Below are 229,900 nucleotides of genomic sequence, written 5' to 3'. Positions count from 1 at the left end.
CAGTGCTAGAATGCATCCCAAATTCTGAGGTTGAAACATGTGCATCTTAGAATTGATAAAATATAACATGGTAGTTTCACTTTAAAATAATAAATACAAAATTCCACACAGCTGGTCAACCCTGATATGATTCACTGGCCGGCTCGTTTTTCCATGATCCTGGATGACTAATTACATTCATTGGCTCTCCTCAAACGGTTGATGCAACTCTTCCCCAGCCTCACCTAATATTTTACAGAGAAAATCAAAGCCACCAGATGAGGATTTTATCTTCTTCTCGCCCCTAAACCCACGTTCCATCTGCATGTGCTCCAGCCTTCTCCTCCTTCTTTCCTGTCATGTGAGAGGGAGTCTCTGTCGTCCTGTCAAAATTAGTCCCTTCAGAGGAGCTCTGTCCCTATCTCCTCAGACATTCTTAAGGGCTGCATTTCTTTAGATTTTCTTCCTGTTTCCTGCACCATCAATCTCTCCCTCTACTATGGATAATGCTATTGATGTTTAAATATGCTCAAGTATCTTCCTTCCTCAGACAAAACAAAGCAAAACAAAAGTCTCCTTCGTTTTTTTGTCCTCTCACTGAGTCTGCCTCAAGTCTCTCTTCCTGGCTAAACCTTCTGAAAACTGTCCGCACAAGCTGTCTCCACTTCTATCCTTGCTGTTCTCATGCTCTTCATGCCATTGAAACCAATTGTATAAAGGTCACCAATGTTCTCCATCTTAACAGTTCTATAATTAACTCTGCCCTCATTTTGCTTGACATCTCGGCAGCACTCAATTCAGTTAACCATTTCTCTCTTTTTTGAAATATTTCCTTCTTTAATTTTTATTTTTTAAATTGTGGTTTAAAAATAATGCAAAATTTACCCTGTTAATTAAGTGTACAGTTCAGTAGCATTAAGTATATTCATATTGTTTTGTAACAGGTCTCTAGAACTTTTTCAGGCAATACTGAACAACTCCCCACTTCCTCCTCCTCCCAACCTCTGGCAACCACCTTTCTACTTTCTGTTTCTGTGAATTTGACTACTTTAAATAACTCATATTTGTGGAATCATACAGTAGTTATCCTTTTGTGACTGGCTCATTTCACTTAGCATAATGTCCTCAATACTAATTCATATTGTGACATATGACAGGGTTCCCTTCTTTTTATGGCTGAATAACATTCCATTTATATATCTGTCACCCTTTCCTTATCTACTTATCTGTCAACAGACATTTGGGTTGAGGAAACACCACTCTTCTTAAATTTGTATGTACCTCATTTTACTATTTCCTGTATGATCTCTTCTCTACCAGAATTCTAAGTGTTGGAGCTTCTTAGACCTTCTCCTCATCCCTCCTCCCCTCCATACCCCATTCCTCCCTTCTCTCCTCTCTCCCTTTCCCTGGAGGAGCTCACCCACTTCCACAGCTTGGATGTCCAGGCCACACTTCTCTTCTAAACTCCACATTCACACGTCAGCAAGTCCTGTGGTTTCTACCTCAAAATATATCTCACATCTGTCCATTTCTTTATACAGTCATGAGCCACAAAACGATGTTTCAGTCAATAGACTACATATATACTGGTGGTCCCATAAGATTATAACACCTTATTTTTACTGTACGTTTTCTATGTTTGGATTTGTTTAGATATACAAATGGTTATCATTGTGTTACAGTTGCCTACAGTATTCAGTACAGTAACATGTCGTACAGGTTTGTAGCCTAGGAGCATAGGCTATATCATACAACCTGAGTGTGTAGTAGGCTATACCATCCAGGTTTGTGTAAGTGTACTCTGTGATGTTTGCATGATGACAAAATCTCCAATGACACATTTCTCAGAAAGTATCCTCATTGTTAAGTGACACATAACTACATCTCCATCCAGTCCCAACCATCTTCCTCTCTGGCCTGTACTAACACAAACACTTTCTAATTGTTCTCTCTGCTTTCACCCTTACCCCCTTTCAATCTGTTTTTCAGAAATCTTGTAAATATATATTCAGTCACATGGCGTCACAGATTAAAAACTATTCTCATTACACTTAGGATAAGATCTGTGTGCCTCATGTGGCCTGCAAGGCCCGCCTGACGCAAGACCTGCCTGCCTCTTCACCCTCCTCCTGGGCCTTTTCTACCTCTGTCCATGCTCAACCAAGTATAAGGGCTTCCAATCAGCTCCTGAAACTTACCAAATGCCTTTCTACCTCAGGGCCCGTGTATAGCCTGTTTATTCTGCCTGGGATCACTGTGCATATCTCGTTCTCCCCAGCCCCTCACCTTACTGCTTTCTTCCACACACACACCCCACATTCTTTGTGCGACTGGCTATTTCTCCTCTCCAGGGTGCAATAAAAACTAACATGAGGAAAGAGAGCCTTAGGAAAGTGTGGATCTTGCCTCGTGTGACCCTGAGACTGAGGGCTTCCTTCAATGCTGTGTCATAGGCCCCACCTGCCTCACCCTAATCCAGCCTTGCTTCTCTCTCGGGTCTTAGCTTCAGTACCTCCCATGGAGGCCTTCACTGCCCATTCTCTCTAAGAGGTCTCCCCATCCTTCCAACCCACCAACTCCATAATCCTAAATTACTGTGCCCTGTTTGACTCCCTTAGTTCATGTATCTCTATTTATAATTATTTACACAGTTGACTCTTGAACAACATGGGGGTTAGGGGTGCCGGCCCCCACATGCAGTCAAAAATTTGTATATAACTTTTGACTCTCTCCAAAACTTAACTACTTATAGCCTGCTGTAGACCAGAAGCGTTACCAACAACGTAACAGTCAATTAACACATATTTTCTATGCTGTATATATATATTATATACTGTATTATTACAATAAAGTAAGCTAGAAAAAAGAAAATGTTATTAAGAAAATTAAAAGGAAGAGAAAATATATTTCTATTCACTAAGTGGAAGTGGATCATCATAAAGGTCTTCATCTTTGTTATCTTCACACTGAGTAGGCTGAGGAGGAGGAAGAGGAGGGGTTGGCCTTCCTATCTCAGGGGTGGCAGAGGCAGAAGAAAACCCAAGTATAAATGGGCCTGCACAGTTCACACTTGTGTTTTTCATGGCTTAACATTTTGGGATTGTCTCTTTAGCCTCCCTCTCCCAGGAAAATAAGAGCTGTACACACACAATAGTGTTTGTTTGGTTTTGAATGAATTTAATAGTTACAATTACTTTAACCATCCATCCATCCATGAGTGAACATGGCTTCAAACTCTCATCAATCTTCTGTTCATCTTCTTCTGCCTTCTGAATGGAGGAGGGGAAAAGGGAGGAAGGAAAAGGGTTACCACAGGACTCATATGGAAAATAAGACTTCTGTGGGTTTCTTTAATTTCCAAGGGTAAAGGATAATGCAAGGTCTACTAGACCCAAGATTCTTGAAAGGATCCAGAGAAATTTTAACATTTAAGCCAATATTCAAGATGCAAAGGTAATTTGATATGACATACATAATGTTGCTCTTCATACATAAGAAAAACATCTCACTTTTAACATGTCAACTGCCCAGAAGACCACCAGAAAAATCCATTGATCAAGCAAAGTTAAGGCTGTTAGATGTATTGTACATAGTAAGAGATGCCACTACCTGGGCAGTCTTAGTAAGTTTCAGAAGTAGGAAGTCGAGGGAGGATATTCACAGGGTTTTCAAGTCTTAAAAACTAGGAAACTAGTTGGGGTTGGGCAGAGTTCATGACATAATGGCTTGGATCAGTGTGCACTGCATGGACAAAGGCTTGAGCAAGTTGTGATAAGCAAGCTGTTACTCTTGATCATAATGTAGCAGGGCAAGCTGCAGACAAAACCCCTCAAACACCGAGTTAAAGAAGGAAGGGCTTTATTCAGCCAGGAGCTTTGGCAAGACTCACATCTCCAAAAACTGAGCTGCCTGAGTGAGCAATTCCTGTCCCTTTTAAGGGCTTACAACTCTAAGGGGGTCCACATGAAAGGGTTGTGATCAATTGAGCAAGCAGAGGGTATGTGACTGGGGGCTGCATGCACTGGTAATCAGAACAGAACAGAACAAGACGGGATTTCTACAATGCTTTTCCATACAATGTCTAGAATCTATAGATAACATAACCGGTTAGGTCAGGGGTCAATTTTTAACCAGGCCCAGGGTGTGGCGCCGGGCTGTCAGCCTGTGGATTTCATTTCTGCCTTTTAGTTTTTACTTCTTCTTTCTTTGGAGGCAGAAATTGGGCATAAGACAATATGAGGTGTAGTCTCCATTATTCCCCCACCTTTGAGAACCTCACTCATTAGTGGGAGTTCTCACTTTCATCCTCACTACCCATGTCTTCTTACAAGACAGATCGATAGTGATTCATGTAGTACACTTGTGCTGAAGTATTTTGATGGACTAAGGTAGTAACAAAACTTTTTATTACTTGAAGGAGTAAACGCAGCACACAGGGAAGCAACAAGCAGGTTCCTATTACTATTATAATTTTTATTATAGGAGTTTTAAATCCTCCTACTGCTGGAAACCATTTTCCAAACATGGACCTAGGATTAAACCTATGCCACTCCTGCATGGGCACATGTGCCAGCTTTGTTATATGTTTAACTACATCTTTAACTACTTGCCCTTGGTCATCTATGTGCAGACAGCAATTGGTCAGGTTAAACTTTCCATAGACCTCTCTTTCAGCTGTTAGCAAGTAGTCTAGGGCTAGTCTATTTTTATAGATAGCATTTCTCATCTGAGTTTCTTGCCAGGCTAAAACAGTTAAAGCTCTGCCAGTTTTATTAGTGATTATTTCTAAGACAGCTTGTAACTGTATGATTCGGTTGAGCATATAAATGGGGGTTCAGTATCCTTATGAACCATCTTGTGCTCAAGTGGCAGACCCATAGTACTATATGATTCTTTCAGGGGGCCGCTCGTCATCTTTCCAGTCACCTATAACTATGCTTCTCTTTTCTCAGGAAGCATAGACAGGGAAGCCTAGGAGCTCACCTGTTTTTATGGGCAGTAGGAAAAAGGATGGTTTAATGGTGCCAATAATACAACTACCTGCCTATTGGTCAAGTAACTTGGCATAGGCTCTATGCCCACATATCCGGTATAATCCAGTGGAGGCTGTCTAGTCCCGATGGGACTCCAGGTGGGTCCACATTGTTTGCAACTTTGGAAATTTACTAAAGGATTTTTCTCAGTGTGGTTTGAACTCCACCAGGTGGCTGTTTTTGTAGTGCTATTATATGGTTTTTGCCCAAGGCAGCTGAGTCTTCCTACAGGAAGGGTGAAGTCCTTCCCCACTCATGCTATACGGTATTGTCTATGATTTAGGCTTTTTGAGCCGGGAATTCATCAGGAACTGGGTCTGTAGGTAATACTTCTTGGGCTTCCCATGGTCTTTGATCTCCCATTACAGTTCCTCCACATACATAACATGAAGTGACATTGAGAGACTGGGCTACATGCTTGGCTAATTGCAAAAACAAATTTCTTGTTTTTCCTGGAATTTCTGGTACTGGCACATTCAGTTCATCATAGAAGGTTTGAAATACCGGTTCAGGAGCGCATTTATAAACTTCTCCTCAAACCATGATATTTACTCGAGGATCCAGTCCAGCCCCATCGATTCCTAGGGTTACACGCTCCCCTTTTTTCTAGCGAGGATCAAGGGGGTTGGTTATTTAGTAATAACTCAGGGGTTACACTGACCACTGATACAGGAAGGGCCACTTTTCCCTTTTTGAAGGTGAACAGGATCCTTTTCATTTTTTATCCAAGTAGCCTAAATGACACAAGACCAGTACACATTCATTTTCACACAGTCCTAATTCAGGACAAATGTACTTATTTTCTGCCATATAGCCTCTTTCCTTATTAAGAGAACCACATCCTATTCCTAACTTATTATTATTAATGACAGTACAGGCATCAAATTTCAAGGTGACTTGTCTGGGCACCCCTTTTTCTTCTGTTTTGGCTAACACTTAACTCATATCATTTATGAGCCCCCACCAGTCCTCAGTCCTTAATCTTGTTTCAAAAACTGTGGTCATGGGAGGCTCAGATGGGTCATAACACACATCAGGTTGGTCATTTCCTGGGCTACATACCTTGTATAGAATAGCATTATACAAATGAGTTCTTTTTAGACTCCTGGTACACTTATAATAACCATAAAATAAGAGGACTGTAGCAACTTTTTGTCCTACCTCAGTGGCTTGATGTACACACTGGGAACAGTCCTCAGTCTGAGGAAGGTCAGTTGAAATCCTTAGTGTACAAGTCCAAATTTTAAGGAAAATGAGCCCACGATGAGTTTTCTCATGCTTCAGTCATACGTGGACTAGTCAGCTTATGGGTGTGACTGGAGCAGGGCTTGTCGTCTTCTTCAGAGTCATTTTGCAGAGGTTGGCGAAGCTGCTCCCGTCCACGTACAGCTCACAGTCTGCTGATGTTCAAGGATGGTCTCAGAGGTTGGACTCACTAGAATAAACTGAGTCCAATACCTCTACACAGTTATGTTTAACTGGGCTCTCTGATACCAGCAGCAAGGTGGCAGGGTTTAGGGTGCTGCAAACTTCAGTGGTTATGCGGGGATTTTCACATAGCAAGCTTTGGTACTTGGTTAATCTAACATTTGTTAGCCAATGATGTCATTTGGTATTCATCAAAGTTACCACAGCATGGGGGGCCTTTATATTCAGGTTTTGCCCAAGGGTTAGTTTATCTGCTTCTTGTGCTAACAGGGCTGTTGCTGCCAGCCTTAGACATGGGGGCCAGCCTTTGGAAACCCCGTCTAGTTGTTTTGAGAGATAGGCCCCTGGCCTTGGCCAGGGCCCCACAGTCTGGGTTAAAACTCCAACTGCCATTTCACACATAGAGTGTAAAGGGTTTTGTCAGGTCAGGTAGCCCCAGGGCTGGGGCCGACATTAGTTTTTCTTTTAACTCATGAAAAGCTCATTGCTATTGGTTGTAATAGATGTAGTTTATCCAATCTACATTTTTATTAACTGTCACCCACCAAAATATTGACTCAAATCCTGCAGCTATTTGATTTCAAGCTTTAAATTGATCTGGTATTCCCCATGGGACTCCAATTGCATCTAAATAGATATGAGAGTCGAAAGACCCATAAGGGGCTTCTCTCGCTTTATGATGTCTTATTTTCTCTCCCTCTGGTTGATGAAATGCCAGGGTGGAAGGGACGGCCAATTGGACTAAAGCAAAAGTGACACTCCAGTTATTCAGCAGAGTGCCCAGTAAAGGTTTACCACAATACCACCACACATCCGCTGGGGGATGAACAAGGGCTGACTGATTGATAAGCTCTTGAAAATTCTCAAGCTCACTGCATCCTTTCAGGTCTCCAAGGAATGCTAAGTTTCCTCCCTGTCGTGAGAGACACAAAGCAAACTTAGTGTTGGGAGACAGAAGCTGGATGGCCCTCGGGGACTGACCTGCAGGGTGCCAGACTTCGGGATATAGCAGAGAAAGCTTGGCATGACTTATTACTCCAGGCTGTACAATCCTGGAAAAGAACTAACATGCAGCCCACACCTGGTCAACAGGAGGACCACCTTAGTGGAAAGGGGAAAATCTGGGTCTCTGGCCTGCCATGTGCACAAGCATAACAATTGCTTTTGTTTAACATGTGGACAGAATATTTGATCCATTCCAACCAGGCATTTGTATCTTGGTATCCTGTCTTAATTACCAAAGTTTGTTTTAAGTCTTTAATTTCTATGATCCTCTATAAAATGAAGGTATGATATTAGGAAATGACAAAAACTGGTTGGGGCAGTCCATCCTTGCTCTTTAGTGGTCCACAGAACATTGGACCAACTATAGCATAAAAGCTCTACATTGTGGGGCAAGACTCCTCATTGTCACTGGGGTCTTTATTGAAATCTCCCTGGATTAAATGGTCCCAGTTTACTAATGCCCAGTCTGAGGAGAGTCAGGAGGGACAGAGGTACTTTTCTGAAGTAGAGAGCTGTCTTTGACTTGGCAAGTTCCCACAGAGTATAACAAGGCAAGCATTAAATGCAATAGTTTGAGGTGAAATTGACTTGGTTATGTTAATAACTAGTCAGCAATAGAGCGAGGAAAGAAGAAAGACTAATAGAATAGATGAAGGAGTTAAACTTTTCTTAGCTTTAGTTTGGTAGGGTTTTCCCCTAGGACTGTGGCCTACGACTCTGGAGGGAGTGGTGCTTTGACTCGGGTGTGATGAATCCATCACTTGTTCACTATACGAACAGCAGTCTCAGTGGTTAGCAGCACAAGGTAGGGTCCTTCCCAGGCTGGCTTGAGTTTTCCTTTTTTCCACCCTTTGATGAGAAGGTAATCTTCAGGCTGGTTTACTGGAAATTCTATTGGTGGTAACTGTGCTAAAAGACTTTTAGTTTTGAGGGAAAGGAAAGTGGAAGATAAACCAAGTATATAATTTCTAAGAAACTGACATTTTGTTTTAAATGTGGGGACATCAGCAGTGGACTTTATAGTCCTTGGTGCCTTCTTACTGATAAATTTCCTTTAGCACCTATTTTTATTAGTTTTTAGACCAAAGAAAGCCAAACATCATTTTATATTTAATAATGCTTCCTGTATGATTTTTATACCAGATAAGCTAAATTTCACGTTTGTATTAGTGTGTTATTAATGTTAAACTTAATTTTAATAAAACTTTGTAGACATATTTATTCAATTTTTAATGTCAGACCATAAGGTGAGATTTTTATAGACTCTTTTTAACCTTTTATAATCTTTGTTAGAGAGCAGGTCAGTGCTTTAAGAAAAACCCATTGTGTTTTTACTTTAATGTCCAGTTCACAGAAAAACTGGATGATACCCCTTTAACTTTAGCTAATATGTTTACACACAGAATTTTCTTTACAATTAACATTTTAAAACTTGCTTAAACCTTCAAAACAAATTGTTTTAACCTTTTAATATAGGTAAAAATTTATATTCTTATGCCTTCTTATCATCCTTTTACTAAAGGTATATTTTACTTTCCTTATACACCCTGCACATAAACTGTTTCCTCAATAGTTTTACATTCAGGAGGCCAAATTACTTTTAAATTATACAACATTTCTTGCATAAATTCTTTTTTTATAACAATTTTTTTCTCCTTCACAACTTCACAGACAATTCTTCGACATGCCTCAATTTTCTGACTTATTACTAACATTTCTTTCTTTAAACAACCAGTTAATTTATTTCAGGACAAGAATTTACCATATAACATTCTTTTTACATAAATTCTGACCCCCCATTCCCCCCCCCTTTTTTTTTTTTTGAAGATGATAACCATTTTTTTCCAAAGCAAACTTTCTTTATGTGTGTCTAAGGCCACAAGATTAGAAGTTACTGTAATGCATGTTACACCGTTAACTTTTAGCAAACTTTACTTTTATTGAAAACCTTGTAAGTTTGGGATTTCAATTATCTTTTGCTATTAATAAGACCTTGTTTAGTCTAAATTAACTTAGAATTTGTATAGATGCCTTTTTTTTTTTCCTTCAATTACCCGGGAGAAACCATCTATTGTCCTGTCCTGAAGGGAGTTCCTCCTAGGTCTGGTCTGACCTTTGCATGGTAATTAAGATTTAGATCCCCTGTTAGGAAACCTGCTGGGTTAAGGGAATTTTCAGTGGTTAATGTTAAATCATCTTTTTTTCTCTTTTTTTTTTTAACTAAGGATACTTCTGAACTAGTGAGGTGTGCTTATAATGACGTTTCCTCTAAAAGTTATTTTTCTACTTTCTTCTGTTAGCAAAGCAGTTGCCACTACAGATTGAATGCATTTGGGCCATCCACGGGTTACTGGGTTAAGGATTTTTTATTGGAAGGCTACAGGTTGCCAGCGGCCTCAGTGCTTTCAGGCTACGCCCTTGTTTACACTTACAACAAGGTGGTATTGGAGTGTTGTAGGGTCAATTATCAATTACAGTTTTAATTTACCCTGGCTTTTAAAGGAATCAGGTACACTGGGTTTTTTTTTTTGGTTTTTTTTGTTTGTTTGTTTTTTTCTCAACTACTTGTATATTTCTCTTTTTCTTTCTTTCTCTCTTTGACTTTGTCTCTCTCTTTTCCTTTTGCCTCTGTCTCTTCCTCTCTCTCTGCCTCTCTCTCTCTCTCCTTGACTCTGCTTTGTCTGTCTCTTCCTCTCTCTCTTTGCCTCTTTTCTTCTCTATCTCTATTCTCTCTCTCTCTCTCTCTCTGCTGGTCTTTCCTTGCCTCTGCCAGCCACTTATGCTGCTGTTCTCTCAACCACTGTGGGGGGCATCTAAAACCAGCTGTAACCAAGTGTCTATGTACGGGAACTGATCTGGGTGCCCTGGCTTACAGGTTACCTGTGCCATACCTTTGAAACAAGGGACCTGTACTGGCTTCCTTCTGATGGCCAACCCATGTCTAACGCTGGCCAGTCTATTTCACACAAAGTTCTAAGTTTTCCTGGTGTCATAGTAACACTGTAATCTCCCTTAAATCCTTTCTTGAAATTTTTCATCATAGTTCCTCGTGGGGTGGGCTTACTTCGTGCCTGACCCATGCTTCCTCAAGACAAAACACCATGCTCACACCACAAGCACACTACAAAAGAAAAAATGGGTAAAACGGGCACACACACACTTTTACAGTTTACACCAAACCAGAATCAAAACCAAAATCAGAGTATCAAGAAATCCAGGAGGTTCCAAGATGGCCGAATAGGAGCAGCTCCAGTCTACAGCTCTCAGTGTGAGCGACACAGAAGACGGGTGATTTCTGCATTTCCAACTGAGCTTTGAAGAGAATAGTGGTTCTCCCAGCATGGAGTTTGAGATCTGAGAACGGACAGACTGCCTCCTCAAGTGAGTCCCTGACCCCTGAGTAGCCTAACTGGGAGGTACCTCCCAGTAGGGGCCGACTGACACCTCACACAGCCGGGAGCCACTCTGAGACAAAGCTTCCAGAGGAACGATCAGGCAGCAACATTTGCCGTTCTGCAATATTTGCAGTTCTGCAGCCTCCTCTGGTGATACCCAGGCAAACAGGGTCTGGAGTGGACCTCCAGCAAACTCCAACAGACCTGCAGCTGAGGGTCCTGACTGTTAGAAGGAAAACTAACAAACAGAAAGGACATCCACAACACAACCCCATCTCTACGTCACCATCAACAAAGACCAAAGGTAGATAAAACCAGAAAGATGATGGGGAGAAACCAGAGCAGAAAAGCTGAAAATCCTAAAAATCAGAGCACCTCTTCTCCTCCAAAGGAACGCAGCTCCTTACCAGCAATGGAACAAAGCTGGATGGAGAATGACTTTGACAAGTTGAGATAAGAAGGCTTCAGAAGATCGGTAATAACAAACTTCTCTGAGCTAAAGGAGGATGCTTGAACCAATTGCAAAGAAGCTAAAAACCTTGAAAAAAGACTGGACGAATGGCTAACTAGAATAAACAGCATCGAGAAGAACTTGAATGACCTGATGGAGCTGAAAACCATGGCATGAGAACTACGTGATGCATGCACAAGCTTCAGTAGCCAATTCGATCAAGTGGAAGAGAGGGTATCAGTGACTGAAGATAAAATTAATGAAATGAAGTGAGAAGAGAAGTTTAGAGAAAAAAGAGTAAGAAGAAATGAATAAAGCCTCCAAGAAATATGGGACTATGTGAAAAGACCAGGTCTACATCTGATTGGTGTACCTGAAAGTGATGGGGAGAATGAAACCAAGTTGGAAAACACTCTTCAGGATATAATCCAGGAGAACTTCCCCAACCTAGCAAGGCAGGCCAACATTCAAATTCAGGAAATATGGAGAACACCACAAAGATACTCCTCGAGAAGAGCAACTCCAAGACACATAATTGTCAGATTCACCAAAGTTGAAATGAAGGAAAAAATGTTAAGGACAGCCAGAGAGAAAGGTCGGGTTACCCACAAAGGGAAGCCCATTAGACTAACAGCGGATCTCTCAGCAGAAACTCTACAAGCCAGAAGAGAGTGAGGGCCAATATTCAACATTCTTAAAGAAAAGAATTTTCAACCCAGAATTTCACATCCAGCCAAACTAAGCTTCATAAGTGAAGGAGAAATAAAATCCTTTACAGACAAGCAAATGCTGAGAGATTTTGTCACCACCAGGCCTGCCTTACAAGAGCTCCTGAAGGAAGCACTAAACATGGAAAGGAACAACCAGTACCAGCCACTGCAAAAACATGCCAAATTGTAAAGACCATCGAGACTAGGAAGAAACTGCATCAACTAATGAACAAAATAACCAGCTAACATCATAATGACAGGATCAAATTCACACATAACAATATTAACCTTAAATGTAAATGTGCTAAATACTCCAATTAAAAGACACAGACCAGCAAACTGGATAAAGAGTCAAGACCAATCAGTGTGCTGTATTCAGGAGACCCATCTCACGTGCAGAGACACACATAGGCTCAAAATAAAGGGATGGAGGAAGATCTACCAAGCAAATGGAAAACAAAAAAAAGCAGGGGTTGCAATGCTAGTCTCTGATAAAACAGACTTTAAACCAACAAAGATCAGAAGAGGCAAAGAAGGCCGTTACATAATGGTAAAGGGATCAATTCAACAAGAACAGCTAACTATCCTAAATATATATGCGCCCAATACAGGAGCACCCAGATTCATAAAGCAAGTCCTTAGAGACCTACAAGGAGACTTAGACTCCCACACAATAATAATGGGAGACTTTAACACCCCACTTTCAACATTAGACAGATCAATGAGACAGAAAGTTAACAAGGATATCCAGGAATTGAACTCAGTTCTGCACCAAGCAGGCCTAATAGACATCTACAGAACTCTCCACACCAAATCAACAGAATATACATTCTTCTCAGCACCACATTGCACTATTCCAAAATTGACCACATAGTTGGAAGTAAAGCACTCCTCACAAATGTAAAAGAACAGAAATTATAACAAACTGTTCCTCAGACCATGGTGCAATCACATTAGAACTCAGGATTAAGAAACTCACTCAAAACTGCTCAACTACACGGAAGCTGAAAAACCTGCTCCTGAATGTCTACTGGGTCCGTAACGAAATGAAGGCAGAAATAAAGATGTTCTTTGAAACCAATGAGAACAAAGACACAACATACCAGAATCTCTGGGACACATTTAAAGCAGGGAGTAGAGGGAAATTTATAGCACTAAATGCCCACAAGAGAAAGCAGGAAAGATCTAAAATTGACACCCTAACATCACAATTAAAAGAACTAGAGAAGCAAGAGCAAACACATTCAAAAGCTAGCAGAAGGCAAGAAATAACTAAGATCCAAGCAGAACTGAAGGACATAGAGACACAAAAAACCCTTCAAAAAATCAGTGAATCCAGGAGTTGGTTTTTTGAAAAGATCAACAAAATCGATAGACTGCTAGCAAGACTAATAAAGAAGAAAAGAGAGAAGAATCAAATAGACACAATAAAAAATGATAAAGGGGATATCACCACCGATCCCACAGAAATACAAACTACCATCAGAGAATACTATAAACACCTCTATGCAAATAAACTAGAAATTCGAGAAGAAATGGATGAATTCCTGGACACATACACCCTCCCAAGACTAAACCAGGAAGAAGCTGAATCCCTGAATAGATCAATAACAGGCTCTGAAATTGAGGCAATAATTAATAGCCTACCAACCAAAAAAAGTCAAGGACCAGACAGATTCACATCCGAATTCTACTAGAGGTACAAAGAGGAGCTGGCACCATTCCTTCTGAAACTATTCCAATCAATACAAAAAGAGAGAATCCTCCCTAACTCATTTTATGAGGCCAGCAGTATCCTGATACCAAAACCTGGCAGACACAACAAAAAAAGAGAATTTTAGACCAATATCCCTGATGAACATCGATGCAAAAATCCTCAATAAAATACTGGCAAACCAAATCCTGCAGCACATAAAAAAGTTTATCCACCATGATCAAGTGGGCTTCATCCCTGGGATGCAAGGCTGGTTCAACACACACAAATCAATAAATGTAATCCAGAGTATAAACAGAACCAAAGACACAAACCACATGATTATCTCAATAGATGCAGAAAAGACCTTTGACAAATTCAACTGCCCTTCATGCTAAAAACTCTAAATAAATTAGGTATTGATGGGACATATCTCAAAATAATAAGAGCTATTTATGACAAACCCACAGCCAATATCATGCTGAATGGGCAAAAACTGGAAGCATTCCCTTTGAAAACTGGTACGAGACAAGGATGCCCTCTCTCACCACTCCTATTCAACATAGTGTTGGAAGTTCTGGCCAGGGCAATCAGGCAGAAGAAAGAAATAAAGGGTATTCAATTAGGAAAGGAGGAAGTCAAATTGTCCTTGTTTGCAGATGACATGATTTTATATTTAGAAAACCCCATCATCTCAGCCCAAAATCTCCTTAAGCTGATAAGCAACTTCAGCAAAATCTCAGGATACAAAATCAATGTGTAAAAATCACAAGCATTCCTATACACCAATAACAGACAGAGAGCCAAATCATGAGTGAACTCCCATTCACAATTGCTTCAAAGAGAATAAAATACCTAGGAATCCAACTTACAATGGACATGTAGGACCTCTTCAAGGATAACTACAAACCACTGCTCAATGAAATAAAAGAGGACACAAACAAGGAAGAACATTCCATGCTCATGGATAGGAAGAATCAATATCATGAAAATGGCCATACTGCCCAAGGTAATTTATTGATTCGATGCCATCCCCATCAAGCTACCAAGGACTTTCTGCACAGAATTGGAAAAAACTACTTTAAAGTTCATATGGAACTAAAAAAGAGCCCACTTTGCCAAGACAATCCTAAGCAAAAAGAACAAAGCTGGAGGCATCACACTACCTGCCTTCAAACTATACTACAAGGCTACAGTAACCAAAACAGCATGGTACTGGTATCAAAACAGATACATAGACCAATGGAACAGAACAGAGCCCTCAGAAACAATACCACACATCTACAACCATCTGATCTTCGACAAACCTGACAAAAACAAGAAATGGGGAAAGGATTCCCTATTTAATAAATGGTGCTGGGAAAACTGGCTGGCCATATATAGAAAGCTGAAACTGGATCCTTTCCTTACACCTTATGCAAAAATTAATTAAAGATGGATTAAAGACTTAAATGTCAGACCTAAAACCATAAAAACCCTAGAAGAAAACCTAGGCAATACCATTCAGGACATAGGCATGGGCAAGGACTTCTTGTCTAAAACAGCAAAAGCAATGGCAACAAAAGCCAAAATTGACAAATGGGATCTAATTAAACTAAAGAGCTTCTGCACAGCAAAAGAAACTACCATCAGAGTGAACAGGCAACCTACAGAATGGGAGAAAATTTTTACAATCTACCTGTCTGACAAAGGGCTAATATCCAGAATCTACAAAGAACTTAAACAAATTTACAAGAAAAAAACAAACAACCCCATCAAAAAGTGGGCAAAGGATATGAACAGACACTTCTCAGAAGACACTTATGCAGCCAACAGACACATGAAAAAACGCTCATCATCACTGGCCATCAGAGAAATGCAAATCAAAACCACAATGAGATACCATCTCACACCAGTTAGAATGGAGATCATTAAAAAGTCAGGAAACAATGGGTGCTGAAGAGGATGTGGAGAAATCGGAACACTTTTGCACTGTTGGTGGGATTGTAAACTAGTTCAACCATTGTGGAAGACTGTGGCGATTCCTCAAAGATCTAGAACTAGAAATACCATTTGACCCAGCCATCCCATTACTGGGTATATATACAAAGGATTATAAATCATGCTGCTATAAAGACACATGCACACTTATGTTTATTGTGGCACTATTCACAATAGCAAAGACTTGGAACCAAGCCAAATGTCCATCAATGATAGACTGGATTAAGAAAATGTGGCACATATACACCATGGAATACTATGCAGCCATAAAAAGGATGAGTTCATGTCCTTTGTAGGGACATGGATGAAGCTGGAAACCATCATTCTGAGCAAACTATCACAAGGACAGAAAACCAAACACTGTATGTTGTCACTCATAGGTGGGAATTGAACAATGAGAACACTTGGACACAGGGTAGGGAACACCACACACCGGGCCTGTCATAGGGTCGGGGGAGGGGATAGCATTAGGAGATATACCTAATGTAAATGATGAGTTAATGGGTGCAGCACACCAACATGGCACATGTATACATATGTAAAAAACCTGCACGTTGTGTACATGTACCGTAGAACTTAAAGTATAATAAAAAAATAAAATAAAATAAAAAAAGAAATCCAAGCCAGGTCAAAACCAAAACCCAAGTATCAAGCAATCCAAGTCAAGTCAAAAACAAAAACCAAAGCGCAGGTACAGGCTGCCATGGGTGATCAGGCCACGCTTCCACTCAAATGGAGTGGGCGAGTTCCGAAGACCAGTCTTACCAAGTTTCAGATGTCCAGACTCCTAGTGCCAGTTCCTTCCCGGTGTTCAGCCACTGCGTTGATCCTCCACGGGGGCCTGCCAGGCACTGCTCTGGTGAGCTGTTCCACTAGGGCAATTGCCTACCCGCGAGCGCTCTCAGGATTCGTGTTGCTCAAGCTGGCTGGAGTCCCCCACAGGGATGTTCCACAGGGCAGACCTAAGCCTCCTAAGGGGCTGCCTCGAAGTCTGTTAATCACCTCGCTTCCCGGTCAGGGAACCAAGAAATGTAGCAGGACAAGCCACAGACAAAACCCCTCAGACACCAAGTTAAAGAAGGAAGGGCTTTATTAGGCCAGGAGCTTCGGCAAGACTCACGTCTCTAAAAACGGAGCTGCCCGAGTGAGCAATTCCTGTCCCTTTTAAGGGCTTACAACTCTAAGGGGGTTTGCGTGAGAGGGTCGTGATTGATTGAGCAAACAGGGGGTACGTGACTGGGGGCTGCATGCACTGGTAATCAGAATGGAACAGAACAGGACAGGGATTTTCACAGTGCTTTTCCATACAATGTCTGGAATCTATAGACAACATAACCAGTTAGGTCAGGGGTCAATCTTTAACCAGGCCCAGGGTGCGGCGCTGGGCTCTCTGCCTGTGGATTTCATTTCTGTCTTTTAGTTTTTACTTCTTCTTTCTTTGGAGGCAGAAATTGGGCATAAGACAATATGAGGGGTAGTCTTCTCCCTTAATAAGCTATTTTGTTTTATTCAGAATTTTATCTTCCAAGAGCAAATATTTCCTGGAGAGCAAGTACCTAATCTATTTTTGTTTGCTTTTGGTATTTCACTTGGGACAGGAAAGAATGTCCAGTACCAGTATTGTTTATCACAAGGACAGGAAAGTATGTTGGTTTGAATTCTCAGCCATCAGGAAAACTTACTTCTAAAGTTCTAAAATTCACCCTCAAATTTTTAATTTATATTTTCTCTTCTTTGTCCACCACCCAGTTTTCCTCAGCTTTGTTGTTTAAGTAGTCGATAACCTCATTTCTTATCTTAGTCACTAAATAGGCTTCAGGCTCAGATTTGATCAGCAGGGGATCTTATTATCTTCCTCTTTCCAGTGTCATTATCTACCATGAAATTAGTTGTCTAGCTAATTTTAAGAGTCTAGTTGTTGGAATGGTGAATTATTCCCAGGGTAAAGTGTTTCCTTTTCACTGTATTCATCAATGCCCCTCAAAACTCCCTGGGCAAGTCACTATTTATTCTGGGGATGATTTTTTAAAACACCCCCCACCTAAAAAGTACTTTCACTCACTGGTAAGCTGAATCCTTTGTCTGAAGCCTTCCTTTACTGCCATAAAGAAGGGAAGGGTGAATACCACAGCATAGGGAAAAGAAGGCTAGAATATAGGAACATTTCAATCTGACAGGAAGCAGAGAGCCTGTGGCTGGCAGAATAATCCCCACCACCACCACTGCCACCTAGATATATACACACATTCTAGTCCCAGGAATCTGTGAATACATTACCTTACACGGCAAAAGGGATTTTGCTAATGTGATTAAGAGCCTTCAGACAGGTGGGCCAAATGTAATCACAAGGGTTTTTAAGAGTGGAGAGGGAGACAGAATCAGGGAGAGGTGATTATGCATGAAGGATGGAGGACTGCAGTTTAAGAAGGGCTCAACCCTCTACAGGTGGCTTTGAAAATGGGGAAAGGGGGCCATGAGCTAAGAATTGCCAGCAGCCTAAAGAAGCTGGAAAAGGCAAGGAAAGGAATTTTCCCCCTAGAGCTTCCTTTGGAAGCCTTAATTTTAGCCCAGTGAGATTCATGTCAGACTTCTGACCTCCAGCATATAAAATAATACATGTCTATTGTTTTTGCACCACTAAATTTGTGTGATAATTACAGCGGCAATAGAAAGCTAATCCAGAGCCCTTCTGGTTCTGAACAAGAGAAGTTCCGACACAGAGAGCAAGAGCAAGGGCCAGGCAAGAGGTGAGATGTCTTCTCACATCAATACTCAACTAGGGAGGAAAGGGGCAGAGGAGAGCAAGAGGCTCAGAAACACGGAGTCTTGTCTCCTCCTGCTCCCTAGAGGATGTATCCACTTCTTGCACACACAGACACCACACTAAGAACAAAGGCAGATCCCTGAGTGAGGAGAAACAGCCCAAGGGAATTTTATGTTGATTGCTACTTATTTTGTATATGCAGTGATTTATAATTTAAACCAGATGACAGCTGGGCATGGTGGCTCATGCCTGTAATCCCAGCACTTTGGGAAGCCAATGCGGGCAGACCACTTGAGGTCAGGAGTTTTTGAGACCAGTCTGGCCAACATTGCAAAACCATGTCTCTACTAAAAATACAAAAATTAGCAGGGCATGGTGGCACATGCCTATAGTCTAGCTACTTGGGAGGCTGAGGCACAAGAAACACTTGAGCCGGGAGGCAGACGTAGTGAGCTGAGATCATGCCACTGCACTCCAGCCTGGGCAACAGAGTGAGACTCCATCTCATACACGTACAAAAAAAATAATCAATTAATTAATAAGCCAGATGAGAATGTAGCCTTTGAATGGCAATTTTTTTCTTGCCTCAGTAAGAACACAGGTTCAGATCAAGATAAACAAACATAAAGGCATTTTTGCATTACACATACATTCACAAATTCAATAGACTAAAACGAATATACATTATTTTATTTCATTCTCTACTTCTCCCTCTCTCTCCATGGAACTGGTGATAATCTTGGTGAGACTAAGGAAACGGTCCCTGAATACTTTTATGTATACTATGTTGTTTTTCTCATACTCCAGGATTTTTATCACTATTAAGAATCATAATCACTAGTTTTGTCACTTGTTCAAAATACTGTCTAAGCCCTGGGTCAAGACTTACTGATATCCATGAAAGGTTTTGCTTTTCCCTAAAGCATACTGCAGATGGCTGGCTATTTTGTCAGTGGAAAGATCTGTGTGATGTTGTCTTGCTCTGTCCTCCTATATAGCATGTTTCACTTCTGAAGTCTTTCAGGTGACCACGTTCCTTCTGGGGTAGGACTATTCTCTGCTTCTGTGACCCTACAGTCACATCATCACCACAATATGGACATTTTAACCCCATTTTGGAGAGAAAAGTCATTTCCTGCTTAGAATTTGGGCAGAAAATGGATTCACTTTTTCAGGCATGGTCGTGGCACCATAGACTCTCTCCACTGACCACTGGCTCTGGACTGTACTGGCAGACTCCAACTCTATATGAATTATACTAGACTTCACATAGGAAAAAGACAGAAGTGGCAAAACCAGAGATGCCCTACCAGAAACTCCTTAAGAAGCCTGGAGCACAAAGCTCACTACAAAACTATTATATGAGCTGGTTACATAAGCAACCATAAATGGGATTTGCTTTCTCTTTGGCCTGGTTGTGGTAGGAGCACATTGCAGGACAAAATGGAGGAACGGGAGGTGCCACCAGAGAATCAAGGACAGGAAGTGGCAAATAACACATGTGAGAAAAGGTTCAGGACTCACTGCAGCAACCTGGGGTCAAAGGAGCCCTCAAGGCGTCAACATCCAACAGAAATGACAAACAAGAGCAAGATGGTTTTGTTGCTGCTGTCTGACTTGTTCTCCCAGAACTCAGGGCCTCCTTTCTCCCTCTTCCCTGAGTAAACGGCAAGAAGGAAAGGGTTTAAATTCTGGCAAAACAAAGTTTTTATGTCTCTTTAGATAAGGAAAGGGATAAGACTTGAGTGATTTGCCAAGTTCACACAGCTACTCATTTTTAGAGCCAGTTTTCAGAGCGAGATCAGTTCGATTCCAAGGCCCCAACTCTTTTTACCCTATCATGTGGCACTTAGCTTGGGGAAGTAATCAGGCTAGGGAAGTAGGGTTGGTTGTGTCCCAGTTCTGGGTGAAGGTTGGAGCCCTCTCTGATTTTATTTGCAGCTGCTACCTGTTTATGGTTTCAAGACACATATAAGCTGAGCTTTATTTGACTGCCATCTAGTGGTCATTTAATTTTGTTTTTTTCCTTTTTTCTTTTTTTTTGAAAGACAGGGCCTCATTTTCTTGCCCAGGCTGGAGTGCAGTGGCGCGATCTGCAGCCTCAACCTCCTGGGCTCAAGCGATCCTCCCGCCTCAGCCTCCCAAGTAGCTGAGACTATAGATGCACACCAACACACCCAGTTAGTTTTTGTTTTTGTTTTGTTTTTAGTAGAAACAAGGTCTCCTTATATTGCCCAGACTGGGCTCTAAGCTCAAGCAATCCTCCCACCTCAGCCTCCCAAAGTACTGAGATTTCAGGCATGAGCCACCGTGCCTGGCCCATTTAATTTCTTTATGGAAGCTACGTAAGGTTGTTTATTGTGTTTTTGCTGAAAAGCCATGAAAACCATTTAAGTTTGCAAAGATGTACACTAAGAAATGAAGAACGTTTCCCAAAATCTTGTGTGACCACATCACAGAGAAATCTAAAAACTATGAGATCCCTGAAAATAGACTTTACATTTAGTCTCTTACTGGTGGAAAAATGTTGACAGACTTAATATAAAGGATCACAAAGAGTGAAAGAAGTAAGACTAGACTAGAAGAAATTAATATTCCCCAGGCAGGCTCCTTCTTTCCTATATATTATCTATGTAGAGAGGCAATAAAGCTTATGAGCAAAAGCACAGGCTTCAAAACTCGGTTTCTTGGGCTGAGTTCAGCTCCAGGCCTTATTAGCTCAGTGGCCTTGGCCAAGTTGCTTAACCTTCCTTAGCCTCTTTCCCGTGTGTGGAGTATAATACCTCCTAGCACGCAGGATTGTTGAGATGATTAGATAGGATAGACAGGTAAATTAGATAGCAATTACTTGGAATAGCACTTGGTATGTGGTAAGCACAATATAAACATTAGCTATGTTTGACGCGATGCCTACTTTTAAAGGTAAGTTTACTATAAAATGTAGGGTAAACTGACCATCTAAAGTCCAGTATATAAAATTTGTTAAATACATTTTAAGAGCCTAATGCAGTCCCTGGAAGAATGTCTGTTTTATAGCAATCGGCATGATAGTGGTTAGTCTTGAGGAGATATTATACTTGAATATTTGAGGAAGGAAGAAAAGGTAGGAGACGGTAAAGACAAGGGGTAGAGAGAATACCTCCCCTTTTGTCACTTATTCATCCACTAAACATTTACTGATTGTCTACTACATGCTAAAGACCATACTAGGTCATTTTAGGTCAGTGGTTCTCAAAGTGTGGTCCACAAGGTCAAAACAACTTTCATGATAATACGAAGATGCTAGTTGCTTTTCTCATTGTGTTGAGATTTGCACTGCTAGTGTAAACGCAGTGGTGACGGTGACTAGAACTGCTAGGCACGCATCAAGACAGTGGTACCATTTTGTTACTGTGTTCTTCACCACCATACCCAGTACAGGAAACCCCTTCCTTTTATCAAAGTGAACATTTTATTTTTCTCTTATAATTTCATATCATGCATTGAGATTGATAAATTTCCTGATATGAAATCTCTCCCTGTGAGATTTGGTTTATGATGATCAGGTTTAAAGTTATGCTGGATTCATAAAATAAATTGGGTGGCTTTCCATCTTTTTCTACAGTTTGAGTAGCTTAAAGACCAATTAAAACACAGCCATCATCTGGCCTTGCTGTCTTTCTCAGTTGTAGAGCCTTAAATACGTTTCAAATTCACTTACGGTGTGTTTAGTCAATTAAAAATTTCAACTTCTTCTTTGAGTCAGTATTCATTCTTTAAAGTTCCATAACTTAACAGATGTCTTGGTGTTACATATCATGCCATTTTTTTCCTCCTGGGACATAAAGGATTTTAATCAAGGTTTTCTTCTGGACAACTTTTTTTTTGTTATATAAAACACAGGTATCCATAAAGATACTTGTGTCTGATTACTCACGTTTCCATGGTGTCAGTTATTTGATGAATAGCACAGCAAGGAAGAAGAGCTATAAATTGTTAGCCAAAATATTCTCTCATTACATCTGTCTTCCCTAAGAGCATGTCTCCTTCTCCTTGGTTTTCAGACTTCCAATTATTAGGGCTTACAGTTAGTGAGGCTTCTCTTTCAGCTCCACATTCCCCAGCTATCCTTCTGTACAGGATTTGAGCCTACAATGATCAGATGAGCCTTTCAGAGAAATCTGCATCTGGCACAAAGTCTGGGAAAGTTTATATCAGATTTCAGGTTGCTCCCTCCAAAACATTTGGAAGGTATTTTTACTATTATAAATTGTAGCTTCCTTATTTCATCTGAAAAGCAATGTTTTTATCTTAAATCTGCTTTTTAATCTATTAATATCAAATCTTTTTCATTGTACTTACTGTTTTTAATGAGTCTCAAGGGAGGAAAAGACAGTAAAAATGTCATCACTCCGTCACATCGTTTACATTCTGTTCAGTTAATGTTTAGGAATATCTCTAAAAATCCACTCTACCATGAAAAGTTAACATGTGATTTTATTAAAGAATTGTTACTCATTGGGCATGGTGGCTAATGCCTGTAATCCAAGCACTCTGGGAGGCCGAGGGGAGCAGCGCGGATTGCTTTAACTCAGGAGTTCAAGACCAGCCCAGGCAACATGGTGAAACCCAGTATCAAAAACAAAACAAACAAAAAAAAATTAGGTGGGTGTGGTGGCATGCACCTGTAGTCCCAACTACTCAAGAGGCTGATGCAGGAGGATTGCTGGAGCCCAGGAGGCAGAGGTTGTAGTTAGCTGAGGTCGCACCACGGCACTCTAGCCAGGGTAATAGAGAAGGACCCTGACTGGAATAAAAAAAAAAAAAAGTTTCTCAATGCACTTAAAATGTAGTTTTACTTTCAATAACTTTATTCACACACTTTTAAAGGGAACTGAAATGTAGTCAGTAAGAAACACTTGGAACCTGATAGGAAATAATACCATCCAATAGTTGCAAAATAGCCACACCTTTCATGACAGAAAAAAACTATTGACTCTATACAAAAAATACTGATATCTATTTGTGAATTTATTTTCCTTACATGGAAGAGCAGATTCACAAAAATGGTGTCAGTGGTAAAATAAATGCAACAGGATTCAGAAAAAAAAATTTTAACACCCAGACCCAGTCTCTCTTGCATCTTGAGAATACAGCCTAATAAATCCAGGTGAGTTAAACTGCTACCTGCTTTTATTTCCTAGAACTGGGCTAAATTTGCAAATTGTATTTTCAGACAAAACCATCTGCACTCTTCAAACACAAATTCTATAGTCCAAAACTTTTACCATTATATGCCTCCAAAGTTTTTTGTCTAGTGCTTCTAAAAGCCAGTAAGAACTAGAAATTTTTTAAATAAGATTTTAAAAATCTTATGACACACTAATTTTCCACATTGCTTTATAGTGGTGTCCTATTCCTTCTGTTTCAAATCTTCCAGCACACTACTAGAATCTCTAAAGCTATATGTGATCTATGTTCAGCAAAAGTATGTGGACCTTAATGTTCTCCTGATTTCATCTTGTTTTCTGTTATTTATCAGGACTTTTTCGGTTGTGAGTTCAGAAACCCAACAAGCTTATGAGCAAGTCTGTGCTTATAGAACCAAGCAATAGACAGCTGAGACTCAGCAACAGCTACAATCAGTTTCAAAGTCCTTCCAGATTCTGTTTCCATCTATCTATGCTCTACTAAATTTTGTTTTTCAAATCAGCTTTTTCCAGATGACAGAAAAACAGAACTGTGGAGAGCTCCCATGCTGAGATTAGCTCTTTTTGTTTCCAATTTTAAAAATTTCATTCTTTGATTAACTCAGTAACTCAGTTTGAGCCAAGTACTCTCTCAAGGGATTTCCTGGGTGGGGTGATCAAGGAGGTAGAATCTGTAAGATGGTAGCAGCTCCCCTTTGAACAATATAATACAAATGAAAGGAGCATCTCCCCAAAGAAAAGGATACTATACCGTATTCAGGGGGAAAGGATACACAATGCCTCCTTTTTCTTAACCTTATCCATCTAATTTTTATCATATCCATCACTGTAAAATGCTTTTTAAAAAGGTAAAACAGCAGCCTCCATTTTTTTTTTAAAAAAAACCTACTCTATGCCAAGCACTCTACAAAGCCATTTAGATAAACTATTTCAAATTCTCCCCATAATCCTGTAAAGTAGAAATTACTGTCTCAGTTTCAGATGAAAAACCAGACTCAGAAAAGTTCAGTAAAAGTCATACGGGTCTAGAATTTTTAATGTTTTTGGTTTACTATTTATTCTTGTATTTGGAAATTGAAGTAATATAATTTTCATCATACTCTGAAATACACAAATGCTAAAGTTAACAAAAAATAACCAATAAAGACTGACACGACTGGCAATAAAATCCTTTAATTTTTCTTTTTGAGAGAGAAGCATGCTTTTAAATACAGCACCTGTAAACAAGTTAGTGAAGTATATACTATTTTGAGATTCCCCCTCTCAATTTTTTTTTTGGAATGTTAGGTTACAACATCAACTGCATTACGTAACAGTTATTGAAAGCAAGTCAGGGTAAAATTTTATAGCCAAAAATATTCATAGCAGCAACTTTTAAAATATGATTTTATTAAATCAAGTCATTGCACTTGGTCATTTTATTGCTACAGCAAAACAAGGCCTTTACATTATAATACTTCTCATTTCTGATTTAACTGATTGTCTCATTCTGCTCATACATTTCAAGTTTAAATGCAAGCATAAAATGTTTATCAACAAATCTAGAGAGCACTTGGATTTTTAATTTTTCTGTGATCACAGTAAGGAGCATAAAAAAGAGTATCTTCTGTTACACAAGGCCTGTTCTCTCTTTACATCTTCAGACTTAAATTCTGTAGAAGGTAACAGCTTTGTATTAAGACAGAAGCTTAGTGGTCACAAACAAAAAATAACACTGAAATACAATTCAGAAATTAATGATACTGTGTGTCTCAAAGAATACCTGAACTATACATTCACTAATAATTTGGCAATGAGATTCCATGCTGTTCAACTTTTGTCTTTTATACTCACACGTAGAAAAAAAATTCATGATTTACCCCAAGGTTATTATTAAATATCATTTTGTGATATGAACTTTAGTAATAGAAATTAATAACATTTCCCATACCAACAGAAAGTAAGTTGCTAGAATAAAGGAATCATTTTTCCCATCAGGCCTGGGTTTGTTTGGTTTTCTTTACTATTTTATCAAGGACAGAAAGGTAAAAGTATTTCAGTTACTTTTCTATTCTGACTGAGGAGGACACAAGCAAAAACTTTAAATACATTTCCATGCTCATAAGCATCTTGATTTCATGTACTATTGAGAAAATGACCAACAAAAACTTTAAGAACAGCCTGAAATCTGCTGGAAACTTCCCTCATCCCATTATTAGGATGACCAGGGATCACTTCAATAGATTTTCAGGTGAGAAAGCTGGAGGATAATTTCTAGGATTACAATATTTTTGTTTTACCTAAGGTTGGTCATTAAAAGAAAGTAAGATTTAATTTATTTAACAAGAAGAAAATAATTCATTTGACTAGTCATTTAAACCTATTCTATTTAACAGAAGAGGGAACAATTTTGTTCAGTAGTGACCTCATTAGAAGAGCCCATTTTGAAGAGTTCTAATGTATATTCTCAATATATAATTAGCATTCCCCCAAACCCCTAATGTAAGTTGTAAATTAAACATTATGTTGTTTACTGGCATTTCTATTTTCTACTTCAGTTCTCTTTATTTGAAACATGACAAAATTTCATTTACATAAGATTTCTATATTATAAGATTAAAATTTAAAGGAAAAATATTGGTTTGGTGGTTTAAAACTAAAAAAAATGGAAGCATGATCATTGGTACTCAAAAATCTGACACTCATTTGCGATATAATAAAGCATAAAACAATTTTTTGCAAATAAAAAATTTCAAATTTTAAAAATTTAAATAAACCCACTTGTGTTTTAGATGTTACCTACAGACAGAACATTTTAAAGCATTCAACTGTTCATAAGTAACTCTGAAGAAACAACTAATTCATCCATTCTGTGAAAATGTATTTTAAATATGTTCAACTATATTTGGTTTTAAATAAGCTGTAATGTTATATTTTATGACATACTAACATTCTTTATAAAGTTTGTACCTAAATAATAGTTCAAAATATCTCCATGAGTTAGTTTGGTCTATTAGGTAAATTATACATCGTAAAACCTGAGTATTTACAAGTTAACTTGTCAAAATAGGAAACCTCACACTGAAGTTCTGAAAAGCTTTGGGTTTTGTTTTCCTATTACCATTATTAAAAGTCAGAAGGAGAAACATGAAGAACTAAGTGACAAGATAATGAGAAATATTTGAGGCTGTAAAATAAGCAGAAAAGTACAGCAACAGGCTGGTGTTTACATATTTTATATGTGCTGTAGTTTCTAGGCACAAGTTAAGGGTTAAATTAACAGTTTTAGATTCTTCAGACCTAACAAATTTAAAATACAGTTCATATTTCCCCAAATGTTTAACAATCCAACATATTTTAACTAAGTTCCTTTTATGACTCCTATAGTGCAAGCAACATAAAATATTCTAAAAGTTGATGAAATTATTTTGATTATTCATTAGTTCTTACTATATGCATGGGTGAGTAATCTGGTTTATATAGCTAGGAAACTCCTATTTCATCACCCAAAATATAAACAGCATTGCAGACAAACAGGCACAACAGTGTAACCTTCGGTAAGAGGATAAAAGTAAAAATATATATATATATATACACACACACACACACACACACACACACACACACACACACACAGAGTTTATATCCCTTATGCATTATGGAAAAAGTAGTGACTATAGTTACTAAAAGGCTAATCTGTCCCTCTCAAATAGTATATCTTAACAGATTACTTGTAAATATATCACCATATTTATAGTATAGATCTCTTTAAAAATAATACAAGTTTCAATAAAAAAACTACTGTGCACATTCTTATTTATATTCAGTAGTATTTTCAAGCAAACAATTTTTTAAAAAGTGTTTGCAATCCCAGCACAGTTAAGAAATAAGGCCTCTTTTTCTTCATATTGGCAAAACAAAATATATATATAAATTCACCCTCACTCTACTTTTCTATAGATATTACACTTCATTTGCTCATATTTATCACAACAACAGAATTCACAATTTTTAAGTAACAAGTCAGCTGAAGTTCATAGCGTTGCTTCTGAATCCCTGGAACATTATGAACACCAGGTCCACACCACTCAAGAAGACAGGACAGCTTTTTTCAGCTTCTCTATTTCCATCTAAAACAAAAAACATAAATTGAGCAAACATAAAATATCCTTAGTTTAGTAGTTTATTTTACTCTATGTCATTAAGATGTGATCATACTTTCAAGCCTTCAGACTTTTTTTCCAGACCTAAAATCCAGTTTCCCATGCTATAATTTGGTTGAATAAAGTTTCAACAGTACAATGCAAGTTCCTAAATGGCAGTTACAATAAGAAAAAAGCAATTATAGCCCTTTCAGCCAGAACAAATGTTAAGTCATGTGAGCATTTAAAATTAAAGCTGTAAAAAAATCAGTCAGTCCTACAAAGAACAAAAGAATCCTTGAAACCAAATTAAGAAATGTACATGTATCTATAATTAAACAAAGGATACATAAACAACAGTAAAAAGAATAGAGACCTGTTTAGTTCCATGTTTTTCACTAATTATACTTAATTATAATTATAATTATTGTTAAATCACTTGACTTGGTTTCAATTTACTTATCTGTAACCAGTATATACTACATTAAATATCTTAAAGCCCAGGAATATATCTAAGATTCAGTCAAGGTGCTTGATATAGTTCCACCTTTAGGCAGAAGGAAATTCATAACTTAAGGAATTTATGAAGAAGGAGATCATTTCATTAAGTTTGCACAATAACTACACAGAGTTATTCAATACTGCCATATTCAAATGGCTAGGTTGAGGCTCAAAGACATTAAACAGGATGCCAATGTTCCACACTAACAAGTGACACAGGACTTGTCATGGTAAGATTTAGGGCTTTAAAGCCCATGGTTTTTATATTGATTTCTCTTCTCAATTCTATAACATTTTGATCATCTTTAACCTTTCCCTGCATGAGGAAATATATAGGCCTTGCCTTATCCTGATGGCATCACCTTCCTCAAGAGTGCACATAAACAATACATGCTTTGGCTAGCTTCGACAAACAGCACATTATTAAACGATTAGGACTTTGCCATAGTCAAAAAGTATAATTTTTATATGTTCACAATCTCCTAAAGGATTATAACTACTCAAGAACCGTTTATTAATTTCAGGATCTTCCTTGATATGATTCTGTAAATATTATGATGATTAGCTCAATGTTTTAGCAGCACTGGACTACAACAAGCCTGTCTTCAATTTGGATTGAGACGATAGCTTTCATTGTCAGCCCGATCTGTTATTAAAGTCTTTATTCCAAAGATACAGAAAGCGGTAAGAAAAACAAATTGGTAGAAGAGGGAGTAGGGAGTGTGAAGGCTACTACTGCATGCATAATCAGCAATACTTCTTGTAAACTGCTATTTGTGACATACATTTAGTTATCACTGGACAGGGATCATCATGGCGGACAGGAGGCAAGACTAGATTGCGGCTCCAGACAGAACAGCATGCGGAGACTCGCATTGTGTATTTTAACTCCAGACCGACTGCAAGAACAAACCAGCAATCCCGAGAGGACCGACAGACCCTCTGAAGAAAGCGGACTGCTCTTGCAGGACCTGGGAAACACCCCAAATAGTGTGTGTGTCCCAACTGCGGAAGTGAGAAAGGGAGACCCTCCTCTCCCGAACACACACCCCGCACTGGAGAAACTGAAGGTCTGTTTGCAGAAGTTTCCAACTTCACCTGGATCTGACTCAATTTAGAGAGCCAAGCAAAATACAAGGGGGGTAGAGGAAGCAGCTGAAAGGCCCTGGGAGCTTGCTGAGTCCCCAAGCAGGCCATTCCTGCCTGGCACCACAGGGATCCATAGGGAGGGCAGCCAGAGAAGCAGGGGGTAAAACTCCACAGGGAGAAGGAAATCTCTAGCTAAACTTTGTAACAATTTGAACGGGGCGAGAGACCTCCAGGCCACAACTCTGGGTAGGGCGGCAAATCTGGTTTGCAGACTCCACAGGCGAGGGAAGAACCAAGCCCTTTTCTTTCGCAGCTAGAAGGCAGGTAGCCTGGGGCAAGTTTTCAAGCCCATCTCGCCCACTGTCTGGAAACAGGGCTGTTGGGGGAGGCACGGTGGGATTAAGACTGCTCCTTCAGTTTGCGTGGGAGCTGGGTGAGGCCTGTGACTGCCAGCTTTCCCCTACTTCCCTGACAACCAGCATGATTCAGCATAGGCAGCCATATTCCTCCTAGCTACACAACTCCAGTGACCTGGCAATCTCACCTTCATCCCCAACAGCAGCCACAGCAAGACCCGCCCAAGAAGAGCGTGAGCTCAGACATGCCTAGCCCTGCCCCAACCTGATGGCCCTTCCCTACCCACCCTAGTAGTGGAAGACTAAGGGCATATAATCTTGGGAGTTCTACGGCCCCGCCCACTGCTGGTCCCTTGAATGACACAAAAGATCATTCAAGGGTACTATGAACATCATTATGCACATAAACTAGAAAACCTAGAAGAGATGGATGAATTTCTGGAAAAATACAACCCTCCTAGATTAAATCAGGAAGAATTAGAGATCCTGAACAGGCCAATAAGAAGCAGCAAATTTGAAATGATAATTAAAAAATTACCAACAAAAAAAAGCCCAGGACCAGATGGATTCACAGCAGAATTCTACCAGACATTCAAAGAAGAATGGGTACCAATCCTTTCGACACTATTCCACAAGATAGAGAAAGAAGGAACCCTCCCTAATTCATTCTATGAAGCCAGCATCACCCTGATACCAAAACCAGAAAAGATCGTAACCAAAAACGAAAACTACAGACCAGTATCTTTGATGAACACAGATGTTAAAATCCTTAACAAAATACTAGCTAACCAAATCTGACAACATATCAAAAAGATAATCCACCATGATCAAGTGGGTTTCATACCAGGGATGCAGGGATGGTTTAACATACACAAGTCAATAAATGTGATATACCACATAAACAGAATTAAAAACAAAAATCACATATCATCTCAATAGATGCAGAAAAAACATTCGACAACATCCAGCATCCCTTTATGATTAAAACTCTCAGCAAAACTGGCATACAAGGGATATACCTCAATGTAATAAAAGCTATCTATGACAAACCCACAGCCAACATAATACAGAATGGGGAAAAGTTGAAAGCATTCCCTCTGAGAACTGAAACAGGACAAGGATGTCTGCTCTCACCACTCCTCTTCAACATAGTACTGGAAGTCCTAGCCAGAGCAATTAGAGCAGAGAAATAAATAAAGGGCATCCAAATCAATAAAGAGGAAGTCAAACTGTCACTGTTTGCTGACGATACAATCATTTACCTTGAAAACCCTCAAGACTCCTTCAGAAAGCTCCTAGAACTGATAAAACAATTCAGCGAAGTTTCGGGTATAAGAGCTACACAAATCAGTAGCTCTTCTATACACCAACAACAACCAAGCAGAGAATCAAATCAAGAACTCAACCCCTTTTACAGTATCTGCAAAAAAATAAAATAAAATACTTAGGAATACACCTAACCAAGGAGTCAGAAGACCTCTACAAGGAAAACTACAAAACACTGCTGAAAGAAATCACAGACAGCACAAATGAAAACACATCCCACGCTCGTGGATGGGTAGAATCAATATTGTGAAAATGACCATACTGTCAAAAGCCATGTACAAATTCAAGGCAATTCCCATCAAAATACCACCATCATTCTTCACAGAATTGGAAAAAACAATTCTAAAATTCATTAGGAATCAAAAAAAGAGCCCGCATAGCCAAAGCAAGACTAAGGAAAAAGAACAAATCTGGAGGCATCACACTACCTGATTTCAAACTATACTATAAGGCCACAGTCACCAAAACAGCATGGTACTGGTATAAATATAGGCACATAGATCAATGGAACAGAGAACTCAGAAATAAACCCAAATACTTACAGCCAACTGATCCTCGACAAAGCAAACAAAAACATAAAGGACACCCCTTTCAACAAATGGTGCTGGGATAATTGGCTAGCCGCATGTAGGAGAATGAAACTGGATCCTCGTCTTTCACCTTATACCAAAATCAACTCAAGATGGATTAAGGACTTAAACCTAAGACCTGAAACTATAAAAATTCTTGAAGATAACAACAGAAAAACCCTTCTAGTTATTGGCACAGGCAAGGATTTCATGAACAAAAACCCAAAAGCAAATGCAATAAAAACAAAGATAAATAGCTGAGACCTAATTAAAGAGCTTTTGCATGGCAAATGGAACAGTCAACAGAGTAAACAGACAACCCACAGAGTGGGAAAAAATCTTCAGAATCTATACATCTGACAAAGGACTAATATCCAGAATCTACAACAAACCCTAACAAATCAGTAAGAAAAAACAATCGCATCAAAAAGTGGGCTAAGTTCATGAATAGACAATCCTCAAAAGAAGATGTGCAAATGGCCAACAGACATATGAAGAAATGCTCAACATCACTAATGATCGGGGAAATGTAAATCAAAACCACAATCCGATACCACCTTACTCCTGCAAGAATGGCCATAATCAAAAAATCAAAAAACAGTAGATGTTGGCATGGATGAGGTGATCAGGGAACACTTCTACACTGCTGGTGGGAACGTAAACTAGTACAGCCCACTACAGAAAACAGTGCAGAGATTCCTTTAAGAACTAAAAGTAGAACCACCATTTGATCCAGCAATCCCACTACTGGGTATCTACCCAGAGGAAAAGAAGTCATTATTCGAAAAAGATACTTGCACACACATGTTTACAGCAGCAAGACTCACAACAGCAAAATCATGGAACCAACCCAAGTGCCCATCAATCAACAACTGGATAAAGAAACTGTGATGTATATGATGGAATACTACTTAGCCATAAAAAGGAATGAATTAACAGCATCTGCAGTGACCTGCATGAAATTGGAGACTATTATTCTAATGAAGTAACTCAGGAATGGAAAATCAAACATTGTATGTTCTCATGGACATGTGGGAGCTAAGCTATGAGGAAGCAAAGGCATAAGAATGATAGAACAGACTTTGGGGACTTGAGTTGAAGAGTGGGAAGGGGGCGAGGGATGAAAGACTACGAACGTGGTGCAGTATATACTGCTCAGGTGATGGGTGCACTAAAATCTCACAAATCACCACTAAAGAACTTACTCATGTAACCAAATACCACCTCTACCCCAATAATGTATGGAAAAAAATTAGTTATCAGGCAAATACATTGCTAGAGTTTCTCTTTTAGCACTTGTATGTTCATTGTTCATTTTTAGTGAACATTATAATACTGTATAATGTTAACATTATAGTAAAGTACTACTTTTAATCTTTGGAGAAACATCTTTCTCCTTTAAATAAATTATTCTAAAACTTTAGTGCCTTAGGTGTGCTTTTACAAATACAGGGTAAAACTGTGCCCACAACAAAAGAAAAAATATATTTGTAATACAAGTCAGTGAGAGGCCAAGTAACAGCTCACTTTGCTAGAAAAATAAAATCATACTGAATTATCCAAAAGAGAAACAATTTGACTCTTGTCATAATTTTTATGGCAAATTAAGTCAGATATACAAATTTAACACTATTAAGTTCCTCTTATGTCTCATTATCTTATTTTCACATATGAATATAAACATGTATGTATAAAATGTAAGAAAAAAGTCAAAAAACGCTTAAAAATTTCTCAATTTCTACATTACATGCTGCGAATTTAAGATATATTTTTAACATGTACACTTTCATTAATTTGTCAATAATTTATTAGATATCTAATATGTATATAGCATTGTGTTAGGAGCTATGAGCAAAGATAAAAAAAAACATGGATCCTACCCAAACAACCTTACAGTCTCAAAGACAGGTAGAATAAGTACATACCCTAACAGTGAAAATATAGGAAGTTATTATATATACATCTCTTATAAAACTACAAGTCTTGCAAATTTGGAAGACTACTCGTTTTTTTTTGAGACAGTCTCGTTCTGTCACCCAGGCTGGAGTGCAGTGGCATGATATCGGCTCACAGCAACCTCTGCCTCCTGGGTTCAAGTGATTCTCATGCCCCAGCCTCTCTAGTAGCTGGGATTACAGGTGTGTACCACCATGCCCAGCTAATTTTTATATTTTTTAGTAGAGACAAGGTTTTGCCATGTTGGCCAGGCTGGTCTTGAACTCCTGACCTCAGGTGATCCACCCACCTTGACCTTCCAAAGTGCTGGGATTACAGGTGTGAGCCACCGTGCCCGGCCACTAAATTACTTTTAATCAGAGACAGACTAGTATCAATTTAATGAAGGTAATTGTTTGAGCAGGGCCTTGAGAATCTGTAGAACGTGGGCATTAGAAGATGAGGCAAAAGGACAATCCAAGAAAACACAGTAAGAATAAAAATTCGGACTTATCAATTGTAAGAGGCACAATGGAGAATCAGCAAGTAAAGAAAGATAGCTAGGACCAAATTATAAAAACACCTCATATAGTAAGTTGTTGGAACTTTATTCAGCATGTAATGGAAAGCTCTTGAAAGTACTCCATGAAGGAAAGGTTAATCTGAGATAAGAATTAGAGTACTCAAGAAAGCTAAGCAGAAGATAGTAAGCATCAGAACAAGACAGATACAGTGGGGATAAAGACATAAAGATTAGGAGGTAAAGCTAATAGGACTAGAAGTGAATGGAACTAGAAGAGAACTATGTACAAGGTACCATGTCTATATGACTATATGGGCAACAGAAATTATCAACAGCAACAGGAAATCAAAAGAACAGGAAAGGAAGATGATAAATTTAACTGGGGACATGCTAAATCTAAGTTCATGATGAAACATCCAAGGGGGACTAATAGCCAGAAACACAGGATACAAGCTGGGAAAATACGAATTTGATTTAGAGGGGAGAGGCACTAGAGCTAATCATTAGATTCATGAGTATAGATGAATTCAAAATGTGAATGCTCAAACAGAAAAGCCAAGGATACCAGTGAAGGAATATTTACATTTAGGTTACAAGGAAGGAAGAGGAAGGCCAGGCATGGTGGCTCATACCTTTAATCCTACCACTTTGGGAGGCCAAAGTGGGAGGATCACTTGAGGCCAGGAGTTCAAGATCAACCTGGGCAACATGGTGAGAACCAGTCCCTACAAAAAACTGAAAAATTAACCAGGCATGAAAGTGCATGCCTGTAGTCTCAGCTACTTGGGAGGCTGAGGCGGGATCACTTGATCCCAGGAGTTTGAGGTTGCAGTGAGCTATGATTGTGTCACTGTACTCTAGCCTGGGTGACAGAGTGACTCCCTGTCTCTAAAAACAAAATTAAAAAAGTAAAAAAAGAAGGAAGAGGAGATGGAGAAGTTAGAGACAATAGGATGTAGTATCATCTAAACCAAGACAAACCTTTGACAGGGTGGCAATGGTAAAAAATGTGATCTGTTGCAGGCACTGAAGAAGAGACCTTGAATTTGGCATCAGTAAACCTAACCTAAGATGCAAGGGGTTACAGACTGAATTGAAGGTGAAAAATCAGAGACCACAAAAGTAGACTTTTTTTAAGAGGATGGCAGTTGTTTTCATATTTCACAAATGAACCTCAAGTGAAAAGAGAAAGTAACTGCAGTACATCAAGAAGGCAGCTAGACCTAAATGGGGGCTATTCTTTGATTCTGAATAATGGAAAAAGTCAAGTATTTTCATGCAAAGTAGTGAAGTTGCCAATAGAGGATAATGTTGGAAACAAGGATAAAATAAAGTCTGATAATTTACAAAGTACTTTCACATAAATTATCTCAACTAAAGCTAAAGGAGGTTAAGTGACTTGCCTAAGTTCACACAGTATAATTTAGTACCGAAGTGCAAAGGTTCTGAAGATTGGTTGCTTCTGTTAAAAACATCTTTAAGGCCAGGTGCAGTGGCTCATGCCTGTAATCCCAGTACTCTGGAGGGTCATGGCAGGTGGATCACCTGAGGTCAGGAGTTTGAGACCAGCCTGGCCAACATGGCAAAACCCCATCTCTGTTAAAAATACAAAAAAATTAGCTGGGTATGGTGGCACGTGCCTACAGTCCTAGCTACCCGGGAGGCTGAGGCAGGAGAACTGCCTGAACCTGGAAGGTGGTGGTTACAGTGAGCCAAGATCGCACCATTGCACTCCAGCCTGGGTAACAGAGCAAGACTTCATCTCAAAAAAAAAAAAAAAAAAAAAAAAAAAGGCCAGGCGCAGTGGCTCATGCCTGCAATTCCAGCACTTTGGGAGGCTGAGGCGGGCGAATCACAAGGTCAGGAGTTCAAGACCACCCTGGCTAACACAGTGAAACCCCGTCTCTACTAAAAATACAAAAATAAAACTAGCCGGGTGTGGTGGCGGGCGCCTGTAGTCCTAGCTACTCTGGAGACCGAGGTGGGAGAACGGAGTGAACTCAGGAGGTGGAGCTTGCAGTCAGCCGAGTTCGTACCACTGCTAATAAATAAATAAATAAATAAATAAATAAATAAATAAATTAAATTAAATTAAAATTAAAATTAAAATTAAATTTCAGCTCCATTGCTGTTACTTAATCATTGATACGATTTGCATCTGTGTCCCCACCAAATCTCAGATTAAAAGTAATCCCCAGTGTTGGAGGTGGGGCCAGGTGAGAGGTATTTGGATCATGGGGTGTTTAGATGATCCATGTTTGGATCATCCCCTTCATGATGAGTAAGTTCACACAAGATCTGGTTGTTTAAAACTGCGTGGCCCCTCCCACTCTCTCTCTTACTCCCTCTCTCGCCACATGAACTGTGTGCTCCTACTTCCCCTTTCACCATGAGTAAAAGCTCCCTGAGGCCTCCCCAGAAGCTGAGCAGATGCAGGAACCATGCTTCCTCCTATACAGCCTGTAGAACCATGAGCCAATTAAATTTTTCTTTATAAATTATCCAGTCTCAGGTATTTCTTTATAGCAATGCAAGAGTAGCCTAATACTATCATTCCAAACCCTACTTTTTTCAATCTTATAATAGGAACAATAATCCTTACATGTTGTTATGTGTGTCTAATGAGATAATGTGCAAAAAATGCTAAGCCTAACTAATACACAGTTTAAAACAAAAAAGTTAGTTGATTCTCAGGATAAGAGCCAAGGTTTTCCAACTGCAAGTCCCCAATTCTCTCTTGTTCTACAAACTGCTGACAAAAGAAATAGGGTAAGTAATCAGGCAGAATAAAAAACAGAAGGGAGTATGAAATACTTAAACAATGGGAAGAGTCTCTAAAAAAGGTAGGATACAACTTTCTCTGAGATATGCAGAAAGAATAATGCAAATGAACATAAACATTAGTGAAGGAGAAAAAGAAAGCTAAGAAAGATAAAGGAAATAGTCGAAATTGCCAATCACCAGTGGAGAATTAAGATAAACTCTTAAGTTTAAATGGGAGGCAGTGAATCTACAGCCATATGTCACCACTACCAGTCCTGTCCCTGAGCAAAGAAAGAATGAAAATAGCTTAACTGCACAGAAGAGAGAACTACAGGGATACCTCTTTTTATTGTACTTCGTTTTGCTGTGCTTCACAGATACTGCATTGTCTACAATCAAAGGCTTGTGGTAATCCTGTGCTGAGCAACTCTATTGATGCCATTTTTCCAACAATATGTGATCACTTTGTATCACTGTGTCACATTTTGACAATTTTCACAATATTTCAAATGTTTTCACTGTAATTATATATGTTAATGGTGATTTGTGACCAGTGATCTTTGATGTTAATATTGTAATTGTTCTGGCACCCATATAAAACAGCAAACTTAATTGATAAATGTCATGTGTGTTCTAACTGCTACACTGATCAGCCTTTCTTCTGACTCTCTCCCCCTCTACTTGGCCTTCCTTATTATCTGAGATAGAACACGCCTAATAATAAAATTAGGCCAATTAATAACCCAAAAATGGTCTCTAAGTGTTCAAGTGAAAGAAATAATCACATCCCTCTCACATTAAATAAAAAGTTACAAATGACTAAGCTCAGAGAGGAAGGCAATGTTGAAAGCCACAGCAGGTCAAGAGATTGGCCTTTTGCCCCAAACAGCCAAGTTTTGATTGCAAAGGAAAAGTTCTTGAAGAAAATTAAAAGTGCTACTGCAGTGAACATATGAATAATAAGAAAACTTAACAGCCTTATTGTTGATATGAAGGAAAGTTTGAGTGGTCTAGATAGCAGATCTAACCAACTGTAACATTTCCTTAAGCCAAAGCCTAATCCAGAGTGAGGCCCTAACTCTCTTCAATTCTTTGAAGGCCCAACAGAGGTGACGAAGCAGCAGAGGAAAAGTATGAAGGTAGCAGAGGCTGGTTCATGTGGTTTAAGAAGCCATCTCCATGACATAAAAGTGGAAGGTAAAGCAAGTGCTAATGTAGAAGCTGCAGCAAGTTATCCAGAAGATCTAGCTAAGACGGGAGTTGGCTACAGGAAACAAATTTTCAAAGGAGGTAAAACAGCCTTCTATTGAAAGAAGATATCATCTAGGACTTCCATAACTAGAGAGAAGTCAATCCCTGGCTTCAAAGCTTCAAAGGACAGGCTGACTCTTGTTAGGTGAATGCAGCTGGTGGCTTTAATGGAAACCATCACTTATTTATCATTCTGAAAATCCTTGGCCCTTAAGAATTATGATAAATCTACTCTGCCTATGCTCTACAAATGGAACAACAAAGCCTGGATAACAGCACATCTGTTTACAGCATGATTTACTGAATATTTTAAGCCCACAGTGGAGACCTACTGCTCAGGAAAAAAAAAAAAGGATTATTTTTAAAATATGAACGCTCACTGACCATGCCCTTAGTCACCCAAGAACTCTGATGGAAATGAACAAGGAGATTAATGTTACTTTCAGGTCTGCTAACACAACATCCATTCTGTAGCCCATGAATCAAGGAGACATTTAGACTTTCAATTCTTATTATTTAAGATACACATTTTGGAAGGCTATAGCTGCCATAGATAGTGATTCCTCTGATAAATGTAGGCAAATAAACTGAAAACCATTTGGAAAAAATTCATCAGTTTAGATGCCATGAGGAACATTCACGATTCATAAGAGAAAGTCAAAATGTCAATATTTTGGAAGATGATTCCAACTCCCAGGGATGACTTTGAGGATTGAAGACTTCAGTGGAGAAAAGAACTGAAGATGTGGTAAAAACAGCAAGACAATGAGAATTAAAAGTGGATCGAACTTGAACAGATGAGGAGTTGCTTCTTTTGGATCAGCAAAGAAAGTAGCTTTGTGAGGTGGAATCTACTGTTGGTGAAGATCCTGTGAATATTGTGGAAATAACAAAGGATTTACAAAATATAAACTTAGTTGATAAAGCAGAGGCAGGGTTTAAGAGGACTGACTCCAATTTCAAAAGAATACCCTTGCCACTAATTAATTCCACTAATATCCGTCCCACCCTCTGGTATCCATCCTTCTGTTCTCTATCTCTATGAGTTCAATCGTTTCAATTTTTTTTAGCTCCCACAAATAAGTGGGAACATGCAGTTTCTCTTTCTGTGCCTGGCTTAACATAATGACCTCCAGTTCCATCCATGTTGTTGCAAATGACAGGATCTCATTCTTTTTTTGTGACTGAATAGTAGTCCATTGTGTGTATGTCCAACTGAAGTAGTATAGCATAATTTGTACAGGAACCGATTACCCAGTTGGGTTGGGAAAAACATGTCCAGTTTATGCTCACTAAACTCTCAATGCTGGAAGAAATTAATTACCTCTAGATTACTTCTCATTGTCTTCTCTTCTTCCAAATCTTTTCGCAGTTTTTCCAGTTCTTTCCTAAAAACAAAGTACTTATTACTGTTAAGTCTTTCGATTAAATAATTTATTTGACTAATGTTTACAGGCTTTTTGTTACCTAACCTACCAGTTCATGGGAAAAACTTTTTAAGGGCAATAGCAATGTTAATTAAGAAAAATGTAAGATTCTCTAGTTAGAATGGTTCAATATAACAGTTAAAAATTCAGCAAAACCAAGACAAATCTGAGATCAAGAAATCAAGCAAATTCAGAGCAGCTCACGAAGACAGAAATAATATCTAACCTTTAGAAGAAATTTTCTATATTCGGCTATCATACATTTTCCAGGTTGGAAAACTGAAAGCCCAAGCAATTTGGTAAAATGAATATCAACACATCACAATACAAGGCAAGTTAACAGTTTATCTGGTAACATAACCTAGACTTTGAATTTCTTTCTCTATTTTTAAAAATTAAATAACACATTAAAATCCAAAAACCAAACAAATTAAAAACTCTAGCCAATAGTCTCTCCTCAACTCATCTTTTCACCTTCCCGTGTTCCCTTCTAATCTTTCTATATAGTTGTCCTTTTTTCTATAGCTTTAAGTGAATATTCAATATTATGTCTTTTCACAAATTTTAAACCATTTTCATGCTGCTAAAATTTTCATATTTATAATTGTGATTTGGTATTCAAATATCGAGGTTTTTTGTTTGGCTGATTCATTATTCTGGGGACAGAAGGAGTGGAAGGAATCGAGGAATGAGACAGAAGGAATGGGAGGAATATGTTAGTATATCAAATTTCTAAATCAAAAGTATGGACATTTTCAGTCTCAACAAATACTTGAAAAATTCTTGAGAATACTGTAGAAATAACAGCTTGAAAAAGTAAAAAAGAAAAAATTCATGAAGAAAAAATACATAAGGAAGGAATTTTAAAATTATTTATATAATGTTTCAAAACTAACTTCTTGGCAATAATTTCTTAGTGATAACTAAGCTATAAAGATCTACTATTATAAGAGTAAAGCGAAAACCTCTGAACTCCAAGTAAAGAAATAAAATATTACCAGTACCTTGGATATCCCAAAAAGCGACCCTCTTTCCTTAATCCTATTCCCCCCCTCTTCCATAGAAAAAGTTTTATAGTATTTATTATTATTTATTTGTTGTTCTAATTTTGCCACACGCAAATACATTCTTAAAATAATATATTTTCTGGTTTGGTATGCTTTTCAACTTTATACAAATGAAATACACTGATTGCGTGTATGCTTCTGACCTGCTCCCTCCTCTCAATGTTTAGATTAATTCATATTGATGTTGAAACTTACTTTTATTGTTGTATGCTGTGTAGTATTTCTCTATTAATATATCAATAGTATTTATCCCTTCTCCTGCTGATGCAAGTTTTTTAGATATTAAAAAAAAAAAAACCTGCCATTCAGTTTCACTTTGCCAGAGAAACTCAAGATATTGAAAATACCCTTTGGAAAGACTTCCAAAATGTTTTATATTCAAAAAAAAAAAAAAATACATATATATATATATATATAAATCAGAAATATTTTATCCGTTCTAGAGCTAATTTAAGAGCACCTACAGGCAATATGCATATGAAAATCAGGACATGGTATAAAAAATGTAAAACAACAAAATCGAATCAGGAGAATTCTCTAACTGGTACATGGGTGGTGATTAATAAATATTTACTGGACAAGTAAACTTACAGCTTATAATGTGCATGTTGCAGAATCTACTAAAAGAATCTTTCAAAACAGATAAACTGAAGGATTCCAAGAAATACCATCATGTATTAAATTATAAACTCCTCTATATACATAATATATAAAACATATTTTTAAGTAGTCATTCAAGATACATTTTTTATTTCTAAGGAATACCTGTGAAAGTGTTCTGCAAACTCCAAATACCTTATACTGTTAATCTCAATATTATTTTTAATAAGATTCTTAGGCCAACTTAAAATTGGAAAAGAAATGATAAAATCAGGCTCAGAGGGAACATGGCCTCTGGCCATAACATTTATGTTTTATTTTTATTTTTTGTTCTTTTATACTTTTTATTTGGCCATAACTTTTGTACCATATTCCAAGAAATCTTTTTAGAAGGGAATTTGAAGACAAGGGATGAGCACCCTCACTCTCATTTCAATTAGATTAACTGCTTTTTTTAAAATATATTTTACCTACTGGGCTTTTGTAGAATTGTGCTTAAAATGTGAACAAGTTTTAAAATTCAAATACTAGTGGTTATAGAAAACATCTCTAAACCAACAGATAATATGGGTTTGAGTTCTAGCTCTGTCAATTTCTTCATTTAAAAAGCCAGAGGGGGAGCTCACCTATAATAGGTGATCTTGTAAATTTGTTTTAGCTCTAAAAAGTCCCTAACTTTCAACTAGGGTATCTCTCAACATATACCATATCAAAAAATTTTCAGAGTTAAGGGAAGAGTTTTAGAGATCACCTATCCCAACACATTCATTTTATAAATGTCCAACTCAACCTCACAGAAACAGTGATCAAATCCTCTGAAAACTAAGTTAACTATATGTATAGATACACAACCAGATCCAAAATACGATATTTTTCCTAGTAGTTTAAAAACTAATCATATCCGACCAGAAGATTTCTAGCCTAAAATTATGGTTATGTATGCACGTTTTCCACAATCCAGCTACTAGAATAACTTCACCAATTTAACTTTTTTGCCAAAAAGAGAAAAGGACTGTTAATGAAAATTTCTTTGAAAATATACTTGCTCATACCAGAGACTTTTTTTTGAGACAGGGTCTTGGTTTTGTTGCCCAGGCTGGAGCGCACTGGCATGTTCACGGCTCACTGCAGCCTTGACTTCCCAGGCTCAAGACATCCTCCCACCTCAGCCTCTTGAGTAGCTGGGACCACAGGGATGTGTCACCAAGCCTGGCTTTTTCTTTTCTTTTCTTTTCTTTTTTTTTTTTTTTTTTGCAAAGATGGGGTTTTGTCATGTCGTCCAGGCTGGTCTCGAACTCCTGGACTCAAGCAATCCTCCAAACTTGGTCTCCCAAAGTGCTGGGATTACAGGCGCGAACTACCACACCCAGCCACAGATTAGATTTTTACTTAATATGGTTTGAAAAAAATTCTTTATGCATGGGTTAAGTAGTACTCACAGGAGAAAAGAAGGGCTACTTACCCGTGATCCTTTTTCAGTGCTTCTACAATGCACAACAATTCAATAATCTGGGCTCTAAGTTCATCCAGGGAATTTTTTTTCACATCATCTGTTTCCACTTTAGCTTTGATTTCTAATGGAGTCAGGAAAGCAGTTGTATTTGCTTTAGAAGCACTGGAAGGTGTTGAAAGGTACACAGATGGCTGAAAACGTAAAAAAAAAATTTCTGATTTTATTTAATATTATATTTACGTTCGAAAGATTTTAACAGCAAGAAGAAAAACAATTAAGTACTTCAAGATAAGTGGCAAATTTGGAAATTCAAAAGCAATTTGATGTTCACAACTGGAAAAATCACCAGACAACTAAAGAATACATTTGTAATCATTAGTGGTTTTTGTAGAAAATGACAATTTTATTAACAGAAGAAAAAAGGAAGAAAGAAAAATCCATCAAATGTATATTATGGATGGTTTGCCTAGTGAAACAGGGGCAAGAATGTAACAGCATTATAAAGGTATTACTTTGATCTTTCATATTCAATACTTATTGTTTGGAATGTCCAAAGAGCTTCACTTAAAAGTAATTGTGAACAATTTAATAGGTCCAGGAAGAGTCACTAAAATGAGTCCATAGCCTGACACCCCTTAACTATTTCACTAAAAAAATAGAAAGTCACTTTAATAAAATTTCAATAGACTGCTGACAGCTGAGAGAATCAGATTAAGTGTATTTAATAAATTGGAAACGCTGACAAAAATGCCCTGAAATGAAATCAAGAAATAATTTGGGAGGAAACCTAAATGACCTTCTTAAATCTATGTCTCAGTTGTAGTGAAACTATGTTAAATAAAAATGGTAAAAATTTTGACAAGACACCTAACACATGTAACAGATGAAAGGATCCATGGACATACAGTATTCTGCCATTAATTCCAGTATATACTGAATGCTTAATTATTGTACTAAGCACCAAGCTAGGTAAGTACTATACAAGTGTTCATTCCTGACCTTAAGAATGTATGTTTAATGGAGAAACGAAATAGATGCAGAGATCTATGCCTTAAAAAATATGAAATATGTAATATTTATTTTATTCAATTAAAATGTAAGCTCTTTCAAAAACATTTGCAGAAAATAGTCTGATGAAGCTAAACAACTCAATTTTTTAGCAGCAATTATTTCATTTCTTGGCAGAAAAAATAATTCGTCCTAAAGAACACCTTAAATTCCCTATGTTTGATGTCCACAAAGAATCCCAGAAAGTCAACAAACCTTAGACCACAATGCACCTCACCTTTGGAGAGTAGCATGTATCTTTTTTTAATTCAGATGGCTTCAGGTTGGCACTGTCTTCTTCTTTTGGTAACTTCAAGATTTTTTCGGGGCTGTGAGTTGGCTAAATGATTTTTTAGAAGTCAAGAGACATAATAGACCAAAGAAAAGAAAAGGTAGTAAGTCTTTGGATAATAAAGCAAATAACTTTTATGGATTTTCAGCTGCTACTGTTGCTGATATCCCATTATTATTAATAGGATGCTATATACTTTCAAGCTGAATAACACATTTGCATATCTTGAGGGCAAAAACAGCTTGCCTCTTAGCAGTAAGGATTTTCTCCATTTAGGTAATTTTAAAAGTACTATAGTGTTTAAGAGCTAATACATTAACATTACAGTACCACCAGTACTCCAGGCAATGTAGAAAAAGCATACAAAGAAGTTAATACATTTAGACATGAGGACAAGTACTACAAAAACAATGAATATTTCACAACAATCATCAGAGAAATACAAATCAAAACTACGAGTTATTACCTCACCCCAATTAAAATGGTTTTTATCCAAAAGATAGGTAATAGCAAATACTGGCAAGGATATGGAGATAGGGAACCCTCGTACACTGTTGGGGGGAATGTAAATGAGTACAATCATTATGGAGAAAAATTTGGAAGTTCCTCAAAAAACTAAATATAGAGCTACCATCTGATCCAGCACTGCTAGGTATATACCAAAAAAAGGAAATCTGTATATCAAAGGGATATCTGCACTCCCATGTTTACTGTAGCACTATTCACAAGAATACAGCCAAGAATTGGAATCAACCTAAGTGTCCATCAACAGACAAATGGATAAAGAAAATGTGGTAACTATAGACAATGGACTACTATTCAGTCACAAAAAAGAATGAGATCCTGTCATTTGCAACATGGATGGAACTAGAGTTCATTATGTTAAGTGAACTAAACCTGGCACAGAAGAACAAACTTTGCATATTCTCACTATAAAAATTAAAACAACTGAACTAATGGAGATAGAGAACAGAAAGATGGTTATCAGAGGCTGGGAAGGGTGTTAGTGTGGTGGCGGTAGGGATGGGGGGATGGTTAATGAGTACAAAAAGTAGAAAGAATGAGTAAGACCTAGTATTTGGTAGCATCAGGGTAACTACTAGTCAAAAATAATTTAATTGTACACTTAAAAATAACTAAGAGTACAATTTAGATGGTTTGTAACACAAAAGATAAATTCATGACGTGATGGATACCGCATTTACCCTGATATAATTATTATGCATTTCATGCCTGTATCAAAATATCTCACATAACCCATAAATATACAAATCTATTATGTACCTGCTGAAGTTAATTTTAAAAATTTAGAAAAAAAGAAAAGAAAAAAAACACTGAATATTTCAGGGGAAAAAATTTTCTCAATCTTTCCTAAAGTGAGTATCTGCTGCTCAATTTTAATAACTGTTGTTGAAAGATAAATTAAACAGGTTCTTTCTTTGTCACCCTTTGACCCTGTGCTCTGTGGCTATAGCCTCATGATAATTTCCTTCTGATTCTGTAACCTTTCATTCCAGACCCTGTTGGAATGAACACACCTCTCTCCCTCTATCTCCTTAAATACCAGCATTTGCCACTTGAGTATAAGAGCTATCCTCCTGATTTTCAAACTTAGGTAGAGCTATAAGTCCTCTATCTTCCAATGGACTCTGCATTTGCTAAATATACTGTAGTTTACGACAATTAGATGAACTCACAGAATGTCCACCATTGAAACGGCCCGGCAACCTTCTTCCAGGCATCTTTGGTCTATTTGCAGTGAGATGAAGCAAGTTTTCTGAGGAAGCTATGTCATCAAAATTTACAACATCTAGAAAATAAAAATAAACATTATTTACTAAGAGAACTGTACCTTTTTAAAGGTAAAAAATAATGTTTCAGTTTTTGGACAAACTATAAATTAAAAAGAGTACCACTACTTTGAAGAACTCACAAATTGACCTGTGCTTTTCATATGCATTTGGAAAACAACACTCGCCCTTAAAAGAAAAAAAAAAATCCTCTTTACCTGATACATTTATATTAGTATATGACTTTATTAACACTATAAAGGTTGTTTCCAATAGAGACCTAGATCTCAACAAAAAGTACTTGGTGAAAAATAAATCTGTATCACAAACTGTAGTAGCATAAAAAACTCATCTTAAGTTCCTAACAAAGATCTACTTCTTAAACTCATAATAAATTAAAAGATCTCGGAAAATCAGCATGTAAAATTTGTTTTGAACTTCAAGAAGTAGAATATTCATATGTTAAGAATTAAACTTTATCTGGCACCCTGCCACTTTTGATTTGTGTTTCTCAATATAAAGCAAAAGCATGATTTAATGTACCTTTATGTGTATATATATGTGCACAGTATTAGGTGGGACTCAAACTGTTTATAGTTCACTGCACCTTTGTTTAGACATTATTGTGTTTAGTAATCATAAGACAGCTACAAATCTAAGGCAAATCAGATACCAAAAAAAAAAGAGAAAAAGCTACATGGATTACCAACTTACTTCCTCATCATCAAAGGCTGGCTGACCTCTGACCTGGTAACTTGGGTTTAAGGACAAATCTACTCTACAACAATGATATATAATACTTTGCCTTTTCCTAGATGATTCAGAAAGTCTTGCTAAAGGAAATTTCTTTAACTCTAAAGCCCAGATATCTATATATGAATCAAGAACCCAAAAGGTAAACTGCTACAGATACTTCCATTTTTAATATAACCTTCCTTTACCCCAGATTCCAAACTCAGAATATTAACCACAGCCAAAATGTTCTAACTAATAGCAGATTCCTTTGGTCTAATCGTCCAGATCTGTATTAATTCTTCACATTACCATCTGCCTAGATGTTTATAATACTTTCTGTCAGATATTTATATGTTCTAACTCAGTTATTTGTTTCTTTAAAAAGATCTAAAGATACTCATCATCACTGCCCACAAAACTTATTCATCAACTTATTTAGAAAATGCTTTTAAGGGATGGAGGACACAAAGGTAAGGCAGAAAAAAAGGCATCACTGTTCGGTAATATGCATTTTATAACAACTAGAATAATTTGCTGATAATTTTTTCTAGCAATTTCTTTGTGTGTTCTCACTTGTATCAACTAAGCTGATTCATTAAAACAGATACTCTAATATGCTTGATTTTTGTTTTGAGTCTTTTGATAATTGTAAATAATCATGAAATATAACAAACCATAATAATAAATGACAATGAAAAATGCATTATATAATCTGAAGGCGGTTGAATTTAAATATATGTTTAAATGTCATGTTATTTGTAAATATCACAAAGAAAGCAATCAGTATTTTTAAAAGATGTTAAAATATGTCGTAATTTGAAGGGTGAAAATTGCTTTTACACTGATGTGTGCATTAACAACCCACAAAGAAAAAACCTTAACAAGTACAATCCAATCATTTTAGCCTGTAGAGATTATTTTCAAATGCATATTTAAGCAACTTGCAGAAAGAAAAAGAAACAGAAAAACACAGGAAAAGACAAAGAAAAATGAAACTGAAAGGGTAAATAAAACATAGATTTACAAAATTATACACCATGCTCATGTAAAATGTCTTCTGTATGTCCAGTTTTGAACTATGACACCAAGACAAGTAACTTTACTATTCTAAAACTCTCTCAGGTTCTCCATTTAAGCCATTAGGTTAGTAAAATGGAACAGTGCACATTTTGGACTCATGACATATCTAAATGCTTTTAAATTTACCTAAGAGGGATAACAATGGATTTACACTGTACACGTGGCATAACAGGCACGACAATCATTTAGCTTTTGCAATCACATTGTCACTCTGCCAGCCACTTACAATCTGCACGTTGCTAGGAACACATAAAATTTTTAAAAAGCAAAATGAAATATCCAATTTGGAGAGAAAATAAACTGATTTTTATGGTTGCCAATTTTCTTAAAAAATATTATCAAAAGAATATTTTAAACGAATCAGGAAACTTTTCCAAAATGAATTTCATTGTATCTAAAAATGGAAAACCAAAAGGGTTAGAATAAATAGACAGACAGACATGTACACTTTCAGTAAAATTACAAAGAAAAATCAATGTGCACCACCTATTTATATTGAAAATACTATTTTGATTGCTTTATAAACTTTCATCTTACCAAAATGGAGAAGGGTAGAATAATTTCCTGACACGTAAGAAGGGAAACATGGCAAACAGGCTAGGAAACAAAATCTGGAAAGAAAAGTCAAGGATAGGAATGTCTAGAAAAAAGACTAAACCAAAATAATTATTTTACAAAACAGGAAAAAAGAACAGCTGTAGAATGAATAAAACCATTTCAATGTTTGGCATATAACTATTTGCAGGTTATCTAACTTACACAAGATGTATATTAGGTTTTAGGTTTATTCCTTTGTCTTTCAAAGGGAAAAATTAATATTAGTATTAATTTCAATATGCATTAAGCCAGAAAGTCCTGTTTTATTACTCACTGAACACCAAGACAGTTTCCAAAAGGATGGCTTGGTGCTTTAAGAGGCCAGAGTAATAAATCAGCATGTTGACATCTCATAATGTAGTTATAACTAAATCAACTTTTAGTCAAGTTTTAGTCTTTAGCCCATGATAGAAATTACAACGATGAAAAGCAATTTTAATTCTGTGGTATCAAAGAAGAAAAATATGTTAAATATTACTTTAAAATATCTCACTATAAAAATATGACTCAATACTATCTTTAAAATATTTCATACATAAATAAAAATTCACTAATGCCTTATATGGTACTTACAAGTCTTTAATATGGTATGATCAAGGAAACTATTAGAAACTAAATTTTTTTAAATTCTAGTTTAGATATAGGCTCACTTTTTATAGTATATGCTACTCAACAGGTACCTATTAGAAAAATTCCACCATAAATTATTTCTGGAAGAAATGAGAAATATTGGAAAAGTAATTTTTAAAAAATAGATCAACTACCAAATATCAAATAAACTTGAAGAAAAACAAATGTGTTTCCTTATTCAACAATGAATGCTTCCATCGAATAATGTGTTTCTTTAAAATTGCTTTTTTTTTGTTTATTTTTGAGACAGGGTCTCACTTTATCACCCAGGCTGGAGAGCAATGGCATGATCAAGGCTCACTACAACCTCCAACTCTCAGCTTTAAGAAACCCTCTCACCTCAGCCTCCCTCCCTAGTAGCTACACCATGGGACTACAGGTGCACACCATCATGCCCAGCTTTTTTTTTTTTTTCTGTAGAGACACGGTCTCACTATGTTACCCAGGCTAGTCTCACTATGCTGCCCAGGCTAGTCTCTAACTCCTGGATGCAAGCAATCTTCCTGCTTTGGCCTCCTAAAGTGCTGTGATCACAGGCATGAAATTGCCTTTTAATCATAGAAAATCTTATCACAGAAAAACAATACTACACTGTAAGGAAACTTCATCAGTTGGGCTTTCTTAATATAACAGCTATGTTACTATAAAATTTTCTATCTTACATTTTAAAACTAAGTTAAAGATAATTTTACTTTTCAGATAATGTATGATTTTAGAAATATGTGGACCACACAAGCTTTATTATTAATTAGTAGTGGCACTGAGATTTTCCTTAAACCAATTTTTGAGGAAGTGTTTGTAATAGAGAAAAAAAATTGTAAGCATGGTTCTTAACAGCTCTGATATTTATAAAACTACATTATATATGAGAATATATATGAAGAAGCTAAAAAGTTATGTCATGTCATTAAAAAAAGAAAATCTGAGTGTTCTGTATATGTCTTTCTTACATGTACAAAAGTCAGTCTGCATTTATATACATAGTTTATATATACACATAAACGTTTACATATGACTTTATAAATAAGAAAATCATATCTGTGAACAAAGTCAGGGATTTATATCCTTTATAGATTAGAACAAAAACAAAATGGGATGGGTTTAAAACAATGGAGGAGGGAGGAAAGAAGGAAAAATAACATTTGTAATAACTTCCATGTCAGGTATTCCAGCAGACATATACATGTACTAAATCATTCCATTGTTAGTTAAGGGAAAAAACATTAAGAAACTTACTATCAGCAATCAACTAGTAAATAAAACCCCTTTTATTAACAGCAAAGTCAGTGTACTTTCTATTATTTAACCTCAAATTATTACGTTGCCTAATAATGAAATTTTCAATAAGTTTTTCATGTATGTTTTCAACTTTCTAAAACATATTAAAAAGGCTAGTTTCACACATTATATTTGAGGCTGTATTTGAGCCAAAATACTTTTTTTGAAGTATTAACATCACAGAAGAGGTAGAACACTTTTATATTACTAATACTAGGAACATATGATCGTCTAATTTAAAAAGGTAGCAGGAATCTCTGAATTAATGCTTACGACATACACTACTGACTTCCATCAATTATGCCTTTTATCTTAGCATGCAACTGTGCCTAAAACACGACTGAGGATATAAAACCTGCTCAGTGAATAATCTGACAGTTAACATGAACTAAATTCCCAACATCTGTATTTTCTGAACTTTACAGGGCCTAAGTATAGTACACCAAAGGTAGTATAATTAAGTGGAAGGAATAAAGAACAGCAGCCTGAAAGTAGCTGTTAGTTTTCTGACTTGGCTAAGTCTCAGCATCTCTAGATTATTTCCTTATTTATTGAAAGAAAAGAACAAATCAGAAATAAGATGTTTTCACACCCTGTTCCACAAAGTCTCTGTTTACTATATAGGGAGTAAATAACAGCTATGTATAAAAGATAGAAATAGGGTCCCCCAAACCAAGTAAAAACAGAACTTTCCAATCATCAATAGTTTGAAATTATTACATATATTATTTTTACTAGAAATATGGCAGTGTGTTGTGACACTATATAGGAAAAGTTTCGAAAAAAAGAAAATGTTGTAATTTACCTAAATTTTAAAAAAAATTCCATTACTTTGACATAAACTAAGTAAAACATTCAAGATGAATACAAAGCAAGATGTGGATTCCAGATTTTACTCCTTCAATTCCCAAAGGGACTCCATCAACATTTAAAGACTTATGTGATAAAGATCCCCCAAATTTGTGAAAATTTAAAATATAGTTGCAATAACTTTTTTGTTTCCAGAGTTAAAATTGGGCAAATAATCTGCTTTTCTTCAACTATAACCTATGAAACACATTTCTAGCTATATTTTAAATCAAACAGAAAACAATATGAACTGATCAAATTCTATTTACTGATAAGCTCAATAAAAAAGAATGATTTTTTAAAACATGAGGATTCTTTTTCTGTTTATCAAACAATTAATAAGGATAATTTTCACCATATAAAACATACCGAATAAATTTCAATGAGTTTCTCTAAAATACAATCAACATTTCAATTCCCAGAAATTAGTAGTAAATATAGCTTCATCCATAACAAGGGGAATCCAACTCTGACAAAAGGATCTATAAGATGTTCAAATAAAAAGACTGAAAGGAGGCCACACTTTAAGTCAGAAACTTTGCATTCGCAAACTGAAAGAGGGAAGAATAAGGTCACCTGAAAAACCCTGAAATGTAATAGCATATTTTATAATAAGGTAATAAAAAACATCTAAGTGTAACTGCCCTTGAACTTTAAATGTAAACATGAAATGTGAACAATGAAGCTAGAAAAATTAGAATATTAAGATTTCTTAAAAGAATATCACAGTAAAAATGAAAATTTAGAGTTCTCCTTTGATTTATGTGATAGTGCTTATTTAATGTGTCTGTAGCTTACTTTGTTTAGACACCAAATAGGAAAAAAAAGCATCTGCTTCCTAGAGTTAAACTAAGAACATACATGAGAAAGTGCTTTGAAAAAGTCAAAAAAACTAAACACAAATGCAAAAAGCACTACACAAAATATTAACAATTACCAGAAAGTAATGAAGGCACAATGCCTTTAATAATGAAAACTATCAAGAGTTCTCCGTTTCAAGTTTTACATTTTACAAATAATAATAGGTATTAAAAAAAAAACAGGAAGTACAGATTAGACAAAGATATCAGTAAGCTGAAAAACCAGTCCTAAAGCTTAAAAAAAAATTAGCAAAAGGGTTAGAAAAAGCATATTTTCCTCCACTGGAAATAAAAGTATCTCTAGATTAAGAGGAGAAATTTAAAGTCCTATGAAATATAATCTAATGCTGGCACTGAAAGTCTATGTCATCTCATTTTTAAACTTTTAAAACTAAAGTGTATTCATATCTCCGTTGGGTAGTACAGTCATTCCACTATAAAGAGGGAGTAATAGATGGGTCATCTTTTAACATCTATTTCAGTCCTCTGATCAGTAAGAAACCATAAAGTCTGATCAGTAAGGACCATAAAAATTTTACTTATCTTCTTTTATTATTTCTACTTTGGCTGCTAAATTTTAAACAAATTTCAACTGTGTAATTTCAACTTTATCCAACTTTATCCACACACAAATTGCATAAATATATCTCTTAAAGAGTTTCTTTGACAATTTTTTTTTTTAAATGCACCACCGCTGTCCATGCTGACTTACCTGTTTCTTTGGAGGTCCTTACTGTAAGTGAATCAAAGTCTACTGATTTTGGTCTAAGGGGCAGCTGTTCAGAATCTAGCTTTAGTTTTGATACTGGCTCAGTTTCAAATTTTGATGAAATGCTAGAAACTTCCCCATTAATCCTGAAATAAGAAAAAAACACGCAAAAATCACTAGTATGAAACACGACTTTTTTTTAAATTGTGATTTAATGACATTAAAGATTGTATGGCCTAATACCGATTACTTTCTGTTCTGTAAAACCATTTCCATAAACGCAAAACTCTCTCCTAAGGCTGATCACAATAAAATAAAAAATGTGAGAACAGTTTAGTTAAGTGTAGAAAATTATTATAACATAAAATTAACATTCAACAGATATTAGTATACAGAAAATATTAAAAATAATACTTAAAAATTAAATTGCAACAATAGAAGGACAACTCTGGAAGGTAAGCAACAGTGAGAGCTAAATCAAAATGTACAGAATGCTCCTGTATTTTTTTTTAAATTTTTTTTATTATTTTAGATTATTTTTTATTTCAACAGGTTTTTGAGAAACAGGTGGCATTTGGTTACATGAATAAGCTCTTTAGTGGTGATTTCTAAGATTCTGGTGCACCCACCACCCGAGCAGTGCACACTGTACCCAATGTGCAGTCTTTTATCCTTCACTCCCCTCCCACCCTTTCCCCTCAAGTCTCCAAAGTCCACTGTATCATTCTCATGCTTTTGTGTCCTCACAGCTTAGCTCCCACATATTAGGGAGAACGTACAATGTTTGATTTTCCATTCCTAAGTTACTTCACTTGAATAAGAGTCTCCAATTCCATCCAGGTTGCTGTGAATGCCATTTTTTCCATCTTTTTTACGGCTGAGTAGTATTCCATGGTATATATATATACCACAATTTCTTTATTCACTCGTTGATTCATGGGCATCTGGGCTGGTTCCATACTTTGCAATTGCGAATTGTGCTGCTATAAACATGCATGTGCAAGTTATCTTTTTCATATAATAACTTATTTTCCTCTGGGTAGATACCCAGTAGTGGGATTGCTGGATCAAATGGTAGATCTGCTTTTAGTTCTTTAAGGAATCTCCACACTGCTTTCCATAGTGGTTCTACTAGTTTACATTCCCACCAGCAGTGTACAAGTGTTCCCTTTTCACTGCATCCATGCTAACATCTATTATTTTTTGATTTTTTGATTTATGGCCATTCTTGCAGAAGTGAGGTGGTATCACATTGCGGTTTTGATTTGTATTCCCTGGTAACTAGTGACTTTGAGCATTTTTCCATATGCTTGTTGGCCATTTGTATATCTTCTTTTGAGAACTGTCTATTCATGTACTTAGTCCAGTTTCTGATGGGATTGTTTCTTTCTTGCTTTTAAAGTTTATTGGTGATGTTTTAAAAAGGGCTGTGACTTAGGAAGGCTGTGGCAGGAGACTAAATGGGCTGCCATTCCTTGACTACTGCTGCATGTGGTAAGAAGAGACACCACTGGGTCCCTTCACTGTCCTGGGTGGGTGGGGCCCACTGCACCCTGGAGTCCTCCTTTGAAAGAGGAAATCTTTCCAGGATTATCACCCAGGCCAACTTTATTCCAGACAGCCATCTCTGCAGCCTCGACAGTCCCAAACTCCACGACACCAGTACCTGCCTTCTTACTCAAAAGCACCAGGTTGAGAATTCCACCATACTTTTGCAAAAGCCACAGGAGGACACCTTTGGAGTAACTGCCTTCTGACTCATCCTTCTTGTACTTCCATTTCAGTTTTAGTTTTGGGTTCCTTTGTCTTCAGTATTTTCTGACTTCTAATCTCAAGTCAAGTTCCTGGCACATCTGCTCCTGGATCATCATCTGCTGTTCCTCCAGCTGCCATGAACACTATTCACTAAGATGTTCAATCTCCTGCTCAAGTGTCCTGGTGCTCTAGCTTTCCTCCACCTTCTCACTCACCTGGGCCTGGGCCTCAGGTCATGATTAGCTTTTTTTATTCTCTCATCAAGCCTCTGGGTCCTCTATGCTGTCTGCTTCTTGGCTTTTCTAACATCATCATATGCAGCCCTGGCTGCAGCAAGGCCTGAGAAAGCTAGTGGAGGAGTTCAGCTGCTCTGTGATTATCCAACTTGTCTGGGTGGCAGGAGAGGGCCTTCTACCTATAAGCCTCCTTCACCTCTTCGTCTGCTGCTTTCTCCATGATGCCTAGCAGCACAAACAGGTCCATCTCTAAGAGCCCTTGGTTTGCCATGGTTCCAACCCTGACTGGATTTGTACTATAATTCCCCCAAGTGTTTTAAGCATGCATGAGGACTGTTGGCACAGCCAACAGAATAGTGCTTAGCACCCTGGGAATTTACTGATGCATTTTAATAACCAAAGCTCCAATAAAATTCCCAGAACCTGCCTGTGATCTTTGTTTACATATCCAGCTTTCAACATGTTTATATTCTTCTTGGATGTTATTTACAACATTAAAATAAACTTTAACTTTTCAAAAAGATAAAAGATAATAAGTGTTGGTGAGCATCTTAAGGAAAGGGAACCCTTGCACACTGCTGGTAGGAATGTAAATTCCCACAGCCATTATGGAAAACAGTACAAAGGTCCCTCGAGAAATTAAAAAGATAATTATCATATGATCTAGCAATTCCATTACTGGGTCCATATCCAAAGGAAATAAAATCAATATGTCAAAGAAATATATGCATTCCCATGTTTACTACAGCACTATTCACAACAGCCAAAATATGGAAGCAACCTAAAGTATCAATGGATGAATGAATAAAGAAAATGTGGCATATATACACAAAGAATACCATTCAGCCATAAAAAAAGAAAGCAAGCCTGCCATTTGCAACATCATCGACGAATCTGGAGGATGTTAAGTCAAATAAGCCAGGCACAGAAAGACAAATACCACATGTTCTCCACTCAAATGTGAAGTCTAAAAAAGTTGATCCCATAGAAATAGAGTAGAATGGTGATTACCAGAGCCTGAAGTGGTTGTGAGTTGGAGGGGAGTGGGAAGATGTGGTCAAGGAATACATACGGTTAGATAGAGGGAATAAGTTTTAAGAAATCCATTGTACATTTTAGTGACTGCAGTTAATGTGATGTACCGCATTCTTTAAAAATGCTAAGAGTGAATGTTAAGTGTTCTCATCATAAAAATGTTAACTATGTGAGGTTATCACAGTTACCGAAGCCATTCCACAATGAATTATATATACGCTTTAAAACATCATGTTGTATACAATAAATACACACAATTGTATATGTCAATTTTAAAAATAAATATAACTGAAAAATAAGAAAAAACATACCTGGAGATTTAGAAAGGCAATAGAGCCATTAAGGTCAAAGGTGAGTAAATCAGTAAGCTAATTTAAAATTAGGTAAAACTTACTTGGCTATAGGAGGTGGTGGAGGAACTGGTTTTTCAGGTCGCTTTGGGTACACTGTTCCAGAAGATCTCAGTAAATTACTGGCTTTGGTAGGTGGAGTAGGTTTCTTGGGTGGGACTTGTGGAGCTGCTGGTTTAGAAGGTTTCTGTTCCAGTGTTGATTTTTCATCTAAGATTTAAAATATTTCACAAGTTATTAACAATCAAAATTATTTAGGTTTTTCTATTTCCAAAAGTTTGTATCAGGCTGGAAAAGTGTGACAGAGGCAGACATGAACTTTCATTCTCTGTATTTGTATACATGTGCACTGTTTTACTTATTTTAAAGTTATATTTTAATTTAATAATCCTAAATAACTTTAAAAAATGTTTATTATGGTAGAGAGGAAAACCACTAATAAGCTTCCGATTAGTAGATAATGCCTGCTTTTTATTATGTTCCCAGGAAGCTTTGCTTTTAAGTGTAGTAGTCTATCTCAAATACAACCACACATGATTTTACTCTAACCAGAAAATTATCTAGACTTAAATCCAGACTATTTTCTGAAACTGAAATATAGAGAACTAAAAACAAGTAGAAACTCAAGTCCTATATAACATTCAAATTTAAAAAGCATGATGGTGAAGGAAAAAAAAATCAAATGTTAAGAGAAACTAGGGCAAGACTGCTTAGCCACAGACGAGAGAATTATAGGCTTATATTTGTAATTCTTAGTACTGCACTAAGAATTTTATTAATACCATTTCATTTAATAATGCAATGAAATGGGTATTTCCATTTGAAGTAGAAGAAAATAAGCTGGAAAAAAACAATTTTGACAATTTTATACTATGTCAATAAAGACAATTTTATCACCAAAAAGGCAACAAGTACTCTTTTATTACACATGACATACCTGCTTCCTGATCTTTCAGGTGCTCATAAATAGGTATTAAAATTGACACATGCATACATGAGATAGTCATAATACAGCAGTCAGCTAAAATGTGTCTTAAGACGTATATACAAAAATAAGAAGCTCCTAAGCACCATACTGAATAATTTTCAAAATTTATTTGGTCTTTGAAAAAAATGTCTATCACAAGACCACAAATAATTCTGTAAGATTTCATATCAACCAGAAACTGGTGATTATAAAACCTGAACATCGTAGCACATAGCTAAACCTCTTCCTTTTAAAAATTACAAGTCTTATTTCACAATGAATACAAAATACTATTTTCTCACTTTTACCACTTATTTAATACTTTGAATCATATGAAAATATAGCTTAGTCTATAAAATTCTGGTCATCATTTGGTACAAAAATCTATTTTTATATGGCCTCAAGATGTAACAATGTACTATATATAATTATACCACCAGGAATTTGTAAAAAACCAAACTCTCCAATTGAAATCAATAACGAAATAAAGCTATTTGTAGTTATAACAACCAGCCAAACTTAAATTTCTAGAAATTAAGAGATGTTTTATATAACATACCAAGAAAAATGGTCAAAGGATATAAATTAAAGAGAAGTTCACTGATTGAATATATTTATTTTAACAGAATACACAAATAACAGCTTGAAATTCTGTAGTGTTAGTCTAAAAAAAAGAATACATGGAAATCAAAAGGTAACAAAAATACGACTCATCATTCCTGGTTATGTCCATAACTAAATCAACTATAAGGTACTGACTTATTATATAACTACTATAAGATGGCAACATATTTATGTACTAGATTTTATTTTTTTAGTTGAGGTGACATTTACATAACACAAAATTAAAAATTCTAAAATGAACAATTCAGTGCCATTTAGTACATTCACGATGTTACGCAACCACCACCTTTATCTACTTCTAAAACACTTCCAACACCCCAGAAGATAACCCTTTCCTCATTAATTAGTTAACCCCTGGCAAACAGCAACCTGCCTTCTATCTTCTATGGATTTACCCATTTTGGATACTTCATACACATGGAATCATGCAATTATCTTTGTGTCTGGCTTCTTTCGCTTAGCCCAATGTTTTAGCAGTTTAGCCTCTTCATAACATATAGCAGTATTTCATTCCTTTTTGTGACTGAATAATATTCCATTAAACATACACACACACATATATAAAACACAATCTGTTTACCCATTGAGGATTCCTTCTACCTTTTGCCTACTGTAAATAGTGCTGCTATGAATATTTACATACAATACACGAGAGTCTGTTGTCAATTCTCTTGGACGTTTGGAACTGCTGGGTCATATGGTAATTCCATGTTTAACTTTCTGAAGAACCACCTAACTGCTTTTCATAGTAGCTAAAACATTTTCTATTTGCACCAGTAATGTATAAAAGTCCAATTTCTCCACATCCTTGCAAACATTTATTACTTATTTTCCTTTCTTAAAAAAATTTTTAACCATCTCAGTGGGTGTGAAGTGGTGCTCGCTGTGGTTTTGATTTGCATTTCCCTAAAGACTAATGATATTAAACATCTTGTCAAGTGCTTACTGACATGATTAATGATGTTAAACATCTTTTCAAGTGCTTATATAACAAGCATGCTTATAAACATGCTTGTTATAAAAAACAAAACTTATATATCTCCTTTAGATAAATACCTATTTCAGCCTGTGCTGCAGTTTTAAACAGGTTTGTCTTTTTGTTGTTAAGTTGTAACAGTCCTTTACATATTCCAGATACTTGCAAATCTCATAAGATTTCTCCCATTTTGTAAGTTGTCTTTTTACTTTCTTAATGTCCTTTAATGCATATAAGTTTTTAATTTTGATAAAGTACAATTATTTTTTCTTTGGTTAAATATGCTTTTTGTGACATAGTCTAAAAAGAACAAAATACTTTTCTCTAGATTCATAACACTCTGAGACACCAAATGTGTGGGGATTTATTCCCACAACAACCAATTATCTGGCACCAGCTGAGTGTCCTATAATTTAATTCAATTCTGACACTGTCTTTCTGGGGTTAGCATCAGATCCCACAAGTTAAAGGCTCAGACCCACAAGACTGCTCCCACTTCAGATTCCAATCTCAAGTCCTGTCCTCTCGTACTTCTGATCAATTGGCTATAAATTGGGGATTCCCATGATCACTCCTTGGGTTTGATAACTTGTTAGAAGAGCTCACAGAACTCAGGAAGGCACTTTACTCACTGTTAACAGTTTATTATAAAGGATACAGCTCAGAACAGCCAAATGGAACACATGCAAAAGGCAAGGTATGCAGGAAGAGATGCAGAGTTTCCGTAACTTCTCCAGGTGTACCACCTTCCTATCCCCTCAATGTGTTCACAAACCCATGAGCTCTCTAAACTCTGTTGTTTAGGGTTTTTAATGAAAGCTAAACATTTGGTTGGTTCCCCTGGCAACAAGGCCCCTCCCCATCCTTAGGGACTTTACAAAAGCCTCCTCATTAATATAAACTCAGACGTGGTTGAAAGATGCTTGTTATAAATAACAAAAGATGTTCCTCTCACCTTTATCACTCAGGAAATTTCAAGGGTTTTAGGAGCTATGGTGCCAGGAACCAGGGACAAATATTAAATGCACATTCCTTATTAGATCACAATATCACACGTATCTAAAAACCTATTGCCAAATCCAAGGCCATGAAGATTTACTCTTGTTTTCATCTAAGAGTTTTAACTCTTATATTTAAGGTCAATGATCCATTTTCAGTTACTTTTTGCTTACAGTGTGGGGTAGGGCTCCAACTTCATTCTTTTGAGAACATCCAGCTGTGAGTACTAGAATGTTAGTTCAGCTAAAAATTTGCCAAATCCAAGAGAAAATGTAGATTTAAGGAGAAAAAAAAAAGTTCTATGTTAGCTGCCTGAATGACCAAGGAAGAATTACATAAGGTACAGATATTATGATAATTTAAGACACAGGCTGGGTGCAGTGGCTCATGCCTTTAACCCAAACACTTTGGGAGGCTGAGATGGGGGCATCGCTTGAAGCCAGGAGTTCATGACAAGCCTGGGCAACAAATCAATACCCCCATATCTATAAAAGAAAAAAATAAATTAAAAAATTAGCCAGTTATGGTGACATGTACCTTTAGTCCCAGCTACTCTGGAGGCCGAGGTGAGAGAATCACCTGAGCCTAGGAGTTTGAGGTTGCAGTGGGCTATGACATCACTGCACTCCAGCCTGGGCAACAGAGTGAGACCCTGTCTCCAAGAAAGAAAATGAAATACAGAAAAGAGTTATCTCAGGTATATAATTTTTTTAACAAAAATGTCTAAAATGTATGCTAACAAAATACAACAAAATAACCAAAATATGTCCTTTTATTTGCTTCAGAATATAGCAATACATTACCAACACTGTACGTAATAAGTTAACCCATTTATTAATTCAGATGAGGGTCAATGTCCTACTGCATTAATTGAAATGGAAAAATAAGTGATAATATGGGCACCAAAACAGGAGTGATTCCAAGTGCATAAATTCTAATTTAAAAAAATCAAATATTCTATTCTTTGTGATCACTTGGAGATGCCTTAGAGAAAAAATGTACTACCTAAAAAGTAGTGAGTCTATTCTTAATTGAACCTATTTTCCTAACATTTTAGAAAATTTTAGGACAAAATATATTTATTCGTATTTATCTCACTGAAGTTTAAACTGCAGCATAACATTTTCAGAAATGGTAAGTATAAAGTTTGAGAAACTATTACCACATGAACATACCAGAGTAACCACCACATAGGCCAAGAACTGAACATGATCCACATCTCTGAAGTTACCCTTATCCTTCTTCCCAATCACTACCCCACCTGCTTCCACCCAAGCTGTCTTCTAACACCACAGATTATTTATGAATATTTTTAACTTTATGTCAACGAAATCCTAAGATTCATTTTGCTGTGTGTAGCTCTCGTTCATTTATTTGTTGCTACGTGGTAACATGGTATGTGAATATACCTCAACTCTTTTACCCATTCTTTTGCTGTTGAACATTTGTGCTGTTTCCAATGGCAACTTTGTTATAAATTTATAAACTTTGTTATAAATTGCACTGAATGTGCAGATTGCTTTGGGTAGTATGGAAGTTTTAACAATATTGATTCTTCCAATCCTTAAACATGGAATATTTTTCCATTTTTTTGTGTGTCTTCTTCAATTCCTTGCCTCAATGTTTTCTTTGCATATATCCAGGTTGGATTCCATAGTATTCTTGGTTTTGTGGCCTGATGCTTTTAATCACTTTTAGAAAATTGAAAAACATTGTATCTTCAAATACAGTTTCTGCTCCATTTTTTTCTCCCTCCTATCTGGTCCTCCAATTACATGTACATAAGACCTTCCCACTGTACAGTCATCCCTCTGTATATACAGAGGATTGGTGCTAAGATCCTCACGTATACCAAAAGCACACATACTCAAACCCGATGGTGAGCACTGTGGAACGTGCCTGCACAAAAGTTGGCTCTCCTCATATGCGGTTTTGTATTCTCACAAATACTGTATTTTTATTCCCCATTAGGCTGAAAAAAATCTGTGTATACGTGGACCCCATATAGTTCAAACTCATGTTGTTCAAGAGTCAACCATATTCTTTATGTCTCTTAAGGTCTTTTCCATATTTTCTATCTTTTTTGTCTCCTTATGTTTCAGTTCAGATATTTTCTTTTAAAAATATACACACATATATTAACATTTGTGTGTATATATTTATATATACTTATATATGTAAACAAATTCATTTAAGCTTAGACTGACTCATATTCATATATACTTACAAGGTTCTAGTTCTGTCAAAATTATCAACCCCATCTTTTATTACTTCTAACATTTATTAAGCACAGTTACTTTAAAGCTTATATCTAGTATCTCTAATATCTAGATCCCCTAAAGGCCAGGTTCCATTGTCTGTTGTTCTTGGTTTCTAGCCATGTGTCATATCTATCAGTATGCCTAATTATCTCTGAATGAGTACAAGACACAAAAGATTTACAGGAAAACATAGAGATAATTTAAAACTCTAGATGATGTCTTCTTCTCTAGACAATGAAGGTTTACTTTCATTCTTTCAGTAAGCTAAGGTAGGGATAGTAAAAATCCCAGGTCACCTTCCTCCCATCAAGAATTGAGATTATTAGAAGTTGAACTTCAGTGTTCCTCAGAGTTAGGTCTATTTCCATTTCATACTTCCTCCAACAGTAAATCCCTTTAGGAACTAAATCAAAACCTAGTTCACTAGGATACCTCCTCTTTCATGAGCTTTGAACTCTAATTTTTGTCTCCTTGAGCCCAAAAGTCTATCGAAAGTTCTTTTCATAGGCTAAGCTACCACTTTCAAGATTGGCAAATGCTCCAACAGGAAATATGAGCCCCAATGCCAGACTTTACTGGGCTCTCCTCTTCCCCTCTATCTTGATCTTATGATTCTTCATTTTATTTGTAGCTCTCCTACTTCTAGCAGATGACTCTGACAAATATATATATATATATGTGTGTGTGTGTGTATATATATGTGTACATATGTGTATATATGTGTGTACATACGTATGTGTATATATATGTGCACATACATATGTGTATATGTGTGTGTATATATGTATATATATTTGTGTGTGTGTATGTGTGTATATTTGTGTATATATATGTGTGTGTATATACATTTGTGTGTGTGTGTGTATATTCAAGAGTTCCTGGTCATCAAACAACTTCTTAAATGTATATATCCTGAGAAAGCTCTCTTCGCATTCTTACGCTAAGCAATCTTCTTGGACAATCTTACCCATACCTGTAAATTTAATACCTAACTTCCAGAATAGCACCTTCCAACTAAACACTTAATACAAACTCTTAGTAAAAGTTCAGCCAATATTTCGTATCAAATCCCATGTCAAAAGCTGAATTCACATGGTTTCCTCCAGAAACTGTCTCTATTCCATACTTCCTATCTCATTTCCCCATCGTCATAATCATTAGTATCTCATTAGTCAACAAGATGTCAAAGTAGAACCTAAATTGCATTCCTTATGATAGATCCTAAATATATCTCAAAGTCTTCAGCAGACAATGCAGTTGAGTCCTCCCAAATCAATCCTACTTTCATATGATTACACTGAGACAATCAGTAAATAGTATTCTTCTTATAAGTTTCATTGGTCTAGAGGTAAATGTGCTCAAAAGTGGTCCAAGAAACTGAAAGGACTTACATTCTATGGTTGGGGAGAGGTTTTCCTCTCTTTTCTGTCAAATGGACAAGAAATCATGTCGCCCTGATTGCCACTCTCAGCATTCTTGTGATCACAAGAGGAGACAGTCTGAAGATAAAGTGTACACTGAGGATGGCAGAATGGAAAGATATAATTCAGGTCCATAACAGAATCACTGAGTGGCAGGTCATATGACTCCTACTTCTAGACTTTCAATTATGTGAGATGTTTTCCCTATTGTTTAAGTCAGTTTCAATAAGGATTTTCTGTTCTTTGCTCTTGAAACACTTCAGCTTCCTTTTACCCATACCACCTTCCACTATCCACACCACCATTATCTAGCTAAATACCACTAGAAGGAAGTTTCAGAAAAACAAATGTAAACACGTCATAATCTGGAATCCTTCAGATTTTAAAGAATCCTTCATATTATATAATAAGTACTGCATTAAGTATTCCCTATGTATTATATACCTATTGTGTAACGCATTAGAGAACCAATGGCAAGTAAGGTACAGGTATCTATACACACACCTTTTCCCTCATGGAGTTTAACCAAGTGCAGGGTAAAGAATATCCCAAAACAAACATCTAAACTAATATGTAACAGACAATAATGAGAAATACCTACTTTTAAATAGTGTAGGTAAGGAAAATACTGTCAAGGAAGCAAAATTTTAAGCTGGAATCTAAAAGATGAGAAAAACCTGGCCATGAAAGATTCTGAGAGAAGTACAATTCCAGAGAAAGAAGGATGTCCCCTAAAAAAGTATGTATTTTAGACAGAAAGTATGAAATGCAAACAGATGGAACTGCAAACACACGGAAAGCAATAAATGTAAATAAATCCATCCACTGACTGGGAATCAGAAGTATACAAATGGTGGCTGAAGCCATGAGCCTACAATAATAGAATTCAGAAGGAAATGCTCCTAAAGCAAAAGTGAGCAGATTCACTGCTTCTACCAGTGAAAGTATAGAACCAGACTGGCCTTCAGCACCATTTTATGCTCTTTCTGTGGGTATGACTGTGTATGTGTGTATAGGAAGTGAGGAGGACATAAGATAAAAGTTACCATTTTAGTGATTTTATAAGAAACAGCACCTTTGTTACATTCTCTTCTACACATTTACATGCCTCCCTACTTGCATTCCAAAATAATTATGAGTTCCTCCCTTTGTATCATGAATTTCATACCAATGACATGATGAGTATCTTACTGAAAGATAAATACAAAAAAGGACATCTCAAAAAGCAGGATAACTTGTGCTTCAAAGTGGTAATATTATTACCATTCTGGGACACAGCTTGCCAGGATTTTAGGTACTTCTGGGAAAATGAAAACAACAGAGGGGCAGAGAACTGCTAAGCAGGTTTGAGAAAATCCACGTGGTGGCTTGGGACAGAAAGTAGAAAGTGAGAGTTTAATCACCTATCTAAACATTTGAGAAAATATCCCATGAAATAACGGGGAATCACTTAAGAGTCCAAAATAGAGGGGTGATCAGTTTCATGGTTTCTAAGTAGCTCTTTTCTGCGCCCCACATCTCTGACAGAACAGAGCTTTTCGAAGGATACCTTCCATGGAACCTAAGATCATGAGATAAAAACCATGAACACAAATACAAATGAAAAATGCTTTATTTCCTTGGTGGAAGGCTTAAGACGCTTCAAATTGGTCCTAGCCATGATTTGAAAATGCTCCCTCTCTCAACTATGGGAACAAGGGTAGAACTTTGATTTATGTTTACTGTTACTTAGTAAAAAATAATTTAACAATATTTAATATTCAACTGGCCCTCTCTGAATGCATGTGTCCAAAGGTCACTGGCAAAACACTGACATTTTTCTTATTCATGGTACCTGATCTATTAAAGGCATATCAGGTGTATGAGAACATTCTGAAAATACTTAGAATCATTTCCTTTGTTATGCCTTCTCTTGTTTAACCTATATACAAAAAAATTCTCATATCTACCCTAAAACTCCAAAACCAACACTTTATATTAAGTTTTCAAGTCATTCCAGTGAACAGTTCTTGTGAGATTTTTAAATGGAGGGAAAATGTCTTCTATATCTATTCACATATTTACTACTTCTGGCATTCTTCATTGCTTTGAGTAATACCAACTGCCAATCTAGTATCGTTTTCCTTCTACCAAAAGTAATTTTTTAACATTTTCTGTAATACAGTTCTACTGGCAATAAGTTCTCTGAGATTTTGTCTCAAAAGGTTTTAATTTTGACCCATTCCCAAAAGGTATTTTTGTTAGGTAGAAAACTATAGGTTGACAGTTATTTTCTTCCTGGCTTTAAGCTTTTTGTCATAAATTTGCATCAAATTAAAATTTTCAGCCATTATTTCTTTAAGTTTTTTCATGTCCCCATTCTCTCACCTTTCCATTAGGTACCCCAATTACAGGTAAGTAAAACCACTTGATATTGTCACTCAGGTAACCAATATTCTGTTCACTTTTTTTCTATACATTTTTAATGGTTCTATTTGCTATGTCTTCAAGTTCACTAACATTTTCTTCTGCAGTTTCCACTCTACTGGACATTCCATTCAGTGTTTCTCATTTCAGATACTGTATTATTCTTTTCTAAAGGTTCAATTTGGGTCTTTCTTATATTTTCCAGTTTTTGCACTGTAATGTTCACATTTTCTTCTACCTTTTTAAACACATGGGAAACGTTTATCATAGCTGTTTTAATGTACTTGCCTTCTATCTCCACCATCTCTGTCATTTCTTGCTCTTTTCTGCTGACTGATTTTTCTTCCCTGGTTGTGTATTGCTATTTTCTTGCTCTTTCTATGCCTGGCAATCTTTAATCAGACAATGGACGCCGTGATTTTTACTCTCTTGAATACAAAATTTCATTATATGCTTTTAAGTTGTACCAAATTTTATTCTGGAATTTGTTGGCCGTATTTCCAAGATAGAGGCAGAGAAACCTTTAGTCTAAGGTGATACACTGTTTTATGAACTCTATCCAATGTGCTATATATTATGAGATCTTTCTACTCTGGCTCATGGAAAAATGAACTGTTTGTGAGTTACAAAGAGTGCTTCACCTATTGCTTTCCAATGGTTATTTCTCCATTATGGAAATTTCTTTTCATGCATGTGTAGATCAATATTCAGGCAAAGCCTCACAGTAAGCTGTCTACAGATCTGAGTACTCGCTGTGCAGTTCCCACCACTCTGGCACTCTGCCCCACAAATTGTAGCTGCCCGGGCCTTCCTAAATACCTATCTCTGCATCCTCAACTCTGTAGGACATCGAGGTCTGTTTGGCTTCCTCCTTTCTGCTGCCTGTAAACTGCTTCTAGACAATAAGCTGTGGTAATTATAGGTCTCACTTCAGTGTCACAGTGACTTATACTGTCTGATGTCCGATATGTGAAAGCCACTGTTTCATACATTTTGTCCAATTTTCCAGTTGTTTAACTCAGGAGTGTAAATTCGGTCCCTGTCATTCCACCATGGGCAGGATTTTGCATAGATAAAAGTAACAAAAATGCATCACCTTCCTTTTTTTTTTTTTGAGACGGAGTCTTGCTCTGTCGCCCACGCTGGAGTGCAGTGGCGCAATATCGGCTCACTGCAAGCTCCGCCTCCCGAGTTCACGCCATTCTCCTGCCTCAGCCTCCTGAGTAGCTGGGACTACAGGCGCCCGCCGCTACACCCAGCTGGTTTTTTTTTTTTTATTTTATTTTTAGTAGAGACGGGGTTTCACCGTGTTAGCCAGGATGGTCTCAATGTCCTGACCTCATGATCCGCCCACCTCGGCCTCCCAAAGTGCTGGGATTACAGGCGTAAGACACCGCGCCCGGCCTCCAATTTATTTATAAGAACAACTGACTGATTTTAGGGAAAAGGGGAAGTCACTATCTGAATTTTAACAAAACTGCTGACTAACTGGTGACATGATTTTTTTTAATAGTAAAAAAATAGATAATAAAGCCAGCAATATACCTCTTACATGTGGTTCTACATATCTTGGTAAGCTGAGTTTTTCAGGTAGGACAGATATTATAAACAAGTACTAAAAACTGATCTAAGACTCCTACCTAACTAGTTCACAAAGAATTAATCTGAGACTAATATTTTTATTAAGCATAAATTGTTTGTGCAGCATATTTTTAAAATTCTTAAGTATAAAAAAAGAATATAAAAAAACTTCCATTTTGAAAGTAAAACGAAAGATAAAGCTAGGAAAGTACATGACATATTTAGGGACTAGAGAGTGAGTGCTACATTTAGTAAACAAAAAGGGTGGAAGATGATATCAAAAATGTAATCGGGGGGTCAGTTAGTTACTGGAGGGCCTTGAATTTGAACTTTTGATTTTTATCTGAAAACTGAAAGTCTTTTCAACAAACGGTGTTGGATCAACTAGACATTCACATGCCAAAAAAAAAAAAAAATGAATCTAGACAATGACCTTACAACTTTCACAAAAATTAACTCAAAATGAATCACAAACCTAAATGTAAAACACAAAACTATAAAATTCCTAGAAGATTACACAGGAGAAAATCCAGATGACCTTGGGTATGGCAATGACTTTTTAGATACAACACCAAAGCCATGATCCATAAAAGAAGTAATTGATAAGCTTCAATCAAATTTAAAACTTCTGCTCTGTGAAGAAAACAAGTCAGACTGGGAGAAAATATTTGCAAAAGACATCTACTAAAGGATTGCTATACAAAATATACAAAGAAAGAAACTGAAGGAAAAAAAACCTGAATAAAAAATGAACAAAAGACCAGAACACTTTACCAAAGATATACAAATGACAATTAAGCATATGAGAAGATATTCAACATCATATATCATTACGGAATTGCAACTGAAAACAAAAGTAAAATACCACTACACACCTATTAGAAAGGCCAAAATCCAAAACACTTAAAATACCAAATGCTGGCTAGAACGTAGAACAGAAATTCTCACTGATTACTAGGGGGAGTACAAAATGGTTCAGCCACATTGGAAGAAGTTTGGCAGTTGCGCCTACAAAACTCAATATACTCTTGCCATATTATCAGGTAATCCCTCTCCTTGGTATTTACCCAAATGAATAGAAAATATGTCCACACAAAGACCTACACACATTTATAGCAGCTCCCCTTATAAGTGCCAAAACTTAGAAGCAATCACGATGTCCCTCAGTGAGTGAGTGGATTAATAAACTGTGGAATATAAAGACATTGAAATATTATTTGATGCTAACAACATATGCCTCCCAAGCCATGAAAACATACGGAGAAATTTTAAAGGCATATAATTAAGTGAAAGACGCCAATTTGAAAAGGCTACGTGCTGTATGATTCTAACTATATGACACTCTGGAAAAGGCAAAACTATGGAGTCATTAAAAAAATTAATGGTTGACAAGGGTTGAAGGGAAGGACAGATGAATAGGTAGAATAAAGAAGGTTTTTAGAGTAGTAATGCTATTCTGTATGATACTACAATGGTGGATACAGGACATTATACATTTGTCAAAATCCATAATAGTTACAACACTAGGAGTGAACACTAAAGGAAACTATGGACTTTGAGTGATAAAGAAGTGTCAATGTAGGAAGGCTCACTGATTTTAACAAATATGCCACTCTGGTACAGAATGTTAACAGTGGGAAAAATTGTGCCTGTGTGAAGAAAGGAAGTATACAGGAACTCTGTACTTTTGGCTCAATTTTGCTGTGAACCTAAAACTGCTCTAAAAAACAGTCTCCTTAAAAAAATGATACTGGCCCAGGCACGGAGGCTCACACCTGTAATCCCAGCACTTTGGAAGGCAGAAGTGGGTGGATCACGAGGTCAGCAAATCGAGACCATCCTGGCTAACATGGTGAAACCCCGCCTCTACTAAAAAATACAAAAAATTAGCCGGGCGTGGTGGCGGGTGCCTGTAGTCCCAGCTACTCAGGAGGCTGAGGCAGGAGAATGGCATGAACCCAGGAGGCGGAGCTTGCAGTGAGCCGATATTGCGCCACTGCACTCCAGCCTGGGCCAGAGAGCGAGACAAAAAAAAAAAAACAAAACAAAAAAAAACAAAAAAAACATGATCCTGGCAACAACATGAAGTATGAGCCAGAAAAGGAGCTAAAGTGAGAGAAATCAAGTAAGAGGATACAATACTTTAGGCAAGAAACAAGGATGGATTAGACTACAACACTGGAGGAAGAAACAAAAAGCATTCTAAAATAGTATTCAAGTTTCTTGATGTATATAAACTAATCTACTAGTGACAATCATTGCAAATCTTTATGTGCAATGAGAAGGACTTATTTTCTCCAAATTCACAACAAACCAATAAGGTTTTTAGCAAAATACATGTGGTACCCTGGAATAACTTTCCAGGTTTACATTATGACAAACACATGCAGTGAGATTAAATAATATGTAATTAATTATTTTCATGCTTAAGTAGGAACTGGGTCTTCAACATTCTAAGGAATTTTTTAAAAACTGAAACACTATAAAAATAATAAAAGCATAGTTATTTAATGCTTAGTTTTCTTATACAGTCTGTGAAATAACTGAATAAAGACAACATCCTACTGAATAGTTTAATTTTTTAATGAATGTAAATTGTTATCTGTTTGAGAAATGAACTACTCCCTCCCAGAAAACTCCAAGCATTGTTAAATACATACTGAATACCTGTTAAAAATCAGTGTAAATAACTCAGTGTGGAGAAATAATTCTCTTTAAAATGACAATAAAAGAAATAATTGCTTTTTTGAAAGTTGAAAATTAGCCTCACCCTTTTCTTCAGGCTTTAAAGAAAAATATTTCTTCTCTGCAGCTATCAGTTCAGGCTTTGGAGCTATGGGAAAAAACATTAATACTTTTTTAAGAAGACAGTTTTAAAGCACAGAGACAATTACACTTCTAAAAAGTAAAGATGAGTTGAAAAATAACATCAGATGAAACCATGGTTTAATAGAAAGAACAATGTACCGGAATTACCAGGCTCAATTTCTAATCCTGGACCTGCCACTATTACCCTACTCTGTGGTCTCAGTTCCTTCTTTGTCAAATTTAGGTGTTAGAGATCATATCCTCTACCGTACTGCAGTATGGAAGAGCTGTGGTGATGAAAACATTCTATTTTTTCAGTATCCAACATGTGACTACTGAACACTTGAAATGGCACTCCTATGACTGAGAAACTGAATTTTTAAATTTTATTTAATCTTAAGTTTAAAAGCCACACATGGTTAGTGGCTACCACATTGAAGAGTAAAGCTATATAAAAAGCTTTCAACACCAACTTCTATAAAAATTACTTTTAACTTATGTTTTCTTTGCTCTAGGATTAGGTCAGCAAATATAAAGCTAAAACCAAGGGCGACAAAAAGACTTGAATTATTCTAAAAAAACAGCAAATCTTTTAGGAAATAGAAATTTTTATTACACTTGTAAAGATCAATTATTCGAAAATTATGGAAGCAAAGAGCCAGATTACAAAACTTTAACTCTTGAAGACACTTCTAGGTCTACCATAATTTATTCATCTGTTTAAAATCATCTACTTTGTTTAACCTTCAGCATATTCCCTGAAAAGAAGAGTACATAAATTATTATTTGAGACATTAACAAATGGATTTCATTTGAAACGGTAGAATAACTAGTTGGCCAGGTCAATATATTAAGTTTTCTAAAACAGTTTAAATTTGATTAATTTTATTAACTCAAAATTACATATAAAGTATCTACATTTTCAAGATCCCTATTTTATACCATTTGTACTTTAAGAAAAATGACAGATACTAATGCATGTGAACACTCAATTTTCATATATTTCTAAAAATGTTTACAGACATCATACTTGATAAAAATCAATAGTTTGCATTAGATCCAATTTTACCATTTTAGAATTTTAAAAAATGGAAAATAGCAAACTGAATAATATGCTTCTTACATACCTGGAGCCTTAGCAGGAGGTGGTGGTTTCTTTGGTTTCTGTTAAAATAATAATGGTGGAAACGGCTGACCAGTTTCATATCAAATATAGTTAAAATAAACTCTAATTAGTAATAATCTAAATTATACAAATGTCTCTCCTCTTCATTCAATCCTTGACAAAATATAAAATGCTAAGATCGTAAAAACTACCCAAAAAGTCAATGACAACAAATTATTTCATTAGAAAAAACAGCCTCATTGGTCAAAATTCAGTCAAATATCTCAATCCATATTTCAGTGGATTGAATAAACCTTAAAAATCTTAATGAGCAAAAATGTTCTGCTCTGCCTCCCCTAGGTTAAGATTCCTAAGTACCATTTTACCCCTCTTTTGCAGCTGGGGTTGTGGGGAGAGGAAGACTGGCAGAACAAGGGAGAGACCGTTTTTTTTTTTGTTTGTTTTGTTTTGGTTTTTAAAAACAGAGTAGCAACAAATAGACTTAGTTTTCACTCTTAACTCTTTGGAACTCTCAAAGGAACAGTTAAAGGCAAAGACATGTTTTTTCTCAATTTATAAACATTCGCTCATTTTTAAGACTTAATACCTTAAAATATTGATATACACTTCTAAGTTGGTGGACTTGGTTTTTACAAATTAAGAATAATTGATAAGCCGTAATGTACAAACATAATAAAAGCAGAAAAACGTATTCTTTAGTAAAACTATAAAATAAAGCATATGAAGGCTGAATCAATACTGAATGCAATCTAACAAAACAAAGGCCTCAGACAGCCTAAGCTTCCATAGAGTTGGAGAGTTATGCATTGGCTTAAACCTAACATGGTAGCCCATCCTGTTGTGTGCTTGTGTTGATGCTCTTTCCCTCTATTCTAAAAACTCTATTATATTCCTCATCCATGGGGAAAAGGGACCAAGTTGTAGGAAGGCAAAAGACCACTGATGAATGACTCAGCCTCACTTTTTCTCTGAGAAGTGACACAAAAATAACAAATTCTGTAAGGAGGCAGAGTGCTCTTGCCCTCCCAAAAAAATGCACCAACAGCATAACAGCAATATCCACAAGACCTTAAAATAAACTAGAGCTTTTCAACAACATTAAATAAAAATACAATTTCTTCCAGGAAAGTACTAATTTATGTTATTAGGATAGACAGCCCTTCTTAAATTATAAAATAAAGAAGTCTAAGGTTATTTTTCAGTACAGTCGAGAAAGAAACAAAGGAAGAATAAAGTACGGAACTGAAACATTATTTTGTTTTACTATAACTCAAATAACTCCTACCTGAATAGCTACATCTGAAACTCCTTCATAAAAATTATTCAATAATAATGCAAAAAAACTTGTTTGCAAAAGAATAGTGGCAAAATGTTCTTTCAAGTATTATCATCATTGAAAAACAAAAGCTTACTGGAAAGTCTTTATCAAGTTCATTTATCTGGACAGCAAAATTGTCTGGAAATACTCCTTCTTTACCATTAAGTTCGCCCCTCCACCAGCCAGCTTCTCCAGTCTCCTAAAAAGCAAAATAGAATAATTAAGACAATAGACCTTTTTTTTTTTTTTAAGATAAAGTGTTGCTCTGTTGGCCAGGCTGAAGTGCAGTGATGCGATCATGACTCACTGCAGCCTCAACCTCCTGGGCTCAAGTGATCCTCCCAACTCAGCCTCCCAAGTGGCTGGGACCACAGGAATGCAATCATAAACTTCTGGGCTCAAATGATCCTCTTGATTTGGTCTCCCAAAGTGCAGGAACTACAGGCATGAGCCACTGTGCCTGGCTGGAACTAAACAGATCACACTGTCCTAAAAGAAAATATTTCCCACGTATTACTTTTAGCAGCAGTTACAAAATTGCGTTTAGTTTTAAAAACTATATCAATTTTAAAATTCCATTTATAACGTTAAAATGTTCTCAGAGGAAAAAAGAGAAAGATAAAATGAGGCCGGGTACGGTGGCTCACACCTGTAATCCCAGCATTTTAGGAGGCTGAGGTGGGTGGAACACCTGAGGTCAGAAGTTTGAGACCAGCCTGACCAACAAGGTGAAACCCCGTCTCTACTAAAAATACAAACATTAGCCAGGCATCGTGACAGGCGCCTGTAGTCCCAGCTACTCAGGAGGCTGAGACAGGAGAATTGCTTGAACTCGGGAGGCAGAGGCTGCAGTGAGCCGAGATCACACCACCACTGCACTCCAGCCTGGGTGACAGAGCGAGACTGCATCTCAAAAAAAAAAAAAAGATATAATGAAAGGAAGTGGAAAAGAGAGGAAGGTGGAGAGGGAGAATATGAATTTCTAAACTGTATCCTTCTTAACACTTTTAACACTTTATATACTAAAAATTAATCACATTATTCAGCTGCTTTAAAAATTAACACGATTTGACCAGGCACAGTGGTTCATGCTTTGTAATCCCAGTAACTTCAGAGGCTGATGTGGGAAGATTGCCTGACGCCAGGAGTTTGCAACACCAGCCTGGGCAACATAGCAAGACCCTGTCTCTACAAAAAAATTTTGAAAAAAGAATTAATCAGGCGCAATGGGATGCAACTGTAGTAGTCTCAGCTACTTAGGAGGCTGAGGCAGGAGGATCACTTGTGCCCATGAGCTCAAGGCTGCATTGAGCTATGATCACACCACTGCACGCCAGCCTGGGCGACAAAGCTAGACCTTGTCTTTAATTTTTCTTTTTCTTTTTTTTTAATTAACAAGACCTTCTAAGTTTCTTCTAAATACCCACCACCCTTGCATGAAAAATTAGGTGTAATCAGTGCAAATTATATTAATATGAAAATTCACATACATTTATAAAATTCTTGCTAAATGATTTTAGCTGCTATTGCCACTAAAACAAAAAAGGTAACTATGTGAGATGACAGATGTCAATTTGCTTCACTATAATAACCTTTTTATTACTACGTATCCTATAACATCATTATACTTTACACAATAAAACTTATTTTTAAAAAAAATTATATACACTATGACATCTTATAACAAAGTCAGTGTAAAACAATGGGGCCAGGTGTGGTAGCTCACACCTGTAATCTCGGCACTTTGGGAGGCCAAAGCGAGAGGAATGCTTGAGCTCAAGAGTTTGAGACCAGCCTGGACAACATAGCAAGACTCCATTTCTACTTAAAAAAGGTTGGGGGTGGGGGGCAGAATTTCAAAAATTATTCTACAGGGTTATAGCAAAAACAAAATATTTGTAATTTTCCCATAATACTAGTTATTATAGGATTCTGCCCACACACAAGTAGTACTGGGTTTTCTCTTTATTTTGCATTAGGATTTATTCCAAGTTATAAAATCACTTCATTCTTTAAAATGGTGACATCATTTTCCAGAGTAAAAAGAGTTTCAGAACCATTTCCATACTCATGGATGTTTAGCTTGTTTCCCTATTTTTCTTCTGTTTACATTACAAACAACACTCCAAACGACAGACAGGAGAAAAAATAGAATGAGGTGGAAGAGAAGTAAGAATAAAAACCTGGGAAGTTGAGGTTAATTTTAAAAAAAAAGTACTTAAAAAAGAACAAATATGATGGTTAACAATAATTCCCAATATGTAAATTACAACAAATATAGTCAATAAAAGTTAGCTCAAAAAGAGAACGTTCTGAGCACTTATTACGTGCCAAGTTTTCAGGACTTAGAAACAAGACAAAGTCCCAGCTCTTCTAGATTCCAGGGTGAATATAAGAACACTCTAGGGTGAATGTATAACTTTTGAAAAATATTTCTATAAATAAATTAAGCAATTCACTGAAAAACAGAAACACCTTACCTTACTTATCAAATGGATTATCTCCCCCTCTTTAAAAGTAAGTTCATCTTCATTAGTACCTTCATAGGCAAATAATGTTCTACAATATTCTTTAGCTGAAATAAAGAATGTAAATAATGTGGCTCACACAAATGGATTCATTCAACAAATACTTATTTAGCCTCTATCTTGTGTAAAGTATACTAAAAGTTATTAGAGATGAACTTAATTATCTTTAAATTTTAAAATACTTATAGTCAATACCGTATGTTAAGTAACAATTTCATTAATCCATTCATTCAAATATTTACTGTTTGTGATGTTCCAGGCACAGATTCAACTACAAGGAGATACATCCATCAACCAACAAAGTATATCAAAATCCTTGACCTCATGGTGCTTACATCTAATAGAATTTGCTATTCTAATAAGACAGTGTAACAAATGCTTCCAACAAGTCTCTTAATACATTTGAGTATGTTTCTACTATTCCCAATATGAAAGCTTTATTCAAAAACATACCTTTAATTTTACCTTCGGTATCTGTTTTTGTTATCTCCACACTCTGAGTTTTGGGTCCCAGTGACTGTAGGATTAAGGGCTAGAATAGAAAAAAATGGCATAAACTATTTTAAGATAGAATAAAGATAATACTGTTAAACAAAGTTTCCATTTACAGTTACCCAGCTTTCCCTAATGGTACTTATAGCTAGGATAGTAATGTGACTGAAAACTTAGCAATGAAACAGGTAAAGGTCTCCAAAGTTCCTTAAATCATAGCTCAGAGCTACCAATTTAAAGATTCCTTGTCTCAAAGATAATATTCTCTGACGTCCATAGTATATTAATGAGATTTAATTTTAGAATCTCTAAAATAAATAAGAGGCTAGGAACCAGTGGTTCATGTCTGAATCCCAACACTTAGGGAGGCCAAGGCAGGAGAACTGCATGAAACCAGGAGTTCAAGGTTATAAGTGAGCTATGATTGTACCACTGCATTCCAGCCTGGATGACATGGTGAGACCCTATCTCTAAAAACTACAATAAAACAAATACAATAAATAAAAACAACAGCACTTGAGAACTTAAATCCCTGGGCTAAACACTTTATATAAATAGTGCAAATAGGACTAGTAGCCTCATAACTATCTGCATTAAGTGGGCACTATTCAAACAATAATACAAATTTGTATAAGTCATCTGTCCATAGTAAAAGGAATTTAGCAGCAAAGCCCAGATTTTAACCCAGAACTAAACCTTAAAATGAAAGAGGAGAAAAAAAAACTCTTTATACTTCATTGCTATCTGAATGTAAATGATTCAGGTAATCTTATGTTCCTTATAGCTACAGTCTACTAGACATTTTTCCATTGTAATCTGTAAAGGACTAACAGATTACAACAGTAATTTAACCTTATTATTTAACAGTAATTTAACCCAGAAACAACAGTACATTTAACCTTAGATGTCATTATTTAAAAATCTGAACACACTGCTAACTTACCTACCTACTACTGTGTCTTCTGTTATCTTCTAAAATACTTACTTTAGTTTTCCCCAACTCTAAACACCATATTGTGGTGCACCTACAAACACAGCAAATGTGCTCCCTATTTTATCAATTCCTGGATCAGTGATCAAAGCAAGCCTGACCAGACCATTATATAGGGTAACCCTGAGACTACAGTCACTAATAACAACTCTTGAGTAGTAGACATTATCAAGGATGATTAAAAGATAATATAATCATTAATCAACTAAAGTTATTCAATATAATCCTAAGCTTTAGAGTTAGAAGGGGCACAAGATCATCTAGTCTAATTTCTATCACAATGCCAAGAATTGCTTGTCCAACATTCCTAGCTGTTACATGGCTATAGAGCACCACCCCAAAAACCATGAGAATTCCAAACTTTACCTTTAAAACCAAGAATCAATTTGACCCCACAATCCTAATGCCAGATAGTCTCAGAGCTAGGAATATGTAGGATAGAAAGTGGAAGTTCTCTTTCCTGAACCCAACTCTTCACTGCTACATAAGAAAATACGTAGCAAGTTAGGAAAGGAATAAAAAAAGTTGAAACCACCTATCTTAGGAGGAAACTTAATAGTATCTCAATAACCAAAACACAGTCTTTAAATGAGATGTAGCTACACGAATCAAATAAATACTGAAATACTATAATTTCTTCAGAGTTAAAGAGATAGGACTGATAGAAGGAACTGTGAAAAAATGTTCTACAGACTGTAGCTATTTTACCACCAAATTAACAGCTTAAGGTTTTATTTTAAAGCCTCTTTTTAGTTCTTATAATTTATGGCTCACTTACTTGGTTTCATTTCACAATGCCAGCAAAATGCTAATGAAATAAAATACTCCACACATTCAAAGAAGTTTAGTAAATTTAATGAATGTTGACAATCTAGAGGAAATTTAAGTAGTGCCAAAATATCAAGTAATTTAATATTTTCTAAATCCATTTTAAAAACAGTCCATTTTAGGTCTAATTCAAATTAAATATATATTTATTATATTAATTATATATATAACTAAATTTATATATAATTTTAGCTTTAAAAGGCAAAAAACCCTCTAATTTTTATTTACACTGTGCTAACTAAAAACCCTAAAGCTTCTACTAAGTGTGTTAAATTTACCAAGAAATAAGCATTCTAATTTTATTAGATTCAAACATGAATATTAATCATTGTAAATTTGGAGACAAAATTTCTCACAGCCTCCTCATTCATAACCAAATTATTAGTGATCTGAAAAAAAGAAATCTAACAGAGTTACAAACTGACTTTTACATTTTAAAAAATGCTTAATGAGAGAATGAGTGGAGTTAATCTAACAAGTCCATCATTACCACCTTTTCTGGTTTTTTCTCTTCTGTTTCACTACTGGATGTTCTTGTCCGAAGTTTCACAGAGCCTTCTTTAAAAATGTCTCCAAATCCAATTCCTCGAATTTTCTTTGGCTGTGTAACTGATCCAGATGCAGTTTCACTCACATTTCCCAGAGAAGGTATAGGTGAAGTAGGCCCAGCCAAAACAGTTTCTGAAACAATAATTTGTTTTTGAAGAATGACACCTAGAATCACAAAACGCTTGACATCCTGTCATAATGTCTACATTCTATATGCCTTCTAATAAAACACAGTAGAAAAAAAATTAAACTATTCAGTACTGAAATATCCAGAAGAGCAAGATGCAATTTATGCAATTTACACAGACTTTTTTATTGTGCAAAACGATAATAATTTTAGGTAAATTTAATTAGTAAAATTAAGAAATCCTAATTAGGAAATCATGTCATACGAGGTCCTTAAAAACAGCATGTTGTGGTGGCTCACGTCTGTAATCCCAGCACTCTGGGAGGCTGAGACTGGCAGATCACGAGGTCAGGAGATCGAGACCATTCTGGCTAACACGGTGAAACCCCGTCTCCACTAAAAATATAAAAAAATTAGCCGGGCATGGTGGCAGGTGCCTGTAGTCCCAGCTACTCGGGAGGCTAAGGCAGGAGAATGGCGTGAACCTGGGAGGTGGAGCTTGCAGTGAGCCAAGATCACGCCACTGCACTCCAGCCTGGGCGACAGGGCAAGACTCCGTCTCAAAAAAAAAAAAAAAAAAAAAACACACAGCATGTCAATTTATAGCTTTTGGCCAAAGATGATATAATGTGAGACAAACAATAAAGACATAAGATTATTTTTTAAAGCTATATGATTCAATCCAATCAAAGTTAGCATGAGTTTCTCAATATAAAACTGGGAATGTTCAAAAATGTTTATTTTAAAAAGGTCAATAGTTCATAATCTGTTATTTTAGCTCAGAGATTAGGTAACAGGTCTAATTTCAAAGCAGTCAATGGAAACTCAATTACTATATAATAATAAAAAATTTTTAAGTTTAACATTATATGGGTAACAGCGTTTTTACATTCTTGCTCAGTAACAAGGGTTCTTATTTATAGGCTCAATGAGTCCACAAACAACCCTACGGAAAACTGTGTGGTTATTTTTATGTACTTTTTTCTGGATAAAACAGGTACAGCTTTCATCAGATCCTCAAAGAGCCTTATAATCTAAGTAAGAAACAAAGTTCTAGAGTAAAAATCCAGAAACATTTAAGACCGGGGGTACGGGGTAAGGAAAAATATGTGGTAACAGTTCACTGAACTAAGGTAGTCTGTTAAAAAATAACAGTAAGAACAATAGGGACAATAAAAATAGTAGTTACCATTTATTCAGAGCTAATTCTGTACCAGGCATTTGGCTAAGCACCGCATATGAATTATCTCATTTTTATAAGCCCACATGAGCTTCTTAACATTCAGCACTATTACTCCTCATTTTACAAATAAATAAACTTGGACAAAGGGATATTAATGACTTTCCCAGGGACCTACAGGTAGTCAGTAACAAAGTCAATTTTTGAAGTGAATTCTAGATGACCCCAAAACCACAGTCTTAAACAATTTAATATAATGGCTCAGACCAGAAAAGTCTCCAATCAAACGTGAGAATCTTTTTGCATCTATCGAAATGACCATTTTACAGGTGGCTTGCCAAAACAAGTTATTAACTTAAGAAATATAATGCTAACAAGTATAGTGATCTACCCTAACCATTTTCAATATTATCCTAAGTCACACAGAAGACTGAAGTGGAGAAGACAGTTTTGTAATATATTTTTAACATTCAACTTCATTGAGAGAATGTTTACAATGAATAAAATGAACCCGTTTTAAATATGCATTTCAGTAATGTTTGACAAATGTCGCACCATGTAAATACAACAAGATACAGAACAATTCGTCACCCAGCACTTGTACACCATCGCAGTGGATCCGGGCGCAGGCATGAGTCACTGCGCCCGGCCCCTGCTTCTTGATATACCTAGTACTTATTTAAAATTTTGATGTTGTTGAATGTTAAATTTTACAGTAATCCTTTACAACAGTTATTTCCAGTCAGGGTGGATTCTGCCTTCCAAGAGACATGAGGCAATAACTGAAGACATGTTTGGTTATTACAATGGGGGAGTGTTACTGACATCTAGTTAGCAGAAATCAGGAATGCTTCTTAACATCCTGTATGTGCCAGAGAGCCCCTGAAAACAAACAATTATCCAGCCCAAAACATCTTCAGTGACAAGGTTGAGAAGTTCTACTTTAACGAGTGCTGGCAAATTTTTAATTTTTTTTTCTGGCAAGCAGGTAAGTTATTTGCACATTAGTGTGAAGCTTTTTTAGGGTAGGATTAGAGCAACCTCCATTCTAAGGCTAATTTAGCCCCACTTCGCCTCTCTACTGAATTGCCCATGTAGTCAATAAAATCTCTGAAATCTAGAGAGAAAGAACTCAATTCTTGGCCTTGTATAAGCATACCAGAAATTGCTCATATTAACCCCTAGTAATTGCTCTTTCTTCACAAGCTGCTCATGTTCAGTCTCTGGGGTTTCACTGTATGCATTCACAGACTGGTGCTCAGCTAAACCCTCAAAACAACACCCAAGAACAGTTCTGGTGCGCTCTCTACATATAGTTCTCACTTCAGGTGTTCAGCAACACAAAATTCTAACTGCCTTTGTTTCCCTGAATTTTGATCAATCCTCAACAAAACCATAGCCTTCTGCTGTGGTTAGGTCCCCTTTCCTTATAATGCAGTTCAGAAATTAGCTCCTGGCAGAAACCTAGGACAATGGTAGAGCTCTCCTTTCCCCTTGTTCTTTCCCCTTTTCTCAGGAATACCAGTCCTGTGCAGTCTACTTTTTGGAAAAATTTGCTTCCTATATTTTCTCCAGTTCTCAAGTTTGTATGGTGGAAAAGTGAATTCCATACCATCTTGCTCCTGCATTGCCAGAAGTGTATTCTATATAGTTTTAATATATACCTCCAATAACCAGCCTGTTGGACAAAGCAATATTCTGATACAGATTAGTATATTAGGTGCATATCTAAAAGGCATTTTTAAAATGAAACTATCCATGGTATTAATAAATCATATATTGATAAAGACAACTTTAAGAGATTATTCTAAAGTACAATTTTCACAGTTTGAGTATTTGATTAAGGCCATAAAACAAAAAAAAAGGCAGGGAAGGGGGTTTGGATTTAGTGACTGTAACCTTTATTAGAGTCATTAAAATATATATCATTAAAATAGATGGCTAGATATCAAAAATGTCCAGTACTAATGGATAGGCTATTTTTGGCTAAATGAAAAATACCAAATTTTACTACCACGTTTGCTATTAAATCAATGGTTGCAAGGCAGCATGGTATAGCGGTAAAGTATATGAACTCTAGGGTCGAATTTTCTTGATTCATATCTTGCCCCCTCCATTATATTTGCCCAATCTCTTTGCCTGTAAAATGGGGAACTTCACAGGATTGCTATGAGAAGTAAACTAATTTATTCCTGTGAAGTGCTTTAAACAGTGCCTGGCTCAGTGTCTATTATTTTTTTAAAACTTTAAAAGATGTATCACTGAGAACCATTAAGTGACAGAGAGAGCACTGATCACAAAGAAGCAGTAAAGTATAAAAGGGAAAACAGCCACTGGAAAGAAGAAAAGAGGATAAGGAGCAAGGAGAAAGGAAAAAGGAGGAGGAAAAAGGGCATGCAGGAGGTGCCATAATGAGACAAAACAGTAACCTTATCTATATGGTACTTCTAACACTTTAATACCCATATACTTTACCCATCTGATTGTCCTTGAATTGCTATGCTTGAAGAAAAACATCTGCATTTTATGTATGTTGCTATCAGTCATAAAACAAACAGCAAATCTGTCTATCGAGCCTAAACCCTCCCTCCTCCTTCTTCATTAAATCTCTATAGCAAAAGCTACTTGATGGCTTGTATCTTCATATAAAGTGACTTAAAAGAACTGCAAAATGCAATTACTTGTTTGGAGAAAAACGGAAACAAGAAACCACATGTGAACTGCACTGAAAGCTTAAAAAAAAAAAAGAAATCTGATGAAAATAAAAAGCATTTAATAGAATCAATCCAAGTTCACCATTAAAGTCATCTTTCACCATTATTCTCAAGGATTTTGTAAGTCGATCATGCAGGTGTGGGTGCGGGTGTTTTAACTGGACTTAAAATCAATCAATATTGCATAGTTCCTAAAAAGTACACATAGAAAGAAGGTCTGGCTGTTAGCAATAACTTAGAAAGATCCACAACGTACTACCAGTAAGGGCATCAAAACTCCAGAAAAAGTTTCCTTGCAAAGCTGCTCACCAGGAGGAGTATAAGGTGAATACTAATATATGATTACAGACCCCAAGGTAAACTGTATAATACCTTGACTCCTGGTGACTAGCCTGCAGACTAACAAATTTCTATCTACTATCTTTGGCACACGAGGTATACAACCATTTCCCCAGGATCCTGTGTCTCATCAGCAATGAGCACTTTCTTCTATTCCAGAACCTGAATAATCAAATAAAACTTCAGCTGACTCCTCCTAAGAAAATGAACTTTTTCTACCTGTAAGAGACTAGAACTCTTGAAGAACAATCCATCAGGGTTTCTTAAATGTTTTGTGTGATGCATCCATCTAGTTGCCCGGTAAAGCCTAGAGGGATAAATGGCACAAACATTTAAGAATCCCTGCTGGAACCTCTTCATCTCCTCAAAATTCTGACCTCACCACTTTGCAACTTATTCGTAACATTACTCCTTTTCTATAGAAGATATCAAAAGTCAGAAATATCTTCCTCAGCTTCCTACCATTAAGCCTACTAACTCTGATCTATCTCCAATAAATTGAGACTAATCATAATAGCCATAATGTGAAACGCATTTCCTCCACCTTCTGGATAAATTCTATTGTGCTGATAACCACCATTCTTCTGAGTTTCCATCTTCAACTGCTCTCCTACTTGTCAGCCATTAGTATGTCAAGATGATCAACACTTTTCCTTTTTAAGAAAAAGAACAAAACAAATCTTGAATATATGTTGTCATCAAATGCTGCAACTGCCTTATACTTACTCTCTACACTGCCTAACCTCCTTTCTTCTTTAATTTGGCTTCTGCCCTAATCACCTCAAAACTGCTCTTGTCTAGGTCCTTAATGATCTCTTTTACTTAACCTCCCAAGTAATATCTGACACTATTGCCCTGCCTCCCTGAATAACTCTCCTCCCTTGACTGACTACCACACTCTCATAGGTTTCTTTCTGGCTCTCTCCTTCTGTGCTTTCTTGGTCTTCTTTTCAGTTAATCTTCCTCAGTCCATTCCTTAAATGTCACTACACAGGATTCCATCCCAGGGTCTTTAGTTTTTTTCTTCACTCTGTATATTCTCCCTAGGTCATCTAATCTAAATCCATCGTTTCCTTATTTATTTATTTATTTGAGACGGAGTCTCACTCTGTCACCCAGGCTGGAGTGCAATGGCACAATCTCAGCTCCCTGCAACCTCCGCCTCCCAGGTTCAAGCGAATCTCCTGCCTCAGCCTCCCAAGTAGCTGCGATTACAGGTGCACACCACCATGCCCAGCTAATTTTTTTTGTATTTTTTAGTAGAGACGGGGTTTCAACTTGTGGGCCAGGCTGGTCTCGAACTCCTGACCTTGTGATCCACCCACCTCAGCCTCCCAAAGGGCTGGGATTACAGGCATAAGCCACCGCGCCCAGCCTACTCATCGTTTCTTATACCACCTAAAGTACTATCAAGCCCCAGTTTTGCACAGACATCCGAATTTTTCTAAGGATTCAGACCCATAGACAACTGACTACCAAATATCTTCATTTGGATGCTCTCACATCCCTACAAGCCTCAAATTTAATATCTCCAAAAGTGAATAGCCAACATGGTAGTAAAAGTTGGTAATTTTCAATGATCCAAAAATAATTAACCTACCAATTAGTACTGCCTATTTTCAATATCTAGGCATCTATTTTAACGATACATCATCATCTCCCAATATCCTATCTCTGCAAATGACATCTCCATCTTACAAAGCCAAAAACCTGGTAGCAGTTGGCTCCTCTTTTTCGGTCATCCCCCAAATAACATTATCACTAGGTCCTGTTCTTTGTGCTATCACTTATATAGATCCTATTCTACACGTGTCTCTCCATCCCCATAGCACTCCTCTAGTTTAGGCTAATTCTACCTCATTATCAAAACATTCTCAACTGGCGTCAGCAGCTCAGTCTCTTCTCCAATCTACTCCCCACATTGCAATTCACTCTCCATACTGCCACCAATTTATCTGAAAAACAATCTCATGATTTTGCTCTATGGCTTCTCTGTGATTTGATTAACACTTTTGTAATGTTTTCTTATGTCTGACCCAATAATTTCTCCAGGCTCAACATTCACATCTAATTATATACTCTATAATGCCTCTGAATTAAATCTCTTTCAGGATCTTGCAGTGCTATGCTTTTCCTCACCCTCTGCCACAAACTTGCTTAGAAATTTCCTAGCCATTTTGGGATCTCAATCTATGACTTCTTCTAGGGCACATTCCTTCACAGCTTGCCAAGTCTGGATTAGCCCACTTATATACATTTATTGCACCCTTTCCTGTAACAAATATTTCTCCTGCTAAATTACAATCACTTTTTTAAATCATCTTTTCTTTCCCAATGGAAAAAAAAGCTTCAAACAAGGGGGGTAAATCATGCCTATGTTGCTGATCACTGTATTCCCAGGACTTTGTACAATACATTAACAAAAGGCACTCAATATATTGAATGAATAAATATATGAATGCTGAATTAACTAAACAATTGTATTTATATCTAGAATTTCCCTTTGCCGGCTTTGACTTTTAAATTTCAGATTTTGGAATACCCTGCCTTCATGAGAAATGCTAGTATACGCACATATTACTACTCACAACCCTCAAAGAGCTGAACGTACATGAAAAGATAGTTCTATAAGCATACCTAAAAGAAAATTAGATGAAGATAGCAGCAAACAAATGGACTACAATAGTGAAAAACCACCAAATTTCCATACCCCATATGTTAAACAGCATAGTAAAGTTAAAAAAAAAAAAACTGGGAAATCAGAAAAACAAAACTCTAATGATTTTACCACTCAGTAGTTAAATAATCTCAGGAGTTTCCACTTCTTGACCCTTAAAATGGGAGTGACATTAATCTTCTTAAAAGCTAAGAGGATTTATTCTACTATAAAGACACATGCATGCATATGTTTACAATATTTACAGCACTATTTACAATATCGCAGTCATGGAACCAACCTAAATGCCCATCAATGATAGACTGGATAAAGAAAATGTGGTACATATACACTATGGAATACTATGCAGCCATAAAAAGGAATGAGATCATATCCTCTGCAGGGACATGGATGACGCTGGAAGCCATCATCCTCAGCAAACTAACACAGGAACAGAAAACCAAACACTGCATGTTCTCACTCATTAGTGGGAGTTGAACAATGAGAATACATGGACACAGGTAGGGAAACACACACCAGGACCTGTTGAGGGGTGAGGAGCGGGGGAAGGGAGAATTGAGAGGATGGGTCGATAGGTGCAGGAACCACCATGGCACACTTATACCTATGTAACAAACCTGCATGTTCTGCATATGTATCCCAGAACTTAAAGCAAAAACCAAAACAACAACAACAACAAAAACTCAAGAGGATTTCACTTGACAAAAGTGTTTGAAAAGTTCTACATATACCACAAAAAACTATTCACTGTTTCACTGAGCATCAACATATCAGAGACCATTCTAGACAATGAGTAAACAAATACATACATACATATATATATATGTGTATGTGTATATATATATATATATATATATTCTAATGAGCAGGTAGACAGACAATAAGCTTAATAAGCAATAGCAACAAATTCTTCTTTGAAACGTTAAAAAAAAAAGAGAAGAGAATTAAAAAGTGGATAATGGGGACTTTCTGCTGTTTTACACAGAGCTGTCAGTAAGGGCCTCACTGATAAGGTGATTTCTGAGAGAATCCTGAATCAGACAAGTAGCCATCAGGACATCTTGAAGAAGAGGATTCCAGACAAAGGTATACAACAAGCACAAAGGCTGTGAGAGAGGAATGTTCCTAACATCCTTAAGAAACCTAAGGTGACCAATGTGAACAAAGGGGAAAGTTAAATAAGAGATGAGGTAAGAAAGGTGGAGGGAGGGATATGGGGATGCCAGATCATAGAGGGATTTGTAGCCATTTTAAAAGATTTTGGCTTTTAGTCTAAGTGAAATGCAAAGCTACTGGAGGGTGATCACTACTGGCTACCAGACTATTCAGTAAGTAGGTAATGGCATATAGGCTATGGTAATTATACAGCAAAAGATAACTTATACCAGGATAGCGGCAGTGAAGGTGGTAAAAAGAAAATAGATTCTAAACATTTTTTGACAAAATCTGTTAATGAATCATGGTAGGGTGCGAGGTTAAAAAGAAGAGTACAAGAGAAATCTAAGAATTTTGGCCTGAGTAAAAGAAGGATGAATTTCTCCTTAACTCAGATGGGGAAGATTACATGGAGCAGGAAAAAAAGGCAGAGGATCAATTTTGGGCATCTTAGGTTTAAGATGCCTATTAGACATCTAAATGGAGATTCTTAAAGAGGTTTAATGTGGAAGACTTTTAGAAAAGGGTGGAAAAGACAAGTATATACAGTCACTGGTTTCATAAAATAAGGGGAAAATTTGAAAACACATTCCTATTTAGCAAATAAGTGGAATCTGCATGTTAACAAAAAGACCCTCTAAATAAGAAGGGTTAAGTATATTTGACAAAATTAAAAAGGAGACATTACAAAACCGAAACATAACACTTTCCTAGCAAAGCAATGCTTTCCCTGAGACTGAATACTAAAAGAAATTTATCTTGGACTTTTATATAGAAACCACTCAGTAACAGAATAGATGATTAATTCACCACATTCCTACAGAAAACATAATGGTGGCATTCTTAAAACTTTTATCCTACAGTTCTTCAATGAAAACTGAGGATCTAAAAATAAATTATCTGTGAAGACTCAACATTGTCCATATATTATTAAGAGTCAGAATTATCTACTTAGCAAGTAATAGAGTTTAACTGGTCAAACCAAGAACATAATCCCATTACTACATAAGAGAGGATGGAGGAAAAAGGGAAAGGGAGGAGGAGGAGAACACTATTAAATTTAAAAGACTGTGAGGAGAAACTATATGATATAATCAAATATAGTGGATATGACATTCCAATAATGAAAGCAAAAAAGAAAACACTTATATAATGTACATTCTACTATAATTTTTCTAACAGCTACGAGGAACATAATTATTTTACTGACTGAAAAGATTGTCAAAACACCAATTATGGACAGAGGCTGTTACACTTTGTTAGGACACAGGAAAATTTTAAGTAGTTACTCCTTATATAATGCTCACTTCCTGGCATTCACAACAATATGCAGAAACTTGCCTAAAATTTAGAGTTGGGGAAAGAAAAAAAAATTATAGTGTACTTCAACCACTGACTTTCCACCCCATAATCACAAAGCTCCACATTTAGAATGAACAGTTATTGTAAAAGGGTTAAACAAAGAAGGAAGGGTATTTCTAACAGATAAAATTCTGCGCAGTTACTAAAATCCAAATCAAGCTGAATAGCATAAGAAAATGTGCAAAGTATTTTATAATTATAAAAGTAATGAACTAAATTCAAATATAAATTAGATCTCTTGTGCTGGTGGTCCCATACAAACTTTAAGTTGTAAATATTTTAAAGGCTCAGTTTTATATGGCATCACAAAGATCATTTCACTCATATGCTTTAATTTACACCAAATTTTAATGTTAAAAGTAGGTATCAAATGATCCAATACCTGTGAACCCTAAGAAATACTAATGTGCATCAAAAGTAACTCAGGAGACAGTTTGCTAAGAGATGAATGCCCCATTAAATTTAAGCCACGTGTTTTTGGTACTTATGTATGTTCTCTAATGGTTTTTACACACCCTTAAACATCAGTTCTGACTTCAGAATTGTTATCGAGTACTCTCAAATAAATGTAACATAAAATAGTGAAAGTACATCTAGTTGGTATGATTCCTTCTCCACTGATTCCTACCTCAATGATTTTTCTATCTTTCAATACAATCAGCATCTCCATTAAAGAAAACTGAAACTATTAAAACAATTGAAACTAAATTAAACAACTAGAACTATTTTTGTTAATATTTTTGTTTAATTCATTAAAGAGCCTTAGAAAAATTTAGAATTTTTACAAGTTTATTGCTAAGTTAAAGAGAAAAGAAATAGTGGAAGAACACTTAAAAATGAGAGGCAACTGGGCATCCCAAGTCACATTAAACAGCCAGGGAGCTCACGCTTTTTTCATTACTTTGTAGCACGTATAGTATGTAGCACTTACAGAGAGCTAAAAACTAATGTAAGAGTAAATTAACTCCTTTGAAAGGCTAATGAGCTTTAAAGAAAGGGATTCTTTAAAGGTAATCCACAACGAATATATGGTAGAGCATAATACTGTACACAAATGTTTGGTGCCCCTCCTTGTAAGAAAATTACATATCCCCACCCTGCTGCACTTACGCATGCATGACCATAACCACCAAATACAATGTTAGTGGAAATGACATGTCAATTTTGGACAGAAGCTTTAAAAGCCATCCTTCTTTTTCCCTGCCTCTTCAAGAATTAGAAAGTTGCAGATTATATTTTCTAATGTTTCCTGTGACATTTCTGAGATGAAAATTTGCATATTAAGCAAAATGTAGTGGCAAACAAAGTATTACATTTAGAAATATCTTCCTCCAACATTTTCTATACCTACCTAAAGTAACGCAAGTCATTTTATACTATTAGCATACTTACTTCACATTTGTCTTCCCCCTAGAGATGTGATACTTGCACCTCTGGACTACATAGGGATTACATACGCTCAGAAAATCAGAACTGAAAATCAGAACAAGGGTTAAGAAATGTTCACTTGTTAAAATAGCTTCCACTTCTTCCTTTGGTCACGTTTATTCTAAAAATTATAGCAGAGTTCAAACTATTCCTCAAACTAAATTTTTAAATGTGATACAAAGTTTTATTTGTTCATTTCTTGCATTTGAAGGACTCTTCGATGACATACTGGGCGTAAGATTCTTTGCCATAGTCCTTAACTACTACCCAACCACAACCAATTTCTTTATAGGGTTTTCTCTCTCTGTCAATTTTACAGAGGCCTACCCATTCCCCTACAGTTGCTTGTTGTCATCAACCTTCATTAGGTTGATTTGGTGTTCAGCACCAAGGGCCTCCACCAACTTGACATACAAAGGCTCATCACAGTTGGATGCAAGCACACAAACATGAGCTTGCCACTTGTCTAAGGCTTGGCCAGCTTCACAAATTTCACTGCTAGGCTACTGTGGATGAGGGTGGTCTTCTGAACCTCCCATAAAGCAGTGGCAGTATTAACATCCATTACATCTCCAGCAACAATACCCTCTTCTACCACAGCAGTGGGTTCAGGTGAAGCCAAATCTTCAACACATCCAAGCTTTTGCTTATGCAAGACTTGTTGGTGGAAGGCAAAGAGCCATCAAACTAATTTATGTCTTCACTTTATAACTTAAAAATTATTACTATAATTAACTGAAAACTCTGACCCAAAAGTCTGGTATTATACCAGCAATTTTTCCTCACAATCTCATTATTCCTAGCTCTCATCATTAGATCTGATATATACTGTCTACTTTGTAGAACAATTACTGGTATTTTATGACTATGTAAAGTAACATTTTTTCCTGTCACTTTCTAAAATTCCAAGAGGTGTCTTTTACATCAATCTTTTAGACACTAAATTCATGTTGGTTTTTCTATACTCATAGTTTATTGATAAACCACGAATTATAATATTGCTTTCTAAGCATTCATCCTTTCAAGCCTAATATTAGATGGCTTTTATACTAAAAAGCAAACGAACAAGGCAACACAATTGTAGCTTGCGATGTTTAGATAACTAAAACTTGGAAGAAAAATTAAATTTCCTTAAAAGTAAAGCAAACTCAGCCGGGTGCAGTGGCTCACGCCTGTAATCCCAGTACTTTAAGAGGCCGAGGTGGGCGGATCACGAGGTCATTGAGACCATCTTGGCTAACACGGTGAAACCCTGTAACTACTAAAAATACAAAAAAATTAGCTGGGTGTGGTGGTGGGCGCCTACTTGGGAGGTTGACGCAGGAGAATGACGTGAACCCGGGAGGCGGAGGTTGCAGTGAGCCAAGATCGCGCCACTGCACTCCAGCCTGTGTGACAGAGCGAGACTCCGTCTCAATAAATACATAAATAAATAAATAAATGTAAAGCAAACTCAATTACTCATTTCACACATTTCTATGGTCAATGGGCTTAGAAATAAAATCATTAGAGATGAAAATATACCTTCTGGTATTAAATTGGAATTAGAGGTACTAGTAAAGATGGATAAATAGATGAATGATCAAGACATATGGGTAGAGGTATGGGATTGTATGTGCATGTAAGCATTTCCCAGCTTAATCCACTAAGCAGGCTCAGAAGCATTACCCCAGTAGCAATGACCACACCTCTACCCAGATCTTGATGCCCAAACACTATTCCTCTCTTAAAAAAAAAAAAAGTTTGCCTTGATAGGTAGCTGATTCCAAGACTAGGGTAGGGAAGGTTCAAAATGAGCTTGGAATATCTTATATCACAGAGTAAGGAAGTTCACAGAAAATAATGGAGACATGTCAAAATGACATAATACTGCAAACTAATCCATAATGACAAACCAGATCTATGATTGCCTAGGACTAAGGGCAGAAAAAGAAATGGACTGCAAAAAGCATGAGCAATATTTTGGGGGTGATGGAAATGTTCTGTACATGTTTTCATGGATTTATACATCTGTCAAACTCATCAGATTGTATATTTTAAAGGGACACAATTACTGTATGTAAATTGTACCTCCAATAAAGTTGACTTTTTTAAAAAGTCACAGAAGTTACCTTGAAGGAACTCTCACTAGCAAAATCATACAGTTATCAAAATAAATAATACTGGTAATAGACTGATACCTGATGAATAAAACAGAACCCTCTGATGAGCCCACACTGATAAATACATAAACCGGAGAAAGACAAAAGTTTGTCTTTAGAGTAAAATATTAAGTAATACACATAGAAGGGATGATGGTATTAGAAAATCACCATTTTTGGTAACCATCATAGTAACAACTATTTGAGTAAAATTTATCCATGATGCTAAAACTGTTGAGTGAAAGTCTGATGAGGAATAGCATATTTACATAGTCTCAAAGTATCTCTCCATGAAACACTTATTGTAAGAAGAAAAACAGTAAAAGTACAGTGGCAGCACAGCTGTAACTAAATTTATGATTAAATTTTAATCAAATTTAACATCCCCAATAAAAAAAGACATGGACACCATGTGCCTCCAAATATTACATAAGACATCGTCACTCCATAGTCCTGCCAATAAAATATAATCTGAATCTAATCATGAGGAATCGGGGGAAAAAGACAAACAAACAAACAAATGGGGCCATTCCACAAAATAATCAGCCTAAACTCTTCAAAAATGTCAATGTCAAGAAAACAAAAAACAGAAAAAGGCTAGAAGACTATTACAGATTTAAGAAACACTGGAAATAAATTCCATGTATAATCCTTTTCAGGACTGGGAGGAAAAAAACAGCTATAAAGAACATGCTGGAATAATAAAAAAAAGGTGTATGGAGATTACAGAATAAACAATATTATCAATATTAAATGTCTTGATTTTGATAACTGTACTGTAGTTACATAAGAGACTAACTTTATTCTTGGGAAATACACATTGAAATACTAAAGAATAAAGATAAAATACAGATATCTAGATAGAAGGTGAATGATAAGTTAGCAAATGGGGTGAAATGTTAAAAATTCGTAAATCAGGGTAAAGGATCTAAGAGAGGTCTTTGTTTTATTTTTATAATTTTTCTCCAAGTTAAAAAAAAGTTTCAAAATAAATCACTGTACTGGAGTTAGAAGGATGGACCCAGAGATGAGTAATATAATAGTATGGAAATGTATAGAGGAATGGGATCCAAAAGCCCAAATTCTTAGAAGTCCTGGTTCTAACAAAAATAAATATATAAAATAATATGTAAATCATGACTTAGGTTTCTCTACTATAAAATGAAGGGGTTGTACTAGGACTTTCTAGCTCTATATCTAGATTTTTATGAACTTGCTCTATTGCTTCATGCTCTTTTCTACCACAGCAAAAGCCTGACTCTTCTGCAGGCTCCATACAAGAATTAGGTGGGAAAAAGCTGCATGAATCATTCATGTACAAACAAACCATAATTATGGATGAAGACAAAAGTGTCAAGGAGCTTAATAAAGTCTAAAATGGTGGAATGAGAAACAGAGCACATTAACTTTAGTAATAATCTTAATGATTTCTAGAAATCTTTTATCAATTATGTTTAATAGAATCATCTATTAAATTTTAAAATATTATCTGACTTTTTTCTCTAAAATTAATTTTCTTGGCCAGATGTGGTGGCTCACATCTGTAATCCCAGCACTTTGGGAGGCTTCAACTGCTTGAAGCCAAGAGTCCAAAACCTGTCTGGTCAACATAGTGAGGCCCCATCTCTTAAAAAAAAATGTTTTTAATTAGCTGTGCATCATGATGCATACCTACAGTCCCAGCTACTTGGCAGGCTGAGGCAGAAGGATCACTTGAGCTCAGGAGGTTAAGCTGTAGTGAGCTATGATCATGCTACTGCACACCAGGCTCGGCAACAAAGTGAAACCCTGCCTGTTAAAAAAAAAAAAAAAAAATTGCACGAAACAGAGAGACCGTTAGCCAGACTAATAAAGAAAAGAGAGAAGAATCAAATAGACATGGATAAAAAATGATAAAGGGGAGATCACCACTGATCCCACAGAAACACAAACTACCATCAGAGAATACTATAAACACCTCTACGCAAATAAACTAGAAAATATAGAAGAAATGGATAAATTCCTGGACACATAAACCTTCCCAAGACTAAAACAGGAAGAAGCCAAATCCCTGAATAGACCAATAACAAGTTTTGAAATTGAGGCAGTAATTAATAGCCTACCAACCAAAAAAAAGCTCAGCTCTAGATGGATTCATAGCCGAACTCTACCAGAGGTACAAAGAGGAGCTGGTACCATTCCTTCTGAAACTATTCCAAACAACAACAAAAAAAGGACTCCTCCGTAACTCATTTTATGATGCCAGCATCATCCTGATACCAAAACTTGGCACGGACACAACAAAAAAAAGAAAATTTCAGGCCAATATCCCTGATGAACATCAATGCGAAAATCCTCAATAAAATACTGGCAAACCAAATCCAGCAGCACATTAAAAAGCTTATCCACCACAATCAAGTCAGCTTCATCCCTGGGATGCAAGGCTGGTTCAACATATGCAAATCAATAAACATAATCCATCACATAAACAGAATCAATGACAAAAACTGCATAATTATCTCAATAGATGCAGAAAAGGCCTTCGATAAAATTCAACACTGCTTCATGCTAAAAAACTCAACAAACTAGGTATTGATGGAACATATCTCAATATAATAAGAGCTATTTATGACAAAGTCATAGCCATTATCATACTGAATGGGCAAAAGTTGGAAGCATTCCCTGTGAAAACCGGCACAAGACAAGGATGTCCTCTCTCATCACTCCTATTCAACATGGTATTGGAAGTTCTGGCCAGGGCAATCAGGCAAGAGAAAGAAAGGGCATTCAGCTAGGAAGAGAGGAAGTAAAATTATCTCTGTTTGCAGATGACATGATTGTATATTTAGAAAACACCATCATCTCAGCCCAAAATCTCCTTAAGCTGATAAGCAACTTCAGCAAAGTCTCAGGATACAAAATCAATGAGCAAAAATCACAAGCATTCCTATACACCAATAAAAGACAAACAGAGGGCCAAATCATGAGCAAACTCCCATTCACAATGGCTACAAAAGGAATAAAATACCTAGGAATCCAACTTACAAGGGATGTGAAGGACCTCTTCAAGGAGAACTACAAACCACTGCTCAAGGAAATAAGAGAGGACCCAAACAAATGGAAAAACATTCCATGCTAATGGATAGGAATAATCAATATCATGAAAATGGCCATACTGCCCAAAGTAATTTATAGATTTGATGCTATTCCCATCAAGCTACCACTGACTTTCTTCACAGAATTAGAAAAAAACTACTTTATGTTTCATATGGAACCAAAAAAGAGCCCACATTGCCAAGACAATCCTAAGCAAAAAGAACAAAGCTGGAGGCATCATGCTACCTGACTTCAAACTATACTACAAGGCTACAGTAACCAAAACAGCATGGTCTGGTACCAAAAAAGATATATAGACCAATGGAACAGAACAGAGGCCTCAGAAATAACACCACACATCTACAACCACCTGATCTTTGACAAACCTGACAAAAACCAGCAATGGGGAAAGGATTCCCTATTTAATAAATGTTGTTGGAAAAACTGGCTAGCTGTATACAGAAAACTGAAACTGGACCCCTTCCTTATACCTTATACAAAAATTAACTCAAGATGGATTACAGATTTAAACGTAAGACCTAAAACCATAAAAACCCTAGAAGAAAACCTAGTCAATACCATTCAGGACATAGGCATGGGCAAAGACTTCATGACTAAAACACCAAAAGCAATGGCAACAAAAGCCAAAATTGACAAATGGGATCTAATTAAACTAAAGAGCTTCGGCACAGCAAAAGAAACTATCATCAGAGTGAACAGGCAACCTACAGAATGGGAGAAAATTTTTGCAATCTATCCATCTGACAAAGAGCTAATATCCAGAATCTACAAAGAACTTAAACATATTTACAAGAAAAAAAAAAAAAACTCCATCAAAAGGTGGGCAAAGGCTATGAACAGACACTTTTCAAAAGACGACATTTATGCGGCCAACAAACCTATGAAAAAAAGCTCACCATCACTGGCCATCAGAGAAATGCAAATCAAAATCACGATGAGCTACCATCTCATGCCAGTTAGAATGGCGATCATTAAAAAGTCAGGAAACAACAGATGCTGGAGAGGATGTGGAGAAATGGGAACACCTGTACACTGTTCACGGGAGTGTAAATTAGTTCAACCATTGTGGAAGACAATGTGGCAATTCCTCAAGGATCTAGAACTAGAAATACCATTTGACCCAGCAATCCTATTACTGGGTATACACCCAAAGGATTATAAATAATTCTACTATAAAGACACACACACACATATGTTTAATGCAGCACTATTTAACAACAGCAAAGACTTGGAACCCACCCAAATGCCAATCGATGTTAGATTGGATAAAGAAAATGTGGCACATATACACCATGGAATACTATGCAGCCATAAAAAAGAATGAGTTCAGCTGGGCACAGTGGCTCCCGCCTGTAATCTCAGCACTTTGGGAGGCCGAGGCGTGTGGATCACCTGAGGTCGGGGGTTCAAGACCAGCTTGACCAACATGGAGAAACCCCATCTCTACTAAAAATACAAAAAATTAGCTGGGCGTGGTGGCACATGCCTGTAATCCCAACTGCTTGGGAGGCTGAGGCAGGAGAATCGCTCCTAGTCTGGGCAACAAGAGTTAAACTTTGTCTCAAAAAACAAAATTAAAAAAAAAAAGAATGAGTTCATGTCCTTTGGAGGGTCATGAATGAAGCTGGAAACCATCATTCTCATGAACAGAAAAGCAAACACTACATGTTCTCATTCATAAATGGGAGGTGAACAGTAAGAACATATGGGCACAGGGAGGGGAACATCACACACCGGGGCCTATCAGGGGGAGGGGGGTGAGGGGGGCGCAAGGGGAAGGATAGCATTAGGAGAAATACCTAATGTAGATGACGGGTTGATAGGTGCAAACCACCATGGCACATGTATACCTATGTAACAAACCTGCACGTTCAGTACATGTATCCCAGAACTTAAAGTATAATTAAAAAAAAAAAAAAAAGAAAAGGAAAAAAAAATTGCATTCTTTTACCACTGAGTGCACTGAGGTTTATAAACCCATTTGCTATACCAACTTTATGTTTTCCTACTTAATTTCAAAATTTTTACTCTTCCATATGTAAGACACTGAAAGTACTGATAAAAGAAAGCAAGAAAAAAAAAACTAATAGCTCACAACAACCTATGACGCTGCAAACATTATGCTTAGAAACTGTCAATGCACGAAACAGCCCTTTCACGTTAAAAAAAAAATTATTCCTGTTTTGCAAACAAAAAAACTACAGTTAAGCAAAGACAACCAAGGCACAGTTTTCTGCCATCACGGAAGACTAACACCTTAGTATGATCTTGTATGTAAAGATAGATTAAAACATATAAGTGTAGCATTGGGACACAATGACAAGTATTCAGTACATAAGCAGTCTGAGCAATCTTACAACTTCATCTCATTATTTTTAATATTTAGTTTTCATATATTTGCATTAAGCCGGTTCTAAAAACAAAAACCAATGATACTGGCAACCTTAAGGTTATGATCTACTCCTAATACCTATAAATCCAACTAATCATAAAATTGCCAAATAATATTAGCTAATGCAAATCCCCGAAAATTCTCACTACATATACATTTCCATCGAGAAAAACATATTCTTATCCCTACATTTCCACTTGTAAATTCAAGACCTCTTTTGGAAAACAAAAAAAACTCTCCTAATTCCAACAGCAATTCTTAAAAGTAACAAAATTTAAATCTAGCTTTGGGGTAAAATTTTGTCAATCATACTCTTAAATGGTGAGCAAATTAAGAAGAATTTGTGGGTGAGTCTCTAAATAACTAACATCACAAAATAACTAAATGACATTTGGCTGCCCAGAATAAACAAAATCTATTATGTGAATACAGAAAATAACAAAAGTAAGGTTGTTTCTTATTTCTAAAATTTCTGAAGTATTAAACAGGCCATTTGCAAACTCAGCAGACCAAAAATGCATATAAATATATCTTTACTAGGAAGAAATCAGATAACCTAAGATGAATCATTTTAAACTCAGGGTACTAAAGATTTACCTAAGGTTAAAGCAGAAATCAGAGAAAGAAAAATATTAAATTATTGGACTAGATATTTAATTCAGTTAGGTCCCCATCATAATTTGCTTTTTTAAAGTAGACTAATTGAAGCTGACTCAAAGTTCAAAAGAAAGAACAGAGTTTCAAAAAATACAAAATAAAACACTAGATGCTATATAAAGTTTATTTAAATCAATTAAAAATTTTAAAAAATAGTCTACCTGAATCGTCCTGGGCTTCATGAGTTTCACCATCATCTGTTACCTCTAATTCTTTCACAAAATTTGAGGGAAACAGTCCCAACTTGTTATTCAGGGTTCCACTCCACCAGCCTTCTTCTACCTGAAAAAGTTCACAATTCAAAAGCAAAAACAACTTCTGTTAAGTGAAAATCGTCACCCTATGGGAAAATTAAGCTGCAAAAGCAAACAGGCACAAAATTAGCACTATGAAATAAACCCTTTAAAATTTAAAACACAATGAAGAAAATATATTTTAAGTGGATTAAATTTTAGTGTATTACTCATATATGGGATTAATCATACATCAACAGTACTTCGCACATTTACAATGACAATTTGTAATCAATCGCAATCTATGAAGTACTTTTCATGAAAGTATCAGATAACCATATATACTGTATTAACAGCAAGAAGTACATAGCTTCTGGAATGTCACTCTTGTAAACACTACTAAGGCTTGATTTGTATATTATTTAAAGTATTTGGAAATTTTTTATTTGAAAAAAATTTGATGATTCTAAGAATATAACTTCCTGGCCAGGCACGGTGGCTCAGGTCTGTAATCCCAGCACTTTGAGAGCCCAAGGTAGGCAGACTGCTTGACCAGGAGTTTGAGATCAGCCTGGGCAACGTGGTGAAATCCCATCTCTAAAAAAAATACGAAAGTTAGCTGGGCATGGTGGTTCGCGCCTGTAGTCCCAGCTACTGGGGAGGCTGAGCCCAATTGTGGCACTGGACTCCAGCCCAGGTGACAGAGGAGACCCTGTCTCAAAAAAAGAAAAAAGAAAATAAACATAACTTCCTAAATGGCACAGAAAATTGCTAAACCTATTACTTGAGCAGTGATTCTTAGCTTAAGTATAATAATTTCCTACTTTTAAAAACCCAGATGTCAAGCTCCACTAAACACCTTCCTCCAAACAGATATATCCTCATGAATCAAACACTTCAGAAAAACATTTACACTTACCAATAAGATTACTCAATTTCTATGAAATTTTTAATATTTAATAACTTTAAAAATGTATAGTTTCTGATATGGATATTAAGGAGTGCTCACAGGTTAAAAACAATTTTTTAGGCCAGGTTCACTGGCTCTTGCCTATAATCCCAGCGCTTTGGAAGGCCAAGGCAGGCAGATCACCTGAGGTCAGGAGTTTGAGACCAGCCTGGCCAACATAGTGAAATCCCACCTCTACTAAAAATACAAAAAAAAAAAAAAAAAAAAAAAATTCACTAGGTGTGGTGGTGCACACCTGTAGTCCCATCTAGCTGGGAAGCTGAGGCAGGAGAATCAGTTGAACCTGGGAAGCGGAGGTTGCAGTGAGCTGAGATGGCGCCACTGCTCTCCATCCTGGGCAACATAGTGAGACTCCAGCTCAAAAAAAAAAAAACAAAATTTAAAAAAGAGTAAACTATTCACTGTCAAATTTTACTTAGCAGCACTACACACAATATAGCTAGAAAAAGATTTATTTCTTGTTTAAAATATTTTTAATTGTTTTCCATCTCATAAAAGGTAGGCAACCTTTTACTAAGTTAGTCATCTAACAGCCAATATGTGTTAGTCACAGTGTTAACTACTAGGGAAAGATTCAAACTTGCATATGAGAAATCCCTGTTCTTCAATAAAACACTTAAAGAAAAAATCAATAAGCAGATGGCTACAATACAATTTAAGAGGTACTATAACTAACATATGAACAAAATGCTGTTAGGAGCAAACAGAAAGGGCTTGAAAGAATAAAAAAAAAATGCTCCCCCCCAAAAGGAAATGACAAAAACAATGTGATATTAAAGGCTGAATAAAAGTAAAACTATAGTAACTTAAAAATAAATGATTTATTCATGGAAGGTATAGCTAAAATAAAAATGGGTGCTAGAATACAAGCTGTTTGGGGGAGAAAGGGAAGGCAGTAAAGCATGAAGTGACCAGAATTTTTATCAGACTTAAAGAAGCACCAAAGAACTGGAAGTGATCCAAACTAGATGTAGACCAAACTAGAATAAATACAACAAACGGAGAGAAACATCAGCTGTCTATTACCTATACCTGGAACCCCAACTGGCAACAACTGAGGAGTTAGGTTTAGGAGGCAGAGTAGTACAGTGGTAAAAAAATACACAAAAATAGACTGCATGACAATCTGCAATTGCAAAAATATAGAACCCGCCCAAATGCCCATCAATCAACAAGTGAATTTAAAAATATGTGGTGTGTATATATACACACACATCATGGAATACTACTCAGCCATAAAAAGGAACAAAATAATGGCATTTGCAGCAACATGGATGGAACTGGAGGCTATTATTCTAAGTGAAGTAACTCAAGAATGGAAAACCAATCATCGTATGTTCTCACTCATATGTGGGAGCTAAGCTATGAGGAAGCAAAGGCTTAAGAATGATACATTGGACTTTGGGGACTTGGGGGGAAAGAATGGGGGTGGCAAGGGATAAAAGACTACACATTAGGTACAGTGTGCACTGCTCAGGTGATGGGTGCACCAAAATCTCAGGAATCACCACTAAAGAATGTATTCATCTAACCAAACACCACCTGTTCCCCAAACACCTATTGAAATAAAAAAATTAAAAAATTTAAAAAAAACAGACTGCAAGGACTGAAATTCAGACTTAGATGGCTGTAAGAAGATCTCTCATCCTACAATTGTGACCTTGACACTCCTCCCACCAAGAAGTGGTGGTCTCTGTTCCCTACCCCTTAAATCTTGATGGCTTACGACTCACTTGTAACCAACAGATGCTAGTTTGTAAAGGGCAATAAAGCTAATATGTGCTGAAATGCTTGCACTTAAGAGCCGTGAACTGCCATATAGTAAGTCCGACGACCTTGAGATGCCTACACTGTAAGAGAGTCAACCCAAATGGAAAGGCTAACATAATGGCTCTCCAATTGGCAGTTACAGTCTTCAAGGTTTCTAGGCACCAGATATGTGAGTGAAAAAACCTTCCTATTATTCCAGGACACCCCACCATTGAATCTTTCCAGCTAAGGGCCCCACACAAGCCATTTGGGCTATACCCCATCTGAATTCTTGACTCACAGGCATAATACAACCGTTATTCTTTGCCACCAAGTTTGGGATGGCTTGGTATGCAACAACAGTAACTAAAACAGCCACCACTTATCTTCCTTGATTTAGTCTCTTCCTATGTACAATGGGGATAAAAATACCTATCTTCTTAGGTTTTTTAAAACTTTCAAGGATATAATAAATGTGAAACTCTCAGCACAATGCTTCAACCATAACATAAGCTCAAGAAATGTTAACTATTATTACTGCAACCAAGTGAAAATAAAATAGAACAGCCTTTGTATAAACACAATCTAAGTTTGTATAAACATAAAAACACTAGTGATAAATTACATTACAGGGTGTTTTGACACAAAATCAATCTGTGCTATAATACATGGTATCAAAACATACATGTTGAAAACATGACCTTCAACTGTGAAATTAAACTTTAATACTCCTTCAAATGATAAAAGCAGAGATGTAAAAAATTATTTTAAATTTTTTTTTCTTTTTTTTATTTCCATAGGTTATTGGGGAACCGGTGGTGTTAGGTTACATAAGTAAGTTCTTTAGTGGTGATTTGTGAGATTCTGGTGCACCCATCACCTGAGGAGTATACACTGCACCCAATTTGTAGTCTTTTATCCCTCATCCCCTTCCCACCCTCTTCCCCCGAGGCCCCAAAGTCCATTGTGTCATTCTTATGCCTTTGCATCCTCATAGCTTAGCTCCCACTTACAAGTGAGAACATATGATGTTTGGTTTTTCATTCCTGAGTTACTTCACTTAAAATAATAGTCTCCAATCTCATCCAGGTAGCTGCGAATGCCATGAAATCATTCCTTTTTATGGCTGAGTAGTATTCCAGCACATATATACATACCACGGTTTCTTTATCCACTCATTGACTGATGGGCATTAAGGTTGGTTCCACATTTTTGCAATTGTGAACTGTGCTGCTATAAACATGTGTGTGCAACTATCTTTTTCATATAATGAGTTCTTTTCCTCTGGGATTGTAGTGGGATTGCTGGATCAAGTGATAGTTCTACTTTTAGTTCTCAAATGAATCTCCACACTGTTTTCCATAGTGGCTGTACTAGTTTACATTCCCACCAGAAGTATAGAACTGTTCCCTGTTCACCACATTCACACAAACATCTATTTTTTTTTTAATGGTCATTCTTGCAGGAGTAAGGTGGTATCACATTGTGGTTTTGATTTGCATTTCCCTGATAATTGGTGATGTTGAACATGTCTTCATGTTTGTTGGCCATTGCATATCTTCTTTTGAGAACTGTCTATTAGGTCTTTAGCCCACTTTTTGATGGGATTGTTTTTTTCTTGCTAATTTGTTGGAGTTCATTGTAGATTCTGGATAGTAGTCCTTTGTCAGATGTATAGATTGTGAAGATTTTCTCCCACTCTGTGGTCTGTTTACTCTGCTGACTGTTTCTTTTGCCATACAAAAGCTCTTTAGTTTAATTAGGTCATAGCTATTTATCTGTTTTTAGTGCATTTGCTTTTGGGTTCTTGGTCACAAAATCCTTGCCAAAGTCAATGTCTAGAAGGGTTTTTCCAATGTTATCTTCAAGAACTGTTACAGTTTCAGGTCTTAGATTTAAGTCCTTGATCCATCTTGATTTGATTTTTGTATAAGGTGAGAGATGAGGATCCAGTTTCATTCTCCTGCATGTGGCTAGCCAATTATTCCAGTGCCATTTGTTGAAAAGGATGTCCTTTCCCCACTTTTTGTTTTTGTTTGCTTTGTCGAAGATCAGTTAGCTGTAAGTATTTGGGTTTATTTCTGGGTTCTCTATTCTGTTCCATTGGTCAATATGCCTATTTTTATACCAGTACCATGCTGTTTTGGTGACTGTGGCCTTATAGTATAATTTGAAATCAGGTAATGTGAGGTCTCCAGATTTGTTCTTTTTGCTTAGTCCTGCTTTGGCTATGCAGGCTCTTTTTGGTTCCATATGAATTTTAGAATTGTTTTTTCTAATTCTGTGAAGAATGATGGTGGTATGTATAGGAATTCTGTTGAATCTGTAGATTGCTTTTAGCAGTATGGTCATTTTCACAATACTGATTCTACCCATCCGTGACCATGAGATGTGTTTCCATTTGTTTTTGTCGTCTATTTCTTTCAGCAGGTTTTTGTAGTTTTTCTTGTTGAGGTCTTTTGACTCCTTGGTTAGGTATATTCCTAAGCATCTTATTTTTTTTTTTTTTTTTTTTGCAGCTATTGTAAAAGGCGTTGAGTTCTTGATTTGATTCTCCACATGACTGCTGTTGGTATATAAAAGAGCTACTGATTTGTGTACATTAATTGTGTACCCGGAAACTTTGCTGAATTCTTTTCTCAGTTCTAGGAGCTTTCTGAAGGAGTCTTTAGGGATTTCAAGGTAAACGATCATATCATCAGCAAACAGTGACAGTGTGACTTCCTCTTTACCAAGTTGGATGCCCTTTATTTCTTTCTCTTGTCTAATTGCTCTGGCTAGGACTTCCAGTACTATGTTGAAGAGGAGTGGTGAGAGCAGGCATCCTTGTCTTGTTCCAGTTCTCAGAGGGAATGCTTTCAATTTTTCCCCATTCAGTATTATGTTGGCTGTGGTTTTGCATAGACGGCTTTTATTACACTGATGTATGTCCCTTATATGCCAATTTTGCTGAGAGTTTTAATCATAAAGTGATGCTGGATTTTGTCTAATGTTTTTTCTGCATCTATTGAGATGATCATGTGATTTTTGTTTTTAATTCTGTTTATGTGACATATCATATTTACTGACTTGCGTATGTTAAACTATCCCTGCATCCCTGATATGAAACCCACTTGATCGTGGTGTATTATCTTTTTGATATGTTGTTGGATTCAGTTAGCTAGTACTTTGTTTAGGATTTTAGCATCTATATTCATCAGGAATATTGGTCTGTAGTTTTCTTTTTTTGTTATGTCCTTTCCTGGTCTTGGTATTAGGATGATACTAGCTTCACAGAATGATTTAGGGAGGGTTCCCTCTCTCTATCTTGTGAAACAGTGTCAACAGGATTGGTACCAATTATTTGAATGTCTGGTAGAATTCTGGTGTGAATTCGTCTGGTCCTGGATCTTTTTTGTTGTTGTTGGTAATTTTTTAATTACCACTTCAACCTCGCTGCCTGTTATTGTTCTGTTCAGCATATGTAATTCTTCCTGATTTAATCAAGGAGGATTGTATCTTTACAGGAATTCAGCCATCTCCTCTAGGTTTTCTAGTTTATGTGCAGAAAAAAGTTCACAGTAGCCTTGAATGACCTTTTGTATTTCTGTGGTGTCAACTGTAATATCTCCTGCTTTGTTTCTAACTGAGCTTATTTGGATTTTCTCTCTTCTTTTCTTGGTTAACCTTGTTAATGGTCTATCAATCTTATTTATCTTTTCAAAGAACCAGTTTTTTGTTTCATTTATCTTTTGTATTTTCTGTTTGTTCCAATTTCACTTAGTTCTGCTCTGATCTTGGTTATTTCCTTTCTTCTGCCGAGTTTGGGTTTGGTTTGTTCTTCTTTTTCTCGTTTCTTGAGGTGCCCTTAAATGGTCTGTGCTCTTTCACAGTCTTTGATGTAGGCATCAACTTTTAACTTTTAAGTTGACTTTTAAGTTAAAAGTTAGGTTATTAACTTTCCTCTTAGCACTGCCTTTGCTATCCCAGAGGTTTTGAAAGGTGTGTCACTATTGTCGTTCAGTAAGAAGAATTTTTTAATTTCCATCTTGATTTCATTTCTGACCCAATGATCATTCAGGAGTAAGTTATTTAATTTCCACGTATTTGCATGGTTTTCAAGGCTCCTTTTGGAGTTGATTTCCAGTTTTATTTCGCTGTGGTGTGAGAGAGTGCTTGATATAATTTCAATTTTCTTAAATTTACTGAGGTTCACTTTGTGGCCTATCATATGGTCTATCTTGGAGAAAGAACATGCACTGTTGAATAGAATGTATATTCTGTGGTGGTTGTGTAGAATGTTGTATAAGTATTTGTTAACTCCATTTGTTCCAGGGTATAGTTTAAATTCACTGTTTCTTTGTTGACTTTGTCTTGATGACCTGTCTAATGCTGTCAGTGGAGTATTGAAGTCCCCCACTATTATTGTCTTACTATCTCATTTCTTAGGCCTATTACTAATTGTCTTATAAACTAAAGAGCTCCAGTGTTAGGTGCATATATATATATAGAATTGTGATACTTTCTTGTTGGACAAGGCCTTTTAACATTATGTAATGTCCCTCTTTGTCTTTTTAAACTGCTGTTGATTTAAAGTTTGTTTTGTCTGATATAAGCATAGCTACTCCTGCTGTCCATTTGCATGAAATGTCTTTTTCTACATCTTTAAGTTTATGATTCCTTATGTGTTAAGTGAGTCTCTTGAAGGCAGCAGAGGGTTGGTGAATTCCTGTCCATTCTGCAATTCTGTATATGTCAAATGGAGCATTTAGGCCATTTACACTCAACATTAGTATTGACATGTGAGACACCATTCCATTCATCATGGTATTTGTTGCCTATATACCTGAGTTTTTTTGTTTTTTGTCTTTGTTTTTTAACTTCTATTTTTGTTTTATAGGTCCTGTGAGATTTATGCTTCAAAGAGGTTCTGTTTTGATGTGTTTCTAGGATTTGCTTCAAGATTTAGAGCTCCTTTTAGCAGTTCTTGCAGTACTGGCTTCGTAGTAGTGAATTCTCTCAGCATTTGTTTGTCTGAAAAAGACTGTATGTTTCCTTCATTTATGAAGCTAAGTTTTGCTGGATACAAAATTCTTGGCTGATAATTGTTTTGTTGAGGAGGCTCAAGATAGAAAATCCCTTCTAGCTTGTATGGTTTCTGCTGAGAAATCTGCTGTTAATTTGATAGACTGTCCTTTATAGGTTACCTGGTACTTCTGCCTCACAGCTCTTAAGATTCTTTCCTTCATCTTAACTTTAGATAACCTGATGACAATGTGCCCAGGTGATAATCTTTTTGTGATAAATTTCCCAGGTGTCCTTTGAACTTCCTATATTTGGATGTCTAGGTCTCTGGCAAGGCCGGGGAAGTTTTTCTGATTATTCCCCCAAATATGTTTTTTAAACTTTTAGATTTCTCTTCTTCCTCAGGAAAGCCAATTATAACGTGATGATAATGTGCCCAGGCAATAATCTTTTTGTGATAAATTTCCCAAGTGTTCTTAAACTTCTTATATTTGGATGTCTAGGTCTGTAGCAAGGCTGGGTAAGTTTTTCTGATTATTCCCCCAATTTTTTTTTTAAACTTTTAGATTTCTCTTCTTCCTCAAGAAGGCCAACTATTCTTACGTTTGGTCGTTTAACATAATCCCAGACTTCTTGGGGGCTTGGTTCATATTTTCTTATTCTTTGTCTTTGTTGGATTGGGTTAATTCAAAAACCTTGTCTTTAAGCTCTGAAGTTATTTCTTCTGCTTGTTCAATTCTATTGCTGAAACTTCCCACAGCATTTTGCATTTCTGTAAGTGCATCCATTGTTTCCTGAAGTTTTGATTATTTTTTATTTATGGTATCTATTTCATTGAATATTTCTCCCTTCACTTCTTGTATCATTTTTTTGATTTCCTTAAACTGGGCTTCATCTTTCTCTGATGCCTCCCTGATTAGCTAAATAACTTACCTTCTGAATTCTTTTTCAGGTAAATCAGGGATTTCTTCTTGGTTTGGATACCTTGCTGGTGAGCTAGTGTGATTTTTGGGGAATGGTAAAGAACCTTGTTTTGTCATATTACCAGAGTTGGTTTTCTGATTCCTTCTCATTTGGGTAGGCTCTGTCAGAGGGAAGTGTAGGGCTCAAGGCTGTTCAGTTTCTTTTTGTCCCATGGGGTGCTCCTTTACGTAGTACTCTCCCTCTTTTCCTAGGGATGTGGCTTCCTGAGAGTTGAACTGTAGAGATTATCTCTCTTCTGCCACAGAGCAAGTCTACCAGGCTCCGGGCTGGTACTGGGGGTTGTCTGCACAGAGTCCCGTGATGTGAACCATCCGTGGGTCTCTTAGCCGTGGATACCAGCACCTGCTCTGGTGGAAGTGGTGGTTGGGACCAGCGGGCGGGGTATTGAAATGAACTCTGTGAAGGTCCTTAGCTCTGGCTGTTTAATGCACTATTTTTGTGCTGGTTGGTCTCCTGCTGGGAGATGGCACTTTCAAGAGAGCATCAGCTATGTAGTATGGGGAGGAACAGGTGATAGGCTGGGCCTTAGAGCTCCCAAGAGTATATGCCCTTTGTCATCAGTTACTAGGGTGGGTAGGAAAGGACCATTAGGTGCGGGCGGGGCTAGGCATTTCTGATCTCAGACTCTCCTTGGGTGGATCTTGCTGTGACTGAGCATTTGGGGTGTCTCCCAGGTCCTACTGGAGCAGTTTGCTTCCTTCAGAGGGTCTGTGGGTTCTCTCGGCTTTCCTAACATATTCCTGCAGTCGTTCTGGAGCAAAAGTTCACAATGTGAGCCTCCACATGCTGCTCTGTCTATCCCAGTGGGAGCTGCAGTCTAGTCCTGCCTCCTGTCCATGATCTATTTTTAAAATATTTTAAAATCCCATTCTAAGATATCAAAATATAGGAAAGTATTTTTATTAATATTTGAATGTGATAATTCAAACAAGGCAAAGCGTTTAAAAAGATTTTGCTTTGTATTCCTTCTAAGGCAAAATTCCTTCTATTTCACTGCTTTTTGCCTATGGTAAATTCAGAATCAAAGAAAAGGCTTGTTTACGTTCTTAACTACTTAGATTTCATTAATTTTTAGCTTTAAGGGGGCATTTTTATTCCTAAAGGCAGGAAATACAAATACATATATAAATACAGCAAGGATGAGTAAAGAAACTCTATACCATTTTTTTTAAAAAGTGACAACAGTTCTCACAAAAGACTAATATTCTTACAATTAATTTTTCTAAAATCCATAGCATCAATTACCATTACTGTTTTACCTGTAACACATTTTTTCCTTACCTCTTCATTAATATCAATAATATCTCCCACTTTCAGCTCCAGTTCATCCTCATTTTGTGGAATGTACTCAAAAAGAACTTTACACTGACGCTTCTTGGTCTCTAAAGAAAGTAACATAATAAGAAATTAGATTAAGAATGATCATTTTTAAAAACAGTATATTTACATGCCATGTTTAGTCACAGGACTTATATAAATAAATAAAAACAGAACGTATGAGCATTCTAAACAGCTAATCACAATCAGCCCTGGTTAGCTTTTTACCCCAAGCCCCAAACTACAAATATTAAGGCTTCAGGCAATAAAATCTCTTTATACATCTTATCCCACCATTTACACAAAAGCAAAATATCCAAATACCCATTACCATTTTTGAGACTAAAAAAACCGACAATAAAAGACACTTCTGGCACAACAAATTCATCATAGACAAGTCCTCTAGGCTAGTGATTTTCAGACTACTTCCTAATCAAGTCTGGGAATACTACTTAAAATTAGTACTTTTACGACTATAGAAAGAAGCAGTAAGATGTACAAATTTCAAATTTATTTTATCTTCTTTAATAACTATTTTCAGACAGCTAAAAATGAAACTCATTTATTTGAAGATAATTTTACTTTAGCTTTTCAAACAAGCTTCATTTATTCAGAAGTGATCATTTATAACCATTCGCGCTTGTGTTCTCAACCTTTTTCAAGCTCTAAGAACTGAGAACTCAGACTCACTCCCATCTTCAAAAGTGAATCATTAAGCAGCTATGGGTAGATGATCAGGAATAGTTGACTACTTCTTGATACTCAAAGTGTGTTTCTTAAACCAGCAGCAACAGTGTAACCTGGGAGCTTGTGAGATATGTAGTATCTCAAGCTCCACCCCACATCTACTTACTAGGAACTGAATAAAAAGTTCCCTCGAAATTCATATATTGAAACCCTAACACCCAATGTGTCTGGCAATAGTGCCTTTGTGGGGGTGGTAAATAGGGTTAAATGAGGTCCTAAGGGTAACACCCTAATGAGATAGGACTAGTATCCTTACAAAAGAGGAAGAGACATCAGCCCACCATTGCCCTCCCCAACCCTCCAATACAAAGGAAAGACCAAGTGAGAAAACAAGGAGACAGTGGTCCTCTACAAGCCAGAAGAGGGGCATCACCAGAAACCAACCCTGACAGTATCTTGATCTTGGACTTCTAATCGTCCAAAACTGTGAGAAGATAAATCTGATGTTTAAGCTACTAAGTCTGTGGTATTTTGTTATGGTAGCCCTAGCAGACTGAATTTTGAATCAGAGTGTGCACTTTAACAAGATCCCTAGGTGGTTCTCAATCTTGTACCCAATAATTCAGTCACCCTGATCTTTAATTCCTTGAAAATGGAATACCCTATTCCATCTCACACTTAAATGTATTGTTTCTTTTGTCAAGGAAATTTACTTTCATCCACGAAGCCCACCTTCAACTCATCTTCACTTCTCAGCTTAGAAGACACTCCCAAATAGCTTTCTTTTTCTTTTTTTTCTTTTTTCTTTTTCTTTTTTTTTTTTTTTTTTTTTTTTGAGACAGTCTTGCTCTGTTGCCCAGGCTGGAGTGCGGTGGCGCAATCTCAGCTCGCTGCAACCTCCACCTCCCGAGTTCAAGCGATTCTCCTGCCTCAGCCTCCTGAGTAGCTGGGATTACAGGTGAGCGCCACCACGCCCAGCTAATTTTTGTATTTTTAGCAGAGGCAGGGTTTCACCATGTTAGTCAGGCTGGTCTCAAACTCCTGACCTCAGGTGATCCACCTGCCTGGACCTCCCAAAGTGCTAGGATTACAGGCGTGAGCTACCATGCCCAGCCACAAATAGCTTTCTAAATTAAATAATCTTCTTTTGTGCTACTCTAGCACCCTGTACTTACCACCCCCTATTCGCTTCTGCAATCCACCCAGCACCTAGCATAGGGCCAGGCTTATTCTAGGTATCTGATATGGTTTATTTGTGCTGCTATAACAAAATACCTGAGACTAGGTAATGAAGATAGTATAAATTTACTTCTCACTTTTCTGGAGTCTGAGAAATCCAAGATCAAAGTGCCAGCAGATTTTATATCTGGTGAGGGCCCTCTTGCTATGTCATCACATGTCAGAATGGCAAAAAAGGGCCTAAGCTAATACCCTCCTGCCCTTTCATAAGGCACTAACCCATTCATGAGAGCACAGCCCTCATGACTTATTCATTTCTCAAAAAGATCCTACCTATTAATATCACCACAATGGAAATTAAATTTCAACATGAATTTTGGAAAGAACCATAATTCAAACTACAGCAGTATCTGCTACATATTTTTGAATGAATTAATAAACAAATATCTAGGTCTAACTATATGGCATCATTGTCAACCAATATTATCACAAGAGTGTCTACACTCCATCAGTAGCCTATCACCAACAATCCTAACAAGATTTTTCTTAATAATTTAAATGCACACTTAACAGAACTTGAGAAGAAAACATGCATACTAGAAAAAAATTAGTGATAAAACTTGAATACATAATGAGAGTAAAATATTTAATATAAACTACAAATATTTCAAAAATTAGAAAGGACAGGTTTGAACTGGAGCAGATATGGAAGGCTTCAAAGAAGAAATAAGAGTTACACAATGAAATATGAGTAAGATACAAGAAGGTGGGACAGATGTGGCAGATATTCTAGAGCAAGGAAAACAGTTTTACTAACAAAGTAGGATTTGGTGATACAAGGACTCTAAGGAGAGAGGACAACAAAGGAGAATCCTAAGAAGTAATCTGGACAGGAAGAATTTCACTGCATCAAATCATGATCTCCAAATAAACTCTTTGTAAAGAAAGATGTCATGCTACAATAGAAATATCAGCTGTACTGGAAGTCAGAAGACTTATGTTCTTGTACAGTTGTCATTACCTAGTTATTTCACTGAAATTCTCTAGGAATCAATTTCCTGGGCCATAAAATTACAATGCGGAACTAGAAAACCACTACAGTTACCTCAGCTCTGACATTCTGTGAATCTACGAAATTGTTTATCAAGACAAAAAGTAATCTAACTTCACCCCCAAAACAACAAAAGAAGCACACTACATGCAACCAATAGCATGGAAAGGTACAAAACAGAGATAACCATCAAGTAGATAAAATAATTGAGTCTCCAAATAAGAAAGTTACATCTGTGTAAGGTTTTTTCCCCTTCCTAAAGCAATTAATAATTTGTATCTGATTTTTTATTGTAGTTTTTATAATAAAAGAAGCCAAAGAAAGCAAACAGACTGGACGTGGAGGCTCATGCCTGTAATCCCAGCACTTTGGGAGGCCGAGGCAGGCGGATCATGAGGTCAGGAGATCAAGACCATCCTGGCTAACATGGTGAAACCCCATCTCTACTAAAAATACAAAAAAATTAGCCGGGCGTGGTGGTGGGTGCCTGTAGTCTCAGCTACTCAGGAGGCTGAGGCAGGAGGATGGCATGAACCTGGGAAGCGGAGCTTGCAGTGAGCTGAGATCGTGCCACTGCACTCCAGCCTGGGCAACAGAGCAAGACTCCGTCTCAAAAAATAAAAAAAAGGAAAAAGAAAGTGAACAGTAACCATAATTTTTTAACTAACCTAGAGTTCACAGTAAAATTTTTCACATTTCACCTTTCACCAGACCTCACGGTAAATTTTTAAGTAATTTAAATAGTTTTTTGCGTGCTATAGGAAAACTTCTCATCTCTTGAAATATAGTGTCCCTAAATACCTTTGCAAGTTGTTCCAGTGACCTTGAGAAACTGTGTTCATTAATGTGTTATTTGCAGTTAGCACTTCATAGACAAGAGGCAAACAATCCATATTATTGAAAAGAAATGTCTATTTTGTTCAAGGTGCTCTTATAAGAATAAAATCCTTTCTTTCTGATAATTTCAGACCTTTTTTAAAATGTGGTTTCTTTTTCATGAATTTTAATATCTCTTAAAATTGGACTTAAGGTGAAATGGACTACTCATTAGCCCCAACCCAGGCAAGTCAATGAAGTCTGAGCAGCCTAGTTATATTTTACCCAAGAGCTTTATTTCTTCCTCTCACACTAAACATAATTTTTCCCAAGTAGTTTGTATTAACAGAATCATTTGCAAAAAATGAAAAAAAAAGATTTAATCAAAGGAAGGAGTCACATTAGATAAAAACATCTAAATAGCTATTATTACCACAAATTATGAGTCATTTATTTTAAAAAGAAAAAAATAATTCCACATTATTTCATATTTAAATAGGGTTCACTCATAAATTGAGGTGACTGCCTATATTGAATCCATCCATTAATTTAACTGCCAGCACAATTAAGGGGGCACTTTGAGATTTTTCACATTTCAAACTGCACAAAGTCAATAAATGTTAATTTCTATAATGTATCAGAACCCATGCTAAGCACAAAAAAGAAGAGAGGTGTCAATAAAAGGATACATGAAATTAAGTCCATTTTAAAAAAAACACTGTAACTAGTATTTTTTCTTTTTTCTTTTTTTTTTTTTTTTTTTGAGACAGGGCCTCACTCTGTCACCCAGGCAGTAGTAAGAACTCTGTTCACTGCAATCTCTGCCTCCCAGGCTCAAGCAATCCTCCCACCTCAGCCTCTCAAGTAGCTGGGACCACAGGCGCTCACCACCATACTGGGCTAATTTTTGTATTTTTTTTTTTGTAGAGATGGGGTTTGCCATGTTGCTCAGGCTGGTCCTGAACTCCTGGGCTCAAGTGATCCACCCACCTCAGCCTCCTAAAGTGCTGGGATTACAGGTGTGAGCCACCACACTCAGCTATTAGTATTTTCTTATCATAAGTAACCTTTAATACTTTCCAGTTCTACAAAAAAATTAATTGTACAAAAATTGTCTTCTAAAAATCATTATATAAGTAAAGCTACTAACAAGGAAGAGAATAAAGGAGGTACAGCAAAGGCGGGGACATACTGCATTTCTTTCATGTACCAGCACTATTCTAAATTCTTCACATCTCCCACACAACAAAGCATTAACACTCACTATCTCATTTACCAATGAGAAAAAAAGGAAATAAAAAGTTAAATAATCCATCAAAGACTACATAGCTAAAATGAGGCAAAACTAAAATTATATCCATTTCTGGAATATTATGCCCACTTCTAAGCCTTCTATCTTTCCACTATAGTATGCTGTCTCCTTTACAGATTACACAGTACTTTGACATAGCTCATACAGTCTAGTCACACTGGATTTTTACTCCTCAAAAATACCATATACTTGCTTATTTCTGTGGGTCTGCCAAAGGCTGCATTTCTTCCTTGAATGCTATTCTCCCAATCTCCATGTGCTTGTATGTCCTACCTAAAGAAGAGCTTCAATATACTCTGCTTGACAACCCCAGTACAAAATTACCTTTTCATCTAAATTATCACTACACATATGTCTCTCATACAGTTCTGAGTTTACAGTATAAAACACCAGAATAACTGTAAACATTTATCAAGCACTTACAATTACTTAACATGTTAATGCCTCTTATAGCCTACAAGAAAATTATGACTATCATCTCTATTTTATAGTAACTTGATGTTCGCCCCTGCTAGACTGTGAATTCTGAATCATCCTCCATACCCAGCTTTATGTGGCAGATTTAATTAATTGCCTAGACCAATATTGTTTCTCATGATCATACTACTCACAGATACAAAGGCATTTGACACACAAGAGTTCAAAAATTTCAGAAAACTTTACAAGTTTAGTATTTTTAAAAAAACAAAACCAAATTGTGTGAAATTTCAGACTCAGTAAGGTTACTGCCCTTGTTCTTTTTCTAATAAAACAGAAAATCTCTAATTTCTAAATGTGAGTCATCAAGAATAGTTAGGTATTTCATGTCTGAAAAATAGATGTAAATATTCAGATCAAACAAAGCTCTTAAATTATGAAACCATTTCTCACTGAAGACTGTTTTTAATGTTTCCATCAAATGCTACAATAAGAGCATACCCCAATAAGAAGTGGGAGGTTGAATGCTAAAACTTCAGAACAGCAAAAGGATTTTTGACCCAATTTTTGGTTCCAGTTGGCTCTGGAAAAAAATATCTTCAGGTTTTATTAAAGCATTAAAATTTATTTAATTAGTCAATTTTTAAAATAAAGTTCTTTCTCCACCAGGCGCAGTGGCTTATGCCTGTAATCCCAGCACTTTGGGAGGCCGAGGCAGGTGGATCACCTGAGGTCAGGAGTTCGAGACCAGCCTGACCAACAAACATGGTGAAACCCTGTCTCTACTAAAAATACAAAAGGTAGCCAGGCATGGTGGTGCACGCCTGTAATCCCAGCTACTTGGGACGTTGGGGCAGGAGAATCGGTTGAACCTGGAAGGCGAAGGGTGCAGTGAGCCGAGATCATGGCACTGTACTCCGTCCTGGGTAAGAAGAGCGAAACTCTGTCTCAAAAAATAAATAAATAAAATAAAATAAAAATCAATTTATTTCTTCAATAAGCAAATAATCAAATGTTATGAGAAACACTGATTCGGCCATTTTACATGAATGATGAATGAATACATCATTTTCATGTAATGAAATATTCATTACATGAATACATGACATATGTATCAATCAGCCATTCATACAGTCGTATCTTTTTAAAAAATTTTCTTGCCCGGAGCAGTGGCTTGGGTCTGTAATCCCAGCATTTTGGGAGGCTGAGGCGGGCAGATCACTTGAGGCCAGGAGTTTGAGACCAGCCTTGCCAACATGGTGAAACCCCATCACTACTAAAAATAGAAAAAATTAGCCAGGTGCAGTGGCGTGTTCCTGTAATTCCAGCTACTGGGGAGGCTGAGGCTGCAGTGAGCTGAGATTGTGCCAATGAACTCCAGCCTGAGACTCTGTATCCAAAAAAAAAAAAAATTCTCATCCTTAGCAATAAAAAAATCGTAATGCTTAGGCCATTAAGTGAAAGGCTCAAACTGTTCAAGATACTGCCTACTTTGCTGAGATGTTCTACTTAAGACACTCAATATTTTAGAAAATCTTCATTATCACTATCATGAAGAAAAAGATAATGTGATCAGAGGTAATGTATTATGTCTGTAGCATACTTTCAACTGATTCCATTAAAAAAGTATATGTATATTAAGATAAAGCCAATGTGAGAAAATGTTAACAGCATATGTAGGTGAAGGGTATACTATGTTCACTGCACAATTATTCCTTCAACTTTTCCAGATATTTTAAAATTTTCCAAATAAAATAGAAAGTTAGAACAGCCTACCCTGTTCAAGAGGGTAGGGTGTTCTAACCCCAAGATGATCTAGTCATTTGAGTGAGTCTTTTTCTCCTTACCAGTCAGAATACTTCAATGTCAAAGAGCCACCATGAACCAACACACTCATTTTTTCAAAAGGTATGCTGCAAAGATGCATAGTCAGTGGACATAATCTGACAGCATTCAGAATGTTACTATTTTCTTCAGCACTGACTCAAAATAAGAAAGCATACTATTTGCTACCCAAAGGTTTTATGGGAGTGAAGTAATGTGTAGACTGGCATTGTTTCAACTAGCTTTTCATGTGCAACATCATCCCTTGCAGTATAAACACTAGTGATCTATCAGTATCAATCTCAATGTATCTTTTACACTCAAAATAATTAACTACATGAAAAATCACTTCTGCTGTAGCGTGAGTTTCCACTACTAAGGAAAATACAATTAGCAAACACTATGTATTGCCTCACGTGTGCCAAGAGATTTCATCTGGTATCAGTTTCTTCCAAATGTAAAGTGAAACATCTACCAATATTCCACGCTGACTGCTAATATTCTGATGCTGAAACACGTCAATTTATTTACTCTCTAAACACAATATTTTACCATTATCTTTGTGGCTGATTTTACAAGGGTGTCAGAAGTAATGTGACTTGCAACCTGTTTTTGCTTTGAGAAATGCACATTTGTTCTCTTCTCTGACTTTAGCAACTTACAGTAATCAACTTTTTCCTGAGAAACACTATTCCATGTTTGCTCTAAAAAAAATTAATACTTCTTTGTTTTACCAAATGAGCTACCATGCTTAGCAATGGATCATAGCAAAAGTTTTCACGGCTTCATTACTATCCCAAAAAAGCCAATATACTGGAGACTAGAGAAGAATAGCTCACTAGTCCAATCCAGTTTTTGGATACTCAACATCATTATACTTATTTGAACCTCTCCTTTGTAGTTGCTTAGACAAAATTCAACACATACACAGATTCATTTTGTCTTGGCACACAGGGATTTAAACTGAACATATACACTGCAGTGTTTACACTATTAACCTTATGTTAATACAATGGTTTTGGGTTTTTTTAAATTAATATTAATAGTACTGGTTAGTTGTATCCTGCTACTATGTAACAATACAATGAGCCACTTTTAAATAAGTGATCTATTTTGGGAATTAGAGATATGATCCAAACAGTAACAAAAAAAAAAAAATCAAGTTTAATAAACATAAAATAATACATAAATGACAGGAAAACAGAAAAGCAAAAACAATTTGCATCCTGTTTTAAATGTTAGCTGACACTAAATAACCAATATAGTCCTTGCAGCACATGTACTTTAAAAACAAGTTATGGAAGATCCTTAGGAAAAAAAGGCCTAAGCTTCCTGGCACCAACTGCATAATGATTTTTCCTTCTTACAAGAGAAAAGAATTTACATCCAGTGTTCTTACGAAAGGCAAAATTTACTGTATCCTTTCCTATTAGAAGAGAAAGTGAAAAAATATTCAGAACCTTCAACCTCTTTGTCTAACTTCTACTTAAGAAGAAACTTATCCCTTTATAGCTCCCTAGAGTGAAAGAAAGTTGTAAATGGATTTTACTATGGACAGAGGTCATGAAAAAACCTCCCGTGGGCCTAAAAATTCTCCCTCAGCACAGACATTCTATATAGAGGTTCAGCTGTATGATATAAAACTGTTATTTGTCCCCCAGTCTCCAAGCAGTTTCAGAATTCATCATCATCAGAACTGCTGAAACCATCCACCTTCAGGCAATAATGCTAGAAAGCAGTATATATAATATGCAAATATTCCCTGGATATTGTATTTCCTTGAGAAACAAAGAACAAATAGAACCCTAGAATTGGTCCAAGTGTCATAAAATCTGTTTCATTTTTATGACAACCTGTTTTTATTTTATGAAAATAATCAAAGGATGATGTAATCCAAAAGTAGAGGTTTCCCCAAACTTGACAGACAACAGCTTATGAAAGTAATAGACTGAGACATAAGGGGACTCTATAAAAATTATTAATAGCCTTACAATTACAATTTGGGAAATGTATGTAAACAAAATTTCTTTATTGTAGAATATTTTGTACTACAGGGATTTATACACCATAATTTCAAAGACATTAAAGTAAATGTGATTAAATATTCATTAACTATTAACCCATTTATGCCAGAGGTTGCAGTTTTTTGAATTTTTGCAATCAGACCTTGGCAATGACCTTGAACAGCAGGATAGTAATAACTCCTACATTCTTAGCATTCCAATAATGGGACACTAGGCATAGATGGGTTAAATCAAATTGACCATAGTAATAAGTATGCAATCTCTAGGCTAGCATGGTGGCTCACGTCTGTAATTCCAGCACTTTGGGAAGCCAATGGGGGCAAATCACTTGAGCCCGGGAGTTCAAGAACAGCTCAGGCAACATGGCAAAACCCCATCTCTTCAAAGAAAAATACAAAAATTAGCAGACGTGGTGGCACACACCTGTAGTCACAGCTACTCAGTAGCCTGAAATGGGAAAACTGCTTGAGCCTGGGAGGTCAAGGCCGCAGTGAGCTGTGACTGCACCACTGCAGCCAGGACAACAGAGTGAGAGTCTATCTCAAAAAAAAAAAAAAGTATTCAATCTCTGAAGGGTCTTCTGGTTTTACTGTGTTAAAACATTTGCTATGTGCTCCCATAACACCGTAATTCTTTGTACACGTTTAATATTTTACACTTTTTAAATAACAGTTTCTTTTGTTTTTTGGAGCAGAGACTGGAGTGCAATGGCAGATCTCGGCTCACCTCCCGAGTTCAAGTGATTCTCCTGCCTCAGTCTCCCAAGTAGCTGGAATTACAGGCAAGTTCCTCCACGCCCGGCTAATTTGTATATTTAGTAGAGATGGGGTTTTACTATGTTGGTCAGGCTGGTCTCGAACTCCTGACCTCAGGTGATCCACCTACCTAGGCCTCCCAAAGTGCTGGGATTACAGGAGTGAGCCACTGCACTTGGCCTTAAATAACAATTTCTTTTCCAAGAATGTAAGCTCTTTGAGAACAGCAATATTACCTGGTGTTTTTTGTTTTGTTTTGCTTTTTTTCTTAACCACTTTCTCACTAGCAGCAAATAAAACTCAACAGTTTAAATGATCTTTCTGAGGTCATAAGACAGACTCAAACCCTTATCTGATTTCAAATGTAATGCTCTCCTTCTTTGCCAAGTTGTTCCCCTAACATATTTACACAGTACCAAATCCTTACAAGGTAATTTGCAAGGCCAACCACCTTGGAAATGTTTATGTTCAGATGTTTAACAACTGAAGAAAAAGCACTATCAAAATTCTTGTATCTATGCTAAGAATCAGCAGATATTTCAGAATCCCACTAAATAAATGGTATTAAAATATAGTTAAGGTAAAATGGTAATCATTCAGCAGAGTCTGAAAGATAAATAAGAAAACAGAGCCTCATGCTTTAATTTATAATGATATTGATTTGTTATTGATTGCACATGACTAAAAATTAAGATTGACTACACAGGGCAATAACTAGTAACATGAGACTTTGCAGGAAGTTACTGTAGTTGTCTACAAAAGACTGAACTAATTTTTCTTAATTTAGACACAGTTATAAAATATCCTTCTATTTTGATGTAATTATGCAGGAAAGGAATTATTTACATACTCTTCTTAATGTTTTTGGTTTGTGGATGTGGCTGAATTCCTCCAGCTGGAAGTCCATAGGTGCTTATTCGTTGTACAAGACTTGCTACATTCCCATGCCTTTCCCGTTTGATGGGCAAACTGTCATCCTTGAATTCCGTCTCTCTTTTAATTTCCTACAAAAGGGAAAATAAATAAAGAGGCAAGTTAAGTTATATTTTTTATATTAAATCCTCAAATGTAAAATACCAAAAAATAGCTACAGTAATTACTATATAAATCATAATATCAATAGTTTCCAACCTTTGCTCTGCTCAAACATATCTGAAGAATAAAACACATTTTGGTAACAGTGACTCATGAGTTTAAGTTTTATCAGAACTGGAGATGAAGATAAAGGAAAGAGAGGCTCAAACCCCACCCCGACCACTCACCCCAACTACAAAGAAACACTGAGATACAAAGACAAACAATAATTCAAAGTCAGGGGTAAACAAACTTTCTATAAAGTGCCAGATAGTAAATATTTTACAATTTGCAGACCATACACTTTCTGTTGCAACCATCAACACTCCTATGTGTGGTATAAATGCAGTCAGATATTTAAATGAATGAATATAACTATGTTCCAATAAAACTTTATTTATAGACACTAAAATTCTAATTTCAAATAATTTTATATGTCATATTATCCTTTTGATTTTTTCCAACCATTTATAAAATTCTCAGCATTCTTAGCTCATGGGTCTTACAAAAACAGGTGGTATTCAGACTTGTCCTGTGGGCTGGTAGTTTGATAGCCCCTGATCTAAGTCATGGCTATAAAATAAGACATGTGAACCATCATGGAAAAGTATAAAATTTTACTGGAAGACATGAAGACAAAAACAAAGTTATGCCATATTTAGTAACTGAAAACTCAGTATCATAAAAATATATCAGTTCTCCCTTAAAATTGATGTAATATATCAATGCAATTCAAATACACAAAAAATTTGGAGTAGCAATTTAATAAGCTGTTTCTAAATTTATACAGAACAAAAGGCTAAGAACAGTGAAAATACTTCAAGGAAAAGAAAGCGGAGGGAGTTTTTGTTAACGAAAATACAAAGGAAAACTATAACGATAGAATTAGACAATGTGCTACTGGCATAAAGACAGTACTGATAAATGAAACAAAATAGGAAATCCATAAACAGACAAACTTCATTTAAAACAGAAAAAAATGAGGAAAGATGGAATCTTAAAATACATTGTGCAAGAAAAACGTTCCATATTTAATAGGGAATGAAACTGGATACCTATCTCACACATTTCATATTAAAATTAACAATTTTAACTTGATATGGCAAGTATTGTGTGTGTGTGTGTGTGTGTGTGTGTGTGTGTGTGTGTGTGTGTATACATATATATATATACTTTTTTTTTTTTTCTTCAGACAAGGTCTCCCTCTGTTACCCAGGTTGGAGTGCAGTGGCATGATCATGGCTCACTGCAGCCTCCACCTTCTGGGCTCGAGCAATCCTTCCACCCTGCCTCCCGAAGTACTGGGATTATGGTAGTGAGCCTCGGTGGCCAACCAAGTATACTTTTCTTAACCTTTACAATAGAATATTTCTATTTCAAGTTTATAAATTCTTATGATTATAAAAGTATTACAGATTGTTTTAAAAGTATCTTGTGAAAAGGATTCTTTTTTTTTTTGAGAAGGAGTCTCACTCTGTTGCCCAGGCTGGAGTGCACTGAGCGCGATCTCTGGTCACTGCAACCTCCGCCTCCTGGGTTCAAGCAATTCTCCTGCCTCAGCCTCCTGAGCAGCTGGGACTACAGGCATGCACCACCACACCTGGCTAATTTTTGTATTTTTAGTAGAGACGGAGTTTCACCATGTTGGCCAGGCTGGTCACAAACCCCTGACCTCAGGTGATCTGCCTGCCTCGACCTCCCAAAGTGCTGGGATTACAAGCGTGAGCCACCACGCCCGGCCGAAAAGGATTCTTATAAAACATACTTCAAATACTTGAGAACTGATAATGTGCTAGTTTTTTAATACAGTGCAAAATAACTATTATGTACTATAATTATTACTAGCTATAGTTTTTTAAAAATCAATGTGGAACAGGAAAAGAAGAGTACTGGTAACCTATCATTTCCAAAATTTGAGAGTTGTGCTGTTGCAGGAAACTGAGGACCAGAGAGACCAATATGGAGAACAGGAGGATTGTTTATTTAAGGTATGCACTGGCTCAGTGGATTCATATCCAAAAAGCTGAGCCAGTACATACCTTAAATAAACAATCCTCCTGTTTCCCCTCATATCGTCTCTCCAGTCCTCGGTTTCCCGCAACAGTGCAGTGCCCAAAAGGTGTACACATTTCATTAGTAATAATTCTGATTAAGAATAAATGTTTTTTCTTTCAGTTTCTGTGTATTATTTTTTAAATGGTTAAATTGTTAAAATATAAACATTTATTAAGTTACTCGAATCCAACAGTAAGAACAACTCTTAGGTCTTTCTTTTGGTGTAGGAGCATCATGAAATAAGGACTGAGACAATAATGGTGTTGTGTAAACCAAGAAAGTTTCGGAATCTCTGGCATAGCAATTGAAAATGAGAATTCTTAAAGAAATTTTTTACTCTTAAAAGCTGATTATCTTAGTATGATATCAAAAAACACATTTTTTTTTTGGGTAGAGATAGCATCTTGCTATGTTGTCCAGGCTGGTCTTCAACTCCTGGGCTCAAGTGATCCTCCCTTCTTGGCCTCCCAGGGTGCTGGTACTAGTTTTGCCCAGCCAAAACCCATAAATTTTAAAATAACGTTCAGTTATATGTTAAAAAGGTAAAAAAGCTATTACCTTGTAAATAAGTTCTGGCAATATATGTCCACAAGTGTCAACCTAAATAAGACACTGAATGAATACTATTCCTTAATGAAAATCCTGGTTCAACAGACACTAAAGTAAATTTATATTTGTACTACTTGACATAGTATCACCTTTCTGCTCTTTAGCATTTTCATAAACACTTATTGAGCACCTGCTAGTACCAGGCAGCAGCTAGGCATACAAATGTTAACAAGAGAGACTGTCTTTTGTTCTCACAGTACTGTACATTTTACAAAAGAATACAGAAAATAACCAGGCAGTTAAAATTCAGTGTAATAAATATCCAAAAACTCAAAACAATCCAAACATCCATCAAGTAAATGAATAAACAATGGAACACTACTCAGCAATAAAAATGAAGAAGTTATTGATACACAAAAAAATCTATCAATTTCTAATTCTGATTGAAAGAAGCCAGACACAAAATATATATGGTACATTAAAAATCTTAGAAAATACAAACTAATGTATAGATTAAAAAGCAGATAAATGGTTTTGTCGGGGTAGGATCACAGAAAGAGAGATGGACAGTAAAGTGGCACAAGAGTTCTTGATAAACACATAGAGCCTCTGCATCTTTATTGTGCCAGAGGTTTCACGGTTGTATACAATTGTTTAAAAACTTACTGAATTTTACATTTTAAATGGATGCCATTTATTGTACATAAATTATACTTCAATAAAGGTCATTTTAAAAAATGTTCATGATAAATGCTATAAATAGAAAACACCAAATGCCTAACACAGGAAGTGTAGCTAACATAAATTCAGTGGTGTTAAGGCAAATCGGGATGACTTCTCAGAGAAAGTGACATCTCTACTGAGACAGAAAGAATAAATGAGAGTTAGCAAGGTACAGAGAAGGCAATAGGAAGAGTGTCTTAACAGGAAAGCATAGCATATGAGCAGGCCGGAAGGCAATGGGAAGCACAGAGCTTCTGAGGAATGAAGACAACACTAAATTTGCCTGGAGCATGGAAGGAAGGGAAAGATGATAAGGGTGGTAAAATTCAAGAATAGCAAGGCGAGCAGACGGCTGATATAAAGCTCTCTGAGTCTGGGTAGGCAATCTGAAATACAGTAAATTCCCACTTAAAGTCTTTGATAACTTCTTGGAAATTGTGACTTTAAGCAAAACAATGTACAAGGAAACCGATTTTAGCATAGGCTAGTTGACATAAACAAGAGTTAAATTCCTGTGGCATACCTCTGGGTCACAAAAACATCACCAAACTTATAAATAAAGATCAAAACACTTCTAATAATAAACACTGAAATAAATGTGAGCTATACATACATTTAGTAAAATTAATAAAAACCAGTAAGATAACTATTTATGCACCTATTCCAGTTCAGGGTTTCCAGTGGCCAGAGCCTATCCCCACCAATTCAGGGTGCCAGGTAGGAACCATCCCTGGACAGGACACCATTCCATCGCAAGGCACACTCAGACTGGGAATGATGTAGATACACCAATGAACCTCAAGTACGCATCTTGGGGATGTGGGAGGAAACTGGAGTACCCAGAGAAAACCCGTGCAAACATGAGAATATGCAAACTCCACAGACAGTGGCCCCAGCTAGGAACCAATTTTTTTTCATCAACATTACAACAAAACGACACTGAACAAAATGAATTCATGTGAGGACCTAACAGAAGATGAGATGCTGCCATAGTGCAATAAGTTGGGGGGGGGGGGGGGGGCAGTACTAGAGTTAAATATACCAGGTGAGAGCAGAATGTGCCCTAAGTTATAATCGTGACAAAGGGGAGAAACGCTGAAAGAGTCAGAAAATATTCAAGAGGCAGAATCTAGATAATTCAGTAGATACAACCTAAGAAGAAAGAGTCAAAGATGATGCCCAAGTTCCTGACTTGGGCAACTGCTCAGATGTTGCCATGCACTAAGAAAGCAAACGTATCAAGAGAGTGAGAAGATAAGCCACATAATGGGAGAAAATATTTGCAAAAGATGCCTAAGACTGTCATTTGAGATATACAAAGAAATATTAAAAGTCAACAATAAAAAAGCAAACAGCCTGATTTTTTAAATGGGCAAAAGATCCAAAAAAATCTCTGTGATCTCTCCTAGATTCCCTATTCCGGCACAAAAAAAGATAGGTGAGACATCCTTTGCCTCTGCCATCAAGAGACTTACCTCTAAACTTGTGACCCTTTTTGTGACTAAAAAATCAGTAGGTACATCACTAAAATGTTATGTTCCAGGACAGAAGGGATTATGTTTTATTGTATTTCCACTGCCTAAAACAGTAGCACCAAGTAGGCACTAAAATACTTAATAAACTACTATTTACAACTGGTAAAAACAGCAAAGCATGAGACAGTTGTATAACACTCTAATCCAGAAATAAACCCAACCAAATATATAAGTTCCATATATAATAAATGAACTGGCTGGATGCAGTGGTTCATGCCTATAATCCCAGCACTTTGGGAGGCTGAGGCTGGCAGATCACTTGAGGTCAGGAGTTCAAGACAAGCCTGGCGAACATGACAAAACCACCTCTCTACTAAAAATACAAAAATTAGCCAGGCGTAGTGGCACACTCCTGTAACCCCAGCTCCTTGGGAGGATGAGGTATGAGAATCACTTGAACCCAGGAGGCGGAGGTTGCAGTGAGCCAAGATCACAGCACTGCGCTCCAGCATGGGTGACAGAAAGAGACTCTGTCTCATCCCCCAAAAGAAGTAGTAAATTAGAAGCTCAAACAGCCATTAGTTGTGAACTATTTAAATAAACTACAGTACATGCATCTGATAAAATACTGTAGTCATTAAAGAATGATATATCTGTATTAGAAATGATATCTGAATCACACTATTGAATAAAACAAACCAATTTTACAACACCACATATATAAAACATGTTTCTATTAAAAATACATGCTACCCAGAAGCTTCTTAGCCAACAATATGACACAAATATATATTTACAGGTATGAACCAAAAAACAAATGTAGGTAAAGACGACGACTTGATTTTTACTAGTGAACCCAATTTTCTTGACTCTGAACTCCCATGTAACTCTGGGTAGAAAACTAAACCTTGTCACTTTCAAAAATAATGAAATCCAGGGCAGGGCCACTGGCACAAGCAGTATCTAGTACTTTCTCTGGTTGGGGACAAACAACTAATCTGCAGGTATCACTCAACGTACTCCAAGCAGCTTCCTGGCACAGCTGACAACATAGTTACTTCCATGTCCCATACCAAATCACCACATACCAGATGCTATCTTTTTCTTCTACTGGGCAGCCTCTTCAAGCTAGCATATCAATTCATTCATTATGGTGCACTGTGTCCACAGGAAATAAGAATCTACTTTATATGAAACTTACCTCCTTCAGGAAAGGACTGAAAGAGAAGTGTACCTTGTTTTCACACTCCCTTTTACTCTCCACAGTATAATTCTCCCTTTCCTTTCTTTCACCAAATTCTTGATCTCCTTGTAATGCCTCTTTGCTCCTATTGGAATCACTTTGGTCTCTTGGATATAAGAAATTTACAGCCTAGTTCTTTGTATACCTGTCTCAACATTATACTTTCAGTTGATCCATGGGAGGTGGGAAGGGAGACAGACCAAGAGCAGCAACAACAGGTATACTTCTTCATTGAGTGTAGGAGCACACCTTCACAGACTTCTCCAGGCATTTATGCCTACCACACGTAGGATTTCTGATGAACATGACCTCTTCATGTAACTGTTCAAAAAAACTTTTCTTTTTTTAAAAGAACAATGAATATTTTTCAATCGGGGGGGAGTCTTTTATTTTGGAAAAACAGTTAAGTGGGTAGAGAATTTTGAAAAATTACTAAGTACAAAACATGAAAGATACACAAATATTTCCCTGTTTTTATTGGTAATGCACATAAGAAAATTACTTTGATTTGCTATTAATAACACCCATCAACCTCACAGTTTTCAGACTGCACTAAGTATTTTTCATACTAATAAAAACAAAATCTACATAAAAGACTAGTAGTTACAACCTCAACATGCCAAAGAGTACTTGCTCATTTTGGATTCTCCTGTCTGCCTCATAAGCTACCTACATTGAAAAAATAAAATTCACACTTCTGAGAGCTACTGTTGCTTCTAGTACAGGAGACCAAGCACTTGACTTACTATTCAAATCCTGTTCCTCTTGAAAGTAACTCCAATCTGACCAAATGTGATAGAGGACAGGTTCAGGAGACAGACAAACTGTATACAAATCCTGGTTCCATTGTGTTCATTTGCTGTAAAACAATGTTAACATGATATATGAATTCATTGCTCAAGATCTAGAACCATTTTAGGAACCTTCAATTTTCTCTGGGACATAATCATATCTAAGAATATTAGATATAATAAATCTTCTGAAGACAAAAGATACAAATAAAAGGGGGAAAGCAACTTAAAAAATCTTATAGTCTACAATGAATAGAAAAAACTCAGGTTTACAGCCTTCCAAATACATACTGCCAACTGAGATGTTACCACAAGTACAATTTTGCTTAGACCTCAAGGCTCTAGGCAAAATTACAAATAAGGTAAAGTTTGCTGTGAGGTCCACCACCTTCTTCTCTGGAACTCCTCCGAGCTACAATCCCTTACTACTAGAAACACACACATACACTCTCACCAATCTACTCTTTTCCCTAGTTTCTGGAAACATAGTGCCTCTACCAGACTACTCTTTGGCTATCAATTTCAATAGCAAATTTTATCTAATATAGCAAACTTTACCTAGTACCTAAGGTATTAGTAAGGCTTCCAGTGTTTATTCCTTCCTCTGCCCTTCATTCACTTTTACCAAAAGAGCCAGGAAATAGCATACATATTAACATTGCAGTATTTATTTCCTACCAACATCACTTCCTTTCCTGACTTGGAAAATAACTTCAGGAGATGTAGTAAAAAAGAGTCCTCACTTGGAAAGCAATCATGTATAGTCAAAGCAAACTCTGAAAAACTCGAGTTTCATACTTCAAATGAGGGAAGCCACTTGCACAATAGGTAATGTCAATACAAAACTTGCCAAGAAAAAATACAATATGGATAATCTCCATATAGATAAGAATGTGCTATACTGATTGGTTTTGCTTATAGATAAAGAGTAGGTAGTACAACAAGAGGATAAAAACTGAAATACATATGCAAATGGTGGGGGAAGTTAAAGGGTATATCTACTCTTCATCTATTAAGGTAATCAAAGATACATAATTTTGATTGTATTAACCAAAACAAACAACTAAAAAGATAATCAACAAAATTCACAAACCACTCCTTCATGTTGTAATATGTCCATATAATAATCTGGCTATCTAATCATGGCTGTGGCCATTATCATGATTTGAAAATAGAAAGCAATTTACTTGTATTCCATAGACTCAAAGGTCGCAAAGAATAATAAAAACCAGGTGAGAAGTCAAGAACTTCATTTCATTTCTCAAATGAAACAGGCAGGTTACCTAGTCACCAAATTCCTAAACACAGTAATAATTCTGCTTAAGCTAATTAAAATCTAAGGAATATACTTAATTATTTTAATTTAACATTCAGGATTTCCAGAAGTATATAAAATTAGTATCTCCTACTTCACAGAAGCATAATCAGACAATATGAAAAAGTGGTATTACTAAAGAATAAGGAAAATAAGAATTAAATGTTTATCTGGTATATACTGCCAACTATTTTAGCTCTGACTAATTTTAGGCTTACATTTTAAAAAATAGTCTAGAAATGATTGATTTAGATTTTAACCTAACAAAATGGCCTACCATACTCCTGAAGTATTTTTGTTTTTTTTAATATAAGTAATAATATATAAGGAATATCCAGGAAAAACTACTTAAAGTCATTTGATTTTCCTTTTTATTATGATTAAATTAAATTGGATATTCACTAAAGCACTTAAGTTCAAAGAAAAATGACCAACAAGAAAAAATGTCCTTAATATGAAATCAGTACGTATCGTCTAAGTGTCAATAGATCAAAATCGGCAAGGAAAACAAAAATGACAGATATAGCAGACCTACTTTGAAAGTTTCTAAACTTCTCTCCTCTACTATGCTTTTTGTTACACAATTGCTCTCCACATTTTGGACAAAGGAACTTCCTATTTAAACTATTCCTCCTGTATTCAGAGAAGGCAAAAGTAGAAATGGGGTGGGGGAAGTTATATAAATTCACTGTCAATGGCATCCTACTCCTTTCCTTTTTTCTATCCAGGAATGTAAATGAGAGCCAAGTGAAGTACAGTGGAAAAAAAAACACTTAAGAACTTTTCTCTTTACTCATTCTTTCAGACATACCACAATGATTGAAATGAACTGAAAATAACCCAATATTTTATAATGGTCACATTTTTCCTAATAGTTTTGTTCATCTAAAAAATGTCATTTCCACCTTCAGGCCTAGATGAAGGGGTTTAAGAATAAGAACTGCAAGAAAATGAGGGCTAATGTGTTTACAATTTCTTCTAACGGAAAAAACATGAGGCTTACATGGGAAATTCTTTCTCAAGGATGCTAGACTCCTTGAGGCCACAGATGAGAGTGACACAGCAGGCAAGTCGTGCTGGGTCCAAGGAGCTAGAGCAGGAGATATCCCAGAAGCCCAGCTCTGGCACTCAACTTTCCTGATACCTGGTTTACCTTATTTCTACAGTAGTGACCAATCTGAAATACCTTAGCCGAAACAAAATGTATTAACTCCTAAAGGGAAAAAATGAGAATGTAACTTTCCAGATTAAGTCCAAGGCAAACATTAACATGGTTTATATATAATAATGTCTTGAATTTCTTGAATTTCTATTTACAGTATGAAGAATAGTATGTAAAAGGGGGAAATGGTACAAATAATTCCATTTAAAAGATTTGTTTTATAGGAAACAGTCTTTAAAGCTATCTACCAAATTTCTAAACATGGAAGAAAGCTGAGGGAGGGTTATAAAGAAAGGTACTTTTCACAATGGATACTTCTATATTGCTTTGACTTTTGTTTCAACATATACTATGTCTGTGATTTAAAATAAAATAAAAGATTTGGTGTACCTACAAATAACAGTGTTATGTCACATTGTTATAGGGCATTTGGAAAAAGACACATATGCTATGCGAGTACACTTTATCAAATGTAAATCCTTATATATATTTTCTAGTATTACCTGTATAAAGTATTTCTCCAACTCACTGAATATAGTCTATGTGAAATTCAGAATAGTATTATCTAAAATAACTCAAGTCACAGAATGAATTACTCTTAATATATGTGTAAAATAGTTAATGCTTTAACAGTAACAGAAAACATACTATGATGTATCATCAATAACTATACACAACTTTGGCATTCTTTCAACCGTTTTTTATTTTTATTTTTACTTATTGTCAATGAAGATTTATTTCTTGCTTAAGCAACATATTCAACACAAGTGGAAATGGAGATCTGTTCTTTTCTCTAAATAAAAATTGCATATACTTAAGGTATACAACATCTTTTGACATATGTGTAGATAGTGAAATGATTACTACAGTCAAGCTAATTAACATCTACCATTTTCATTACAATTCCCAATTAGCCAGTAAACTTGTCTTCCATTTAATATTCCAATATCTGCAAGGTTTTCTCCCTTAATCTGTCTCCAATTAATGAAAGTAAATCAAACATCAAAATGTTCTCTATATGAACTATTATAAAGCTAGCTCTTGAATTGTTCTATTAAAGTCGTCAATACATTTCTATAAATACTGGAAAACATCACTGACATCCATCCAAAAGATCTAACAGTTTCATAAAGCAAAAGATTTTTAAAACTAAACACCATATAACACCAAATTGTCATTTCCTTTACTTAAATATTTCTTCTTATGAAAACTGGAATAACAACAGTCAAAAACTAAATCAGCATCCTTCTAAAAAAAGAATTTTTTTCTAAATCAATGAGACTTTCCAAAGTAGCTATATACATACATCTCTTATTCTTCATATTGCTAATTTTTCAAGTAGCTTTAAAAAAGATTTTAATTATATTTAAAGATTTAATGTAAATATAATTTACATTATATTTACTATGGAAATCTGCAAATAAACTGAAAATAAACATTTTTAAATAAAAGATAATTTTTCAAACTAATTTTTTAAAAACCTGTATTCTAAACGAAGAGAAAAAAATTGCTAGAAATTTAGGTTGAAACCAAGAAAAAACATCTGAGTGATTTTTATTCATTTGTCAGCTTCCTGAAAAACTTACTGGGTAATTTTTGTTTTCTTCTTCCTGACTATATCAAAAAGTCTAGAACACTTTATATCAAGGTCAAGAAACTCTTCACAAGGGATCAAAATTTCATTTTAAATTTAAAAATGTAAGTAACAGCAGTTCACTTACCAGCACCTGAGACACCTTCTGTTAACATATCCACTTATTTTTTAAAGCAGCAAAATAAAAACATTATAACAGTAACAGGTTGTAAAGTAAGTAGTACCACCTCCAGGATCACTACAAAGCTCACAAAAACAAACTGCTTCACTGTTCACAGATTGAATCCCCTTATCAACAAATACTGTCCTGCTAACACTCTTTTAAGTACAGCGAATAAAAATACTTTGTTAACCTTCTCTTTTGATATCATTCCGCTGATATTTCTCTGCTTTTTCCATGACTCTCTGTGCTCTGGCGCTTGCAAAATTCACTACCAAATGCACCTTCTAAGTATTCCTCCTCACCTGCTCCTCCCCAGCCTCCTCAGGTGATCGGACTCTGCACCCTTTTATATGAAACTCATCAGTGAACAGAGTCCACCAATAATTATTCAATGTCTCCAATTAGTCACTTGCTCTGTTAGGTTATCTTTCTTTCTTTTTTTTTTTGAGGCAGAGTTTCGCTCTTGTTGCCCAGGCTAGAGTGCAATGGCATGATCTCGGCTCACTGCAACCTCCGCCTCCCAGGTTCAAGCAATTCTCCTGCCTCAGCCTCCCAAGTAGCTGGGATTACAGGCATGCACCACCAAGCCCAGCTAATTTTGTATTTTTAGTAGAGACGGGATTTCTCCACGTTGGTCAGGCTGGTCTTGAACTCCAGAACTCAGGTGACCTGCCCGCCTCAGCCTCCCAAAGTGCTGGGATTACAGGCGTGAGAGTTATCTTAAATCTCATGTGTTATCTTAACCTTCAGAAGCAAGTCATAACTTAAAGGGTATCAACTACGTTTATTAGCTTTTTGCTGAATGCAAATCTATTCTTCTTTTTTAATGGCAACTAATATTTAAACTTTTCCAAACACTAGCTTAATAACAACAGCTTAAAAACAGCTATTACTGTGCCATTTCTTTTTTGAGACGGAGTCTCACTCTGCAACACAGGCTGGAGTGCACTGGTGCGATTTCGGCTCACTGCAACCTCCACCTCCCGGGTTCAAGCACTTCTCCTGCCTCAGCCTCCCGAGTAGCTGGAATTACAGGCGCCCGCCACCACGCCCAGCTAATTTTTGTATATTTAGTAGAGACGGGGTTTCACCATGTTGGCAAAGCTGGTCTCAAACTCCTGACCTGAGGTGATCTGCCCGCCTCGACCTCCCAAAATGCTGGGATTACAGGTGTGAGCCACCACGCCTGGCCTACTATGCCACTTCTAATAGAAAAGAACTTTTATAATTATGAGTATTTAGACTGAGTAAAAACCTTACTTATGAGCAAGATAAGCAACTGTTATGGATGTGCATTACAAGCATCACCATCTAGATTTTCCCTTACAGAAAGATGGAGTAGGTGTTTCCCTATTCTTCCTGCTAAATATATTTTAAAGCTCTGGACCTTACATATGTAAAAAATAAATAAATAATTAAATTTTGAAAAGAAGGCAGACCAGCCAGGGACAGGAACTGAGCAAGTTCCTCAGAATCTGAGGAACAACATGGCAGTGAGTTCACTAATATTCTTTTTGCCTATATCCCAGGCTAGGTACTGGAGAAGTCTGCAACATAGAAATGCCAATGCAAGCAGAGAAGAAGAAAACAAAACTCAAGAAAAGCCCACTAGTGTTAGCCCTAGCCAAATGACCAGGAAACAGGCAGACTGGCAAGACAGAGAGCTCTTAGACAATAACCACTGTGCCACAGTCAAACACCACAGGGACAAAAAAAAAAAAAAAAAAAAAACTGTAGCACCAGTCCTGCCCATGGTAGCAATGACCAAGTAGGGAACCTAGACTTCCATCCTCATCAGGCTATAATAAGGCGCCCCAATCACCACCATAGACCCCACTTTCGCCCCCAACCACCACCCACCAGAGGCATGGTTACCAGAAAAGGCCCAGTATACAGCCGGGACTTCCCTCCACACTAGGTGAAAACAAACCACACCTTCCTTCCCCCTGCTGTCAGCGGAGGCCATATGGACAGCACTAATGAAGTACATCTGCCTCTCCAGCCAAGGCAGGTATCGATGGAAACACAGTGGGGAGCCCCTCCCGACAACTGTCAACAGAGACCAAGTGAGGCACTGGACTTTGGCACAATTCATTTCACTTTTTTCAGCATAGATTTCCTCTTTAGGAAAATAAAGCTTATATTTAGATCCAAGGTCCTCAACCAATATTGACTGTTATAAATATTTTTACCACTGATACTTCTACCAGGACTTGAACACAAATCTTCAGCTTTTAATAACGAGGCCCCAGAGATGTCTGCTTTATCCCCAGTCTCAGTAACTGAAATAACTTTCCATAGTCAATTTAGCCCCTCACCTAAAATGAACTACCTTTTTTCCATTCCAAAGGACTCAACAAAAAAAAAAAATCATTTCCACAGGTCATTTTTCTAAACACAACACTTTAGTTCCACAAAAAAGACCTAACAAAATTTGTTTTGCCCTAAGAAGTTAGAACTTATACTCAAATCCTAACACACTAAAATCTTTTTTACTATCTAGTTTAAGCAAATAGACTAATCAAGCTAACTGCTAGTTCCACATTTTCTCATTTTAACTGTTTTCCTCTTTATTTTTCTCCTTCCTTGAAAACTACTAACTTCTTTTAAAAGGGCAATTTGAAAAGTTCTGCCTTTTTCCCTATTTTATTGTTAATACTTAACAGTGCCTGCCATATTATAGGTATTCAAAAAAATTTGTTGACTAATTTTATAATTTAGGTGATTTTCTTCTCCAATTTCTCCTTTCAGATATGAATGGGCAGTTCTTGAGCAAGAAAATAACAGGATGAGATAATAAATTCCACTATATATCTACATACAAGGAATAGACACACAAAATCTAATTGCTACCAAACAATCCTAACAGGTAAGTTCCCTGCTTTGACACAGGAAGAAACTCATGCTCTAGGGTGAAGCATCTTCAGAAAGAACACACAACAGGTACTTGTGTGGATATAGTGGCAAGGGCACGGTCATCAAAAGAAGTCAAACAGAGGTCTACACATCCTGATTCCAAAGGCCGTACTCCTGTCACAATGCCAAACTATCTTCTTCCTGAAGTAGCTCTAGTAGAGTAGCTAGAAACCCAAACCATCACATGCAGCCTACTTTGTCTAATTTCAGGGTTCCTTCTCAAAGGGAATTCATTCCTTATCTACTCTGCATTCTCCTGTGTTTTACTGGCCAAATCTTGTCAGAGATGTTATTCTAGACCACCCAACTTATCAATGTCATTTTCCACCTCCCCAAGCATTTTTGTTCAAAGTGCTTATGGCTATCAAAAATTAACTTTATCTTATTCATTTATTCTTTTGCATATTTGTCTGCCCCACCATTAGAATATGAACTCATTAAAAAAGAGTGAAGTTATCTGTGTTATTCACAGTTGTGTTCTTGCCACCTATAAAAAGTCCTAGCGCAAGGAACCTCAGTAAATATCTGAATAAATAAATGAGTGGCAAATAGATAAGAATAAAACAACTGAATTGGAACACCAAGAGGCGGAGTGTAGGGAGGGATATGCCACAGTACTACCGTGTCTCTTTCTAAAAAATACCACAACAGAGGCTACCTGGGGAATTCATACTCTTTTCAGGAATACTGAAGAGACCCACTATCTAAATAAAACTGAAAAGCCTGTCACAACTATTGCAAAAAGGGACATGTGGTTGATTTTTAAAAAGATGTACAACTAGAACATTCATACATTGCTGATGGAAATGTGAAATGTGAAATGGGACAATCACTTCAGAATACAGTTTTGCAGTTTCTTATATACCCCAGCAATCCCACTCCCAAGTATTACTCAAAAGAAATGAAAATATATGTTCACACAAAGAGGCATATATCATTGTTTATGACAGCTTTACCCCTGATATTCAGAAATTGAAAACAATCTAAATATCCACCAACAGGTAAAAAGAGGATAAACACTGTGGTATACATAAAATGGAATGCTTCTTAGCAAAGGAGAGCAGACACAAAAAAGCCAATCATTATTAATTATACTAAATTATTATAAAAGCAAAACTAATCTAGAATGACAAAAAGCATATCAGTGGTTGCCACTAGCCTGCAAGGCACAAATGCAGTAGAACACTAACTTTTGCAGATAATGAATGTTCTAATATCTTAATGTTATGCTAGCTGCATAGGTATATAGGTATAGCTGCATAGGTATATTTGTCAAAACTCACAGAAATACACTTTAAAATGGGTGTATTTTATTCTGTAAATCATAACTCAGTATTCTGATTTTTTAAATTCATATCTGATCATTTTCACTGTTCTCTTTGAAGTCTCCCATTTTCCTCAGAATAAAGGGGGAAAACCTTTGTAACAACCCCAGTATATATACACATATAAACACACTTAAAGACACACACTCAGAACCTCCCCCAACAACACCTGACACAAAAGTTTTACAAAACAATATTTAACCATTCTACCTAGGGGGATAAACTGACATTTTCTATTCAACTTCACTCCTATCCATCTTATTTATGTAAAATGCTGATCACAACACATTAAATTTAGTAAGCGAAGTCTACTAGATTAAACGCTTAATACATCATCTCATTGGATACTCATAACACTATAAGATAAATACTATTAATATCCCTTTTTTCAGCAGATAGAGGTGGTGGTAAAAATCTCATAAATACTAAATAACTTACCCAGGGAAACACAAGTCTGCCAGGCTCCAAAGTCTAAATACCTAAACTATATACCAGATTGTCTATATCCATCAAAAGATCTAAAAGATGATAAAGAAATATCATGAAGACTTGGCAACTATTATTAGTCTGTTCCTGTGCTGTTATAAAGAAGTATCTGAGGCTGGGTAATTTATTTTAAAAAGAGGTTTAGGGCCAGGCGCGGTGGCTTAGGCCTGCAATCTCAGCACTTTGGGAGGTCAAGGCAGGCATATCACCTGAGCCCAGAAGTTCAAGACCAGCCTGGGCAACATGGCAAACCCCACCTCCACAAAAAATAGAAAAAACATTAGCCAGGCATGGTGGCACACACCTGTAGTCGCAGCTATTTGTCAGGCTGAGGTGAGAGGATCGCTTGAGCCCAGAAAGTCGAGGCTGCAGCGAGCTGTGATCGCACCGCACCACTGCACTCCCGCCTGGGTGACAGAGTAAGAAACCGCCTCCAAAAAAAAAAAAAAAGAAGTTTAATTGGCTCACAGTTCTGCAAGCTATACAAGCATGGCTCCAGCATCTCTTCCTGGTGAGGGCCTGAGGAAGCTTCCAATCATGGCAGAAGAAGAAAGGGGAGCAGGCGCATCACATAGTGAGAGCAGGAACAAGAGAAAGAGGAGGGAGGTTCCAAACTCTTTTAAATAGCCAGATCCCAAGTGAACTGGGTGAGAATTCATTTATTACCAAGGGCATGGCGCTAAATCATTCATGCCAGATCAGCCCCCATGGGTCAATCACCTCCCACCAGGCCCCACCTCCCATATTAGGAATCACATTTCAACATGAGATTTGGAGGGGACAACTACCAGCAACTAACTCATATTGGCAGAAATAAAAAACTATAGAATTGATATACACTGAAGTGCTGCACTAAATATAAAATCATATGCTATGATCTAACTTTAATAAAGAATAACAGTTGATTGTCCATGACTTTCCTATTTACATCTCAATTACTCTGAAACTAAAAATCTCAGCCTCCACTGTCCTGTTTTCTAACTTTTCATAAGCAAACTAAAACATCATTTGTCACTCACACTGAAAAAAAAATGGGAAGTATATAAATGGGAAAATTTATTTTATCTGGTGTCATCTCTAACTTTCTGTTCCAGTATTACTGCCCAATTCTAACCAATTCAGGATCTTCTCTCAATCCAGAAGCTATAAAATCAAGTAAACAAAGCATCCATTGCACATCATGAAAAGACCTTCATGAGTACCAGTCAACACACACACTGGGTGTGATAGGCATTACTAATGCTCTAGTTCTACTGTTCTTTTGCATATAAAGCAAGATCATATTTTTCTGCCCCTTTGATAGTACACATGACCACATCATTGCTATGGGCCAATGAAATGAAAAAGTAATATGGACCACTTCCAGAGGGAAGCATTTAAAACTGGAACGTGATTTTCTATGCTCTGTTGCTCTGTCCTCAAAAATTACAAAAGCACAAATTGACAATGACTTGCCACAAGACTAAAGCAGCCCAGAAGGTTGTGCCGCCACATGAAAAGCAGCACAGTGACTTGGCTAGCTGGACCAAACTTTGCATGAAAGGATGTAGTCTTTCCTTGTGCTACGCCACCACTGAGATTTTGATGTTGGTACCACAATGTAAACTATCCTGACTTACAAAATGAACTTCCTAATTTCCTTAAACTGTATAATAAAATCTTGGTTTTCAGCAAAATTTCCAGGGATAGAGGCAGAACACAATGATTAAATGCATTTTACAAAGTTATCTAGAAACCTATGCATTTCAAGCCAAGCTTCATTTTCTAATTACCTGTATTTTTACTTTTTTTCCCACATATTTTGCATTCCATCTTTAGTCTTTGAATTTCCTTTACGTCAAGTGTCTTTCTTCTGAAATTTCTTGAGTTTAGTTTAAAAAAAAAAATTTACTTCCATCAAATTGCAATTTGAGAAACAGTTTGATTTTTTTTTTCCTTTTCCAGGGTCAAATCTGAAAGTGATCAAAAGCACTTTTAATTTTATAATGCTAAGATCTTTCAACTATGCTGATGCTACTGGAAAATTTCAATGACTAGGATTTATATCACTTGCCCCAACAGCCTCAAAAGCACAGGACGTTACAGAATGATCACATTTCTCTAATAACTAGCACATACCATAGATGCATTTTTTCATCTAAAAAGAGCCCTGGCATTGGCCTGTCATAGAGTTAACTATGATCAAGTTTTTAGCCCATATTACCAGCAAGACTTTGGGTAAGAATGACACATTCCCTATGCCTAATTTTCAAAGACATGAGAATAAAGTGAGATAACGTATGTGAATATGCAAAGTATTCATACAGATATAAAGTGTTATTAGCCTATTATCTATCCCCTTCATTTCCACTCTCAATGTAGCACTCTGATCTCTATTATACTTTATAGCCCCAACTCTATCTTCTGGAAAACCTTTCCTTCTCATTCAGATTAATTTATTAAATAGTTTTAAATATCTTTAAGCAATCTTCAAAATATACTGTACCCCCTACTTTAACCCATGCTTTTAGTCTTAAATCCCATTACTCCCCCATATGAAAACTTTCATTCAGCCAAAGTAGTCTGCCTAATTATCTTTTTATCATAAATTATCTAATACCTTTGCCAGACCTACAATGCACTCAGTACTCCTATAACTTTCTACCTTAAGAACCAATTCAGTGTTACTTTTTTTTTTTTTTTTAAGACGGACTCTCACTCTGTCACCCAGGCTGGAGTGCAGTGGAGTGATCTTGGCTCACTGCAACCTCCGCCTCCTGGGTTCAAGCAATTCTCCTGCCTCAGCCTCCCGAGTAGCTGGGATTGCAGGTGCGTGCCACCACTCCTGGCTAATTTTTGTACTTTTAGTAGAGACTGGGTTTCACCGTGTTGGCCAGGCTGGTCACCAACTCCTGACCTCAGGTGATCCACCTGCCTTGGCCTCCCAAAAGGGTGGGATTACAGGTGTGAGCCACTGCGCCCAGCCTAGTTTTACTTTTAATCCCCTTTCTGAAAGACATTTTTTCAAAGATTCTGTAACACCTATCATCTTATCACATGTCTGCCATTCAGTCATGTAAGGCATTACAATTTATCCTGTTTTACACTGTTATTTCCCCCAATAAAATAAATTGTGGGAAAGATTCTTCTCACCACACCCCAAAATATGTCACAGTCAACTAAGCATTTGTTTACTGGAATGTGTTTATTTTGTTTTATCTCAATTACAAAGTAGCAACTCCAACAACCAAGTGCCAAATATGAACTAGCCAAGACATTGATACTGAATCAAAGTTATACCCACAAATAAATCTTTATTCTCTACTTTAGTCTAAAACATTGAAGTTAAGAATGTAGTAATATCTGCTAAGTTAGCCTGGTTTCTCCTCAGTTTTAGCTTACTTCTTAAACATAACAAATTAATGAGGTATAGTTTATGATTTGTAGCTACAAAATAAAAATGAAATGACTTAAAAAAGATCAATGAAGTAGACTATTCATATCTTTCCAAGTGAAAAACATTTAATCATACTAAACACAAAAAAAGATTGATGACATACTAAAAATGAAAATTTTACAGCTAATAGTAAAGTTGTTTATACTTAGACAAGTCACAAAAAGCATTTACGAGGAATACATAAGCAGAAGGAAGACAAAAGTCTATTGGTTAAAATACATTAAGAACTACTAGAAATTAACTAGAATATGAACAAGAACTCAAAGGAAAAATAGAAGAAATATCCTGAACAAGCTGTACACAAGGAACTGAAATGTGAAAAGATGCCTAGCTTCACTAGTAATCATGAAAATGAAACACAACATGGTAGATACTACTGTACATCTGTAAGGCTAGCCCCCCCCCCAAAAAAAAATTTTTTTTAAAGTCTGATGGTATCAGACGTTTTTAAATTGGTATAATTACTTGAGAGAGAAATCAGACAACATCTAGTATAGTTGAACATGTGCACACCCTAGGAGTCAGCAAATCTTCAGCTGTACACATACCCCAAAAAAGATGTTTACTGAAGTTCTAATAGCTAAAAATTTCTTAATAGCTAAAAATTGAAAAAAAGTCCTAAATATCCAAAAAATATGTAATACTTAGCCGGACAATGGAATACTATGCAGAGATTAGAAAGTAGTAGTAAAGGTGTCTCTCCTATAATACTGTATGTGCAGTCTTAAACACCATGCATTCTGGGAGAAAAAAAAACACTAAAATACCACTTATTATGTGAAAACTTCAAAATCAAACACTAAAAATACCAGTGACTATATAAAAAATAGAGTTTGCAGACCACTCAATTTATGCAAAAACCTATGCAGTTTGGGACCTCAACACTATAAACGAAAACAAATAATAACTAGAACCTACATAGATAGGCAATAACTTAGACTGCCCAAGCAGTCATGACTGAAGAATTCTTCAGTAGCTATTAAAAATGTAAAACAAAAAACAATTAAGTGGGAATGTTGGTTGGCTTATGGATGCTGAGACAGTGAAAGTGAGCACCAGGATTTAAGAGCCCTCAATGCCAGAACTGTAAACTTTGAGGAAGATACCCTTAGAGATACAGATGGTTACTTTAAAAGAAGAAAAAAAAAAAAAAAAGGTATTCAGATTCAAAAGAACTCCAAGCTGCTTCCATTTTCTTGCTGAAGTCATAATCCTACAATCTTTATTACAGCTCTTCTTACCTAGAAAATAAACTAACACACTTTCTCATTGTCCTGACATCATTTCTCTCTACTAATTACCTATAAGCTAACTAGTGTTATAAAACCCATTTGTAACAGATGCAACTACATTATGTATCCATGTTGAAATCTCACATTAAATATAAAGAAAAGGTGCAATGTGAAACAATTATGTAAGTGTCTAAATCACACAAAATACTATTTGTTTATGCACAGGCAAATAGGTGTAAAACTATGGACTAAAGGATACATACAACTTAAGAACACAGGTGGTCCTGCAAAGGAAGAGAAATGAGAAGGAGGTGATGAGAACTCAATCTCATCTGTAATGTTCTCTTTATTAAAAAGTAACACTTAAGCAAGATGGCAAAATGATAATATTCTGTACATTAAGTTCATAGATCCTTGTGTTCAATATCCTTTGTAAAATACTTTTAAAACTGGAAGACAAACACACTGCAAAGGGACAATGAAATGGGCATAAGTTTGTCACAAAACAAACTTATGGTGTCTAAAGTTTTTCATAATAAGCCACAAAAACAATTCAGCATTTCTATTCATCTTCCAGCCCAATTTGACTATCATTGTTCTTCAGTATAGCTATCTGAATTAGTAACAGGGACGTGAGTTTTTTACAAGAAGCCTAGTTCCACCATCCACACTCCATATTCACAGATTTACAAAATAACATGCACCTTTTTATGTTTGTTTTTTTTGAGACAGAGTCTCGTTCTGCAACCCAGGCTGGAGTGCAGTGGTGCGATCTCGGCTCACTGCAACCTCCGCCTCCCACGTTCAAGCGATTCTCCTGCCTCAGCCTCCTGGGTGGCTGGGACTACAGGCGCATGTCACCACTCCCGGCGAATTTTTTGTATTTTATTTTATATATATTTTTTTTTTCAGACGGAGTCTCGCTCTGTTGCCCAGGCTGGAGTGCAGTGGCGCGATCTCGGCTCACTGCAAGCTCCGCCTCCCGGCTTCACACCATTCTCCTGCCTCAGCCTCCCAAGTAGCTGGGACTACAGCCGCCCGCCACTACGCCCAGCTAATTTTTTGTATTTTTAGTAGAGACGGGGTTTCTCCGTGTTAGCCAGGATGGTCCCAATCTCCTGACCTCGTGATCCGCCCACCTCGGCCTCCCAAAGTGCTGGGATTACAAGTGTGAGCCACCCCCGGCCAATTTTTTGTATTTTAGTAGAGTTGAGGTTTCACCGTGTTAGCCAGGATGAACGTGCACCTTAATGTCCCAATAGGAAGCTTATTTTCAAATGGACAGTGAATTTTAAATTACAGCTTTCCCCTGAATTTTAACATACACATCTGAAGTGATAAAGCCAACTACCTTATTAATTTGTGTATTATCCATTGCTGTTGATTACCTAAGGGTAATTTTTTTTAAATAAAATTTTGCTTTGGAATAAAAAGATTTACAGAAGAGTTACAAAGGAAGTAGAAAGTTCCCACACTCTTAATTCAGTTTTGCCTAATGTTAATAGTGTGTATAACCACATTCCACTTCAAAACTGAGAAATTAACACTGGTACATTATTATTAAACTACTAACTGTATATGGATTTAATCAATTTTTCCACTAATGTCCTTTTTCTGTTCCAGAATCCAATCCAGGAAACCAAAATGTATTTGGTTATTATGTCTCCTTTGCCTCTTCTGGTCAATGTCAGTTTCTCAGTATTTCCTTGTTTTTCATGACCTTGACATTTTTGAGGAGTACTGGTCAGGTATTTTGTAGAATGTCTCTCAATTTAGTTTGTCTGAGGTTTTCCCCAGCCAGGATCATGGACTTTGGGGAAGAATACCACAAAGGTGAAGGGAATACATGGTATCAACATAACCTATCACTGGTGACATTAACCTGGACCACTTGGTAAAGGCAGTATTTGCGAAGTTTCTCCATTAAAAGCTACTAAGCTACTATTTTTCCCTGTCCATCTATTCCTTTTTTTTTTTTTTTTTTTTTTTTTTTGAGACACAGAGTCTCACTCTGTCACCAGGCTGGGGTGCAGTGGCGCGATCTCAGCTCATTGCAACCTCTACCTCCCGGGTTCAAGCAATTCTCCCACCTCAGCTTCCTGAGTAGCTGGGACTACAGGCGCACGCCACCATGCCCAGCTAATTTTTGTATTTTTAGTAGAGATGGGGTTTCACCATGTTGGCCAGGATGGTCTCGATCTCTTGACCTCGTAATCTGCCCACCTCGGCCTCCCAAAGTGCTGGAATTACAGGCATGAGCCACCGCGCCCGGCCCCATCTATCCTTTAGTCTATTCCACACCTGAGGAAAGCTTTTGGAAGGGAAAGAGGGGGTGTGCGGAAAAGGAAATAAGTATTTAGAATTATCACTTGGAATTTTTGTTTCAATTTATCCTTTCTCCCGTTTATTTATTCAACCATTTATTTATATCAATATGGACTCATGTATACTTATGCTGTATTTTACATAAAAATCAAATACTAGATTATTGTGCTGCTCAAACTGTTCCAGCTCTAGATATTGGGAGCTCCTTCAGGTTGGGTTCTAAGTCCCTTTGACACAGGCCCACCTTTTGTTTTTTTAACCACTTAATTTTCTGCCACCACAACACGCTCCAGGCTTATCTTGTATCTTCATTACCCCAAACACCAGAATCAGTCATTTCTCCAAGGAGCCCTTCCTTTTATTAGAGAATGGTATTTGGAAATCAAGATCTGGGCACTGGATGTACTCACGGCTACTGAGGTATCACTGCTTCTAGGCCCTCTCAGCAATAAGAGCTGAGGAATACATATATTTGTGTATGCACACTAACCCACATATATAAACACAGACACATATATATACAAAACCATTCCTGTATCTACCTGTACATGTTTTAACTAAACATAAATTCATACTGCTGTCTCTGACTATAATCTAGTAACCTGTGGTTAATTTTTAATCCCAGATTAAACTTTTCTCTATTACCTACCATACTCATAAACTATATACTCTGCTAGCAGGCAGTTCATTAAATTTAACTTCTAGTATTAGTTATACTGAAACAGGAAAGAAAAATTTATTTCAAAATGGAGTTCCATGATAAATCATTCCTAATAGTAGAAATATACATTAGCATACACTCAAGAGAACTATATAAATGTTTTGTATTTAACTTTTAACTTATTTTTGAAATCGGTGTTCTATAACTGCAATAAATTTTCTCTAAAAAGCCATTTTTCTTTACAAAAAAAAATGTATTAGAGCCCATCTTACTGTAGTCCGCCAAAATACCACTTTAAAGTGGAGAAAACAGGGAAATTATGTGATTTGTCTAATACCACACTGCCAGCAAAGGGCAAAGCTGGAACTTGACTGCATTTAAATCCAGTTATTCTGACTTCAGTTTCCATAGTATCTGCATGACAATCTATTATAGATCAAAAAAAGAAGTAAATTCATAAAACAAAAAATGAAGTGACCTTGCTCTAAATATTCAATTCCCTACTATAGCCTCTCTCTGTTGTTTCAAGAGATAAAATATAAAGTGTAGTTACTTCACCTCTGAAAACAGTTACAGGCCTACCTCGTTTTACTGCACTTCGCTTCACTGCACATCACAAATAACTGAATTTTTTTTTTTTTTTACAAATTGAAGGTCTGTGCAACACTGTGTCAAGCAAGCCCATCAATGCCATTTTTCCAACGGCATGGGCTCCCTTTATGTCTCTGTATTACATTTTTGTCATTCTTGCAATATTTCAAACTTCTTCATTATATCTGTTATGGTGATCTGTGATTAGTGATCTTTAATGTTACCATTTTAATTGTTTTGAGGTATCTCAAACTGTGCCCTTGTCAGACAGCAAATTTAATAAATATTGTGTGTCTTCTAACTGTTCCACCAACTGGTCATTTCCTACCCTTTCCCACTCCTCAGGGCTCCCTATTCCCTGAGACACAATGATACTGAAATCAGACTAATTAATAACCCTACAACAGCCTCTAGTATTCAAGTGAAAGGAAGAATCACACATCTCTGACTTAAATCAAAAGCTAGAAATGACCAAGTTTAGTGAGGAAGTAATGCTGAAAGTTGAGATAGGCCAAAAGCTAGGCCCTTACACCAACAGCCAAGTTGCAAATACAAAGACAAAGGTCTTGAAGGAAATTAAAAGTGCTACTCCAGTGAACACACCAATGATAAGAAAGTAAAACAGTCTTATTGCTGATATGAAGAAAGTGTGAGGCCAGGCTCACACCTGTAATCCCAGCACTTTGGGAGGCTGAGGCAAGAAGATCACCTGAGGTCAGGAGTTCAAGACCAGCTTGGTCAACATGGTGAAACCTTATCTCTACTACAAATACAAAAATTAGCTGGGCGTGGTGGCACGCCCCTGTAATCCCAGCTACTCAGGAGACTGGGCAGGAGAATCACTTGAACCTGGGAGGCAGAGGTTGCAGTGAGCCAAAATCGTGCTATTGCACTCCACCCTGGGCAACAGAGCGAGACTCCGTCCCAAAAAAAAAAAAAAAAACAAAAAAAAAAAGAAAGAAAGAAAGTTTGAGTCATTAGAAGATCAAACCAGCCACAACTTTTCCCTAAGCTAAAGCCTCATCTAGAGCAAGGCCCTAATTCTCTTCAACTCACTGAATACAGAGAGGTCAGGAAGTTGCAGAAGAAAAGTTTGAAGCTAGCAGAGGTTGGCTCATGAGGTTCAAGGAAAGAAGCCATTTCTATAACATAATAGTGCAAGATGAAGCAGCTAGTGCTGACAGAGAAGCTGCAACAAGTTAACCAGAAGATCTAGCTAAGATCACTGATGAAGATGGCTATGCTAAACAGATTTTCAATGGAGATGAAACCTTCTATTGGAAAAAGGTACCACCTAGGACTTTCATAAGTAGAAAGAAATCAAAGCCTAGCTTCAAGGCTTCAAAGGACAGGCTCACTCTCTTGCTAGGGACTAATGCAGCTGGTAATTTAAGTGGAAGTCATTGCATATTCACCATTCTGAGAATCCTAGGGTCCTTAAGAATTATGCTAAAACTATTCTGCCTATGCTCTATAAATGGAAAACCAAAGCCTAGATGACAGCACATCTATTTACAGCATGGTTTATTGAGTAATTTAAGCCCACTGTTGAGACCTACTGCAGAAAGATTCTTTTGAAAATACTAATGCATATTGATGATGCATCTGATCACCCAAGAGCTCTGTTGGAAATGTACAAGAAGATGAATGTTGTTTTCATGCCTGCTAACATAATATCCATTTTGCAGCCCATTGATCAAGGAGTATTTCAACTTGCAAGTATTCTTATTTAAGAAATACATTTTGGCCAGGCACGGTGGCTCACACCTGTAATCTCTGCATTTTCTGAGGCCAAGGCGGGCAGATCACGAGGTCAGGAGTTTGAGACCAGTCTGGCCAACATAGTGAAAGCCCATCTCTACTGAAAATACAAACAATTAGCTGGGCGTGGTGGTGGGAGCCTGTAATCCAAGGGGAGGCAAGGAGAATCGCTTGAACTAGGGAGGCGAGGAGAATCGCTTGAACCTGGGAGGCAGAGGTTGCAGTGAGCCAAGATCGCCCCACTAAATTCCAGCCCACATTTCGTAAGGCTATCACTGCCATAGATAGTGATTCTTCTGCTCAATCTGGGCAAAGTAAATTGAAAACCTCCCGGAAAGGTTTCTAGAGTCACCATTCTAGAAGCCATTAATAACATCTGTGATTCATGAGAGGAGCTAAAAATATCAACATTAATGGGAGTCTGGAAGAAACAGATCACAACACTAAAGGATGACTTTGAAGGGTTCAAGACTAAGTGGGGGAAGTTAACGGTAGATGTGGTGAAAATAGAGAACTAGAATTAGAAGTGAAGCATAAAGATGTGACTGAATTATTGCAACCTTGTGATAAAACATGGACAGATGAGGAGTTGCTTCCTATGGAGGAGCAAAGAAAGTGGCTTCTTGAGCTGGAATCTACTCCTGGTGAAGACACGGTGAGTATTGTTGAAATGACAATGCAGGATTCAAAATATTACATAAACTTAGTTGACAAAGCAGAAGGAGGGTTTGAAACGACTGACTACAATTTTGAAAGATCTACTATGAGTAAAATGCTATCAAACAGCTCACATGCTACAGGGAAATCTTTCACTAAATAAGCAAATTGATGCAGCAAACTTCATTGTTGTCTCATCTTAGAAACTGCCACAGCCGCTCTCTCCCTCTCCCTCTCCCTCTCCCTCTCCCTCTCCCTCTCCCTCTCCCTCTCCCTCCGTCTCCCTCTCCCCACGGTCTCCCTCTCATGCGGAGCCGAAGCTGGACTGTACTGCTGCCATCTCGGCTCACTGCAACCTCCCTGCCTGATTCTCCTGCCTCACTCTGCCGAATGCCTGCGATTGCAGGCACGCGCCGCCACGCCTGACTGGTTTTGGTGGAGACGGGGTTTCGCTGTGTTGGCCGGGCCGGTCTCCAGCCCCTAACCGCGAGTGATCCGCCAACCTCGGCCTCCCGAGGTGCCGGGATTGCAGACGGAGTCTCGTTCACTCAGTGCTCAATGGTGCCCAGGCTGGAGTGCAGTGGCGTGATCTCGGCTCACTACAACCTACACCTCCCAGCCGCCTGCCTTGGCCTCCCAAAGTGCCGAGATTGCAGCCTCTGCCCGGCCGCCACCCCGTCTGGGAAGTGAGGAGTGTCTCTGCCTGGCCGCCCATCGTCTGGGATGTGAGGAGCTCCTCTGCCTGGCTGCCCAGTCTGGAAAGTGAGGAGCGTCTCTGCCCGGCCGCCATCCCATCTAGGAAGTGAGGAGCGCCTCTTCCCAGCCGCCATCACATCTAGGAAGTGAGGAGCCTCTCTGCCCGGCCGCCCATCGTCTGAGATGTGGGGAGCGCCTCTGCCCCGCCGCCCCATCTGGGATGTGAGGAGCGCCTCTGCCCGGCCGAGACCCCGTCTGGGAGGTGAGGAGCGTCTCTGCCCGGCCGCCCCGTCTGAGAAGTGAGGAGACCCTCTGCCTGGCAACCACCCCGTCTGAGAAGTGAGGAGCCCCTCCGCCCGGCAGCTGCCCCGTCTGAGAAGTGAGGAGCCTCTCCGCCCGGCAGCCACCCCATCTGGGAAGTGAGGAGCGTCTCCGCCCGGCAGCCACCCCGTCCGGGAGGGAGGTGGGGGGGGTCAGCCCCCCGCCCGGCCAGCCGCCCCATCCGGGAGGGAGGTGGGGGGTCAGCCCCCCCGCCCGGACAGCCGTGCCGTCCAGGAGGGAGGTGGGGGGGTCAGCCCCCCGCCCGGCCAGCCGCCCCGTCCGGGAGGTGAGGGGCGCCTCTGCCCGGCCGCCCCTACTGGGAAGTGAGGAGCCCCTCAGCCCGGCCAGCCACCCCGTCCGGGAGGGAGATGGGGGGGTCAGCCCCCCCACCCGGCCAGCCGCCCCGTCCGGGAGGGAGGTGGGGGGGGTCAGCCCCCCCCGCCCGGCCAGCCGCCCCGTCCGGGAGGTGAGGGGCGCCTCTGCCCAGCCACCACCCCGTCTGGGAGGTGTGCCCAACGGCTCATTGAGAACGGGCCAGGATGACAATGGCGGCTTTGTGGAATAGAAGGGCGGGAAAGGCGGGGAAGAGATTGAGAAATCGGATGGTTGCCGTGTCTGTGTAGAAAGAGGTAGACATGGGAGACTTTTCATTTTGTTCTGCACTAAGAAAAATTCCTCTGTCTTGGGATCCTGTTGATCTGTGACCTTGCCCCCAACCCTGTGCTCTCTGAAACATGTGCTGTGTCCACTCAGGGTTAAATGGATTAAGGGCGGTGCAAGATGTGCTTTGTTAAACAGATGCTTGAAGGCAGCATGCTCGTTAAGAGTCATCACCAATCCCTAATCTCAAGTAATCAGGGACACAAACACTGCGGAAGGCCGCAGGGTCCTCTGCCTAGGAAAACGAGACCTTTGTTCACTTGTTTATCTGCTGACCTTCCCTCCACTATTGTCCCATGACCCTGCCAAATCCCCCTCTGTGAGAAACACCCAAGAATTATCAATAAAAAAATAAATTAAAAAAAAAAAAAAAAAAAAAAAAAGAAACTGCCACAGCCACCCCAGCCTTCAGCAACCACTAAGTCAACAGTCATCAACATCAAGGCAAAATCCTCCACCAGCAAAAAGATGGTGACTCACTGAAGGCTCAGATGATCGTTAGCAATTTTTACCAATATTTTAAAATTAATGTATCCACATTGCTTTTTTTAATATAATGCGATTGCACTCTCAATACAGTATAATGTAAACATAACTTTTACATCACTGAGAAATCAAAACATTCATGTGACTCACTTTATTGAGGTATCTGCTCTACTATGACATTTGCTCTATTGTGGTGGTCTGGAACTGAACCTGCAGTATCTCCAAGGTACCCCTGTAGCAGAATAAAATACAGTCGGCCCTCCACATCCGCAGGCTCCACAACTGCAGACTCACCAATTGTGATACTGCATAACAATTATTTACATAACATTTACACTTTACTAGGTATTATAAGTTAACCTAGAGACTATTTAAAGTATATGGGAGAATGTGCATAGGTTATATGCAAATACTATGCCATTTTATATAACAGATCTGAGCATCTGCATATTTTGGTATCCACGGTGTTTCCTGGATACTGAGACAACTGTATGTTTTCATACTTGGAGGTGAAACCACAACTAAAATAAACACAAGTTTATTCAAGAAATAAATATTAACTATGTATCCATTCTGTGCAGGTATTCTGCTAACAACTACTGTCCAAGCTGGACAAGCAAATGAGATACATACTCTAACCTTCCTAGAAGAGCTCATAATCTAATGAGGCCAGGGAATGAAGCTGGATGTAAGAAAACTAATACACAGAAAACAAGACAATTATAACTGATGTGTAAATACACAGATATGCTTTACTTTTTTTCTTCTTCTCTAAACTACTGAGAATTTTATAAGTTTGTAATTGATAAGAGCCCTAAAGATTGTTTTCTGGCAGAAGCGACTAGAATACTTACTAAAAAAGGAATGTTTGGTAGTAGTTGAAGAAGACAGTTTGGCAGATAACTGCTATAATGCTGAAACACAAAAAGTATGACCAAATGCATTTTGTTGTTGGAAAAGCAACAAAATATAATGAGAAGACCAGCGAGGCAACTGTCCCAGACTTCAGTTCAAAGTCTCTTGTCTTAGCTAACCAACAGTGGACAAAATCACTTAACCTCTCAATCTAAATATCAAGATATTTAAAATGGGGCTACTATCTGTCATAACTATTTCACAAGTATACTGTAGGCTCAAATGAGAATATATACAGCAAGCCTGCTTTATAAATTACTAAATGCCACCCAAATGAAAACTATTATTTATTTTAAAACAATCAGTAATCAGGTAGATACACACAACCATATACAAGCATATATACACAAACACATACATAGAGGATTACTATCCAGCAGGACACAGAGCAACAATGATATCCATTATAGAGGTACCTGGACTCTATTTTCTTAAATGTTACAAAGAAAACATTTATCTAAAACATTTTAATTTTAAAAGTATATCTATTTCTTAACATTTAAAGATTAAATCCTATGAAGCAAGAGCTAGAAATTTAACTGAAAATACTTACCTTAACGAAATTGTCAGGGAACATTCCTCTTCTCCCATTTAGTTCTCCTTCCAGCCACCCTTCCTCCTGTAGCTTTTTCACATTCCTGATGATTTCTCCAACTCGAATAGTTAATTCATCATCATGTACAGCATCATAGTCATACTCCACAATATAGTCAACTAAAAAAGGGGGAAAAAACGAAATGTCTAAAATCTAATTCACAAAATACTGTAAACTATATTAATAAATTTAAAACTAAGGAATCTGTTTAGCAACAATATTTAATACCACAAAGACATCAGCAAGGCTGATTTCAATTACTTTAAATATTTGGCTACATCAGCAAATTTCTTGAATATCTTAATATAGAGTACAATACAGCTATTAAGTGGGAGCCTCAAAAGAAAAATAATGCATAATTCATGCCATCAGACACTCTTAACAATCACATGCATATCCTTTGTAGCAGACAGACTCTGAGGTGGTCTCCATGATCCCCACTTCCTCGTATTCATGTCCTTATGTAATTCTCTCTCTTTGACTGCCAATGTGACCTGTGACTGACTTCTAACCAACAGAATATGATGGCAGGGCGTAATGTCTCACTCCTATAATCCCAGCACTTTGGGAGGCCGAGGCAGACAGATCACTTAAACTCAGGAGTTCAGGCCAGGTGCAATAGCTCACATCTGTAATCTCAGCACTTTGGGAGGCCAAGGCAGGCAGATCACGAGGTCAAGAGATGGAGACCACCCCGGCCAACCTGGTGAAACCCCATCTCTACTAAAAATACAAAAATTAGCCCGGCATGGTGGTGGGCGCCAGTAATCCCAGCTACTCGGGAGGCTGAGGTAGGAGAATAGCTTGAACCCAGGAGGCAGAGGTTGCAGTGAGCCAAGAACGTGCTACTGCACTCCAGGCTGGCAACAGAGCGAGACTCCGTCTCAAAAAAAAAAAAAAAAAAACTCAGGAGTTCGAGGCCAGCCAGGGCAACACAACAAAACCCCGTCTCTACAAAAACGCAAAAACCAGCCAGACATGGCAGTGTACACCTGTAGTCCCAGCTACTTTGGAGCACTGCTTGACCCAGGAGGTCAAGGCATTGGTGAGCCTAGCCTGGGCAACAGACTCAAATAAAAAAAAAAAAGATAATGAAAAAGACAATGAATTGTATGTAATTACTTAAGGCTGTAATGCCCATCTTAATAGGAGACTTTTTCCCTTGCTCGCTTTGAAGACACAAGCTGCTATGCTGTAAGCCAACCTATAGAGAGGGCCACAAGCAAGCAACTTAAGGAGGTCTCTGACTGACATCAGGAAACTGAGGCCCTTACTCCAACAACCCAAAAGTAAATGAATGATACAAACTAACACATGAGCTTGGAAGCAGACCCTTCCCCAGTAGAGCCCCAAATGTGAACCCAACCCTGGCCACCATCTTCAGTGCAACCTTGAAGAGGATCCAGCTGGCCATGCCCAGACTCTTAAACCACAGAAACTATTAGCTAATAAATATATATAGTTCTAAACTACTAAGTTTGTGTTACTATTGTATGTAAAAACAGAAAACAAACTCTAAAATGAAGATTAATATGTATTTATTTTACCTCTTTTAATAACAGGATTTTAGATTATAGGATCACATAAGCATATTTTTAATATTTTACAAGGTTCAATTTTTAAAAAGCAATAACAGCTTTCCTGCTCAAGATAGCAGACTAGCCATATCCCCATTCATCTTTTCTTCCTCCTACAAGACTGACTAAAAAGAAAATACACACACACACACACACCAACAACCACAACAACAATCACAACCACCACCACCAAAAAAAAAAAGGAAAGTGAGTATGACCAGACACTGTTGTTTGTTAAGCCAAGTGCCATTCCCACATTGCCCATTCCCCTCCTTCCTTTCTCATAGAACCTTAATTCTGTTCAGTATTTTGAGACCCTGTACTTTACAGGCGAAGATTCTCTCAGCCCCAGGGAGTTACATATTCACTAGTCTAGGTATGTACTTCTCAGACACTAAGTACAATCAGGTCAGCTGAAAAACCTTGTTTAAATGCCAACTACAGTTGAGCAGGTGCCAGGATATCTAACTGCCAAAGAGGCAAAGGTCTACAGATAGTCTATGTATAGCAACCTTAATCACATACAATTAAACATACACAGTGAATGGTTTTCAAATAAGCATGAGATGAAGGAATTCTTTTTATTTTTATTTTTTAAATAGAGATGGGGTCTGGCTATATTACTCAGCCTGCTCTCAAACTCCTGGGCTCAAGCGATCCTCCCACCTCACCCTCCCAAAGTGCTAGGATCACAGGCGTGAGCCACCATGCCCAGCTGAGATGAATGAATTCTTTCTTCTGGGAAGGTTTTATTTGACTTTAAAAACAAAACACAGGCCAGGCTCAGTGGCTCACGCCCATAATCCCAGCACTTTGGGAGGCGGAGGCAGGCGGATCACAAGGTCAGGAGATCAAGACCATCCTGGCTAACATGGTGAAACCCCATCTCTACTAAAAATATAAAAAATTAGCCAGGCGTGGTGGCAGGCGCCTGTAGTCCCAGCTACTCAGGAGGCTGAGGCAGGAGAAATGGCGTGAATCCGGGAGGCGGAGGTTGCAGTGAGCCAAGATTGTGCCACTGCACACCAGCCTGGGTGACAGGGCAGGACTCCGTCTCAAAAAAAAAAAAAAACCAAGGAAGGAATGGCCTCCTGCAGACTCTGGATGTTCTTTAATGAGAATTTGATACCTACAATTGCTATAACCACTTGAGACCAGAAAAACAGCGGATACTTAATTAACGTGGAGGAGAAAAAAGATGAAAATAACCTGGATCTTTGCTGGATTCATCAAACTGCTAGATTAACCACCTTTAACTATAATACCTTCAGATTCGTTACATGAAGTAGTTTCTTAACGTTTAAGTAAATTTTAGACAGGATTTCTATTTACAGCTGAAAACATCCCAACATGATAAGGGACCCGGCAAGAAATTTTAACAAATGTCTGAAAGGGGATGCACAGCTGATAAAGCCAAGAAGAGGAAGCCTAGAGAACCTAAGGGAGCTATAAATGAAATACCAAACTGCTCTGTAGACCTCAAAAAGACCAGAAATTCAGAAAACGTAGGCTCACATGAAATGCATGCAGGGCTAAAACAGGGAAATTACTCAATCTCTATATCAACCACAGTAATTCAACGAGATAAAATGCTAAATAGTATGGCATTTTCCTTCCAAGGCAAAAAACTGAAGGGTTAATCTACAAAAAAATAAAAAATAGCTTAGGAAAACTAGTACAGCTATTATGGATGAATGCTGGTTTCTCAGAGCAATGAATACTGAGAAATGTAGAGGTCCCCAAAGCAATGGGCAGTTCCTGACTTGCTAATTCCAAAATAAAATTCTTAACTCCTGCAGGGGCAGTGGCTCACGCCTGTAATCCCAGCACTTTGGGAGGCTGAGGTGGGTGGATCACCTGAGGTCAGGAGTTCGAGACCAGCCTGGCCAATATGGTGAAACCCAGTCTCTACTAAAAATACAAAAATTAGCCGGGCGTGGTGGCATATGCCTGTAGTCCCAGCTACTCAGGAGGCTGAGGCAGAAGAATGGCTTGAACCCGGGAGGCGAAAGTTGCAGTGAGCCGAGGTCGTGCCACTGCGACAGAGCAAGACTCTGTCTCAAAAACAACAACAACAACAACAACAAAACTCTTAACTCCTACCCACATAAACAGAGTTCCCAGTTAGCTTTTTATTCATTTATTATTTACTCTTAAAATGCGCAGACAATAGTTGATCATGAAAGACCCATCATAAACTGGAAAACTACCAGGAGAAAGGGTAAGTAAGGGTGGGGAGTAACAACAGAGATGGGAGAATGGTTACATGCAGGAAGACTAATCAAACTGTAAATATTTGAAGGATAATGGAAGCCAAGTTTCTCCATGTCAGAGAAAGGAGTTACAAGCATATATGGAAAAAGCTACTTTCAATCCTGTGATACTGATTTGTAATAAGCAGTATCAGCATGAACTTAACAGTTTTCAATACGTAACATGGAGAAATAAACAGATATATGTATACATGTATGTATACACAGATACACATATATTCAACACACACACACACACACATGCACATACACCCTAGCTCTGTCCAACTAATGGACCTGAAACCAGCAACATCCCAATGGTAATGAGAAAACCAAATGCCACGACTTCATAAATACCACCTACTACTAAAAGGAATCAGGACTCTTTAGGAAAATGGCCAATTCCAAGGCTAAGCAGGAAAAGTATAAGATTAGCCTGGAACATTTTGTTGTGCCAGAAAGTAAGGAAGTTATCAAAAAAAATGAAATGGTATCAAACTGACCCACAGAAGTGATATCAAAAGGGTTCTTACTGGCCAAATCAGGACATTTTGAGCATCAAAATAATGAAATTAAAAGAATATACCCCATCGAATAAAATAAGCCATGAGTCCATACAGATTACAAATCAATGTTAATTTCTTAAATGTTATGGTTGTATTGTGATATGGTCCTGGTTTGTTAAAAATACACACTAAAATACTTGGATGAAAGATATCAGTCAGGAAAAAAATGATTTGTACTATACATCTAACATTTCTACAACTTCATGATTATTTCAAAATTAAAAAGTTAAAATACACACACAAATGTATATCCTCAAGAGATGTAAAGTTTCTAAAAGAACAGAATGCTATAAAATAAGAAGTGAGAAAATTAAAAAGTTTTTAAAGTTTATGTCTTCCAAAGTATCTTACTGTTTTTTGAAGAGGCAGAGATAAATCCAAGAAAATGTTCCAAAACAGGTAAAACAAAGGCACAAAGAAAAAGATGAAAATAAGGAAAAGGCCCAATCAATCCAACATCCAATTAACAGAAATTCAAGGAGAAAAAAACGGGGAATTAACCATGAAATAATACAAGAAAATAATCCTAAAACAATCTTCAAATGGAAACAGGTCTGTGAGAATCCAATGAAATGAACAAATTTTAAAACGTATTCATATTCGGTGCAATTTCATAATAACAATAAACGATCCTAGAAAGCTCTCTGACAGGAAATAAAAATTTCATCTACAAAAGATTGAGAATCATCTTGGAACACTTCTCATTGGCAATACTGGATTCTAGAAAAAGAAAAATTAAAAGTCACTGAAGTATTGAAGGAAAATTAATTGCATACTCTGCCAAATCAGCAGGCAAGCATAGGATATAACATTTTCACACATGCAACAATAAAGAAAATTAACTCTCACATATGAAATTACATAATGTTATCCAGCAAAATTAAAATATGAACCAAAACAGAGGAAGACATGAAATCCAAGAAATTGTGGCACCAACCTCAGAATAAAATAAGTACTAAATTTGCAGCTGCGCAAAATTAAAATATGAACCAAAACAGAGGAAGACATGAAATCCAAGAAATAGTGGCACCAACCTCAGAATAAAATAAGTACTAAATTTGCAGCTGCGCAACAAATCTAAGGAACAAACAGTCTATACTAAACGGGAGACAAAAAGTTCTAGGAGGTATCTGAGAGAAAAGCAGCATGGGGCACAAACTGTAAAACTGTATGCTATCCTTACAAATCTGGAACTCAGAGACAAGAAAGTCAGTTAAGGACAAAAAACTAAAGATGATTAGAAACTTTTGGAAAGGCAAAGAACTGTAAAATGCTCAAAATATAATTGTCCGGGTGCAGTTGCAGCTCACACCTGTAATCCCAACACTTTGGGAGGTTGAGGTGGGTGGATCTCTTGAGCCCAGGAGTTCAAGACCAGCCTGGGCAACATGGCAACCCCCATCTCTACAAAAATACCAAAAAAATGTAGTCAGGAGTAATGATAACGCACCTACAGTCCCAACTACTGGGGAAGCTGAAGTGAGAGGATGGCTTGAGTGAGAGAATGGCTTGAGTCCAGAAGGTGGAGGCTGCAATGAGCAGAGATCGCACCACTGCACTCCAGCCTGGGCAACAGATCAAGACAGGAAGGACAGAAAGGAAAGGAAAAAGGGAAGGCGACAGGGAAGGAGAAGGGGAAGGGGAAGGGGAAGGGGAGGGAAGGGAAGGGAAAGGAAAGGAAAGGAAAGGAAAGGAAAAAGGGAACGGGAACAGGAAAAGGGAAAGGAAGGGAAAAAAGGAAGGGAAGGAAAGGAAAAAAGAAAAGGAAAAGGAAAGGAAAGGAAAAAGGGGAAAGCAAAAAGGGGAAAGGAAAAATATAATCATATGTACTACTTGGCTTCACAGTAAAAAAAAAACACGACATGGTCATAATAATGTGAAAGTAATTATTTTAACTTTGACAATCAAATTATCGTACAGCAAAACAAAAGGACTAAATTATGGTTGTAGAACAAAATAGAAATGTTAACAGCCTTGATATTATAAAGGATAATAATTCCGAAAAAGAATTGAGAGAGGGAGGTTCGTAAAGGAAAGAGTAAAGGGATGAATATCATTATCATACAAAGTGCTAAGTCCACAAATACACTATTAGTTGCTAGAAAAAGAAATAAAAGTATAAACCCTTACTATGTTCAGATAAAGAGAAAACATGAGATTATAAATAAGCAAGCTAAATATTTTCAAGTTAAAAATAAACCAAAATCAACAACAGAAACTAATTATTTAGAAAGATGAAAGCCAAAACATTAAAACAGATAGATTTAGACAGTGGTTTCCCTATGGAGAATGAGAATAGAAGCAGAGAACAATGAGGCAAGGAAATAGTGTTTGTAAGTCATTTAGTATTTTTTATATTTGTATATCACGTGCAGGAATTACTTTGACAAGATTTTTAAGCAGTAAATATTAAAGTGGTTTGTTCAATATTACAGCAAAAATGTTTATAGCACCACATAACTGCATACATCTGTGATAATTAAGAAGTTCATTGACTCAAAGAAAATCTATTTTATTTCCCTTAGAGAAAATGCCATATGGTAAATAGGGTTAAATTCCCTGCTCTTTTAAACTTATTCATAATTAAGTTTGTAATATTAAACTGCAAAAAGTGAAAGACAAAGAGGAAAGAAAATCGTAAAACAAAGGTTATCAAAGAAGCAACATTCAGACTAATGGGTGACTTAGCAACAACGATGGGAGCCAGAAGGAAGCAGATTAGTATCTTAAATGTGTGGAAAGAAAATACCTACAAATCTTAAACTCTCTACACCCAAGAAAATATCCTTTAAAAAAGAAGAAAAAATAAGGACACTTCTGACAAGCCAGAAGTGGGACTTTGCTACACAAAAAGAAAACTCTGATGGATGTTCTCTGAGAACAGCAAAGGAAAGGAAAAAGATTAAATATGAAGTATCAGCAATGTAGAAAAGAAAGGAAAAACAAAAGAAGTGGTAAGTATACAGGTATAAAAACACCAAATGAATAAAAACAGTAACATCATATAGGAAATTAAAAATACAGAAAAATTAAAATAACAGAACCAGTAACAAAGTTGGGAGTTAAAATTGTTCCAAGATCCTTGTATGGTATAAGAGAGTAAAGTTATTAACATCAGGTTTTTATAAGTTGAGAATGCATGTAGTGATCACTAAAATAACAGAAAAAGCATAAAAACGCCAAAAATTGTGGGGAGAAAGAACAAACAAATTTTTAAAATACTCAACTGGCAGTTTCAGCTCCAACAAGTAAAAAGCTTTAAAGTCATCACTCCCACCCTTACAAGAAAAAGGCTAAACCAACTGAAAATCATTTAATTTCCTTGGACCCATTAGAAAATTGAGGACACAGAGCAAACTACCACCTAAAGATACAGACAGGAGGCAGGTAAAGCCAGAGAGTCACGGACGAGATCTATTTATTACCTAGAGTAGAAGCTGCTGGAGCCATAAATTAGCAGGAACACTAGTAGTCTCCTACAGCAGTTGTAACAAACCATCACAAAGTGGGTAGCTTGAAAGAAATTTATTCTCCTCTTTCGGGAGGCGAGAGGGCAAAATCAAGGTATCAGCAGGGTTAGTTCTTTCTGGAGACTCTGAAGAATCACTCCATGCCCCTATCTGGCTTCTGGTGGCTGCCAGCAATTTTTAGTGTTCCTTTGCTTACGTAACTCCAACCTCTACCTCCATCTTGACGTGACTGTTCCACTGTTACGTCTCCATCTCAAATCTCACCCTCTCCTTACTCTTTTCCAAGGACACCAATCATTCAATTTATTAAGAATTTCTTCATCTCGAAATCCTTAATCACACCTGAAAAGACTATTTCTCTCTCTCTTTTTGACGCAAAGCCTTACTCTGTCACCCAGGCTGGAGTGCAATGGAGTAATTTCGGCTCACTGCAGCCTCCACCTCCCAGGTTCAAGTGATCCTCCCACCTCAATCTCCTGAGTAGCTGGGACTATAGGGGTGCACCACCATGCATGGCTAATTTTTTGAAATTTTTTTGTAGAGACATGGTCTCATTATACTGCCCAGACTTGTCTCGAACTCCTTGGCTCAAGTGATCCTCCAATTTGGCCTCCCAAAGTACTCAGATTACAACAGGCGTGAGCCACCATGCCCAGCCAACTATTTCTAAATAATGTAACATTTACACGTATGAAGGGCTAAGACTCAGACATACCTTTTTTGAGGATAAAAATTCAATCCAGTACAAACACTTAAATGGTAATTTTGATGACTTGCTGGAGGCTGACTGTGGAATAGCATGAAAGTGGGAAACTCCTAGGAGAATGCTGTCCTATGGGGGAGTCCCCACACTATTGTGGGTTTTATGGTACTGCCAGATTCTCACAGTAAAGAGCCAAGAAGGATCCCCTTATAGTTCTGGCAAGGAGGAAAAGAAAAGTAACCACTGCGAAATACAACCTGAGTATTCTCTGTAACAAAGGCCTACACTCCAAGGGAAAGACTGTCAGGGGCTGTATACCACCTAGGAATGGGAATTTCCCTGATTTAAGTCCACTCCACAGCTCCAGGACATCGATCCACTAAAAAACAGAGATTTAATAATTAAGATTATAATAGTATATTTCCCCTTTCCCACATGCTACCACCATATCAATGAGGCTCCAGTATTTACAGCTGAAAAAGCTGCAAGATACAGATTCTATCTGAGAAAGAGTTCTTAGGGAAACCCAAAGAAAGCAAGGAAGACAAAAACAAAGACACTACAGGAATGTGAACCCCCTGGCACCTACAGCTAGAGCAAATATTAAACACAATCCAACTCCTAGGCAGATAAATATAAATCCTCACACTAACGATTTAACTACCGCAGTTCCTATTACCTAATATGACATATCCAGCCTTCAAAAAATTTCAAGTCATGCTAAGAAGGCAAGAAAAAGCAAGTCTAAAGAGACAAAGCAAGCATCTGAACCCGACTCAGATACAACACATTTTTTTTAGTTATCTGACAGGAAATTTAAAATAACTATGATTAATATGCTAAGGGTGATAACATAAAAAGCAGACAACATGTAAGAAAAAAATGGATATGGTAAGCACATAGAATCTCTAGAAAAGAAACAGAAGGAAAAGCTGGAAATCAAAAACACTGTAACAAATAATCGACAACACTGATGCATTCATCAGTAGACTATACATAGCCAAGGAAAGAATCAGTAAGCTTGAAGAGAGGTCAAAAGAAATTTTCCAAACTGAAATGCAAAGAGAAAAAGAATTATAAAAAACAAAAAAATCCCAGGACAGAACATCCAAGAACTGTGAAAAACTTCAAGAGGTATAAACACACGTAATTGGAATTCCAGAAGATGGGGAAACAGAGCAGAATATATGAAATAATAATGGCTAAGAATTTTCCAAAAATAATAAGGTACACCAAACCACACATCCGGAAAACTAAGAGAACAAAATTAGGATACAAACAAAAAAAACTACACCTAGATGTATCACATTTAATGGAAGAAAATCAAAGGCAGAGAAAATCTTTAAAGAAACCATCACAAAATATCACCCTACCTATTGAGGAACAAGGATAAGAATTACAGCAGGCTTCTCATCAGAAAACATGAAGGCAAGAAAGGATGGAATAAAATATTTAAAGCATTGGAAAAAAAAAAAACACCAACCTAGAAATCTGTATCTAGTAAAATTATCCTTAAAAGGGAAAGAGAAATAAAGACTTTTTCAAACAAAAACAAGAATTCATTGCCAACAGACCCAACACAAAAGACATGTTAAAGGAAGTTCTTCAGAGAAAATGAAAATTATACAGGTCAGAAACTCAAATCAATATGAAGAAGAAGCATAGAAGGAATAAATGAAGATAAAACAAAATACATTTTTTATTCTTAATTGATCTAAAAGATAACTGCTTAAAAGTCATAATAGTAACAATGTATTGCATGATTATAGCATATGAATAGATGAAATTAATCAATGTCTTAAGGGACAAGAGGAATAAGGAATACTCTATGGTACCAGCACTACACATGAAGTGTTGCAGTGTTATTTAAAGCTGAATTTAACATTAGTTATAAATGTATACTGCAAACTCTAGGGCAAGCACTAAAAATAAAAATTAAGTATAATTGAATGTTAAAAGAGGACATAAAATGGAATCATATAAAACACTCAAAGAAAACAGAAAAATGGAAAAAAAATAATGCAACCAAAAACTGTTATTTGAAAACATCAATAAAATCAATAAATCTCTAGAAAGAATGACCAAGGGGAAAAACAGAAGGCCCAGATTACTTATATCAGGAATAAAAGACAGAGTATCTCTACAGACCTTACATTTATTAAAACAATAAGGAAAAAGCATAAACAAGAATGTACACACAGAGGCCAGGCACAGTAGCTCACACCTGTAATCCCAGGCGGGAGGATAACCTGAGGCCAGGAGTTCAAGGCCAGCCTGGGCAACATAGCAAGATGCTATCTCTACAAAAAATAACAACAGGTGTGTGGGGCAGCACCTATAGTCCTAGCTACTTGGGAGCCTAACGGGGGAGGATCACTTGAACCCAGGAGTTTGAGGTTGCAGTGAGCTACAATCACACATTTGCACTCCAGCCTGGGAAACAGAGCAAGACCCTGTCTCAAAAAAAAAAAAAAAAAAAAAAAGATTACAGGTGTGAGCCACCAAACCCAGCCTTCCATGTACCAAAAAGGCACCATCTTTGAACTTTCCTCACTAGACACCAAATTTGCCAGTGCCTAGATGCTGGACTTTCCAGCCTGTGAGCAATAAATTTCTGTTGTTCATAAATTACCTAGTCTAAGGTATTTTGTCATAGCAGCTTGAAGGGATTATGATAGAAATTAGTAACAAAACTGTGTAGAGAGGAGAAATTTCTAAACTTAAAGTAAAACGGTCAAAGTTTCAAAGTAACTAAACTGGAAACAGACAGTAAATACTTGCAACAAACAACACAATGAATTAAAAGCATTTATAAGAACCAAAAAAAGGAAATCTCGACTGAAAACAGGTAAAAGAAAGTAAAGTACATTACTTAAAATGAAGTACAGCAAACTCTAAGAACTTAATCCTTACCTAAAAAGAAAAAAGTTTTGCTTAACTTGGTTCTGTTTGGGGGTGCTGGTGAGGTATTCTTTTAATGGGTTTACTAGTTGTTAATAACTTTTTTAAAAAAAATCAGTATTTAAACAAAAAGGATATCTGAAGATCAAGCTTAAAAATCTTAAAATCCATAATTTTTTTAAATTATTACATGCAAAAATATTGGTGGCAATATTATAAAAGATTTTCTACTAGTCTGCTTTAATAAATATGCATTATTTTGACAATAAAAAATCACTTCAAAAAAATAAACAATTTACACAAATTCCAAATAGGCATAAGTTGTATGGGCATTGACTACAGAATGTTTACTTTTAATTCTGGTCAACACAATACAGATAAATATCACAATGGCATCTAACTGAGTCTGTCAAATTAACCTTCTCTATATTATATCACTGATCACAGTATACTATTGAGTGTTAACCTTTATTATAGCAGATGACAAAATATTAAAAATTACACAAAAATTAACAAAAATATATTTCAGTATAAGATAAAAAATTACAAGCTTTACTCTCAAAGTAGTAGGAATATGATGAAAATACTTTAATGGTTCCACTTATTTCCTGATTTTATATATATTACACACACACACACACACACACACACACACACATACACACACACATATCAGGAAGAAAGAAATATATGTATTTACTTTTTATTCCCAGGGCTAAGTATTTCTTACCACAAACAAAAAGGCTTTACCATAAATTATTCCCAGAACGAAATATTTATTCTTTACCATAAATAGAGAAACGCAAAACTGATTAGCATTGCTTAATGTCATTAACTAATAACATTTCATTATTTAAGTCCTCTAAAGTTAGGTACCAGATCCATTAGTCAAAATACTACTAATAAAAAGCACAATATCATCCTAAAGTCCTTTTAATTATATATTAGAAATTCCGTCATTTATTTTCTCAAGCTTGTTAAATATGGAATGATAAGCAGCATTTCTTACATGTTTTTCAACAGAGATAAGTAAATCTAGTCATTCTTAAGATAGTGAACAAACTGCACACAAAACCCACCCTTCCTCTTTGTACTTCAAATAGCATACAAAGGTTTGCATAGTACAATACACTCTTAGCACATATCCAAAGAGAAAAAGAGAAGGAAATTTGATATAAGGAAATTTTTACACAGTATTATATTCTTCCTAATGTTACTAAATTAGAATAAGTGACAGATATCCACCAAAAAAACTTAATCAAAGTTTAAAAAACAAAAAAGATTTTTATCTCAAAGACTGATTACCTGAGACAGTTCTAAAAACAAAGAAATTACCACGTACATGTGATTAATCACTTGTCCTAAAATAATAAATCTTAAAAACAAAAAACATACAAAAATCTAAAGAGCAAACAAGTTGGAAAATTCAATTAAATATTATCATTCTTCATCTTCCCACTATTAACTTCAAGAAAACACTAGAAATTATTTTTAAGCATGTTTCAAGCAGATCAAAAAAAATACCATATGAATAGCCATCATAAAGTTTTATAGAACTCACCAAAAAACAACTCTAGGAAAACTTTTGGGTATGTAAGTAAAAGACCAATGTGTAACAGTTAAAATTTGTTAAAAGTCTCTTAAGAGGCCAGGCATAGTGGCTCATGCCTGTAAACCCAGCACTTTGGGAGGCCCAGGTAAGAGGACTGCTTGAAGCCCAAGAGTTTAAGACCAGCCTGGGCAATATGGCAAGACCCTATGTCTACAGTTTTTGTTTATTTTTTTAAATTAGCCAGGTGCGATGGCACATGCCTTAGTCCCAGCTACTCAGGAGACTAAGGTGGAAGGATTACTTGACCCCAGGAGGTCAAGGTTGCTGTGAACTATGATAGTACCACTATACTCCAGCCTAGGCGACAGAGCAAGACCCTGTTCCTTTAAAAAAAAAAAAAAAAAAAAAAAGTCTCTTTAGAGAAAATAGTTACTCAAACGAATACCAATCCACAGTTTTTAGAAGATAAATATTTAAATTTCTTTATTTTTTAAACCACACTAGGAGAGTCTGAAGGTCATATTACTTGCTCTGTTTAACTCAACAATCTTCCTTCTCAAAATGTTTTAAGATATAATTAAGAGGACGAGTTTTAAAATGAGAACAATGAAAGTTTGATTCTGTCTCCTCCACATCTTACCTCTGACTTGGACAAGTAACAATCCCTCTAACTTCATTTCCTGAACCTGAAGAATGGGAAGACTAATGTTTTACCTCATATTCTTGTGGGGAACCGAATGCTCCGTACATTCAGCCTAGCATAGTAAGAATTCCCTAAATGCTAGTAACTAAGTATCAACTGAAAATGAATTTTAAAATTACCAAAAAATGGGAAGTTGCTATGTAAGAACTTCCCTCAGTTTCCAAACAGACCTTTATTTTTTAAAAAACTAGTCGAGTGCAGCCGGGCACGGTGGCTCATGCCTGTAATCCCAGCACTTTGGGAGGCCGAGGCGGGCAGATCACCTGAGGTCAGGAGTTCGAAACCAGCCTGGCCAACATGGTGAAACCCCATCTCTACTAAAAAAATAATAATACAAAAATTAGTCAGGCGTGGTAGCAGGTGCCTGTAATCCCAGCTACTCAGGAGGCTGAGGCAAGAGAATCGCTTGAACCCAGGAGGTGGAGGTTGCAGTGAGCCGAGATCATGCCATTGCACTCCAGCCTGGGGGACAAGAGCGAGACTTCTCAAAAAAAAAAAAAAAAAAAAAAACTAGTTGAGTGCAGTAATGAAAAGCAGGGAAGAGTAGAAAAAAGTTCAATCTGTAACTGACTAAGCAATCGAGATAACTCACTACCTGAGGACCAACCTAAAGATTTTTAAAACATAATTAAGTTATATAGACAACTACAAGAACTTGTAAGAACAGCAGCAGTAAGAATCATTAAAAATTCAGAAGTAATCACTTGAGTTTCTCCATGGTTCTAAGCATCCACCCAAAATAAACACGTACAAAAAACAAAAACCTAAATTATTAATTTTTTTTTTAAGAAAGACTCACTCAGTTGCACAGGCTGGAGTGCAATGGCACAATCATGGCTCGCTGTAGCCTCGACCTTCCAGGCTCAAGTAATGCTCTCACCTCAGCCTCCCAAGTAGCTGGGACTACAGGGGTATGCCACCACACCTGGCTATCTCTTTTTTTTTTTTTTTGGAGAGATGGAGTCTTGCTTTGTTGCCCATGCCGGTCTCAAACTACTAGTCTCAAGCAATCCTCCTGCCTCAGTAAATTCTTATAATCAAAAAATATTGAGCACTTGAAATGTGGCTAGTCCAAACTGAAATGTTATATAAATGTAAAATATACATCAGATGTCAAGATTTCTTTCATATATAAGAAAAAATGTAAGCTATCTCATTAATAACTTTTTATACTGAATACATTATGAAATAATGTACTTTCTTTAAACCAACATACATTCAAAATATTATTAAAATTAATTTCACATGTTCCTTTTTAAATGTAGCTACTAGAAAATTTAAAATTACACATATGTAACAACTCAGTATGTCTCAAAGTATATGTATACTTGCTTCACAACACCTACCTTAAAGATTTTATAATTTTACAGTTCAAACATTAAGTTATTTTGAACAAACTCTTTAAGCTAAAAATTAAGCCTTTATGCCTAAATGTGTTTAACATGTTAAATTGGAGACTCATACAGAAATGTCTCTCTCTGCCAAACTTTCCCTTTATTTATACACACGGAGTAGGTAATCAGCAGATTCACCTGACAAGATGCTTAACATCACTGATTATTGATTCTCTATTAAAGGGACTTAAGAGCTTCAATGAACCACACAGAAAGAATTAAAGAGTTTATTTCTTAAAAAAAAAAAAAAAAAAAGGATCTCATCCATTATCTTGAAACAGTAATTTCATTAGGCAACATCCTATTAGTCTGTTTTAGGTGGATATATTTCAATATATTTAAATTTTGTATTGTTAGGTTGGCCCTCTCTACCCAATTACTCCAAATTAAAGTATTACTGAATCAGACTTAGTGGATACATAGCAGGCTCCTAATTTTCTGCTAGTCAATACAAGTGTTAAATTTTGTAAATACAATAAAATAAGTGATATGGTCTCCAGCATCAATGAGCTCAGATCAAGTAAGGTCATTTACACACTAAGAGAATAACAAAGAAGTTTTGTTTTGTTTGTTTGTTTGTTTGTTTGTTTTGAGACAGAGTCTCGCTCTGTCACCCAGGCTGGAGTGCAGTGGCGCGATCTCAGCTCACTGCAAGCTCCACCTCCCGGGTTCATGCCATTCTCCTGCCTCAGCCTCCCGAGCAGCTGGGACTACAGGCGCCCGCCACCATGCCCGGCTAATTTTTTGTATTTTTAGTAGAGACGGGGTTTCTCCGTGTTAGCCAGGATGGTCTCGATCTCCTGACCTTGTGATCTGTCCGCCTCGGCCTCCCAAAGTGCTGGGATTACAGGCGTGAGCCACCGCGCCTGGCCAAGAAGTTTTTATTTAAGTTTTAAACTATGAAGTTGTAAGCATAAGTTCAACTGCATTTTGTAATATATAATCCATATAGGAATTTAGAATAATTTTGTGAGAAAAAAGGGCTAACTTGAGATTTGAAACACAGCCTTTTATTTCCATTTGACACGCATTCTGAAAATTTAACAAATTTATTTTCATCATTAAAAAAATTGTTTTGATCTGCTTCCTAAAATATGTTTGTTAAGAATGGCCAAATTAGTAGGTAAGTAAAAATGAATTCTTCCTCTTAAATGGCTGTGCACAAATGCCCACACATACACCAAAACAGTCAGGCAAAATACTCATCAGACTGCAACCTGCTACAGCACAACAGGAATTTTTAATTAAAGTTAAATGCAAAACTTGGATCTCAGGAGAACGTACTTCTAAATAAACCAAAAGTTGTTTCTAACACAAAGAATGAGAAAATCCCTAGAGAATAGTATATACATTTAAAAGACCAACTTTAAATGTCCCCCAAAAACACTCTAACCAAGACTATGTAGTCTCAATTTTACAAATACAGTATATGAGCTTCTACATTTACAATCCAAAACACTGTGGCCCTTTATTATTACAATAATCGTGATAAATGCTCCAGGAATGACATTTTTAAAGTCAGTCTAGATGTTAGGTAAATTTCCAGACTCTTCATTATTGGAACACTGATAGGACAGTAAGAAGGATAAGACAGTTTTAATATTTCAGGTAAAAGTACACATCTGAAAGGATCAGCTCAAGAGAAGGCTTACTTCATTCTAAAGACTCTTTGCCAGAAGTGGAGGAAAAAATACCTTAACTACTGCCAGTACTCAGTATATCATCACTGGTCAAACTAATGAGAGATGAATAAATCCCATTTCCTTCAGTGCAGGAATCTATATTCTAATATTCCATATGCTTCTCCTACTACATTTTAACATTTCTGACACTGACCCTATACTCTCTCTCTCGTTTATTTTTCTAATGGATTCACATACTAACTTTCATTGTTATTATGTTGTCTTATTCCTATCACATAAGCCATCCCAACACATTCATGACATTCATCAAAAACTGGAGGGAGGGAGAGGCAGAAGCATTTATGTCAGAACCCAGGGGTTGTGAGAAGTTTAAAACAAAAATGTGATTCTAATAATATGCCCAATCCTTAACACTTGTAAACTACTCAAGGCACCAAAACTTTTATTTATCCTAAACCCCCAAGCATTTAACATGACATTAATCACATTCCTCACATTAAGGAAAATACTGATTGATTAAACTCTCACCAGCAGCTTCTTTGCTTGATGATGTGACCTTGTGACAGGCCCTTTTTCTTAATATTGGTGTTAACTGTAACTATCACCACACTTAAAAGTGCAGTTATGCATCACTTAACAATGGGGATGCATCTTAGGAAATGTGTCATTAGGCAATTTGGTCCATGTGTGAACATCATAGAGTGTACTTAAACCTAGATGGTACAGCCCACTACATGCCTAAGCTATAGGGTATAGCCTATTGCTCCTAGGCTACAAAACTGTACAGCATGCTATTGTACTCAATACTGTAGGCAACTGTAACACAATGGTTAAGTATCTGTATATTTAAACATAAAAAAGGTATAGTAAAAATACAGTATAAGTAATAAAAATGGTACACCTACATAGGGTGTACCTACCATGAATAGAGATTACAGGACTGGAAATGGCACTGGGTGAGTCAGTGAGTGGTGAGCAAATGTGAAGGCCTAGGACATTAGTATACACTACTATAGATTTTATAAACACCATACACTAAAGCTAACTACATTTTTTTATTTCTTTCTTTCTAATTTTCTTTCAAAATTAACCTTAGCTTACTATAACTTTTTACTTTATAAATTTTTTAACTTTTTTGTAATAACATTTAGTTTACAACACCAACACATTGTATAGTTGTACAAAAATATTTTCTTTCCTTATATTCATATTCTATAAGCTTTTTTCCATTTAAAAATTCTTTCTTTTTTAATCCTTTTTCTTATAAGACACAAACACACATTAGCCTAGGCCTGCAAAGATCAGGATCATCAATATCACTGTCTTCCATCTCCATATTTCATCCCACTGGTGAAAAACGTGCATAGGGCTGTCATCACCTACGATAACAATGCCTTTTTCTGGAATACCCCCTGAAGGACCTGCCTGAGGATGTTTTACAGTTAACTTCTTTTAATAAGTAGAAGATGTACTCTGTAAAATAACAATTAAAAAACATAGTAAATACATAAGCCAGTAACACAGCCATTTATTATCAATATATGTACTACATATAAATGTATGTACATGCTATACTTTTATACAACTGGTAGTGCGGGTTTGTTGACACCAGCATCATCACAAACACAGTGAGTAACGCGTTGCACTACTATAGTGTGGGATGGCTACAACTCACTAGGGAAGAGGAATTTTCTAGCTTCATTATAATCTTAGGGGACCACCACCCTATGTGTGGTTTATTATTGACCAAAACATTCCTAAGGGGCTCATGATTGCATTCTACTAGAAACCCCTAATGATTACAGTCACTCCCTTGGAATTATCTGGACGCTGAATCATCAAAAAGAACCTAAGCTAAGAGGCACTAATAAGGCACTAAAACAGATACTGGAATCCAGGCTCCCATGCTAGTCATCTCTTTTGCAAATGAGTTGAGAAACTGAACAAGATCATGATGGGAAGTTTAACAAGCTACATAATATTTGAAAGATTATAAAATACAAGTCTACTGGAGCCACTGGAAAGGACAGGTTCTAGGAAAGAAAAAATCGATAACAATACCTGACACTGGAACAACATCTTAAGCCAGTATCAATTTAGAATAGTGAATTGTTTTAAAAGCATTGTTTATTCTAGGATAAAAGCACCTTTAAGTGCAAACAATTAGTAAATATGCTTTCAGTAAATCAAATAGGGTTCAGTGAAAATGGTCAGGAAGAGTGTAGAACATCTAGGAAGCTGAGACCTTCAGAAACAAAAACCAAAACATAACAAAAAAAAAAAAAAGAGGTAATATCAAGTTTAGTCCAAAGAAAACATTTAGGAGCCCAGAAGGAAAATGCCTACTTCATTTGTGGTTAAAACCAAGGTTATGATTCAAAAATGAGTACAGCATGGTCTCAGGTTAGTGAAGTCCCAATAAAATTTTATCTGTTTAAGAGACATAATAAATGTCTCTACTGTGAGCTACTGTCTAAAGATCTACCTAACGTAAGCCAAAATAAACAAAAGCTGGGAGGAGTATGAGGGAGTATTGCCAAAGACAGGTACACATTACCAAAAAAAAATTTAAAAAGCAACAACAAAAAAGGTCTTTCTAATAACTAGCCAACCACCACTTCAGTGAAACCAAGAGACTGATAATTACTAATACTTTCAAGTTTCTTCTGCCTTACTTGGTCATTTATTATATTTGCAGTTATAACTGCTTAACACCCTGAAGGATTGTGTACTTGTTTCTGAAACAGAAGGATATGCTGAGGTTTTGTAATCTGCTTCACATTGGGTATGAAAGGAAAAGGAACCTAGGTGAAAAAGAGACAGGAGCAAAAAAAAAAAAAAAAAACAGGCACATCAAATCCCTGGGACCAAATAAACAGAAGGGGTGGCAATCTATACCCAGGGAATATCCTGCAGCACTTAGAGAGAAGATCCCATTCACCCCAGTAATTCTGGACTACTCATACCACACTTACAGATTCAGCTACTAATGTAGACTACTAATGTAGTCCCAGGACAGAAAATACATAAGCTTAGGGGCTCAGTGTCTTGTTATTACCTCTTGGTTCATCCTAAGTAATTCCAATAACTAAGCTCACTTTTGTTCCTGCAAATACCCACCTTGTATTTCTCCAATAAGAAATCTGGACCCTGTCTCATTTTGTTTCCCTGTGGCTAGGTTTTCAAGGCCTACTGCCAGACCCCATTTCCTCCCTTTTCCCCCAAGATGCCAGTCTGAATCTCTACCTAGTGCCTGCTACCAGCCACCATACCACTCCCAAAGGCCTGTTCCACATACATGTACACGCTGCACTTTGCCAAACATATCCCTGATGCTGACAAGCTGACTGTAGGCACATATAGACCTCCATCCAGATTTCTTAAACTACTGTTCTGTCGCCTCCCCCATCTAGAAAGACTGACTGCCTGACTGCTGAGATAATTTGGTCCCCAAATCCTGCTTGTGTTAAATCTGAATAGCAGTCAGATATCAAATGCTACAACTAAGCAGTAACAGCTCCATCATAATAATTACCCAATTTACCTAAATTTCAATCACATCTTACTAGTTTTTATTTGCTCTTTCTTTTCTGAACATAAAATCTGAAAACTTTCAGATCTTTCACAACTTGCTTCATCAGTTTACCTAAGAAACAGGTCTGCAGCTCCACCCAATTCTCACCCAAATGAATAATCATTATACTTCTTTCTCTACCTATCTGCAAGCCCTTGACACAATTACAATTTTTTATATACATTAAAGTAAGCATTTTTATCGTTCAAAATATATTTAATAACAGGGGAAGATATTCTCTGACAGGATTCTCTGACAGATCTGAATTATGAATAAATAAAAATGAAGCACTTTGAGTTTTCTATTTATTTTAAATGTTTTAAAAATTAGATTTTAGTTAATATGATGTCATTTTAGTTTGCAAATCCCTCAATTAGAAAGATACACGCTGGGCAAGGTGGCTCACGCCTATAATCCCAGTACTTTGGAAGGCTGAGGGGGGCAGATTACAAGGTCAGGAGATCGAGACCATCCTGGCTAACACGGTGAAACCCCATCTCCACTAAAAACACAAAAAATTAGCCAGGCATGGTGGCACGTGCCTGTAGTCCCAGCTACTCGGGAAGCTGAGGCAGGAGACTTGCTTGAACCCGGGAGGCGGAGGTTGCAGTGAGCCGAGATCGCGCCACTGCACTCCAGCCTGGGCGACAGAGCAAGACTCCATCTCAAAAAAAAAAAAAAAAGACAAAAAAAACAAAGCAAACTTCCGGCTCATTTCTACAGGAAACTATAAAATATTATAAATGTGAATTTTCAGCCTTAATGTGATTTTACAAAATTTAAACTACTCAAATTTTGAAACCTCAAAAAATATCTGATGAGTACTTAAATAAGGAAAAGAATTATTACTTTTGCCAGTGATTCAACTTTGAAACAAAAATTTCCTAATATTGTTTTTTCATGCTCTGTAGTTTAATTGAAGTAAATCCTGATACAGAAAGGTGAACCATTAGCATGCAATTTCCATTTGCAACTACTTATCTGTATGAATCAAGATTTTATCCAGGCCAGGTACAGTGGTGCAGCTGTAATCCCAGCACTTTGGGAGGCCAAAGCAGGTGAACTGCTTGAGGCCAAGAGTTTGAGACTAGCCTGGGCAAGACAGGGAGAGCCTGTATCTACAAAAAAATTTTAAACTAGGCCAGAGGTGGTAGTGTGCACCTGTAGCCCTGGCTACTTGGGAAGCAGAGGCAAGAGTTTGAGGCTGCAGTGAGCTATGATCATGCCACTGAACTCCAACCTGGGTAACAGAGCAAGACCTTGTCTCTAAAAATAAGTAAATAAATAACATATAAATAAAAATTTTTAAAATATTTTCTCCAAACAGTACAACAAAGTAACATAAAGAAATCACTCTATTATAGAAGTGCATATATCATCTAAACCAACCACAAATTTGTCTATTAAAACCACCACGAGGCCAGGTGCAGTGGCTCACGCCTGTAATCCCAGCACTTTGGGAGGCCAAAGCGGGCAGATCACATGAGGTCAGGAGTTCGAGACCAGCCTGACCAACATGGTGAAACCCTGTCTCTACTAAAAATGCAAAAATTAGCTGGGCATGGTGGCACACACCTGTAATCCCAGCTACTGAGGAGGATGAGACAAGAGAATCCCTTGAACCCAGGAGGCGGAGGTTGCGGTGAGCCGAGATCGCACCACAGCACTCCAGCTTGGGCAACAGAGCAAAACTCCATCAAAAAAACAAACAAACAAACAAAAAAACACCACCACATGACTGATATGTTTTATATACGAGAGCCTATAAAATAAACTAAAAAGTTCACCGCCTTATCTAAAATTATTAAAGAGAAATTCTGCCCTTAGAAGTCTGCTTACTCTTCCAAAAATAAAAATTCACAAATATTCCTTTTTTGTGCTCTAGAAATGCTCTGACACTTTGTGCCATTTGCTTTCTGCCTAATTCTGCTCCAAAATGCCGATCTGTATTTTTGGAATAAGAAAAATAAGCACTGCCTATCTGTCTCCCTAGAGCTCTTCCCAAATTCTTTCACACAGAATACCTCAAACTTCTCAATAGGCATTTTATCACATTTAACAAATGTAGACACTAAAAACATAAACTTCAAATAAGTCTACTAGTAGTCATCCCACTTAAGAGTTTTTCCTAAGCAACTAAAGCTCTTACCAATAATGGACTTTCGCACAGTACATCCAACATTGAAAAAAGTATCTATGTGGTTTCTGTAAGGTTATATCACATAAAATTCAATTTCTGCCTTAGTGCAAAATCATCTCATCCCTCTGGTCCTTTATTTAAAGAAAATATCCTACTTCTAACAAAGGTCAAAAATTGAGATTTTTTTTTTCCCAAGTTGGTACAAGAATTAGGGAAATCATTTGAAAATGAAAATCACCACCGCCAGCACTGGCAGTGTTCTAAGCACTTTACAAGTAGTAACTCATTCAATCCTCCTAACAACCTATGAGGTTGATATTTTATTCCATTTATAGATTGAGAAACTGAAGCACAGAGAAGTAATGTGCTCAGTCACACAGCCAGTAGGTAGAAGAGAATTTGACCTCAAGTAGTCTCTGTCCAGAGCCCATGCTTTTAACTCTCTAGCTGTACCACCTAAACTTAAGAACCACCATTTAATAGGCATCCAAATTATCTTACACACAAAAAAAATTTCAGATTTTTTCATTTTGTGACAAATTAGATAAAATATCATGTAAATATTTTAGGCTGCATCTAAAATCATAAGAAAAAAGGATGGCTGGTAAAACCAAATAAATGAGATTTATATTAAAGAGCAAACTCCCTTTAAGTGAACTTGGGAATTTTATTATTACATGACCAATAAACTTAAAGAATATATATATTGATATGGAAATGTTTCACAAACACTTTACAAAAACTTAACCACAAATGCCCTCAGTAACATACCTTCAAAACACATTCTAAGTAGTCGAGAGTATACCAACATTGATATCCAAGTCTATATGAAAACTCACCTAAACAGAACACAACAAATAAATCACAAAGAAAAAGCCTCTGGACAATCAAAATAGGTATTCCAATGTCCAAGTATTGGTACACATTTACTTTTCTCCAGAGACGACCTCACACACTAAGTAACGGCCTACTGATTTTTCCCCTATGCAGAATCACAAACCTGAATATGATTTCCACACTTCTAAAAAAAAATTAGAAAAGGAAAGATGATGGGGGACACTAATCAGTTACAAGCACATCCAAAAGCAAAGCAAAAAAAAAAAGTATTTAAATAATTTCAAAATGCGAACAAATATTATTTAGAATTTAGCTCAAAAGCCCTATATGCAAAACAAGACTGCATCCCCAGGTCATCCAAAGTAGTTTAATTTTATTCTGCATCCCATTTAAGACAGAAAAGAACTGTGTAATTAACTTTAGTATTATCTTAATCCAAAGCAGTTAAAGTGATTTTATAATTTCATACTTAAAAGAATATGCCCACAATTGCCCTGCAAGCTCAACTAATCAATTATAAAATAATTCATTTGAAAATTCCAAATAGCAAATGTTTTATTTCACTGTTTTTGAGCTCAAGAGCACTTTTGAGTATGAAAGTTACCTGAAAGGAGGGAGGTGGAGAAGGGAACATAAAATTAGAAAAGTCTAAGAAAACAGAGGATAGCTAGGCGAGTGTCTATAAACAATATGCTCAAAACATCCCCCACAAAGCAAAGTGTGGACAGAGGGTGCCACATCAGCAGTAGTCTGTATTCGTCCTGCTTCTAAATCATTTGTTAATTACATGAATTATTCATTTCGGTGATCGTTTGTTGATATGAAGCAGTACCAACTCTCAACTGCAAAAAGTGATAGGGTCCTCCTGATTTGCTCTACAAAAATCAAACTTGGGTTTACTCTTACAGAACACGTTCTGCCTTATAGAGACACAGGGTGTTTTGTTTTTTGTAAGCTATTCTTAAGTTGCTTTTAATTTTTAAAGGATTGAGGGAGTTAGTTTAATGCCTAGCCCACACCGAACTTTGTTATCAAAAGAAATTGTTACACCACTTAACAAAACTCCTTTTCAACCCGGACTGCCACACATTCTGCCTTCTCTAACTTCAAACAAAACTATAAAGCACATAGTAAATAACATATAAGGCCTTGTATTTTTCTCTCCTCCGGCAAGGAAGTCTAACTCCAAACAGGAAACTGCTCCTCAAAGGATCCAACACTGAAGTCCAAACCCAGTCCTCGGGAGCACACTGAATGCTTAGGTGCCAACACACTTGCCTAGGTAGAACCCGAGTAAAACAAATACTCAAGCTTTCCTGTCCTTGAGGCACCCCTTGCGAGTTTCAGCAGGAAAAAAAAAAAGTTTTTGAACAAATTTATCTCTCTCCTTAAACGTATTCAAAGCCTCGCAGAAAATAAAGAAGTTGAAAGTGCTACTTTATCAAGTTTTTCGATCGCCCTCCCCCATCCCACGAGGAGGGGGAGGGAAGCAAGGGGATGAGGAAGGGAAGGAAGGTCAGGTCTGATTTTAGCTGGGCAAGGGGTTAGCAGAGGTGGCCAGGCGCCCCCGCCCCCCATCCCGCACCTTTCTGGTGAACAGGAAAAGAGGCGGAGAAGGGAGAGCGAGGGAAAGCACCCGCGAGCTCTCCCACCAGTTTCTCCGTGAGAAGAGCAAGGTGGAAGGCAGGGCAAGAAGGGGCGGTGGGGAGAATGGAGAGGGTGGGGTGCTGCCGCTCAGGGGCTGACCGCAGTCGCCTCCCCAGAAGGCCGAGAAAGGGCACAGCCTCCCCGGGTCTGGAAGGTCCGGACGGGCGGCGGGAAGCGCCCGAGTCTCTTACCCATGCTGGGGGCTCCCGCGGGGAGAAGCCGACGTCCGCTCCTCCTCCTCCTCCTCCAGTGGTGGCTCGCGCGGCCGCTCCCGCGGCTGGAGGCGGGACCCGCGCTCCGCGCTAGCCCCTCCTGAGCTCAGGCGGGGCGAAGAGTCGCCTCCATCCGCCCGCGGCGCTCTCCTACCAGTCTCTTCAGCGCGGCCCTCGAGGCAGAGGCAAAGGCGGCGACAGCTCCTCACCCCTGGCCTCCCCAGGAGCCACGGCGGCGGGAGGGCCCTACCCCGCCCGCCCGACCGCGGTTTTCCCACCCTGGCCGCTCCCGCAGTGGGGAGGGACCCACCGGTTTGCCCAGACCCTCGGCTCCAACCCCGAGCGCCCGCCTAGCCTCGGAGCCCGCCCCTCGCCTCTTCCTTAGCACTCGCAGTTAGAAAAGGCGACACCGTAGACTAAGGTGGGGACCCAGACAGAGGCCGAGAAGGTGCGGGGAGCTGGGACCGGGAGGAGGCAAATCTCGCGAGAACGCCCTCGTTCTCCCCGCCCCACCCCGCCCCGTCGCGTTCGGGCTCTCTCCCGGTCCCCACGGCTGCTGCCAGGTGCGGTGACGTCACGGCCGGGGGTCGCGCGCCGACCGCGTCCAGGTGCAGCGAGCGGATGAGGAAGCGGTGCAGAGGAGCTTGGGCTCGCTCTCCCCCCGGAGGCTCGGAACAGCTTGGGCGGGCGTTTGGTCTGGTTTGTCGCCTCAGATGGATCAAAAGGTTTCTGCTGATAGGCAAAGTTGCCCCACTTTCCGCGGCGGCGACGCGGAGTTACTTTCTGCAGCGAAGCAGCCTCGAGGACCTTAAAGGGAAAAGGCGGACAGAAGGAGGGCGAGCGCACTTGATTTCGACCTTTAAGGGAGGCCCAGATGCTGCCAGGCCCCTCAGTTTACCTTGCGAAGTTACTTACGGATCAGCAGCATTTGGTCTTCGTCGGGTGAGGGAGAAACCTAGGCATCAAATAAATTCTGTTTCACAGATTCCTTTAGTCTCTTGTCAGCTGAATGCAACTTTATAATTTGCTTTTTTTCTTTTTAAAGTATAATTTGAGTTGTTACTTGATCGAGAGAAAAATAGGCATCATGATTTGAAATACTGCCAGGCATTTTTTCTAGCGTCAATGTGAAGGAGGGCATAGGATTACTATAGTCAGTCAAACATGAGCTTGGTAGTTACGAAGAAGTATAATTATTTCAGCAAGCTTTTTTTCCCCCTTCTGTTTAAGTAGACCCAATTCCAGGGCAGATGTGTGTGTGAGCGTTTGTTGAACGCCAACTATTGTGCCTAGTGCTTTTTCAAGAAATTTTGTAATTCTCAGTCATCCAGCACTGAAACTGACTTGCCCTTTGGATCCAGGCAGACATGGGTCCTTGAAACTCAGCACAGCCATTTACTTTTTGTGGGACCTTGGATAAATTAACCTGTCTGAACTTCAATTTCTTGAGTATGTTCAAACAAATCTTGCAATGCAGAGCACAGTGGCCCATAGTAGTAACCTTGGACGTATCCATTACCACTATTTCCTATAGGCCTGCTTTTGCCATCTTTTAATTCTTCTAATGCTTCTCAAAAGGTTACATGTGGTAATTTTATAACAAGAATGATCAAACTCACAAACAGCAGCCAAAAAGGATAAAAGAAAAAAGTTGAATATACTCACCTAAACAAGATTACATTGACATCATGGAACATGTGCCTTTTTTAGGTAACAAATATGTGTTCAGCATTATGTTCGTTGTCCCCTACCAAGCAAAAAAATAAAAAGCTAAAGTACAGCGCTAATCCTCAGAGATTTTGCATTCTTCTAGGGGGGTGAGATACGAACACAAAGTTAATTAACAGTATGAGGTAGTGAGGGTCAAATGCTTGAGAATTTAAAGGAAAATAAATTACTGTGGGCAAAGCAAGCTGTAAAGAGAAGGTATGAGTTGAACGAAAGCTTGGGGAAGGCAATAATTCAGTCTGGAGGAGTCCTAGAACTGAGGAATGGAAGTGGATATGCAAACAGAGTATTTCTGAGCCTTTAAGAAATGTGTGTGGCTCAAGCAGCCCATAAGGAAGGCCATTTACGATTTGGAAGAATGAGGCTGGTGATGGGCTAAGAAGGATTCATGAAAGGAGACAAAAATATAAGCTATTGGAAGCACATACATAGGTAGTAAATTCAAGGCCCAGAGCCCTTAAGTTTCTAGAGACTAAATTTCTAGGTCTCTAGAATCCTTAATATTTAAAGAAGAAAGGCCAATGAATAGAATGGAAAAGAAGTTAAGTAAAACAGAAGGGGGAATAAAGACTATCAGATTTGATAATAAGGGCATCTTTGAAAATATAATTTCAGAATATATATAATAGAATATATAATATATAACTACATATTCAGAATATATATATAATAGAAAATTCAGATTAAAGGTTTTATCAATTGAATGATAAGGAAGTGGAGGCCACAGATAAGGTAGATATTTTCTGAGAAGTCAGGTCACATGATCTGACAACAAGATAAAACATTTACAATCATTTATGTCCTAGAAATTCCAGGATCTTCACACTTGTAATCCCAGCAATTTGGGAGGCCAAGGGAGGAGGAGCACTTGAACCCAGGAGTTTGAGACCAGCCTGGGCAACATAGCAAGACTCCATCTCTACAAAAAAAAAAAAAAAAAAAATACAAAAATTAGCCCAGGTATGGTGGCACAGGCCTGCGGTCTCAACTACTTGGGAGGCGGAAGTGAGAGGATCACCTGAGTCCAGGGCCGTCGAGGCTGCAGTGAACTGTGATCCTGCCACTGCACTCCACCCAGCCTGGATGACAGAGTGAGACCCTGTCTCAAAAAAAAAAAAAAAAAAAATTCTAGCATCAGTTATTGCCATAATTAATGTACGTATTTTACAAGTTTAAAAGTTAAATTCACTTTGCAAATTCAGAGGCATTATCCATTGAGGTAATGATGAGATGACAAATCATAGAAATTGGAAGGATCAGGGAATAGAACCCCTAAGAATGGTTGAGAAAACTGAAGTAAATCTAAGAAGTAATCGCAATCCCAAATTTAATGTTGTTTTCCAAAGACAAAGCCAAAGGAAATTCTAACAGAAGAATGAAATCTAGCAATTTACTTTTAAACTTACAAAATGGTATGTAAAAATACCTTCTAAACTTTTGAATGCTATGCAAATATTAGTTATTAATTATTCCTTTAAGCTCTTTTCATCCTTTAAATCTTACCTTCTCAGCTATAAGAGGCCTTCAAGGTATGGCAGTATGTTTTATACGTTTTTATATGGCTACCACCGTCTGCAGCTCAAAACATTGCGTTCCCTGGCAATAATTATTAGTTGAATGAGAGAAAATATGGTGAGAAGATAATTTCTACTTACCACATATATTAAATTTAAATTCCTTTAATCTAAAAACAAATTATCTTTTACTTTTCCCTTTATTTTATTGTTACCTTTATACTGGATTAGGTTTGTTTCTGTCCATCTGTCCTTATTCTTCTTTGTATTCCAGTACAAATGGACTAACACCACTCTAATCATTCACTTTCTTTTTTTCTGCCAAGTACTAAACATGTTGATCTGATATCAAGGAGAGCACTACAGTTCTGTGTGAATGACACAATTTCAGACCAACGTAATTCATGCTAAACTGCCATGATTTCTTCCTGAAGTTTTCTTAGGAATTTATCTGAAGATATCTATATTTTAAAAAAGCATCTGCCTTCTTTCCTTTTGGTAAAAACTATTATAACCAAGAAGATTATGCTAAAGAAAAATAAGTGTTAACTAAATTATATTATTTTTAAAGCACTCATTTAGCTAAAATCTTGTGACTAATTATTTTTTCTTTATTCTCATTCAAAAGTACTAGGTTTCCTGGGAAGTTTTCTTACTGCTACCTTGTTTTGGCCTGGCTAATTTACTGTAAACTTAAGCCCAAATTACATCAATGTATAATCTGCATTTTAAAAATCATTCTTTAGAAAACAATTGTAGGAAATAATAACCTCAATCAGAATGCCTATACTGTGAGATCATTGAAGCTGAAAAATCCCCCTGCTCAAACTGGTGGCCCATTCAGCTTGCAACAAAATACTGTTCCTCGACTAGCAACTTGGGGGATGTCCTCAGGCCTATGACCACTCTAAGCACTTTTCATTATTGCATACTAAGAAAGAGTTAATTAAAAACATGATGACCCATCTAAATGAATCACCACTTGCCAACTGCAAGGACCTTTTTAATGGTGTTATTTGCACTTTATTCAGATGCTAGTGTCATAAAGCTGGCATTTGATAGGCAAGTCATAGGAGACTCATAGGCCTTTAAAGGGAATATCTTTCAAGAAGCATTACTCCTCCCAAATATTAAAGCTAGCTCCTTTTGAAGGGTCACATATTTTAAGTAATCTCAAATAACAAATACATTTGCATTTTCAAATATCAGGCAGTTAAATTATACACATGGTATTATGTAAATAATTTCCAGTCACAAGTACACATTTATTCAACTCAACAGATGTTTTTCTGATCACCCATTACAAATGAGCAGCTTCTGGATGATAAATATAGAGATAGAAATAAAGTCCTTGCCCTTAAAAGAGAAAGGATTGGGGAGTCTCTCGAGGGTACATTGGAATTCTCAGTAAGGACAAGGAAGGGTAGTCAGGTAGCCAGGACAATAGGCAGGTATACAATCCAAAGCCCAGGATGGGCGTGGTAGTTCACGCCTGTAATCCCAATACTTTGGGAGGCCAAGGCGGGCAGATCACCTGAGGTCAGGAGTTCAAGACCAGCCTGGTCAACATGGCGAAACCCTATCTCTACTAAAAATACAAAAATTAGCCAGGCATGGTGGTGGGTGCCTGTAATCCCAGCTACTTGGGAGGCTGAGGCAGGAGAATCACTTGAACCCGGGAAGCAGAGGTTGCAGTGAGCCAAGATCATGCCACTGCACTCCAGCCTGGGTGGCAGAGTAAGACTCCATCTCAAAAAAAAAAAAAAAAAAGGCTAGGATGTCTTTGAGGGGCCAGGCTCTGAGACCACACTCAAATATGGAGAGCACTGTGTGCCAGGGAAGTAATTTGACGTCTTGTTCTAGAAGTAAGAGGCAATTAATGAAGTATTTTAAGTAGGCAACTGATTTGCTTTTCCAGCTACATCCACGGTCATAAAAAAAATGCACACAAGTCACAAAAAATTAGGTACAAAAAAATTTGGTTAAATAAGCATTGATTAAGCACCCACTACCCTCAAATAATTAGTAAATATGTTTTTTTACTAATACAATAAATGTTTAAACTAATATAAGATACAAGGGATTTCATATGCTGGACACTGTGAAAGATTCATTGCAGCAAACACAAACTCTGCCTTCAAGGAATGTGATTTCCAGCTAAGAAGGCAAAGATATACCTAACTATTTCAACTTGCACTTATTTAAATAAAATGTACCTTATTGAGGAGAACCTGCATTTCGAATCAACATGGCACAGACAAATAAACTGGGGAAATTTTCAATTTAATAATTAATTTGTAGTATTCTTATTTGAATCTCTGCAAAATTTTATGCTATAGAAATTTTTAATTTTTGTGGGTACATAGTAGGTGTATAGATTTATGGGGTACATGAGATATTTTTATACAGCCATACAATGCATAATAATCACATCAGGGTAAATGGGATATCCATCACCTCAAGCATTTATCCATTCTTTGTGTTGCAAACAATTCAATTATATTATTTTAGCTATCTTAAGATGTGTAATAAATTATTGTTGACTGTGCTCTCCCTGTTATTCTATTTAATCATACTCATTCTATCTAACTATATTTTTGCACCCATTAACCATTCCCATTCTCCCCACCCCTGCCCAGCCTCTTCTAACCATCATTCTACACTCTGTGAGTTCAATTGTTTTAAATTTTTTACCTCCCACAAATAAGTGAGAACATGCAAAGTTTGTCTTTCTGTTCCTGGCTTAATTCACTTAACATATGACTTCCAGTTCCATTCATGTTTTTGCAGATGACAGGATTCCATTCTTTTCTATGAATGAATAGTACTCCATTGTGTATATGTACCACATTTTCTTTATCCATTCATCTGTTGATGGACACTTAGGTTGATTCCAAATATTGGCTATTGTGAGTAGTGCTGCAATAAACATGAGAGGACAGATATCTCTTTGATATAAGATTTCCTTTCTTTTGGGTATACGCTTAGCAGTAGAATTGCTGGATCATATTATGGTGGTTCTATTTTTAGTTTTATGAGGAACCTCCAAAACTGTTCTCCATAGTGGCTATACTAATTTACATTCCCACCAACAGTGTACAAAGGTTCTCTTTTCTCCACATTCTCACCAGCATTTGTTATTACTTGTCTTTTAGATAAAAGCCATTTTAACTGGGGAGAGATGATATCTCACTGTAGTTTTCATTTGTATTTCTCTGATGATCAATGATGTTGAGCATATTTTCATATACCTGTTTGCCATTTTTTTTTTTTTTTGAGACGGGGTTTTGCTCTTGTTGCCCAGGCTGGAGTGCAATGGCATAATCTTGGCTCACCACAACCTCCGCCTCCCAGGTTCAACCAATTTTCCTGCCTCAGCCTCCCAAGTAGCTGGGATTACAGGCATGCGCCACCATGCCCAGCTAATTTTTGTATTTTTAGTAGAAACAGGGTTTCTTCACATTGGTCAGGCTGGTCTCGAAATCCCAACCTCAGGTGATCCGCCTGCCTTGGCCTCCCAAAGTGCTGGGGTTGCAGGCGTGAGCCACTGCACCTGGCCTCCTGTTTGCCATTTTTATATCTCCTTTTGAGAAATGTCTATTCAGATCTTTTGCCCATTTTTAATCAAATTATTAAATTTCTCCTATAGAGTTATTTAAGCTCTTTATGTACTGTAGTTATTTATCCCTTGTCAGGCAGATAGTTTGCAAATATTTTCTCCCATTCTGTAGGTTGCCTCTTCACTTCGTTGATTGTTTCCTTTGCTGTGCAGACACTCTTTAACATGATGTAATCCCATTTGCCACTTTTGCTTTGGTTTCCTGTGCTTGTGAGGGTACTAATCAAGAAATCTTTGCCCAGTCCAATGTCCTAAAGAGTTTCCCCCAATATTTTCTTTTAGTAGTTTCATAGGTTCAGGTCTTAGAAATTTAAATCTTTACTCCATTTTGATTTGATTTTTGTGTATCACAACAGATGGGATCTAGTTTCATTCTTCTACATATGGGTATCCAGTTTTCCCAGCACCATTTATTGAAGAAACCATTCTTTCCCCAAAGTATGTTCTTGGCACCTTTGTTGAAAATGAGTTCACTGTAGATGTATGGATTAATTTCTATGTTCTCTATTCTGTTCCACTGGTCTATGTGTCTGTTTTTATGCCAGTACCCTGCTGTTTTGGTTAGCACAGCTCTGTAGTATAATTTGAAGTTGCATAACGTAATGCCTCCAGTTTCGTTCTTTTTTGCTCAGGATAGCTTTGGATATTCTGGGTCTTTTGTGGTTCCATATTAATTTTATGATTGTTTTCTCCATTTCTGTGAAGAATGTCATTGGTGTTTTGATAGGAACTGCATTAAATTTGTACATTACTTTGGGTGGTGTGGACATTTTAACAATATTGATTCTTCCAATCCATGAACATGGAATATCTTTCTATTTGTGTGTGTGTGTGTGTGTTTGTGTGTGTATGTGTGTGTCTTCTTCAGTTTCTTTCATCAGTATTTTATGGTTTTGATTGTAGAGAACTTCCACTTCTTTGGTTAATTCCCAAATATATTATTTTATATGTAGTTATTATAAATGGGATTACTTTCTTGATTTCTTTTTTAGATTGTTTGCTGTTGGCATATAGAAATGCTACTGATTTTTGTATGTTGATTTTGTATCCTGCAACTTTACTGAATTTGATTATCAGTTCTAATAGTTTTTTGGTGGCGTCTTTAGGTTTTTCCAAATATAAAATTATATCTTCTGCATGCAAAGATAATTTGACTTCTTCCTTTCCAATTCGGGTGCCCTTTATTCCCTTCTCTTGCCTGATTGCTGTAGATAGAACTTCCAGCACCATGTTGAACAACAGTTGTGAATGTGGACATCTTTTTCTTGTTCCAGATCTTACAGGAAAGGCCATTTTTTCCTCTCATCAGTTTTTCCCCATTCAGTATGATACTAGCTGTGAGTCTGTCATACATGGCTTTTATGGTGTTGAGGTATGTTCCTTCTATACCCAGTTTTTTGGGGGGTTTTTATCATAATGTTGAATTTTATCAAATGGTTTTTAGGCATCAGTTAAAATTATCATATAGTTTTTGTCCTTCATTCTGCTTATATGATGAATCACATTGATTTATTTACTTATGTTGAACCATCTTTGCATATCTGGGATAAATCCCACATGGTCATGATGAATGCTGTTTTTAATGTGCTGTTGGATTCTGTTTGCTAGTATTTTATTGAGGATTTTCACATGAATATTCATCAGAAATATTGACCTGTAGTTTTCTTTTCTTGATGTGTCCTTGTCTGGTTTTGGTATCAGGATAGTATTGGTTTTATAGAATAAGTTTGGAAGTATTCCCTCCTTCTCTATTTTTTGGAATAGTTTGAGAAGCATTGGTATTCGTTCTTCTTTAAATATTTGGTGAAATTCACCAGTGAGGACATTGGATCTTGGACTTTCTTGGCTGGGAGATTCTTTATTATGGCTTCAATCTTGTTACTTGTTATTGCCCTATTCAGGTTTTGAATTTCATAAGCTTCAATCTTAGTAGGTTGTAGGTGTCTAGAAATTTGCCCAAGTCTTCTAGGTTTTCCAATTTATTGGCATATAGTTGCCCATGGTAGCCCCTAATGATCCTTTGAATTTCTGCAGTAACAGTTGTAATGTATCCTTTTTCATCTCTGAATTTATTTATCAGGGTCTTGTCTCTTTTTTCTTAGTCTGGCTAAGAGTTTCTCAATTTATCTTTTTAGAAAACAACTTTTTTCATTTTTTTTAAATTTTAATTTCATTTATCTCCGCTCTGATCTTCATTGTTTCTTTTCTTCACTAATTTTGGGTTTGGTTTGCTCTTGCTTTTCTAGTTTATAAAAATGCATTGTTAGATCATTTATTTGATTTTTTCTACTTTTTTGATGTAGGCGCTTATTGGTAAAAATGTTCCTTTTAGTACTGCTTTTGCTGTATCCCATAGATTTTGATATGTCTTGTTTCCATTTTCATTTGTTTCAAGACAGTTTTTAATTTGCTTCTTAGAGTTTTTACTGACCCACTGGTTATTTAGGAGCATATTGTTTAATTTCCACGTGATTGTATAGTTTCCAAAGTTCCTTTTGTTATTGATTTCTAGTTTTGCTCCACTGTGGTCAGAAAAGATACTTGATATGATTTCAATTTTTTGAATTTTTTAAGACTTGTTTTGTGGCTTAACATATGGTCTGTTTTTGAGAATAAGCCATGTGCTAAAGAGAAGAATGTGTATTCTTCAGCTGTTGGATAAAATATTCTGTAACTATCTATTAGATTCATTTGGCCTATAGTCCAGATTAAGTTCAACGTTTCTTTGTTGATTTTCTGTCTGGATGATCTCACCAATGCTGAAAGTTGGGTGTTGAAATCTCCAGCTATTATTGTATTGGGGTCTATCTCTCTTTAGCTCTAATATTATTTGCTTTCTATATCTGCATGCTGCAGTGTTGAGTGCATATATATATACAATTGTTATATCCTCTTGCTGAATTCACCTTTTTTATCATTATATCATGACCATCTTTTTCTCTTTTTGTGGACTTTGTCTTGAAATCTATTTTGTCTAGTATAAGTATAGCTTTTCCTGCTCTTTTTTGGCTCCCTTGGGATGGAATATCTTTTTCCATCCCTTTATTTTCAGTCTATGTGTGTCTTTATACATGAATTATGTTTCTTGTAGATATAGTTCACTGGGTCTTGTTTTTTTATATCCATTTAGCCACTATCTATGTCTTTTGATTAGAGAGTTTAGTACATTTACATTCAATGTTATTATTGATAAGTAAGGACTTATTCCTGGCCCTAGCCATACATTATTTCCAAAATAATAAATGGAAATTTTATTTCATATCCCAGTCTAACTTCCTAAACTGCACAGATTACAATAAGGGCTATATCCCATCTGGTACTGGAGCTTTTATGCTACGTGTTCTGACATTATCTTGGTGCCCAAAATTAAATGCCTGCCAAAGCAAAAGAGTCTCATACACCGAGATGTTTCTCTCTGCTTATTCCTTATTCACATTTTGTTCTTAGGTTTCCAGGCCAGGTCTCAACACTCCCATAACTGCATCACATTCTCTTTTTTTTTTTTTTTTTTTAGAGAGACGGAGTCTCGCTCCTTCTCCCAGGCCGGACTGCAGTGGCGCTATCTCGGCTCACTGCAAGCTCCGCCTCCCGGGTTCATGCCATTCTCCTGCCTCAGCCTCCCGAGTAGCTGGGATTACAGGCGCCCGCCACCGCGCCCGGCTAATTTTTTGTATTTTTAGTAGAGACGGGGTTTCACCGTGTTAGCCAAGATGGTCTGGATCTCCTGACCTCGTGATCCGTGCGCCTCGGCCTCCCAAAGTGCTGGGATTACAGGGGTGAGCCACCGCGCCCGGCCACCTGCATCACATTCTATATGCGGTTCATAAGCAAGTCTCAACCTCCCTGTCTCCCCATACCTCCCCAGCCATCATCTGCCTTGTCTCACATTTATTTAAATATCAAGTAAATTAGAGTGCACTTCAACCTCCTTACCCCCGAGGCCTATACCAATACTTCCACTTCATAACCAGGGAACTGATGCATCCTAAATAGTCCCCTGCACACTCTGCCAACCTTCTTCTGTGTGGAATTGCTTCTTTGAAATGGTCCATGCCCTCTTTTTGCCCCTCAATAGTTATATCTCTGATTTGGACTTACAATGTTACACTTGGGCTACATTTTTCCCTTTCCATTTCCTAGGCTGTAATCTTCATCCTTTTTTCACTTTGTCCTTTCTTATCCTTTTTCTCTATCTTACACTATGTCTTTCCTTACTCTTTAACACCATCCTTAGATTATCAATCCAGTTTAACTGGTTTTGTAAACGCTACAAAGGTAACCTCTTTGATTACCTCCCTCACTGCCAAATATATTTTCACAGAATAATGTTGGGCCTTACTGAGACCATGGTAAGGTGACAAAGCTTTCTCACAGTACACAAATCTCAATGTACTCCTTAAGACAAATTAGTGAAGGAGGTAATACTATTTCTAGTTTGACAATGTTAGCAATGACAACAATGTCAATAACAGCTAACACCATCTGACCATTTTAAGTCTCAAGCATGGACCTAGACACTTCATACACCTCATCTGACATGACCTTCATTACAATGCTACGAGTGGTAGTATTATCACCCTATTTAAAGAGCAGGAAGCTGAGACTAGTTAATTAACTTGCCTAAGGTCACATAACCATTAAGAAGCAGAGCCTGTGAGAATTCAGGGCTAATTCCATAGCTGAGGCTCCAGCCTATCTTAGGTCAATTCACTCCTTGAGCTGTGATTTCTTCCTTTGTTTAAAAGGAAGGAGGAGGAGGAGGAGAGAGAGAAAGAGGTCAGTGGAGGAGCTGAAGGAATCCTTCTTCAGTGGTTTGTATACGGATCAAGTCATATGTTAAGTGAATTAAGCATCAAGTGTCTAGTCTGTGTCAGGCCAGAATCAGTGACCTGTGGCTTGTAATTCCATCTACTTGGGAGGCTGAGGTGGGAGGATTGCTTGAGCCCAGGAATTCAAAGCTGCAAGGAACTAGGATAGTGCCACAGCACTCCAGCCTGGGTGACAGAGCCTTGCTCAATATCTTTTAAAAAAAAAAAAAAAAAGTGGAATTACTAAATCAAAAGCCAAAAACATTTACATTTTGATTATATTTTGCCAAATTGCCTTCCAAAAATGTTTCACCAGTTACTGTTTTCAATAGTCTATACTGTCATCAAAACTGGATATTAACAATCTTTTGAGTTTAGCCCATAGGATACAAAAAAATTATAGCTCGTTGTTTCAATTTAGATTACGGAGGTTGAGAATCTTTACATATGTATACTATTTTCATATGTTTGCCTAAAAATTGCCAGCCTGCCAGCACATATCCTTGGCTCATTTGTCTTTTTTGTTATAATTTTCTCGGTGATTTCTAAGAACTCTTTATTCTAGGGATATTAGTTATTTTTCCAGGTACCCATCTGCTCTTAGATCCATTCCTGTCTTTCCCCTGGGTTTGTGTGGGACGAGAGTTGGGGTGTGGAGCACTGGCCCTTGCAGACTCCTTTCCCAGTCAGTTGGCTTCCAGTTGAATCTGGACAAAGAGAGGCACTGGTGAGAGACTGGAAGGTATGGAAGGCACAAGGAGAGCTCCCTCAAAGATGCCTACTTCCCAGTCCCTGAAACCTGTGAACACATCATATTACATAGCAAAGGAGAATTGAGTTACAGATGGAATTATGTTTGCAAATCAGCTGACCTTAAAATGAGATTACCCTAGGTTTTCCAGGTAGTACCGATGTAATCACAAGGGAACTTAAAAGGTGATAGCATGAGAAGGATTTGACTGGCCATTGCTGCCTTTGAAAATAGAGGAAAGAGGAGCTAGGAAAGGTAGCCTCAAGAAACTGGAAAAGCCAAGGAAAATAGATTCTTCCCTAAAGCCTTGGAAAGAAATGCAGTTCTGACATCTTGTTTTTATCCCAGTGAGAGGCATTTCAGATTTCTGATCTCTAGAACTGTAAAAAAATAAATCTGTGTTGCTCCAAGTCAGCTAGTATGTAGTAATTTGTTATAGCAGCAATTAGGAAACTAATACAGAAGTCAAGAGGGAGGAAAGAGCTGGGACGTTTGCACTCCACCCCATCCTCTACTTCAAGCAGCATCTCTAACATCCACTGCATATTCCCTATGGCTTCTGCTGCCATCAGAGAGGGCTGTCTGGTTTTGGCTCCAGCAGGGCTCTGGGCACTGGGAACACTACATCCTCCTTTTTTCCTTCCAGTTTAGGGGCAAAGAGGCTACCTGCTGTTGATAACTTCTAAAGGGCTTATCAACCCCTTTTTTGCTTCTTTTCTCTTCCATCACCTCTGAGAACAATTCCTTTATTAGATTATCTTTGTTTCAGGAGTTTAGAGTGATCTCTCATTTCCTGGTTACACCCTGCCTGATATAGTCTGTCAAAAGTTTTGCTAGTATGTTTTCCCAATTTGATGTTTTTTTTAATGTTTTATGGTGTTTTTATGTCATTTAGAAAGTTTAAACGTGCATGTAATTTAAACTTACCAATTTTTCTGGTTTTTTTTTTGAGTTTTCATTAAAGTTGAAAAGCCTTTTCTCCTCCAAAATTAAAAAATAACCTATTATTTTATCAAAATTAAAACTTTTTACTGATAATGTATAATCACACAAGTATAAGTCTTAAGTGTATAGCTTGCTGAATTTTCACTAACTGTAAAACTTCTAGTCATATTGTAATTTTATTTTTTACATTTACAGTTGTAACATGTATGGATTTTATTTGAGTGTGCATGGAGTAAGATTGGAATTCAGGTTTGTTTTTGTTTTCCCTTCAATGACTAGCTATTCATAATGTTTGAGAATAGTAATCCATATTACTCCTATGGATTTGAAATTCTGCCTTTATCACACATTTAATTCATATAATTGATCAATTTCTGGACTCTGATCTATCTATTCCTGTGTTTGTATTTCACTGTTTCCTAATATTTTAATATGCAATTGTGCTAAACATCCTCCTCATCCTTATTACTCATCTTCGAAAAATAAACTGGTTTAAATGTTTACAATTACAAAAAGGCCTTGCCCTTGCAAGAAAGGGTGAGTCAATATCAAAAACAAGCTCTAGGCCAGGTAATGGAGTTAATAAATTATCTTGGGTAACTTTGTGCAGATGTTTGTCTTTCTATTGCCAGATTACCCAGGATTTGGCACATGTAAATATTCAGTAAATGAGTGGTTCCCAAGCCTGGCTAAGCATTAAAAGCATATCAAACACACATTTTGGCTAAATTCCAACAGGTAGAGTATTACAACCAATATTCATCAGAACTCATGGTCAGACCTGGATTGTCATAGATTGAAATTCTGGCATACAAGAATAAATCTGAATTTTTCATTAAAAATTGTTTCAATTTAGTTATTTAAAATTTTAGGACTGGACACAGTGGCTAATGCCTGTAATTCCAGCACTGTGGGAGGCCAAGGCAGGTGGATTGCTTGAGCCCAGGAGTTTGAGATCAGCCTGGGCAACATGGCAAGATCCTGTCCTACAAAAAGTATGAAAATTAGCTGGGCATGGTGGTGTGTACCTGTAGTCTTAGCTACTCCAGAGGCTGAGATGGGAAGATCACTTGAGCCTGGGAAGTTGAGGCTGCAGTGAGCCATGATCTCGCCATTGTAGTCCAGCCTGAGTGACAGTGTGACCACTTCTCAGAAAAATAAATAAAATAAAATAAAATTTTAGAATTTGAATTTTTAAGTTTGACATTGTAGAGCAGAAAAAAATAATTTCTTAGCACTCTTGCCTGCTTCTTGGTCATTTTATGCATATTTTGCAATGCTAAATATATGCACGTGGTGACAGAAGTTAGAGAATTAGCAAGATACTTTTTTAGACTGGCCTTGTCAGGATAGGGTGCTGATGTAATATTGATCTTTTCCTGTAATATTGAAGTTTTTAAGCTTCCCTCCTTTTCCAAAGGAAATCGACCAGGGCAATGTCTCCATAGATTTAAAAATATATGGAATTGTCTCCTCAGAGCATTCTTTTAAAGTCTTTTGTTGTTTGATTAAAGAGAATATTGTGTTTCTCACTCGTTTCTTATTTTTTCATTTTCTATTATTTATTTATTTATTTACTGTGGCTTAATGAAGATAATTTCACATGGATATTATTATAATGATTTTGAACAATTTCTTCCCCCAAGAAATGTAGAAATGGTGGAATTGGCATCTCTCCTTTAACATCATCACACAATAGAAATAATTCCCAAATATGATTTTTTTCTTGAAAGACTAATTGTTGGCCAGGCGCGGTGGCTCACGCCCTTAATCCCAGCACTTTGAGAGGCTGAGGCGGGTGGATCACCTGAGGTCAGGAGTTTGAGACCAGCCTGACCAACATTGTGAAACCCCATCCCCAATAAAAATACAAAAATTAGGCAGGTATGGTGGTGCATGCCTGTAATCCCAGCTACTTGGGAGGCTAAGGCATGAGAATCACTTGAACCTAGGAGGCGGAGGAGGCGGAGCTTGCAGTGAGCTGAGATCGCACCATTGCACTCCTGCCTGGGCAACAAGAGTGAAACTCCATCTCAAAAAAAAAAAGAGAAAGAAAGATTAATTGTTTAATTAGAAAGAGATAACTAAAATTTAAATATAGTTGATAAACATTACTTTCTTTAGTGCAACAGATGTCAGTATTTCTAGTACTTCTACAAAAAAGTCAAGTTACAGAGAATATAATCTCAATTTTTCATCCTCATATTACTTGAAACTTTATGAGCATTTATTGGCATAAAAAAGATACAATATTCTTCCCAAACTCTTTTTCAATTTTTACTCTCAATATAGTTCACTGAGTTTTGGCTCACGATCCCTTTCTCTATCCTTAAAGCCAGCAACTTTGAATCTCTGATCATTCTTCAGTAACTTGCACATGTTTTGGTTATTCATAACTGAGAAATTTTTTAAATAATATAGGGCAAAACAAAATCAAGTAAACTAAAATAGAAAGATCGCCAATGATTCTGATACAGGTAGTCCACAGACCAGGGTTTAGTAACCTCATCAATTGCTACTTGTTGAAGTAAGTGTGTTTTCTATTTGGTTCACTTGAGGAAGATCATAGTTAGGTGAATCAGTAATTGATAATTACTGAAATTCAGTTTTATTTTATTGTTATCATTTATCAGTTAAAAAATAATCTCTACTGTTACTTGGATTTTTTTCTTTATCTGCATTTTGCCCTGATTTGCTACTTTTTCACTCATAGTTTAGTGTGACTAATTAACTAATAGATACACACAAGGCTGACTTTTGCAATAAATTCTTACGTTCAATTACCCATCACTTATATAAGGCTAATCACTTGGACTGAACTCCTGAAGCCAGGAAGCCCAGTTCCACCATTGACACTTGCAAGGATGCAGGCATGATGCCAAAAGGGGAACAGTTGTCTAGGATAGTCTTGTAAAATCAAACCTGTTACACTGAAAATATTTTAGAAGTAAATGAAATATAATGCAATTCTGAGAGCCTAGAAAAAGGATTTATTTAAAGAAATGTGGACAGAAATGGGGAATCCAGAGAAAGTACTGTTTTGTCTGGGGAAGATACTGAATTGATTTATGCAGAGTTTGGGTTAATAGTTGGCTAGACATGGTGGCTCACGCCTGTAATCCCAGCATTTTGGGAGGCTGAGGCAGGCGGATCACAAGGTCAGGAGATCGAGACCATCCTGGCTAACACAGTGAAACCCCGTCTCTACTAAAAATACAAAAACAAAATCAGCCGGGCGTGGTGGCAGGTGCCTGTAGTCCCAGCTACTCGGGAGGCTGAGGCGGGAGAATGGTGTGAACCCAGGAGTCAGAGCTTTCAGTGAACTGAGATCGCGCCACTGCACTCCAGCCTGGGTGACAGAGCAAGACTCCATCATAAAAAAAAAAAAAAAAAAAGTTGGAGATTGTCTCTCAAATAGCAGAGTCTGAGCAGTCAGATGAAATGAGGAACTGAAATTTAAGAGAGCAGCAATGCTGCTGAGCACATGTGTTTAATAATCACCAAACACATTTGGAACCTTTATTAAATATACAGCTAAATATGCCTTACCACAGGCCAACATGTATACTAATGTCTCTCTCATAGAAGTATAAAGTGAAAATTCTCAGTAAGAAATGAGTAGAAATGAACTGAGGCTTTCTCTCTGAGAAATGTATTGTGAATACGGCTCTAACTGCAATTGTATCATTGACCCCTCTGAGCATATGTCATTGAATTGGCCTGTGGATTCCCAGAGGCTGAAGGAATAGGTAGAAAACAGTGTATTCAGCCCCTAGGTGACCACAGTGCAGCATCCTGGTAAACATCTGGTGATTTCTATGGCAATAAGAGATTTCTGGGAGGGTAGGATTTTTTTCTTTTTGTTTGTTTGTTTGTTTGTTTGTTTGAGACACAGTTTCGCTCTTGATGCCCAGGCTGGAGTGCAGTGGCACAATCTCAGCTCACTGCAAACTCCGCCTCCTGGGTTCAAGGGATTCCCCTGCCTCAGCCTCCCCAGTAGCTGGGACTATAGGTGTGCATCACCATGCCCGGCTAATTTTGTATTTTTAGTAGAGATGGGGGTTTCACCATGTTGGTCAGGCTGGTCTCGAACTCCTGACCTCAGATGATCCACCTGCCTCGGCCTCCCAAAGTGCTGGGATTACAGGCGTGAGCCACTGCGCCCAGCCGGTAGGATTTTATTCTTTACTATTGGCTCAATGGTAGCTTCAACTCTTTGTAGTTAGGTCATTCATTGATTAGAAAAACAGATGTATAACTTTGTGTGGGAACACTTAAAACAAGTCCTTTCTCTCACACACACACACCACACACACACAAAGAGGCTGCCTTCAAAAGTTAATCATTGACTAGAACCAGGAAGACAGCTCCCAGCTGCTCTCATTAATACAAATATGTACCTAAAGAAATCTACCTATCCCTGCATGATTCCCTGAAGCATTCATTGGGTGTGGAGGAAGAAATTGCTTCAGGCACTGAGTGATCTGACCCATGACCAGAAACCTGAATCCAGCAAAGGACAAAGTTGCGCACATTGCGTCAGATACAATTTCTGCCATTTACCAGGAAGAACTAGGGGAACCAGGAGAAGGGCCACCTGCTTGGGGCGGGTGAGTCCAGGCGCCCAGATGACTTGGGCCTTTTCTAAGAGTGACCGGAGGAATGCTACCGTGGGACTGTGCATTGAGGTAGCTGGTGATTTTCCTGTGCCTGTAAGGCCCAATGTAAAAGCTTTGCTTTGTCAGTAAACCCCCTTTTGCATCCAAGATGCTGGGAAATGTGGCTGTTGGCAACAGATATCAAACAGAATAATCCTGTTGCTGGGATGGTGATCTCTGCAGCCTGCTTTCACATTACTGAGAGGCTCAATGCATCTACTCAAAAGTACTTTCTGGATCCCTCCTGAAGTTCTTTGAACGCAGAGATATTCTGCGCTGTTCTGTGAGCCTCTAAGTGCTTCTTTATCAAGGGTGGGGGTCGGGGGAGCGCATGAAATGTGTCTGATGGAGGTGAGGGAAAGAAGAGCCAGAAAGTTCACTGGACTAGTGGATTAGAGGAGTGGTTCAATTTACTGTTATTTGAGGCAGCAGAGTCCCTTTTATTTTCCCAAATGAAATTTTATGCACAGCCATCACATAGAAAAGCAGAACTTTGTGTATTTGAGGCTGGATTTTGGGGATAAGCCTCCTGCTGGACTCTGAAAGTTGACTGTCTTGAATTTTGAAAACCACTACAATTGAGATTCATTCCTTTAAAATAGCAATTGTTCTCCTTTCAAGTTGAAAACCTGTGCAATGACTATGTCAAGCCAGAATCTATCCACAATTTAATGCCTCTTGGTATGAATTAGTTTAAATTAGATTTCTTTTTTTTCCTAATAACTGAAATAAATGCACTAAAGAATGTTAATGAAATAGAGGGAAAATAAAATTATTTTTGAAGCATGAGACACTGGTGACATAGGGAGACATATTAAAATGTCTTGGGAGGGGGTTTGAGCACTGGATTTGGTTAGCAGAGCTATACAGTAGAATACTGTAATCATGAGGAGTGACTTATTGCCACTTTCTGTGGCACTTATGCCATTTATTGCCTCTGTGACCTTGGTCAAGTTACTTGACCTCTCTGTGCCTTGGTTTCCTCATTTATAACATGACCTCATATCTTATAGGATTCTTTTGAGATTCAAATATATTGATTTTTTTTTAAGTCTTAGGACAATGTCTGACACATAGTAAGTACCTGTAAGTGTGCGAAGTAACCCTTTTTGAATCAGGGTTCATAAAACCTGTAGGTGTCTTTGCCTTAAATGTTACACACACTAAGGCAGTTACACAGAAGTTATCATTTCTCTGACACTAGCATGTAGTTTTTTGCTTTACTCAGACACAATGTAATAAAAGTTGGTCTCGGCTGAGGGACAGAGACAGAGTAAACCAGTGACAGAATAATAAAGAGGTACATCTGAGACCCGTTAACCACAGCTCTGTAGATAAAATAAAAATGAAATACTAAAGAAGATGTTTTAAGTTAAAATGTTTTATTTTAAGTTGGCATAGTATTTAATATTGTATTAGAAAACTCTTATGTATACCTTAACTGTGGTCATCACATATAAACACATTTTTGCTCTTTTCTCATTTAATGAGAGATACATTATTAGATTACTTTATTTATGAAAGAAAGCTTATCAACAAATTTTAGAAGCTATATCATGCTTATTTTTCAGAAGCATTTAAGGAGAAAATGTAGATAAAATTTAACTGTTATAGAATAAAAAATTAATAAATGATTTCATAAATTGGTTTTTGGAATTTTACATTTTCCACTAAGGGAAAATCAACTGTTCTGTTTTAATTTGTGTTTTGTTTATTAATGATGTGATCGCAGAAGTTGTAAGCACCTCCCTGCAAATGACACATTGTGTAAGTAGAGGTGTCTAATGTATGAATAGCCATGGTGGCCATAATCCTTATGATAGTTCTATGTTTAACTTTGATTTTTGAATCAATCAATACCTTTGGATCTGTTTTTTAAGAGTTCGCTTTGGTAACTGCATCTTATGGATATAGAGAGGATCAGTCTGAAATCAGCTTAGAGAAGTATCATATTAATGGTTCTCACTGATATCTTGTTCTTTGCCATTAGTGTTTCTCCAGTTTCTAGGTTTTTAACAAACAACCCATGATGAGTATAAATTTAACAATATATAACTAAAAATGATCTAAAGCTGTATATTGATCAAAAACTTATAGCAGCTAGTAGGTCTTAGCTGAGTGATAAACCAAGTGACAGAGTAATGAATAAACTCATCTGAGTTCCATTAACCCAATCCTATAAACTTTTAAATAAATAGAAATGGAAGTAGATCCTTTAACAATCTGTTCTCCTGTATTACTGGTTCAGAAACATTTCACAGTTTTGCATAGAATTTAGAGGTTTTCAGAGCAATAAAGCCTCAATTTCTTGAAACAAGTGTGGTAAAGAGAAAATACTTCTGCCTACTGTCATTCCAATGAATGCATTGCAGTGTTTCCAAAGGCAACAAAAAGGCAGCTAGCATTGTGCATCATCAAGAAGATGTTGTATAAACTTATTCTAAGTGTTGTGGTTGAATACAGCCACAATTAAATTAAAAGACATCTCAAGAGAGTCAGTCATCTTTTGTACCTGCTAAGTCAAAGACTTAACTCTTCCCTAGGTCAGAGCTTCTCAAACTGTGTAGTTCATCCAAACCACCTGTTAATATTTTACACACACACACACTCACACACACACACACACACACATTTTAGAGACGGGGTCTCACTGTGTTGCCCAGGCTGATCTCGAACTCTTGGTGTCAAGTGATTGTCCAACCCTGGCCTCCTAAAGGAAGTGCTAGGATTACAGGTGTGAGCCTTGGTGCTAGGCCAGGCATGTTATTTAAATGCAAATTTTGATTTGGCAGCTGGGGAGAAGGCAGCTGAGATTCTGGATCTCTAAGTTTCTAGGTGATGCTGGATGCTGCTGGTCAACCCCCAAGGAACTCCAAGACTCTCTCCAGAGCTGGCGGGAGAATGCTTTTTAAAAATTTTTATTTTATTGTACTAAATGTACTTTTTTTTTTTTTTCCTAGAGACAAGGTCTCACTATGTTGCTGAGGCTGGTCTCAAACTCCTGGTCTCAAGTGATCCTCCTGCCTTGGCCTCTCAGAGTGCTGGGATTACAGCTATGAGCTACCATGCCTGGTTGGGAGAATGCTAAGTAACAATGTTAACTTTTTTTAATGAGGCAGAGTATACAGGAAAATTATAAAGTACCAAAACCATGGCACATATTATATTAGTCTAACTTATCTGTTTCCTTGTTTCATTTCTGTCGCTGGACTGTATATGTTTCTAGCAGGCCTGAAATGGTATCATTAACAACAACAAAGACTCATGATTATCCCAAATCCATCTGTCTCCTTTCTAAACACACAACCCACTGAAACGTTATTTGAGTTTTGTGAAGCTGTGAAAGCTGTGGTTATATATAAATAAACACCAGTGAATAAAGATGGGTATAGAAACAGCAGGTGATAAGGAAAAGCTAGCAGAAAAAAAATCAGAGAACATTTGTTAACTAGAAAAAATCCTGTGTAATATAATTCCTATTTGCCTTAGGGTTCAGACTGCTATACTCTGTTCAAAAAGTGTACATATATTTTTTACATTTGTAATGAAGAAACCCACATATTTACGTGAAAATGATGTAAGTAAATGAATTCAACATGTTGTAAATGACCTCATATTGTTAGTCCAGGAAGAGGGATTAGGGTAGCTGATGACTAAAAACCATTTTTGAATACCCACTATATAAAACTGACATGGATCGTATAATTTAATTTTCGCCCAATCTCAAAAAGTAAGTACATTCTTAAAGTCCCCATTTCACAATTGAATCTGAGGCTCAGAGAGGTTACAGAACTTGCCTAAATTTTTACAACAGCAGAGCAAGGCTTTCAAATTCATTTTTATCAAGTTTATCATACCAGTTCAATGTATTTAAAACTGTACATTGATTTGTTTTGGTGTGGCAGGCATTTTGGGTATCCATAATAAAACTATAACTACTGGCAAGTATGGTGTGGTTAGGAAAGACCACATTGAGGACAAATGCTTTTCAAATTATAAAAATGATAATTTACAAACATGAACAATTAAAACAATATATAAAAAAGTCATCAGATGAAATGTAAAATATCTTATGCTGCCCTCCTAGAAAGGAAATGTTTGGGTCCATGATTCAGAATCTTTAGGAATGGGGCTCCCATACCTGTATGTCGTAGGAGCCCTCCAGGTGGTTCTGAGGCACAGTGCGGGGAGAACACTGACTCAGATCACCCCTAAAGCAAATTTTTCAGTTTCAGGTGGCCATCACACAGCTTATTTGATTTGAGGTTTGTTCTCTTTCCTTTTTCAAATGTACCTTGAATCCACAAACATTTGTGTAAAAGATGCAAATGGCATCATTTTCCAACAACTAGATGGGTGCTATAGTTGAAATCCCAGAACAAAGTTAGCAAATAGGTCAGGTCTGTATCCACCTGTCTGTACTCCCAGCAGAAGTGTCATATGTCTGAGTCACAAGATTTGGCAGGCTGCCTCTGGCATGTCAACTAAATCCCAAATCTGTAAGTGATAGGGAGACAACAAATGAAGAGATTTTTAAAAAATCTTGGAGATGAATTTTTTTTAATGATCCTGGAGGGAAGTTTCCCAGAATCTACGGGAAAGTTTATGTGCACTTTCCGAAATATGTGATGGCTTCTTGTTTGTATCAAAATCCCACTGACACTGTTCTAGTCTCATTTAACTTCTTAGAGCTCAGAGATCCCAAGTGACAATAGTGGTTGGATCAGAAACTGTTGCCCCAGGGAAACAATGGAAATACATAGTAATTTGTCAGCGTCTTCTTCATGGTCTAAAACTGAAGATGCCTTGCTTACCATGCAATTTAATATGGAAATGGTTCAATGACTATAGTTCTTAAAACATGTAAATCAAAAAGGAACCTTTCCTTTCACAGTTGCAGTTAGTAAAACTTGGCTGTGAGAATAAATTCACTTTGTTATGTGAACACTGAGGTGCAAGAGAAAAATATGGGTCAGCTGCCACATGATACACTTCAGGACTATAGGTGCGCACCACCACAACAGGCTAGTTTTTTAAAAAATATTCTTTTGTAGAGACGGGAGTTTCGCTATGTTGCCCACACTTATCTTGAACTCCTGGCCTCAAGTGATTCTCCCAACACAGCCTCCAAAAGTACTGGGATTACAGGAATGAACCACTGTGCCCACCTGTGACATACTGTTGAATCCTTGCTAGTTACACTTTAAAAAGAGGACAAGTTCTTCTTAATCAGTCTTTAAATCTTTGTGCGAAAGTGGCACTGGATACACACAAGTAGGTCAAGAAAACTGGGCTGGGGCAAAGAAGCACGGATGTTGTTGAATGAAACTTGAATGCATTTTCATTTTCAGTTTTTGATCAAGGTGTCAATCCTTTTCAAAAGAATTCTTTTGTTTCTAGCATAAAAAGACATTGAGTACTATTAAAATATAAAATCAACCCGTACACCAGTGACTACTCTTGGCTAACTTTGAAGGTTGGGGTGCTGAATTTTTAGAATTTTAAGCCCATAATTCAGAAATTCAGAACTGCAGTGTCTAGAATATTCATATCCAGTTACAGACTATGGTTTCTAGAAAAGTAAGAATGATCAAGTAAATTGACGCAAATAAAATGATAATTTTTTCTGATTTCAAGGTCTTGACCATAATGAAGGAATGGCCATATATTTAGATGTAATGCCAATTGTATCTTTAAGGTAGTAAGCAAATTAAACCCCGAAATGATTCAAGTTTTAAAGCCATTCAAGCAACGACAACAAAGAACTAATTCATGGCCGGGCTTGGTGGCTCACGCCTGTAATCCCAGCACTTTGGGAGGCCGAGGCAGGTGGATCGATTGAGGCCAGGAGTTCAAGACCAGCCTGGCTGACATAATAAAACCCCATCTCTACTAAAAATACAAAAATCAGAGGGTGTGGTGGCCCATGCCTGTAATCCCTGCTACTTGGGAGGCTGAGGCAGGAGAATAGCTTGAACCCAGGAGGTGGAGGTTGCAGTGAGCCAAGATTGTACTACTGCACTCCAACCTGGGCGATAGAGTGAGACCCTATCTCAAACAAACAAACAAACAATAAAACCAAACCTAAATCATGAGAAGAATAAAAGCAATCCAAACAAAAATAGTACCAGGATTTTGACTATGCTTAATTTATTAAAAAAAAAAAAAAAAAAAAAAACTTCAAAGGTTCTAAAGGTTTTTCTAACACAGAAGTATACAGATTTTTCACTTTCACTTAAATATGTATTCAGCTAGGTGCAGTGGCTCACGCCTGTAATCCCAACACTTTGGGAGGCTGAGGCAGGGGGATTACTTGAACCCGGAAGTTCAAGACCAGCCTGGGCAACATAGTGAGACCGTATCTCTAGAAAAAAATACAAGCATTAGCTGGGTGTGGTAGCACACTTCTGTAGTCCCAGCTACTCAGGAGGCTGAAGTGGGAGGATCACTTGGACCTGGGAGGTCGAGGCTGCAGCAAGCTGTAATGCTGCCACTGTACTCCAGCCTGGGCCACAGAGCAAGACCCTGTCTCAAAAAAAAAAAAAAGAGTACTCAACAGTGTGGCTCCACAGAAAACTTGGAAAACTTCAGAAGTCACAGGTTTGACATTTTACAAGCCAGCTGTAAAACTGCTATTGATTTTATTGATTTGAGTCACAACATATGGAAGGGTGTCCAGAAAGTGATGTGTCCATGTGAAAGAAGACTTCTGTAGCAATTTAGATAAACTGTAGCACTAATTGCTCCTCCCATCCTCAGGAAGAAAATGATACTTTCTATAGGTTCCTTGCATCATGGTATCCCAAAACACCATGGCATAATATCCAGAATGAGGGCAGTCTTACTATCTGTCCAACTCTGTCACTAACTGGTAAGTCAAATGATAACATCCCATACGCAAACCACCAACTTTGACAGCACAGCTTATCATTTGCTATCATATATATCAATTTGAAATTTTGAAGGTTCAACAGTAAATGGGCCTAAGAGGTAACTTTTAAGATAAAATTATTCAGCAACTTGCAATGCATAAATATATCACAAATTCTATCTCAGTCATTCATTCAATAAATATTTACTCAGTGAGTATTTATTTGTCATGTGTTACATGCCAGGCACAGTTTGAGGCTCTGGGAAGATTTCTCTGCTCTCATTATACTCATAGCATGTTTTTTAAAAACAACACTTAAATTTGACAATCTCTACTCATAATTTAGCTTGCCAAGATTTCGAAGAAAGAATTCATTCACGAAGCATGCTTCAGAATGTATGAAATGAGAATATCTCAATGTAACTTTTTCCACTTTCTAGAACAAAATGTTAATGTAAATGGGATACAGTGGTTTGAAGCTGTCAAGAAGTTTAAAGTGGCTAACCGTGGTAAAATTCCCACTTCACCAAATGATGAATATGAATTTTCTATATAGAGGAGCAGCACAGTCTATGTTCTCATAAAACATGTCTTAAGCACTTAAAATGTGGAAGCTGCTTTGAAAATGTAATTATCTATTACTGGTGATGGAAGAGTATGAATATAAAAACTGCGGCATTCAAATCTGGACAGAAGTGCACATGGGCTACTCCCAGGTGCAAGAATGTATGAAACAGCACAGAAGTCTTGAGACCTGTAAGCAGTAGGTAATGAAAGAAATAGCAGGGCTAAATACTGGATAGGGCAAGCCTCTGCTAAGGAGGCTAAAGATAAAACTGGAAAAGGGGATACTAGTATTGACTTACTGACACAAGGAGCTAATTTTCAGATTTTTTCTCTCCCAATACTTCGAATTCTCCTCACTTTAGCCTCTCTGGATTGATCAGAGATAAGAGTGAATGTTTTCTTCATTCTAGTCATGAAACTGTTTACCTGGATGGTCAGTCCTCTGTATCTGTGGCTTCTGCATCTGTGGATTCAACCAACTGTGAATTGAAAATATTAGGGAAGGCTGGGCACCGTGGCTCATGCTTATAATCCCAGCACTTTGGGAGGCCAAGGCGGGTGTATCACCTGAGGTCGGGAGTTTGAGACAAGCCTAGACAACATGGTGAAACCCTTTCTCTACTAAAAACACAAAAATTAGCTGGACATGGTGGCAGGAGCCTGTAATCCCAGCTACTTAGGAGGCTGAGGCAGAAGAATCACTTGAACCTGGGAGGCAGAGATTGCAGTGAGCCAAGACTGCGCCATTACACTCAAGCCTGGGCAACAAGAGCGAAACTCCATCTCAAAAACAAAAAAAAAAAAAAGAAAAGAAAACATTAGGGAAAAATAATTCTGCAAAGTTCCAAAAAGCAAAGCTTGAATTTGCCATGCTCTGAGGACTCTGTTGACTCCACATAAATGAAGTGATGTGTAGGCATTGTATTAGGTAATACACTTAATAGAGATGATTTATACAGGAGGATGTGCACAGATTATATGCAATTACTACATCATTTAATACAAAGGACTTGAGTTTTGGTGTCCTCTGGGGTGGGGTGGGGTGGAAGGGTGAGTTCCAGAACCAGTCTCCCACAGATACCAACAGATGACTGTACTATTTCTACCAATTATGCATATAGCCTCAATCTTTGAGGAAAGATAATTATTTCAAATTCTGTAATCTATGTTTAAATTTGAAGAAGCCTCAGCTTCTCTGTGTAAAAGGAAGAGGTTGGTAACATCACATACAACAGAGACTGTAAGTAACAGAAAACTTGGCCCTAACTGGCCTAAATAACTCAGAAGACTCATTGGATCACATAATGGCCCAAATGGGTCTTATTCCAATGCCCAGTCCCATCGTATTAGTTTGCTAGTGCTGCCGTCATAATAAAGTACCACAGATTGGTGACTTAAACAACAGAAGGTTGTTTTCCCACAGTGCTGTAAGGTAAAAGATGGATATCAAAGTGTGAACAGGGCTGGTTTCTTCTGAGGCCTCTCTCCTTGACTTGTAAATGGCCATCTTGCCATCTTCTCCTCCCTGTGCCCTCACATGGTCTTCCCTCAGAGTTTATCTGAGTCCTAATCTCTTTTTCTCATAAGGACACCAGTGATATTTGAATAGGACCCACCCAGATGACCTCATTTTAACCTAAAAACCTATTTAAAGACCCTCTCCCCAAATATGGTCACATTCTGAGATTCTAGGGGTCAGGACATTAACAAATGAATTTTGGGAGGACCCAATTCAGCCTATAATAGCCACCCTAATGACACAGACTTGGCTGTGCTAATTAACTTAGACTTGGGTTTCTGAGTCAATGAGATAACCTCCACTGCTAAGTCAGGTCCATCCCCAAAGTACATTGGCAGCATCAGGGAGGACTGGGTGAAAATGAGGCTGGCAGAGGGAATCAGCAGCTGGCAACAACTACCATAGGAGGGCTGGCCTAAGCGATTGCTAAGATTACTTCTACCTCTAAAATGCAATGATTCAAAATTCCAACTATTTTTTCTCACAATGTACTAAATGTTAACTCAAAACAAAGCAACAGGTGGAATTTTGATAACAGTAAATCAGAGATAGGGGATTTTACAAGTTGTATTGCCAGAGAAGCCAGCGGGGAAGGATGACATTCTATGAGAGGCATAGCTCCATTATCTCTTTATAGTGGTAATGGAAAACAAGAGCATGAGCTCCAGGCAAGTATGAATTAAGGAAAGAAGGAATCATTTGGCTGAATGTAGGGAGGGAGAAACATGGTTCAGCATGTCCTACATTTCATACCATTGAATACAGTAAGGGTTCTGTAAATGTCAAAGGGTATTGGCAAAGACAGTTGATGAAAAAGTTCTTCAGCTTTTGACTCAATCTTTGATTGTGTTAGGTTAAACCAGGAGGAATTCATATTTTATAGGTTAAAATGATTAAATATTGGCAAATTCATGGTTTACCCTGGTAAAGACCCTTCTTAGTAAGCTTTAAAGATATGTATTCTAAAATAAAGCAGCAAAGATAAAAGGTTTATAAAAGGAAATATCTCAGAACTCAAATTCCATTTCAGCCTGATGGCTACAATAGACTTTATTTATGATACAATACCAAATTATGACAATGACAATCTTGGCTGATTTAGAAAAAGCTTAATTATATTTTACATGATCTGTTGTCTATGTCTGAGGACTATATATAATAAATATAAAAGCATTCAGCAAACTAATAAAAATTGTAACATTTGTTAGTTTTAATTATCTTAAACATCTTTCCTATTTGTAGAAAGTAACTGAATTTCCAACTATAGATGGGAAAATATGATTTTCTGAGTTTTACATGAATAGTAGATAAATGACTTGTCTCCCAATTTCACTCTCTCTACCTTCTCTAGCTTCTAACTGCATTGGCACTGAAATCTCAAGACTGATTTGATGCGTCATTTGTTTTGTTTGGACCTCAAGTTAGAATTTTTAAAAAATATTTTTAGGTATAAATTAAAAGGCCTATATAGGCCTTAATGGAAAAGAAAAATTGGCACCAGACTAGAAGAATCCCATAATATTCTTACTATATTATATTTGATTTAGCCTTTAGTCTCATGTTCTTTCCCCCAAGTATGTGAAGAGTTTCCATATATATATATATATATATTTTTTTTTTTTTTTTTTTTTTTTGAGATGGAGTCCCTCTCTGTCACCCAGGCTGGAGTGCAGTGGCACAGTCTCGGCTCACTGCAACCCCCAGGGTTCAAGTGATTCTCCTGCCCCAGCCTCCCGGGTGGCTGGGACTGCAAGCATGCGCTGCCATGCTCAGCTAATTTTTGTATTTTTAGTAGAGATGAGGTTTCACCATGTTGGCCAGGCCGGTCCCAAACTCCTGACCTCAAGTGATCTGCCCACTTTGGCCTCCCAAAGTACTGGCATTACAGGTGTAAGCCACTGTACTGGGCCTAAAACACAATTTTTTATTAGACCCTTTTATTAGAATTTTCTTCTTCACTCTACTAAAATTATTATTATTATTTTGAGATGGAGTTTCACTCTTGTTGCCTAGGCTGGAGTGCAATGGTGCGATCTCGGCTCACCGCAACCTCCGCCTCCTGGGTTCAAGCGATTCTCCTGCCTCAGCCTCCCGAATAGCTGGGATTACAGGCATGTGCCACCATGCCTGGCTAATTTTGTATTTTTAGCAAAGATAGGGTTTCTCCATGTTGGTCAGACTGGTCTCAAACTCCCAACCTCAGGTGATCCGCTCTCCTCAGCCTCCTAAAGTGTTGGGATTACAGGCGTGAGCCACCATGCCCAGCAATTATTTTACTTTAAGAGAAATTTTGTGTTTCAAAAGTTTCTCTTTATTACTTCATCTCTCTCCCTTTAAAGTTATATTTTGGCTGGGCATGGTGGCTCATGTCTGTAATCCCAACACTTTGGGAGGCTGAGGCAGGAGGATTGCTTGAGGCCAGGTGTTCAAGACTAGCCTGGGCAACATAGTGAGACCCTGTCTCTATAAACAGTTTATTAAAAATAAATAAATAAATAAAATAAACTTATATTTGATGTTTGTAGGCTTTACATTGATATTTCTTAGTCAGTTTAGACTGCTACAGATTACCATACATTGGGTGGCTTAAACAATAATTTCTCACAGTTGTAGAGGCTGAGTTCAGGGTGGTATTGTGGTTGAGTTCTTGGTGAGGGCCCTTTTCCTGGTTTACAGAGGGTCATCTTCTTGCTATGCCTTCACATGGCAGACAGAGAGGTAACTAACTTTCTGGTTTCTTCTTATAAGGGCACTAATGCCATTTATAAGGGCTCTACCTTTATGATCTAATTACCTCTCAAAGGCCCCACCTCAAGCACATCAGGATCTCTGTTTCAGTATATAAATTTGGGGAGAACACAAACATTCAGCCCATTTCATAAGGAAAAATAGGCTCCCAAGAATATTTCCCATAAATTTCTAACAAGAAAAACATCACTCATGGCTACCATATGGAAAAGTTATTGAGAAGACCCTCGGTACATTTTTAAATTTAGATTGCTTTGCTTATTTCACATGTTTATTAAGAAAAATATAATTCTATCTGCATACAATCTGAGAAACTTAAACTAGATTTTTGCAGTAGAGCAAGGGTTGCTAATCAGAGTTTTTGGTGGAATAGTACAATATTCAATTAAAAAATAAGATAATTGTTTCTGTTTTGAGACATTAAAGAAACATCATTTTTCTCATTTTCTTTTCCCCAAGGTGATCTCTAAAAAAAATTTCTATTATTTAATTACTAAGTTTGTTGAAGTTTAATTACTCATGTGGCTATTATTGGCAGAGGCAAAGTGCAAAAGTCATCCTTTTTCCTCCACATAGACACAAATGTTGGCCTGCACTACAGATCACCATGGGAGCTGTTTATTTTGCAATTAAGTAAGAGTAAGGCAAATGTCTCAAGTTATTACTTAGTGTCCCTCCCATCATCTTCCCCCCTACACCTCTTTAAAGATTATTAAAATCAATACCGAAAGGGATTTGGGTAAAATAAAATTATGGGCTTAAATAAATTAGTTGAAACTTAACAGAGATCAGAAGAATTATGTGCATTTAGATTTATGTATAAAATAGACATGTTATCTGGAAGTAGATTGCTCTAAAAAACTTGGAGATTTTAGATAGTTACAAACTTAATATAAGCAAAGTATAATATGGCTATCTTGTATTGCAAAATAGAAGTATTGTGATGAGATTGTACTAAGTAATATTCTCAGCGTTCTGTGAACTGGTCAGGTCACACTTGAGTTGTCTTAATGTTCAGATTTTTGAGAACAATGCGGATAAAATGATGTTGATGAGCAGACTAAAAAACTGTCCTGTAAGAAACAATAGATGGAATTAGAGATATTAAGGCTAGGAGAAGACTAAGGGAGAAAAAAATCACTAACATTCAGTTAGCATCTCTTTTGTATCAGGAATTGTAAGTTACCTTCTAGAACCTTACTTAATTCTCAAAATAATAGTATGCTATAAGGATTATTATCTCTTACTAACCAATGCCTCTTTGTGATTAAGCAACGTGTCAGAAGATTCATCAGCCAGCACAAGTTGTGACTCCAGCTCCCACGTGTCTGAGATCAAAGCCTGTACTTTTCTTACCACACCATAGGTCACTGTCAACTACTTTAGGTTCTACAAGAAATTATGTGTCAAGAATTGTTTCATTCAACCCTTTGTTCAACACTATTTTGAGCAAGTATAGTATACAAGTCACTGTGCCAAGATTCTGTTCAAAGTGAGTTTCTGGGTTCTTAGAGGAAATAAAAATATGTGCCTGAATAAATGTAATGCAATATGGAAAGCAAAATTAACATGAGAATTAATGTGCTTCCGGGAGGAAATACTGCTGCTGAAGAAGAAATGTGACATTTGAGCTGGGCTTTGGAAAATAGAGTGATTTGGATGTGCTGAAATGTGACAGGGAGAGCATCCCAGGCAGAAAGAACAGCATGCTTGTGGGAAAATGAAATGCATGTCTAGGAAATACCAAATAGTTTAGTGCAGCTCTAGCATATAGTATGAGAAAGTTAATGAGGAATATGTTGGATAAATGGATTGACCTAGATGAGGGAGGGTCAGAAATGCCAGGCTAATGAATTCTGTGATGTTCTCTAGGCAATGGGGAGTCACAATTGATATCTCAAAAGTAGGGCAATGATCATGGCCCCAGATAGCTTTTTTTGTGTGTAAAGAACATACTGTGTAGGGCAGAGAATAAGGTGGGAGAATGTTGAAGGCTTTTATGGTTCCAAGAGAGAGCTAACGACAGTCTGGGTTATAGTACTGTCCAGCCTTCTTCTATTCCTCTTTTTTTAAATTTAAATTAATTTTTTTTTAGAGACAGGTTTCTCTCTGTCACCCAGGCTGAAGTGCAATGGTGTGATCATGGCTTACTGCAGCCTCCACCTCATAGGCTCAAGTGATCCTCCCACCTCAGCCTCCCAAGTAGATGGGACTACAAGCGTGCATCAAAACACCTGGCTAACGTTTAAATTTTTTGTAGAGATGGGGGTCTCCCTTTGTTGCCCAGACTGGTCTCAAACATCTGGGCTTATGTGATCCTCCTGCCCCAGCCTCCCAAAGTGTAGTGATTACATGTGTGAGGCCCCTGTACCTGGCCTTCTATTCCTTTTTAAGGCCACTCAATCCTTATATACACCACCCAACTGCTGGCCTACCAAATGGGGTCTTGACCTACCCCACTTTGCCTTTTCTGAACCTCCTCTGCCTTCATCTGCATTCAATAATCAAGATTCTTGGCTCTCTGGCTTCTGCCTTTAAATGGGCCCATGTATCTGACTTTCATCCTTACTTTTCTGGTATTTGGTCACCTGTTTTCTCCCATGCATTCTGCTTTGATTCACTTTCCGATCCTTGAATTATTCCATCATCTCAGGTAGGCTGATGATGCCTCAGCCTCTGCCTTAGTCCTGTAGAACACACTTCCACATGTAGCAGTCAGGATTCATGGTTGCAAGCAGAAACTATTCTATAATAACTAATTTAAGCAGAAAAATAAGGTGAATTTAATAAGGATATTTGGTACCTCATTGAATCTGCAAGGGGTCTGGAGAGTAAGGTCCAGAGGCTCTGCGGCCAGCATCCATGCCCATGTCACACTCTGAGGGCTGCTCAAGGCGAGAGGGTGCTACAGCTCCTGCATGGTACAGACACCACAGCCTCCACCAATAACTCTGGAGACCCAACACCAGAAATTTCACCACCGGTGCCTGGCAGAGCTGGTGCCTCTCTTGTCATTCTTATGAAATGGTAGATGACAAGGGCTCCTGCTTCCTAGGGTTGTTCAGTTCTGAAGTGAAAACTTTATGATCATGTCTGATTGGCAAAGCCTAAGAGGATGCAGAGATGAATTGATATGGTTTGGCTCTGTCCCCACCCAAATCTCACTTTGAATTGTTGCTCCAACAATTCCCATGTGTCATGGGAGGAACTCAATGGGAAGTAATTGAATCATGGGGGTAGGTCTTTCCCATGCTGTTCTCATGATAGTGAGTAAGTCTCATGAGATCTGATGGTTTTATAAGGGCAAGTTTCCCTGCACAAACTCTTTTCTTGCCTGCCGCCATGTAAGATGGTCCCTTGCTCTTCCGCCATGATTGTGAGGCCTCCCCAGCCATGTGGAACTGTGAGTCAATTACACCTTTTTCCTTTATAAATTATCCAGTCTCAGGTATGTCTTTATGAGCAGCATGAAAACGGACTAATATATGGATGTATCACAAAGCTAATGAATCTTAAGCCTCAGGGCCCTGTACTTATGCAGACCCTTTCCAAGGCCCTGGGAGAGCCCTAGGAATAAATGTCTGTCCTATGTTTTTGTAAAATTTGCAGTAGAAATATTGTACCTGCAATTCTGACTTCTGTCAACCTCACTAAATTTACACAATATTATCAATCATCAGTTGTGAAGCTTAAAGACACTTTTCTAAACTGTCAATCAAAAAATCAATTGACCAGATAGGACAAAGGAGACTAAAGTACTTTTTTTCTTTTTATAAAAAAAAAATTGGTCTCCCTCTCCCTTTCCCTCTCCCTCTCCCTCTCCCCCCACTTTCCACGGTCTCCCTCTGATGCCGCTCCCTCATCTCGCACTTTCCACGGTCTCCCTCTGATGCCGAGTCGAGGCTGGACTGTACTGCCGCCATCTGGGCTCACTGCAACCTCCCTGCCTGATTCTCCTGCCTCAGCCTGCCCAGTGCCTGGGATTGCAGGCGCGTGCCGCCACGCCTGACCGGTTTTTGTATTTTTTGGTGGAGACGCGGTTTTGCCGTGTTGGCCAGGCTGGTCTCCAGCTCCTGACCGCGAGTGATCTGCCCGCCTGGGCCTCCCGAGGTGCCAGGATTGCAGACGGAGTCTCGCTCACTCAGTGCTCAATGTTGCCCAGGCCGCCCATCGTCTGAGATGTGGGGAGCTCCTCTGCCCCGCCGCCCTGTCTGGGATGTGAGAAGCGCCTCTGCCCGGCCGCGACCCCGTCTGGGATCTGAGGAGTGTCTCTGCCCGACCGCCACCCCATCTGGGAGGTGAGGAGCGTCTCTGCCCGGCCGCCCCGTCTGAGAAGTGAGGAGCCCCTCCGCCTGGCAGCCGCCCCATCTGGGAAGTGAGGAGCGTCTTGCCGGGCAGCCGCCCCGTCCGGGAGGTGGAGGGCAGCACCCCCCCCCCAGCCAGCCGCCCGTCCGGGAGGGAGGTGGGGGGCAACCCCTGCCCGGCCAGCCACCCAGTCCGGGAGGGAGGTGGGGGGCAGCCCCCGCCCGGCCGCTGCCCCGTCCAGGAGGTGGGGGGCGCCTCTGCCTGGCCATCCCGTCTGGGAAGTGAGGAGCCCCTCTGCCCGGCCGCCACCCTGTCTGGGAGGTGTACCCAACAGCTCATTGAGAAAGGGCCATGATGACGATGACGGTTTTGTCGAATAGAAAAGGGGGAAATGTGGGGAAAAGAAAGAGAGATCAGATTGTTACTGTGTCTCTGTAGAAAGAAGTAGACATAGGAGACTCCATTTTGTTCTGTACTAAGAAAAATTCTGTCTTGGGATGCTGTTAATCTATAACCTTACCCCCAACCCTGTGCTCTCTGAAGCATGTGCTGTGTCCACTTAGGGTTAAATGGATTAAGGGCGGTGCAAGATGTGCTTTGTTAAACAGATGCTTGAAGGCAGCATGCTCATTAAGAGTCATCACCACTCCCTAATCTCAAGTACCCAGGGACACAAACACTGCGGAAGGCCGCAGGGTCCTCTGCCTAGGAAAACCAGAGACCCTTGTTCACATGTTTATCTGCTGACCTTCCCTCCACTGTTGTCCTATGACCCTGCCAAATCCCCCTCTCCGAGAAACACCCAAGAATGATCAATAAATACTAAAAAAAAAAAAAAAAAAAAAAATCACAGATCTGGATGTGGTGGCTCATGCCTGTAATCCGAACACTTCAGGAGGCCAAAGTGTGAGGATCACTTGTGGCCAGCAGTTCAAGACCGGCCTGAGCAAGCTAGTGAGATCCCTTCTCTACAAAAATATTTTAATATGAAAAATTATGAAATCATTGTCATGTGAATTAATAATCAAAGAGTTAAAATAATGTAGTTAAAATAATGAAGAAAAATATTAAAGAGGTACATTAGGCAAATTATTGATTTAAAAATTACATTGTTTTTCTGGATTTGTGGTGTTCATGGTACTGGTTATCTCCTAAAATTTGTAGTTTTGATTTTTTTTTCTCATTCAAATTGTGAAGTTAATTTTTAAACCTAATTTTAAATTTGTAATTTTGTTGCTTTGTAAAAAGAAGGCCCCAAAATTGTATTAGGGTCAAACCCCTACAAAACTGGAATCTGCCCCTGGCTGGATCGCTATATCCTAACTAAGATAGGGTAAGAGAGCCAGTCCTAGCTTCTGCCTTGAGAAAGGGCTCATCATATGCGGAATTCTCCAAACATAGGAAGGGTGTTTAAACATGCTAGGTGGCCTCAGACATGACAAATATCCCTTATACTATGCTTGAGTGTATGTTTGGTATTTAGGAATAGTACCTCTCTTGAGAAAATATACTTGGAAAGATTTTGGAAAGGGAATGGAGAGGCAGGAACACATGACAGAAATATTGCGTACACATGGTGAGAAATTGGATTGTGCATGAGACGTGATGACCCTGAGGGTTAGCATAGATAATTATCAGGATGGTGCTGGGTGCGGTGGCTCATGACTATAATCCTGGCACTTTGAGAGGCCAAGGCGGGGGATCTCTTGAGGCCAGGAGTTTGAGACCATCCTGGCCAAGATGGTGAAACCCCATCTCTGCTAAAAATACAAAAATTAGTAGGCCTGGTGGTCCATGTTTGTAATCCCAGCTACTCGCGAGGCTGAGGCAGGAGGATCACTTGAACCCAGGAGGCGGAGGTTGCAGTGAGTCAAGATTGTGCCATTGTACTCCAACCTGGGCAACAGAGTGAGACTCCATCTCAGAAAAAAAAAAAAAAAAGGCTGGGCACAGTGGCTCACACTTGTAATCCTGGCACTTTGGGAGGCTGAAGCCGGTGGACCATGAGGTCAGGAGTTCGAGGCCAGTCTGGCCAACATGGTGAACCCCGCGCCCCCCCGCCCACCCGTCTCTATTAAAAATACAAAAATTAGCTGGGCATGATGGCAGGTGCTTGTAATCCCAACTACTCGGGAGGCTGAGTCATGGGAATCACATGAACCCTGGAGGCGGAGGTTGCAGTGAGCTGAGATCACACCACTGCACTCTAGCCTGGGCGATAGAGTGAGACTCGGTCTCAAAAAAAAAAAAAAAAAAGTATCAGGATGGCAATGCCAATAACCAAGATAGGCATCTCAAAGCTGATACAGATTCAGGGAGGAATTGGGGAGACAGAGAGTTGGATTTGAAACATTATGGGATTCAAATTGTATAAGTCTTTGGAAGGACCAAAGTTAGCAGAACTATTAGTATTAATTCACTAACTCTAAAAAAAAAAAAAAATCACCATTTCATAGTGCTGGATGAAGGGTAGTACAAACTACACTTATAAAATGTAACTTAGCAGTCAAAAGGGGTTAAATAAAATAACAGATCAATTTAGAAAAAAAATCAACAAATGTAATTGAAAGCCAGGTGTAATTAAAAGGCATATTAGGCAAAATATTACTCATGATTAAATACCAGAGATCCTGCTTTGATTTAACCAAATTTTAACCTTTTTTACCCTAAAAAAAATAGCACAACTAGAAAGTACTACCAAAACAAAAACCCAACCCAATATAGGCTGGGTGCGGTGGTTCACGCCTGTAATCCCAGCACTTTGTGGGCCCGAGGAGGGCAGATCACCTGAGGTCAGGAGTTTGAGACCAGCCTGGCCAACATGGTGAAAGCCTGTCTCAACTAAAAATACAAAAAATTAGCCGGGCATGGTGGCATGTGCCTGTAATCTCAGCTACTCAGGAGGCTGAGGCAGGAGAATCACTGGAACCTGGGAGGCAGAGGTTGCAGTGAGCTGAGATTGCGCCACTGCACTCCAGCCGGGACTACAGAGGGAGACTCCATCTCAAAACAAAAAACAAAAGAAAAAACAATATAATAGTATAATATTCTCATTTTACATATGGATAAACTAAGCCTTAGAGAGTAGTTAAATGACCTGCCTGTTTGTGGACAGTGGTCTGGACTCCAGTGCTCTTAGCCAGAACATTTTATTGTCTTTCAGCATTCAATTATGCTGCCTTCACTATTTTGCTGGAACACACCTATGTAGGAGAGCATTATGCAAATATATCGGCTTTGTTCCACCACAACCATGGTGAGCTAAATTTAACTTTGATAGCCTCACATCCTTATTAAGAAACAATGACCCATTCAGAGTTGCACAGAAACACGTGACCAATAAAATTGTATTCCTCGAGTGTCCAGCTTTTGGCAACTCTGCTGTTTAGGGTGTAGAGCTTGTATAAAGGAGGAACATGGCTTAATGTGACTTTGTTTGAATAACAGGAAGACAGAAGTTATTTGTATTCTAGTGAATTATATTTAGTCTTTTTTTTCCTTTCCAATTTCAGGTGGGGGACTTTAACTGGGCTCCAGGGAAAATGAGACCAGGAAGCTACGGGCATCCTTCCTGGAGCTTACCTACAGGTGTATGGTTGTACATCCCTATCCAAAGTAACCGTACCCTAATTTTCAGCCCTTTTTATTTCCTACATTTTATTCATCACAGTTACTTTTCTTATGTGTTTGCCTATTCTCTTTCTTTCTCCTAGAACATACACATTTTTTTTCTTTTCTTTTCTTTTTTTTTTTTTTTTTTTTTGAGACAGAGTCTCACTCTGTTGCCCAGGCTGGAGTGCAGTGGTGCAATCTTGGTTCACTGCAACCTCCACATCCCAGGTTCAAGCAATTCTTGTGCCTCAGCCTCCAGAGTAGCTGGGACTACTGGCATGTGCCAACACGCCCGGCTAATTTTTGTACTTTTAGTAGAGCCGGGTTTTCACCATGTTAGCCAGGCTGGTCTCGAACTCCTGACCTCAGGTGATCTGCCCGCCTCGGCCTCCCAAAGTGCTGGGGTCACAGGCATGAGCCACCACGCCCTGCCATAGAATATACACTTTTAACAGGGATAACATTACCCCTGAGGGAGTGAAAGTTGATTCTTGGGAGCAAAAAGCCATTGATATTTCTGTGTATAATGCATGGATATAGACACAGTACATAAATATATACACGATATCTGTGGTATCAAAATTCCATGGTGGAGCAGTTAGGAAAGGAGTGTCTAAAAATGTTTCTTAGGGGGCAATAATGAAAAAATGGTAGAGAAACAATATTCTGGGAACTAAATTTCAGAAGGGCAGGGCCTACAGAATCCTTGCAGATTGCAGTCCCAGTGTTTGCCAATGTCCCGCACAGAGTTAGGGCATAGTAAAGGGTATAATGAATATTTTGAAGAATCAACTGTTCATCCACCTTTTTGACAACAAATCACATTTCACATAGTGTTGTCATTATTTTAAAGAAGGGAAAAGCGGAGAGTTGGGTAAAGGAAGCTATGAAGTGGAAATGTGTTTCTTTTTAAGGAAACTAGGCAGGTAGGGCAGGAATACCTATATATAAAAAATTAAGTTTTCAACTCAGAAGTGAAGTTGCTTCTCTATTTTTCCAGAAGCCTACTCTGTCACAATTGACTAGTGCTGACTTTTAGATATCTTTGTGCAAAATGCCTAATTTAGAAACTAGCATACAGCATTCAAATCAGAACTTTTCTATTATTCTGAAAATAGAATGTTTTGCCTAAAGTCCTTCGTAGGTATTATTACATCTTCCACATGAGGCCAGACCCAAATGTGATGAGCTCAAAGCCCTGACTGCCAAGAAGCGGGTGTGACATCTGGGAGAAGAGAAGTGCAATGGTTCCAGACATTTATTTCATAGTATCCATTCTTGGCCAGAGAGGGCCGGCCCCATGCCTGTCTCCTAATAGACTAATATTGGGCTCCTTTTAGGTCAGCGTTGGGACAGCTGACGCTAATTGAGACAGTAAGCATTTCTTGTGGTCTATTTCTATTTCCCCAGCACAAGACTTCTTCTTGCAGCTTCCTCTTATCATGCAAAGTCACAACATCTGAGAGTTTTTCAGAAACAAAAGAAATGCTACAGTTATGATCTGGTGTTAACTGACTTCTCCTGGACCCTGTACTTTAAGTGCCCATGGTCATACAGGAAAACTCCTTTTTGTTTTTTTGTCTTGTTTTGTATTTGAGACAGGGTCTCACTCTGCTGCCCAGGCTGTAGTGCAGTGGTGCAATCTCGGCTCGCTGCAACCCCCGCTTCCCGGGTTCAAGTGATGCTCCCACCTCAGCCTCCCATGTAGCTGGGACTACAGGTGTGTGCCACTGCACCTGGCTAGTTTTTGTATTTTTTGATAGAGAAGGGATTGCACAGTGTTGGCCAGGCTGGTCTCAAATTCCTGACCTCAAGTGATCTGCTCACCTCAGCCTCTCAAAGTGCTGGAATTACAGGTGTGAGCCACTGCGCCCAACCAGGAAACTCCTTTTAATATGAAGATCTTCAAGGGCATTCCATCCTCTAGTGTTGGTTTTATCCTCATCAGTGTCCTGTTCTATACACCTTAAGTGTCATGAGAGTCCCATAGGTTGGGTTAAGTAGACAGAAACACTCTTGACAGCATGTTATACCAAATAGAATTTCTACATATGAATTAGAAGTTTCTGAGCAAAGCAATAACAATAATAAAAGAATAGAAAATAAATATATTTAGAAAAAATTAAAAAATTATTCTGAAAGAGGCAGCTAAAGTGATTTAACAAAGAAGTATCTACAGATGAGGAATAAAAACATGTCCCCGTATTTCACCCATTTTAAGATGAACTACATGTTTGTAGAAATGATTACACAAGGATAAATTTCTTGGAAACATAGGAAAATATATTCCACTGGAGAACAGGAGATTTGGGGGAGGAGATTTTGACTGCAAGAAGGAAATGGAATTTGGAACACAGGAGGGTTGTTAGCCTTTGAAAGGGATCCACTCTTTCTTTGAGACTTTTGGAAAAGGAAAAAGTGATAGACACGGGGAAACACTCAGGTGAAAAGTTAGCCAGAGTTGTGATGATAGATATATCTTGATTTATCTCAAGAAGACCACTCTTGAAGTCTGGACTCAGTGAAGCCTGCATTCAGAATTATTTTCTGAGTCCATGTGAATGCTCCCCTGGAGCTGTTATTCCATCCTCTCCTTCATCATCCATGTTGTAAAATCCACGAGCCCTTATAGGCATGATGGTCAGGGTTGGCAGGTTGCTTCCAGTCAGTGGAAAAGAGCATGATCCTTAGTATACCTTGGTTGTACTAGCACCATACAAACTGCCCCACCACAGGAAGGTGACAGAGGTCATCAACTTTAATGACAGCAGTGAGGAGGAACTGAGAACTATGAGCTAGGAAGAATTTGAAACAGCCCGTGTGGGAAGTATATGTGGGAGTTCGTGTGCACTGATAAAGTGTTATTGACTTTCAGTAGTCAAAAGAAGAATGAAGGACATTTATACGGAGATTTTTAACCTAGGGAATTCAAACAATTATAGTGCACATTTTCAAGAAAGAATGAAGTAAAATTATGAAGTACAGTAGAGGCTCTCTGATAGACCTCCATTTAACCAAGTCTCCAGATTAGTTGATCCTCCCATTCTCTTGAAAATGTTCTGACAGACTGGGCGTGGTGGCCCACGCCTGTAATCCCAGCACTTTTGGAGGCTGAGGCAGGAGGATCCCTTGAGTCCTGGAGTTCAAGACCAGCCCGGGGAACATAGTGAGACCCCTTATCTACGAAAAGAAAAGAAAAGAATGTTCTGACAGATGCCTATGACAGACTGTCATACAAATTGCTCATGGCTAGTTCACTTTCTAGTTCTTTTCACCTCTCATGAGCTAAATTGTTTGTGCTAAGAACACTTGTTATTGTAATTATGCACTTTCTATTTCTTTTAAACAATTATCATACATTAAAATCGACTTTTTTTGTTATACAGTTCTATGAATTTCAACTAATTTATAGGTTAGTATAACCACCACCACAATTAAAGACACAGAAAACTTCCATTGCCCCCAAAAGTTTTTCATGCTATTCTTTTTATAGTCACACTCTCCCCTTAATGCTACAGTTTTGTCCTCTGGTACAAACCCCTGATCTGTTCTTTAACCCTACAGTTTTGTCTTCTGGAAAATCATATAGATGAATTTATGTAGCATGTAACCTTTTGACACTTTTTTTTTTCGTTCAGCATAATGCTTTTGAGATTCAGTCAAACTGCTATATGTTTCAATGGTTTGTTCTTTTATACTGCTATGTAGAATTTTATTTCAGGGATGTGCCCCAGTTTGTCTACCCATTCACACACTGAAGGATATTTGTTTCCTGTTTGTGGCTATTGTAAATAGAACTGCTATAAACAGTCATACGCAGGCTTTTGTGTGACTATACATTTCCATTTCTCTAAGATGACTGCACTGAAAGTCAATTTCTGGGTAAATATGGTAAATTTGGTAAACATAAATATGGTAAATTTATGTTTAACTTTTTAAGCCAGATTGTTTTCCAGAGTGGCTGTCCCATTTTGTATTTCCACCAGCAATGTATGAGAGCTTCAGTTGTACTGCCTTCTTATCAGCCCTTGGAATTGTCAATATTTTTAAAAGCCATCTTAATGGGTGTGATGTGGTATCCCGTTATGTTTTTAATTTTTATTTCACTAATGGATAAATATATTGAATATCTTTTCATGTGCTTATTTGCAATCTATATATCTTCTTTTGGTTAAGTGTCAACCATCAGTTCTTCCAATCTATTTTTAGCAACACATTCTTTTCTTCTTTGGAGACTCTAATTAAACAGAAGTTAAAACTTTTGTTATTATCCACAAGTTCTTAAGGCTCAGTTCATTTGCTTTTATTATTTTAGTAGAGATGACATTTTACTGTGTTGCCCAGGGTGATCTCAAACTCCTGAGCTCAAGCAATTCTCCAGCCTCAGCCTCCCAAAATGCTGGGATTATAGGTGTGAGCCACCACGTCCAGCCACGGTTCATTTTTTAAACTTTTTTTTGTTTGTTGTTCAAATTGGATAATTTCTATTGGTCTGTCTTCAAGTCCATTGATTCTTTGCTCTATTATCTCCATCCTGCTATTAAGCTCAGCCAATTAGTTTATTTTCATTATTTTATTTCCACTTCTAAAATTTTTATTTGGCTCTTTTTTTTTCCTTTTTTTTTTTTCTGAGATGGAGTCTCACTCTGTCACCCAGGCTTGAGTACAGTGGCATGATCTCAGCTCACTTCAACCTCTGCCTCCCAGGCTCAAGCAATTCTTGTGCATTCAAACTATTCTCTTGCCTCGGCCTCCCCAGCAGCTGAGACTATAGGCTCCACCACCACTCCCATCTAATTTTTGTATTTTCAGGGGAGACGGAGTTTCACTATGTTGGCCAGGCTGGTCTTGAACTCTTGTCCTCAAGTGATCCACCCACCTCGGCCTCCCAAAGTGCTGGGATTACAGGTGTGAGCCACCCTGCCTGGTCTACTTGGCTCTTCTTTATAGTGTTTCTTTCTTTGGTGAAACTTTCTAATTTTCTATGTGATTCAAGGGTATTTGTGATTGCATGTTGAAGTATTTTATAATAGCTGCTTTAAAATTTTTATCAGGTAATTCTAACATAAATTTCATCTTGGCTTTGGCCTCTATTAATTGTCTTGACCTATTCAAATTGAGATGTTCCTGACTTTTTGATATCAAGTAATTTTGGGTTCTATGCTGGACATTTTGAATATTATGTTATGAGATGCTGGGCCTTGTTTAAATCCTATGGAGAATGCTGCTATTTTTGTTTTCGCAGACAAATAATCTAGTTAGGTTCAGGTCACAATTTCCAATGTACTTTCAGTGGATTGTGGTTCCAACACCAATTCGGTGTTCAATGCCTTTGCTGTGCTGTTGGGATCTGTCCCACATGTTCACCACCCAGTGGCCAATATGATATGGGGGCCAAGAATTTATCTGCTAAGTTCTCAAAGTCTTATAAAAGTCATATAAATGCTGATTAAGTTCAGATCTATGTATGTGCAACTTTAGAGTGAGCTTGGCATTCATAAATAACTTTATGGGGTTACTTTTCCAAGTACTTCTCTTTCCCAGTACTTTCCAGTTTCCTGGACTCCCCTTTTTTGGTTTTGTGGCCTGAAAGGTGGAGCTCTGTTTATACGACTCTGCTGTAAACTTCCATAGCTGTGCCCACCTGTGGGGCTAAGCCTTGGGAGGACTGGAGGAAAAAAGCTGATAAACTCAATGCCACTTCAGTCAGTGGTACTTCACATTCTGGACTTTCCTCTGGCCTTAATCTGCCTGCTATTATTTACTTTTCAGATAAACAGCTGTTGCTTGCATTCTGTCCAGATTTTACAGCTGCATTCAGTGAGAAAGACTGGGAGGAGTGTGCTTACCCTTCTCTAAACCCAAACCCTTATAGATTTTAATTAAACATTATGTAAACAAATATAACATGAGTGCAGAAACAAAAATAGTTAAAGTTTCATAATATAAAAAGTTATGAACCAACACACACACACACACACACACACACACACACGTGGTCAAAGTTTACTGTAGTAAATTGAATACTTTGGAGGATCTCTGATCTCTACAGAGGTGAGTTGCCAAAAAAAAAAAAAAAAAAAAAACCCAGAACCCAAACAAAAGCTTAAGAAATCTATAAATAACAGTAAAAGATTAGGGGAAAATCACTGACATCTAGATGGATTCTGTACTTGTTCCACAAATCTGTATAAGTTCTTACTCCACTTTATAAAAATCATATCCAGAAAATCACATCATGGGTATCTGTATTCTAGAAAGAAGACTCAGAACTCCATTTAGCAGTCCCTTTATAAATTAAATAGTCTTGGCCCTCTGTTAAAAGTCTAGCAAATCAATGTTTCATGTTTTATATGTGTGAGGTAAAATAAGATGTTTAACATATACGTATTTACTTATTTACTTTTTTGAGACTGGGCCTCACTCTGTTGCCCAGGCTGAAGTACAGTGGTGCAATCATAGCTCACTGAAACCCCTAACTTCTGGGCTTAAGCAGCCTCCTGCCTCAGACTCCCAAGTAGCTAAAACTATAAGTATGTGACACCACACCTGGCTAATTTTTTTTTTTTTTTTTACTTATTACAGATGAGCCCAGGCTGGTCTTGAATTCCTGGGCTCAAGTGATCCTCCCTCCTTGACCTCCCAAAATGCTAGGATTACAGGCATCAACAAAGAGCCCATATGTGTATTTTAAAAATGATTCCACCCAAATTATTTTTGGGGTCTCTCCCAGATGGAGGAAGTTTTTCATACAGTGTTTTACAAATTGACCCAGATATGTTCAGTTGTTTGTTAGACTGAAAAAGAGAAACTGAGGCAGAGAAATCCGTTAATAATTTACCTCCATAGTTTAAATGAGTGCCCGACCTTGGGTGTTAGCAAAGAGAATAGAAAGAATGTATAAAAGAGACTATTAGAAAGAGACCCAGGCCAGTCACATTGGCTTGCACCTGTAATCCCAGCACTTTGGGAGGCTGAGGCAGGTGTATCTCTTGAGCACAGGAGTTCAAGGCCAGCCTGGGGAAGATGGCGAAATCCCGTTTCTACAAAAAATACAAAAAAACTAGCTGAACGTGGTGTTGCACATCAGTAGTCCCAGCTACCTGAGAGGCTAAGGTGGGAGGATCACCTGAGCCTTGGAGATCAAGGCTGCAGTGAGCCCTAACTGTGCCACTGCACTCCAGCCTGGGCAACAGAGTGAGAACCTGTCTCAAAAAAAAAAAAAAAAAAAGAGAGAGAGAGAAAACTAGTTAGACTTGTGATCCTGTTAGCCATAGGGAAAAATGCAATGGAAAAATTGTCAAGATGACTCTGAGGTTTGGGACCTGAGTGATTGAATAGCGTCATTAACAAAAACAGGAAAGCCAAATGTGGGAAGCATTTTTAGGGGCAAAGAAATACTTCAGAAGGGCAAGAATAAGATAAGGACTTAAGTTTTATGCCTGTTAAATTTGATGGGATGATTATATGTCCAAGTGAAAATGCCAAGCATAGAAAGCGTGATTCTATTTCCAACCTCTTCCTCCTATTGTACAGTTTGACATTTACTGAGACTAAAGTAATAGAAAGTGGCCATTTCCACTGTAGCTTCAGGCTGAAAGTACAACAGACACATTTTTAGCATAGTAATGAACAGGAGCTATGCTAGGAAGGGATAAATCTTCACAGGGAAAGGTTTCAGTGCCTTTTAAACGTTCTGTCCTTGAGATCAGATCATCCTAAGGGCTTTTCTTTTCAACTCTCAATCAGAAGCAGTCCCAAATACATATAGTAGTCCCCTCTTATCCAGAGAGGAGGTGTTCCAAGGCCCCTAATGGATACCTGAAACCATGAGTGGTACTGAACACTATACATAGTCAGCCCTCCATTTCTGTGGGTTCTGCAACTGTGGGCTTAACTAACCATGGATTGAAAGTATTTTTTAAAAAACTTTAAGTAATTCTCTTACTGAAGAAAATTTTGAAACTAGTTTTATTTACCAACAATCACTAAAGTCACATGAACTAAAAGGCATTTGAGCTAGCTTCTATTTTTCTAATAAAATATTGGATTCAAGCCCTTGGCTTTTAAACCAGTTGATTAGAGCTCTTTCATATAATCTGGTAGTGAAATACTACATACACATGACATATATAAACATATAGGCGTACACACACAGACAAAAGCATATCTTATAGACTTATAAGATTTTTCATTTGCCAGTTCTCAAATAGTTTCTCCCCTGCTTTAGACTATCATCAGTCATTTCCAAACACATGGCTCTTAGGTGAAACAAGATAGAAAACATACATCTCATAAGCACAGAACTTAGACCTAAACACCATTATCTGAAGACAAGATTGCCAGGAATTGTCATCTTTTCAACTTAGTTTGTTTTGTTTGTTTGTTTGTTTTGAGATGGAGTCTCATTCCATCACCAAGGCTGGAGTTCAGTGGCGCTATCTCGGCTCACTGCAACCTCTGCCTCCTGGGTTCAAGCAATTTTCCTGCCTCAGCCTCCTGAGTAGCTGGAAATAAAGGCGTGTACCACCAAGCTCGGCTAATTTTTGTATTTTTTTGTAGAGACGGGGTTTCACCATGTTGGCCAGGCTGGTCTCGAACCCCTGGCCTCAAATCATCCATCCACTTTGGCCTCCCAAAGTGCTGGGATTACATGCGTGAGTCACTGCACCTGGCCTCAACTTAGTTTGTTTTTTAATTAGATTTCTGGCTTTAAGGTGGAGCCCTTTAGTGAATATGGGTGAGTAAATATGCAGACTTTAGGGCCTAAACCATGCTTTTTAAATGTGAACACAGGTAGCTCCCTGTGGTAATGACCATGTATAAATATCATCAGCCCCTCCTAGCACTGCAGCTCTTGCTAAAACCACCAGCCAAAATACATGAAGGTCAAGTCCTCTCACTGCACAAAGTAATCTCGGGTTCCCCTCAAAGCCAAAAAGATCAGGTAATGCAATACAAAAGAGAGAAGAGTTTTAGATCTCGGCGGAACTTGCCTGTAACTCTTGAAATTTAGGAAGAAAAGCAGAAGACCCCTAAAAAGGGGATGAATTGTGCCTTTTTCTGAGTTCCTTGAGGGGTCTGAGTCATTAGGAGTTGACATAGTTTGGATGTGTGCCTAGCCCAAATCTCATGTTGAAATGCAATTGCCAGTGTTGGAGATGGAGCCTGGTGGGAGGTGATTGGATCACGAGGGCGTTTCTCATGAATGGTATAGCACCATCCTTTGGGTGCTCTCCTTGTGGCAATGAGTGAATTCTCATAAAATCTGGTCATTAAAAAGTGTGTGGCACCTCCCCTCTCTCTTGGTACTGCTTTCACCACGTGGTGTTGTTATAAATAAACTTTTGGTGCCGCAAAAGAAATAGCACTCGAATATAAAATTTTACTTTCAATTCTCAGCAAGGCAAGTTACTTCTATAGAAGGGTGCACCCTTACAGATGGAGCAATGGTGAGTGCACACTTGGACAAGGGAGGGGAAGGGGTTCTTATCCCTGACGCATGTGTGGCCCCTGCTGCTGTGTCGTTCCCCTATTGGCTAGGGTTAGACCGCTAATTTAAAGAGAGTGACGGGGTGAGTGGTTTGGTGGGAAAAATGGTTATGACAGAGCATGTAATCGGAATGTATCAGGGTGGAGTAGGTAATAGGAATGAATCAGGGTGGAGCAGGTAATCGGAATGAGTCAGGGTGGAGCAGGTAATCAAAAAAGGTTGCTTTAACAGGAAGTTAAGTTTAAAAGTAGAAGGCAAAAAATTGAACATACTAACATATTGATTCTTTGGAAAGAAATTGAGAACTCATATCTAACAGTGTGACTGCTCCCCCTTCACCTTCTGCCATGATTGTAAGCTTCCTGAGGCCTCCCCAGAAACAGATGTTGCTATGCTGCTTGTATAGCCTGCAGAACTGTGAGCCAATTAAACCTTTCTTTATAAATTATCCAGTCTTAGGTATTTCTTTATAGCAATGTGAGAACAGACTAATACAGCAGTCTTCTCTAGATCCTTCCATGTGGTATTGGAGATGACAAAAAGGAAGAAGTAGGGAGGAATAAAAATAAATGAGATAACTTGATTTTTATTTTTATTTTTTTTTTGAGATAGGGTCTTGCTCTGTACCCCAGGCTGGCATGCAGTGGTGTGATCATAGCTCACTGCAGCCTTGAACTCCCAGGCAAGCAATTCTCCCACCTTAGATATTGGCTTTTAATTAAGCTGACTTCTAATCAGAGAGCTCTTAAAAAAAAAATTCTTTCAAATCTCTTATAATGACTTTTTGGCCAGGACAAACAGTTGATATTTGTGGCTTTTGAACTTTTTTTTAACCAGCTATATCCTTCCAAGTGAAATCAATAAGTGTTAATCAAGGTTATGACTTAACCAAAGATGCACGAGGCTTCTCCAAAGAGGTTGAAAGCAGTCCTCAGAAGATCAGATGCCCTGATATGGTGTGGGTCTGTTTCCTCATCCAAATCTCAGGTCAAATTGTAATCCCCATTGTTGGAGGTAGGGCTTGGTGGGAGGTGATTGGATCATGGGGGTGGAGTTCTCATGAATGATTTAGCACCATTCCCCCTTGGTATTGTATGGTGAGTAAATTCTTACAAGATCCGGTTGTCTAAAAGTGTGTCACACCTCCCTCACCCTCTCTTTTTTTCTTGTTCCTGCTTGCTTGTTTTCTTGCTTGCTCCCACTCCAGCCATGTAAGATGTGCCTGCTTCTCCTTCACCTTCTGCCATGATTGGAAGTTTCCTGAGGCCTCCCCAGAAGCAGAAGCTGTTAAGCTTCCTGTACAGCCTGCAGAAGCAGAAGCAGAAGCAGAAGCAGAAGCAGAAGCAGAACTATGAGCCAATTAAATCTCTTTTTCTTAAAAATTACAGAGTTTCTGGGGTTTTTTATAGCAGTGCAAGAATGGACTAATACTGAAAATTGGTACGCAGGAATGGGGCATTGCTATAAAGATACCTGAAAATGTGGAAGCCACTTTGGAACTGCATAACAGGCAGAGGTTGGAAAAGTCTGGAGGGCTCACAAGAAGACAGGAAGATCAGGGAACATTTGGAACTCCCTAGAGACTGGTTAAATGGTTGTGACTGAAATGCTGATAGTGATTTGGAAAATAAAGGCCAGGTTGATGAGGTCTCAGATGGAAATAAGGAACTTACTGGGGACTGGAGCAAAGGTCACTTTTGTTATGCTTTAGCAAAGAATTTGGAGACATTGTGGCCCTGCCCTAAGGATCTGTGGAAATTTAAACTTGAGAGTGACAATTTAGGATATCTGGAAGAAGATATTTCTAAGCAGCAAAGTGTTTAGTATGTGACCTGGATGCTTCTAACAACCTATGCTTATATGCATAAGCAAATAAATGACCTGAAACTGGAACTTATATTTAAAAAGGAAGTAGAGCAAAAATACTTGGAAAATTTGCAGCCTGGCCATGTGGTAGAAAAGAAAAACCCATTTTCAGGGGAGGAATTCAAGCAGGCTACAGAAATTTGCATAACTAAAAGGAAGGCAAGTGCTCATAGCCAAGACAATGGGGAAAAGTCCTGAAATGCATTTCAGTCCCTTTCATCACAGGTCCAGAGCCCTAGAATGGTTTCTTGGGCCAGGCCCAGGACCCTGCTGCCCCCTGCAGCCTCATGACACTGTTCCTGGCATCCCAACTGCTGTAGCTCCAGTCATGGCTCAAAGGGGCCCAGGTACAGCTTGGGCCACTGCTTCAGAGGGCCTTGGTGACTTCCACGTGGTGTTAAGCCTGTGGGTGTGCAGATTGCAAGAGTTGAGGCTTGAGAACCTATGCCTAGATTACAGAGGATGTATGGAAAAGCCTGGACGTCCCAGCAGAAGCCTGTTGCAGGGGCAGTGCCATCATAAAGAAACTCTCCTAGGGCAGTGTAGAGGGAAAATGTGGGGTTGGAGCCCCCATACAGAGTCCCCACTGGGGCACTGCCTAGAGGAGCTATGAGAAGAGGGCCACCACCCTCCAGATCCTGGAATGGTAGAGCCAGCAGGAGCTCGATCCCTGTGGCTGGAAAAGCCACAGGCACTCAACGCCAGCCCTTGAGAGCAGCTGCAAGAGCTAAATGCTGCAAAGCCACAGGGGCAGAGCTGCCCAAGGCCTTGGGAGTATATCTCTTGGCACCAGTGTGCCCTGGATGTGAGACATGGGGTCAAAGGAGATTACTTTGGAGCTTTAAGATTTAATTATGGGTCAGGTGCAGTGGCTAACACCTATAAACCCAGCACTTTGGGAGGCCAAGTTGGGAAGATTGTGTGAGGCCAGGAGTTTGAGACCAGCCTGGTCAAAATAGTGAGACCCCCCCCATCTCTATTTAAAAAAAAAGATTTAATGATGACTGTGATTCAGACTTTCATGGGGCCTGTAGCCCCTTTCTCTTGGCTTATTTCTCCCTTTTGGAATGGAAGAATTTACCCTATGCCTGTACTCCCATTATATCTTGGAAGTAACTAACTTGTTTTTGATTTTACAGGCTCATAGGTAGAAGGCACTTGCCTTGTCTCAGATGAGACTTTGGACTTTGGATTTTTGAGTTAATGCTGGAATGAGTTAAGACTTAGGGGGACTGTTGGCAAGGCATGATTGTATTTTGCAATGTGGAAGGACATGAGATTTGGAGGGGCCAAGGGTGGAATGATATGATTTGGATATGTGTCCCCACCTAAATCTGAGGTTGAATTGTAGTCACCAATGTTGAAGGTAAGGGCTGATGGGAGGTGATTGGATCATGGGGTCAGAGTTCTCTTGAATGGTTTAGCACCATCCCCCTTTGGTACTGTATAGTAAGTGACTTCTGTACAGTACTTTGGTACTGTATAGTAAGTGAGATCTGGTTGTTTAAAAATGTGTAGCACTCCCCCTATTCCCCCACATCTTGCTCCTGCTCCAGCCATATAAGTTGTGCCTGCTTCTCCTTTGCCTTTTGCCATGATCATAAGATTTCTGAGGCCTCCCCAGAAGCACAGGCTGCTATGTTTCCTGTATGGCCTGCATAAGTTCTTTCCTTTATTAATTACCCAGTTTCAGGTGTTTCTTCATAGCAGTGCAAGAACAGATTAATACATACCCCAAAGGCAACTCAAAGAAAGGAAAGTTTTGTAATCACCCAAATGGGCTCTTCCTTCTGTTGCACAGACAAAATCAATTCACTGAGACCATGGTATTGCAGTAAAGAAAGAGTTTAATTAAGAGAAGGTTGGCCACATAGAAGAACTAGCATTATCCTTTAAACCAATCTCCCTAAGAACTCAGATCCTAGGGTTTTTATGGATAATTTAGTGAGCAGGGGGCTAGGGAATGGATGCTGTTGATTGGCTGGGGGTGAAATCACAGGGATGTGGAAGATGATCCTCATGCCCTGAGTCCGCCTCTTAGAGGTGGGAGCTACAAGACTAGTTGAATCATGAGTCACAGGTCTGGGTAGGGTCAGTCAGTTGCCAGAATGCAAAAATCTGAAAAACAACTCAAAAGACTACTCCTAGGTTCTACAACAGTGATGTTATCTGTAGAAGCAACTGGGGAAGCCACAAATCTTGTGACCTCTGGCTACATGACTGCTGAGCCATAAGGGATTATAGAAACTATGCCTACATTTTAGCAGAGTTCAGGCCTCTCTCATAATCTCAATCTCAAAGTCTTTCCTTAGTTTTCAGTCTCTGAGCAAGGACGGGTTAGTTTTAGGGAGGGTCTATTATCATTCTTGTTTCCAACTTAAATTATAAATGAAATTCTTCCCATGATTAGCTTTGCCTATGCCCAGGAATGAGCAAAGACAGCCAGCTTGTGAAGCTAGAAGCAAGATGGAGTCAGCCATGTTAGACTTCTTTCACTGTCATAATCTTTGCAAAGGTGGTTTCAGTTTCACCAGCCACAAGTGGAGTATAACTCACATTTCTGTCTAATCATATTCTCTTGGGTCTCAGTTTTTCATAAGAAAAGCCTCATATGCTCCCACAAGTACAAGACAGGGAACCAAAAGCTGTCCATGGAAGGGAAAAGGATCAATAAATGGCAAAAGTCACACAAATATCAAAACAAAAGAAACCGATCCCCTGATCAGAAATTTTAATCACCAGACAACAAAATGGAGCAGCCTTCATTGTTAATCCTGCATGGAATCCTAAGCAGTTTGAGCGTACAGGGATTCTAACTTTGTTTCCGGTCCATTTTTTTGTTCCTTAAATAAGTCAAGAGAATTTTTAAGGCTAGCAATGATGCTGATATGTTTTTTTTTTTTTTTAATTTGATCTTCCTATCGTTCCTAAACATGTAAACTGCTGGAGCCTCTGATGGCAGCTGATCAGAGACTGTACTCTTAGGACTAAGGTTCTCCATTGGTGGGAATATAGGGAATATAAATTAGTTCAACCATTGTGGAAGACAGTGTGGCAATTCCTCAAGGATCTAGAAACCAGAAATACCATTTGACCCAGAGATCCCATTACTGGGTACATATCCAAAGGATTATTTCTTCTATAAAGACACGTGCACAGGTATGTTTACTGCAGCATTGTTCACAATAGCAAAGACTTGGAACCAACCCAAATGCCCATCAGTGATAGACTGGATTAAGAAAATGTGGCATATATACACCATGGAATACTATGCAGCCATAAAAAATGATGAGTTCATGTCCTTTGCAGTGACATGGATGAAGCTGGAAACCATCACTCTCAGCAAACTAACACAGGAACAGAAAACCAAAAACTGCATGTTCTCACTTATAAGCAGGAGTTGAACAATGAGAACACATGGACACAGGGAGGGGAACATCACACACCGGGGCCTGTTGGGGGGTGGGGGGCAAGGGGCGGGATAACATTAGGACAAATACCTAATGCATGCGGAGCTTAAAACCTAGATGCCAGGTTGATAGGTGCAGCAAGCCACCATGGCAAATGTATACCTATGCAGCAAACCTTCATGTTCTGCACATGTATCCCAGAACTTAAAGTAAAAAAAAAAAAGAACCAAGATTTTCCAAACTTCACTAACCTTATGAAGGAGTACCTTTGATTACCTTTCACATGAGTATTCTTACAAAATATTAGGGTCCAGCTGAGTCTGACTGGACTGGGAAACACCTCCCCCAACCCAGGACAGACAGGGAAAGTTTCCTCTGGGGTCAGGATGGAGGGAATCAGGAAGACTGGGAAGACTTTCCCCAAACCTGGGTCCAATAAAGACATTCCCTCTAAGGTCTGGATGGAGGATACCAGGACAGGGACTGAAAAGGAACTGGGAGGAAATAAAAGGAAGATGTGGAGAGAATGTCTCCAGTCTTCAGCCTAAAAAGCAGGAGGTCTTAGATCTGGGGAAACTTACTTGACTTCCTCCCAGCATGGCTGGGGAGACAGCTAAGCTGTAGATGTTGGCGCATTGACTTCAAGTCATGCTGGGAGGACCCAGGGTTCTCTGCAGATTCTATCCACATCTCCCATTATGTCAACTGAAGAAGTGATGAGGTTTATAGATTTGGAAATAAGAGCTTTATTTCTTATAAAAGGAAGCAGCCTGCAGAGTGGCCATTCTGAAAGGCTAGGAAGCATAGCATGCAACCAAAAGCCAAATACAGGCAGTTTAGGAGTAGGAAGGATAAGACAGGAATTTATGCCAGACTGGGTGGCCAAATATAGGTAATCAATAAACTATAGGAGGAGTCATGAATATTTATGACAGGAGAAACATGCACATGTGCAATTGAGCTTCAAACCCCTTCACGGGTCCCATGTTCAAAAAATGGTTGCTTCAGCATGATCCCAGGATGGAGTTTTTGGCTCTCTAATGTCAAAACGTGAAACACAGGACACAAAAACCCTCACTGTGTATCCTCCATTGACAGGCCAGTACCACTCCATAGTTGGTGGTCTCTTATCAGGAAGGAACGCTGGTCAGTAGTGTTGAAACTGCAAAAGGGAGGGGCAGCGGTCAAACAGTTGGTTTACATCAGTGGTGGAGTGAATCTTTCAACAGGGCTGATTTCTATTTAATCCTTAGGGAAGAAAGCCAAATGGCTGCTAGTGAGGGAGGGGTATAATAAGACATGTCCAATCTCCCATTGCGTCATGGCTGGAAACTCAGTTTTAAGGTTTCTTTGGGTTCTTCTTGGCCAAGAGAGGGTCTGTTCAGTTGGTTGTGGGGGCTTAGGATTTTATTTTTCACTACTTACATAGTGTTTATATTAGATTAGGTGAAAGTAATCTAGAGGTGAATTTAAAGTATATGGGAGGATGTGCTTAGATAATATGCACACTCTCCCATATACTTTAAAAATTCATTTTTTTTTTTTTTGAGACAGGGTCTCACTCTGCCACCAGGGCTGGAGTGCAGTGATGTGATCACAGCTCACTGCAACTTAAACTCCTGGGCTCAAATGATCCTCCTGCTTCAGCCTCTCAAGTAGCTAGAACTACAGGTGCACTACCACCATGCCCAGCTAATTTTTAAATTTTATTTTTCTAGAGAAGATGTCTTGCTATATTGTTGAGGCTGATCTCAAATTCCTGGCCTCAAGCAATCCTCCTGCTTTTGCCTCCCAAATGCATGAGGATTTTGCCTCCCCAAAATGCCTATGGGATTATAGGCATGAGCCATAATGCCTAATCAAAAATTTTTTTAAAACCTTACTTTGTTCAGATATTTTTCCATTCTCACTCTGTATTAGTTTGTTCTCACACTGCTAATAAAGACGTACCCCAAACTGGGTAATTTATAAAGAAAGGAAGTTTAATTGACTCACAGTTCTACATGGCTGGGGAGGCCTCACAATCATGGCTGAAGGCAAATTAGGAGCAAAGTCACTTCTCACCTGGTAGCAGGCAGGAGAGTTTGTGCAGGAGAACTCCCATTTATAAAACCATCAGATCTCGTGAGACTTATTCACTACCAAGAGAACAGTATGAGGGAAACCGTCCCCATGATTCGATTATCTCCACCTGGCCCCACCCTTGACATATGGGGATTATTACAATTCAAGGTGAGATTTGGATGGGGACACAGCCAAACCGTATCACACTCCAAACAGCCTCAGTTGATCCAATAACCATAAAGAACCAGATAGTATTAATTTCATAATGTCACTAACTACTATGCTTAGTTGTGAATTTCTGCAGTTTAGATAAAGCAAAAAGTATTTATCTCTATTTTTTCTATGAGATTGAAAGCTGCCTAGAAGGGTTGCATACATTTTATTTCCATTCTATTTTCTTGTACTCCTACTTTTAAAAGCTGTAGCTATTTTTCACTCAGTAAACATTATAGACTGACTCATTCTGGAGTGCAATTCTTGCATTTTTATTTAACAAGAAATGTAAATGACCAGCCAGATATAGTTCTCCAGTCACTAAATAAAAGAAGGAGAATGATCATCTAAGCAGTGTATTTCCAAATAAGAACATGAAGTTTAATATTGGATTTGGAATCTCACTGCAAATTTGAACTATAACCCTGACTCTTTGAAAAACCCAAAGTCAGTTAATTTCTGAGTCTGGGTTCCTATTTTATTTTATAAGAAATGAGCTGTTCTGTGGATTCTTTTTAACATATAAAACCATCTTAAACTACCCTGGGTAAGAAGGTGGGAGCATGACAAATAAGAAGCTCTTCTAAAAGGGAGAAATCTCATTAACTGTAAATACGTAAAATAAATTTCTAAAGATATGTCCCACCTCTGCGTAAGACCTTACTTAAAATGTTACAGAAAGTGCAAAATCAGTATTCATGGGCTCGAAATGCCTCCAATGATCTAACTCCTTAATATGACACATAAGGGAATTTAAACTTCAACAAGTTTTGCTCCCTTTTTATGATGTGGTCAAATGACATTTGGGATATTTCATATTTAGTTCTCAAATGAGTTTATAGGTAGGATAGGGAACGTCTCTCTTTTGAGCCTATGCTGGGGAAGTGTTATTGGTAAAACTGAGTTATATGTAGTGAGTTCTTTCAACAATGAGAACCTTGTACAGAATGTGAGATGGGCTTAAACTCAAATCTGCCTTGTAGGAAACTCCACTGTAGCTTAATAGCAATAAGAAGAGAAGGATTTTCACTAGGCTGCCATTGTGTACACATGAAAAGAAAACTATGTGCAAAGCTAATCGGACCTGGCTATGAAATGCAGAGAAATGATTTATTTGCAGAGGATGATGTCGAATTCTGGGAATAAAATCTCACCAGTAGAGAATAGTAAATGTCCCTTGATTGGAGGTGTTTGGTTTTATTTGAGTTTGAGTGGTGGGTTACCTTGATTAATGCATGTTATGAAGCAAACAGGCTGGGTGTGGTGGCTCATGCCTATAATTGCAAAACTTTGGGAGGCTGAGGTGGAAGGTTTGCTTGTTTCCAAGAGTTTGAGACCAGCCTGGGCAACAGAAGGAGATCTAGTCTCTACAAAAAAATTCAAAAATTAGCAAGGCTTGGTGGTGCGCACCTGTGGTCCCAGCTACTAGAGAGGCTTAGGTGGGAGGATCGCTTGAGCCTGGGAGGTGGAAGGTTGCAGTGAGCTGTGATAGTGCCACTGAACTCCAGCCTG

At 37.7% G+C, this 229,900-nt stretch overlaps 1 protein-coding gene, 1 long non-coding RNA gene and 2 pseudogenes across 5 annotated transcripts, besides 10 other annotated features; 1 reads left to right on the top strand and 3 right to left on the bottom strand.

The window, feature by feature from the left end:
• CD2AP (CD2 associated protein) lies at positions 24,662–174,136 on the bottom strand. Of its 4 annotated transcripts, none has more exons than NM_012120.3 (18): positions 173,677–174,136; positions 148,485–148,645; positions 118,170–118,323; positions 107,219–107,319; positions 97,159–97,279; positions 77,674–77,861; positions 75,323–75,401; positions 74,822–74,916; positions 72,436–72,540; positions 71,025–71,061; positions 69,860–69,922; positions 55,899–56,064; positions 52,482–52,624; positions 45,648–45,760; positions 43,897–43,998; positions 42,621–42,802; positions 39,389–39,452; positions 24,662–27,739 (listed from the first exon to the last, which is right to left on the bottom strand). In NM_012120.3, exons 1-18 carry the CDS (start codon positions 173,678–173,680, stop codon positions 27,698–27,700), a joined length of 1,920 nt encoding a protein of 639 aa, NP_036252.1. In that variant the 5' UTR covers positions 173,681–174,136; the 3' UTR covers positions 24,662–27,697. The 4 variants fall into 4 exon arrangements, with proteins under 4 accessions (NP_036252.1, XP_005249033.1, XP_011512751.1 ...); XM_005248976.2 differs by having other exon boundaries at positions 75,335–75,401; XM_011514449.3 differs by lacking the exons at positions 148,485–148,645; positions 173,677–174,136 and adding an exon at positions 129,654–129,784.
• Positions 29,409–30,608: an enhancer, noted in NCBI's record as "MED14-independent group 3 enhancer chr6:47589053-47590252 (GRCh37/hg19 assembly coordinates)". NCBI's record gives its function as "activates an origin of replication core promoter dependent on BRD2, BRD4, P300/CBP and CDK7 cofactors, and independent of MED14, by STARR-seq in HCT116 cells {active_cell/tissue: HCT116}" and the evidence as "EXISTENCE:reporter gene assay evidence [ECO:0000049][PMID:35650434]".
• On the bottom strand, positions 53,982–54,768 carry LOC100421517 (DnaJ heat shock protein family (Hsp40) member C17 pseudogene; annotated as a pseudogene).
• RPS12P14 (ribosomal protein S12 pseudogene 14) lies at positions 88,882–89,390 on the bottom strand (annotated as a pseudogene).
• Positions 131,318–131,612: a silencer, noted in NCBI's record as "tiled region #13557; K562 Repressive DNase matched - State 14:Gen5'". NCBI's record gives its function as "represses a minimal TATA promoter and a strong SV40 promoter by Sharpr-MPRA in K562 cells {active_cell/tissue: K562}" and the evidence as "EXISTENCE:reporter gene assay evidence [ECO:0000049][PMID:27701403]".
• Positions 150,614–150,821: a silencer, noted in NCBI's record as "fragment chr6:47468840-47469047 (GRCh37/hg19 assembly coordinates)". NCBI's record gives its function as "represses an EF-1alpha promoter that drives an FKBP-Casp9 reporter gene in an ReSE screen in K562 erythroleukemia cells {active_cell/tissue: K562}" and the evidence as "EXISTENCE:reporter gene assay evidence [ECO:0000049][PMID:32094911]".
• Positions 154,023–154,591: an enhancer, noted in NCBI's record as "H3K27ac-H3K4me1 hESC enhancer chr6:47465070-47465638 (GRCh37/hg19 assembly coordinates)". NCBI's record gives its function as "activates a minimal SCP1, AML or CMV promoter by ChIP-STARR-seq in primed H9 embryonic stem cells {active_cell/tissue: H9 hESC(primed)}" and the evidence as "EXISTENCE:reporter gene assay evidence [ECO:0000049][PMID:30033119]".
• Positions 154,592–155,161: an enhancer, noted in NCBI's record as "H3K27ac-H3K4me1 hESC enhancer chr6:47464500-47465069 (GRCh37/hg19 assembly coordinates)". NCBI's record gives its function as "activates a minimal SCP1, AML or CMV promoter by ChIP-STARR-seq in primed H9 embryonic stem cells {active_cell/tissue: H9 hESC(primed)}" and the evidence as "EXISTENCE:reporter gene assay evidence [ECO:0000049][PMID:30033119]".
• Positions 172,852–173,578: an enhancer, noted in NCBI's record as "NANOG-H3K27ac-H3K4me1 hESC enhancer chr6:47446083-47446809 (GRCh37/hg19 assembly coordinates)". NCBI's record gives its function as "activates a minimal SCP1, AML or CMV promoter by ChIP-STARR-seq in naive H9 embryonic stem cells {active_cell/tissue: H9 hESC(naive)}" and the evidence as "EXISTENCE:reporter gene assay evidence [ECO:0000049][PMID:30033119]".
• CD2AP-DT (CD2AP divergent transcript) lies at positions 173,853–174,682 on the top strand. The gene has a single exon (NR_187257.1). It is a non-coding gene; the product is annotated as a CD2AP divergent transcript (long non-coding RNA).
• Positions 173,865–174,374: a silencer, noted in NCBI's record as "silent region_17275". NCBI's record gives its function as "represses an Ori minimal core promoter by ATAC-STARR-seq in GM12878 lymphoblastoid cells {active_cell/tissue: GM12878}" and the evidence as "EXISTENCE:reporter gene assay evidence [ECO:0000049][PMID:35858748]".
• Positions 198,426–198,626: a silencer, noted in NCBI's record as "peak5833 fragment used in MPRA reporter construct". NCBI's record gives its function as "represses an SCP1 promoter by STARR-seq MPRAs in K562 erythroleukemia cells {active_cell/tissue: K562}" and the evidence as "EXISTENCE:reporter gene assay evidence [ECO:0000049][PMID:32103011]".
• Positions 204,638–204,932: a silencer, noted in NCBI's record as "tiled region #15024; HepG2 Repressive non-DNase unmatched - State 24:Quies". NCBI's record gives its function as "represses a minimal TATA promoter and a strong SV40 promoter by Sharpr-MPRA in HepG2 cells {active_cell/tissue: HepG2}" and the evidence as "EXISTENCE:reporter gene assay evidence [ECO:0000049][PMID:27701403]".
• Positions 207,177–207,910: an enhancer, noted in NCBI's record as "H3K27ac hESC enhancer chr6:47411751-47412484 (GRCh37/hg19 assembly coordinates)". NCBI's record gives its function as "activates a minimal SCP1, AML or CMV promoter by ChIP-STARR-seq in primed H9 embryonic stem cells {active_cell/tissue: H9 hESC(primed)}" and the evidence as "EXISTENCE:reporter gene assay evidence [ECO:0000049][PMID:30033119]".

Source organism: Homo sapiens, chromosome 6, assembly GCF_000001405.40.
Source record: "Homo sapiens chromosome 6, GRCh38.p14 Primary Assembly".
Lineage (NCBI taxonomy): Eukaryota > Metazoa > Chordata > Mammalia > Primates > Hominidae > Homo > Homo sapiens.
This window is presented reverse-complemented; position numbering and strand designations above follow the sequence as displayed.

Excerpts from the sequence above, each read along its gene's own strand:
- CD2AP (NM_012120.3), bottom strand. Across the intron at positions 72,541-74,821 it reads TAATCCATTTGATAAGTAAG|GAGACTGGAGAAGCTGGCTG; the intron begins GTAAGGTGTTTC and ends TTTGCTTTTTAG. Across the intron at positions 71,062-72,435 it reads AACTTGATAAAGACTTTCCA|AAACCAAAGAAACCACCACC; the intron begins GTAAGCTTTTGT and ends TTATTTTAACAG.